The sequence below is a fragment of the Ranitomeya variabilis genome, chromosome 8 (assembly GCF_051348905.1).
Source record: "Ranitomeya variabilis isolate aRanVar5 chromosome 8, aRanVar5.hap1, whole genome shotgun sequence".
In the NCBI taxonomy this organism is placed as follows: domain Eukaryota; kingdom Metazoa; phylum Chordata; class Amphibia; order Anura; family Dendrobatidae; genus Ranitomeya; species Ranitomeya variabilis.
Window position 1 is genome coordinate 218407644 of NC_135239.1, and position 246507 is coordinate 218654150.

At 52.2% G+C, this 246507-nt stretch overlaps 5 protein-coding genes and 1 long non-coding RNA gene across 11 annotated transcripts; 3 read left to right on the plus strand and 3 right to left on the minus strand.

The window, feature by feature from the left end:
• Positions 1 to 16097: 16097 nt before the first annotated feature.
• Positions 16098 to 33776, minus strand: LOC143787946 (uncharacterized). 2 transcript variants are annotated; one of them, XR_013218512.1, is made up of 4 exons: positions 33669 to 33776; positions 17956 to 18012; positions 16683 to 16731; positions 16098 to 16394 (listed from the first exon to the last, which is right to left on the minus strand). It is a non-coding gene; the product is annotated as an uncharacterized LOC143787946 (long non-coding RNA). The 2 variants fall into 2 exon arrangements; XR_013218513.1 differs by lacking the exon at positions 16683 to 16731 and having other exon boundaries at positions 16100 to 16394.
• IP6K1 (inositol hexakisphosphate kinase 1) lies at positions 33678 to 41599 on the plus strand. 2 transcript variants are annotated; one of them, XM_077277184.1, is made up of 6 exons: positions 33678 to 33828; positions 38916 to 39250; positions 39746 to 39953; positions 40257 to 40438; positions 40516 to 40691; positions 40832 to 41599. In XM_077277184.1, exons 2-6 carry the CDS (start codon positions 39028 to 39030, stop codon positions 41246 to 41248), a joined length of 1206 nt encoding a protein of 401 aa, XP_077133299.1. In that variant the 5' UTR covers positions 33678 to 33828; positions 38916 to 39027; the 3' UTR covers positions 41249 to 41599. The 2 variants fall into 2 exon arrangements, with proteins under 2 accessions (XP_077133299.1, XP_077133300.1); XM_077277185.1 differs by having other exon boundaries at positions 33739 to 33828; positions 39746 to 40051.
• A 59499-nt stretch (positions 41600 to 101098) lies between these two features.
• Positions 101099 to 108201, plus strand: GMPPB (GDP-mannose pyrophosphorylase B). 2 transcript variants are annotated; one of them, XM_077277207.1, is made up of 10 exons: positions 101099 to 101473; positions 102684 to 102817; positions 102892 to 102972; positions 103041 to 103089; positions 103390 to 103532; positions 104607 to 104765; positions 105460 to 105538; positions 105609 to 105736; positions 107084 to 107266; positions 107718 to 108201. In XM_077277207.1, exons 2-10 carry the CDS (start codon positions 102689 to 102691, stop codon positions 107847 to 107849), a joined length of 1083 nt encoding a protein of 360 aa, XP_077133322.1. In that variant the 5' UTR covers positions 101099 to 101473; positions 102684 to 102688; the 3' UTR covers positions 107850 to 108201. The 2 variants fall into 2 exon arrangements, with proteins under 2 accessions (XP_077133322.1, XP_077133323.1); XM_077277208.1 differs by having other exon boundaries at positions 101366 to 101497.
• Positions 108202 to 110107: 1906 nt separating this feature from the next.
• Positions 110108 to 217395, minus strand: RNF123 (ring finger protein 123). 3 transcript variants are annotated; one of them, XM_077277212.1, is made up of 39 exons: positions 217294 to 217395; positions 213811 to 213895; positions 212535 to 212619; positions 184582 to 184661; positions 183073 to 183170; positions 182944 to 182998; positions 182716 to 182801; positions 181806 to 181853; positions 181622 to 181689; positions 181425 to 181550; positions 178701 to 178815; positions 177968 to 178072; positions 177773 to 177898; positions 177617 to 177709; positions 177309 to 177382; positions 171904 to 172021; positions 169637 to 169736; positions 168904 to 168965; positions 168737 to 168808; positions 163355 to 163475; positions 163171 to 163272; positions 161405 to 161511; positions 161139 to 161331; positions 159187 to 159332; positions 154916 to 154999; positions 154734 to 154841; positions 153316 to 153493; positions 142694 to 142768; positions 134247 to 134334; positions 134075 to 134162; positions 133918 to 134002; positions 132649 to 132788; positions 132379 to 132567; positions 121483 to 121558; positions 121323 to 121407; positions 113346 to 113476; positions 111288 to 111382; positions 110914 to 110999; positions 110108 to 110370 (listed from the first exon to the last, which is right to left on the minus strand). In XM_077277212.1, the coding sequence occupies exons 2-39, from the start codon at positions 213890 to 213892 to the stop codon at positions 110271 to 110273; spliced, it is 3870 nt and encodes a 1289-aa protein (XP_077133327.1). In that variant the 5' UTR covers positions 213893 to 213895; positions 217294 to 217395; the 3' UTR covers positions 110108 to 110270. The 3 variants fall into 3 exon arrangements, with proteins under 3 accessions (XP_077133327.1, XP_077133325.1, XP_077133328.1); XM_077277210.1 differs by having other exon boundaries at positions 181767 to 181853; XM_077277213.1 differs by lacking the exon at positions 184582 to 184661 and having other exon boundaries at positions 181767 to 181853; positions 217294 to 217357.
• On the plus strand, positions 114356 to 115976 carry AMIGO3 (adhesion molecule with Ig like domain 3). The gene has a single exon (XM_077277214.1). The coding sequence runs from the start codon at positions 114364 to 114366 to the stop codon at positions 115825 to 115827; it is 1464 nt and encodes a 487-aa protein (XP_077133329.1). The 5' UTR covers positions 114356 to 114363; the 3' UTR covers positions 115828 to 115976.
• A 9635-nt stretch (positions 217396 to 227030) lies between the features above and the next one.
• Positions 227031 to 243520, minus strand: LOC143787955 (telomeric repeat-binding factor 2-interacting protein 1-like). Its single transcript, XM_077277216.1, has 3 exons — positions 241699 to 243520; positions 231773 to 231876; positions 227031 to 227985 (listed from the first exon to the last, which is right to left on the minus strand). Exons 1-3 carry the CDS (start codon positions 243452 to 243454, stop codon positions 227587 to 227589), a joined length of 2259 nt encoding a protein of 752 aa, XP_077133331.1. The 5' UTR covers positions 243455 to 243520; the 3' UTR covers positions 227031 to 227586.
• Between the last annotated feature and the right edge of the window lie 2987 nt (positions 243521 to 246507).

Here is a 246507-nt window from a genome sequence, read left to right on the forward strand (position 1 = left end):
AGAAGGGGTATACATAATAAAAACAAGTACAATAATCTTAATACATATCACGACTGGGACATGAGGGGAGAGGACCCTGCCTGCGAGGGCTCACAGTCTACAAGGGATGGGTGAGGATACAGGAGGGGAGAGGACCTTGCCTGCGAGGGCTCACAATCTACAAGGGATGGGTGAGGATACAGGAGGAGGGAGGACCCTGCCCGCGAGGGCTCACAATCTACAAGGGATGGGTGAGGATACAGGAGGACCCTGCCCGCGAGGGCTCACAATCTACAAGGGATGGGTGAGGATACAGGAGGGGAGAGGACCCTGCCCGCGAGGGCTCACAATCTACAAGGGATGGGTGAGGATACAGGAGGAGGGAGGACTCTGCCCGCGAGGGCTCACAGTCTACAAGGGATGGGTGATGTCACGATCCCTTAGCCGCGGCCAGCAGTTTGTCACGAAATCCGCAGGGATTCCTGACCACTGCCACCAATATGTCACGGATTGGGGTGACTTTAGACCAACAGACGGCTATCACATGTGCAGGGGGCTTATCTTAGTTATCCCTCCACTGCCACAATGTGATAAAAAAAACACACACGGCTATTGACCTCTTAGTTTACAGCAGGGGCTTATTTTAGGTATCCCACTGCTCTTCAATATACCATGAACTGCCGGGATTTGTGTATATCCCGCTTACAGTTCCACTTAACACTTGCAGCTCTCTGGCGCCCCCTTACTGTCAGGTCAGATTAGGTACTGCACCTAGGGTAATTAGTCACCAGAAAGGCTGCCTGCTTTGTACTGGCTATTGGGCATGCTGCAGCGACGCGATAAACTACTCCCACTCAGGCAGGAACAATAAGTATCAATGCCGCAGTCGCTACAACACCCAAAGGCCTGCACAGTACACAGTATTACTGCCACCAGCTCCGATTAAACGGGTCCGAAGCTAACCCAAAACAGCGTAAATTCCCTTCAGAAGACTTAGGGTACGTTTTTAGAGCATGGAGAAAGAACTGGCATGAAATAATATACCCCACAAAATGTAGGCAGTGCTTTATCAAAATATTTTACAAAGATGTTACAAATGAGACAATTGCAAATATGTACAAGGTAATTATAACATAAAGGGGATTAAAGGAGAAAAGATAACACTCACATATTCTCAGTTCATTGCATTGCAGGCAACCATACGTCCCAGCTCATTGGACGTGCTCAGGGCTCTCCAGGAAAAGACAAGAAGACTGAGCTGGGGATCTGGGCAGACAGTTATAGCTGGAGCCTGTAACATCCCAGAAAGGGGTTGGATCACCTCGTCCCTCCTACCTCTTCAGTTAACTAACTTTTCCCTAACCTATATCTAATTTCTATAACTCCGCTACAAAACGTGTCATAGTCATAACAAACCCAGCATTCATCTTGGATTAACGTGAGCATTCTAATGAGATCAAATATGTCCTATCTGGGATACATATTTACAGAGAAATCCCTACTTCTTTATTAGATGGAGTTAGAAGCCCGTGTTTCGAGGGATGGGTAGATCCACCGAGGGAGATTAAGAATATATATTTTCGTGTTCTTAACGTAAACGGTTTGCATAATATCTTACAAAACAAAACAAAGAACTTCCATGTGTTCTAGAGACTTAGAATCCAGTTCTTGCTGGAGGAAGATTCTAACCTGGTCGTAAAAATTCCTTTAGGCAATAAAACGCTCTTCCCCCATGTACATTGGCAAGGCAGCTCTTAGCTGAGTGAAAGGGAAGGGGGGGGGAGTTTTTGCCCACAGCTTGCTAGCAAGAGAAACTACTTATATGATATTTCATACCATATCGTGACACCTCCCCTTTTTGGTGTGCGCTAGGGAGGTAGAACCCCACGGTATGCCTCCATGCGCACCTCAGTGGGTTCACCCTGGCGGGACAGTCCATCTGCATTCCCATGCTCTTTGCCCGCTTTGTGTTTAATGGTGAAGTCAAATTGCTGAAGGGCAAGGCTCCAGCGCAGCAACCTGCCGTTGGTTCCACACATGGCGTTTAGCCAGCGCAGAGGGTCGTGGTCGGTCACCACAGTGAAGGTGCGACCGTACAAGTAGGGCTGCAAGCGCTGCAGGGCCCAGACTATGGCCAGGCACTCCTTCTCGATGGTGGAGTAGGCCACTTCCCTCGGCAAAGGTTTCCGGCTCAGGTACAACACGGGGTGCTCTTGGTCCTCCGAGTCAACCTGGCTGAGCACAGCACCAAGGCCAAACTTGCTGGCGTCGGTCTGTACCAAGAACGGTCGACTGCTGTCGACTGCTTTCAACACAGGGGCGTTGCACAGTGCAGTTTTCAATGCCTGGAAGGCCCCCTCACAGCCATCTGTCCAGTTGACGATGTGGGGTAGCTTCTTCCTGGTGAGGTCCGTCAAAGGTTTTGCCAGGATACTATAGTGCTGCACAAAGCGCCTATAGTACCCTGCAGTGCCCAGGAAGGACATCACCTGTTTCTTGGTCCCAGGAGTGGGCCAGTTCACGATCGTGCCCACTTTCTCAGGCTCTGGCTTTAGGGTGCCTCCGCCTACCCGGTGCCCCAGGTAGTGGACCTCCCTCATGCCCATTTGGCACTTTCCCGGCTTGATAGTCAGTCCTGCTCGGTGGATTCGCCTGAGCACCTCCTCGAGATGCTGCAGGTGTTCCCCCCAGGAGGGGCTGAAGATGGCAATGTCATCCAAGTACGCCACTGCGTACTTCTGAAGCAGGAGGTTGACCATCCGCTGGAAAGTGGCAGGGGCATTCTTCATGCCAAAGGGCATGACCGTGGACTCGTACAGTCCAAAGGGTGTGATAAAGGCGGACTTCTGTGCCTCGGGGCTCAGGGGAATCTGCCAGTATCCGCGACTCAGATCCATTATTGTCAGGTATTTTGCGTCAGCTAACTTCTCAAGCAGCTCCTCGATGCACGGCATTGGGTGCGCGTCAGAGGCTGTAATGGCGTTGAGCCCCCTGTAGTCCACGCAGAACCGGGTGGTCCGGTCCTTTTTTGGCACGAGAACCACAGGTGAGGCCCACGCGCTCTTTGACCGTTGAATCACCCCCAGCTGTAACATCTCATCGATGTCCTGGCGCATAATCTGCTGCACCTGGTCAGAGATTCGATAGGGTGTTCGCCGTAGTGGGGCGTGATTCCCGGTGTCCACCTCGTGGACTGCTAACTCAGTCCTTCTAGGCCGGTTCGAGAACACGACCTGGAAGGGTTCCAGTGTGGTTTGCAACTGCAACCGCTGTGGTTCATCTAGCGAGGCGCTTACCTCCACGTCCTCAATGGACCCATTGGCCTTGGCTTGGGCCAGCATGTCCAGGAGGGTGTCTTCCTCCCCGTCTTCGGGCAAGCTGCAGACCGGTAGGACGAAAGGTTCACGTTCATGATGAGCCTTCATCATGTTGACGTGAAAGGCCTTTCGCCTACCCCGAGCGTGGTCAAGCGTGACCACGTAGGTTACCGGGTTGAGCTCTTGGTGGACGACGTACGGGCCCTCCCAGGCTGCCTGAAGCTTATCCGTTGGTACGGGGACCAGCACCCACACCTTTTGACCCACGTGGTAGGTCCGCTCCCGGGCGTTCTGGTCGTACCAGTGCTTCTGATCAGCCTGAGCCTGCGTCATGTTGTCATGCACCAACTGCGTCAAGGTCTGCATCTTGTCACGGAATGGCATGACATACTCCACTAGGGACACTTCAGAAGGGTTCGGCTCCTCTTCCCAGGATTCTCTTACCAACCCAAGGGGTCCCCGGACTCGCCTGCCGTACAGGAGCTCGAAAAGGGAGAACCCCGTCAAGGCCTGCGGAACTTCTCGGTAAGCGAACAGCAGGTGTGGGAGGTACCGCTCCCAGTCGCGCCCTTGTGTCTCAACCAGCATGCGTAGCATCTGTTTGAGGGTACCATTGAAGCGTTCACACAAGCCATTGGTCTGTGGGTGATATGCACTCGATACCAGGTGCTTCACCTGCATTTTCTTACAGAGAGCCTCCATTAGGCGAGACATGTATTGGGTCCCTTGATCAGTGAGCATCTCCCTGGGAAATCCTACACGTGCAAAGATAGCCAACGGGGCATCCGCCACCTTATCTGCCCTAGTTGACGGCAGAGCTACTGCCTCTGGGTACCGGGTAGCGTAGTCTACCACAGTAAGAATAAATCGCTTTCCACAGCTGCTGGGGACGGCCAGCGGGCCCACAATGTCCACCGCAATCCTCTGGAAAGGCTCCTCTATCACTGGCAAAGGGATCAGGGGAGCCTTAAGAGCAGGCCCCGCCTTCCCCACTCTTTGACAGGTGACACAGGAGCGGCAGTAGTTTGACACATCTGTCCCCATCTTAGGCCAATAGAAGTGTTGAGACAGCCGGGCCTTAGTTTTGCTGATCCCCAAGTGTCCAGCTAGCGGGATCTCATGGGCAATCCGCAACAACTCACCCCGGAATTGCTGCGGGACGACCAGCTGTCTTTCCCTCAACCACTCCTTTTGTGATTCTCCGGGTACTGTCTCCCGGTACAACCTTCCTCCTTCCCAGAACACCCTCTCCTTATCAGTGTCAGAGAAGCACGTCCCGGCGAGTTGTCTCAAACTCTCTAGGCTCGCATCTGTGTGCAGAGCGGCCTGAAACTCCTGGCTAGGGGAAGCCAGAAGCGACGTCAGGGTCCCTTCCCCACGGGAGCCCTCTGTGACCTGCTCTGGGTCCACCTCTGGTTCAGTCATACTGATGACTGAGGAGGGTCCGGAAGGCAAACAGGTATCTGCGTCCCGGGCACTCTGACTGCGGGTCACAGCAGCTACGTAGGCTGTCTCCCCGGGGGTTTCTACAGACCCATCAGCCGATGCTGCTATGGGCTTTACCTCCCCATCCACCCCCATTACCTCAGGAGCATTGCTACTTATGGGCCAGTTACCTTCCTCGGTGGCACTGGTCAATTGCATGGCATCACCTTCCTCACGGTTCCCATGTATCTCCCCATTTCTTGTAGCACCGACACTTGCCCCTGCTAGGGGTTCCTCAGCCGTCTCACTCCGCAGAGCGACGTGGCTGAGCACTCCTGTACCTATGGACACATCAACTTTCACAGAAACATCATTATCAGGTACAGTTGGCACAGGTACAACATTTTCACCATCAATCCTAGGGAAAAAATGGTTATCAGATGCATCATTACAAGATAAAGCATGGTCAGGTAACACATGCGATTTCCCATCATCATCATCATCAGGGTTAACGTTACCCTTATTAGCAGATTGGGGAGGGGTGTCAGGGACATAGTATGCAAACAACCTCCCCAAATCAGTCCCCAACAAAACATCAGTGGGCAAATTATCAGACAGCCCCACTTCCTTCACCCCGTTTCCGGCACCCCAATCAATATAAACCCGGGCCATCTGTAAGGGACAGCTGATGCCCCCAATCCCCGTGACAGTTAGGGTTTTCCCCGGAATGATTTCTTCAGGGGCCGCCAGTTCGGGTCGGATGAGGGTTCGTTCAGCCCCGGTGTCCTTGAGGCCTGTAGCAACACGACCTCCCACAATGACAGGCTGTACGTTATCACACCCCCTCCCAGCCACACCACCCACCAAAAGAACTGCTGCATTAGGCCCTGGGATAAGGGGTTCTTCTGCTTGGCTGGACATTGGTGACTGAGGTGTCCAGTCTGCCTGCAGTGGTAACACTGGCGAAGTTCGGTGGTAGGTCTGGTGCTGTTGGCCACGGGGACATGACCTCTGGTGTGTTGGCTGGCAGGAGTACTGGCGTTGGCTGCAGGCTTACCCCCTCTCCAGCTGGTGGTGACTGGCTTCCGCACTTCTGATCTACGGTTGGCCTCATAGGCATCGGCAATCTGCGCTGCTTTCGTCACGTCTTTGGGTTCTCTGTCCATCACGAACTGTCGCACCTCAGCTGGGCAAAGATGGAAGAACTGGTCTTTGATCATCAGGTCTCGCAGCTGTGCAAAGGTGGTCACTGACAGTCCTTGGGTCCACTGGTCAAAGTGGGTCCCCAGTCCATGCACCACATCACTGTAACTGTCGTGTGGGCCACGTTGGAGGGTCCGGAACTTCTTACGGTACACCTCGGGTGTAAGCTGGTACTTGGCTATGAGGGCCTGCTTGATAGCCTCAAAGTCACCATCTTGTTCTTGAGGGAGTGCAGCAAACATCTCCAGAGCTTTGCCTCTCAGCCCTGGTGTCAGGTATCGTGCCCATTCATCTGTAGGCAGTCGGTACTGTCTGCAGGCTTTCTCAAAGGCCCGCAGAAAAGTGTCCAAGTCCCCATCCTTTTCCATAACAGGAAAGTGGTCGGGCCGGGGCTTCGGTATCTGAGCGCTGCTGGACTCACGGCTGGACTGGGACGACCCCTGCATTTGCAGTCGGGCCATCTGCAGCTGGTACTCCCGCTCCACTTGCCGCTCGGCTGTCTCCTGGTATTGCTGGATCAGCTGCCGACATCCCTCACGGTCATCGGTGGGGAGTAGTTCCAAGGCCGCCAGCAGGTGGGGGTCCAATTCGCCCGGATTACTAACAGGGCTGGCATTCAGTGGTTGGACCTCTGCTGCAGCACCATGTTCGCTTGTGCTGGCTTCTGCGGCCTGGCTTGGTCGGCTTCTAATTGCACCAGTTCAGCACCATTTGAGTCTTGGTCTTGCCCTGGGGGTGCAGGCCATGGTACGTGCATATCCCAGCAAGAGCGTCCCTCTTCTGCTGGGTGTACCAGGCTTCTCCTTTCGCAGCCATGGTTGCCAAATAAAAGATAGGATAGAAAAACGAAGAGAAAGGGAGGGGATAATTACCAGTACACAATTGTCTCACAACTAATAAACACTGAGTTCCTTTTCCAAACTTATTTGCGCAGAGTCCCCGCAAGAACTTTCTGCAAGTTTTTAGTGAGGGGAATGATTGCTCAAACCAAATCACTAATGCTCTAATATCCCACCGCCTTGCCACCAATTGTCACGATCCCTTAGCCGTGGCCAGCAGTTTGTCACGAAATCCGCAGGGATTCCTGACCACTGCCACCAATATGTCACGGATTGGGGTGACTTTAGACCAACAGACGGCTATCACATGTGCAGGGGGGCTTATCTTAGTTATCCCTCCACTGCCACAATGTGATGAAAAAACACACACACACGGCTATTGACCTCTTAGTTTACAGCAGGGGCTTATTTTAGGTATCCCACTGCTCTTCAATATACCATGAAGTGCCGGGATTTGTGTATATCCCGCTTACAGTTCCACTTAACACTTGCAGCTCTCTGGCGCCCCCCTTACTGTCAGGTCAGATTAGGTACTGCACCTAGGGTAATTAGTCGCCAGAAAGGCTGCCTGCTTTATACTGGCTATTGGGCACGCTGCAGTGACGCGATAAACTACTCCCACTCAGGCAGGAACAATAATTATCAATGCCGCAGTTGCTACAACACCCAAAGGCCTGCACAGTACACAGTATTACTGCCACCAGCTTCGATTAAACGGGTCCGAAGCTAACCCAAAACAGTAGCGTAAATTCCCTTCAGAAGACTTAGGGTACGTTTTTAGAGCATGGAGAAAGAACTGGCATGAAATAATATACCCCACAAAATGTAGGCAGTGCTTTATCAAAATATTTTACAAAGATGTTACAAATGAGACAATTGCAAATATGTACAAGGTAATTATAACATAAAGAGGATTAAAGGAGAAAAGATAACACTCACATATTCTCAGTTCATTGCATTGCAGGCAACCATACGTCCCAGCTCATTGGACGTGCTCAGGGCTCTCCAGGAAAAGACAAGAAGACTGAGCTGGGGATCTGGGCAGACAGTTATAGCTGGAGCCTGTAACATCCCAGAAAGGGGTTGGATCACCTCGTCCCTCCTACCTCTTCAGTTAACTAACTTTTCCCTAACCTATATCTAATTTCTATAACTCCGCTACAAAACGTGTCATAGTCATAACAAACCCAGCATTCATCTCAGATTAACGTGAGCATTCTAATGAGATCAAATATGTCCTATCTGGGATACATATTTACAGAGAAATCCCTACTTCTTTACTAGATGGAGTTAGAAGCCCGTGTTTCGAGGGATGGGTAGATCCACCGAGGGAGATTAATATATATTTTCGTGTTCTTAACGTAAACGGTTTGCGTAATATCTTACAAAACAAAACAAAGAACTTCCATGTGTTCTAGAGACTTAGAATCCAGTTCTTGCTGGAGGAAGATTCTAACCTGGTCATAAAAATTCCTTTAGGCAATAAAACGCTCTTCCCCCATGTACATTGGCAAGGCAGCTCTTGGCTGAGTGAAAGGGAAGGGGGGGGCTTTTTTGCCCACAGCTTGCTAGCAAGAGAAACTACTTATATGATATTTCATACCATATCGTGACAGGTGAGGATACAAGAGAGGACCCTGCCCACGAGGGCTCACAGTCTACACGGGATGGGTGAGGATACAGGAGGAGAGAGGACCCTGCCCCCGAGGGCTCACAGTCTACAAGGGATGGGTGAGGATACAGTAGGAGAGAGGACCCTGCCCGCGAGGGCTCACAATCTACAAGGGATGGGTGAGGATACAGGAGGAGAGAGGACCCTGCCCGCGAGAGCTCACAATCTACAAGGGATAGGTGAGGATACAGGAGGAGAGAGGACCCTGCCCGTGAGGGCTCACAGTCTACATGGGATGGGTGAGGATACAGGAGGAGAGAGGACCCTGCCCGTGAGGGCTCACAGTCTACATGGGATGGGTGAGGATACAGGAGGAGAGAGGACCCTGCCCCCGAGGGCTCACAATCTACAAGGGATGGGTGAGGATACAGGAGGAGAGAGGACCCTGCCCGCGAGGGCTCAGTCTACACGGGATGGGTGAGGATACAAGAGAGAGGACCCTGCCCGCGAGGGCTCACAGTCTACAAGGGATGGGTGAAAATACAGTAGGAGAGAGGACCCTGCCCGAGAGGGCTCACAATCTACATGGGATGGGTGAGGGAACAGGAGGAGAGAGGACCCTGCCCACGAGGGCTCACAGTCTACATGGGATGGGTGAGGATACAGGAGGAGAGAGGACCCTGCCCTCGAGGGCCCACAATCTACAAGGGATCGGTGAGGATACAGTAAGTGAGGGTAGAGCTGGTCGTGCAGTGGTTTGGTGGATCGGTGGTTACTGCAAGTTGTAGGCTTGTCGGAAGAGGTGGGTCTTCAGGTTCTTTTTGAAGGTTTCGATGGTAGGTGAGAGTCTGATGTGTTGTGGTAGAGGGTTCCAGAGTAGGGGTGATGCGCAAGAGAAATCTTGTATGCGATTGTGGGAAGAGGAGATAAGAGGGGAGCAGAGAAGGAGATCTTGTGAGGATCAGAGGTTGAGTGCAGGAAAGTACCGGGAGACGAGGTCACAGATGTATGAAGGAGGCAGGTTGTGGTTGGCTTTGTACGTCATGGTTAGGCTTTTGTACTGGAGTCTCTGGGTAATGGGGAGCCAGTGCAGGGATTGACAGAGGGGAGAGGCCGGGGAATAGCGGGGGGACAGGTGGATTAGTCGGGCAGCAGAGTTTAGAATAGATTGGAGGGGTGCAAGAGTGTTCGAGGGGAGGCCACAGAGCAGGAGGTTGCAGTAGTCAAGGCGGGAGATGATGAGGGCATGGACTAGGGTTTTTGCAGATTCTTGGTTGAGGAATGTACGGATTTGTGAAATATTTTTGAGTTGAAGTCGGCAGGAAGTGGTAAGGGCTTGGATATGTGGTTTGAAGGAGAGATCAGTGTCAAGGATTACCCCGAGGCAGCGAGCTTGTGGGACTGGGGAGAGTGGGCAGCCATTTACTGTAATGGTTAGGTTCGTTGGGGGGGTCGCGTGAGATGGAGGGAAGATGATGAATTCTTTTTTGTCCATGTTAAGTTTCAGAAATCTAGCGGAGAAGAAGGATGAAATAGTGGACAGACATTGAGGAATTCTGGTTAGTAGGGAGGTGATATCTGGTCCAGAGATGTAGATCTGTGTGTCATCAGCATAGAGGTGATACTGAAAGCCATGAGATTCTATGAGCTGTCCCAGGCCAAAGGTGTAAATGGAGAAGAGCAGGGGCCCAAGGACTGAACCTTGCAGGACTCTGACAGATAGGGGGCGAGGTGAGGAGGTGGTGTGTGAATGGGAGACGCTGAATGTCCGGTCAGTTAGGTATGATGAGATCCAGGATAGGGCCAAGTCTGTGATGCCAAGGGATGAGAGGGTCTGTAGTAATAGGGAATGGTCCACAGTGTCAAAGGCAGAGGACAGGTCCAGGAGGAGGAGGACAGAGTAGTGTCGCTTGCTCTTGGCGGTTAAGAGGTCATTGGTGACCTTAGTTAGGGCAGTTTCAGTGGAATGGTGTGACCGGAAGCCAGATTGTAAGCGGTCAAAGAGGGAGCAAGAAGAGAGATGGGAGGACAGTTCAAGGTAGACGTGTTGTTCCAGTAGTTTGGAGGCATAGGGGAGAAGTGATATAGGGCGATAGCTAGATACAGAGGATGGGTCAAGAGAGGGCTTTTTGAGGATAGGTGTGATTGAGTTTAAAGCTTGAGGGGAAAACACCAGTTGTTAGTGATAGGTTAGGGTTGGGATGAAGACTGGTGAGGTTTGGGATGAAGTGGGATGGGATCGGGTCAAGTGCACAGGTGGTGAGATGTGATCTTGAGTAGAGTGGAGAGTCGATGATGATGATGATGATGATGGCTGTCAGTCACGCTCGACTCTGCTGTGCCCCATGTCATCCCTCTGCCCCTCCCCCACATTGCTGGGGATGAGTGCTGTCAGTCATGCTCGGCTCTGCTCCATGTCATCCCTCTGCCCCTCCCCCACATTGCTGGGGATGATGGCTGTCAGTCACGCTCGGCTCTGCTCCATGTCATCCCTCTGCCCCTCCCCCACATTGCTGGGGATGAGAGCTGTCAGTCATGCTCAGCTCTGCTCCATGTCATCTCTCTGCCCCTCCCCCACATTGCTGGGGATGATGGCTGTCAGTCACGCTCGGCTCTGCTCCATGTCATCCCTCTGCCCCTCCCCCACATTGCTGGGGATGAGAGCTGTCAGTCATGCTCAGCTCTGCTCCATGTCATCTCTCTGCCCCTCCCCCACATTGCTGGGGATGATGGCTGTCAGTCACGCTTGGCCCTATGCCTCTGTCACGTACCCACTTCTCAGTACGTGACTTGGGGTTGCACCTGCAAGGGTTAATCTATCTCCCCTCTCTCAGTCCAGTATTCAACCTCTGTCCCATAACTAATACAAAGCAAACGATGATATATGGTCCGACAAAGTATAATGCAAAAATATAAACTTTATTGGTGATAATAAAAACTAAGTGAAAGGAGGGACAAGTAGTGACACCACACAGGTAATGCTGAGCAAATAGCAGGGGGCGCGTGCCCAGGAAAAACTGTCCACTGAAGAGATAATAATATATTAATATATATGCTGGCTATATGAAAAAATTAGCAAAAGAGAAAAACAATAAATAAAAACCAAATATACATAACACAAATATAAATATGAGTGGAATAGCCATGTATGTTGGTATGACTACCCGTCAACTCAAAACACGTATCCGTGAACATGTTTTGGGCATCGGCGCAGCGGCGGAGGTAGATGACATCTCCACCCTTAAAACATTACCACGCCATTTCAAGATGTTTCATGGCTGCAATGCTAGCCTGCTCAAGGCTAAGGGGATTGACCTCCTAGATGTGGGGATTCGCGGTGGGGGCACATTCCAGCGGCGGGCCCGTGTTGAGTCTAAGTGGATTTGGACTCTGGGCACGGTCCAGCCTGCTGGACTCAATGATAATATCAGTTTTGCCCCCTTTCTTTGAAAGTCTTTAAAATCTTCAAAAATGTCTCTAAATTTTTTAAAATGATCAACTTCTCATCCTATCTGTAGTTTGCGGTCGCTGGTCTAGGCTGTGTAGTGGCACTACCATGGTGGTGCGGTGTTGTTTTTATTTTAGTTTTAACCTTGTTTTGTTTGTCCCTAGCACATTGTAACACCGGCTGCTGGGTTGTGGTTACATATGAAGACCTCGGTATTACTGGAACATACTTCAATGGTGAAGATGACCCTAGTGAAAGTATAGTGAAGATAATGAAGAGAAAGAGAGAAAAAATGGACTTTATTCATTTATCAAAAAATGTTTCTTTGTTTACTATTGTACTGTACGATACTTGTATTGCTATTGTGGTATAATATAGCCCTATATTATTTTATATCTTTAGGGGAAGGCATTGTATACTAGCTACTGTGTCCTGTCATTTTTTAAGTTTATATTCTGGGCTATGGGGAGTATATCTTGAGTTATCACAGTATATATTCTTTATTTATGCCTATTGGACTACAGTTCATTAGTGCCCCGTAGTATAATCGTCTTTGTGATAACTGGGGCAGCCTTCCTCTATTTTTCCAAAGGTTAGTGCGTCTCTACAACAACTTGATAAACTATTTGAGTTATCGCACACCTTTGTTTATTCTAGTATGGTATTTCTGTATATCCTATAATGGCATCAATCTATCGGTCCTATATTTGTAACCTACCTAACCAGCATTCTTCATTATATTACCGGTTATTGAGATGGCGCTGGTGCGTTGGATCCCTGTGCACCTGCGCGCCCCGGTGGTTGCTGAGTGGACGCTTCGGGTCACATGGGGCCCCTGTGATCTTCGGTGTCCCTCGGCTATCCTCGGGTGCGGCCGACGCCTGGGTTTCCATGGCACCGCGATACCACTTCCGGTTATCGCGTACCGGCACTTCCGGTACAGGTGCTTTTAAACACAGTGTGCACACACTTTCAATGCCCCCTGACGAAGGTGTGATCGCCAAAACGCGCGTTGGGGCGGAGGCGCGTCCCCAGGAGTCTCAGTCCTCTGTGCGGTGGGTACTCTGTGACAGCTATACTTTATATATTCCTTATACTCTTCGCACATGTTCTTAGCTTGTGATAGTGGATAGGTGCCTCTTTTGTGGCCGTATTATGGTACTTATACTTCCACTACCGTCGTATGTGTGTTTTTTGATGGCTGTCCGCAGTGCAGTGTCCCACATGGCTATTCCACTCATATTTATATTTGTGTTATGTATATTTGTTTTTTATTTATTGTTTTTCTCTTTTGCTAATTTTTTCATATAGCCAGCATATATATTAATATATTATTATCTCTTCAGTGGACAGTTTTTCCTGGGCACGCGCCCCCTGCTATTTACTCAGCATTACCTGTGTGGTGTCACTACTTGTCCCTCCTTTCACTTGGTTTTTATTATCACCAATAAAGTTTATATTTTTGCATTATACTTTGTCGGACCATATATCATCGTTTGCTTTGTATTAGTGTTATATATTAGATGATGGGCCCTATGGGTCTGTGTCACTAATGGTACAGATTACTGTTATATTATGTGTTACCATGGTGACTAGCTTTATAAGTTGGTATTTAACCTCTGTCCTATGCTGTAATGGGAGCATAAATCACACCCCCACCCAGGCCACACACCCGCTCATACACGCTGCCACCACTCACCGAACACACGGGCGATGAGTACCGGAAATATTACTAATACTGTCTGCCAATCATAAGGATCACACACTCTAAGGCTACGGATTCTTTAGAGCATACAAGGTTCAGACTTATTAAAGTTTTATGCTTTAATACAAAAGGTACAGCGCTTACAATAAAAAGAGGATAAAAATCTGGTAATAAAAAGTGACATATAAATATGCAAAACGGGAGAAAACTTACAGAAATAGCTAACTTTGTAGTTTGCTTTCTGCTCCCTGAGGGGGGATGAATATGGACTGGATCACATCAGCTCGGCTGCCCTCAATCTGTGAAGAACTCTATATGTGTACAAGCCTAATTTATAGAGTTAACTTGGAGGTCAGATTTCTAGACCAGCCTTTCAGGTTAATATTATAATTGCTTGTTTTTGATTGGACCACGGACACTCCCCCAATGAATATATTATTTTCCTCTGAACACTCTTTGCCTAAAGCTTCTCACAGATAGATGGTGTCAGGCTGTAAATGACATCTCTCTTCAAAAGAGTTAGGAGGTGTCAAATGTTCTTAGCAAGACCACCTGGTGAGATTGGAGACAGTGGACTACTTGCTCAGGATAACATATGCTGCGACCCCTGTGAGAGCTGCAGTCTCAGGACAGATGTTAAATTACTGCTCGTCACACATATATACCTATACATATTTTGCTACAGCCTGCTGCATGTCATCCCTCTGCCCCTCCCCCATATTGCTGGGGTTGGGAGCTGTCAGTCGTGCTCGGCTCTGCTCCATGTCATCCCTCTGCCCCTCCCCCACAGTGCTGCAGATGAGAGCTGTCAGTTACGCTCTGCTGTGCCCCATGTCATCCCCCTGCCCCTCCCCCACATTGCTGGGGATGAGAGCTGTCAGTCACGCTCGGCTCCATTTCATCCCTCTGCCCTTCCCCCACATTGCTGGGGATGATGGCTGTCAGTCACGCTCTGCTGTGCCCCATGTCATCCCTCTGCCCCTCCCCCACATTGCTGGAGATGAGAGCTGTCAGTCACATTCAGCTCTGCTGCATGTCATCCCCTGCTCCTCCCCCAGATTGCTGGGGATGATGGCTGTCAGTCACGCTCGGCTCTGCTCCATGTCATCCCTCTGCCCCTCCCCCACATTGCTGGAGATGAGAGCTGTCAGTCACATTCAGCTCTGCTGCATGTCATCCCCTGCTCCTCCCCCAGATTGCTGGGGATGATGGCTGTCAGTCACGCTCGGCTCTGCTCCATGTCATCCCTCTGCCCCTCCCCCACATTGCTGGAGATGAGAGCTGTCAGTCACATTCAGCTCTGCTGCATGTCATCCCCTGCTCCTCCCCCAGATTGCTGGGGATGATGGCTGTCAGTCACGCTCGGCTCTGCTCCATGTCATCCCTCTGCCCCTCCCCCACAGTGCTGGAGATGATGGCTGTCAGTGTGAGAGTAGGAGTAAGATATTTTTCTATCCTGAATCTATTGTGGATATTCTACACATATTCTTTCGTTCCTGGTTTCCAAGATGGAGTCTATGATCAGATAAGGGACTCAGCAGTGTCTCTGTATACCGGACTTAGCGAAAACAAGGGAACGTAGGATAAATGAAACCAAAGGAGAGGAAACATAGCTAAACTCTTCAGATGGGTGTAGACAGTATTACCTATGGCCAATGAGAAGTATGTATGCTAATGTCAGCACATAATTAGAGATGCGTCAGTTATATTGTTACAATACATGAATACTAATAACCTATCTCGACACTGTGGTCAGGTGTCCTAGGACCAGGGGCTCCTTCCCCGTCCCTAATGCTAGGGGGCGCCCTAGCTTGCCCTGTTCCCCAGATTACTTCTGATGGTGAAGACGCCGGGGCCACTTACCTTGCCTTAGCTCCTGAATCCGCCCTCAGTATGTATACTTCCCCACCCAGGGAAGAGGGGAGTAGCAAAGTACTGTAACACACCAACCAGACTAACAAGGTAACATGAACAGGAATAATGAAAAATACCAATCATAAAAATAAACTCACATATAACAGAGGGATGCACCAGGGAGTGGAGGATGGGGTTAAACCAAAGTAGGAGAAGAAAGGGAATTATCACACACTCAGAACCTAGCAACAGTCACACCAAACGCCTTCTCTAATAACCAACCAACAACCTCCAGCCATGCAGCATAAGCTAACTCTGACAATGAGTGCTAGCCAGGGACCGGATTATATAGGAGATGGGAGTGGCTAACAGTGCACAGCTGAGAGCCTTAATGCAGGAAAGCTTCCAGGAGCTCTCAACAGCAGATTACCCCCTGCACTGCTAAAAGAAACCTGCGCAGTTTAATATGAAGGAGACATGCATCTAATCAGTGCAGGAGTAGGAGAAATCAGACGCTGCGGTCTTCTGGCTCCTCTGTGTCGCAGTAAACCCGTGACATAACCTATATAAGATGATGTTATGAGGTAATAAACAGAGATCTGCTTTGATTCTTAATGTATTAGATTGGCTCTTCCGCGCACGTATCTGAATTTTATAATTTCATTTGGATGAGACACAACGTCTCCGAAAGTCCCACGTTATGTGGTGCGACAAAACCTGGTGCAACGAACAGGGACCCGCTAGTTCAAAGGACTGCTTGATCCAAACATATTGCTGGGCGTGCAGAAAAAAAGATGTGCACTCTGTTACTAAGTTGGTGCAGGCATGAACTAACAGTCCAAGTAGAAGGAAAATCAGCCGCACTCAAATGGTTGAACGTTTTGCAAACTGTGTAGTTTCTTTATTCATATATACAAAAACGTCACCAGGTGCTTAATTGGAAAAATATAGGTGGCGGGCCATTCAAGTCAGGTTAACGTTTCGACCAACATAGGTCTTCGTCAAAACCTCACTGTAAAACAAACGTAAACATGTAAATGTGCTGTACATATATACATATCATACATTACCAAAATTGAAGAAACAACAACAATAACTCCCGGTCCAAAATTTACAGTGGTACTACTTCACAGCTGTCACATTAATGATACGGTATAGATAAATACAGGTAAGCTGTGAGAACCATAATTGCAGGCAGGAGCAAGACTATTGAGGAATAACCATCATTGAGAGTGTATGCATACACATTGAACCAGGATAACCAGGTGCAGCGATCAAGTCATTGCTGTAACATACTGACCTTCTGTCAAAGAGGTAAAGGAGAGAAGAGAGAGCCAATTCCCATAGGGCTAAAGCAGAAGAGTAAGTATAAGGTATCAAAAAGAAAGACGTGCATAGCAATGGAAAGAGAACGTACACGGGCTATTGTATTTACCAGCTCTGGTGGAGATCTGTAGAAGCGTGTCCGCCTGGTGGGTGATGTGGGAGCTAGTGTGCAGGACATCCGGTTTATATGCAGGACGCCAGCACGGTATTGTCCGGGTCTGCGCAGTACAGTGCGCAGTACAGTGCGCAGCAGCAGGGGATGGGAGGGAGGCTTGGGGCGCACTGTGTCCTCAGTGAGTCTGCGCTGTGCCTGTGGGAACTGTAGGACTGATCTGAGTCTGCGCCAGCCGTGCAGAGATTCGGCGCATGCGTAGTGTGTTCAGGGAGTATGTGTGACAGCGCTTGCGTGGGGAGCTAATGAGGAGTGCGTGCGCCACCAAAGAAAGAAAGAAAAAAAAGGGAGCAAATATTGACAGAGAAAATAAGAGAAAGAAGGGGAGAAAACAGGGACCTAGGTGTATGTATATGGTATCTGGGCTCAACAGTAAAGGGTGGAGCTGCAAGGTGCTATACAGGCTGGAGAGCACTCAACATGGAGCAAATTGTGAATGTATGAGTCAAAGTAAAAATAAAATTAAAAATAAAATAAAAATAAATATAAATATAAAAAGGAAAAGAAAATGTCAACTGAAAAATAAATACCCATGACCGAGCACTAGAAAAAAAACATTGAATGATGGAAAAATATATTGAATGATGGAAAAAAATATAATAATAATGAAAAAAATAAAAGAAAAATAGAATGGATGTAAAAAATGAAAATATAAATATACAGTAAATAAATAAAAATAATAATACAAAACTGAAGAACCTGCTGGAAGAAATGGAAAACGCAATGAAGAAAATAATGAAAAAAATAATGAAAAAAAAAAATAATAAGAATCAAAATAAAACAAAAAATAAAAAATAAAAATAAAATAAAAATAAAAAATAATAAAAATAAAAATACAATAAAATAATAATACACAATAATAAATGAAAAATAAGATGCAAATAAAAGAACAAAAAAATGAAAAAAAATAGAAATAAAAGATAAAAAATAAAATAAAAATAAAAAATATACAAAAAATAAAAAAATAAAAAAAATAAAAAATAATAAAAATAAACATAAAAATAAAGATAAAATAAAATAAAATAAAAATAAAAATTGGATATTGCCAACAGGGATGCAGTTCAAAGAAACTTACCCAGATTGGAGAGGAGCAAGATCAAAAAATTATTCATAGGGTGCTTATTCATGAGGTCTGGTGGAAGGAGGAAGGATGGAGACAAAAGGGTGACATAGGTTAGAAGGGTGATCCTGATCGGAGAACCTGGAAAACCTGAAAATGATACAGTTAAAAATTGCATATATAACAATCTACTCAACTAAAAGGTCAAATCTAATTCTCTGTTGAGGCCCTTGGGAGCCAAAGTCTGTAGCGTATAAATCCAATAAGATTCCCTTTCCTTCAGAAGTTTAACATGGTCACCCCCACGTCTGGGTTTTTCTACCCTTTCTATGACCTGATAACGGAGTTGAGAAACGGAATGGTTGGCCAAGGTAAAGTGGTGGGGGAGTGGAAGCCAAGTTTTTTTCAACCTGATTGTGGATTTATGGCTTGAAATTCTGCCCTTCACATGTTGTGTGGTCTCGCCTACATAGAGGAGGCCACACGGGCATTTAATTAGGTACACCACGAAGTTGGTTTCACAAGTGTAAAAGCCATTGATTTTGAATCTCTTGCCCGTGTGTGGATGTAGAAACTCACTGGATTTGCTGGGCGTGGACAGACAACTCAGGAAAAGTTACAGCAAGGTGAGAAGTTTTATTCTTACAGTAACTGTCTTTCTCTCTTGGTTCCAGAGTGTTTGGGTAGGTGTGTTACATAGTAACATAGTTATTAAGGGTGAAGGAAGACTGTAAGTCCATCTAGTTCAGCCCATAGCCTAACCTAACATGCCCTAACATGTGGATCCAGTGTTGGTAGATCACTCGATCTGTTCATAGTAAGTGGGTCCATTACTGTTAGACAAAGGACCCTGGTGAGACCTTGTGCACGGTGTGGAGTTCCTGGGTTGTAAGTCGTATGGAGAGTGTGGATTTGGCGTTTCAATGGTCGTCTGTACGGGAGGTTGGATTGTAACGATTAGGTGATTGCACCCGATGTTGGGGATTGGAAGCAGCAGCCTCTTGTATTGCTAAAGAAGCTCCGAGACGTAGGGGCCGATGGGTTTATAGGTAAGTCGGGCATGGAGTGACTGAAGGAAGCCATAGCGGGTGGTAGGCGGCCCACTGGTTTGCCTTTCTAGTCCTGTATGTAAGGAAACAGAAGATGGGGGATCTGTAAGGGGAGATGGAGCACGGCACAGGTGCTGGTAAAAATTGCTCAAACAGAAAGAAAAGAAAGTTGTGCAAAAAGTGCCTAGGTTTTGTTCAGTGCCTGGTTGTCCACCGGGTAGAAGGCTTAATGAGGGTTTCTAGAAGTGCACTGATGGAACAGAGGATGTGTAAAGGATGCTGGCTTGTTAGATCAGGCTGACATACGGTGGGAAAACCTCGAAGGCTACGTGCACACGTCCGGAACTCCCTGCCACGGGAAAAACGCATGCGGAATTGGCATGCGTATTCCCGCTAAACACTAGCGATTTACAAGCGATCTGCAGCATCGCTTGGAAAACTGATTGACAGGTTGGTCTCACTTGTCAGAGTGTTTGACAAGTGTGACTAACTTTTTACTGTTGATGCTGCCTATGCAGCATCAATAATAAAAAGATAGAATGTTAAAAGTAATAATAAAAAAAATCATGATATTCTCACCTTCCGGCGTCCCCCGCAGCCTTCCCGCTGCTCACCATGCTCCGGTCCTAATAATGCCTCGCCAGACCGCATGTCATCACAGGTCATTGCTGCAAGGCATTATTGGGAACGGGAGCATCGCGAGGAGCGGGAAGGCTGCGGGGGACGCCGGAAGGTGAGAATATCACGATTTATTATTTTAATTTTTTTTTTTTTACAATTATATGGTGCCCAGGGCGTGGAGTAGAGTCTCCTCTCCTCCACCCTGGGTACCAACCGCACATGATCCTCTTACTTCCCGCATGGTGGCATAGCCGCATGCAGAAAGTAAGCAGATCAATGCACTCCTAGGTGTGCGGAATCCCCGAGATTCGACACAAGGAATGAACTTGCGTGTGCACAAAAATTGCGTATTGCATTCTAATAATAGGAAGCTTAATGTGAGCGTTTTTTGTGATTTTATCGCGTTTTTATAGTGAAAAAACACGACAAATCCTGAAATTGTGCACACAGCCTAAATGTGTAACTAGAGGTGAAGGAAGAAAAACGTGATGATAATTTTTTGTATGAAAGTATGAAACAAAGATGGCGCTGATCGCCCTGCTGCTCCCAGTTTGTCTCCACCTCCTTACATTGTCCCTGGAGGATGGACATGTGTATGTAGGAGCCAGAATTTAGTTTGGGTGCAGACCTGCCCTGCATGTGGTGCCCCCTGTTGGCACATAGGAACAGGGGTGGATTAAGGGTAGCCAGGGCCCCGGGCTGTTCAGACACTGTGGGACCCCCGGTCATGTGACGGGGTCATCGTGTACCTGAACCAGATTATTCCAGGAAAATAGTTGCTGTGTGAAACTATAACCTGTCAAGCATCCATTGAACTAGTCAATTTACCCTTCAGTTAGGAAGAAAAAAAACAACAACAACAACACAATACTATCACCATAAGTGCCAGTATTCACAGGAGATCTGTACTTAGTATGCAGTGTCTATGTAGAGGTAATACAGAGATCACTGGTGACATTGTACACAGGAGCTCTGTATATAGTGTACAGGTAATACAGTGATCACTGGTGACATTGTACACAGGAGCTCTGTATATAGTATACAGTGTATAGTGTCAGTGTATAGGTAACACTGACTCACCAGTGACGTCTCTAGGTGAAGTCCTTCATCTTTCATCCAGCACAGACCGCCATCACTTCATCCAGCCAGGACTCGTCTCTACAGGAAATAACACAGTTATCTCGAGCTCCGCTTGCAGAACACATTACTTAATTTTTCCCAACTTCTACATTACACCACATGAAGAAAAAAAGGCGACATAGTGTCACTCTGCACAGTAACAAGACCGCCCCCCCATTTAAAACAGTGTCCTCAAAAAATAAAATAAATACATGACTGCAGTAATAATTTCCCTTAAATAGCCCCTATGTTAATAATATCCCCCACCCTGGCCCCGTGTGTCTCATTCCTGGCTCCAGCCATATGTTCTCGCATCCTGCACTCATGAGTATCCATCCTGCCCCATATGATCTCCCCATCCTGCCCCATCTGTCTCCATCCTGCCCCATGATCCTGCACGATCTGTCTCTAGTATCTCTGTCCCCAGTGTGTCCAGCATCTCTGTCCCCATTGTGTCCAGCATCTCTGCCCCCGGTGTGTCCAGCATCTCTGTCCCCAGTGTGTCCAGCATCTCTGTCCCCAGTGTGTCCAGCATCTCTGTCCCCAGTGTGTCCAGCATCTCTGTCCCCAGTGTGTCCAGCATCTCTGCTCCCAGTGTGTCCAGCATCTCTGCCCCCAGTGTGTCCAGCATCTCTGCTCCCAGTGTGTCCAGCATCTCTGCCCCCAGTGTGTCCAGCATCTCTGCTCCCAGTGTGTCCAGCATCTCTGCCCCCAGTGTGTCCAGCATCTCTGCCCCCAGTGTGTCCAGCATCTCTGCCCCCAGTGTGTCCAGCATCTCTGCCCCCAGTGTGTCCAGCATCTCTGCCCCCAGTGTGTCCAGCATCTCTGCCCCCAGTGTGTCCAGCATCTCTGCCCCCAGTGTGTCCAGCATCTCTGCCCCCAGTGTGTCCAGCATCTCTGCCCCCAGTGTGTCCAGCATCTCTGCCCCCAGTGTGTCCAGCATCTCTGCTCCCAGTGTGTCTAGCATCTCTGCTCCCAGTGTGTCCAGCATCTCTGCTCCCAGTGTGTCCAGCATCTCTGCTCCCAGTGTGTCCAGCATCTCTGCCCCCAGTGTGTCCAGCATCTCTGCTCCCAGTGTGTCCAGCATCTCTGCTCCCAGTGTGTCCAGCATCTCTGCTCCCAGTGTGTCCAGCATCTCTGCTCCCAGTGTGTCCAGCATCTCTGCTCCCAGTGTGTCCAGCATCTCTGCTCCCAGTGTGTCCAGCATCTCTGCTCCCAGTGTGTCTAGCATCTCTGCTCCCAGTGTGTCCAGCATCTCTGCCCCCAGTGTGTCCAGCATCTCTGCTCCCAGTGTGTCCAGCATCTCTGCCCCCAGTGTGTCCAGCATCTCTTCCCCGGGTCCCCCAGATTGCCATTCACAATAAAATAAACCACCGCGTTCTCCTCACCTGACCTGCGCTCCAGCGGCGAAGCTCCCTCCAACAGCGCGCACTCGCCGGCGACGTGCGTGCTGCGGCTGACGTCAGCTGCCAGCCTCCAATTGGCTGGCAGCTGTTGACTATTGACATGCGGGCGCGCGCCTGCATGTCAATAACGTGAAACTGCCGCAGCGCCGGTAGGGGCCCGGTGAGCAGATGAGACGCCCCCTCTGCCCACCAGGCCCATACGCCAGTCAGGGCAGTAATGCCCTGATGGTGGCGGTCAGTCTGATCGGTAGCCGAGGGCCCCCCCACACCACTGGGCCCTGGGCTACCGCCCAGATTGACCTCATTATAATCCGCCACTGCATAGGAACCATTGAACCTCCTACTCCTAAGCCTGGCTTGTATCCTTTGTTATCACCCCACAATTTATTTGCATAGTGTGCCCCCATAAGTGTCAGCCATGCCCCCAATGAACATCATGGCTGCACTGGATGGCACCAGCGCCCCCTCAGGCCCTGCCCTCCAGCTCCTTCCCTGACACAACCCGCATGGATGCAGCAGTTATACGTCAGTCTTAGGCTACTTTCACACTAACGTTAACTGCATTCCGTCACAATGCGTCGTTTTGCCGAAAAAACGCATCCTGCAAAAGTGTTTGTAGGATGCGTTTTTTCACCATTGACTAACATTAAGGGACGCATTGTGACGGATTGCTACACGTCGCACCCGTCGTGCGACGGATGCGTCGTGCAGTGGCGGACCGTCGGGAGCAAAAAACGCTACATGTAACGTTTTTTGCTCACGACGGTCCGCTTTTTCCGACCGCGCATGCGCGGCCGGAACTCTGCCCCCACCTCCCCGCACTTCCCCGCACCTCACAATGGGGCAGCGGATGCGCTGGAAAAATGCATCCGCTGCCCCCGTTGTGCGGCGGAGACGCTAGCGTCGGGAACCTCGGCCCGACGCTAGTGTGAAAGTAGCCTTATGCTGCTGTCACGGGGCAGAAATAGGAAGACAGGAGATGAGGAATCTGGGCCCCTGAACTGCCCCTCAGGCTAGGGGGAGCCCTGTCTTTCCTTAACTTGGGGGTACCCTTGAAGGTAGGGAGGCCCCAGTCACCGACCTGTCCCCGTCTCCTGTTAAACCCTGAACTAAACCCCCAACCCCCACCCCAGGGGGTGAACAGTGTAAACAGCACCACAAAGCCAATAAACAATATGAGAGTGAGGGGAACACAATACCAAAAGGTGAATGCACAAACTACAAAGTAACAAAACTCAGAACTTAGCTTGTGCACGCCGCTGCTGACTCCACAACACGGAAAGTACAGCAACAGAGCTCCAAACACCAGACTTGTCTGACACCAGGGAGCTGCTACTGCGAGGTCGGTCTCCAGAAGGACCTGTATAACCTACAGTCAGCTGATGCACCAGGTGACCCAGCAGCAATGCAATAACACCAGTTATAACACTGCATTAACCCCCGATGACCAGAAAGGAAAAAAGGTTTAAATTAGAGGGAAACCAGATCTGCCCCAGCTCCAAACATGGATCGTGACAGCTGCCATCCGAGACTCACTAGGACACTTAAGGTGGGCACCTCAACCCCTGCTGCTCACCCAGCTTGCTACCACCAGATCTCACACCCCAGTGTAGGGGGCCCGATACTGTAGAGCCCCAGGAAAGTGTGTGGTGTCCCTGGGATCCTAGAGTAAGGGGTAACCATTCTCCCTGTGGAGAGCGACATTCCGGCTCTGGCATGCCAAGGTGAGGAGGCAATGTGCAGATTACATTTCCCAGAGGAGCATGCATGGCTATAAGCCTCCTCACCTTGGCATGCCAGAGCTGGCATGTAACTCTCCACAGGAAGACTCGTCCCCCTCAGTCGCTCACACAGACAAATCAGCTCTCATCCTTTACACCTTTACACTGATGAGGGGCAACAGCCCAAAACACGTCTGCAACCTGAGCCTGTGAGCTGCTTCTCTCCAAGGTCACATGCAGGGCCGTATTTGCAACTAGGTACGTGAGGGCATGTGCCTAGGACACCAAGATTCGAGGGGCGGCACCTGAGCAAGGTTTGTTTTTTTTAAGTCTGTGGTGACATCACTTAGGGGCTGAAACCTCCCCTTTACTTACAATCTGAAAACTATTTTTTACGCATATCTCACTGTAGGAACCTCATATACGGATTACACCAGGTTCCCGAGGTGCACCACGTCAGGGCGATTCTTTTAAGGGTAAGCACGGCGTACTTACATGATCCGCTTAAGGAGAAATCCACACTTTGCACTCGTTGCGTTTAGCTGCTAGCGCTTACAGTGATTGACAGATCTACAGATGGACATTCGTAATATGTACTCCTTATATTTCTAGCCCAAATCGGTGGCCCAATATATCACTATAATAGAACAAAGAAATCCCTGCCGTGTGGAAGGGCCTTATACCAGTTTTAGCTAATACTAGATGGGTGTGTTGTCTGCTGCAGTAGAAGGACCATAAAAATTCTTGTGCGAGGGGGGAAAGGAGGGGTTTAGGATTCACACACACACAAGCCGCAGGCAGAGAAAGAAGAGAGGGGTCGGAATAGCCCGCAGCGTGTGTCTTGTAAAGTTAGGTAGATACTTAAACATGGCATATTCACATTATTGTGACACCCGGCTTATACTCGAGTATATACGATATGTAACATATACACATGTATGTGTGTGTGGCTATATGTATGTATATATATATATATATATATATATATATATATATATATATATATATATATATATATATATATATATATATACTAGATTGTGGCCCGATTCTAACACATCGGGTATTCTAGAATATGCATGTCCCCGTAGTATACCTTTATGACATCATCGTCGCCTTGGCAACCATTATGACATCTACGTCGATACTGTGCCCGTCGCTGATTGGTCAAGGCCTGGCGGCCTCGACCAATCAGAGACACGGGATTTCCAGGACAGACAGACAGACGGAAAAACCCTTAGACAATTATATATATAGATAGCTTTGTCGCCATAAAAGGAGGGGGCCCAGACACATTTCTTGCACAGGGGCCCCAAACTGTCAGTGTCCGCCCCTGCCCAGGGATCGATTGTACTCGCACTATACAGAAGTGAGTACAATTGAGGCTCTGACTGCCGGGTCAGAGTGACGTGAGCAGCGTGATCAGATCATGTCATCATGCTGCTGATGTCAATCACTCGCGCTGCGATTCTGAACGCGGCGATACCAAATATGTGTAGGTTTGATTTTTTTTTTTTATTGCTTTATTTTGATTGGGGTGAAAGGGGGGTGATTTAAACTTTTATATATTTTTTATTTTTTTCACATTTTTTTTAACTTTTGCCATGCTTCAATAGCCTCCATAGGAGAAGCAGGCACAGCACGATCGGCTCTGCTACATAGCAGCGATCTGATGTTCGCTGCTATGCAGCAGAAATTCAGGTGTGCTGTGAGCGCCGACCACAGGGTGGCGCTCACAGCTGCCGGGGATCAGTAACCATAGAGGTCTCAAGGACCTCTATGGTTACAATGGAGAAGCATCGCCGACCTCCGATCATGTGACGGGGGTCGGCGATGCGATCATTTCCGGCCGCCAGGCCGGAAGCGGTAGTTAAATGCCGCTGTCTGCGTTTGACAGCGGCATTTAACTAGTTAATAGGCGCAGGCAGATCGCGATTCTGCCCGCGCCTATTGCGGGCACATGTCAGCTGTTCAAAACAGCTGACATGTCCCGACTTTGATGCGGGCTCACCGCGGAGCCTGCATCAAAGCGGGGCTTCTGACCTCGGATGTACTATCCTGGTCGAGGTCAGTAAGGGGTTAAGTGCACAGCGGGGGGGGGGAGGGGGGAGGGGTTCGACAATTGGAGTGGGGATTGGGGGCTTAATGTGTGGGGGAGATTTGAGGACACAAAATGAAGAGCAAAGGGGGAGATGGGGAAACAGTATGGGGGGATAGGGGCATGTATGAGGAAACAGTATTTGGGGGATTGGTGCAGACAGTATGGGGAGCGACGGGGGAATGTATGCGGGCACAGTATGAGTAGCGATGTGAAAAATGTATGTGGATAGAGTATGGGGAGTGAGGGTGATGGGATGTGTGCAGACACAGTATGGGGAGTCAGGTGAGCAGGCAGTGTAGAAAGTGAGGGGGTAAATATATGAGGAGACAGTATGGTGAACAGGAGGGATGTGAGAGGAGACAGTATGAGGAGGGAGGGGAATAGTGTGAGGAGACAGTATGGGGGAGAAAGTGAGTGGGCACAGAATAGAAACTGAGTAGTGGGGGCGTAGCATGGGGGGGACAGTGTAAGGGCACAGCCAGGAGGGGACAGTATACCAAGGAGGGGAGTGTGATGAGAGTACAGTATAAACACTGGGCCCTATAGGGTGGACACAGTGTGAGAGGACAGTGTGAAGAGGGGTCCGGTATGGAAAGGAGAGGTCAGTGTGAAGAGGGGTCCGGTATGGAAAGGAGAGGTCAGTGTGAAGAGGGGTCCGGTATGGAAAGGAGAGGTCAGTGTGAAGAGGGGTCCGGTATGGAAAGGAGAGGTCAGTGTGAAGAGGGGGCCGGTATGGAAAGGAGAGGTCAGTGTGAAGAGGAGGCCGGTATGAAAAGGGGAGGTCAGTGTGAAGAGGGGGCCGGTATGGAAAGGAGAGGTCAGTGTGAAGAGGGGGCCGGTATGGAAAGGAGAGGTCAGTGTGAAGAGGGGGCCGGTATGGAAAGGAGAGGTCAGTGTGAAGAGGGGTCCGGTATGGAAAGGGGAGGTCAGTGTGAAGAGGGGGCCGGTATGGAAAGGAGAGGTCAGTGTGAAGAGGGGGCCGGTATGGAAAGGAGAGGTCAGTGTGAAGAGGGGGCCGGTATGAAAAGGAGAGGTCAGTGTGAAGAGGGGGCCGGTATGGAAAGGAGAGGTCAGTGTGAAGAGGGGGCCGGTATGGAAAGGAGAGGTCAGTGTGAAGAGGGGGCCGGTATGGAAAGGGGAGGTCAGTGTGAAGAGGGGGCCGGTATGGAAAGGGGAGGTCAGTGTGAAGAGGGGGCCGGTATGGAAAGGGGAGGTCAGTGGGAAGAGGGGGCCGGTATGGAAAGGGGAGGTCAGTGTGAAGAGGGGGCCGGTATGGAAAGGGGAGGTCAGTGTGAAGAGGGGGCCGGTATGGAAAGGAGAGGTCAGTGTGAAGAGGGGGCCGGTATGGAAAGGAGAGGTCAGTGTGAAGAGCATGTACCATAAGAGGGACAGTGTGGGGGTCATAGTTTGTGCAGACAATATAGTGAGGGGCAATGTCTTATTCAGGAGCCTTATAATGACACTTGTATCTCTAAGGCCGGCGTCACACTAGCGAGTTTTACGGATGTATGAGCGCATAAACTACGTCCGTAAAACTCGCAAAATAAACGGCACAATTATTCTCAATGGGGCTGCTCCTATCAGCCGTATATTACGGTTCAGTATTATACGGCTTTCTACGGCCGTACAAAATCGCAGCATGCTGCGTTTGTCACCGTATTGCGCAAAAAAAATCGCCAATGAAAGTCTATGGGGGCGAGAAAAATACGGATTCCACACTGACCAGCAGTGTGACTTGCGAGAAATACGCAGCGGTGTTAGTGAAAAGTCGGTAATTCAATTGCCGGCTTTTCATTTCTCCTGCACAAACCCGACATGATATGAGACATGGTTTTTACATACAGTAAACCATCTCATATCCCCTTTTTTTTGCATATTCCACACTACTAATGTTAGTAGTGTGTATGTGCAAAATTTCAGCACTGTAGCTGCTGAAATAAAGGGTTAAATGGCGGAAAAAATTGGCGTGGGCTCCCGCGCAATTTTCTCCGCCAGAATGGTAAAGCCAGTGACTGAGGGCAGATATTAATAGCCAGGAGAGGGTCCATGGTTATTGGCCCCCCCCGGCTACAAACATCTGCCCCCAGCCACCCCAGAAAAGGCACATCTGGAAGATGCGCCTATTCTGGCACTTGGCCACTCTCTTCCCACTCCCTGTAGCGGTGGGATATGGGGTAATGAAGGGTTAATGCCACCTTGCTATTGGAAGGTGACATTAAGCCAGATTAATAATGGAGAGGCGTCAATTATGACACCTATCCATTATTAATCCAATTGTTTGAAAGGGTTAAAAAACACACACACATGATTTAAAAGTATTTTAATGAAATAAACACAGCGGTTGTTGTAATAATTTATTGTTCTCTCAATCCATCAGGAACACCCTCGCTTGGAAAAATAATAAACGCACAAGATACATACCTTCTGGTGAACCGTCTCGTCCCACGAAGTAATCCATCTGAAGGGGTTAACTAATATTACAGGCAGGAGCCCTGCTAAATGCAGCGGTGCTCCGTGCTTGTAATTCCCCAGCGAATGAATGAAATGTAGGTCATTGACCTACATTTCCTTCAGTCGCGGTGATGCGCCCCCTGGTGGATGTCCTCATATGACCTGGAGCGTGGGAAAAAGTTCCCAGGCTGCAGTTCATGAGAACATCCAGCAGAGGGCGCCTCACCGCGACTGAAGGAAATGTAGGTCAATGACCTACATTTCATTCATTCGCTGGGGAATTACAGGCACGGAGCACAGCTGCATTTAGCAGGGCTCGTGCCTGTAATATTAGTTAACCCCTTCAGATGGATTACTTCGTGGGACGGGACGGTTCACCAGAAGGTATGTATCTTGTGCGTTTATTATTTTTCCAAGCGAGGGTGTTCCTGATGGATTGAGAGAACAATAAATTATTACAACAACCGCTGTGTTTATTTCATTAAAATACTTTGTAATCATGTGTGTGTGTGTTTTTTAACCCTTTCCTACAATTGGATTAATAATGGATAGGTGTCATAATTGACGCCTCTCCATTATTAATCTGGCTTTATGTCACCTTCCAATAGCAAGGTGGCATTAACCCTTCATTACCCCATATCCCACCGCTACAGGGAGTGGGAAGAGAGTGGCCAAGTGCCAGAATAGGCGCATCTTCCAGATGTGCCTTTTCTGGGGTGGCTGGGGGCAGATGTTTGTAGCCACGGGGGGGGGGACAATAACCATGGACCCTCTCCTGGCTATTAATATCTGCCCTCAGTCACTGGCTTTACCATTCTGGCGGAGAAAATTGCGCGGGAGCCCACGCCAATTTTTTCCGCCATTTAACCCTTTATTTCAGCAGCTACAGCGCTGAAATTTTGCACATACACACTACTAACATTAGTAGTGTGGAATATGCAAAAAAAAGGGGGATATGAGATGGTTTACTGTATGTAATCATGTCTCATATCCTGTCGGGTTTGTGCAGGAGAAATGAAAAGCCGGCAATTGAATTACCGACTTTTAACACATATCGCGCTGAATGAAATCTAAATACAGAATATATATATATGTGTATCAATGACATATATATATATATATACTGTATATATGTTTTCCCGAACATTTGAGCACATAAATCCATTAGATGTCGGTTTTGCAAGCCTGCGCGAAAATCTCGCAGTACGGATGCCATACGGATTACATACGGAGGATGCCATGCGCAAAATACGCTGAAACACCCTGACTACGGATCACTATTTTGGGAACATTTCTCCGTATTACGGCCGTAGTACGGACGTATAATACGTGGCGTATTGTCTTACGCCCAGTGTGAGGCCGGCCTAAGGCGTCATGTGGAGATTTTCTGCAGAAGATGGAGGTCTGCAGAGACGGCTGTGGATGTGGTGAGCTCGCACAGTGCAGGGACGGCAGTGATGGCTACTTGCAGTCTTGCACTTGTGGGGAGACACTGCTAGCAGCGTTTTTTTTCCATTGCTGTAAGGCTACGTTCACATTTGCGTTGTTGGGCGCAGCATCGGCCACGCAACGCACAACGCATGCAAAACGCATTGTTTTGTGACGCCTGCGTCCATTTTTGGCGCAGAAAACCTGCATCATGCAGCGTCCTCTGCGCCCTGACGCTTGCGTCAAAAATGACGTCACAAAACAGAAGACAACGCATGTCCCTGCGCCCCCATGTTAAATATAGGGGCACATGACGCATGCGTCGCTGAACCTGCGTAGCCTAAGTACCGCATTTACTGGATGACTGTAAGGCTACGTTCACATTTCACAACGCAAACAAAAACGCAGCAAAACGCATGCACAACGCTGCGTTTTGCGCCGCATGCGTCCTTTTTTTGATTGATTTTGGACGCAGCAAAAATGCAACTTGCTGCGTCCTCTGCGCCCGGACGCGGGCGCTGCAGGGACGCATGCGGCGCAAAAAAATATAGGGGCGCATGACGCATGCGGCGACGCTGCGGCGCCCGACGCTGCGGCGCAGACCGCAAATGTGAACGTAGACTTACACCGCCAGAGCCGCACAGGGCCACCAGAGCCGCACACGGCCGCCCGCCAGAGCCGCACACGGCCGCCCGCCAGAGCCGCACACGTCCACCAGAGCCGCACACGGACGCCAGAGCCGCACACGGCCGCCCGCCAGAGCCGCACATGTCCACCAGAGCCGCACAGGGCCGCCAGAGCCGCACAGGGCCACCAGAGCCGCACACGGCCGCCCGCCAGAGCCGCACACGGCCGCCCGCCAGAGCCGCACACGGCCGCCCGCCAGAGCCGCACACGGCCGCCCGCCAGAGCCGCACACGGCCGCCCGCCAGAGCCGCACACGTCCACCAGAGCCGCACACGGACGCCAGAGCCGCACACGGCCGCCCGCCAGAGCCGCACATGTCCACCAGAGCCGCACAGGGCCGCCAGAGCCACACAGGGCCGCCAGAGCCGCACACGGCCGCCAGAGCCGCACAATGCCGCCAGAGCCACACACGGCCGCCCGCCAGAGCCGCACACGTCCACCAGAGCCGCACACGTCCACCAGAGCCGCACAGGGCCGCCAGAGCCACACAATGCCGCCAGAGCCGCACACGGCCGCCCGCCAGAGCCGCACATGTCCACCAGAGCCGCACACGTCCGCCAGAGCCGCACACCAGAGCCGCACAGGGCCGCCAGAGCTGCACACGACCGCCAGAGCCGCACACCAGAGCCGCACACTACCGCCAGAGCCGCACACCAGAGCCGCACATGGCCGCCAGAGCCGCACGCCAGAGCCACACACGTCCGCCAGAGCCGCACACGGCCGCCAGAGCCACACACGGCCGCCAGAGCCGCACACGGCTGCCAGAGCCGCACACGGCCGCCAGAGCCGCACACGGCCGCGAGAGCCACACAATGCCGCCAGAGCCGCACAATGCCGCCAGAGCCGCACAATGCCGCCCGCCAGAGCCGCACATGTCCACCAGAGCCGCCATAGCCGCACAGGGCTGCCAGAGCCACACGATGCCGCCAGAGCCGCCCGCCAGAGCCGCACAGGGCCGCCAGAGCCGCACAGGGCCGCACACGACCGCCAGAGGCGCACACCAGAGGCGCACACCAGAGCCGCACACGTCCGCCAGAGCCGCACACGTCCGCCAGAGCCGCACAGGGCCGCCAGAGCCGCACACGTCCGCCAGAGCCGCACAGGGCCGCCAGAGCCGCACACGACCGCCAGAGCCGCACACGACCGCCAGAGCCGCACACGGCCGCCAGAGCCACACACGGCCGCCAGAGCCACACACGGCCGCCAGAGCCGCACACGGCTGCCAGAGCCGCACACGGCCGCCAGAGCCGCACACGGCCGCGAGAGCCACACAATGCCGCCAGAGCCGCACAATGCCGCCAGAGCCGCACAATGCCGCCCGCCAGAGCCGCACATGTCCACCAGAGCCGCCATAGCCGCACAGGGCTGCCAGAGCCACACGATGCCGCCAGAGCCGCCCGCCAGAGCCGCACAGGGCCGCCAGAGCCGCACAGGGCCGCACACGACCGCCAGAGGCGCACACCAGAGGCGCACACCAGAGCCGCACACGTCCGCCAGAGCCGCACACGTCCGCCAGAGCCGCACAGGGCCGCCAGAGCCGCACACGTCCGCCAGAGCCGCACAGGGCCGCCAGAGCCGCACACTACCGCCAGAGCCGCACAGGGCCGCCAGAGCCGCACACGACCGCCAGAGCCGCACACGACCGCCAGAGCCGCACACCAGAGCCGCACACGACCGCCAGAGCCGCACACGACCGCCAGAGCCGCACACGACCGCCAGAGCCGCACACCAGAGCCGCACACGACCGCCAGAGCCGCACACCAGAGCCGCACACGACCACCAGAGCCGCACACGTCCGCCAGAGCCGCACACCAGAGCCGCACACGACCGCCAGAGCCGCACACCAGAGCCGCCAGAGCCGCACACGGCCGCCAGAGCCGCACACGGCTGCCAGAGCCGCACACGGCCGCCAGAGCCGCACACGGCCGCGAGAGCCACACAATGCCGCCAGAGCCGCACAATGCCGCCAGAGCCGCACAATGCCGCCCGCCAGAGCCGCACATGTCCACCAGAGCCGCCATAGCCGCACAGGGCTGCCAGAGCCACACGATGCCGCCAGAGCCGCCCGCCAGAGCCGCACAGGGCCGCCAGAGCCGCACAGGGCCGCACACGACCGCCAGAGGCGCACACCAGAGGCGCACACCAGAGCCGCACACGTCCGCCAGAGCCGCACACGTCCGCCAGAGCCGCACAGGGCCGCCAGAGCCGCACACGTCCGCCAGAGCCGCACAGGGCCGCCAGAGCCGCACACTACCGCCAGAGCCGCACAGGGCCGCCAGAGCCGCACACGACCGCCAGAGCCGCACACGACCGCCAGAGCCGCACACCAGAGCCGCCAGAGCCGCACACGACCGCCAGAGCCGCACACCAGAGCCGCACACGACCACCAGAGCCGCACACGTCCGCCAGAGCCGCACACGACCGCCAGAGCCGCACACGACCGCCAGAGCCGCACACCAGAGCCGCCAGAGCCGCACACGACCGCCAGAGCCGCACACCAGAGCCGCACACGACCACCAGAGCCGCACGCCAGAGCCGCCAGTCCCATAGAGAATGAATGAGGCCGAAGTCACTGCCGATAGCGCCACCAATGGGGGCAGCAGGAACTACACGGCCCAGGTCACATGACTCGGGAGATCTCTGGGAACGCCCACTTGGCTGCAAATACATGGACCGCTAACGTCTCAGCAATGGAAAGGCGAAAATAAAGAGACCCGAGCGTGCAACCGCCACAAAGACTAGGAGGAGCTGATGAAAGGCAGCAACAAACCCCGGACATGACACAGAAAGGAAGAAAAGCCCCGGCGGCCGCAGGCGGCGAGCACAATGGCGCCAAAGGGTGAGGAAGACGTCCCGGCTGCGGCCACAAGGGGGAGCTCAAGTCGTTCACCCAGAGGCGGCGAGCACTCGGGCCGGACTGTGCCTCACATTCACCAGCAGGGGGAGAACGCGCAACGTCCCACAGGCTTCCACTGCAGCCAATCGGAGGCCACAACTTTCATCACGTGACCGTGAGCCTAGATCTGTCAGCGAGTGACAGCGAGCCTGTGAATGACACATTCTCCGGCCAATAGTAGCCGGGCTGACCGCTGTCGCAGGTTTCATACATTCCTCTGATTGGTGGCCATACTAACAAGGGCGTAACCTGCGAATCGTGTCGCCATGACAACGAGTGGCTGAGCCGCCTCTTTCCCGGCTGGTCGCCATCTTGTTGTTGATTTGAACAGGTCCGGAGCGGGTGAGAGGAGCCGGGTCTGCGAGAAGACACCCGCGGGCAGCCGCCCCCCGACCGGAGGCGGTGACAGGTGAGGGGAGTGCCGGGAGGCGCGGAGCGGCGGGATCCGGGGGACATGAGGAGATGACGGGGACGATACTACCACAGGGGGCGTCAGCACCAGGCAGGAAGGCAGGGCGGGGTCATGGGAGGCGCCAGTGAGGAGGCGGCGTGGAGTGGGCGGAGCTACATGTGTGTGGGCGGGGCTGCACGGTGTCTGCTGTGATTGGTGCTCTTGTTCTCGGGATCCAGTGATGTGTGGAGCGATCTGAGTGAATGGAGCCACGTGTGTGATGACATCACCAGGGTGGGAGGAGTCATGCGACCCTCAGAGAGCAGCTGATACACCCGCCACCACCACCGATACACCCGCCACCACCGATACACCCGCCACCACCGATACACCCGCCACCACCGATACACCCGCCACCACCGGAGGGGCCACCACCGATACACCCGCCACCACCGGAGGGGCCACCACCAATTCACCCGCCACCACCGGAGGGGCCACCACCAATACACCCGCCACCACCGGAGGGGCCACCACCGATACACCCGCCACCACCGATACACCCGCCACCACCGGAGGGGCCACCACCACCGATACACCCGCCACCACCGATACACCCGCCACCACCAATACACCCGCCACCACCGATACACCCGCCACCACCGGAGGGGCCACCACCACCGATACACCCGCCACCACCGATACACCCGCCACCACCGATACACCCGCCACCACCAATACACCCGCCACCACCGATACACCCGCCACCACCAATACACCCGCCACCACCGGAGGGGCCACCACCGATACACCCGCCACCACCGATACACCCGCCACCACCGGAGGGGCCACCACCACCGATACACCCGCCACCACCGATACACCCGCCACCACCAATACACCCGCCACCACAGGAGGGGCCACCACCGATACACCCGCCACCATCGGAGGGGCCACCACCAATACACCCGCCACCACCGATACACCCGCCACCCGCGGAGGGGCCACCACCACCGATACACCCGCCACCACCGGAGGGGCCACCACCACCGATACACCCGCCACCACCGGAGGGGCCACCACCACCGATACACCCGCCACCACCGGAGGGGCCACCACCACCGATACACCCGCCACCACCGATACACCCGCCACCACCGATACACCCGCCACCACCGGAGGGGCCACCACCACCGGAGGGGCCACCACCACCGATACACCCGCCACCACCGGAGGGGCCACCACCGATACACCCGCCACCACCAGAGGGGCCACCACCACCGATACACCCGCCACCACCGATACACCCGCCACCACCGGAGGGGCCACCACCGATACACCCGCCACCACCGGAGGGGCCACCACCAATTCACCCGCCACCACCGGAGGGGCCACCACCAATACACCCGCCACCACCGGAGGGGCCACCACTGATACACCCGCCACCACCGATACACCCGCCACCACCGGAGGGGCCACCACCGATACACCCGCCACCACCAGAGGGGCCACCACCACCGATACACCCGCCACCACCGATACACCCGCCACCACCACCAATACACCCGCCACCACCGATACACCCGCCACCACCACCAATACACCCGCCACCACCGGAGGGGCCACCACCACCGATACACCCGCCACCACCGATACACCCGCCACCACCACCGATACACCCGCCACCACCACCAATACACCCGCCACCACCGGAGGGGCCACCACCACCGATACACCCGCCACCACCGATACACCCGCCACCACCACCAATACACCCGCCACCACCGGAGGGGCCACCACCACCGATACACCCGCCACCACCACCAATACACCCGCCACCACCGGAGGGGCCACCACCACCGATACACCCGCCACCACCGATACACCCGCCACCACCGATACACCCGCCACCACCGATACACCCGCCACCACCGGAGGGGCCACCACCGATACACCCGCCACCACCGGAGGGGCCGCCACCACCGATACACCCGCCGCCACCACCGATACACCCGCCACCACCACCGATACACCCGCCACCACCACCAATACACCCGCCACCACCGGAGGGGCCACCACCACCGATACACCCGCCACCACCGATACACCCGCCACCACCAATACACCCGCCACCACCGGAGGGGCCACCACCACCGATACACCCGCCACCACCGATACACCCGCCACCACCGATATACCCGCCACCACCGGAGGGGCCACCACCGATACACCCGCCACCACTGGAGGGGCCACCACCACCGATACACCCGCCACCACCGATACACTCGCCACCACCACCAATACACCCGCCACCACCGGAGGGGCCACCACCACCGATACACCCGCCACCACCGATACACCCGCCACCACCACCAATACACCCGCCACCACCGGAGGGGCCACCACCACCGATACACCCGCCACCACCGATACACCCGCCACCACCACCAATACACCCGCCACCACCGGAGGGGCCACCACCACCGATACACCCGCCACCACCACCGATACACCCGCCACCACCGATACACCCGCCACCACCGGAGGGGCCACCACCGATACACCCGCCACCACCGGAGGGGCCACCACCACCGATACACCCGCCACCACCGGAGGGGCCACCACCACCGATACACCCGCCACCACCGGAGGGGCCACCACCGATACACCCGCCACCACTGGAGGGGCCACCACCAGAGGGGCCACCACCACCGATACACCCGCCACCACCGATACACCCGCCACCACCGGAGGTGCCGCCACCAACCGATACACCAGCCACCACCGGAGGGGCCACGACCACCGATACACCCGCCACCACCGGAGGGGCCACCACCACCGATACACCCGCCACCACAGGAGGGGCCACCACCACCGATACACCCGCCACCACCGATACACCCGCCACCACCGGAGGGGCCACTACCGATACACCCGCCACCACCGGAGGGGCCACCACCGATACACCCGCCACCACCAGAGGGGCCACCACCACCGATACACCCGCCACCACCGATACACCCGCCACCACCGGAGGGGCCGCCACCAACCGATACACCAGCCACCACCGGAGGGGCCACGACCACCGATACACCCGCCACCACCGGAGGGGCCACCACCAATACACCGCCACCACCGATACACCCGCCACGACCGATACACCCGCCACCACCGGAGGGTCCACCACCACCGATACACCCGCCACCACCGGAGGGGCCACCACCAATACACCGCCACCACCGATACACCCGCCACCACCGGAGGGTCCACCACCGATACACCACCGCCAGCGGAGGGGCCACCACCGAAGTTTTTATGTAACTGAAAAGTGTAAAAACATTTGAAATGTGACAAAATGTTTGTGGAACGTGAGGGGCAACAATGGGGCGACTTCTGGGGTTCACCTTTTTCACCCGGGTCCAACAACCTGGGCAGATCTGGGTGTGAGGGGCCACAGTGACCCCACTCCTGAAATCCAGGCCTAACTCCGGCAACGGGGTCTCGTACTGCAGCAGGCGCCTCGCACCCCCCTCATCAGCGCAAAACACCTGCAGGAGGTGGAGATCTGTGCACCGTGTCCTCTGCTCTTGGGGGCTCGGCCGCTTCTCTTGGGGGCTCGCTGCGTCCTGTAACTTTTCTCCAGACTCTTAATTATTCAGAGACTTTCCTCCTCGAGTTCCTTTTTCCATCGTCACCCAGCGCTGTTAACCCTTTGGGATCATTACTTCCCATGATGCTGAGTGCAGCGCGGCGTCTGTTCCTGGAGAGAATCATCTGTTCCTGGGAAAGCTGAGTGGTAGTGGGTCTGTCACTGTGGAGGGGGGGTGTGGTCAGAGGGTCCGGTTCTGCCATTGTGGAGGGGTCTGGCTCTGTCACTATGGGGGACGTGCAGTTGGGGGAGTCTGGCTCTGTCACTGGGGGGGACGTGCAGTTGGGGGGGTCTGGCTCTGTCACTGGGGGGGGACGTGCAGTTGGGGGGGGTCTGGCTCTGTCACTGAGGGGGGGGACGTGCAGTTGGGGGGGTCCCACTGTCACTGTGCCCATCCTTGTGCCCGCTGTCTGTGGCCAGTTTTTGGGTCACCGCTGATTTCCACAGACCCTGAATACCTCGACGCTGCGCTTGGTGAGCAGAATATCAGGGTCCCTACGTCACAGCCTCCCCCTTCCTGCACACGGGGCTCTGGTCACATGATCCGCTTGTCGCTGAGGTCACCTGATCCCCTGGAGGTCTCGGTTCCGTTTGATCCGTCCCGCGGTCCATATGTTCGCCCTCCACCGCTGGTCACAGCTCTCGCCCTCCGCCGCCCCAGCATAGATGGCCACCGCTCGCCCTTCGCCGCCCCAGCATGGATGGCCGCCGCTCGCCCTCCGCTGCCCCAGCATAGATGGCCGCCGCTCGCCCTCCGCCGCCCCCCCAGCATGGATAGCCGCCGCTCGCCCTCCGCCGCCCCAGCATGGATGGCCGCCGCTCGCCCTCCGCCGCCCCAGCATGGATGGCCGCCGCTCGCCCTCCGCCGCCCCAGCATGGATGGCTGCCGCTCGCCCTCCGCTGCCCCAGCATAGATGGCCGCCGCTCGCCGTCCGCCGCCCCCCCAGCATGGATGGCCGCCGCTCGCCCTCCGCCGCCCCAGCATGGATGGCCGCCGCTCGCCCTCCGCCGCCCCAGCATGGATGGCCGCCGCTCGCCCTCCGCCGCCCCAGCATGGATGGCCGCCGCTCGCCCTCCGCCGCCCCAGCATAGATGGCCACCGCTCGCCCTTCGCCGCCCCAGCATGGATGGCTGCCGCTCGCCCTCCGCTGCCCCAGCATAGATGGCCACCGCTCGCCCTTCGCCGCCCCAGCATGGATGGCTGCCGCTCGCCCTCCGCTGCCCCAGCATAGATGGCCGCCGCTCGCCCTCCGCCGCCCCCCCAGCATGGATGGCCGCCGCTCGCCCTCCGCCGCCCCAGCATGGATGGCCGCCGCTCGCCCTCCGCCGCCCCAGCATGGATGGCCGCCGCTCGCCCTCCGCCGCCCCAGCATGGATGGCCGCCGCTCGCCCTCCGCCGCCCCAGCATGGATGGCCGCCGCTCGCAGTCTCCTTTATGTGTTTTTCTTTTCTTCCTCAGATCTGAGGAGCGATTTCCCAGTGAAGGAGCTGCTGCCCTCCGGCCCCCCGTATCGCTGCCCGGCCCCTGCGCCACTCCCCATGCCCCGGCTGAGCATCGGGCGTCCAACGCAATGTGTGTTTGTCAAACCATGGAAGTGGGGAAGTTCGTCCAGAGCGCAGTGTGCGACAGGGGCCGGGGGGTCCTGCTGGAGCCGTTCATCCATCAGGTGGGGGGCCACAGCAGTATGATGCGCTACGACGACCACACCGTCTGCAAGCCCCTCATCTCCCGCGAGCAGCGATTCTATGAGTCCCTTCCCCCCGAGATGAAAGAGTTTACCCCGGAATATAAAGGTGAGACCTGATGCCTGAAGCCCCCCATTACACAGCAGAACAGAAAAGATAATCGACAACTTCTCCTCCAATGTGCAGTCGTGTGTGACGGGGAGGCTTGTGCTAATGAGTGATATGCTGTGGGTAGGGTGGTCCAGGGGCTGGGTGGTCCAGGGGGAGGAGCAGGGCGGTCCAGGGCCTGGGTGGTTCAGGGGGAGGGGCAGGGTGGTCCAGGGGTAGGGGCTGGGTGGTCCAGGGGAGGAGCTGGGTGTTCCAGGGGGAGGGGGATGGGTGGTCCAGGGGGAGGAGCAGGGTGGTCCAGGGGAAGGAGCAGGGTGGTCCAGGGGGAGGGGCTGGGTGGTCCAGGGGAGGGGCTGGGTGGTCCAGGGGGAGGAGCAGGGTGGTCCGGGGAGGGCTGTACAATCCCACATGTGGGAAGGGGACCTTTTGTGGCTGGTGGGCTTCGGGGGCCCCCAATGTTGTGGTGCTCCTGACTCTGACGCTCTCTCCCGCCAGGTTTGGTGTCCGTCTGCTTTGAGGGTGACAGTGACGGGTACATCAACCTGGTGGCTTACCCATATGTGGAGAGTGAGGCGGCCGATCAAGAAGAGTTTCCTGACCGGGACCATCCAAGACGCAAGCACTCCCGCCGCAGTCTGCACCGGACCAGCAGCACCGACCACAAGGATGAACGGCCGCCGCTTACCGGGGAGAACTCGGAGAGGTGACATCCGGCCCCAACCTGGGGCCCTCTACACGTTCGTGCACTGGGGGCCTGTCCGATTGTAAGCTGAGAAGACTGGGCGGGACGCCCACCAGACCGTACGTCAGCCTCACCGCAGGCAGTGCCCTCCCTCATGCTTTACACTGCAGCTCTGCTCTGTTAGGACACAGGTGTTGTCAGTGACTCTGGCTATCAGGATAATTTAGGGCCATTAGTCCATATTGACGTCCTGGGGGTCCCACGAGGGTTACGTCGGGGGCTTGTTGGCTGTGTGCAGATTTTCACCTCCTCCCTCTCCTGCAGCGTCCCGGAGATGAAGAGCCCCAAGCTGGAGGTCCTAGCGCAGTTGGATGCCCCCTTCCAGATGCTGGACGGGAACAGCGGGGCGAGCGCGGAGCAGATCAGCTACAACCCCTGGAGCCTGCGGTGCCACAAGCAGCAGCTGAGCCGCATGCGCTCCGAGTCCAAGGAGCGCAAGATGTACAGTATCCTTGTGCAGCCAGTAGGGAGGGCGTCCGCTCAGAGTCTTCCTCCTCTGTTGTCAGGCTTAACTCTGTCCCAGAATTCCTGCTGCTGGAGAACGTCGTCCACCATTTCAAGTTCCCGTGTGTCCTGGACCTGAAGATGGGAACGCGGCAGCACGGCGACGACGCGTCCGAGGAGAAGGCGGCGCGGCAGATGAAGAAGTGCGAGCAGAGCACGTCCGCCACGCTGGGTGTGAGGGTGTGCGGCATGCAGGTGCGGCTCCCAGGAAGAGTTCATATCTGGCCTGACTGTGGCGGTGCATGGTCTTGTATTTCTGCGTGGAGCGCCCTCCGCTGGTCGCGCTGCGGCCCCCTGTCTGGCGCCTTGTTACCCACAATCCCTCTCTCTTGCAGGTCTTCCAGATGAACACGGGGCATTACCTCTGCCTGAACAAGTACTACGGCCGCGGCCTGAGCACCGAGGGCTTCCGCCAGGCCCTGTACCAGTACCTGCACAACGGCGTCCATCTCCGCACCGACCTGGTGGAGCCGATCCTGAGCAAACTGAAGCGTCTGATCTCCGTGCTGGAAATCCAGGCCTCGTACCGCTTCTACTCCAGCTCGCTGCTCATCATCTACGACGGGACCGGCCGTCCCCCGGCCCAGGAGACCTGCCCCAAAGTGGACGTCCGCATGATAGACTTCGCCCACAGCACATACAAAGGCTTCCGCGACGACCTGACGGTGCACGACGGGCCGGACAAGGGCTACGTGCTGGGTCTGCGCAGCCTGACCAGTGTCCTGGAGCTCATCCGAGACGACGGCCAGTAGCGGCGGCCGGAGATCCTCCTGGTACCCCCTGTCATGTCCGCCCGACGGGGAACGGCTGAGAAACGCACAATAGCCGCTCTGAGGGTCCTCGGCCGCACGTCGTCCTCGCATCATCATCCTGGGGTGAGCGTATGATGGACGCCGTGCCACAGACAGGGCTTTACAATGGCGAGAACCACCGGAGACGGACGCCTCACCCCGTCCTCCCAGAGATGCTGCCGCAGACCGGAAGTGACCTCACGGCATAATGGCGACACTTCCTGTCGGCCAGACGGCGGCCCCACTCCCCATAAATGTATATATTTCTATATCCGTATATATCAGATCTATATATTAGAGCTCTATCACCCACGTGTGTCTGTGTGCAGTGACGTCGGCCACTCCGGAGCCTTGTCTGTGGGCGATGGAAGTGGCGGAGCATGCGGGCAGCGGCGCCTTCTTACCGGATCCTCGGCGCTTTAGTTTGGTTTTAGTTATTTGTGTCTCAGCTTTATTTTAAGTTTTCTGTAAATGAAAGTCAAAGGCGGGGCGTCGTCTGTGGAAGTCTGCCGGCGGGGCGCCGTCTGTGGAAGTCTGCCGGCGGGGCGCCGTCTGTGGAAGTCTGCCGGCGGGGCGCCGTCTGTGGAAGTCTGCCGGCGGGGCGCCGTCTGTGGAAGTCTGCCGGCGGGGCGCCGTTTTGTGGATGGAGGAAGATACTGCAGCACATCCAGTGTCGCTTTGTTGTGCTCCCTGTACTCCAGTCACACTCAGAGCTGCACCTGCACTTCTGCTTTTCTCTAGTGCTGGGACATTGGTTGTGGGATAGTCATAATTCAATAAGTGCATTCTCCCAGAATGCACTGCACTAAAGATACGTCAGGCAGCATTGCCTGCAGCTCCGGAGGTGACTGGAGAACGGGGCAGCAATGTAATGTATGTACAGTGACTGCAGCTCTGGGGTATAATACAGGATGAGTCTTGTACCCGCTTCTCACACGTGACTTGGGGTTGTGCCTGCAAGGGTTAATCTATCTCCCCACTCTCAGTCCAGCATTCACCCTCTGTCCTATGCTGTAATGGGAGCATAAATCACACATCGACCCAGGCCACACACCCGCTCATACACGCTGCCACCACTCACCGACAGGCCACACACCCGCTCATACACGCTGCTACACTCATCGAACACACGGGCGATGAGTCCCGGAAATATTACTACCACTGTCTGCCAATCATACGGCTCACACACTCTAAGGCTATGGATTCTTTAGAGCACACAAGGTTCAGACTTTAATTAAAGTTTTATGCTTTAATAGAAAAGGTACAGTGCTTACAATAAAAGGATATAAAAATGGAAATAAAAAGTGACATACAAATATGCATAAACAGTGATCGAAGGATAAAACTTACAGAAATATCTAAACTTTTGAGTCCAGCATTCTGCTCCCTGAGGGGGGATGAATATGGAATGGATCACATCGGCGTGGCTGCCCCTCAATCTGTGAGCAGCTTTCTATGTGTAAAGGCCTAATTTATAGAGTCAACCCGGGGTCAGATTTCTAGACCAGCCTCTCAGGTTAATATTCTAATCCTTGGTTTGTGACTGGATCCTGGCTATTTTACCAATGAATACATTATTTTTCTTTGAACACTATCTGTGTGACCTTTCTCATAGTAAATAGTGTCCTGCTGCAGTTGGCGTGTCTCTTCAAAAGAGTCAGAAGGTGTGAAATGTTTCCACTTTTGTGTGTTCAGGACATCCCCCTGGGGTGACTGGAGACCAGGAGACTGCCTGCTCAGGATAACATATGCTGTGAACCCCTGTGAGCTGCAGTCAGATGCTAAATTACTGCTAGTCCTACCTCCATACCTATACATATTTCACCACACCCCTCCTTATGAACATGCATGGTGGCTGACTTACAGGTCAGCTCCCGAGCACATATCTGGTGCCGCCCCACCTTGGTGAGATAGGCCATCAGCATTGCCATGATCAATTCCTTCCTTGCGCTGAATGGTGAAATCATATTGCTGTAATATCAGACTCCATCTAAGCAATTTCCCGTTGTCCCCAACTACTCTATTGAGCCAACTGAATGGGGTATGATCTGTGATCACGGTGAAGTTGCGCCCATAGAGGTATGGTTGCAGCTTCTGCAGAGCCCACACAATTGCCAAACATTCTTTTTCAATGGTGGCATAAGCCACTTCTCTGGGCAGGAGTTTCCTGCTTAGGTACAGAATCGGGTGTTCCTCACCTTGTTGGTTCACCTGGCTGAGAACCGCACCGAGCCCATAGGTGCTGGCATCTGTCTGCACCACAAACCTGCGAGTGAAATCTGGGGCCTTGTTTTGTTAGGGATTCAAGGATTGTGATGAATAATAAATGCTCACACGAAAACTGAATAAACAAAAATGAATTTAATAAAAGATAGTCACTGACATAGCACATAATAAAGTCATACGTCCCATTATTATGGTAGGAATCACCGAGCTGTCTATTTCCCATCTCTCTTCTATGTGTTACAAACCTTTGATGCTCCACGGTCTGTGTTCTGTAGATAATTAGCAGGATATCATCTCTGGCCTTTGTTTAGGTAATAACTGACCGGTCACTAAAGGTCCCGTCACACTCAGCGACGCTGCGGCGATATAGACAACGAGCCGACCTAAACTAGATCGTTGGAGCGTCGCTGTTTAGGTCGCTGTAGAGACGTCAAACACAGCAGCTCCAGAACGATGCAGGAGCGATCCAGTGACGTAACGGCGACTCACTTCTCGTTCTCACAGGTTAGCTCCATTACATCCATTCTTAGCGTCGTTGCTTTTGATGTGAAACATGACGATACACGCCGACCTGGCGACGAAATAAAGTTCTGGACTTCTAGCTCCGACCAGCGATATCACAGCGGGATCCAGATCGCTGCTGCGTGTCACACAACGAGATCGCTATCCAGGACGCTGCAACGTCACGGATTGTTGTCGTTCTCGTTGGAAAGTTGCTGAGTGTGACGGAACCTTTACATTCCTTTGTTAGATAAGTGTCGGGGTAATAAAAGCCGCTTATTTGCCCTCCTTGGACTGATTTGACCATCTGGATGAACACGTTTCAATCACCTGCTAGAATCCTTGAAAGTAATATATATATTATTGAAACTATATCCATATCTCTCAATAATTACTATTAATTGGAGTGTTTGAAACCATTAAACAATAACTTGCTACACATTCCACCCCTGGTTTCAACCACGTTAATTAATCCTACCACTAAACTATTCAAATTCTTCATAAACCAATTGAACCTTGTTCCCTATATATTTATTGTTTGCTACCAATAGAAAACTACTTTGGTACAAAAACATTAGCCATAAAAAACAAAAACATTGGACCAACTGGAAAATCAAATGTCTTTGCAGAAATCTTCTTTTCTTTGGATCTTCTTAGACCACAAATCTAAATTGGTATCTGGTGCTGGGAAAGCGAGGGTGGTATTATGCCCTCATCATCTTGCCTAAATGCCAAGAAGACTTCACTACTTTCCCTGGATAGCAGAAAAAACCACTCATAACAGTATCCTGTCCCTGCCCTTTATGACATTAACCCCTCGTTTCTTCAAAGCAATGGGTGAGGGGAGTGCAGGTGTCCATGGCTGAACATAAGATTCCCTTCCTCTGCTGCAGCTGGTCAGGGCCTAACTTTATTCACCATTTGGATTCATTAACTCATAGAATGTTAGAGTTGGAATGGACCTCCTGGGTCATGTGGTCCAACCCCCTGCTCAAAGCAGGACTAACTAAATCATCCCAGACAGATGTCTGTCCAGCCTCTGTGTGAAGACTTCCATTGAAGGAGAACTCACCACCTCTCGTGGCCGCCTGTTCCACTCATTGATCACCCTGTCAAAAAGTTTTTTCTATTATCTAATCTGTGTCTCCTCCCATTCAGCTTCATCCCATTGCTTCTAGTCTTTCCTTGTGCAAATGACAATAATGATGATCCTTCTACAATGTGACGGCCCTTCAGATATTTGTAGACAGCTATTAAGTCTCCTCTCAGTCTTCTTTTTTGCAGCTAAACATTCCCAGATCCTGTAACCGTTCCTCATAGGACATGGTTTGCAGACCGGTCACCATTCTGGTCGCTCTTCTCTGAACTTGCTCCAGCTTGTTGATTTCTTTTTTTTTTTTAAATGTGGAGCCCAAAACTGGACACAGTATTCCAGATGGGGTCTGACCAAAGAAGAGTAGAGGGCAATAAAGACTTTGCGTGATCTAGACTGTATGCTTCTGTTAATACAACCCAGAATTGCATTTGCCTTTATAGCTGCTGCATCACACTGTTGACTCATGTTCAGTCTGTGATCTGTCATGGTTCTCAATGGCAAGAGACCGTAGAAAAGCATACAAAAGGACTAGCTCTTGGAAGATGGGAACTCGAGCTGACTGTGAGCTAAACCTACCGCACAACTAACAGTGGCCGGGTAGCGTGCCTACGTTTTATCCCTAGACGCCCAGCGCCAGCCGGAGGACTGACTGACCCTAGCAGAGGAAAATACAGACCTGGCTTACCTCTAGAGAAATTTTCCCCAAAAGGCAGACAGTAGCCCCCACATATATTGTCGGTGATTTTAGAGGAAAATGACATACGAAGTATGAAGATAGGTTTAGCAAATTGAGGTCCGCTTACTAGATAGTAGGAAGACAGAAAAGGGAACTTCACAGTCAGCTGAAAACCCTTTCAAAACCCCATCCTGAAATTACTTTAAGACTCTAATATCAACTCATGACACCACAGTGGCAATTTCAGCTCACAAGAGCTTCCAGCCTCAGAAATATTCAAAAACAGAGAACTGGAACAAAAATGCAAAACAATCTTAGGACTACAAGTCCAACTTAGCTGATAGTAGTCTAGGAGCAGGAACATGCAACAGAAAGGCTTCTGGTAACATTGTTGGCCGGCATAGAAATGACTGAGGAGCAAGGCTAAATAGAAACTCCCACATCCTGATGGAAACAGGTGAACAGAGGAGATGAAGCACACAAGTTCAGTACCACCAGTAACCACCGGGGGAGCCCAGAAACCAAATTCACAACAGTACCCCCCCCTCAAGGAGGGGGCACCGAACCCTCACCAGAACCACCAGGGCGATCAGGATGAGCCCTATGAAAGGCACGGACCAAATCGGAGGCATGAACATCAGAGGCTGTCACCCAAGAATTATCCTCCTGACCGTAGCCCTTCCACTTGACCAAATACTGAAGTCGCCGTCTGGAAACACGGGAGTCCAAGATCTTCTCGACAACGTACTCCAACTCACCCTCAACCAACACCGGAGCAGGAGGCTCAACGGAAGGCACAACCGGTACCTCATACCTGCGCAACAATGACCGATGGAAGACATTATGAATAGAAAAAGATGCAGGGAGGTCCAAACGAAAGGACACAGGGTTAAGAATCTCCAATATCTTGTACGGGCCGATGAACCGAGGCTTAAACTTAGGAGAAGAAACCTTCATAGGGACAAAACGAGAAGACAACCACACCAAGTCCCCAACACAAAGATGAGGACCAGCACGACGACGGCGGTTGGCAAACTGCTGAGTCTTCTCCTGGGACAACTTCAAATTGTCCACCACATGCCCCCAAATCTGATGCAACCTCTCCACCACAGCATCCACTCCAGGACAATCCGAAGACTCCACCTGACCGGAAGAGAAACGAGGATGAAACCCCGAATTACAGAAGAAAGGAGAAACCAAGGTGGCAGAACTAGCCCGGTTATTGAGGGCAAACTCCGCCAAGGGCAAAAAGGCAACCCAATCATCCTGATCCGCAGACACAAAACACCTCAAATAAGTCTCCAAGGTCTGATTAGTTCGCTCGGTCTGGCCATTAGTCTGAGGATGGAAAGCAGACGAAAAAGACAAATCAATGCCCATCCTAGCACAGAACGCTCGCCAAAATCTAGACACGAATTGGGTTCCCCTGTCAGAAACGATATTCTCCGGAATACCATGCAAGCGAACCACATTTTGAAAAAACAGAGGAACCAGCTCGGATGAGGAAGGCAATTTAGGCAAGGGGACCAAATGGACCATCTTAGAGAAACGGTCACACACCACCCAGATGACAGACATCTTCTGAGAAACAGGGAGATCAGAAATAAAATCCATGGAGATGTGAGTCCAAGGCCTCTTCGGAATAGGCAAAGATAACAACAATCCACTAGCCCGAGAACAACAAGGCTTGGCCCGAGCACAAACATCACAAGACTGCACAAAACCTCGCACATCTCGCGACAGGGAAGGCCACCAGAAGGACCTAGCCACCAAATCCCTGGTACCAAAGATTCCAGGATGACCAGCTAACGCAGAAGAATGGACCTCCGAGATGACTCTACTGGTCCAATCATCCGGAACAAACAGTCTACCAGGCGGGCAACGATCAGGTCTATCCGCCTGAAACTCCTGCAAGACCCGTCGCAAGTCTGGGGAAACAGCAGATAATATCACTCCATCCTTAAGGATACCTGTAGGTTCAGAATTACCAGGGGAATCAGGCTCAAAACTCCTAGAAAGGGCATCCGCCTTCACATTTTTAGAACCCGGTAGGTAAGAAACCACAAAATTAAACCGAGAGAAAAATAACGACCAGCGCGCCTGTCTAGGATTCAGGCGCCTGGCAGACTCAAGATAAATCAAATTCTTGTGGTCGGTCAATACCACCACCTGATGTCTAGCCCCCTCAAGCCAATGACGCCACTCCTCAAAAGCCCACTTCATAGCCAAGAGCTCCCGATTACCAATATCATAATTTCGCTCAGCGGGCGAAAATTTACGAGAAAAGAACGCGCAAGGTCTCATCACGGAGCAGTCGGAACTTTTCTGCGACAAAACCGCCCCAGCTCCGATTTCTGAAGCGTCGACCTCAACCTGAAAAGGAAGAGTAACATCAGGCTGACGCAACACAGGGGCGGAAGAAAAGCGGCGCTTAAGCTCCCGAAAGGCCTCCACAGCAGCAGGGGACCAATCAGCAACATCAGCACCCTTCTTAGTCAAATCAGTCAACGGCTTAGCAACATCAGAAAAACCAGTTATAAATCGACGATAAAAATTAGCAAAGCCCAAAAACTTCTGAAGGCTCTTAAGAGAAGAGGGTTGCGTCCAATCACAAATAGCCTGAACCTTGACAGGGTCCATCTCAATGGAAGAGGGGGAAAAAATGTACCCCAAAAACAAAATCTTTTGAACCCCAAAAACACACTTAGAACCCTTTACACACAAGGAATTAGAGCGCAAAACCTGAAAAACCCTCCTGACCTGTTGGACATGAGAGTCCCAGTCATCCGAAAAAATCAAAATATCATCCAGATACACGATCATAAATTTATCCAAATATTCACGGAAAATGTCATGCATAAAGGACTGAAAGACTGAAGGGGCATTTGAAAGACCAAAAGGCATTACTAAATACTCAAAATGGCCCTCAGGCGTATTAAATGCGGTTTTCCACTCATCCCCCTGCTTAATTCGCACTAAATTATACGCCCCACGAAGATCAATCTTAGAGAACCACTTGGCCCCCCTTATTCGAGCAAACAAATCAGTAAGCAGTGGCAAAGGATACTGATATTTAACCGTGATTTTATTCAAAAGCCGATAATCAATACACGGCCTCAAAGAGCCATCTTTTTTAGATACAAAGAAAAAACCGGCTCCTAAGGGAGATGACGAAGGACGAATATGTCCCTTTTCCAAGGACTCCTTAATATATTCTCGCATAGCAGCATGTTCAGGTACAGATAGATTAAATAAACGACCCTTTGGAAACTTACTGCCCGGAATCAGATCTATTGTACAATCGCAATCTCTGTGCGGAGGTAGTGAACCAAGTTTAGGCTCCTCAAAAACGTCACGATAATCAGATAAAAATTCCGGAATCTCAGAGGGAATAGATGACGAAATGGAAACCAAAGGTACGTCCCCATGAGTCCCCTGACATCCCCAGCTTAACACAGACATTGCCTTCCAGTCGAGGACTGGGTTATGAGATTGCAGCCATGGCAATCCAAGCACCAACACATCATGTAGATTATACAACACAAGGAAGCGAATAATCTCCTGGTGATCCGGATTAATACGCATAGTTACTTGTGTCCAGTATTGTGGTTTATTACTAGCCAATGGCGTGGAGTCAATACCCTTCAGAGGTATAGGAACTTCCAGAGGCTCTAAATCAAACCCACAGCGTTTGGCAAAGGACCAATCCATAAGACTCAAAGCGGCGCCAGAGTCGACATAGGCGTCCGCGGTAATAGACGATAAAGAGCAAATCAGGGTCACAGATAGAATAAACTTAGACTGCAAAGTGCCAATTGAAACAGACTTATCAACCTTCTTAATACGTTTAGAGCATGCTGATATAACATGAGTTGAATCACCACAATAGAAGCACAACCCATTTTTTCGCCTAAAATTCTGTCGTTCGCTTCTGGACAGAATTCTATCACATTGCATAATCTCTGGCGCCTTCTCAGTAGACACCGCCAAATGGTGCACAGGTTTGCGCTCCCGCAAACGCCGATCAATCTGAATAGCCATTGTCATGGACTCATTCAGACCTGCAGGCACAGGGAACCCCACCATAACATCTTTAATGGCATCAGAGAGACCCTCTCTGAAATTCGCCGCCAGGGCGCACTCATTCCACTGAGTAAGCACAGACCACTTACGAAATTTTTGGCAGTATATTTCAGCCTCATCTTGCCCTTGAGACAGGGCCATCAAGGCTTTTTCAGCCTGAATCTCTAAATGAGGTTCCTCATAAAGCAACCCCAAAGCCAGGAAAAACGCATCCACATTGAGCAACGCAGGATCCCCTGGTGCCAAAGCAAATGCCCAATCCTGAGGGTCGCCCCGGAGCAAGGAAATTACTATCCTAACCTGCTGTGCAGGATCTCCAGCGGAGCGAGATCTCAGAGACAAAAATAATTTACAATTATGTTTGAAATTCTGGAAGCGAGATCTATCCCCGGAGAAAAATTCAGGTAAAGGAATTCTAGGTTCAGATATAGGAGCATGAATTACAAAATCCTGTAAACTTTGAACCTTCATAGCGAGATTATCCAAACCTGTAGCTAAACTCTGAGGATCCATTTTAATCAGGTGAAATCAGAACCATTCAAGGATTAGAAGGAGAGAGAGACGAAGGCTGCAGTAAGCAGAGATGCAAGAAATCAACTAATGAGCAAACTCAGAAAAAAAAAAATAAATCTCTGCAGACTTCTTTTCTCTCCTTTCTTCTGCCAATTATTTTAACTCTTGGCCGGCCAAACTGTCATGGTTCTCAATGGCAAGAGACCGTAGAAAAGCATACAAAAGGACTAGCTCTTGGAAGATGGGAACTCGAGCTGACTGTGAGCTAAACCTACCGCACAACTAACAGTGGCCGGGTAGCGTGCCTACGTTTTATCCCTAGACGCCCAGCGCCAGCCGGAGAACTGACTGACCCTAGCAGAGGAAAATACAGACCTGGCTTACCTCTAGAGAAATTTTCCCCAAAAGGCAGACAGTAGCCCCCACATATATTGTCGGTGATTTTAGAGGAAAATGACATACGAAGTATGAAGATAGGTTTAGCAAATTGAGGTCCGCTTACTAGATAGTAGGAAGACAGAAAAGGGAACTTCACAGTCAGCTGAAAACCCTTTCAAAACACCATCCTGAAATTACTTTAAGACTCTAATATCAACTCATGACACCAGAGTGGCAATTTCAGATCACAAGAGCTTCCAGCCTCAGAAATATTCAAACACAGAGAACTGGAACAAAAATGCAAAACAAACTTAGGACTACAAGTCCAACTTAGCTGATAGTAGTCTAGGAGCAGGAACATGCAACAGAAAGGCTTCTGGTAACATTGTTGGCCGGCATAGAAATGACTGAGGAGCAAGGTTAAATAGAAAACTCCCACATCCTGATGGAAACAGGTGAACAGAGGAGATGAAGCACACAAGTGCAGTACCACCAGAAACCACCGGGGGAGCCCAGAAACCAAATTCACAACAGTGATCTATTAGTATACCCAAGTCTTTTTCACATGTGCTGTTGCTTATCCCTATTCCTCCCATTCTGTATATGCTTTTTTCATTTTTATTGCCCAGATGTAGTACTTTGCATTTTTCCTTGTTAAAAACCATTCTGTTAGTTGCTGCCTACTGCACCAGTGTATTTATATCTTTTTGAATCCGCTCTCTTGTATTAGCTATCCCTCCTAGCTTTGTGTCATCAGCAAATTTAATCAGTTTACTTTCAATTACTTCTTCTAAATCATTGACAAAGATTTTGAACAGTACAGGGCCCAGGACAGAGCCCTGTGGTACCCCACTTGAGCCGTTCTTCCAACTGGATGTGCAGACATTTATGACCACTCTTTGGGTTCGATCACCAAGCCAGTTATGAATCCACCTAAGTTACCTTGTCCATTCCATACTTAGTCATTTTTTCGATAAGGATTGTGTGAGATACTTTGTCAAATGCTTTGCTGAAGTCAAGTATATTATATCTACAGCATTTCCCTGATCCACCCAGTCAGTGATTCTTAGAAGGAAATTAAGCTACTCTGACATGACTTATTAGTTACAAACCCATGCTAACTCTGTTTAATCACTTCATTCTTATCCAGGTACTTACATACATGTTGTTTAACAATTTGTTCAAAGATCTTTCCTGGTATAGACGTCAGACTCACCGGCCTATAGTTCCCTGGGTCCACCTTCCCCTTTTTGAAGATAGGAACAACATTTGCTCTTCTCCAGTCTTCTGGGACTTCTGTTCTCCAAGAATTTTCAAAGATTATGGAGAGTGGTTCCAAAATTTATTCTGCTATCTCCTTCAGTACTCTGGGGTGTAATTCATCTGGACCCGGAGATTTGAATTCATTTATGTTAGTTAAGTGTTTCCTCACTATCTTTCTGTTTATAGATATACTGGATTCTTCTATTCCTTTAATAGGACAGTGAAGATTTTATTATTATTATTATTATTATTATTATTATTCATTTTATAGCGCCATTTATTCCATGGTGCTTTACATGTGAAATACGGGGCAAATATAGACAAATACATTAAACATGAGCAAAAAACAAGGCACACGGGTACATAAGGAGGGAGGACCCTGCCCGCGAGGGCTCACAATCTGCAGGGGATGGGTGATGATACACTAGGAGAGGGCAGAGCTGGTTGTGCGGCGGTTCAGTAGGTTCAGGATCACTGCAGGCTGTAGGCTTGTCGGAAGAGGTGAGTCTTCAGGTTCTTTTTGAAAGTTTGGGAATAGCTATGGAGGATATTCCTTAAATTAAAACATAACTTTTAATATAAATATATATAAAATGCTTGGACCCTAACAAAAACACATATATAGACAGTGTAACAAGGTGCTAAAGTGAACCAGTGCAAACAAAAAGGTTTAAAAAATTGGAACAGTCTTACCAATTCAGACGGACACTGGAGAAGGTCTCACCAGTTCTGTGAGGTGGGTGGCTCCAAAGATGTATACAAGATGTCAGGGAAGAATGACCAAGGGTAGGGATATATAATGTAACCACTGTCTTCCCTGTAAACCCTTAAAGAGCTCCTGTCCTAACAAGGACAGGCCCCAAGTAGGCCCTGCTATGGCCTCCCACCAACCACAGTGTACCCTAAAATGTCTCTTATCTCCCTACGCGTTTCAACTCCGATAGCGGAGAATCCTCAGGGGAGTTATATGTAAAAAAATGCCAGTGGATCTCCTAGAGATTCAGAACAACCAGTCCATCAAAGTCCATACCCAAGAGGGTTAATTGGAAAAGGTGCTGATGGGTCTTCCGTGATTCAAAAAAGACAGTCCATCAGAATCCCTACTGGTCCAAATATATCTCCAAATAGGCCGGATCTCGCAGTGGCTGAGATTCCGCCATATATCAGCAAAAACCACGGATGTGTCCGCCGTTTGTAATCCTCACATACTGGCCAAAATCCCTCCCTTATAAAGCATCTCCGTTTAACAGATGTAAAAGTTAATATCCCAATTAGAGGAAGGCGGGCGCAGCGTTACATATACAATATGACATACCCAATCCTGCGTCCATTACTTCTCCGCTTAGTGAAGCATTTCCGGTAGTTAGTGCACGCATATCGGAAGAGACAGCATGTTACAGGGGGCAACTTCCGCCCACCATCTTTATGGAGCCTGCGCTGATCACAGGGGACGGCAACAGACCGCTGTGCGGTACATAATAGCACCCGCACAGACACAGCGCTAGTGCTCTAGTCCCGCAGAACCACCAAGGGCACGCCTCTCAAAAGCACCAATCCCATTCCCAACTGGCCCAATGCGAGGCGAAACCCCTCGTACGCGCCATATTCAATTTGTTAATTCAAATAAACGTTCCATACTAAATGCACACAAATGACGCAATAGCGCCATCTTGTTTGCGTAATAGCAGTTCGCATACTGCAGTGTGACCGTAAGGAAAATATCCAATACAATGGGCGCATCGTTGCCAGAGCCCAGTACCCTAAGAGGGAATAATATGTATGTTTTCTTACTGCCATAGAATAAACCGGAGTCTGCACAATATCGTGCATGGATCCGTAACATAGTATGAACATGTTTCTAATTATTATTGTATATACATAAATTCGCACCTTATTCTGTGCCAGCAAAGTATAGTTCAGACAGAGTCCACAGTATATCTAAATGCATTCATAGTATCCAATTGTCCAACCGGATTATATATCCTTACATCTACTGGGATTGATACCTGATGTATGGGGACGAAAAATACCTGTCCAAAGGTCTGTCATTTGTTCCCAGCACGGATTTTAAGGCCTTTGAAATGATTAAGGATCTCAATCTTTTTGTGAGAAAACTCAGATGGCACAAATTTTTCAAACTAAGGGATAAAAAGATATGTGGTGATTTAAACATTCCACAAGATATGCTATCTGATGTACGCCTATTGGCGGGCCTGGATGCTATGCCTGATAACTATAATGGGTATGGCCCTTTTACTGAGTTAAAAAATCCAAGTAATAAAATGGCACCAATAGGGGGAGATCCATCGGCCATAGATGTGTTTCTTAATCTTAGTATGGCTGATATTAAAAAATATGCAATCAATCAATCAATCAAGGCATAATTTGACTAGGGAGCAAATGACAGCACTTCGCAATCTTGAAATGGACACATCTCGGGTTTTAAAACCTTCTGATAAAGGAGGAAATGTGGTCGTGATGGACGTTGACACATATAAAAAGATGTGTCTATCACTCCTAAATGACCGTATAACATATACACGAATGATCTCAAATCCTACCAGTGACTGTGTAAAAACCCTGGGGACTATTCTTACAAAAGCAAAGGCTGATAGACTTATCAGTGAGGATGAATTTTCATTTCTTCTGCCACGCCATCCTGTTATGGCCACTTTTTATGCCCTGCCTAAGGTCCACAAGGGCCTGGACCCTTTGAAGGGTAGGCCCATCGTGTCTGGTATAGGGAGTATTGGACAAAATATCGGAATTTATTTGGATGATGTCCTGAGACCATTTGTACTGTCCCTCCCGTCATACATCAGGGACACAATGGACCTACTCCGGAAATTAGAGGGCATCTCTTTGGAACCAGGCACATTGCTTGCTAGTATTGATGTGGAGGCCCTGTACTCCTCGATCCCGCATGATTGCGGGATCGAGGGGGTGCGCCGCTTTCTCAGTACTAGGGGCTGTCACTTCAATGCCCACAATGAATTCATTTTGACCCTTCTTGAGTTTGTACTTACCAACAATTATTTTTCCTTTGATGGCAGGACCTTCCACCAGCTCAGGGGCACAGCTATGGGGAATCCCTGTGCACCAACCTACGCTAACCTGTTCCTGGGCTGGTGGGAGGATTCTATTGCCTTTTCTGAGCTGCATAGCGATTACCTGGCCCATATTGATCTATGGGTCAGGTATATCGACGATATTTTTGTTTTATGGAAAGGGACAAGAGAGGAGTTCAGTGATTTCGTGGGGTCCCTCAATGAGAATGATGTGGGGCTTAAATTCACATTCGACATACAGGACGTACAATTACCTTTCCTAGATGTGTTGATTTTCAAATCAGAGGATGGTGACCATCTGGAGAGCACTATATATAGGAAACCCACTGCAACAAATTCTCTCCTCAGATGGGAGAGTAACCATCCCTATTCTCTCAAGAAGGGCATACCTAAAGGCCAGTATCTGAGATTGCGGCGTAATTGTTCTAACCAAAGAGATTTCAAAATCATGGCCGATGACCTTAGGCAGAGGTTTTTGGCTAGAGGTTACCCGGACCGGATCCTTCGGGAGGCCTTCCGGTATGCTAACCAACAGGATAGAGAGATGTTACTAACACCTCATAGAGAGGAAACTGAACCTGCTAAAACGACGAGGCTTATCTGCACCTATGATAACGGAGCATCATCTGTCAAAAAGATCATACAGAAACACTGGGGCATTCTAAAGATGGATGGGGACCTAAAAGATACCCTGGGAGACAACCCAGTTATCACATACCGTAGAGCAAAGACACTGGGTGACCGTCTTGTACACAGCCATTTCAGCACACCTAGAGAGATGACCTGGCTCCCACAAAGACCGGTGGGTTTCTTTCGGTGTGGGGGATGTGTGATGTGCAACTCTATGTGCACTGGAAAGGAATTCTTTAATGAAAACACACAACAAGTTTTTAAACTGAACAAATTCATTAATTGTAAAAGCACGGGCGTCATATATAGAGCCATCTGCCAGTGTGGTATCACCTATGTCGGGAAGACAATTAGGGAACTGAGGAGAAGGGTGGGCGAACATCTGGGTGATATACGCAACAAGAGGGACACCCCAATCGCCAAACACGTTAATGGCATGCACGGGGGAGATGTAAGAGCAATACGATTTATGGGGATTGACAAAATTGATATGCCAGCCAGAGGTGGTGATCTTGATAGATTATTACTTCAGAGAGAGGCTAGTTGGATATTCAGGCTGGACACTTGCCATCCCTTAGGCCTGAACGATCAAATCAATTATGCATGTTTTTTATGAAACAACCCCCCTGGCCCCTATCCTCCCCTCTCCCAATATTCCCCTTTCTTTTCACTATATCTTACCACTTTAACGGAAATCGTGCGTCCGTGAAATGGTAGTGATTTGTTCATATCCTATGTGATTAACTGTGTGGTACTGTTAGTCTGTGTTAAGGAAACAGCCAAAGAAAACAAAATAAGTCATACGTTATGACATCATGTAATATTGGAGCCAATGCCCTTATTTACAGTTGCCTTCGTCGGTACCATTTTATGGAGGTCATATTTTGGACATTATATCCATTCGAAACCTCGAGTAGCAACCACTATTTCCTTTTTTTGGGACCTAACATTTATGTTTCTTACAGCATTCTCTATATCTGGCCTCCTCCGTTATAATTATGTAACTCCTATAAGGTTCCACATGCAGAATTTGAACAGGTAGAATCGGCGCCACCATTAGCATTGACTATGTGATATTGATCTATGCTCAACATATATCCCCCTCTGTTAGCTAAAGGTATTTTTCGTCCCCATACATCAGGTATCAATCCCAGTAGATGTAAGGATATATAATCCGGTTGGACAATTGGATACTATGAATGCATTTAGATATACTGTGGACTCTGTCTGAACTATACTTTGCTGGCACAGAATAAGGTGCGAATTTATGTATATACAATAATAATTAGAAACATGTTCATACTATGTTACGGATCCATGCACGATATTGTGCAGACTCCGGTTTATTCTATGGCAGTAAGAAAACATACATATTATTCCCTCTTAGGGTACTGGGCTCTGGCAACGATGCGCCCATTGTATTGGATATTTTCCTTACGGTCACACTGCAGTATGCGAACTGCTATTACGCAAACAAGATGGCGCTATTGCGTCATTTGTGTGCATTTAGTATGGAACGTTTATTTGAATTAACAAATTGAATATGGCGCGTACGAGGGGTTTCGCCTCGCATTGGGCCAGTTGGGAATGGGATTGGTGCTTTTGAGAGGCGTGCCCTTGGTGGTTCTGCGGGACTAGAGCACTAGCGCTGTGTCTGTGCGGGTGCTATTATGTACCGCACAGCGGTCTGTTGCCGTCCCCTGTGATCAGCGCAGGCTCCATAAAGATGGTGGGCGGAAGTTGCCCCCTGTAACATGCTGTCTCTTCCGATATGCGTGCACTAACTACCGGAAATGCTTCACTAAGCGGAGAAGTAATGGACGCAGGATTGGGTATGTCATATTGTATATGTAACGCTGCGCCCGCCTTCCTCTAATTGGGATATTAACTTTTACATCTGTTAAACGGAGATGCTTTATAAGGGAGGGATTTTGGCCAGTATGTGAGGATTACAAACGGCGGACACATCCGTGGTTTTTGCTGATATATGGCGGAATCTCAGCCACTGCGAGATCCGGCCTATTTGGAGATATATTTGGACCAGTAGGGATTCTGATGGACTGTCTTTTTTGAATCACGGAAGACCCATCAGCACCTTTTCCAATTAACCCTCTTGGGTATGGACTTTGATGGACTGGTTGTTCTGAATCTCTAGGAGATCCACTGGCATTTTTTTACATATAACTCCCCTGAGGATTCTCCGCTATCGGAGTTGAAACGCGTAGGGAGATAAGAGACATTTTAGGGTACACTGTGGTTGGTGGGAGGCCATAGCAGGGCCTACTTGGGGCCTGTCCTTGTTAGGACAGGAGCTCTTTAAGGGTTTACAGGGAAGACAGTGGTTACATTATATATCCCTACCCTTGGTCATTCTTCCCTGACATCTTGTATACATCTTTGGAGCCACCCACCTCACAGAACTGGTGAGACCTTCTCCAGTGTCCGTCTGAATTGGTAAGACTGTTCCAATTTTTTAAACCTTTTTGTTTGCACTGGTTCACTTTAGCACCTTGTTACACTGTCTATATATGTGTTTTTGTTAGGGTCCAAGCATTTTATATATATTTATATTAAAAGTTATGTTTTAATTTAAGGAATATCCTCCATAGCTATTCCCATACTTTATCTGAGGATTTGGACACGGCAGATTATACTATAAGCCTTAGCTACTTTCTCTTTTTGAAAGTTTCTAAGATCAGTTGATGTTACATTTCCTTTCTGAGAGAAAACAGATGCAAAATAGGAATTTAAAAGTTCGGCCTTCTCAGCATCCTTTCTTACCATTTCATCCTGTAAAAATCCTATAGCATCTTTGACTTTTACTTTTGACATATCCCAAAATCCTTTTTTATTGCTTTTGATGTCTCTTGCATGTCTTAATTCATTGTCGGCTTTCGATAATCTGATTCGTGCCCTGCAGGTTCTGTAGACAGCATTATATTCTTTAGATATGCCTCCCTCTTTCCATTTGATAAACATTTCTTTCTTCCTTTTTTGCACGTGTTTAAGTTCTGTGTTGCTCCATCCTGGTTTCCTTAAATGCTTTGTATTCTTCCCTCTTTTTGGAATTTGTTTGACCTGTTTTGCCTGAGAGAGATTCCCAAGATTCCCAACAATTGTCTGGATAGTTGAAATCTCCCATGACAACTATGCCATTTTCTGGAGAACTTAGACATTTGATGCATAAAGAGTTTATCCATATCTTCAGCTTGCACAGGCGGCCTGTAGTAAATGCCTACAACGGTGTCCTTTCCATTGTTCTCTCCTTGTATTCTTACCCAGTTTCCACAGAACTCCCAGTCTCTGAAGCTTGGATCTCGGTGCAGATATACGCTTTTCTAACATACAATGCGACACCTCCTCGTTTATCAAGTCTGTTTCTTGCAAATAAGTGGTATCCTTCTAGCCTTGTATTCCAATCATGTGTATAGTCCCATCAAGGTTCAGTGATTCCAATGACATATTTATTTTCCTGCGTTAGTAGTTCCAGTTCTTGTTTGTTGCTCATGCTTTGTGCATTTGTATAGAAACGTTTTAGTTTGTGATTGGTTTCTCTTTCTCCAATATTTTTAGATTTTGTCTTTGTTCTTCCCTTCCACGTCTAATAGAAGAGTTCTCAATCGTATTTTTCATGTGTATGGCTTTTTCTGGCCTTTTGCTTCCATTCCCACATTGTTCTAGTTTAAAGCTCTCCTGATGAGTGTAGCAAGGCGACTTCCAAATCCATGTTTTCCAGTCTTCGTAAGGTGCACCCCATCTCTAGCAAGTAGTCCATCATATAGGTAATTCACTCCGTGATCCAGAAATCCAAATCCTTGCTGACGGCACCATCGACGTAGCCAGTTGTTCACCTGCAGGATCTTATTCCACCTCCTTTTTCCATCTCCATCCACTGGAAGGATGGAAGAGAAGACCACCTGTGCTCCCAGTCCTTTCACTGGTCCTCGCATCAGAGCCGGCTACAAAGAGGACAGACGGTGGGGAACAGACGGCTTTGTGGATGTAGTTGGGCGTTTCTCCCTATCAGGGCAGACAGCGCTAACATGTCCCACTTTGTTGCAGGAGAAGCACCGGCGTGCATCGCCTAGAGAATGTCTATTCCCCGGGGCCCCATAGATGGGCTTGGACAGCACTGGTGATCGGCCGGCAGAGGGAGAAGGGTCCCCGTTTGGCTTACCTCCCCTCCAGCTGAATCCCGATGGCTTCCGCACCTCAGGCATCCTGTTAGCCACATAGCAGTCCGCAATCCTTGCAGCCTGATCCGCAGTTTGTGGCTCCCGACCACACACAAATTGTCGTACATCCGTGGGGCACATGTGAAGAAATTGATCCTTGACCATAAGATCCGTTAAGTCCTCAAAACTGTTAACAGAAAGTCCCCTAATCCATTGGTGGAACGTGGTCCTCAAGGTGCTCACAACATCCGCATAGCTGTCAGTTGATCGACGTTGTAGGTTCCGGAACTTTTTCTGATACACTTCTGGTGTCAGGTTGTATTTCCTGATCAGGGCCTCTTTTATGGCCTCATAGTTCGCATCTAGCTCTGGTGGGAGGCCAGCAAAAACTTCCAGGGCTTTGCCTCTCAACCCTGGGGTTACTGTGCCCACTGCTCACGGGGTAGATGGTATTGCCTGCAGGTTTGTTCAAACCCCCGAAGGAAAGTATCTAAGTCCGTATCCTTCTCCATCACAGGGAAGTTTTCCAGACGTGGTCTCCTCGGATTTATGTCCTGGGAGGGGGTTAGCTGAGGACTGATACCCCGCTCTATTCGAGCCATCTGAAGCTGGAAAGCTCTGTCCTCCCGGCGTTCTGCAGCCTGTCTCTCAGCCCAGTCCCAGCATTCCGCAGCCTCTCTCTCAGCCTGTCGGTCCCGACGTTCTGCAGCCTCTCTCTCAGCCTGTTGTTCTGCAGCCTGTCGGTGCTGCAGAATCAGCTGCATGCGCAGATTGGGATCACTTGTTCCCAGCCGTTGTAAGTCCATTTGTAAAGTACAGTCCATAGTCTCCTCAGCACTGGCATTTCCATCAGGTATCTCCGGTGCAAGAGCTGGCATTGCTCAGTCTCTCTGAGGTGGGCTCTCTCCTTGGCCACATGTTCCAGCACTTTGGTCTATGTCCTGCTCGACCAAGGCGCGTATCAGCAGCTCCCTGGATCTGTCGGCCGTCTCTATCCCTCTCTGCTCACAGAGGTCGGTCAGAGCCTCTTTGCTCTGATTCTTGTACTGGGCTGCCATATCGATGAACAGCCTTCGCCAAATAAAAGATAGAAAAGAAAAACGGGGAAGGGAGACTGTTTGCAAGTATGTCTAAGTAAGCACTGAGGTGAACCTTGAAGAACTGGTGCTCTCCTCGCATGGATACCAATTCTTTAGTACAGGGAATAATTGCTTAAACCATCCACTAATAGAAATAATTCTATCCCACCGCTCTGCCACCAATTGTCACGGATCCCTTACTCCGTGCTGCCACCAATTTGACACGTGCCCGCTTCTCAGCACGTGACTTGGGGTTGTGCCTGCAAGGGTTAATCTATTTCCCCACTCTCAGTCCAGCATTCAACCTCTGTCCTATGCTGTAATGGGAGCATAAATCACACCCCCACCCAGGCCACACACCCGCTCATACACGCTGCCACCACTCACCGAACACACAGGCGATGAGTCCAGGAAATATTACTACTACTGTCTGCCAATCACCAGGAGCACACACTCTAAGGGTATGGATTCTTTAGAACATACAAGGTTCAGAATTATAAAAGTTTTAAGATTCATTAGAAAAGGTACAGTGCTTACAATAAAATAAAAAGAATATGGAAATAAAAAGTGACATACAAATATGCAAAACAGTTATATAATAATGGGGAGAAAACTTACAGAAATATCTAAACTTTGCAGTCCGGCATTCTGCTCCCTAAGGGGGGATGAATATGGAACGGCTCACACCAGCTCGGCTGCCCCTCAAACTGTGAACATCTTTCTATGTGTAAAGGCCTAATTTATAGAGTTAACATGGAGGTCAGATTTCTAGACCAGCCTCTCAGGTTAATATTCTAATCTTTGGTTTGTGACTGGATCCTGACAATTTTACCAATAAATACATTTTTTTCTTTGAACACTTTCTGTGACCTTTCTCATAGTGAATAGTGTCAGGCTACAATTGGCGTCTCTCTTTAAAAGAATGAGAAGGTGTGAAATGTTTCCACTTTGTGTGTTCTCAGGAAAACCCCCTGGGGTGACTGGAGACCAGGAAACTCCCTGCTCAGGATAACATAGGTCATGACCTTTGTGAGAGCTGCAGTCTAAGGACAGATGTTAATCTACTGCCGGTAATACATATACATATTTCACTACAGTGGCGCAGGCTCCTCCTGTGTACGCTCTATAGAAGGCGCAGGCTCGTCCTGTGTACGCTCTATGGGGGGCGCAGGCTCCTCCAGTGTATGCTCTATGGGGGGCGCAGGCTCCTCCTGTGTATGCTCTATGGGGGGCGCAGGCTCCTCCTGTGTACGCTCTATGGGGGGCGCAGGCTCCTGTGTACGCTCTATGGAGGCGCAGGCTCCTGTGTACGCTCTATGGGGGCGCAGGCTCCTCCTGTGTACGCTTTATGGGGGGGCAGGCTCCTCCTGTGTACGCTCTATGGGGGGTGCAGGCTCCTCCTGTGTACGCTCTATGGGGGGTGCAGGCTCCTCCTGTGTACGCTCTATGGGGGGTGCAGGCTCCTCCTGTGTACGCTCTATGGGGGGCGCAGGCTCCTCCTGTGTACGCTCTATGGGGGGCGCAGGCTCCTCCTGTGTATGCTCTATGGGGGGCGCAGGCTCTTCCTGTGTACGCTCTATGGGGGGCGCAGGCTCCTCCTGTGTATGCTCTATGGGGGGCGCAGGCTCTTCCTGTGTACGCTCTATGGGGGGTGCAGGCTCCTCCTGTGTACGCTCTATGGGGGGTGCAGGCTCCTCCTGTGTACGCTCTATGGGGGGCGCAGGCTCCTCCTGTGTACGCTCTATGGGGGGCGCAGGCTCCTCCTGTGTATGCTCTATGGGGGGCGCAGGCTCTTCCTGTGTACTGTCTTTGGGGCAGGATGGAATCTGATGGATGCGGCTCCGCCATGATGGAGCTTTGGTTCCTGGTGGTCGGGCCCTTCTCGCTGTGCGGTTGCCCACCACTGCGCCGCCATCTTTCCCTCATTTCTGCTTCTCATTAATCTTGTAAATTAGGCCTCTTTCACACTTCCGTCTTTCAGCTCCCGTCACAATCCATCGATTTTTGAGAATGCAGGATCCTGCATTTCCCCATAGACTTGTATTAGTGATGGACTGTGATGGATGGCCTCACGTTTCATCCGTCGTGTACTGGATCCTGCATAAAAGAACGGTCCGTCGGGCAGAGAAGACCTTCAGAGAAACGTTTTTTTCTGCACGTCGGAAAATAGTCACAAGATAGAATGTGAAAAATAATAATAATAAAAAAAAATCGCAGTATTCCCACCTAGCGGGGTCCCGCGCACCGATGCTCCCGGCAGCTAGCGCTACTTCCTAGTAATAAATTGCGAAATCTCACGAGAAGTCACAATGTAGCACTAGGAATGCCGGCTGCCGGGAGCATCGCTGCGCGGGACGCCGCCAGGTGGGAATACTGCGATCTGTTATTGTTTTTAACCTGGTTTGTGTTGTGCGTATACGAAGACACATACACACCAGGTGCACATAGGCTCCACGGGGCCGTCAGAAAGACGTTTTCCACAATCTGCACAGGATCCGTCATTTCAACGTCTTCACGGATCCTGTGCAGATTTGGAAGACGGAAGTGTGAAAGAGGCCTGGAATGTGAATCTATGCATATAACTGTCTAAGGGTACTTCCGTCTTTCTGTCGGCAACTTCCGTCACGGATATTCATTCGCTGATTGGTCTCGCCAGCTGCCTGTCATGGCTGCCGCGACCAATCAGCGACGGGCACAGTCTGATTAGTCCCTCCCTACTCCCCTGCAGTCAGCGCTCACACAGGGTTAATGCCAGCGGTAACGGACCGCGTTATGCCGCGGGTAACTCACTCCGTTACCGCCGCAATTAACCCTGTGTGACCAAGTTTTTACTATTGAAGCTGCCTATGCGGCCTCAATAGCAAAAACATCTAATGTTAAAAGTAATACAAAAAATAAAAAATCATTATAAACTCACCTTCCGCTGCCTTTCCGACGCTCCGGTGACCGATCCATGCAAGCGGCAGGTTCTGGTTCTATGGTTGGTGTGCGACAAGGACCTGCCATGACGTCACGGTTATGTGACCACGACATCATCACACCCTCGGACCGGAAGCTGCCGCCTGAACCGAACACAGGCGAAAGAACTACAAGGGACCCTCGGAAGGTGAGTATATGTTTATTTTTTATTTTAACCTGTCACATACGTGGCTGGGCAATATACTATGTGGCTGGGCAATATACTACATCACTGGGCAATATACTACGTGGCTGGGCAATATACTACGTGGCTGGGCAATATACTACATCACTGGGCAATATACTACATCACTGGGCAATATACTACGTGACTGGGCAATATACTACGTGGCTGAGCAATATACTACGTGGCTGGGCAATATACTACGTCACTAGGCAATATACTACGTGGCTGGGCAATATACTACGTGGCTGGGCAATATACTACGTGACTGGGCAATATACTACGTGGCTGAGCAATATACTACGTGGCTGGGCAATATACTACGTCACTAGGCAATATACTACGTGGCTGGGCAATATACTACGTGACTGGGCAATATACTACGTGACTGGGCAATATACTACGTTACTGGGCAATATACTACGTGACTGGGCAATATACTACGTGACTGGGCAATATACTACGTGGCTGAGCAATATACTACGTTACTGGGCAATATACTACATGGCTGGGCAATATACTACGTGGCTGGGCAATATACTATGTGGCTGGGCAATATACCACGTTACTGGGCAATATACTACGTCACTGGGCAATATACTACATGGGCTGTGCAATATACTACGTGGCTGGGCAATATACTACATGGGCTGTGCAATATACTACGTTACTGGGCAATATACTACGTGGCTCTGTGCTGTATACTACGTGGCTGTGCAATATACTACGTGGCTGGGCAATATACTACGTGGCTCTGTGCTGTATACTACGTCGCTGGGCAATATACTACGTTACTGGGCAATATACTACGTGGCTGGGCAATATACTACGTGGCTGGGCAATATACTACGTGGCTGGGCAATATACTACGTGGCTGGGCAATATACTACGTGACTGGGCAATATACTACGTGACTGGGCAATATACTACGTTACTGGGCAATATACTACGTGACTGGGCAATATACTACGTGGCTGTGCAATATACTACGTGGCTGGGCAATATACTACGTGGCTGGGCAATATACTACGTGACTGGGCAATATACTACGTGGCTGGGCAATATACTACGTGGCTGGGCAATATACTACATCATTGGGCAATATACTACGTGGCTGGGCAATATACTACGTGGCTGGGCAATATACTACGTCACTGGGCAATATACTACGTCACTGGGCAATATACTACGTCACTGGGCAATATACTACATCATTGGGCAATATACTACGTGGCTGGGCAATATACTACGTAACTGGGCAATATACTACGTGGCTGGGTAATATACTACGTGGCTGGGCAATATACTACGTGGCTGGGCAATATACTACGTGGCTGGGCAATATACTACGTGGCTGGGCAATATACTACGTGGCTGTGCTATATACTACGTGGCTGGGCAATATACTACGTGGCTGGGCAATATACTACGTGGCTGGGCAATATACTACGTGGCTGGGCAATATACTACGTGGCTGTGCTATATACTACGTGACTGGGCAATATACTACGTGGCTGGGCAATATACTACGTGGCTGGGCAATATACTACGTCGCTGGGCAATGTACTACGTGGCTGGGCAATATACTACGTGGCTGGGCAATATACTACGTGACTGGGCAATATACTACGTTACTGGGCAATATACTACGTGACTGGGCAATATACTACGTGGCTGTGCAATATACTACGTGACTGGGCAATATACTACGTGGCTGGGCAATATACTACGTGGCTGTGCAATATACTACGTGGCTGGGCAATATACTACGTGGCTGGGCAATATACTACGTGATTGGGCAATATACTACGTGGCTGGGCAATATACTACGTGGCTGGGCAATATACTACATCATTGGGCAATATACTACGTGGCTGGGCAATATACTACGTGGCTGGGCAATATACTACGTGGCTGGGCAATATACTACGTGGCTGGGCAATATACTACGTGGCTGGGCAATATACTACGTCGCTGGGCAATATACTACGTGGCTGGGCAATATACTACGTGGCTGGGCAATATACTACATCGCTGGGCAATATACTACGCCGCTGGGCAATATACTACGTGGCTGGGCAATATACTACGTGGCTGGGCAATATACTACGTGGCTGGGCAATATACTACGTGGCTGGGCAATATACTACGTGACTGGGCAATATACTACGTTACTGGGCAATATACTACGTGACTGGGCAATATACTACGTGGCTGTGCAATATACTACGTGGCTGGGCAATATACTACGTGGCTGGGCAATATACTACGTGGCTGTGCTATATACTACGTGGCTGGGCAATATACTACGTGGCTGGGCAATATACTACGTGATTGGGCAATATACTACGTGGCTGGGCAATATACTACGTGGCTGGGCAATATACTACATCATTGGGCAATATACTACGTGGCTGGGCAATATACTACGTGGCTGGGCAATATACTACGTGGCTGGGCAATATACTACGTGGCTGGGCAATATACTACGTGGCTGGGCAATATACTACGTGGCTGGGCAATATACTACGTCGCTGGGCAATATACTACGTGGCTGGGCAATATACTACGTGGCTGGGCAATATACTACGTCGCTGGGCAATATACTACGTCGCTGGGCAATATACTACGTGGCTGGGCAATATACTACGTGGCTGGGCAATATACTACGTGGCTGGGCAATATACTACGTGGCTGGGCAATATACTACGTGGCTGGGCAATATACTACGTGACTGGGCAATATACTACGTTACTGGGCAATATACTACGTGACTGGGCAATATACTACGTGGCTGTGCAATATACTACGTGGCTGGGCAATATACTACGTGGCTGGGCAATATACTACGTGGCTGTGCTATATACTACGTGGCTGGGCAATATACTACGTGGCTGGGCAATATACTACGTGGCTGGGCAATATACTACGTGGGCTGGGCAATATACTACATCATTGGGCAATATACTACGTGGCTGGGCAATATACTACGTGGCTGGGCAATATACTACGTGGCTGGGCAATATACTACGTGGCTGGGCAATATACTACGTGGCTGGGCAATATACTACGTGGGCTGGGCAATATACTACGTGGCTGGGCAATATACTACGTGGCTGGGCAATATACTACGTGGCTGGGCAATATACTACGTCGCTGGGCAATATACTACGTGGCTGGGCAATATACTACGTGGCTGGGCAATATACTACGTCGCTGGGCAATATACTACGTGGCTGGGCAATATACTACGTGGCTGGGCAATATACTACATCGCTGGGCAATATACTACGTCGCTGGGCAATATACTACGTGGCTGGGCAATATACTACGTGACTGGGCAATATACTACGTGACTGGGCAATATACTACGTGGCTGTGCAATATACTACGTGGCTGGGCAATATACTACGTGGCTGGGCAATATACTACGTGACTGGGCAATATACTACGTGGCTGGGCAATATACTACGTAGCTGGGCAATATACTACGTGACTGGGCAATATACTACGTGGCTGGGCAATATACTACGTAGCTGGGCAATATACTACGTGACTGGGCAATATACTACGTGGCTGGGCAATATACTACGTGATTGGGCAATATACTACGTGGCTGGGCAATATACTACGTGGCTGGGCAATATACTACGTGACTGGGCAATATACTACGTGACTGGGCAATATACTACGTGACTGGGCAATATACTACGTGACTGGGCAATATACTACGTGATTGGGCAATATACTACGTGGCTGGGCAATATACTACGTGACTGGGCAATATACTACGTGACTGGGCAATATACTACGTCACTGGGCAATATACTACGTCACTGGGCAATATACTACGTGGCTGGGCAATATACTACGTGATTGGGCAATATACTACGTGGCTGGGCAATATACTACGTGATTGGGCAATATACTACGTGGCTGGGCAATATACTACGTGGCTGGGCAATATACTACGTGACTGGGCAATATACTACGTGACTGGGCAATATACTACGTAGCTGGGCAATATACTACGTGATTGGGCAATATACTACGTGGCTGGGCAATATACTACGTGATTGGGCAATATACTACGTGGCTGGGCAATATACTACGTGGCTGGGCAATATACTACGTGACTGGGCAATATACTACGTCACTGGGCAATATACTACGTGACTGGTCAATATACTACGTGACTGGGCAATATACTACGTGACTGGGCAATATACTACGTGGCTGGGCAATATACTACGTCACTGGGCAATATACTACGTCACTGGGCAATATACTACGTGGCTGGGCAATATACTACGTAGCTGGGCAATATACTACGTGACTGGGCAATATACTACGTGGCTGGGCAATATACTACGTAGCTGGGCAATATACTACGTGACTGGGCAATATACTACGTGGCTGGGCAATATACTACGTGATTGGGCAATATACTACGTGGCTGGGCAATATACTACGTGGCTGGGCAATATACTACGTGACTGGGCAATATACTACATCACTGGGCAATATACTACGTGACTGGGCAATATACGTGACTGGGCAATATACTACGTGGCTGGGCAATATACTACGTAGCTGGGCAATATACTACGTAGCTGGGCAATATACTACATCATTGGGCAATATACTACGTGGCTGGGCAATATACTACGTGGCTGGGCAATATACTACGTGACTGGGCAATATACTACGTAGCTGGGCAATATACTACGTGACTGGGCAATATACTACGTAGCTGGGCAATATACTACGTGACTGGGCAATATACTACGTAGCTGGGCAATATACTACGTGACTGGGCAATATACTACGTGACTGGGCAATATACTACGTGGCTGGGCAATATACTACGTGACTGGGCAATATACTACGTGACTGGGCAATATACTACGTGACTGGGCAATATACTACGTGGCTGGGCAATATACTACGTCGCTGGGCAATATACTACGTCACTGGGCAATATACTACGTGGCTGGGCAATATACTACGTGACTGGGCAATATACTACGTGGCTGGGCAATATACTACGTAGCTGGGCAATATACTACGTGACTGGGCAATATACTACGTGGCTGGGCAATATACTACGTAGCTGGGCAATATACTACGTGACTGGGCAATATACTACGTGGCTGGGCAATATACTACGTGATTGGGCAATATACTACGTGGCTGGGCAATATACTACGTGGCTGGGCAATATACTACGTGACTGGGCAATATACTACGTGACTGGGCAATATACTACGTGACTGGGCAATATACTACGTGACTGGGCAATATACTACGTGATTGGGCAATATACTACGTGGCTGGGCAATATACTACGTGACTGGGCAATATACTACGTGACTGGGCAATATACTACGTCACTGGGCAATATACTACGTCACTGGGCAATATACTACGTGGCTGGGCAATATACTACGTGATTGGGCAATATACTACGTGGCTGGGCAATATACTACGTGATTGGGCAATATACTACGTGGCTGGGCAATATACTACGTGGCTGGGCAATATACTACGTGACTGGGCAATATACTACGTGACTGGGCAATATACTACGTAGCTGGGCAATATACTACGTGATTGGGCAATATACTACGTGGCTGGGCAATATACTACGTGATTGGGCAATATACTACGTGGCTGGGCAATATACTACGTGGCTGGGCAATATACTACGTGACTGGGCAATATACTACATCACTGGGCAATATACTACGTGACTGGGCAATATACTACGTGACTGGGCAATATACTACGTGACTGGGCAATATACTACGTGGCTGGGCAATATACTACGTCACTGGGCAATATACTACGTCACTGGGCAATATACTACGTGGCTGGGCAATATACTACGTAGCTGGGCAATATACTACGTGACTGGGCAATATACTACGTGGCTGGGCAATATACTACGTAGCTGGGCAATATACTACGTGACTGGGCAATATACTACGTGGCTGGGCAATATACGTGATTGGGCAATATACTACGTGGCTGGGCAATATACTACGTGGCTGGGCAATATACTACGTGACTGGGCAATATACTACATCACTGGGCAATATACTACGTGACTGGGCAATATACTACGTGACTGGGCAATATACTACGTGGCTGGGCAATATACTACGTGACTGGGCAATATACTACGTAGCTGGGCAATATACTACGTGACTGGGCAATATACTACGTAGCTGGGCAATATACTACGTGACTGGGCAATATACTACGTTACTGGGCAATATACTACGTGACTGGGCAATATACTACGTGGCTGTGCAATATACTACGTGGCTGGGCAATATACTACGTGGCTGGGCAATATACTACGTGGCTGTGCTATATACTACGTGGCTGGGCAATATACTACGTGGCTGGGCAATATACTACGTGGCTGGGCAATATACTACGTGGGCTGGGCAATATACTACATCATTGGGCAATATACTACGTGGCTGGGCAATATACTACGTGGCTGGGCAATATACTACGTGGCTGGGCAATATACTACGTGGCTGGGCAATATACTACGTGGGCTGGGCAATATACTACGTGGCTGGGCAATATACTACGTGGCTGGGCAATATACTACGTGGCTGGGCAATATACTACGTCGCTGGGCAATATACTACGTGGCTGGGCAATATACTACGTGGCTGGGCAATATACTACGTCGCTGGGCAATATACTACGTGGCTGGGCAATATACTACGTGGCTGGGCAATATACTACGTGACTGGGCAATATACTACGTAGCTGGGCAATATACTACGTGACTGGGCAATATACTACGTAGCTGGGCAATATACTACGTGACTGGGCAATATACTACGTAGCTGGGCAATATACTACGTGACTGGGCAATATACTACGTGACTGGGCAATATACTACGTGGCTGGGCAATATACTACGTGATTGGGCAATATACTACGTGGCTGGGCAATATACTACGTGGCTGGGCAATATACTACGTGACTGGGCAATATACTACGTGACTGGGCAATATACTACGTGGCTGGGCAATATACTACGTGACTGGGCAATATACTACGTAGCTGGGCAATATACTACGTGACTGGGCAATATACTACGTAGCTGGGCAATATACTACGTGACTGGGCAATATACTACGTTACTGGGCAATATACTACGTGACTGGGCAATATACTACGTGGCTGTGCAATATACTACGTGGCTGGGCAATATACTACGTGGCTGGGCAATATACTACGTGGCTGTGCTATATACTACGTGGCTGGGCAATATACTACGTGGCTGGGCAATATACTACGTGGCTGGGCAATATACTACGTGGGCTGGGCAATATACTACATCATTGGGCAATATACTACGTGGCTGGGCAATATACTACGTGGCTGGGCAATATACTACGTGGCTGGGCAATATACTACGTGGCTGGGCAATATACTACGTGGGCTGGGCAATATACTACGTGGCTGGGCAATATACTACGTGGCTGGGCAATATACTACGTGGCTGGGCAATATACTACGTCGCTGGGCAATATACTACGTGGCTGGGCAATATACTACGTGGCTGGGCAATATACTACGTCGCTGGGCAATATACTACGTGGCTGGGCAATATACTACGTGGCTGGGCAATATACTACATCGCTGGGCAATATACTACGTCGCTGGGCAATATACTACGTGGCTGGGCAATATACTACGTGACTGGGCAATATACTACGTGACTGGGCAATATACTACGTGGCTGTGCAATATACTACGTGGCTGGGCAATATACTACGTGGCTGGGCAATATACTACGTGACTGGGCAATATACTACGTGGCTGGGCAATATACTACGTAGCTGGGCAATATACTACGTGACTGGGCAATATACTACGTGGCTGGGCAATATACTACGTAGCTGGGCAATATACTACGTGACTGGGCAATATACTACGTGGCTGGGCAATATACTACGTGACTGGGCAATATACTACGTGACTGGGCAATATACTACGTGACTGGGCAATATACTACGTGATTGGGCAATATACTACGTGGCTGGGCAATATACTACGTGACTGGGCAATATACTACGTGACTGGGCAATATACTACGTCACTGGGCAATATACTACGTCACTGGGCAATATACTACGTGGCTGGGCAATATACTACGTGATTGGGCAATATACTACGTGGCTGGGCAATATACTACGTGATTGGGCAATATACTACGTGGCTGGGCAATATACTACGTGGCTGGGCAATATACTACGTGACTGGGCAATATACTACGTGACTGGGCAATATACTACGTAGCTGGGCAATATACTACGTGATTGGGCAATATACTACGTGGCTGGGCAATATACTACGTGATTGGGCAATATACTACGTGGCTGGGCAATATACTACGTGGCTGGGCAATATACTACGTGACTGGGCAATATACTACGTCACTGGGCAATATACTACGTGACTGGTCAATATACTACGTGACTGGGCAATATACTACGTGACTGGGCAATATACTACGTGGCTGGGCAATATACTACGTCACTGGGCAATATACTACGTCACTGGGCAATATACTACGTGGCTGGGCAATATACTACGTAGCTGGGCAATATACTACGTGACTGGGCAATATACTACGTGGCTGGGCAATATACTACGTAGCTGGGCAATATACTACGTGACTGGGCAATATACTACGTGGCTGGGCAATATACTACGTGATTGGGCAATATACTACGTGGCTGGGCAATATACTACGTGGCTGGGCAATATACTACGTGACTGGGCAATATACTACATCACTGGGCAATATACTACGTGACTGGGCAATATACTACGTGACTGGGCAATATACTACGTGGCTGGGCAATATACTACGTAGCTGGGCAATATACTACGTAGCTGGGCAATATACTACATCATTGGGCAATATACTACGTGGCTGGGCAATATACTACGTGGCTGGGCAATATACTACGTGACTGGGCAATATACTACGTAGCTGGGCAATATACTACGTGACTGGGCAATATACTACGTAGCTGGGCAATATACTACGTGACTGGGCAATATACTACGTAGCTGGGCAATATACTACGTGACTGGGCAATATACTACGTGATTGGGCAATATACTACGTGGCTGGGCAATATACTACGTGACTGGGCAATATACTACGTGACTGGGCAATATACTACGTGACTGGGCAATATACTACGTGGCTGGGCAATATACTACGTCGCTGGGCAATATACTACGTCACTGGGCAATATACTACGTGGCTGGGCAATATACTACGTGACTGGGCAATATACTACGTGGCTGGGCAATATACTACGTAGCTGGGCAATATACTACGTGACTGGGCAATATACTACGTGGCTGGGCAATATACTACGTAGCTGGGCAATATACTACGTGACTGGGCAATATACTACGTGGCTGGGCAATATACTACGTGATTGGGCAATATACTACGTGGCTGGGCAATATACTACGTGGCTGGGCAATATACTACGTGACTGGGCAATATACTACGTGACTGGGCAATATACTACGTGACTGGGCAATATACTACGTGTCTGGGCAATATACTACGTGATTGGGCAATATACTACGTGGCTGGGCAATATACTACGTGACTGGGCAATATACTACGTGACTGGGCAATATACTACGTCACTGGGCAATATACTACGTCACTGGGCAATATACTACGTGGCTGGGCAATATACTACGTGATTGGGCAATATACTACGTGGCTGGGCAATATACTACGTGATTGGGCAATATACTACGTGGCTGGGCAATATACTACGTGGCTGGGCAATATACTACGTGACTGGGCAATATACTACGTGACTGGGCAATATACTACGTAGCTGGGCAATATACTACGTGATTGGGCAATATACTACGTGGCTGGGCAATATACTACGTGATTGGGCAATATACTACGTGGCTGGGCAATATACTACGTGGCTGGGCAATATACTACGTGACTGGGCAATATACTACATCACTGGGCAATATACTACGTGACTGGGCAATATACTACGTGACTGGGCAATATACTACGTGACTGGGCAATATACTACGTGGCTGGGCAATATACTACGTCACTGGGCAATATACTACGTCACTGGGCAATATACTACGTGGCTGGGCAATATACTACGTAGCTGGGCAATATACTACGTGACTGGGCAATATACTACGTGGCTGGGCAATATACTACGTAGCTGGGCAATATACTACGTGACTGGGCAATATACTACGTGGCTGGGCAATATACGTGATTGGGCAATATACTACGTGGCTGGGCAATATACTACGTGGCTGGGCAATATACTACGTGACTGGGCAATATACTACATCACTGGGCAATATACTACGTGACTGGGCAATATACTACGTGACTGGGCAATATACTACGTGGCTGGGCAATATACTACGTAGCTGGGCAATATACTACGTAGCTGGGCAATATACTACATCATTGGGCAATATACTACGTGGCTGGGCAATATACTACGTGGCTGGGCAATATACTACGTGACTGGGCAATATACTACGTAGCTGGGCAATATACTACGTGACTGGGCAATATACTACATAGCTGGGCAATATACTACGTGACTGGGCAATATACTACGTAGCTGGGCAATATACTACGTGACTGGGCAATATACTACGTGACTGGGCAATATACTACGTGGCTGGGCAATATACTACGTGATTGGGCAATATACTACGTGGCTGGGCAATATACTACGTGGCTGGGCAATATACTACGTGACTGGGCAATATACTACGTGACTGGGCAATATACTACGTGGCTGGGCAATATACTACGTGACTGGGCAATATACTACGTAGCTGGGCAATATACTACGTGACTGGGCAATATACTACGTAGCTGGGCAATATACTACGTGACTGGGCAATATACTACGTGGCTGGGCAATATACTACGTGACTGGGCAATATACTACGTAGCTGGGCAATATACTACGTGACTGGGCAATATACTACGTAGCTGGGCAATATACTACGTGACTGGGCAATATACTACGTAGCTGGGCAATATACTACGTGACTGGGCAATATACTACGTTACTGGGCAATATACTACGTGACTGGGCAATATACTACGTGGCTGTGCAATATACTACGTGGCTGGGCAATATACTACGTGGCTGGGCAATATACTACGTGGCTGTGCTATATACTACGTGGCTGGGCAATATACTACGTGGCTGGGCAATATACTACGTGATTGGGCAATATACTACGTGGCTGGGCAATATACTACGTGGCTGGGCAATATACTACATCATTGGGCAATATACTACGTGGCTGGGCAATATACTACGTGGCTGGGCAATATACTACGTGGCTGGGCAATATACTACGTGGCTGGGCAATATACTACGTGGCTGGGCAATATACTACGTGGCTGGGCAATATACTACGTGGCTGGGCAATATACTACATCGCTGGGCAATATACTACGTCGCTGGGCAATATACTACGTGGCTGGGCAATATACTACGTGGCTGGGCAATATACTACGTGGCTGGGCAATATACTACGTTACTGGGCAATATACTACGTGACTGGGCAATATACTACGTGGCTGTGCAATATACTACGTGGCTGGGCAATATACTACGTGGCTGGGCAATATACTACGTGGCTGTGCTATATACTACGTGGCTGGGCAATATACTACGTGGCTGGGCAATATACTACGTGATTGGGCAATATACTACGTGGCTGGGCAATATACTACGTGGCTGGGCAATATACTACTTCATTGGGCAATATACTACGTGGCTGGGCAATATACTACGTGGCTGGGCAATATACTACGTGGCTGGGCAATATACTACGTGGCTGGGCAATATACTACGTGGCTGGGCAATATACTACGTCGCTGGGCAATATACTACGTGGCTGGGCAATATACTACATCGCTGGGCAATATACTACGTCGCTGGGCAATATACTACGTGGCTGGGCAATATACTACGTGGCTGGGCAATATACTACGTGGCTGGGCAATATACTACGTGGCTGGGCAATATACTACGTGACTGGGCAATATACTACGTTACTGGGCAATATACTACGTGACTGGGCAATATACTACGTGGCTGTGCAATATACTACGTGGCTGGGCAATATACTACGTGGCTGGGCAATATACTACGTGGCTGTGCTATATACTACGTGGCTGGGCAATATACTACGTGGCTGGGCAATATACTACGTGGCTGGGCAATATACTACGTGGGCTGGGCAATATACTACATCATTGGGCAATATACTACGTGGCTGGGCAATATACTACGTGGCTGGGCAATATACTACGTGGCTGGGCAATATACTACGTGGCTGGGCAATATACTACGTGGCTGGGCAATATACTACGTGACTGGGCAATATACTACGTGGCTGGGCAATATACTACGTGGCTGGGCAATATACTACGTTACTGGGCAATATACTACGTGGCTGTGCAATATACTACGTGGCTGGGCAATATACTACGTGGCTGGGCAATATACTACGTGACTGGGCAATATACTACGTGACTGGGCAATATACTACGTGGCTGGGCAATATACTACGTGGCTGGGCAATATACTACATCATTGGGCAATATACTACGTGGCTGGGCAATATACTACGTGGCTGGGCAATATACTACGTCACTGGGCAATATACTACGTCACTGGGCAATATACTACGTCACTGGGCAATATACTACGTGATTGGGCAATATACTACGTGGCTGGGCAATATACTACGTGGCTGGGCAATATACTACGTGACTGGGCAATATACTACGTGACTGGGCAATATACTACGTGGCTGGGCAATATACTACGTGACTGGGCAATATACTACGTAGCTGGGCAATATACTACGTGACTGGGCAATATACTACGTAGCTGGGCAATATACTACGTGACTGGGCAATATACTACGTGGCTGGGCAATATACTACGTGACTGGGCAATATACTACGTAGCTGGGCAATATACTACGTGACTGGGCAATATACTACGTAGCTGGGCAATATACTACGTGACTGGGCAATATACTACGTAGCTGGGCAATATACTACGTGACTGGGCAATATACTACGTTACTGGGCAATATACTACGTGACTGGGCAATATACTACGTGGCTGTGCAATATACTACGTGGCTGGGCAATATACTACGTGGCTGGGCAATATACTACGTGGCTGTGCTATATACTACGTGGCTGGGCAATATACTACGTGGCTGGGCAATATACTACGTGATTGGGCAATATACTACGTGGCTGGGCAATATACTACGTGGCTGGGCAATATACTACATCATTGGGCAATATACTACGTGGCTGGGCAATATACTACGTGGCTGGGCAATATACTACGTGGCTGGGCAATATACTACGTGGCTGGGCAATATACTACGTGGCTGGGCAATATACTACGTGGCTGGGCAATATACTACGTGGCTGGGCAATATACTACATCGCTGGGCAATATACTACGTCGCTGGGCAATATACTACGTGGCTGGGCAATATACTACGTGGCTGGGCAATATACTACGTGGCTGGGCAATATACTACGTGGCTGGGCAATATACTACGTGACTGGGCAATATACTACGTTACTGGGCAATATACTACGTGACTGGGCAATATACTACGTGGCTGTGCAATATACTACGTGGCTGGGCAATATACTACGTGGCTGGGCAATATACTACGTGGCTGTGCTATATACTACGTGGCTGGGCAATATACTACGTGGCTGGGCAATATACTACGTGATTGGGCAATATACTACGTGGCTGGGCAATATACTACGTGGCTGGGCAATATACTACTTCATTGGGCAATATACTACGTGGCTGGGCAATATACTACGTGGCTGGGCAATATACTACGTGGCTGGGCAATATACTACGTGGCTGGGCAATATACTACGTGGCTGGGCAATATACTACGTGGCTGGGCAATATACTACGTCGCTGGGCAATATACTACGTGGCTGGGCAATATACTACATCGCTGGGCAATATACTACGTCGCTGGGCAATATACTACGTGGCTGGGCAATATACTACGTGGCTGGGCAATATACTACGTGGCTGGGCAATATACTACGTGGCTGGGCAATATACTACGTGACTGGGCAATATACTACGTTACTGGGCAATATACTACGTGACTGGGCAATATACTACGTGGCTGTGCAATATACTACGTGGCTGGGCAATATACTACGTGGCTGGGCAATATACTACGTGGCTGTGCTATATACTACGTGGCTGGGCAATATACTACGTGGCTGGGCAATATACTACGTGGCTGGGCAATATACTACGTGGGCTGGGCAATATACTACATCATTGGGCAATATACTACGTGGCTGGGCAATATACTACGTGGCTGGGCAATATACTACGTGGCTGGGCAATATACTACGTGGCTGGGCAATATACTACGTGGCTGGGCAATATACTACGTGACTGGGCAATATACTACGTGGCTGGGCAATATACTACGTGGCTGGGCAATATACTACGTAACTGGGCAATATACTACGTGGCTGTGCAATATACTACGTGGCTGGGCAATATACTACGTGGCTGGGCAATATACTACGTGACTGGGCAATATACTACGTGACTGGGCAATATACTACGTGGCTGGGCAATATACTACGTGGCTGGGCAATATACTACATCATTGGGCAATATACTACGTGGCTGGGCAATATACTACGTGGCTGGGCAATATACTACGTCACTGGGCAATATACTACGTCACTGGGCAATATACTACGTCACTGGGCAATATACTACATCATTGGGCAATATACTACGTGGCTGGGCAATATACTACGTAACTGGGCAATATACTACGTGGCTGGGTAATATACTACGTGGCTGGGCAATATACTACGTGGCTGGGCAATATACTACGTGGCTGGGCAATATACTACGTGGCTGGGCAATATACTACGTGGCTGTGCTATATACTACGTGGCTGGGCAATATACTACGTGGCTGGGCAATATACTACGTGGCTGGGCAATATACTACGTGGCTGGGCAATATACTACGTGGCTGTGCTATATACTACGTGACTGGGCAATATACTACGTGGCTGGGCAATATACTACGTGGCTGGGCAATATACTACGTCGCTGGGCAATGTACTACGTGGCTGGGCAATATACTACGTGGCTGGGCAATATACTACGTGACTGGGCAATATACTACGTTACTGGGCAATATACTACGTGACTGGGCAATATACTACGTGGCTGTGCAATATACTACGTGGCTGGGCAATATACTACGTGGCTGGGCAATATACTACGTGGCTGTGCTATATACTACGTGGCTGGGCAATATACTACGTGGCTGGGCAATATACTACGTGATTGGGCAATATACTACGTGGCTGGGCAATATACTACGTGGCTGGGCAATATACTACATCATTGGGCAATATACTACGTGGCTGGGCAATATACTACGTGGCTGGGCAATATACTACGTGGCTGGGCAATATACTACGTGGCTGGGCAATATACTACGTGGCTGGGCAATATACTACGTCGCTGGGCAATATACTACGTGGCTGGGCAATATACTACGTGGCTGGGCAATATACTACATCGCTGGGCAATATACTACGCCGCTGGGCAATATACTACGTGGCTGGGCAATATACTACGTGGCTGGGCAATATACTACGTGGCTGGGCAATATACTACGTGACTGGGCAATATACTACGTTACTGGGCAATATACTACGTGACTGGGCAATATACTACGTGGCTGTGCAATATACTACGTGGCTGGGCAATATACTACGTGGCTGGGCAATATACTACGTGGCTGTGCTATATACTACGTGGCTGGGCAATATACTACGTGGCTGGGCAATATACTACGTGATTGGGCAATATACTACGTGGCTGGGCAATATACTACGTGGCTGGGCAATATACTACATCATTGGGCAATATACTATGTGGCTGGGCAATATACTACGTGGCTGGGCAATATACTACGTGGCTGGGCAATATACTACGTGGCTGGGCAATATACTACGTGGCTGGGCAATATACTACGTGGCTGGGCAATATACTACGTGGCTGGGCAATATACTACGTGGCTGGGCAATATACTACGTCGCTGGGCAATATACTACGTCGCTGGGCAATATACTACGTGGCTGGGCAATATACTACGTGGCTGGGCAATATACTACGTGGCTGGGCAATATACTACGTGGCTGGGCAATATACTACGTGGCTGGGCAATATACTACGTGGCTGTGCTATATACTACGTGGCTGGGCAATATACTACGTGGCTGGGCAATATACTACGTGGCTGGGCAATATACTACGTGGGCTGGGCAATATACTACATCATTGGGCAATATACTACGTGGCTGGGCAATATACTACGTGGCTGGGCAATATACTACGTGGCTGGGCAATATACTACGTGGCTGGGCAATATACTACGTGGGCTGGGCAATATACTACGTGGGCTGGGCAATATACTACGTGGCTGGGCAATATACTACGTGGCTGGGCAATATACTACGTGGCTGGGCAATATACTACGTGGCTGGGCAATATACTACGTGGCTGGGCAATATACTACGTCGCTGGGCAATATACTACGTGGCTGGGCAATATACTACGTGGCTGGGCAATATACTACATCGCTGGGCAATATACTACGTGGCTGGGCAATATACTACGTGGCTGGGCAATATACTACGTGACTGGGCAATATACTACGTTACTGGGCAATATACTACGTGGCTGTGCAATATACTACGTGGCTGGGCAATATACTACGTGGCTGGGCAATATACTACGTGACTGGGCAATATACTACGTGGCTGGGCAATATACTACGTGGCTGGGCAATATACTACGTGACTGGGCAATATACTACGTGACTGGGCAATATACTACGTGGCTGTGCAATATACTACGTGGCTGGGCAATATACTACGTGGCTGGGCAATATACTACGTGACTGGGCAATATACTACGTGGCTGGGCAATATACTACGTGGTTGGGCAATATACTACGTGGCTGGGCAATATACTACGTGGCTGTGCTATATACTACGTGACTGGGCAATATACTACGTGGCTGGGCAATGTACTACGTGACTGGGCAATATACTACGTGGCTGGGCAATATACTACGTGGCTGGGCAATATACTACGTGGCTGGGCAATATACTACGTGGCTGTGCTATATACTACGTGACTGGGCAATATACTACATGGCTGGGCAATATACTACGTGGCTGGGCAATATACTACGTGACTGGGCAATATACTACGTGGCTGGGCAATATACTACGTGGCTGGGCAATATACTACGTGGCTGGGCAATATACTACGTGGCTGTGCTATATACTACGTGACTGGGCAATATACTACGTGGCTGTGCTATATACTACGTGATTGGGCAATATACTACGTGGCTGGGCAATATACTACGTGGCTGTGCTATATACTACGTGACTGGGCAATATACTACGTGGCTGTGCTATATACTACGTGACTGGGCAATATACTACGTGACTGGGCAATATACTACGTGGCTGGGCAATATACTACGTGGCTGGGCAATATACTACGTGGCTGGGCAATATACTACGTGACTGGGCAATATACTACGTAGCTGGGCAATATACTACGTGATTGGGCAATATACTACGTGGCTGGGCAATATACTACGTGATTGGGCAATATACTACGTGGCTGGGCAATATACTACGTGGCTGGGCAATATACTACGTGACTGGGCAATATACTACGTGACTGGGCAATATACTACGTGACTGGGCAATATACTACGTGGCTGGGCAATATACTACGTCGCTGGGCAATATACTACGTCGCTGGGCAATATACTACGTGGCTGGGCAATATACTACGTGACTGGGCAATATACTACGTGGCTGGGCAATATACTACGTGGCTGGGCAATATACTACGTGCCTGGGCAATATACTACGTGGCTGGGCAATATACTACGTGGCTGGGCAATATACTACGTGGCTGGGCAATATACTACGTGGCTGGGCAATATACTACGTGATTGGGCAATATACTACGTGGCTGGGCAATATACTACGTGGCTGGGCAATATACTACGTGACTGGGCAATATACTACGTGACTGGGCAATATACTACGTGACTGGGCAATATACTACGTGACTGGGCAATATACTACGTGATTGGGCAATATACTACGTGGCTGGGCAATATACTACGTGACTGGGCAATATACTACGTGACTGGGCAATATACTACGTCACTGGGCAATATACTACGTCACTGGGCAATATACTACGTGGCTGGGCAATATACTACGTGATTGGGCAATATACTACGTGGCTGGGCAATATACTACGTGATTGGGCAATATACTACGTGGCTGGGCAATATACTACGTGGCTGGGCAATATACTACGTGACTGGGCAATATACTACGTGACTGGGCAATATACTACGTAGCTGGGCAATATACTACGTGATTGGGCAATATACTACGTGGCTGGGCAATATACTACGTGATTGGGCAATATACTACGTGGCTGGGCAATATACTACGTGGCTGGGCAATATACTACGTGACTGGGCAATATACTACATCACTGGGCAATATACTACGTGACTGGGCAATATACTACGTGACTGGGCAATATACTACGTGACTGGGCAATATACTACGTGGCTGGGCAATATACTACGTCACTGGGCAATATACTACGTCACTGGGCAATATACTACGTGGCTGGGCAATATACTACGTAGCTGGGCAATATACTACGTGACTGGGCAATATACTACGTGGCTGGGCAATATACTACGTAGCTGGGCAATATACTACGTAGCTGGGCAATATACTACGTGACTGGGCAATATACTACGTAGCTGGGCAATATACTACGTGACTGGGCAATATACTACGTGACTGGGCAATATACTACGTGGCTGGGCAATATACTACGTGACTGGGCAATATACTACATCACTGGGCAATATACTACGTGACTGGGCAATATACTACGTGACTGGGCAATATACTACGTGACTGGGCAATATACTACGTGGCTGGGCAATATACTACGTCACTGGGCAATATACTACATCATTGGGCAATATACTACGTGGCTGGGCAATATACTACGTGGCTGGGCAATATACTACGTGACTGGGCAATATACTACGTAGCTGGGCAATATACTACGTGACTGGGCAATATACTACGTAGCTGGGCAATATACTACGTGACTGGGCAATATACTACGTCACTGGGCAATATACTACGTCACTGGGCAATATACTACGTGGCTGGGCAATATACTACGTGATTGGGCAATATACTACGTGGCTGGGCAATATACTACGTGATTGGGCAATATACTACGTGGCTGGGCAATATACTACGTGGCTGGGCAATATACTACGTGACTGGGCAATATACTACGTGACTGGGCAATATACTACGTAGCTGGGCAATATACTACGTGATTGGGCAATATACTACGTGGCTGGGCAATATACTACGTGATTGGGCAATATACTACGTGGCTGGGCAATATACTACGTGGCTGGGCAATATACTACGTGACTGGGCAATATACTACGTCACTGGGCAATATACTACGTGACTGGTCAATATACTACGTGACTGGGCAATATACTACGTGACTGGGCAATATACTACGTGGCTGGGCAATATACTACGTCACTGGGCAATATACTACGTCACTGGGCAATATACTACGTGGCTGGGCAATATACTACGTAGCTGGGCAATATACTACGTGACTGGGCAATATACTACGTGGCTGGGCAATATACTACGTAGCTGGGCAATATACTACGTGACTGGGCAATATACTACGTGGCTGGGCAATATACTACGTGATTGGGCAATATACTACGTGGCTGGGCAATATACTACGTGGCTGGGCAATATACTACGTGACTGGGCAATATACTACATCACTGGGCAATATACTACGTGACTGGGCAATATACTACGTGACTGGGCAATATACTACGTGGCTGGGCAATATACTACGTAGCTGGGCAATATACTACGTAGCTGGGCAATATACTACATCATTGGGCAATATACTACGTGGCTGGGCAATATACTACGTGGCTGGGCAATATACTACGTGACTGGGCAATATACTACGTAGCTGGGCAATATACTACGTGACTGGGCAATATACTACGTAGCTGGGCAATATACTACGTGACTGGGCAATATACTACGTAGCTGGGCAATATACTACGTGACTGGGCAATATACTACGTGATTGGGCAATATACTACGTGGCTGGGCAATATACTACGTGACTGGGCAATATACTACGTGACTGGGCAATATACTACGTGACTGGGCAATATACTACGTGGCTGGGCAATATACTACGTCGCTGGGCAATATACTACGTCACTGGGCAATATACTACGTGGCTGGGCAATATACTACGTGACTGGGCAATATACTACGTGGCTGGGCAATATACTACGTAGCTGGGCAATATACTACGTGACTGGGCAATATACTACGTGGCTGGGCAATATACTACGTAGCTGGGCAATATACTACGTGACTGGGCAATATACTACGTGGCTGGGCAATATACTACGTGATTGGGCAATATACTACGTGGCTGGGCAATATACTACGTGGCTGGGCAATATACTACGTGACTGGGCAATATACTACGTGACTGGGCAATATACTACGTGACTGGGCAATATACTACGTGTCTGGGCAATATACTACGTGATTGGGCAATATACTACGTGGCTGGGCAATATACTACGTGACTGGGCAATATACTACGTGACTGGGCAATATACTACGTCACTGGGCAATATACTACGTCACTGGGCAATATACTACGTGGCTGGGCAATATACTACGTGATTGGGCAATATACTACGTGGCTGGGCAATATACTACGTGATTGGGCAATATACTACGTGGCTGGGCAATATACTACGTGGCTGGGCAATATACTACGTGACTGGGCAATATACTACGTGACTGGGCAATATACTACGTAGCTGGGCAATATACTACGTGATTGGGCAATATACTACGTGGCTGGGCAATATACTACGTGATTGGGCAATATACTACGTGGCTGGGCAATATACTACGTGGCTGGGCAATATACTACGTGACTGGGCAATATACTACATCACTGGGCAATATACTACGTGACTGGGCAATATACTACGTGACTGGGCAATATACTACGTGACTGGGCAATATACTACGTGGCTGGGCAATATACTACGTCACTGGGCAATATACTACGTCACTGGGCAATATACTACGTGGCTGGGCAATATACTACGTAGCTGGGCAATATACTACGTGACTGGGCAATATACTACGTGGCTGGGCAATATACTACGTAGCTGGGCAATATACTACGTGACTGGGCAATATACTACGTGGCTGGGCAATATACGTGATTGGGCAATATACTACGTGGCTGGGCAATATACTACGTGGCTGGGCAATATACTACGTGACTGGGCAATATACTACATCACTGGGCAATATACTACGTGACTGGGCAATATACTACGTGACTGGGCAATATACTACGTGGCTGGGCAATATACTACGTAGCTGGGCAATATACTACGTAGCTGGGCAATATACTACATCATTGGGCAATATACTACGTGGCTGGGCAATATACTACGTGGCTGGGCAATATACTACGTGACTGGGCAATATACTACGTAGCTGGGCAATATACTACGTGACTGGGCAATATACTACATAGCTGGGCAATATACTACGTGACTGGGCAATATACTACGTAGCTGGGCAATATACTACGTGACTGGGCAATATACTACGTGACTGGGCAATATACTACGTGGCTGGGCAATATACTACGTGATTGGGCAATATACTACGTGGCTGGGCAATATACTACGTGGCTGGGCAATATACTACGTGACTGGGCAATATACTACGTGACTGGGCAATATACTACGTGGCTGGGCAATATACTACGTGACTGGGCAATATACTACGTAGCTGGGCAATATACTACGTGACTGGGCAATATACTACGTAGCTGGGCAATATACTACGTGACTGGGCAATATACTACGTGGCTGGGCAATATACTACGTGACTGGGCAATATACTACGTAGCTGGGCAATATACTACGTGACTGGGCAATATACTACGTAGCTGGGCAATATACTACGTGACTGGGCAATATACTACGTAGCTGGGCAATATACTACGTGACTGGGCAATATACTACGTTACTGGGCAATATACTACGTGACTGGGCAATATACTACGTGGCTGTGCAATATACTACGTGGCTGGGCAATATACTACGTGGCTGGGCAATATACTACGTGGCTGTGCTATATACTACGTGGCTGGGCAATATACTACGTGGCTGGGCAATATACTACGTGATTGGGCAATATACTACGTGGCTGGGCAATATACTACGTGGCTGGGCAATATACTACATCATTGGGCAATATACTACGTGGCTGGGCAATATACTACGTGGCTGGGCAATATACTACGTGGCTGGGCAATATACTACGTGGCTGGGCAATATACTACGTGGCTGGGCAATATACTACGTGGCTGGGCAATATACTACGTGGCTGGGCAATATACTACATCGCTGGGCAATATACTACGTCGCTGGGCAATATACTACGTGGCTGGGCAATATACTACGTGGCTGGGCAATATACTACGTGGCTGGGCAATATACTACGTTACTGGGCAATATACTACGTGACTGGGCAATATACTACGTGGCTGTGCAATATACTACGTGGCTGGGCAATATACTACGTGGCTGGGCAATATACTACGTGGCTGTGCTATATACTACGTGGCTGGGCAATATACTACGTGGCTGGGCAATATACTACGTGATTGGGCAATATACTACGTGGCTGGGCAATATACTACGTGGCTGGGCAATATACTACTTCATTGGGCAATATACTACGTGGCTGGGCAATATACTACGTGGCTGGGCAATATACTACGTGGCTGGGCAATATACTACGTGGCTGGGCAATATACTACGTGGCTGGGCAATATACTACGTCGCTGGGCAATATACTACGTGGCTGGGCAATATACTACATCGCTGGGCAATATACTACGTCGCTGGGCAATATACTACGTGGCTGGGCAATATACTACGTGGCTGGGCAATATACTACGTGGCTGGGCAATATACTACGTGGCTGGGCAATATACTACGTGACTGGGCAATATACTACGTTACTGGGCAATATACTACGTGACTGGGCAATATACTACGTGGCTGTGCAATATACTACGTGGCTGGGCAATATACTACGTGGCTGGGCAATATACTACGTGGCTGTGCTATATACTACGTGGCTGGGCAATATACTACGTGGCTGGGCAATATACTACGTGGCTGGGCAATATACTACGTGGGCTGGGCAATATACTACATCATTGGGCAATATACTACGTGGCTGGGCAATATACTACGTGGCTGGGCAATATACTACGTGGCTGGGCAATATACTACGTGGCTGGGCAATATACTACGTGGCTGGGCAATATACTACGTGACTGGGCAATATACTACGTGGCTGGGCAATATACTACGTGGCTGGGCAATATACTACGTTACTGGGCAATATACTACGTGGCTGTGCAATATACTACGTGGCTGGGCAATATACTACGTGGCTGGGCAATATACTACGTGACTGGGCAATATACTACGTGACTGGGCAATATACTACGTGGCTGGGCAATATACTACGTGGCTGGGCAATATACTACATCATTGGGCAATATACTACGTGGCTGGGCAATATACTACGTGGCTGGGCAATATACTACGTCACTGGGCAATATACTACGTCACTGGGCAATATACTACGTCACTGGGCAATATACTACGTGATTGGGCAATATACTACGTGGCTGGGCAATATACTACGTGGCTGGGCAATATACTACGTGACTGGGCAATATACTACGTGACTGGGCAATATACTACGTGGCTGGGCAATATACTACGTGACTGGGCAATATACTACGTAGCTGGGCAATATACTACGTGACTGGGCAATATACTACGTAGCTGGGCAATATACTACGTGACTGGGCAATATACTACGTGGCTGGGCAATATACTACGTGACTGGGCAATATACTACGTAGCTGGGCAATATACTACGTGACTGGGCAATATACTACGTAGCTGGGCAATATACTACGTGACTGGGCAATATACTACGTAGCTGGGCAATATACTACGTGACTGGGCAATATACTACGTTACTGGGCAATATACTACGTGACTGGGCAATATACTACGTGGCTGTGCAATATACTACGTGGCTGGGCAATATACTACGTGGCTGGGCAATATACTACGTGGCTGTGCTATATACTACGTGGCTGGGCAATATACTACGTGGCTGGGCAATATACTACGTGATTGGGCAATATACTACGTGGCTGGGCAATATACTACGTGGCTGGGCAATATACTACATCATTGGGCAATATACTACGTGGCTGGGCAATATACTACGTGGCTGGGCAATATACTACGTGGCTGGGCAATATACTACGTGGCTGGGCAATATACTACGTGGCTGGGCAATATACTACGTGGCTGGGCAATATACTACGTGGCTGGGCAATATACTACATCGCTGGGCAATATACTACGTCGCTGGGCAATATACTACGTGGCTGGGCAATATACTACGTGGCTGGGCAATATACTACGTGGCTGGGCAATATACTACGTGGCTGGGCAATATACTACGTGACTGGGCAATATACTACGTTACTGGGCAATATACTACGTGACTGGGCAATATACTACGTGGCTGTGCAATATACTACGTGGCTGGGCAATATACTACGTGGCTGGGCAATATACTACGTGGCTGTGCTATATACTACGTGGCTGGGCAATATACTACGTGGCTGGGCAATATACTACGTGATTGGGCAATATACTACGTGGCTGGGCAATATACTACGTGGCTGGGCAATATACTACTTCATTGGGCAATATACTACGTGGCTGGGCAATATACTACGTGGCTGGGCAATATACTACGTGGCTGGGCAATATACTACGTGGCTGGGCAATATACTACGTGGCTGGGCAATATACTACGTGGCTGGGCAATATACTACGTGGCTGGGCAATATACTACGTCGCTGGGCAATATACTACGTGGCTGGGCAATATACTACATCGCTGGGCAATATACTACGTCGCTGGGCAATATACTACGTGGCTGGGCAATATACTACGTGGCTGGGCAATATACTACGTGGCTGGGCAATATACTACGTGGCTGGGCAATATACTACGTGACTGGGCAATATACTACGTTACTGGGCAATATACTACGTGACTGGGCAATATACTACGTGGCTGTGCAATATACTACGTGGCTGGGCAATATACTACGTGGCTGGGCAATATACTACGTGGCTGTGCTATATACTACGTGGCTGGGCAATATACTACGTGGCTGGGCAATATACTACGTGGCTGGGCAATATACTACGTGGGCTGGGCAATATACTACATCATTGGGCAATATACTACGTGGCTGGGCAATATACTACGTGGCTGGGCAATATACTACGTGGCTGGGCAATATACTACGTGGCTGGGCAATATACTACGTGGCTGGGCAATATACTACGTGACTGGGCAATATACTACGTGGCTGGGCAATATACTACGTGGCTGGGCAATATACTACGTAACTGGGCAATATACTACGTGGCTGTGCAATATACTACGTGGCTGGGCAATATACTACGTGGCTGGGCAATATACTACGTGACTGGGCAATATACTACGTGACTGGGCAATATACTACGTGGCTGGGCAATATACTACGTGGCTGGGCAATATACTACATCATTGGGCAATATACTACGTGGCTGGGCAATATACTACGTGGCTGGGCAATATACTACGTCACTGGGCAATATACTACGTCACTGGGCAATATACTACGTCACTGGGCAATATACTACATCATTGGGCAATATACTACGTGGCTGGGCAATATACTACGTAACTGGGCAATATACTACGTGGCTGGGTAATATACTACGTGGCTGGGCAATATACTACGTGGCTGGGCAATATACTACGTGGCTGGGCAATATACTACGTGGCTGGGCAATATACTACGTGGCTGTGCTATATACTACGTGGCTGGGCAATATACTACGTGGCTGGGCAATATACTACGTGGCTGGGCAATATACTACGTGGCTGGGCAATATACTACGTGGCTGTGCTATATACTACGTGACTGGGCAATATACTACGTGGCTGGGCAATATACTACGTGGCTGGGCAATATACTACGTCGCTGGGCAATGTACTACGTGGCTGGGCAATATACTACGTGGCTGGGCAATATACTACGTGACTGGGCAATATACTACGTTACTGGGCAATATACTACGTGACTGGGCAATATACTACGTGGCTGTGCAATATACTACGTGGCTGGGCAATATACTACGTGGCTGGGCAATATACTACGTGGCTGTGCTATATACTACGTGGCTGGGCAATATACTACGTGGCTGGGCAATATACTACGTGATTGGGCAATATACTACGTGGCTGGGCAATATACTACGTGGCTGGGCAATATACTACATCATTGGGCAATATACTACGTGGCTGGGCAATATACTACGTGGCTGGGCAATATACTACGTGGCTGGGCAATATACTACGTGGCTGGGCAATATACTACGTGGCTGGGCAATATACTACGTCGCTGGGCAATATACTACGTGGCTGGGCAATATACTACGTGGCTGGGCAATATACTACATCGCTGGGCAATATACTACGCCGCTGGGCAATATACTACGTGGCTGGGCAATATACTACGTGGCTGGGCAATATACTACGTGGCTGGGCAATATACTACGTGACTGGGCAATATACTACGTTACTGGGCAATATACTACGTGACTGGGCAATATACTACGTGGCTGTGCAATATACTACGTGGCTGGGCAATATACTACGTGGCTGGGCAATATACTACGTGGCTGTGCTATATACTACGTGGCTGGGCAATATACTACGTGGCTGGGCAATATACTACGTGATTGGGCAATATACTACGTGGCTGGGCAATATACTACGTGGCTGGGCAATATACTACATCATTGGGCAATATACTATGTGGCTGGGCAATATACTACGTGGCTGGGCAATATACTACGTGGCTGGGCAATATACTACGTGGCTGGGCAATATACTACGTGGCTGGGCAATATACTACGTGGCTGGGCAATATACTACGTGGCTGGGCAATATACTACGTGGCTGGGCAATATACTACGTCGCTGGGCAATATACTACGTCGCTGGGCAATATACTACGTGGCTGGGCAATATACTACGTGGCTGGGCAATATACTACGTGGCTGGGCAATATACTACGTGGCTGGGCAATATACTACGTGGCTGGGCAATATACTACGTGGCTGTGCTATATACTACGTGGCTGGGCAATATACTACGTGGCTGGGCAATATACTACGTGGCTGGGCAATATACTACGTGGGCTGGGCAATATACTACATCATTGGGCAATATACTACGTGGCTGGGCAATATACTACGTGGCTGGGCAATATACTACGTGGCTGGGCAATATACTACGTGGCTGGGCAATATACTACGTGGGCTGGGCAATATACTACGTGGGCTGGGCAATATACTACGTGGCTGGGCAATATACTACGTGGCTGGGCAATATACTACGTGGCTGGGCAATATACTACGTGGCTGGGCAATATACTACGTGGCTGGGCAATATACTACGTCGCTGGGCAATATACTACGTGGCTGGGCAATATACTACGTGGCTGGGCAATATACTACATCGCTGGGCAATATACTACGTGGCTGGGCAATATACTACGTGGCTGGGCAATATACTACGTGACTGGGCAATATACTACGTTACTGGGCAATATACTACGTGGCTGTGCAATATACTACGTGGCTGGGCAATATACTACGTGGCTGGGCAATATACTACGTGACTGGGCAATATACTACGTGGCTGGGCAATATACTACGTGGCTGGGCAATATACTACGTGACTGGGCAATATACTACGTGACTGGGCAATATACTACGTGGCTGTGCAATATACTACGTGGCTGGGCAATATACTACGTGGCTGGGCAATATACTACGTGACTGGGCAATATACTACGTGGCTGGGCAATATACTACGTGGTTGGGCAATATACTACGTGGCTGGGCAATATACTACGTGGCTGTGCTATATACTACGTGACTGGGCAATATACTACGTGGCTGGGCAATGTACTACGTGACTGGGCAATATACTACGTGGCTGGGCAATATACTACGTGGCTGGGCAATATACTACGTGGCTGGGCAATATACTACGTGGCTGTGCTATATACTACGTGACTGGGCAATATACTACATGGCTGGGCAATATACTACGTGGCTGGGCAATATACTACGTGACTGGGCAATATACTACGTGGCTGGGCAATATACTACGTGGCTGGGCAATATACTACGTGGCTGGGCAATATACTACGTGGCTGTGCTATATACTACGTGACTGGGCAATATACTACGTGGCTGTGCTATATACTACGTGATTGGGCAATATACTACGTGGCTGGGCAATATACTACGTGGCTGTGCTATATACTACGTGACTGGGCAATATACTACGTGGCTGTGCTATATACTACGTGACTGGGCAATATACTACGTGACTGGGCAATATACTACGTGGCTGGGCAATATACTACGTGGCTGGGCAATATACTACGTGGCTGGGCAATATACTACGTGACTGGGCAATATACTACGTAGCTGGGCAATATACTACGTGATTGGGCAATATACTACGTGGCTGGGCAATATACTACGTGATTGGGCAATATACTACGTGGCTGGGCAATATACTACGTGGCTGGGCAATATACTACGTGACTGGGCAATATACTACGTGACTGGGCAATATACTACGTGACTGGGCAATATACTACGTGGCTGGGCAATATACTACGTCGCTGGGCAATATACTACGTCGCTGGGCAATATACTACGTGGCTGGGCAATATACTACGTGACTGGGCAATATACTACGTGGCTGGGCAATATACTACGTGGCTGGGCAATATACTACGTGCCTGGGCAATATACTACGTGGCTGGGCAATATACTACGTGGCTGGGCAATATACTACGTGGCTGGGCAATATACTACGTGGCTGGGCAATATACTACGTGATTGGGCAATATACTACGTGGCTGGGCAATATACTACGTGGCTGGGCAATATACTACGTGACTGGGCAATATACTACGTGACTGGGCAATATACTACGTGACTGGGCAATATACTACGTGACTGGGCAATATACTACGTGATTGGGCAATATACTACGTGGCTGGGCAATATACTACGTGACTGGGCAATATACTACGTGACTGGGCAATATACTACGTCACTGGGCAATATACTACGTCACTGGGCAATATACTACGTGGCTGGGCAATATACTACGTGATTGGGCAATATACTACGTGGCTGGGCAATATACTACGTGATTGGGCAATATACTACGTGGCTGGGCAATATACTACGTGGCTGGGCAATATACTACGTGACTGGGCAATATACTACGTGACTGGGCAATATACTACGTAGCTGGGCAATATACTACGTGATTGGGCAATATACTACGTGGCTGGGCAATATACTACGTGATTGGGCAATATACTACGTGGCTGGGCAATATACTACGTGGCTGGGCAATATACTACGTGACTGGGCAATATACTACATCACTGGGCAATATACTACGTGACTGGGCAATATACTACGTGACTGGGCAATATACTACGTGACTGGGCAATATACTACGTGGCTGGGCAATATACTACGTCACTGGGCAATATACTACGTCACTGGGCAATATACTACGTGGCTGGGCAATATACTACGTAGCTGGGCAATATACTACGTGACTGGGCAATATACTACGTGGCTGGGCAATATACTACGTAGCTGGGCAATATACTACGTAGCTGGGCAATATACTACGTGACTGGGCAATATACTACGTAGCTGGGCAATATACTACGTGACTGGGCAATATACTACGTGACTGGGCAATATACTACGTGGCTGGGCAATATACTACGTGACTGGGCAATATACTACATCACTGGGCAATATACTACGTGACTGGGCAATATACTACGTGACTGGGCAATATACTACGTGACTGGGCAATATACTACGTGGCTGGGCAATATACTACGTCACTGGGCAATATACTACATCATTGGGCAATATACTACGTGGCTGGGCAATATACTACGTGGCTGGGCAATATACTACGTGACTGGGCAATATACTACGTAGCTGGGCAATATACTACGTGACTGGGCAATATACTACGTAGCTGGGCAATATACTACGTGACTGGGCAATATACTACGTAGCTGGGCAATATACTACGTGACTGGGCAATATACTACGTGACTGGGCAATATACTACGTGGCTGGGCAATATACTACGTGATTGGGCAATATACTACGTGGCTGGGCAATATACTACGTGGCTGGGCAATATACTACGTGACTGGGCAATATACTACGTGACTGGGCAATATACTACGTGGCTGGGCAATATACTACGTGACTGGGCAATATACTACGTAGCTGGGCAATATACTACGTGACTGGGCAATATACTACGTAGCTGGGCAATATACTACGTGACTGGGCAATATACTACGTGGCTGGGCAATATACTACGTGACTGGGCAATATACTACGTAGCTGGGCAATATACTACGTGACTGGGCAATATACTACGTAGCTGGGCAATATACTACGTGACTGGGCAATATACTACGTAGCTGGGCAATATACTACGTGACTGGGCAATATACTACGTTACTGGGCAATATACTACGTGACTGGGCAATATACTACGTGGCTGTGCAATATACTACATGGCTGGGCAATATACTACGTGGCTGGGCAATATACTACGTGGCTGTGCTATATACTACGTGGCTGGGCAATATACTACGTGGCTGGGCAATATACTACGTGATTGGGCAATATACTACGTGGCTGGGCAATATACTACGTGGCTGGGCAATATACTACATCATTGGGCAATATACTACGTGGCTGGGCAATATACTACGTGGCTGGGCAATATACTACGTGGCTGGGCAATATACTACGTGGCTGGGCAATATACTACGTGGCTGGGCAATATACTACGTGGCTGGGCAATATACTACGTGGCTGGGCAATATACTACATCGCTGGGCAATATACTACGTCGCTGGGCAATATACTACGTGGCTGGGCAATATACTACGTGGCTGGGCAATATACTACGTGACTGGGCAATATACTACGTTACTGGGCAATATACTACGTGACTGGGCAATATACTACGTGGCTGTGCAATATACTACGTGGCTGGGCAATATACTACGTGGCTGGGCAATATACTACGTGGCTGTGCTATATACTACGTGGCTGGGCAATATACTACGTGGCTGGGCAATATACTACGTGATTGGGCAATATACTACGTGGCTGGGCAATATACTACGTGGCTGGGCAATATACTACTTCATTGGGCAATATACTACGTGGCTGGGCAATATACTACGTGGCTGGGCAATATACTACGTGGCTGGGCAATATACTACGTGGCTGGGCAATATACTACGTGGCTGGGCAATATACTACGTGGCTGGGCAATATACTACATCGCTGGGCAATATACTACGTGGCTGGGCAATATACTGCGTGGCTGGGCAATATACTACGTGGCTGGGCAATATACTACGTGGCTGGGCAATATACTACGTGGCTGGGCAATATACTACGTGACTGGGCAATATACTACGTTACTGGGCAATATACTACGTGACTGGGCAATATACTACGTGGCTGTGCAATATACTACGTGGCTGGGCAATATACTACGTGGCTGGGCAATATACTACGTGGCTGTGCTATATACTACGTGGCTGGGCAATATACTACGTGGCTGGGCAATATACTACGTGGCTGGGCAATATACTACGTGGGCTGGGCAATATACTACATCATTGGGCAATATACTACGTGGCTGGGCAATATACTACGTGGCTGGGCAATATACTACGTGGCTGGGCAATATACTACGTGGCTGGGCAATATACTACGTGACTGGGCAATATACTACGTTACTGGGCAATATACTACGTGGCTGTGCAATATACTACGTGGCTGGGCAATATACTACGTGGCTGGGCAATATACTACGTGACTGGGCAATATACTACGTGGCTGGGCAATATACTACGTGGTTGGGCAATATACTACGTGGCTGGGCAATATACTACGTGGCTGTGCTATATACTACGTGACTGGGCAATATACTACGTGGCTGTGCAATATACTACGTGGCTGGGCAATATACTACGTGGCTGGGCAATATACTACGTGGCTGTGCTATATACTACGTGGCTGGGCAATATACTACGTGGCTGGGCAATATACTACGTGGCTGGGCAATATACTACGTGGGCTGGGCAATATACTACATCATTGGGCAATATACTACGTGGCTGGGCAATATACTACGTGGCTGGGCAATATACTACGTGGCTGGGCAATATACTACGTGGCTGGGCAATATACTACGTGGCTGGGCAATATACTACGTGGGCTGGGCAATATACTACGTGGCTGGGCAATATACTACGTGGCTGGGCAATATACTACGTGGCTGGGCAATATACTACGTCGCTGGGCAATATACTACGTGGCTGGGCAATATACTACGTGGCTGGGCAATATACTACGTCGCTGGGCAATATACTACGTGGCTGGGCAATATACTACGTGGCTGGGCAATATACTACATCGCTGGGCAATATACTACGTCGCTGGGCAATATACTACGTGGCTGGGCAATATACTACGTGACTGGGCAATATACTACGTTACTGGGCAATATACTACGTGGCTGTGCAATATACTACGTGGCTGGGCAATATACTACGTGGCTGGGCAATATACTACGTGACTGGGCAATATACTACGTGGCTGGGCAATATACTACGTGGCTGGGCAATATACTACGTGACTGGGCAATATACTACGTTACTGGGCAATATACTACGTGGCTGTGCAATATACTACGTGGCTGGGCAATATACTACGTGGCTGGGCAATATACTACGTGACTGGGCAATATACTACGTGGCTGGGCAATATACTACGTGGTTGGGCAATATACTACGTGGCTGGGCAATATACTACGTGGCTGTGCTATATACTACGTGACTGGGCAATATACTACGTGGCTGGGCAATATACTACGTGACTGGGCAATATACTACGTGGCTGGGCAATATACTACGTGGCTGGGCAATATACTACGTGGCTGGGCAATATACTACGTGGCTGTGCTATATACTACGTGACTGGGCAATATACTACATGGCTGGGCAATATACTACGTGGCTGGGCAATATACTACGTGGCTGGGCAATATACTACGTGGCTGGGCAATATACTACGTGGCTGGGCAATATACTACGTGGCTGTGCTATATACTACGTGACTGGGCAATATACTACGTGGCTGTGCTATATACTACGTGATTGGGCAATATACTACGTGGCTGGGCAATATACTACGTGGCTGGGCAATATACTACGTGGCTGGGCAATATACTACGTGGGCTGGGCAATATACTACATCATTGGGCAATATACTACGTGGCTGGGCAATATACTACGTGGCTGGGCAATATACTACGTGGCTGGGCAATATACTACGTGGCTGGGCAATATACTACGTGGCTGGGCAATATACTACGTGGCTGGGCAATATACTACGTGGCTGGGCAATATACTACGTGGCTGGGCAATATACTACGTGGCTGGGCAATATACTACGTGGCTGTGCTATATACTACGTGACTGGGCAATATACTACATGGCTGGGCAATATACTACGTGGCTGGGCAATATACTACGTGGCTGGGCAATATACTACGTGGCTGGGCAATATACTACGTAGCTGGGCAATATACTACGTGACTGGGCAATATACTACGTAGCTGGGCAATATACTACGTGACTGGGCAATATACTACGTGGCTGGGCAATATACTACGTGATTGGGCAATATACTACGTGGCTGGGCAATATACTACGTGGCTGGGCAATATACTACGTGACTGGGCAATATACTACGTGACTGGGCAATATACTACGTGGCTGGGCAATATACTACGTGATTGTGCAATATACTACGTGACTGGGCAATATACTACGTGACTGGGCAATATACTACGTGACTGGGCAATATACTACGTGACTGGGCAATATACTACGTGACTGGGCAATATACTACGTGACTGGGCAATATACTACGTGATTGTGCAATATACTACGTGGCTGGGCAATATACTACGTGGCTGGGCAATATACTACGTGGCTGGGCAATATACTACGTGGCTGGGCAATATACTACGTTACTGGGCAATATACTACGTGGCTGGGCAATATACTACGTGGCTGGGCAATATACTACGTGGCTGGGCAATATACTACGTTACTGGGCAATATACTACGTGACTGGGCAATATACTACGTGGCTGGGCAATATACTACGTGGCTGGGCAATATACTACGTGATTGTGCAATATACTACGTGGCTGGGCAATATACTACGTGGCTGGGCAATATACTACGTGGCTGGGCAATATACTACGTGATTGTGCAATATACTACGTGGCTGGGCAATATACTACGTGGCTGGGCAATATAGTACGTGACTGGGCAATATACTACGTGATTGGGCAATATACTACGTGACTGGGCAATATACTACGTGACTGGGCAATATACTACGTCACTGGGCAATATACTACGTGGCTGGGCAATATACTACGTGGCTGGGCAATATACTACGTGACTGGGCAATATACTACGTGACTGGGCAATATACTACGTGATTGTGCAATATACTATGTGGCTGGGCAATATACTACGTGGCTGGGCAATATACTACGTGGCTGGGCAATATACTACGTGATTGTGCAATATACTACGTGGCTGGGCAATATACTACGTGACTGGGCAATATACTACGTGACTGGGCAATATACTACGTGGCTGGGCAATATACTACGTGACTGGGCAATATACTACGTGGCTGGGCAATATACTACGTGGCTGGGCAATATACTACGTCACTGGGCAATATACTACGTGGCTGGGCAATATACTACGTGACTGGGCAATATACTACGTGGCTGGGCTATATACTACGTGGCTGGGCAATATACTACGTAGCTGGGCAATATACTACGTGGCTGTGCTATATACTACGTGGCTGGGCAATATACTACGTGGCTGGGCAATATACTACGTAGCTGGGCAATATACTACGTGACTGGGCAATATACTACGTGGCTGGGCAATATACTACGTGGCTGGGCAATATACTACGTGACTGGGCAATATACTACGTGGCTGGGCAATATACTACGTGGCTGGGCAATATACTACGTGACTGGGCAATATACTACGTGGCTGTGCTATATACTACGTGGCTGGGCAATATACTACGTGGCTGGGCAATATACTACGTGGCTGGGCAATATACTACGTAGCTGGGCAATATACTACGTGACTGGGCAATATACTACGTGGCTGGGCAATATACTACGTGGCTGGGCAATATACTACGTGACTGGGCAATATACTACGTGGCTGGGCAATATACTACGTGGCTGGGCAATATACTACGTGACTGGGCAATATACTACGTGGCTGTGCTATATACTACGTGGCTGGGCAATATACTACGTGGCTGGGCAATATACTACGTGGCTGGGCAATATACTACGTCACTGGGCAATATACTATGTGGCTGGGCAATATACTACGTGACTGGGCAATATACTACGTGGCTGTGCTATATACTACGTGGCTGGGCAATATACTACGTCGCTGGGCAATATACTATGTGGCTGGGCAATATACTACGTGACTGGGCAATATACTACGTGGCTGGGCAATATACTACGTGGCTGGGCAATATACTACGTGGCTGGGCAATATACTACGTGGCTGGGCAATATACTACGTGGCTGGGCAATATACTATGTGACTGGGCAATATACTACGTGGCTGGGCAATATACTACGTGGCTGGGCAATATACTACGTGGCTGGGCAATATACTACGTGGCTGGGCAATATACTACGTGACTGGGCAATATACTACGTGGCTGGGCAATATACTACGTGGCTGGGCAATATACTACGTGACTGGGCAATATACTACGTGGCTGGGCAATATACTACGTGGCTGGGCAATATACTACGTGGCTGGGCAATATACTACGTGACTGGGCAATATACTACGTGGCTGGGCAATATACTACGTGGCTGGGCAATATACTACGTGGCTGTGTTACGTGGCCTCTGTATATGCTATGTGGCTGCTATATATATACATACATATTCTAGAATACTCGATGCTTAGAATCGGGCCACCATCTACCGTAGCAATAAAATAAGAGCAGCGACCCGTGCGGCCCCTGACAGTACTGCGTCTGCGCACACCGTCACCGCCTCCTGGTAATTAATTACACGTCCCAGGAAGCACTGCTGCTCGTTCGACCGCTGATTGGACGGCTTATATCATGTGATTCGACGTCAGCCACTGGTCACGCTTTTCATTGTTTAATTTCCGCGTTGCTGGAAGTGTCTCCATGGCAGCGATTCGCGGCGGTCCAATCAAGTTGCAGCAGTGCGGCATTTGCTGATTGGCTCACACGAGCTCAGCAGCTATTGGGTAAGTCTGTTTCCTTGGAAACTGAGATGCGGCCTGTGGCCCAGAGTTAGGGCTGCGCTCAGCGGAACCTCAGCGGCAAGTTCGTGTCCCGGAGAGTAACGGGGACACCGGCGAGGACGGCAGCTGCCGGGAGAGACACCCGGGATCCACCGAGGAGCGGGACCGAGGCCGCTGCCCCGCCCCTAGGGTGCTGCTCTGACGTCAGAGGTTTGAATGGTCTGCAGGAAGTGAAGAGCCCGAACCTGGTGAGTCCGAGCGTGAGCCCCGAGGTGAGAGCCGCCCCCCAGTCCCGGGGCCTCATCTGTCCCCCCCCCCAGTCCCGGGGTCTCATCTGTCCCCTCTCTCCCCCCCCCCCCCCCCCCAGTCCCGGGGTCTCATCCGTCTCCTCTTCCCCCAGTCCCGGGGTCTCATCTGTCCCCTCTCCCCCCCCCCCCCCTAGTCCCGGGGTCTCATCCGTCTCCTCTTCCCCCAGTCCCGGGGCCTCATCTGTCCCCTCTCCCCCCCCCCCCCCCAGTCCCGGGGCCTCATCTGTCCCCTCTCCCCCCCCCCTCAGTCCCGGGGTCTCATCTGTCCCCTCTCCCCCCCCCCCCAGTCCCGGGGCCTCATCTGTCCCCTCTCCCCCCCCCCCCCCCCCCCCCCCCCAGTCCCGGGGTCTCATCTGTCCCCTCTCCCCCCCCCCCCCCCAGTCCCGGGGTCTCATCTGTCCCCTCTCCCCCCCTCAGTCCCGGGGTCTCATCTGTCCCCTCTCCCCCCCTCAGTCCCGGGGTCTCATCTGTCCCCTCTCCCCCCCTCTGTCCCGGGGTCTCATCTGTCCCCCCCCCCCCCCAGTCCCGGGGCCTCATCTGTCCCCTCCCCCCCCCTAGTCCCGGGGTCTCATCTGTCCCCTCCCCCCCAGTCCCGGGGCCTCATCTGTCCCCCCCCCCCCAGTCCCGGGGTCTCATCTGTCCCCTCTCCCCCCCCCCAGTCCCGGGGTCTCATCTGTCCCCTCTCCCCCCCCCTCAGTCCCGGGGTCTCATCTGTCCCCTCTCCCCCCCCCCTCGGTCCCGGGGTCTCATCTGTCCCCCCCCCCCCCAGTCCCGGGGCCTCATCTGTCCCCCCCCCCCAGTCCCGGGGCCTCATCTGTCCCCTCTCCCCCCCCCCTCAGTCCCGGGGTCTCATCTGTCCCCTCTCCCCCCCTCAGTCCCGGGGTCTCATCTGTCCCCTCTCCCCCCCTCTGTCCCGGGGTCTCATCTGTCCCCTCTCCCCCCCCCTCAGTCCCGGGGTCTCATCTGTCCCCTCTCCCCCCCTCAGTCCCGGGGTCTCATCTGTCCCCTCTCCCCCCCTCTGTCCCGGGGTCTCATCTGTCCCCTCCCCCACCCCCCTCAGTCCCGGGGTCTCGTCCGTCCCCTCCTCCCCCGGTCCAGGCTCTCTGTAGTCCTCTGTGTGATCCGCCGCACTCGCTCTTCTCTCTCGTAGGGAACATGAAGGCCTTGATCCTGGTTGGTGGTTACGGTACGAGGTTACGACCTCTGACCCTCAGTGTCCCCAAACCTCTGGTGGATTTCTGCAATCGGCCGATCTTGCTGCACCAGGTGGAGGCGCTGGTGAAGGTGAGGAGCGCGGCCGTGCCGCCACGTACCCCCGCTCTACAGGGTGACGTCAGTGTCTTCTCTCCTGTGGACAGGCGGGAGTTAATCACGTCATCCTGGCCGTCAGCTACATGTCAGACATGTTGGAGAAGGAGATGAAGGAGCAGGAGAAGCGGGTAAGAAACAGCGCCCCCCGCCTGCGCTCACCGCCGGCCGCCATCTTACTCTGGTTTTATGCCGACAGTTGGGAATCCGCATCTCCATGTCACACGAGAAGGAGCCGCTGGGAACGGGTGAGCTGTGGGTGGGGGAGGGGTGCGAGCGGTGGGGGGGGGGGGGGCGGTGTCGGGGGCTGCGGGGAGGTTGTCCGTGTCCTGTGGGGGGCTGCGGGGAGGTTGTCCGTATCCTGTGGGTGGCTGCGGGGAGGTTGTCCGTGTCCTGTGGGGGGCTGCGGGGAGGTTGTCCGTGTCCTGTGGGGGGCTGCGGGCGGGTGGTCCGTGTCCTGTGGGGGGCTGCGGGCGGGCCGTATCCTGTGGGGGGCTGCGGGCGGGCGGGCCGTGTTGGGGTGACGATACCTCTCTTCTGATTGGCAGCCGGCCCCTTGGCTCTCGCCCGGACGCTGCTGACTGAGAACCCAGATCCGTTCTTCGTACTGAACAGTGACGTCATCTGTGACTTTCCCTTCGAAGACATGGTCCGATTCCATCAGCACCACGGGAAGGAGGGAACCATCGTGGTGAGTCCCGTAGCCAGGACAGTGGGCAGGGGGGTCCTCGCTAGAGGATAGATGGGGGGGCCGATACTGTGATATCTCACCGGGGGTCTCTGCTGAACCTTGAAAAAGTTCTAGGCAGGTGTGGAAAAATGGTTAAAAGCGAGAAGCTTCCAGTAATAGAAGGGTTAATGGCTTATCTAAGAATGAAGAAAAATGTAAGTCATCAGTGTCTGCCTGCCCGTCACCTCCGTCATCAGTGTCTGCCTGCCCGTCGCCTCCGTCATCAGTGTCTGCCTGCCCGTCGCCTCCGTCATCAGTGTCTGCCTGCCCGTCGCCTCCGTCATCAGTGTCTGCCTGCCCGTCGCCTCCGTCATCAGTGTCTGCCTGCCCGTCGCCTCCGTCATCAGTGTCTGCCTGCCCGTCGCCTCCGTCATCAGTGTCTGCCTGCCCGTCGCCTCCGTCATCAGTGTCTGCCTGCCCGTCGCCTCCGTCATCAGTGTCTGCCTGCCCGTCGCCTCCGTCATCAGTGTCTGCCTGCCCGTCGCCTCCGTCATCAGTGTCTGCCTGCCCGTCGCCTCCGTCATCAGTGTCTGCCTGCCCGTCGCCTCCGTCATCAGTGTCTGCCTGCCCGTCGCCTCCGTCATCAGTGTCTGCCTGCCCGTCGCCTCCGTCATCAGTGTCTGCCTGCCCGTCGCCTCCGTCATCAGTGTCTGCCTGCCCGTCGCCTCCGTCATCAGTGTCTGCCTGCCCGTCGCCTCCGTCATCAGTGTCTGCCTGCCCGTCGCCTCCGTCATCAGTGTCTGCCTGCCCGTCGCCTCCGTCATCAGTGTCTGCCTGCCCGTCGCCTCCGTCATCAGTGTCTGCCTGCCCGTCGCCTCCGTCATCAGTGTCTGCCTGCCCGTCGCCTCCGTCATCAGTGTCTGCCTGCCCGTCGCCTCCGTCATCAGTTTACGTTTCTCTTTGTATTTTGCTCGTAGATAATGAGCTTTTAACCCTTCCGTGTCTGCGGCTTCTGACGCTGCTCCTGAGCCGTCAGATCCCACATAGCGACGTGCTGTGGATTATACTCTGTAGTAACTGCTGCTTCCTGTGCAGGTCACAAAGGTGGAGGAGCCCTCGAAGTACGGGGTGGTGCTGTACGACGCCGAGTCCGGCCAGATCCAGAGATTTGTGGAGAAACCTCAAGTGTTTGTATCAAACAAGATAAACTCCGGATTGTACATCTTCTGCCCGTCCGTGCTGCACCGCATCCAGGTGCCTACACTGATGAGCTCGGGGGCCCGGGTGGGGGGTGCGGTGCCGCCGGTCTGGGGTGGGGGTGCCGCCGGTCTGGGGTGCGGGGTGCGGTGCCGCCGGTGCAGGGTGCTGTGCCGCTGGTCTGGGGTGGGGGGTGCGATGCTGCCGGTCTGGGGTGAGGGGTGCGGTGCTGCCGGTCTGGGGTGGGGGTGCTGCCGGTCTGGGGTGAGGGGTGCGGTGCTGCCGGTCTGGGGTGGGGGTGCTGAGCCGCCGGTCTGGGGTGGGGGGTGCGGTGCTGCCGGTCTGGGGTGGGGGGTGCTGAGCCGCCGGTCTGGGGTGGGGGGTGCGGTGCCGCCTGTCTGGGGTGGGGGGTGCGGTGCCGGGGGTGGGGGGTGCGGTGCCGCCGGTCTGGGGTGGGGAGTGCGGTGCCGCCGGTCTGGGGTGCGGGGTGCGGTGCCGCCGGTCTGGGGTGGGGAGTGCGGTGCCGCCGGTCTGGGGTGGGGGGTGCGGTGCCGCCGGTCTGGGGTGGGGAGTGCGGTGCCGCCGGTCTGGGGTGGGGGGTGCGGTGCCGGGGGTGGGGGGTGCGGTGCTGCCGGTCTGGGGTGGGGAGTGCGGTGCCGCCGGTCTGGGGTAGGGGTGCTGAGCCGCCGGTCTGGGGTGGGGGGTGCTGTGCCGCCGGTCTGTGCTGAGCCTCTCCTCCTTTTCTCTGCAGCTGCGCCCGACCTCTATAGAGAAGGAGATCTTCCCGGCGATGGCGCAGGACGGGCAGCTTTTCGCCATGGAGCTGCAGGGTGAGGGCTCTTCTCGGTGCAGACTCCGGGTTTCCGCTTCCGTCCGTCCTTCATGTCTTCTGCCTTTCAGGGTTCTGGATGGACATCGGGCAGCCCAAGGACTTCCTGACCGGGATGTGCCTGTACCTGCAGTCGGTGAAGATGAAGCACCCGGAGCGGCTGCACACAGGACCCGGCATCGCGGGGAACGTGCTGGTGGTGAGTACGGGATGGATGACCACACACCCAGTGTCCGTCCCAGATGTGTGTATGGTCCCTGGTGAACATGGCGGACGCCGCTCACAAAGAGGTCACCCCAATATAGTACAGAGCCCCAGATCTGTCCCCAGGGAGGATTCAGGGAGGCCGCGGTGTCCATCTCTTCTGTTCCTCATGACTTCTCTTATCTGGGGTCCTGCCCTTCGCACAGACTCTTCATGCCTCTCACTAGACTCACTAGTCTACTCTTCCTGGAGTAGACGTGTAGTCGCCGCTATGGACGCCTTGGGGCGCAGTCCACGTGTGGTTGATGCTCCGGACGCCATGGGGCGCAGTCCACGTGTGGTTGATGCTCTGGACGCCTTGGGGCGCAGTCCACGTGTAGTCGCCGCTCTGGTTGTCTTGGGGCGCAGTCCACATGTGGTTGATGCTCCGGACGCCATGGGGCGCAGTCCACGTGTGGTTGATGCTCTGGACGCCTTGGGGCGCAGTCCACGTGTGGTTGATGCTCCGGACGCCATGGGGTGCACTCCACGTGTGGTTGATGCTCTGGACGCCTTGGGGCGCAGTCCACGTGTGGTTGATGCTCTGGACGCCTTGGGGCGCAGTCCACGTGTGGTTGATGCTCTGGACGCCTTGGGGCGCAGTCCACGTGTGGTTGATGCTCTGGACGCCTTGGGGCGCAGTCCACGTGTGGTTGATGCTCTTGACGCCTTGGGGCACAGTCCACGTGTGGTTGATGCTCTGGACGCCTTGGGGCACAGTCCACGTGTGGTTGATGCTCTGGACGCCTTGGGGCGCAGTCCACGTGTGGTTGATGCTCTGGACGCCTTGGGGCGCAGTCCACGTGTGGTTGATGCTCTGGACGCCTTGGGGCGCAGTCCACGTGTAGTCGCCGCTCTGGTTGTCTTGGGGCGCAGTCCACATGTGGTTAATGCTCCGGACGCCATGGGGCGCAGTCCACATGTGGTTGATGCTCTGGACGCCTTGGGGCGCAGTCCACGTGTGGTTGATGCTCTGGATGCCTTGGGGAGCAGTCCACGTGTAGTCGCCGCTCTGGTTGTCTTGGGGCGCAGTCCACGTGTGGTTGATGCTCCGGACGCCATGGGGTGCACTCCACGTGTGGTTCATGCTCTGGACACAATGGGGCGCAGTCCATGTGTAGTCGCCGCTCTGGTTGTCTTGGGGCGCAGTCCACGTGTGGTTGATGCTCCGCACGCCTAGGGGCACAGTCCACGTGTAGTCGCCACTCTGGTTGTCTGGGGTACGCTCTGTATTTGGTCTGGGTATGGCCGTCCACAGAGTTCCTCTGCTTTACCGTTACTCTGTTCTTCTTTTGCTTTCCAGGATCCATCAGCCAAGATCGGGGACAACTGCTGCATTGGCCCCAATGTGATTATCGGCCCTGGGGTGACGGTGGAGGACGGGGTGCGGATAAAGCGCTGCACAGTCATGAAAGGCTCCAGAGTGCGCTCCCACTCGTGGCTGGAGTCCTCCATAGTCGGCTGGAGCTCATCTGTCGGCCAGTGGGTGAGGAGACGATGTGACCGGGGAGGAGGAGGAGGCCGGGAATAATCAACCTGTAATAGACGGGCCGAAAACCGGCCACCTCGGCTTCCTGAAAGTAAAATTGTTGGTGTGCGGTTAGTCCAGGGAGGGGTGTTGGGATTCTTTCCTGTGGAAGCACAATTAGTCCGGCGTAGGCATTCTTTCCTACTGGTGCATGGTTATTTAGTTAGAGGGGGTGGGGATCGTTTCCAGTCTGTGTGCGGTTAGCTCCCTTCTTCTGGCCTATGTGACCTCGGATGTGCTCGATGGCGTGGCCGGGGCGAGGGGCCCTGTAAGCGGCAGGAGGGGGTCAGTGTTTCTGCAGGACTCCATGAGAAGATGAGTTGTGAGGCTTCCAGGTCTCGGAGCCTCTCGGTGAGGTCCTTGTCACAGTGGGTCAGTGTGTGATATGTGCGGCTCGTTGTCGTCACAGGTGCGGATGGAGAATGTGACGGTTCTGGGAGAAGACGTCATTGTGAACGATGAGCTTTACCTCAATGGAGCCAATGTGTTACCCCACAAATGTATCGCCGAGTCGGTGCCGGAGCCGCGGATCATCATGTAGAAGGTGCGGCGGCCGCTGCCCGGGGAGCATGGACTGAGATCGTGCCGTCTGCCTGTCCTGAGGAAGGAGCGACATCTCTGCTGCCAAATGGCGTGGTCTCCAGTGGGCCGTGATCGTACCGACCCCCCAGGTGAAGCCGTGAAGGTCGGACGTGTCGCCTGTGCTGCTATGATGACAAATGGGACGTTTTCTCCGTAGAACGGGGGAGGACATAGCGGGGCAGTAAATTATCGGGAACCTCCTGCCCCAGCATCCAGAGGGTTAATTGCACTACTGCCACCTGGCCAGCCCCCCGTTACTGAGGCCCGGGGGGCTGCCGTTTGGAGTTGTCTTATAAACACTTTATTCTGGGTATCGCTTTCTGGTGGTTATCTGTGAGCCCTTCCCTCGTGACGTATGTGATGGCAGCGGCAGACGTGCTGCGCGATGTGGGTGCCGGCGGCGGTAGTGCGTGCTGCGCCGTGAGGGTGACGTATGTGATGGCAGCGGCAGACGTGCTGCGCGATGTGGGTGCCGGCGGCGGTAGTGCGTGCTGCGCCGTGAGGGTGACGTATGTGATGGCAGCGGCAGACGTGATGTGGGTGCCGGTAGTGCGTGCTGCGGCGTGTGACGTATGTGATGGCAGCGGCAGACGTGCTGCGCGATGTGGGTGCCGGCGGCAGTAGTGCGTGCTGCGCCGTGAGGGTGACGTATGTGATGGCAGCGGCAGACGTGCTGCGCGATGTGGGTGCCGGTGGCGGTAGTGCGTGCTGCGGCGTGTGACGTATGTGATGGCAGCGGCAGACGTGCTGCGCGATGTGGGTGCCGGCGGCAGTAGTGCGTGCTGCGCCGTGAGGGTGACGTATGTGATGGCAGCGGCAGACGTGCTGCGCGATGTGGGTGCCGGCGGCGGTAGTGCGTGCTGCGGCGTGTGATGTATGTGATGGCAGCGGCAGACGTGCTGCGCTATGTGGGTGCCGGCGGCGGTAGTGCGTGCTGCGCCGTGAGGGTGACGTATGTGATGGCAGCGGCAGACGTGCTGCGCGATGTGGGTGCCGGCGGCGGTAGTGCGTGCTGCGCCGTGTGGGTGACGTATGTGATGGCAGCGGCAGACGTGATGTGGGTGCCGGGGGCGGTAGTGCGTGCTGCGCCGTGAGGGTGACGTATGTGATGGCAGCGGCAGACGTGCCGCGCGATGTGGGTGCCAGCGGCGGTAGTGCGTGCTGTGCTGTGAGGGTGACGTATGTGATGGCAGCGGCAGACGTGATGTGGGTGCCGGGGGCGGTAGTGCATGCTGCATCGTGAGGGTGACGTATGTGATGGCAGACGTGATGTGGGTGCCGGCGGCGGTAGTGCGTGCTGCGGCGTGAGGGTGACGTATGTGATGGCAGCGGCAGATGTGCTGCGTGATGTGGGTGCCGGCGGCGGTAGTGCGTGCTGCGTCGTGAGGGTGACGTATGTGATGGCAGCGGCAGACGTGATGTGGGTGCCGGCGGCGGTAGTGCGTGCTGCGCCGTGAGGGTGACGTATGTGATGGCAGCGGCAGACGTGCTGCGCGATGTGGGTGCCGGCGGCGGTAGTGCGTGCTGCGCCGTGAGGGTGACGTATGTGATGGCAGCGGCAGACGTGCTGCGCGATGTGGGTGCCGGCGGCGGTAGTGCGTGCTGCGCCGTGAGGGTGACGTATGTGATGGCAGCGGCAGACGTGATGTGGGTGCCGGTAGTGCGTGCTGCGGCGTGTGACGTATGTGATGGCAGCGGCAGATGTGCTGCGTGATGTGGGTGCCGGCGGCGGTAGTGCGTGCTGCGTCGTGAGGGTGACGTATGTGATGGCAGCGGCAGACGTGATGTGGGTGCCGGCGGCGGTAGTGCGTGCTGCGCCGTGAGGGTGACGTATGTGATGGCAGCGGCAGACGTGCTGCGCGATGTGGGTGCCGGCGGCGGTAGTGCGTGCTGCGCCGTGAGGGTGACGTATGTGATGGCAGCGGCAGACGTGCTGCGCGATATGGGTGAGGGTGACGTAGCGTGCATTGAGCAGGTTGGGTGGCGGCGGCGCCGGTGGTGCGTGGTTGCTGGCGACCGTGATGCACGCTGCACGGTGACAGTGACGCAGTGTGTACTTCGTGGTGACAGCAGCGATGATGCGTACTTCATGGTGTGGGTGCCGACGGCGATAGTGCATGCTGCGCGGGGTGGGTGACAGTGGGGGTGACTTGTGCTGCGCAGTGAGGGTGCCAGCGGCGATGCGTGGGTGACGGCGGTGGAGATGACGCAGACACGGCGGTGGGTAAATAATTTAATCTTCAGGTTTGTGGCCGCTCACTTTACACAGAAATCATAAAACCACATTAGCGCAAATCTCCCAGCATCGTCCAGAGACAGCGGGGCGCGGCACACGGCGTCAGCTGTACACTCGTCCTCCCAGCTGAGGGGCTGTGCAGTGCTAGGGGCCGGGGGGCTTCTCATAGTCCTCCACACCCGTGATGGTGGCTTTACAGAAGAAACAGTCCTTGTTGTTCATCAGATGCTGATTTATGCACGCTCTACAAAGGGTTAAACCAGCAACACATTACAAGGAATCTGTGGCAGAGACCCTGATTCCAGCCCTGTGCCACGTACTGGGCCGCCGGCTGCGGCTCCCATCACATCCCTGTTACACTGGCTGCAGATCTAGCAGTGCTCTGAATGCTGCTCTGAATGCTGAAAACAGTGACCCCGCCTACTCCACTGATTGGCAGTTTTCCGTGTGACCCCACCCCTACACCTGATTGGCAGCTCTATAATCCCACCCACACCCTTGACTGGCAGCTTTCTGCCTATGCACAGTGTACACAGAGCTGCCAATCAGTGATGTGGGTGGGGTTATATAGAGGAGACCTGGCAGCAGATTACTCTACCGCCAGGGATAATCTGCTGAGAGACTGCAGCGAGCAGCCCAGTAAATGATGCATCGCAGCATGAAGTAGGGGCAGAGCTCCTGATTCCAGCACAACAGATGACGTGGCAAAAACCTGGTTACAAACTCTCTCCAAAAGTAGGAATTACTGGAGGGCGCGGCAGTGGCGCAGAGGAGCAGCCATACTCACTTGCAGGACTTGTGGGAGCAGGGCCTGAAGATGGCGGAGATGGGGTGAGCGTAGCAGATGGGGCACAGGTCCTCCTCGCTGGTCGGCTGCAACAGAAGAAGGCAGAGGTAGGCCTGCGTGTCGTGGCTCCTGCGCTGGGGGTGCACGTGGTGCCGAGCAGCCGGCACGGTGCAGGCGGCCATTAATAATGCAGTACTCGCTCCCATGTGAGGATCACATTCTGGACACTAAACTATTTTTATGCCGATCTGCAGTAAACTGATCACTTCATCAGCAAGAAAGGTCAGCGCACCTCTGCGAGCACCGACACCGCGCGCACCCGATGCCGCGAGCACCAACACCGCCGCCGGGCACTGACCTGACAGGGCACTGACCTGACAGCTCGCTGCCGCCTGCTTGGACTCCTCGTTCAGGAGGCTCCGCATCTTCTCCACCTTCCCCAGCTCTTCTGCATTAATGTAATCAGTGTCTGCAAGACAGAGGCTGCCTGGTAATGAAGCCGCATCGGGGGCCACACACTACGGGGGTCTCGGGCACCGCACTCAGCTGTCAATCAGTGCAGGGATTGCTCTGCACCCTCGGCTCATTTACTCTCCTGAAAGACGCTTCTAGCAATAAACCCAATAAATTCTCCCCAGCCAAGTCACAATATGTGCACCCAGACACTAGGGCGAGAAAGTGCCCCCCAAACCAGATGACTAATTCATAAACCCCCCAACATAGTACTCCACACCCCTTCATCTTAGTCCCCCCATGTAGATAATACTCTGCGCCCCTAAATCCCCCCGTGTAGATTCTACTCTGCGCCCCTACATCCCCCCATGTAGATAATACTCTGCGCCCCTAAATCCCCCCGTGTAGATTCTACTCTGCGCCCCTACATCCCCCCATGTAGATTATACTTCTCGCCCCTACATCCCCCCCCCGTGTAGATTATACTCCGCGCCTCTACATCCCCCCCGTGTAGATTATACTTCTCGCCCCTACATCCCCCCCGTGTAGATTATACTCCACGCCCCTACATCCCCCCGTGTAGATTATACTTCTCGCCCCTACATCCCCCCGTGTATATACTTCTCGCCCCTACATCCCCCCCCGTGTAGATTATACTTCTCGCCCCTACATCCCCCCCATGTAGATTATACTTCTCGCCCCTACATCCCCCCCCGTGTAGATTGTACTTCTCGCCCCTACATCCCCCCCATGTAGATTGTACTTCTCGCCCCTACATCCCCCGTGTAGATTATACTCCGCGCCCCTACATCCCCCGTGTAGATTATACTTCTTGCCCCTACATCCCCTGTGTAGATTATACTCCGCGCCCCTACATCCCCCGTGTAGATTATACTTCTTGCCCCTACATCCCCCCGTGTAGATTATACTCCACGCCCCTATATCCCCCCGTGTAGATTATACTTCTCGCCCCTACATCCCCTCATGTAGATACTCTGCGCCCCTACATTCCCCCCGTATAGATTATACTTCTCACCCCTACATCCCCCTGTGTAGATTATACTTCTCGCCCCTACATCCCCCCCATGTAGATTATACTTCTCGCCCCTACATCCCCCATGTAGATTATACTCCGCGCCCCTACATCCCCCGTGTAGATTATACTCCGCGTCCCTACATCCCCCGTGTAATTATACTCCGCGCCCCTACATCCCCCGTGTAGATTATACTCCGCGCCCCTACATCCCCCCGTGTAGACTATACTTCTCGCCCCTACATCCCCCCGTGTAGATTATACTCCGCGCCCCTACATCCCACGTGTAGATTATACTCCGCGCCCCTACATTCCCCGTGTAGATTATACTTCTCACCCCTACATCCCCCGTGTAGATTATACTCCACGTCCCTACATCCCCCGTGTAGATTATACTCCGCGCCCCTACATCCCCCGTGTAGATTATACTTCTCACCCCTACATCCCCCGTGTAGATTATACTCCGCGTCCCTACATCCCCCGTGTAGATTATACTCCGCGCCCCTACATCCCCCGTGTAGATTATACTCCGCGCCCCTACATCCCCCCGTGTAGACTATACTTCTCGCCCCTACATCCCCCCATGTAGATTATACTCCGCGCCCCTACATCCCACGTGTAGATTATACTCCGCGCCCCTACATCCCACGTGTAGATTATACTCCGCGCCCCTACATCCCCCGTGTAGATTATACTCCGCGCCCCTACATCCCCCCCCATGTACATAATTATCTGCTTCACCCCAGTCTCTCACAGACACCCCACCACGGCTCCTCACCCCACCACCCGTCCATAGCTGTAGCAGAGCTGCCCCTCCATGTTCTGTACTACGATCATGTCCCGCCGATCACTGGTCGGTCTCCGTGTTGCTTGGATATCTGACCTGCACCCCGACCTTCCTGTCTGGGGGGCACAGCTCCGGGAAATATGGCAACCAGCTACGTACAAGCCTGCAGGGAGAAGTGCTTCTTGTCAGCCGGCGGCGGCGCGCTGCCTTCGCTCTGTCCCAGCAGGTAGTGGATGGAGCGCAGCTGGAAGCAGGGATCGGCCAGTAAGACGCTCGTCGCTCGCTGGATCCTAGAGGGAGAGAGATGATGGTGAGATCATACTGAGGAGCATGGGAGTAGCAGTACTTCCAGGATGAGCTGTACAGGAGGGGATGCTGCAATTATAGTGAGGGAGCGAGGAGTCGGCGCCGATAGATCGGATCACATTTCCTGCTCTGGGTCTGTCTCCTGCAGCAGAAGTGAAGAAAATGGTGCCCTGGGGACCAGTGCTCCGATCCGTCCATTATCTGCTGCGAGACCGCCACTTGCATTACAGCGCCTTAACCCCTCGCATGCTGCAGCCCCTGGCAGCTTTAACCCATCATACGCCACAGCCTCATCATTAACCCCTCTCATGCTGTAGCTCCCGATGGATTTTCACCCCATAGATCAGTTTTTCCCTGAATTACGAGCTTCTGCCGGACCCCCGAGAAGCAGATCAGTGCGGCGATGGCAGCTCGGACTAATGATCTTCATTACAACCCAGCCAATGTCCCAGGACAAGAGGCTACTGTCCGCAGCCGGCCCCCTGGCCGCGGCTCCATTCCCACGCTGGGCCCTAGAAGAGATAAAGTAGCCATTAAGAGCCGTGATCGGGGAGCGACTCCCCCCGGACATCAGAGACACAGCCAATAAGCGGCAGGGAGGGCGGCAGAGACACGAGAGCTGGCGGCAGAGACACAGGAGCTGCCGGCAGCATCACAACTCCACAAAGTCCTCAGCTGCAGCAGCTGGCAACTTCATCTTCGCCGTGGGAATCGGGAGAATCTGAGGACGCCGCTGGTCTCTTCTATCGAGCAGTGGAGCTTGTGACCCCGGAGCCGTCTCCTTTCCCAAGTCATGACCACCAGTGCGGCCGCGGCTCCTTCAGCACAGCACTGACTGTCCTTGCTGACCACAACCAGGTAACCAGACACCATGGTAATGGACGGCTGCCCGTGGGGATGGACTCTGATCCTGGTGACTCTGCTGCTCCGAGGCTCCTCTGCTTTCAGCTGCCCCTCCGCTTGTATCTGCGCCTCGGACCTCCTGAGCTGCAGCAGCTCGGCTCTGACCCAGGTTCCTGACAACCTGCCACCCTTGTCTGTTACTGTGGACTTGAGTCACAACAGCCTCAGCTTCCTGCCCAGTAACTGGCTCTCGGGGGTCCCCTATCTCCTCGTTTTACGTCTTAATCACAATGAGCTCAAATGGCTGCCGGTGGGATCTCTGCACAACGCCTCCACCCTGAGGCACCTGGACCTGTCCTCCAACAAGCTGCAGAGCATCCACGGGGCGGCCTTCCATCTGCTGCCCAGCCTGGAGGAGCTGCTGCTCTACAACAACCACATCGCGCAGGTAGAGGAGGCAGCATTCACCAGACTCCGCAACATCCAGAAGATCTACTTGAGCTGGAACCACCTGAGCAGCTTCTCCTTCAGCTCCATCCACAACCTGACACTGCCAAACCTCCGCACCCTAGACCTGTCCTCCAACAGGTTCCCAGAGCTGCCCCTGGAGGAGATATCCGCTTTACCCGCCTTCATCAAGAACGGCCTGTACCTGCACAACAACCCGCTGACCTGCAGCTGCGCCCTCTATGCCCTCTTCACTCGCTGGAGGCAGCGCGGCTTCCTGTCCATCCTCCATTTCTCCCGGGAGCACACCTGCCTGTACATGGGGAATCCTCGGGCCGTGGTCCGGACCCTGGAGGCTCAGAACGGACTTGTCAATTGCTCCACAGGACTTGGGCAAGAAGTTGCAGAGCCTGGACTGAAGGTTCTGGTGGGGCGCAGGCTCCTGGTGACCTGCAATACCAGCCTGCCCCAGGAGAACACCACCTACCTCTGGATCTCGCCCGCCTACGACTTCATCCTCCCTCCCGGAACCAGTAACCAAAGTTTTAGGATCCACCTCAATGGCAGCCTAGAGATCCAGAGGGCGCAGCCCTGGCACTCCGGGGTGTATCTGTGCATCGCAGTCAACAGGCGGCTCAGCTACAACGCCACACACGAGGTGAATGTGACCATCCATTACCCCAAGCATGAGGTGGAGTCCTTCAACACGGGCCTCACCACCCTCCTGGGCTGCGTGGTCAGCCTGGTCCTGGTCTTCATTTACCTCTACATGACTCCATGTCAATGTTTCCGATTCTGCAACTCGAAGCCCCCGCAGACCCCCAGCCCCCCACAGGAAAGCAGCGCTCAGTCCTCCATACTCTGTGGGACTCCTCCAGTCTGTGAGGGGCCTAACAGCCGCAAAGTGGGAACCAGCCGCCATGTTGTCTTCTTGGAGCCAATCAAAGAAGGGAGACCTGAAAAGAACCCGAAGATGCTGCAGCTGCGGTCAGATTCGGACTCGGCCAGCTCCGTCTTCTCAGACTGTCTGATCGTACAGACATAGAGACTGCCGGAGTCCACTGCATGGGGGGCGCAGGGATCCCCCTCTCTGTAACGTAACGTCCCGCATGTCTCACGGGAGAAGTGACTGACGGCCGGGGCCCCGGGAGCCGCCATGTTCATCTTTTCACACTAATAAAAGGTTTTGCAGTCTTTCAGCAGAGACGTCTTTAGATTCATGTGTGCGCCAGTAATGTCACTGCCCAGGCGATATGAGGTCATCGGCTGATGTGATGTCACCGGTGAGGTATTCAACCTCATGGTGGTGGGTTACAGGCTCCTCCCAGTGATATTTGGCCCCGCGGTGGTGGGTTACATGCTCTTCTTGGTAATATTCGGCCCCGCGGTGGTGGGTTACATGCTCCTCCCAGTGATATTCGGCTCCGCGGTGGTGGGTTACATGCTCCTCCCAGTGATATTCGGCCCCGCGGTGGTGGGTTACATGCTCCTCCCAGTGATATTCGGCCCCGTGGTGGTGGGTTACATGCTCTTCTTGGTAATATTCGGCCCCGCGGTGGTGGGTTACATGCTCCTCCCAGTGATATTCGGCTCCGCGGTGGTGGGTTACATGCTCCTCCCAGTGATATTCGGCCCCGCGGTGGTGGGTTACATGCTCCTCCCAGTGATATTCGGCCCCGCGGTGGTGGGTTACATGCTCCTCCCAGTGATATTCGGCCCCGTGGTGGTGGGTTACATGCTCTTCTTGGTAATATTCGGCCCCGCGGTGGTGGGTTACATGCTCCTCCCAGTGATATTCGGCTCCGCGGTGGTGGGTTACATGCTCCTCCCAGTGATATTCGGCCCCGCGGTGGTGGGTTACATGCTCCTCCCAGTGATATTTGGCCCTGTGGGGGTGGGTTATGTGCTCTTCTTAGTAATATTCAGCCCCGCGGTGGTGGGTTACATGCTCCTCCCAGTGATATTCGGCCCCGCGGTGGTGGGTTACATGCTCTTCTTGGTAATATTTGGCCCCGCGGTGGTGGGTTACATGCTCCTCCCAGTGATATTCGGCCCCGCGGTGGTGGGTTACATGCTCTTCTTGGTAATATTTGGCCCCGCGGTGGTGGGTTACATGCTCCTCCCAGTGATATTTGGCCCCGCGGTGGTGGGTTACATGCTCCTCCCAGTGATATTCGGCCCCGCGGTGGTGGGTTACATGCTCTTCTTGGTAATATTTGGCCCCGCGGTGGTGGGTTACATGCTCCTCCCAGTGATATTCGGCCCCGCGGTGGTGGGTTACATGCTCTTCTTGGTAATATTTGGCCCCGCGGTGGTGTGTTACATGCTCCTCCCAGTGATATTCGGCCCCGCGGTGGTGGGTTACATGTTCTTGGTAATATTCGGCCCCGCGGTGGTGGGTTACATGCTCTTCTTGGTAATATTTGGCCCCGCGGTGGTGGGTTACATGCTCCTCCCAGTGATATTCGGCCCCGCGGTGGTGGGTTACATGCTCTTCTTGGTAATATTTGGCCCCGCGGTGGTGGGTTACATGCTCTTCTTGGTAATATTTGGCCCCGCGGTGGTGGGTTACATGCTCCTCCCAGTGATATTCGGCCCCGCGGTGGTGGGTTACATGCTCTTCTTGGTAATATTTGGCCCCGCGGTGGTGGGTTACATGCTCCTCCCAGTGATATTTGGCCCTGTGGGGGTGGGTTATGTGCTCTTCTTAGTAATGTTCGGCCCCGCGGTGGATTATGTGCTCCTCCCAGTAATATTTGGCCCCGCGGTGGTGGGTTACAGGATCCTCCCCGTAATATTCAGCCCTATGGTGGAGGATTATGTGCTCCTTCGAGTAATATTTGTTCACGCAATGGTGGGTTACAAGCTCCTGCTAATATTCGGCATCATGGTGGTGGATCATACACTCCTTCCAGTAATATTCGGCCCCGTGGTGGTGGGTTATAGTGTTCTCCCAGTGATATTGGGCCCTGCGGTGGTGGGTTACTGGCTCCTCCAGTGATATTTGGCCCCGCAGTGGTGGGTTACGTGCACTTCCCGGTAATATTCAGCCCTGTGGTGTTGGGTTACAAGTTCCTCCCGATGATAGTCGGCCCCTTGGTGGTGGGTTACATGCTCCTCCCGATGATAGTCGGCCCCGTGGTGGTGGGTTACATGCTCTTCCTGGTAATATTCGGCCCCTTGGTGGTGGGTTACAGGCTCCTCCCAGTGATATTGGGCCCCGAAGTGGTGGGTTACATGCTCCTCCGAGCAATATTCAGCCCCACAGTGGTGAGCTACGTGCTCCTCCCAGTAATATTTGGCGGCATGGTGGTGGGTTACATGCTCCTCCCAGTAATATTTGGCAGCATGGTGGTGGGTTACAGGCTCCTCCCAGTTATATTGGGCCCCGCGGTGGTGGGTTACGTGCTCTTCCCGGTAATATTCAGCACGTGGTGGTGGGTTACAGGTTCCTCCCGGTGATAGTTGGACCCGCGGTGGTGGGTTACAGGCTCTTCCTGGTAATATTCGGCCCCGTGGTGGTTGGTTACATGCTCCTCCTGGTAATATTCAGCTCCACGGCGGTGGATTATGTGCTCCTCCCAGTAATATTTGGCCACATGGTGATGGGTTACGTGCTTCTGGTAATATTCGGTATTGTGGTGGTGGGTTACGTGTTCCTCCCAGTAATATTCAGCCCCGCAGTGGTGGGTTATGTGTTCCTCCCGGTAATATTCAGCCCCATGGTGGTGGGTTACGGGCTCCTCTTGGTAACATTCGGCCCCATGGTGGTGGGTTACGGGCTCCTCCCCTGTGATATTCAACCCGTGGGTTACGTGTGCCCATTATTATATGCACACCCCACGGCCCTTGTATTGGGGGTGGTCCTGGTTGTTGAAGTTCACCGGCCTCCTTGCGCACATCCTCACTGATCCAGATCTAAGTGCTAAAATGTTTTGTACATAAAGGCAGTGTGAGTGACGAGGGAGAATCCATTTATTAATTTCAGGCCCAATAGATTATCCGCAGATCTCCTTTCACCCCTGAATTGTGCCTCCCAACTATGGGATAAGTACACAAATTCCCAAAAGAACAGGAACCTGCCATCTGGCCAGAGGATTAGAGGCCACATGTTAATGAAGGCGAGGAGGAGCAGAGCTGGGAGCCCTGCATCAATCAGCTGTCAAGGGAAAGCGTAGACCGAGGGGCACCGACACCTAGAGATGAATTATGTACCGTGCACCTCAGGGTTATGTCCGATATACCACCAGAACCGTGGGAGCCCCCTGCACGCACCCCTGTGTCTCGTCTTTTTAGCTGTCCCAGATACCGAGATATCGAGACTGGCTCTCCAGAACCACTTAGCCGACCCGAGTTTGGATGCAGCGCCCCAGAGTCCCGGTTGTTGCAGTAATGTCGCTCTTCCACCAGGGGGAGTGATATTGCGCCTGATGGTACTAAAGGAGTTCACCTTGCCAGGTATCACAGTCACACACTACACGTCACACTCCAGTCCACCAGGGGGAGCCTTGCTTCTATCTATTAGGGCGCTCCTCACACACGGGTAAAACTGGTGGGATGGATAGGAAGAGGGAGAGAAGCTGCCTGGGTGAGACCCAGAGAGGACCTGTCCGGCAGACAGGGGGAGAAGGAGGAACATCTGAGCTGCAGACAGAGGTCCCTGTCAGGGGTGGGATCCTGACAGAGACAGAGCGAGAGATAGAACGTTACGGAGCCGCGCCTGCACCTCATTGCGGTGGCATCCTAAGAAAGGACACGAAGCGAAGTATGTTGTGGAGAGTGAGAAACGAGATCACAGCACAAGGAGATAATACCGGGAGGAGTCGTGCCCCGAGATCGGCAGCCTCCTTCTGAGGCGCGTAGCCGGTGGCCGGAACACCGAGGGAGTAATAGGCTCTACGCATTACTTCAGAGACCGGCAGGACAGTCAATTCCAAGTTGTCTGCCTGACCTTAATACCTAAGAAGACAACGGAGGCAAATTGTGGGAGAGGGGTGTCTCTAGGGTCCCTATAAAATAACTCCAGGCCTACCCCGTCATACGGGTGCGTCCTATCCATACCATCTGGGGGACGGAGAGAGAGAACAGAAACATACACGACAGTTGTGAGGACTATCCCGTGGTGCTCAGCAGGGAGGTACTACAACACCCAGGCGCTAGTAGGAAGGCTACTGATTTCCACCTGGATAAGGGGACTCTGGATTTGCCTTCGGACCGGCCGGACTCTGCCTGCCCTGTGGTCTGTACCCTGGACTGTGGACGCTGAAGCTTCCAGTAAAAGGTAAAGAGACTGCAACCTTGTGTCCTCGTTATTCCCTGCGCCTCACATCATTCATCATCATTATCTACACACTGGGAAGCCCTGGGGATACACTTCACCTGTGGGAAGGTATACCATCTAGCTGCCATCACATCACCCCAGCGGACCCCTAGCAGCGTCGGTCACCCTGACCGAACACCACAGGTGGCGTCACGAACACTGTACAAACTGCACCTTTAATTGGACGCCCCTCAGAAGGGCCACGGACCGGGTCGGGCCACCGTGACATCCCCACAGAACCGAAGGACCCAGTGCCGGGTACCCCATTGCCCAAATTTTGTGCTAAAAATCTCATGTGTTTTTTCATAAATTTCACAAGCCATTATGCTGTTCACATTTCATGTATTGCACATTTCCTTGCTTTAGCACAATAAACTTGAGTGCAGCCATTATCTATTTGCTATGTAAGACTTTTTGGTTATGCACCAGTTCAGACTAGATGGCTGTTCAGTCAGTTTTTCTATACTTACACGTGGGGGCGCTCCATGGACTCTCCACATCGGTCCAGCCCCAACTAACCTGTTGAGACGTCAGTCGTTCCATTTGGACCTCCCACTAGGAAGTTGCAAGGGAACCACACACAAGAGGAGCCGGTGGATACAGATACCTCCCTGCCGTCACCAATCTGTGAGGGAGCTTCCACAGTCACAGCTCTCTGGCGCCCCCTTACCTTCAGGTCAGTCAGGGAACTGCACCTAGGATAAGTAGTCGCCGGAGAGGCTGCCCTGTCACATACTGGTTATCGGGGCACTGGGCAGTGAGGGCGGCATATACATCTCCAGTCCCAGATTGTGAATATATATATATACCTCTGATCCGTCACTGCCAGGATCGGAGGTTTATCGGAGGGTAAGGGGGCACCAGAGAGCTGTGACTGTGTAATCTCCATCACAGATTGGTGAAGGCAGGGAGATTTCTGGATCCCCCCAGCTCTCATTTTCTTACAGGCAGAATCCTGTGGGGTCCGCACCCACCATCCCAAAGACGCCAACAGCTCCCAGCCTGTACTGAAAACCATTGAGGATGATGGGGGCAGTAGTGCAAAACAAATCACTGAACCCCAGGAATATATTCTGCAACCTCTACCTTCTGTCGTCACATGTCAGGTAATAAGACTGCAGACGATCCGAGCAGCTGCAGGCGATCGTGGAGGCGGCCGCCCATCTGTCACTACACACATAAGACCACCGTTACCCACCAGGCCGTGGGTCAGGACTCACCCTCGGGGTTCACCATCGACCAACAGACGTACGAGAATACCGGTCACTGCCACCAGAATCGGGTAATGGTCCACGCTCTCCAGACCTGGTGGAGGAGAGGACACGGCCTTAGTGGGAAGTGCAGGGTTAATGGGGGCTTGGGGACGGGGTCTTCACTGACCTGGTAGTCGGAGAGTGACCACCCTGTCAAACAGGTTCCTCTCAGCCGTCACCCGGTTCAAGACCTGATTCAGAAGCTGGTAAAAAACAAAAAAGTGAGGCCGAGAACAAAATCAGAACCTTACACCAAGGTTTAATGGGACAAGCAGTCCTATGTAAATATATTCTTGCATCAGGGGTTACTGGGCCGAGCAGTCCTGTGTAAATAGATTCTTACACTGGGGGACAGAGAGCAGCAGCAGCAACCGGCCCGGGAGGGAGGAGATCGGGACGGGTGAGAAGAACCATACCCACCTGCACCAACCCTGAGACGGCTCATCGTCCGCCCAGAGAGGGAGACAGGGGCACCCCAGGCCCCAGGAAGGAGAGCCCAGGAACATCCTGGGGGGAGAGGAGCTCCGGCGAGTCCACGAGTACCTTCTCCTCCCGAGTGGTCGCCATGCTACGTGAGTATGAGGACGCCGGCAAAGCACTGACCGGGCTGAAGGAGAAGCTGCGGGTGGCTCGGATCCTGAACACCCGAGCCTCTAGCAAGGAGAAACCTGTGACCTCCCAGAGGTTAAGAGCCCTCAGAGGTGAGGTGGTCCGGTTAGTGCCGTTGTGAGAGGGGGACGGTGTGGGCAGACTCCATCCCTGCTCACTGCGGCTGAGCCGCCCAACGCTGGGGTGGGCAGGGCTGAGGAGCATGTTGCAGCGAAAGGTGGGCGCACCAGGTGGGAGCAGGGTGCCTCGGCACCCAAACAAGACACTGAACCCCCGAAGTCTGTGGCTACAGGGCAGGCGGCTGACGAACAGTCTGCCCAAGACAATAGGGGGCAAACTGCTGTAATAGGGGGGCCGGGCGCTCCAGGGACACAACAGAGAGCCAGCACCGATCAAGGGAAATGGGGTGTGGTGCTGCACCCCTCCCCCGGTCCAGCAGGTGTGAGTGCAGAGAAGGCAGACACAAGGGAGGAAGGAATGGATGTTACTGTGGAAGGTGCAGAGAACACTGGGACAAATGGTGGTGACAATACAGGTAATAAAGTGATGGGAAGTGGTGAGGGGAATGATGGGAGTAGTGGTGGAGTGAATGATGGGAGTAGTGGAGTGAATGATGGGAGTAGTGGCGTGAATGGTGGGAGTAGTGGTGGAGTGAATGGTGGGAGTAGTGGTGGAGTGAATGGTGGGAGTAGTGGTGGAGTGAATGGTGGGAGTAGTGGTGGAGTGAATGATGGGAGTAGTGGTGGAGTGAATGGTGGAAGTAGTGGTGGAGTGAATGATGGGAGTAGTGGTGGAGTGAATGGTGGGAGTAGTGGTGGAGTGAATGGTGGGAGTAGTGGTGGAGTGAATGGTGGGAGTAGTGGTGGAGTGAATGGTGGGAGTAGTGGTGGAGTGAATGATGGGAGTAGTGGTGGAGTGAATGATGGGAGTAGTGGCGTGAATGGTGGGAGTAGTGGTGGAGTGAATGATGGGAGTAGTGGTGGAGTGAATGGTGGGAGTAGTGGTGGAGTGAATGGTGGGAGTAGTGGTGGAGTGAATGGTGGGAGTAGTGGTGGAGTGAATGATGGGAGTAGTGGTGGAGTGAATGGTGGGAGTAGTGGTGGAGTGAATGATGGGAGTAGTGGTGGAGTGAATGATGGGAGTAGTGGTGGAGTGAATGGTGGGAGTAGTGGTGGAGTGAATGATGGGAGTAGTGGTGGAGTGAATGGTGGGAGTAGTGGTGGAGTGAATGGTGGGAGTAGTGGTGGAGTGAATGGTGGGAGTAGTGGTGGAGTGAATGGTGGGAGTAGTGGTGGAGTGAATGATGGGAGTAGTGGTGGAGTGAATGATGGGAGTAGTGGCGTGAATGGTGGGAGTAGTGGTGGAGTGAATGATGGGAGTAGTGGTGGAGTGAATGGTGGGAGTAGTGGTGGAGTGAATGGTGGGAGTAGTGGTGGAGTGAATGGTGGGAGTAGTGGTGGAGTGAATGATGGGAGTAGTGGTGGAGTGAATGGTGGGAGTAGTGGTGGAGTGAATGATGGGAGTAGTGGTGGAGTGAATGATGGGAGTAGTGGTGGAGTGAATGGTGGGAGTAGTGGTGGAGTGAATGGTGGGAGTAGTGGTGGAGTGAATGGTGGGAGTAGTGGTGGAGTGAATGATGGGAGTAGTGGTGGAGTGAATGATGGGAGTAGTGGCGTGAATGGTGGGAGTAGTGGTGGAGTGAATGATGGGAGTAGTGGTGGAGTGAATGGTGGGAGTAGTGGTGGAGTGAATGGTGGGAGTAGTGGTGGAGTGAATGGTGGGAGTAGTGGTGGAGTGAATGATGGGAGTAGTGGTGGAGTGAATGGTGGGAGTAGTGGTGGAGTGAATGATGGGAGTAGTGGTGGAGTGAATGATGGGAGTAGTGGTGGAGTGAATGGTGGGAGTAGTGGTGGAGTGAATGATGGGAGTAGTGGTGGAGTGAATGGTGGAAGTAGTGGTGGAGTGAATGATGGGAGTAGTGGTGGAGTGAATGGTGGGAGTAGTGGTGGAGTGAATGATGGGAGTAGTGGTGGAGTGAATGGTGGGAGTAGTGGTGGAGTGAATGGTGGGAGTAGTGGTGGAGTGAATGGTGGGAGTAGTGGTGGAGTGAATGGTGGGAGTAGTGGTGGAGTGAATGATGGGAGTAGTGGTGGAGTGAATGATGGGAGTAGTGGCGTGAATGGTGGGAGTAGTGGTGGAGTGAATGATGGGAGTAGTGGTGGAGTGAATGGTGGGAGTAGTGGTGGAGTGAATGGTGGGAGTAGTGGTGGAGTGAATGGTGGGAGTAGTGGTGGAGTGAATGATGGGAGTAGTGGTGGAGTGAATGGTGGGAGTAGTGGTGGAGTGAATGATGGGAGTAGTGGTGGAGTGAATGATGGGAGTAGTGGTGGAGTGAATGGTGGGAGTAGTGGTGGAGTGAATGATGGGAGTAGTGGTGGAGTGAATGGTGGAAGTAGTGGTGGAGTGAATGATGGGAGTAGTGGTGGAGTGAATGGTGGGAGTAGTGGTGGAGTGAATGGTGGGAGTAGTGGTGGAGTGAATGGTGGGAGTAGTGGTGGAGTGAATGGTGGGAGTAGTGGTGGAGTGAATGATGGGAGTAGTGGTGGAGTGAATGATGGGAGTAGTGGTGGAGTGAATGATGGGAGTAGTGGCGTGAATGGTGGGAGTAGTGGTGGAGTGAATGATGGGAGTAGTGGTGGAGTGAATGGTGGGAGTAGTGGTGGAGTGAATGGTGGGAGTAGTGGTGGAGTGAATGATGGGAGTAGTGGTGGAGTGAATGGTGGAAGTAGTGGTGGAGTGAATGATGGGAGTAGTGGTGGAGTGAATGGTGGGAGTAGTGGTGGAGTGAATGGTGGGAGTAGTGGTGGAGTGAATGGTGGGAGTAGTGGTGGAGTGAATGGTGGGAGTAGTGGTGGAGTGAATGATGGGAGTAGTGGTGGAGTGAATGATGGGAGTAGTGGCGTGAATGGTGGGAGTAGTGGTGGAGTGAATGATGGGAGTAGTGGTGGAGTGAATGGTGGGAGTAGTGGTGGAGTGAATGGTGGGAGTAGTGGTGGAGTGAATGGTGGGAGTAGTGGTGGAGTGAATGATGGGAGTAGTGGTGGAGTGAATGGTGGGAGTAGTGGTGGAGTGAATGATGGGAGTAGTGGTGGAGTGAATGATGGGAGTAGTGGTGGAGTGAATGGTGGGAGTAGTGGTGGAGTGAATGATGGGAGTAGTGGTGGAGTGAATGGTGGAAGTAGTGGTGGAGTGAATGATGGGAGTAGTGGTGGAGTGAATGGTGGGAGTAGTGGTGGAGTGAATGGTGGGAGTAGTGGTGGAGTGAATGGTGGGAGTAGTGGTGGAGTGAATGGTGGGAGTAGTGGTGGAGTGAATGATGGGAGTAGTGGTGGAGTGAATGATGGGAGTAGTGGTGGAGTGAATGATGGGAGTAGTGGCGTGAATGGTGGGAGTAGTGGTGGAGTGAATGATGGGAGTAGTGGTGGAGTGAATGGTGGGAGTAGTGGTGGAGTGAATGGTGGGAGTAGTGGTGGAGTGAATGGTGGGAGTAGTGGTGGAGTGAATGATGGGAGTAGTGGTGGAGTGAATGGTGGGAGTAGTGGTGGAGTGAATGATGGGAGTAGTGGTGGAGTGAATGGTGGGAGTAGTGGTGGAGTGAATGGTGGGAGTAGTGGTGGAGTGAATGATGGGAGTAGTGGTGGAGTGAATGGTGGAAGTAGTGGTGGAGTGAATGATGGGAGTAGTGGTGGAGTGAATGGTGGGAGTAGTGGTGGAGTGAATGGTGGGAGTAGTGGTGGAGTGAATGGTGGGAGTAGTGGTGGAGTGAATGATGGGAGTAGTGGTGGAGTGAATGGTGGGAGTAGTGGTGGAGTGAATGGTGGGAGTAGTGGTGGAGTGAATGATGGGAGTAGTGACGTTGCCAATGATGGGAGTAGTAGTGGAGTGAATGGTGGGAGTAGTGGTGGAGTGAATGGTGGGAGTAGTGACGTTGCCAATGATGGGAGTAGTAGTGGAGTGAATGATGGGAGTAGTGGTGGAGTGAATGATGGGAGTAGTGGTGGAGTGAATGATGGGAGTACTGGTGGAGTGAATGATGGGAGTAGTGGTGGAGTGAATGGTGGGAGTAGTGGTGGAGTGAATGATGGGAGTAGTGGTGGAGTGAATAATGGGAGTAGTGGTGGAGTGAATGGTGGGAGTAGTGGTGGAGTGAATGATGGGAGTAGTGGTGGAGTGAATGATGGGAGTACTGGTGGAGTGAATGATGGGAGTAGTGACGTTGCCAATGATGGGAGTAGTGGCAGAGTGAATGAGGAGAGCTTTACTGGTGTTGGTGGAGGGGAAGCAGGTAGTGGTCCCGCTGCCCCCCCAGCGGTGGCGGGGTCTTCAGCCCCAAGCTATTCGGCGGCTGTCACTGCTGGGGGTAGTAGTGCGTCCTTGTCTGGTGACCCTAAGGATGATGACTTGCAGCAGCGCTTCCTGGACGCCCTGAGGAGAGGGGAGAGTTCCATCAATGTAGAGGGGAGGGAGGTTGATCTGTCTTTCTGGATAGAGAGACACGGTCTTTCCGCCTTCCGAGACAGAGGGGCAGAGACTGTCTGGTCTCTGCCGACACCGGGGCAGAGGAGTAACCGTAGGAACGTGGCCCGTCTCCAGTGGGTAAGCAAGGATGCCTGTCCTGATCGGTCAAAGGTTGCTGAGCTCCTGCTGGGGATGGGTTTCGTGGCATATGACATCTTTGCCTTGATCCATCCCTATGGGACCTCCTACTTCGATGTCAGCTTCGTGAGACCGGAGGGCCTTGAGCTTTTCTGGTCTCGCCATGAGCTGGCTCGGGGTCGCCCCGAATGGCAGGGTTTCCTCGCTGTGGCAATATCCCGCCAGAACTCAGTCAGGAAGGTGACCGTTTTGACCAGTAACGAGTCACTTTCCTGTGTCGACATCTCCACCTGGGTTGGACGATACGGCGACATCGTCGGTATTCCCGAGAAGACCCTCGATGAGCATGGTATCTGGTCAGGAGCCTGGACCTTCATGGTGAAATTGAAGGTTTCAGGAAACACCGTTACCCATATCCCTTCCTCAACATTTTTGGGGAGGGACAGGATCTTGATTTTCTACCGGGGGCAGCCTAAGGTCTGTCACAGGTGCGGCAGCCCCACACACTTCAGTGCGCAGTGTACCACCCAGAAATGCGCACTGTGTGGGGACCTCGGCCATCTTGCTGCTACCTGTGGCAGGATTAGGTGTAACCTGTGTGGTGACCTCGGTCACCCGTTCAGTCGCTGTCCGCGTTCCTTTGCCAATGCGGTCCTGAAAGCGGCGAGTGCGGGACAGGCGAAAGCCGGGACTAATCTCGCCGGTGAAGGGACCAGCAGAGGCGGAGGAGGCAGGGAACCGGTGAGGAGCAGGCTGCCGCCATCCAATATCAGGCGGCAGGAGCAGCGCCATGGGAAAAGGGGGCAGGGAGTAATGACCCTGAACTCGGACCCTGGTGCTTCACTTGCAGCTGAGGATCCTAAAGACGGCGAATTGAGCGAGGAAGTCAAGAGACTTGAAAGAGAGGAGCAAAAGGACGCCATGTCTGCCCAGGAACCTTCATCCGGTGACAGTCTGGATGAGAGAGAGGGGGAGTGGTCACAGCAAAAGAAAAAGGGTAACAGGAAAACAACTAAGGATAAGAGGGGGTCCGGGCCTCGAGCCTCCTCCTTGGAGTGCGACCCCTCTGACTCCGTAGCCCTGATCCAGGTGCCATTGGAAGGTCCAGCCGCCCCTCTCTGGTGGATCTCTCTAACCGGTTCCGGGCCCTCCAGGACTCCCCTCCAGAGGGGGGCGATGGGGACCCGGGGCCGGAGGTAGCGGACAAGGTTGTTGGGGCTCAGGAGGTCGCTGGGTCTTCTTCTCAGGGGGCAAATACAAAGCCTTCTGGGGGGGGACTACCTCAGGACCACCAGACAAGGGCCAGAGTGTATGTAAGGAGAGAATGGATGAGTCTGTTTGTCTTAAGCGCACTAAAAACTCATCATTGTCAGAGGAAGAGGGTGAAACTGTTGGTGGTGGGAAGAAAAAGGCTATCTAATTCAATCAATCATGATGGCGGCACCCACCTCATTGACGCTGGCAACCATTAAGGTTGCCAGCATAAAGTCAGAAGCAGCAAGGTACACGGCCTTTAATTTTCTCGGCCAACTTGACGCCGACATTTTGTTTTTGCAGGAGACCAGGTTGACTGACCTATCAACCATGCATAAAGCAAGGCGGGAGTGGAGGCACGGGCCCTCCTACTGGTCTCTTGCGGCCGAGCCGTATAGTGGGGTGGCGGTCCTTTTTAAGACCGCAGCGGTTGAATGCAGACGATTGATCGAGTTAGAAATGGGGAGATGCTTGATCCTAGATGTCTCCATGGGGGGACAGGAGCTTCGGCTCATTAACATCTACGGTCCCCAGTCCAAGTGGGACCGCAAGTGTCTCTTCATGAAGATCAAACCTTTCTTATTTTCGAGTCGGCAGGTGGTCTTTGGAGTGGATTTCAACAACGTCACGAGACCCTGTGATAGAGGAGGTTCCGGAGACCGGCTGGCTTACGATTGCGTCGCGCTAAATAGGATAGTAAGTGAGGCACGCCTGGTGGATGTCCACATCCGGCACAACACAGGCCACGCGGGGTTCACTTTTTTTAGAGGTAGTCAGTGCAGGTCTAGGTTAGACAGGTTTTATTTGAAGGAGGATGCCGTCTCCTCGCCGTTGTCGGTTGTGGAGGTGGAATTCTCCGATCACTGTTTGATTATGTTTTCTCTGAGCGTTACAGAGACTCCTCGGATGGGAAGAGGTTATTGGAAGCTGAATTCGTCACTCCTTGAGGAAAAGCTGTAAGACGGTCCTTCGAGGAATCTCTTCAGAGCCAGGTACCGCTGCTGGGCCTAAGTAACACTAAGTCTGAGTGGTGGGAGATGTTCAAACATCGGGTGGCGAGATTCTTCCTGCAACTCTCGAACCTCAGAAGCCTGAACAGGGATCGCCTGTATCAGAGCCTGAGGAGGAAACTCGAGCATCTTGTCTCGACTGGGGGTAGCCGCAAGGCGATCTCCAGTGTGAAATCCTTGCTAAAGAGGTGTCAGTACGATAGGCACGCATCTTTGGTTTTTGAGAGGGACTACGGGAAGTACTACTCGCCCGACCCTTACAGAAGCTGCAAGATGTCAGTGAATAGTAAGATAGTGACCGGGCTGATGGACAGTACGGGATCCCTGAGAAGGTCCAGATCAGGGATCTTGGAGGTCGTCAGTTCATACTACTCGCACCTCTTGGGAAGGAAGGAACTGGATCGGGACAGGATGTCGGCTTTCCTGGATGAAGCTGTTCCTGAGCCAGGGGCTGACCTCTCGCTGGGTGGTTTGGCAGAAGCGATCAAAGAAGAGGAAGTGAGACTGGCGATCGATGGGCTCAGGCCCCCAAAAAAATCACCAGGTCCGGATGGCTTAACATCCGAGTTCTTTAAGACCTTTAGGGACTCCTTGGTCCCCCTCTTGACTCAGGTGTTTAATGAGTGTCTCTCCTCGGGCACTCTGCCGAGATCATTAAGGAGGTCGGCTCTGATCATTTTGTCAAAGGGTAAGGACCCGTCACGCATTGAGAATTGGCGTCCCATATCACTTCTCAATGTGGACAGGAAGGTTTTGGCTAAGATACTCTTCAACAGGCTGGTGAAGTTTGCACCGCGGCTCCTTTTGGAGGCCCAGCACTGTTGCGTTCCTGGCCGTAGCACTTTCAGTGCTGTTCTGGGTGTCCGAGAGGCCGTGGAGCGGGGCAGGGCGGGCCTTTGGAAGGGGTTCTTGCTGACCCTGGATCAGGCAAAAGCCTTGGATCGGGTCGACCACGAGTACCTCTGGTCCACTCTTTTGAGGTATGGTCTGCAGGGAGGGTTTGTGGACTGGCTTAAGACCTTGTACGTAGGGGCTGAGACTTTCCCTCTGGTAAACGGGTGGATTGGACAACCTTTCGGGGTGGGATCTGGTGTCCGCCAGGGCTGCCCTCTTAGTCCTTTGCTTTACGCGTTTGCGATCGATCCCTTCCTCAGAAGGGTTGATTGTGGACCGTTGGCGGAGGTGAGGATGGAGGAGGCTATCCTGAGGGTAGTGGCCTACGCGGATGACGTCAACGTCTTTGTTTCTTCGCAAGAGGAGGCGATGGTGGTGATGTCAGAAGTGGAGAGCTAATCGGAGGCATCCGGGTCCAAGGTCAACCAGGACAAGTGTGAGAGTCTCTGGCTGGGAGGCGGGGATCCCGCGTTTGATCTTCCGGACACCCTCCCCGAACCCCAAGAACATGCTAAAGTCCTAGGCATCGAATTTGGCCAGGGTGATTACCCCACGAAAAACTGGGAAGGCAGACTCAAAGGTGTCGCCCAAAGAGTGGACCAATCTGTGTCTTGCCGGAGCCTCTCTGGACACGGGTCTACAGTCTGTTCTTCCAGATGTTATGGGGGAATAGACTAAACCTAGTCAAACGGGAGGTCACTTATCGCACGAGGAGACTAGGGGGGTTGAATATGGTGAACCCCGTGGTGTTTCTAGTGAACACCTTTTTGAAAGTTAACGTGGCAAACCTCTGGAAAGAGAGGGCTCCTCCGTGGGTATTCTCCTGCAAAGGATGGTTTCAGCCTTTCTTCCAGGAATGGGGGACAGGGGGAAGATTGAAGGATCTTCGCACACCGCACGGGCATCTCCCGGCTTATGTTACCCCGGTTCTGAAAATGATGCGCCGGTGGGTTCTGGGAATGTGGGAAGTGAGGTCCCTCCCGAGGAAACTCCTCGACATGCGGGTCTTGCTTTCGCATTTTCAGAGACCATTGGTCCTCAAGGACTGCCGGAGTTGGGATCTAGAGGTTGGGTTAAGTTTGTTAAATTCTAGCAGGATCCCCAAGAAGTATTGGGACTTGACTTGGCGCTGCTTCCAAGGTAAGTTGTATGTGAGGGACAATTTGAAGCACAGGAGCTCCGTGGACAGGAATAGTCCCCGTGAGGCTTGCGCTACCATGCTGGAAAGCATGGAGCACTTCCTGCTTCATTGTCCCTTTAATACAGAGGTGTACAACAGGGTGGGCGCTTCCATTGGTTGGCCGCGGCTGGCCTCTCTGTCCTATGCCGAGTGGGCCTATGGAGCGTTCAGAGACCTCGGGAGAAGGGACCGAGCCACTTTATTCTTAGTCAGCGCAGTGGTCAGGTACTTCACGTGGAACGCACGAGTTTTAGTTACGACGCAGAGTAAAATCCTCCGTGTAGGTGAAGTTGGTAGCAGCATCCTAGGTGCCCTGGTGAAGGTGCGTTCTCTGGAGTGCGAAAGACTGGGTGCCCGGAGGGCGGCCCATCTCTGGAGGGGTTTCTCCTTCGGGGTGCCTTAGTCCGTTAGCGCTCCTATATCCTGGTGGTGGGCTGATGTCTTTACACCCTAGATTTTTGTTTTGTATCTCTGTTCCCTGAATAGAAGGTTTGCAGGCATCGAACTTGAGCCTTGGGTGGTGAGTATGTAGGTTGTGAAGTTGGTTTATGTATATGTTGTTTATAGTGTATTGTATATATTGTACATAGTGTGTATAATAGGGGGTCTTAGTTAGGTTGGGTGGGGGGATTGGGGGGTTTCAACGGCGGTGATAAGAGACTGATCTGGCCTGGCCCAGGCCCCGCCTGGGGAAAAACTTTGGGGCCTGATCCTAGCTCGGATAATTCCTGAACTTTGTGGCCAGAGCTGGATCAGGGGTGGCGGGATAGTTAGAGTAGGTGTGTGTATATATTAAAAAAACAAACAAACAAACAAACAAAAATTTTTGTACACTGTATTGTATTTAGGTTTGTTGTGGGGTGAATGTGGTGGTGTAAGGGGGGGGGGGCTGTAAGGTGAGGCAGTGGGACCAGTAGGGTTTTGTTGTGTTTGTGGTGTTGTATAGTGTTTGGTTTAGTATAATGTGTTTATAGTGTATATATTGTATATAATATTGTATATAGGACGGTGTGAATGTAGTTGGGGTTGTATATAGTAGTATGAATGAAGCTGGGTCGGGGGTCTTACATGATTTTATACTATTATTTATGATTTTTACAGGGGTATTCATGTAGTTATGAGTATTTTGTTTGTTGTCTTTTAGTTTTGCTTTCTTTATTTTTATTGGAATTTTTCTTTCTCGTCCCTGATTTGTAGGTCATGAACTTTCTCCATTTGTGTTCCATTTCTGGTTTATTTCTTTGTGATTTTTGTCGTTTGTTGTCGTCTGATTGGAGCTTTGTTCTTATGTTCTGTTGTGTTATTTGTAATGTATCTTAGTTATTGTCATGTAAAGTATTTTTAGTTGATAAAAGACCTAGTCTATTACTCCCTGTTATCAGCCTCTGTACACTGTGCCGTGGGTGACGCTCCCTCGTACCTGAGCCAAGCGTCGGAGGAGAAGTTCTGATGACGAGCGGCTCCAGTCGAGGAAGATGTCGGGGATCAGGGTGACCGTCATCTCCAGGACCCGCAGGAGACTGACTGACAGATCGAAGCACGTGGCGCAGACCTTCAGCTGCCGACTGTCCACAAAGTTCCTCTCCAAGCGCTCGGCCGCCTGCTGGATCTGCGCAGAGGACGGAGCTTAGTCAAGTCCCAGGACAACGGAGCAGATCTCCATGTGCGGCCCCCCGGCCCCCGTCCTCACCTCCTGAATCATCCCGATGAACTCGGAGAACGCCCAGTTCAGCTGGTTCAGGACGCTGTTCAGGAAGCTGGAGGCCAATTCTGGGTCCTTGCGGAGCAGCTCCGCCATGTGGCTCTGCAGCAGTGTGGACGGGCACGGCTCTGCAAAACAGTGCAACATGACACCCCGGACCCTCATTCAGATGGGGGGAGCACACCGGACGCTGACTCATATAAAGGGGGAGCACACCGGACCCTCACACACATGGGGGGAGCACACCGGACCCTCACTCACATAAAGGGGGAGCACACCGGACCCTCACTCACATGGGGGGAGCACACCGGACCCTCACTCACATGGGGGGAGCACACTGGACCCTCACTCATATAAAGGGGGAGCACACCGGACCCTCACTCACATGGGGGGAGCACACCGGACCCTGACTCATATAAAGGGGGAGCACACTGGACCCTCACTCATATGGGGGGAGCACACCGGACCCTCGCTCACATAAAGGGGGAGCACACCGGACCCTCGCTCACATGGGGGGAGCACACCGGACCCTGACTCATATAAAGGGGGAGCACACTGGACCTTTAGTCACATGGGGGGGAGCACACCGGACCCTCACTCACATGGGGGTGAGCACACCGGACCCTCACTCACATAAAGGGGGAGCACACCGGACCCTCACACACATGGGGACAAGCACACCGGACCCTCCCTCACATAAAGGGGGAGCACACCGGACCCTCACTCACATGGGGGGGGAGCACACCGGACCCTCACTCATATGGGGGGAGCACACCGGACCCTCACTCACATAAAGGGGGAGCACACCGGACCCTCACACACATAAAGGGGGAGCACACCGGACCCTCACTCACATAAAGGGGGAGCACACCGGACCCTCACTCACATGGGGGTGAGCACACCGGACCCTCACTCACATGGGGGTGAGCACACCGGACCCTCACACACATAAAGGGGGAGCACACCGGACCCTCAGTCACATGGGGAGAGCACACCGGACCCTCACTCACATAAAGGGGGAGCACACCGGACCCTCACTCATATGGGGAGAGCACACCGGACCCTCACTCACATGGGGGTGAGCACACCGGACCCTCACTCACATGGGGGAGCACACCGGACCCTCACTCACATAAAGGGGAGCACACCGGACCCTCACTCACATAAAGGGGGAGCACACCGGACCCTCACTCACATGGGGGGAGCACACCGGACCCTCACTCACATGGGGGGAGCACACCGGACCCCCACACTCACTCTGCAGGCTCGGCAGGTTGGCGTCCTCCGGTTTGGTCTTCAGCAGATGTGGGAGTCTTGTGTATCTATACCCAAAACCGCAGCCCTGAGGAGGAGACCGGGGGTCACACAGGGAAGACGGGAGACCACCCACCCAATAATATCACCCCTCACTCACCCTCCAGAGTCTGACCAGGATCCAGTTGGTCTGCGCCCATGGCCGCTGCTCGTACGGAGCCAGGAGATTCCTCATCATGCTGATCTGCCTGCAGAGACCACGCCGCCCATTAGTGAGCACACGGGCCGGAGAGGGGATCAGCCCAAACCCATGACCGGACCCCCAGACTCACTGCTCCTCGGAGATCCGCTCCACGGCCCGCAGGGAGTGCGGGTAACACACGTAGCTCGCCAGCGCCTGCATCAGGGAGTCCTTGATGTCTATGAAATAAGGAAAGTCCATTCAGCTCCCCCGTGTGATGAGTGCAGTGCGCTCGGGACGCTGAAACACCGGATTACGTCTCTGCCAGACGCTCATACTGCACGAATGAAAGTGAAGAAGGAATCCAGCGTCCAGGAATAAAATCACATTTCTTTATTTGTGTCCATTTAAAACGAGAGCACCAAGCTGCTGAGACCATGAGAGCCGGAGGCCGGGGGCTGGGATTGTACTCGACGCGGTTCACACCCGTTACGTCAGACCTCGAAAGGAGCGGATCAGGGGAAGTAAACGAGGGAACCAAGAAAACACATTGGTGAACAATTGAAAACAAAGCATGTAACAGAAAATCAATGATAATATTCATAGTGGAACATCATTTCTCTCTTAAGGCTCAATAACTGTCCTCCCATCTCTCTTCTTGCTCCCTCTTTGACCGCTTACAATCTGGCTTCCGGTCACACCATTCCACTGAAACTGCCCTACCTATAGTCACCAACGACCTCTTAACCGCCAAGAGCAAGCGACACTACTCTGTCCTCCTCCTCTTGGACCTGTCCTCTGCGTTCTACACTACTCTGTCCTCCTTCTCCTGGACCTGTCCTCTGCGTTCTACACTACTCTGTCCTCCTCCTCCTCCTGGACCTGCCGGCTGCCTTTGACACAGTGGACCATTCCCTATTATTACAGACCCTCTCATTCCTTGGCATCAGACTTGGCCCTATCCTGGATCTCGTCATACCTAACAGACCGGACATTCAGCGTCTCCCACTCACACACCACCTCCTCACCTCACCCCCTATCTGTCGGAGTCCCACAAGGTTCAGTCCTTGGGCCCCTGATCTTCTCCATTTACACCTTTGGCCTGGGACAGCTCATAGAATCTCATGGCTTTCAGTATCACCTCTATGCTGATGACACACAGATCTACATCTCTGGACCAGATATCACCTCCCTACTAACCAGAATCCCTCAATGTCTGTCCACTATCTCATCCTTCTTCTCCGCTAGATTTCTGAAACTTAACATGGACAAAACAGAATTCATCATCTTTCCCCCATCTCACGCGACCCCCCAACGAACCTAACCATTACAGTAAATGGCTGCCCACTCTCCCCAGTCCCACAAGCTTGCGGCCTCGGGGTAATCCTTGATGCTGATCTCTCCTTCAAACCACATATCCAAGCCCTTTCCACTTCCTGACGACTTCAACTCAAAAATATTTCACGAATCCGTTCATTCCTCAACCAAGAATCTGCAAAAACCCCAGTCCATGCCCTCATCAACTCCCGCCTCGAGTACTGCAACCTCCTGCTCTGTGGCCTCCCCTCTAACACGCTCGCACCCCTCCAATCTATTCTAAACTCTGCTGCCCGACTAATCCACCTGTCCCCCCGCTATTCTCCGGCCTCTCCCCTCTGTCAATCCCTGCACTGGCTCCCCATTACCCAGAGACTCCAGTACAAAAGCCTAACCATGACATAGAAAGCCATCCACAACCTGTCTCCTCCATACATCTGTGACCTCGTCTCCCGGTACTTACCTACACGCAACCTCCGATCCTCACAAGATCTTCTCTACTCCCCTCTTATCTCCTCTTTCCACAATCGTATACAAGATTTATCTCGCGTATCACCCCTACTCTGGAACCCTCTACCACAACACATCAGACTCTTGCTTACCATCGAAATCTTCAAAAAGAACCTGAAGACTTAGATCTCCTGACAAGGCTACAACCTGCAGTAACCACCGATGCCCTCACCTACTGTATCCTCACCCATCCCTTGTAGATCGTGATCCCTTGCAGGCAGGGTCCTCTCTCCTCCTGTATCCTCACCCATCCCTTGTAGATTGTGAGCCCTTGCGTGCAGGGTCCTCTCTCCTCCTGTATCCTCACCCATCCCTTGTAGACTGTGAGCCCTCGCGAGCAGGGTCCTCTCTCCTCCTGTATCCTCACCCATCCCTTGTAGACTGTGAGCCCTCGCGGGCAGGATCCTCTCTCCTCCTGTATTCTCACCCATCCCTTGTAGATTGTGAGCCCTCGCGGGCAGGGTCCTCTCTCCTCCTGCATCCTCACCCATCCCTTGAAGATTGTGAGCCCTCGCGGGCAGGGTCCTCTCTCCTACTGTATCCTCACCCATCCCTTGTAGACTGTGAGCCCTCGTGGGCAGGGTCCTCTCCTCCTGTATCCTCACCCATCCCTTGTAGACTGTGAGCCCTCGTGGGCAGGGTCCTCTCCTCCTGTATCCTCACCCATCCCTTGTAGATTGTGAGCCCTCGCGGGCAGGGTCCTCTCTCCTACTGTATCCTCACCCATCCCTTGTAGACTGTGAGCCCTCGCGGGCAGGGTCCTCTCTCCTACTGTATCCTCACCCATCCCTTGTAGATTGTGAGCCCTCGCGGGCAGGGTCCTCTCTCCTCCTGTATTCTCACCCATCCCCTGTAGATTGTGAGCCCTCGCGGGCAGGGTCCTCTCTCCTCCTGTATCCTCACCCATCCCTTGTAGACTGTGAGCCCTCGCGGGCAGGGTCCTCTCTCCTCCTGTATCCTCACCCATCCCTTGTAGATTGTGAGCCCTCGCGGGCAGGGTCCTCTCTCCTACTGTATCCTCGCCCATCCCTTGTAGATTGTGAGCCCTCGCGGGCAGGGTCCTCTCTCCTCCTGTATCCTCGCCCATACCTTGTAGATTGTGAGCCTTCGCGGGCAGGGTCCTCTCTCCTCCTGTATCAGTCGTGACTTGTATTGTTTAAGATTATTGTACTTGTTTTTATTATGTATACCCCTCCTCACATGTAAAGCGCCATGGAATAAATGGCGCTATAGTAATAATGGAACCCGGGGATACGATGGGGCAGGAAGCTCCCGTCACCGCTCCTCGGTCTCCTCCCCGCACATTGTGAGCGTTTATTCTATCACACGGACGTTACAATGTGATCTTTGTCTGTTCTGAGTAGTGACACAATGATCTGAGATGTGGGCGACGTTCCGGGCAGCGGCTGAGTGATATCAATGCTCTCCTGTCCGATTCTTTCATTTCCTGATAGTTGAGGCCACATATTGAGGTTACACGCTGAGCGCTCCGTTATAGAACCACAGGATCCGAACTGCAGGGTAAGAAAAACTTAATTTTGAAAGTTTTTTCATTATTAGAACAAGAAAAAGTCACAGTTGTTTTAGATTGCAAACAAGTTTTCCCTGGATATCGTCCACACTTGTAATAGCCTGCGGTGGACGCCAATGGTGCGGGTTATAAAAGCAGGGGCACCGGGAGCCGCCAGCAGTAGGGGAACACCCGGGCACTATTCTAATGGCGCAGGTTATAGAAGCGGGGGCACCTGGAGACACCTGCAGTAGGGGCACGCCCGGGCACTATTCTAATGGCGCAGGTTATAGAAGCGGGGGCACCTGGAGACACCTCCAGTAGGGGCACGCCCGGGCACTATTCTAATGGCGCAGGTTATAGAAGCGGGGGGGACAGGGAGCCGCCTGCAGTAGGGGCACGCCCGGGCACTATTCTAATGGTGCGGGTTATAAAAGCAGGGGCACCGGGAGCCGCCAGCAGTAGGGGAACACCCGGGCACTATTCTAATGGCGCAGGTTATAGAAGCGGGGGGGACAGGGAGCCGCCTGCAGTAGGGGCATGTCCGGGCACTATTCTAATGGTGGGGGTTATAGAAGGGGGGGGAACGGGAGCCGCCTGCAGTAGGGGCACATCCAGGCACTATTCTAATGGCGAGGGCTATAGAAGCGGGGCACCGGGAGCCGCCTGCAGTAGGGGCACGTCCGGGCACTATTCTATAGCAGGTTATAGCAGCTCCCGGTCCCCCCGCTTCTATAACCCGCGCCATTAGAATAGTGCCCGGACGTGCCCCTACTGCTGGCAGCTCCCGGAGCCCCTGCTTCTATAACCCGCACCATTAGAATAGTGCCCGGACGTGCCCCTACTGCTGGCGGCTCCCGGAGCCCCTGCTTCTATAACCCGCACCATTAGAATAGTGCCCGGACGTGCCCCTACTGCTGGCAGCTCCCGGAGCCCCTGCTTCTATAACCCGCACCATTAGAATAGTGCCCGGACGTGCCCCTACTGCTGGCAGCTCCCGGAGCCCCTGCTTCCATAACCCGCACCATTAGAATAGTGCCCGGACGTGCCCCTACTGCTGGCGGCTCTCGGTGCCCCTGCTTCTATAACCCGCACCATTAGAATAGTGCCCGGACGTGCCCCTACCGCTGGCAGCTCCCGGAGCCCCTGCTTCTATAACCTGCACCATTAGAATAGTGCCCGGACGTGCCCCTACTGCTGGCAGCTCCCGGAGCCCCTGCTTCCATAACCCGCACCATTAGAATAGTGCCCGGACGTGCCCCTACTGCTGGTGGCTCCCGGTGCCCCTGCTTCAATAACCCCCACCATTAGAATAGTGCCCGGACGTGCCCCTACTGCTGGTGGCTCCCGGTGCCCCTGCTTCTATAACCCCCACCATTAGAATAGTGCCCGGACGTGCCCCTACTGCTGGCGGCTCCCGGTGCCCCTGCTTCAATAACCCCCACCATTAGAATAGTGCCCGGACATGCCCCTACTGCTGGCGGCTCCCGGAGCCCCTGCTTCTATAACCCGCACCATTAGAATAGTGCCCGGACGTGCCCCTACTGCTGGCGGCTCTCGGTGCCCCTGCTTCAATAACCCGCACCATTAGAATAGTGCCCGGACGTGCCCCTACTGCTGGCAGCTCCCGGAGCCCCTGCTTCTATAACCCGCACCATTAGAATAGTGCCTGGACATGCCCCTACCGCTGGCAGCTCCCGATGCCCCTGCTTCTATAACCCGCACCATTAGAATAGTGCCCGGACGTGCCCCTACTGCTGGCAGCTCCCGGAGCCCCTGCTTCTATAACCCGCACCATTAGAATAGTGCCCGGACATGCCCCTACTGCTGGCGGCTCCCGGAGCCCCTGCTTCTATAACCCCCACCATTAGAATAGTGCCCGGACGTGCCCCTACTGCTGGCGGCTCTCGGTGCCCCCACTTCAATAACCCGCACCATTGGAATAGTGCCCGGACGTGCCGCTACTGCTGGTGGCTCCCGGAGCCCCTGCATCTATAACCCCCACCATTAGAATAGTGCCCGGACGTGCCCCTACTGCTGGCGGCTCTCGGTGCCCCTGCTTCAATAACCTGCACCATTAGAATAGTGCCCGGACGTGCCCCTACTGCTGGCGGTTCCCGGAGCCCCTGCTTCTATAACCCCACCATTAGAATAGTGCCCGGACGTGCCCCTACTGCTGGCGGCTCTCGGTGCCCCTGCTTCTATAACCCGCACCATTAGAATAGTGCCCGGACGTGCCCCTACTGCTGGCGGCTCCCGGTGCCCCTGCTTCTATAACCCGCACCATTAGAATAGTGCCCGGACGTGCCCCTACTGCTGGCGGCTCCCGGTGCCCCTGCTTCTATAACCCCCACCATTAGAATAGTGCCCGGACGTGCCCCTACTGCTGGCGGCTCTCGGTGCCCCTGCTTCTATAACCCCCACCATTAGAATAGTGCCCGGACGTGCCCCTACTGCTGGCGGCTCTCGGTGCCCCTGCTTCAATAACCCGCACCATTAGAATAGTGCCCGGACGTGCCCCTACTGCTGGCGGCTCTCGGTGCCCCTGCTTCAATAACCCGCACCATTAGAATAGTGCCCGGACGTGCCCCTACTGCTGGCGGCTCCCGGTGCCCCTGCTTCAATAACCCGCACCATTAGAATAGTGCCCGGACGTGCCCCTACTGCTGGCGGCTCCCGGTGCCCCTGCTTCTATAACCCGCACCATTAGAATAGTGCCCGGACATGCCCCTACTGCTGGCGGCTCCCGGTGCCCCTGCTTCAATAACCCGCACCATTAGAATAGTGCCCGGACGTGCACCTACTGCTGGCGGCTCCCGGTGCCCCTGCTTCAATAACCCGCACCATTAGAATAGTGCCCGGACGTGCCCCTACTGCTGGCGGCTCCCGGTGCCCCTGCTTCAATAACCCGCACCATTAGAATAGTGCCCGGACGTGCCCCTACTGCTGGCGGCTCCCGGTGCCCCTGCTTCTATAACCCGCACCATTAGAATAGTGCCCGGACATGCCCCTACTGCTGGCGGCTCCCGGTGCCCCTGCTTCAATAACCCGCACCATTAGAATAGTGCCCGGACGTGCCCCTACTGCTGGCGGCTCCCGGTGCCCCTGCTTCAATAACCTGCACCATTAGAATAGTGCCCGGACGTGCCCCTACTGCTGGCGGCTCCCGGTGCCCCTGCTTCAATAACCCGCACCATTAGAATAGTGCCCGGACATGCCCCTACTGCTGGCGGTTCCCGGAGCCCCTGCTTCTATAACCCGCACCATTAGAATAGTGCCCGGACGTGCCCCTACTGCTGGCGGCTCCCGGTGCCCCTGCTTCTATAACCCGCACCATTAGAATAGTGCCCGGACATGCCCCTACTGCTGGCGGCTCCCGGTGCCCCTGCTTCAATAACCTGCACCATTAGAATAGTGCCCGGACATGCCCCTACTGCTGGCGGCACACGGTGCCCCTGCTTCTATAACCCGCACCATTAGAATAGTGCCCGGACGTGCCCCTACTGCTGGCAGCTCCCGGAGCCCCTGCTTCTATAACCCGCACCATTAGAATAGTGCCCGGACGTGCCCCTACTGCTGGCGGCTCTCGGTGCCCCTGCTTCAATAACCCGCACCATTAGAATAGTGCCCGGACGTGCCCCTACTGCTGGCGGCTCCCGGTGCCCCTGCTTCAATAACCCGCACCATTAGAATAGTGCCCGGACGTGCCCCTACTGCTGGCGGCTCCCGGTGCCCCTGCTTCTATAACCCGCACCATTAGAATAGTGCCCGGACATGCCCCTACTGCTGGCGGCTCCCGGTGCCCCTGCTTCAATAACCCGCACCATTAGAATAGTGCCCGGACGTGCCCCTACTGCTGGCGGCACACGGTGCCCCTGCTTCTATAACCCGCGCCATTGGCGTCCACCGCAGGCTATTACAAGTGTGGACGATATCCAGGGAAAACTTGTTTGCAATCTAAAACGACTTTCAAAATTAAGTTTTTCTTACCCTGCAGTTCGGATCCTGTGGTTCTATAACGGAGCGCTCAGCGTGTAACCTCAATATGTGGCCTCAACTATCAGGAAAGAATCGGACAGGAGAGCATTGATATCACTCAGCCGCTGCCCGGAACGTCGCCCACATCTCAGATCATTGTGTCACTACTCAGATCAGACAAAGATCACATTGTAACGTCCGTGTGATAGAATAAACGCTCACAATGTGCGGGGAGGAGACCGCGGAGCGGTGACGGGAGCTTCCTGCCCCATCGGATCCCCGGGTTCCACTATGAATATTATCATTGATTTTCTGTTACATGCTTTGTTTTCAATTGTTCACCAATGTGTTTTCTTGGTTCCCTCATTTACTTCCCCTGATCCGCTCCTTTCGAGGTCGGACGTAACGGGTGTGAACCGCGTCGGGTACAGTCCCGGCCCCCGGCCACAGTCCCGGCCCCCGGCCTCCGGCTCTGGAGGTCTCAGCAGCTTGGTGCTCTCGTTATAAATGGACACAAAGAAATGTGATTTTATTCCTGGACGCTGGATTCCGTCTTCACTTTCATTAGCCCTTAATGTCTGATGTGAGAAGCACAAAGAAGCATTGGCCGGGCGGGGAACAGGTGGAAGCCAAGCGGGAGATGGGGAGACGGGTGGAGGATGGGAAGGGGTGGGTGGAAGCCAGGGGGAATGGGAGGGTGATGGGCAGAGGCCATGGGATGGGTGAGGAACAAGTGGAGGCTGGAAGGGGTACAGGAGGGTGATGGCCGGGGGATGGGTGGAGGCCGGGAGGGTGATGGGCAGAGGCCAGGGAACAGGACGGGGGATGGGCAGAGGCCAGAGGACAGGACGGGGGATGGGTGAGGAACGAGTGGAGGCTGGGAGGGGGAAAGGAGGGTGATGGGCAGAGGCCATGGGATGGGTGAGGAACAAGTGGAGGCTGGAAGGGGTACAGGAGGGTGATGGCCGGGGGATGGGTGGAGGCCGGGAGGGTGATGGGCAGAGGCCAGGGAACAGGACGGGGGATGGGCAGAGGCCAGGGGACAGGACGGGGGATGGGTGGGGAACGGGTGGAGGCTGGGAGGGGGACAGGAGGGTGATGGCCGGGGGATGGGTGGAGGCCGGGAGGGTGATGGGCAGAGGCCAGGGAACAGGACGTGGGATGGGCAGAGGCCAGGGGACAGGACGGGGGATGGGTGGGGAACGGGTGGAGGCCGGGAGGGGGACAGGAGGGTGATGGGCGGAGGCCGGAGATGGGTGGGGGATCTGACACGGCAATCTCACCTGTTCCCACAATACGTGCATCTGCAAAGTGTTTGGCTAAAATGGCTGCCAGGCAGGTCAGGGTGTCCTCATAACCTGGAGACGGGGAGAAATGGAAGAAGGATTTAAACAATCCAGGAGAAAAACTGCAGGAACGAATGAGACAGAGAGGAAACCGCTGCTCGAAACTGGAGGTACCCCGACAGCCAGGAGTACCCCCTGACCAGCGTATCACAGCATAAAGGGGGCAAATAAACCTGACAGCGATCCATGATTAATGGGATCGACCAAGAATCATAGAATGGTAGAGCTGGAAGGGACCTCAAAGCAGGACTCACTAAGTCATCCCACACAGGTGTCTGTCCAGCCTCTGTGTGAAGACTTCCATTGAAGGAGAACTCACCACCTCTCGTGGCAGCCTGTCCCACTCATTGATCACCCTCACTGTCAAAAAGTATTATCTGATCTGTGTCTCCTCCCATTCAGTTTCATCCCATTACTTCTAGTCTTTCCTTGTGCAAATGAGAATAAAGATGATCCTTCTACAATGTGACAGCCCTGGAGATATTTGTAGACAGCTATTAAGTCTCCTCTCAGTCTTAATTTTTGCAGCTAAACATTCCCAAATCCTGTAACCGTTCCTCGCAGGTCTTGGTTTGCAGACTGGTCACCATTCTGGTCGCTCTTCTCTGAACTTGCTGCAGTTTGTTGATTTCTTTTTCAAAATGTGGAGTCCAAAACTGGACACAGTATTCCAGATGAGGCCATAGCACTGGTATTATACCCCAGAGCTGCACTCACTATTCTGCTGGTGCAGTCACTGTGTACACACATTACATTACTGATCCTGAGTTACATCCTGTATTATACTCCAGAGCTGCACTCACTATTCTGCTGGTGCAGTCACTGTGTACACACATTACATTACTGATCCTGAGTTACATCCTGTATTATACTCCAGAGCTGCACTCACTATTCTGCTGGTGCAGTCACTGTGTACATACATTACTGATCCTGAGTTACCTCCTGTATTATACTCCAGAGCTGCACTCACTATTCTGCTGGTGCAGTCACTGTGTACATACATTACATTACTGATCCTGAGTTACATCCTGTATTATACCCCAGAGCTGCACTCACTATTCTGCTGGTGCAGTCACTGTGTACATACATTACATTACTGATCCTGAGTTACATCCTGTATTATACCCCAGAGCTGCACTCACTATTCTGCTGGTGCAGTCACTGTGTACATACATTACATTACTGATCCTGAGTTACATCCTGTATTATACCCCAGAGCTGCACTCACTATTCTGCTGGTGCAGTCACTGTGTACATACATTACATTACTGATCCTGAGTTACATCCTGTATTATACTCCAGAGCTGCACTCACTATTCTGCTGGTGCAGTCACTGTGTACATACATTACATTACTGATCCTGAGTTACATCCTGTATTATACCCCAGAGCTGCACTCACTATTCTGCTGGTGCAGTCACTGTGTGCATACATTACATTACTGATCCTGAGTTACATCCTGTATTATACTCCAGAGCTGCACTCACTATTCTGCTGGTGCAGTCACTGTACATACATTACATTACTGATCCTGAGTTACCTCCTGTATTATACCCCAGAGCTGCACTCACTATTCTGCTGGTGCAGTCACTGTGTACATACATTACATTACTGATCCTGAGTTACATCCTGTATTATACCCCAGAGCTGCACTCACTATTCTGCTGGTGCAGTCACTGTGTACATACATTACATTACTGATCCTGAGTTACATCCTGTATTATACTCCAGAGCTGCACTCACTATTCTGCTGGTGCAGTCACTGTGTACATACATTACATTACTGATCCTGAGTTACATCCTGTATTATACCCCAGAGCTGCACTCACTATTCTGCTGGTGCAGTCACTGTGTACATACATTACATTACTGATCCTGAGTTACCTCCTGTATTATACCCCAGAGCTGCACTCACTATTCTGCTGGTGCAGTCACTGTGTACATACATTACATTACTGATCCTGAGTTACATCCTGTATTATACTCCAGAGCTGCACTCACTATTCTGCTGGTGCAGTCACTGTGTACATACATTACATTACTGATCCTGAGTTACATCCTGTATTATACTCCAGAGCTGCACTCACTATTCTGCTGGTGCAGTCACTGTACATACATTACATTACTGATCCTGAGTTACCTCCTGTATTATACCCCAGAGCTGCACTCACTATTCTGCTGGTGCAGTCACTGTGTACATACATTACATTACTGATCCTGAGTTACCTCCTGTATTATACCCCAGAGCTGCACTCACTATTCTGCTGGTGCAGTCACTGTGTACATACATTACATTACTGATCCTGAGTTACCTCCTGTATTATACCCCAGAGCTGCACTCACTATTCTGCTGGTGCAGTCACTGTGTACATACATTACATTACTGATCCTGAGTTACATCCTGTATTATACTCCAGAGCTGCACTCACTATTCTGCTGGTGCAGTCACTGTACATACATTACATTACTGATCCTGAGTTACCTCCTGTATTATACCCCAGAGCTGCACTCACTATTCTGCTGGTGCAGTCACTGTGTACATACATTACATTACTGATCCTGAGTTACCTCCTGTATTATACCCCAGAGCTGCACTCACTATTCTGCTGGTGCAGTCACTGTGTACATACATTACATTACTGATCCTGAGTTACCTCCTGTATTATACCCCAGAGCTGCACTCACTATTCTGCTGGTGGAGTCACTGTGTACATACATTACATTACTGATCCTGAGTTACATCCTGTATTATACTCCAGAGCTGCACTCACTATTCTGCTGGTGCAGTCACTGTGTACATACATTACATTACTGATCCTGAGTTACATCCTGTATTATACCCCAGAGCTGCACTCACTATTCTGCTGGTGCAGTCACTGTGTACATACATTACATTACTGATCCTGAGTTACATCCTGTATTATACCCCAGAGCTGCACTCACTATTCTGCTGGTGCAGTCACTGTGTACATACATTACATTACTGATCCTGAGTTACATCCTGTATTATACTCCAGAGCTGCACTCACTATTCTGCTGGTGCAGTCACTGTGTACATACATTACATTACTTATCCTGAGTTACATCCTGTATTATACCTCAGAGCTGCACTCACTATTCTGCTGGTGCAGTCACTGTGTACATACATTACATTACTGATCCTGAGTTACATCCTGTATTATACTCCAGAGCTGCACTCACTATTCTGCTGGTGCAGTCACTGTGTACATACATTACATTACTGATCCTGAGTTACCTCCTGTATTATACTGCAGAGCTGCACTCACTATTCTGCTGGTGCAGTCACTGTGTACATACATTACATTACTGATCCTGAGTTACATCCTGTATTATACCCCAGAGCTGCACTCACTATTCTGCTGGTGCAGTCACTGTGTACATACATTACATTACTGATCCTGAGTTACATCCTGTATTATACCCCAGAGCTGCACTCACTATTCTGCTGGTTCAGTCACTGTGTACATACATTACATTACTGATCCTGAGTTACATCCTGTATTATACTCCAGAGCTGCACTCACTATTCTGCTGGTGCAGTCACTGTACATACATTACATTACTGATCCTGAGTTACCTCCTGTATTATACCCCAGAGCTGCACTCACTATTCTGCTGGTGCAGTCACTGTGTACATACATTACATTACTGATCCTGAGTTACCTCCTGTATTATACCCCAGAGCTGCACTCACTATTCTGCTGGTGCAGTCACTGTGTACATACATTACATTACTGATCCTGAGTTACATCCTGTATTATACCCCAGAGCTGCACTCACTATTCTGCTGGTGCAGTCACTGTGTACATACATTACATTACTGATCCTGACTTACATCCTGTATTATATCCCAGAGCTGCACTCACTATTCTGCTGGTGCAGTCACTGTGCACATACATTACATTACTGATCCTGAGTTACATCCTGTATTATACCCCAGAGCTGCACTCACTATTCTGCTGGTGCAGTCACTGTGTACATATATTACATTACTGATCCTGAGTTACATCCTGTATTATACTCCAGAGCTGCACTCACTATTCTGCTGGTGCAGTCACTGTGTACATACATTACATTACTGGTCCTGAGTTACATCCTGTATTATACCCCAGAGCTGCACTCACTATTCTGCTGGTGCAGTCACTGTGTACATACATTACATTACTGATCCTGAGTTACATCCTGTATTATACTCCAGAGCTGCACTCACTATTCTGCTGGTGCAGTCACTGTGCACATACATTACATTACTGATCCTGAGTTACATCCTGTATTATACTCCAGAGCTGCACTCACTATTCTGCTGGTGCAGTCACTGTGTACATACATTACATTACTGGTCCTGAGTTACATCCTGTATTACACCCCAGAGCCGCACTCACTATTCTGCTGGTGCAGTCACTGTGTACACACATTACATTACTGATCCGGAGTTACATCCTGTATTATACCCCAGAGCTGCACTCACTATTCTGCTGGTGCAGTCACTGTGTACATACATTACATTACTGATCCTGAGTTACCTCCTGTATTATACTCCAGAGCTGCACTCACTATTCTGCTGGTGCAGTCACTGTGTACATACATTACATTACTGATCCTGAGTTACATCCTGTATTATACTCCAGAGCTGCACTCACTATTCTGCTGGTGCAGTCACTGTGTACATACATTACATTACTGATCCTGAGTTACATCCTGTATTATACCCCAGAGCTGCACTCACTATTCTGCTGGTGCAGTCACTGTGTACATACATTACATTACTGATCCTCAGTTACATCCTGTATTATACTCCAGAGCTGCACACACTATTCTGCTGGTGCAGTCACTGTGTACATACATTACATTACTGATCCTGAGTTACATCCTGTATTATACCACAGAGCTGCACTCACTATTCTGCTGGTGCAGTCACTGTGTACATACATTACATTACTGATCCTGAGTTACCTCCTGTATTATACCCCAGAGCTGCACTCACTATTCTGCTGGTGCAGTCACTGTGTACATACATTACATTACTGATCCTGAGTTACATCCTGTATTATACCCCAGAGCTGCACTCACTATTCTGCTGGTGCAGTCACTGTGTACATACATTACATTACTGATCCTGGGTTACATCCTGTATTATATCCCAGAGCTGCACTCACTATTCTGCTGGTGCAGTCACTGTGCACATACATTACATTACTGATCCTGAGTTACATCCTGTATTATACTCCAGAGCTGCACTCACTATTCAGCTGGTGCAGTCACTGTGTACATACATTACATTACTGGTCCTGAGTTACATCCTGTATTACACCCCAGAGCCGCACTCACTATTCTGCTGGTGCAGTCACTGTGTACACACATTACATTACTGATCCTGAGTTACATCCTGTATTATACTCCAGAGCTGCACTCACTATTCTGCTGGTGCAGTCACTGTGTACATACATTACATTACTGATCCTGAGTTACCTCCTGTATTATACTCCAGAGCTGCACTCACTATTCTGCTGGTGCAGTCACTGTGTACATACATTACATTACTGATCCTGAGTTACATCCTGTATTATACCCCAGAGCTGCACTCACTATTCTGCTGGTGCAGTCACTGTGTACATACATTACATTACTGATCCTGAGTTACCTCCTGTATTATACCCCAGAGCTGCACTCACTATTCTGCTGGTGCAGTCACTGTGTACATACATTACATTACTGATCCTGAGTTACATCCTGTATTATACTCCAGAGCTGCACTCACTATTCTGCTGGTGCAGTCACTGTGTACATACATTACATTACTGGTCCTGAGTTACATCCTGTATTATACCCCAGAGCTGCACTCACTATTCTGCTGGTGCAGTCACTGTGTACATACATTACATTACTGATCCTGAGATACATCCTGTATTATCCTCCAGAGCTGCACTCACTATTCTGCTGGTGCAGTCACTGTGTACATACATTACATTACTGATCCTGAGTTACATCCTGTATTATACTCCAGAGCTGCACTCACTATTCTGCTGGTGCAGTCACTGTGTACATACATTACATTACTGGTCCTGAGTTACATCCTGTATTATACCCCAGAGCTGCACTCACTATTCTGCTGGTGCAGTCACTGTGTACATACATTACATTACTGATCCTGAGATACATCCTGTATTATCCTCCAGAGCTGCACTCACTATTCTGCTGGTGCAGTCACTGTGTACATACATTACATTACTGATCCTGAGTTACATCCTGTATTATACCCCAGAGCTGCACTCACTATTCTGCTGGTGCAGTCACTGTGTACATACATTACTGATCCTGAGTTACATCCTGTATTATACTCCAGAGCTGCACTCGCTATTCTGCTGGTGCAGTCACTGTGTACATACATTACATTACTGATCCTGAGTTACATCTTGTATTACACCCCAGAGCCGCACTCACTATTCTGCTGGTGCAGTCACTGTGTACATACATTACATTACTGGTCCTGAGTTACATCCTGTATTACACCCCAGAGCCGCACTCACTATTCTGCTGGTGCAGTCACTGTGTACACACATTACATTACTGATCCTGAGTTACATCCTGTATTATACTCCAGAGCTGCACTAACTATTCTGCTGGTGCAGTCACTGTGTACATACATTACATTACTGATCCTGAGTTACATCCTGTATTATACTCCAGAGCTGCTCTCACTATTCTGCTGGTGCAGTCACTGTGTACATACATTACATTACTGATCCTGAGTTACATCCTGTATTATACCCCAGAGCTGCACTCATTATTCTGCTGGTGCAGTCACTGTGTACATACATTACATTACTGATCCTGAGTTACATCCTGTATTATACTCCAGAGCTGCACTCGCTATTCTGCTGGTGCAGTCACTGTGTACATACATTACATTACTGCTCCTGAGTTACATCCTGTATTATACCCCAGAGCTGCACTCGCTATTCTGCTGGTGCAGTCACTGTGTACATACATTACATTACTGATCCTGAGTTACATCCTGTATTATACTCCAGAGCTGCACTCACTATTCTGCTGGTGCAGTCACTGTGTACATACATTACATTACTGATCCTGAGTTACATCCTGTATTACACCCCAGAGCCGCACTCACTATTCTGCTGGTGCAGTCACTGTGTACATACATTACATTACTGATCCTGAGTTACCTCCTGTATTATACTCCAGAGCTGCACTCACTATTCTGCTGGTGCAGTCACTGTGTACATACATTACATTACTGATCCTGAGTTACATCCTGTATTACACCCCAGAGCCGCACTCACTATTCTGCTGGTGCAGTCACTGTGTACATACATTACATTACTGATCCTGAGTTACCTCCTGTATTATACTCCAGAGCTGCACTCACTATTCTGCTGGTGCAGTCACTGTGTACACACATTACATTACTGATCCTGAGTTACATCCTGTATTATACTCCAGAGCTGCACTCACTATTCTGCTGGTGCAGTCACTGTGTACATACATTACTGATCCTGAGTTATATCCTGTATTATACTCCAGAGCTGCACTCACTATTCTGCTGGTGCAGTCACTGTGTACATACATTACATTACTGGTCCTGAGTTACATCCTGTATTATACCCCAGAGCTGCACTCACTATTCTGCTGGTGCAGTCACTGTGTACATACATTACATTACTGATCCTGAGTTACATCCTGTATTATACTCCAGAGCTGCTCTCACTATTCTGCTGGTGCAGTCACTGTGTACATACATTACATTACTGATCCTGAGTTACATCCTGTATTATACCCCAGAGCTGCACTCACTATTCTGCTGGTGCATTCACTGTGTACATACATTACATTACTGATCCTGAGTTACATCCTGTATTATACTCCAGAGCTGCACTCACTATTCTGCTGGTGCAGTCACTGTGTACATACATTACATTACTGGTCCTGAGTTACATCCTGTATTATACCCCAGAGCTGCACTCACTATTCTGCTGGTGCAGTCACTGTGTACATACATTACATTACTGATCCTGAGATACATCCTGTATTATCCTCCAGAGCTGCACTCACTATTCTGCTGGTGCAGTCACTGTGTACATACATTACATTACTGATCCTGAGTTACATCCTGTATTATACCCCAGAGCTGCACTCACTATTCTGCTGGTGCAGTCACTGTGTACATACATTACATTACTGATCCTGAGTTACATCTTGTATTACACCCCAGAGCCGCACTCACTATTCTGCTGGTGCAGTCACTGTGTACATACATTACATTACTGGTCCTGAGTTACATCCTGTATTACACCCCAGAGCCGCACTCACTATTCTGCTGGTGCAGTCACTGTGTACACACATTACATTACTGATCCTGAGTTACATCCTGTATTATACTCCAGAGCTGCACTCACTATTCTGCTGGTGCAGTCACTGTGTACATACATTACTGATCCTGAGTTACATCCTGTATTATACTCCAGAGCTGCACTCGCTATTCTGCTGGTGCAGTCACTGTGTACATACATTACATTACTGATCCTGAGTTACATCTTGTATTACACCCCAGAGCCGCACTCACTATTCTGCTGGTGCAGTCACTGTGTACATACATTACATTACTGGTCCTGAGTTACATCCTGTATTACACCCCAGAGCCGCACTCACTATTCTGCTGGTGCAGTCACTGTGTACACACATTACATTACTGATCCTGAGTTACATCCTGTATTATACTCCAGAGCTGCACTCACTATTCTGCTGGTGCAGTCACTGTGTACATACATTACATTACTGATCCTGAGTTACATCCTGTATTATACTCCAGAGCTGCTCTCACTATTCTGCTGGTGCAGTCACTGTGTACATACATTACATTACTGATCCTGAGTTACATCCTGTATTATACCCCAGAGCTGCACTCATTATTCTGCTGGTGCAGTCACTGTGTACATACATTACATTACTGATCCTGAGTTACATCCTGTATTATACTCCAGAGCTGCACTCGCTATTCTGCTGGTGCAGTCACTGTGTACATACATTACATTACTGCTCCTGAGTTACATCCTGTATTATACCCCAGAGCTGCACTCGCTATTCTGCTGGTGCAGTCACTGTGTACATACATTACATTACTGATCCTGAGTTACATCCTGTATTATACTCCAGAGCTGCACTCACTATTCTGCTGGTGCAGTCACTGTGTACATACATTACATTACTGATCCTGAGTTACATCCTGTATTACACCCCAGAGCCGCACTCACTATTCTGCTGGTGCAGTCACTGTGTACATACATTACATTACTGATCCTGAGTTACCTCCTGTATTATACTCCAGAGCTGCACTCACTATTCTGCTGGTGCAGTCACTGTGTACATACATTACATTACTGATCCTGAGTTACATCCTGTATTACACCCCAGAGCCGCACTCACTATTCTGCTGGTGCAGTCACTGTGTACATACATTACATTACTGATCCTGAGTTACCTCCTGTATTATACTCCAGAGCTGCACTCACTATTCTGCTGGTGCAGTCACTGTGTACACACATTACATTACTGATCCTGAGTTACCTCCTGTATTATACTCCAGAGCTGCACTCACTATTCTGCTGGTGCAGTCACTGTGTACATACATTACTGATCCTGAGTTATATCCTGTATTATACTCCAGAGCTGCACTCACTATTCTGCTGGTGCAGTCACTGTGTACATACATTACATTACTGGTCCTGAGTTACATCCTGTATTATACCCCAGAGCTGCACTCACTATTCTGCTGGTGCAGTCACTGTGTACATACATTACATTACTGATCCTGAGTTACATCCTGTATTATACTCCAGAGCTGCTCTCACTATTCTGCTGGTGCAGTCACTGTGTACATACATTACTGATCCTGAGTTACATCCTGTATTATACCCCAGAGCTGCACTCACTATTCTGCTGGTGCAGTCACTGTGTACATACATTACATTACTGATCCTGAGTTACATCCTGTATTATACCCCAGAGCTGCACTCACTATTCTGCTGGTGCAGTCACTGTGTACATACATTACTGATCCTGAGTTACATCCTGTATTATACTCCAGAGCTGCACTCGCTATTCTGCTGGTGCAGTCACTGTGTACATACATTACATTACTGATCCTGAGTTACATCCTGTATTATACCCCAGAGCTGCACTCACTATTCTGCTGGTGCATTCACTGTGTACATACATTACATTACTGATCCTGAGTTACATCCTGTATTATACCCCAGAGCTGCACTCACTATTCTGCTGGTGCAGTCACTGTGTACATACATTACATTACTGATCCCGAGTTACATCCTGTATTATACCCCAGAGCTGCACTCACTATTCTGCTGGTGCAGTCACTGTGTACATACATTACATTACTGATCCTATAGTATATCCCAGAGCTGCACTCACTATTCTGCTGGTGCAGTCACTGTGTACATACATTACATTACTGATCCTATAGTATATCCCAGAGCTGCATTCACTGTTCTGCTGTGTACATACCAGGAAGCTCCTCCATGCTGCTGACGGGGCTGAAGTAATTCTTTAGGGAGTTGTAACTGTTCATGGCGACATTCAGGTAGAACTCTGGCATGAAGGAGAAGAGTGCTCCGGTGCGGTCGGAGTGCTGGATGCTCCGCAGACAGACCTGCAGTAACCAGTAGATGTCCTGCATCTTCTCCTGGGGGTGGAGGATGGGAATCAGTGACTCTTCCTAATACTGGTAATTTTCTCCTGTCAGTGACTGGTGGCAGAGGCCGGGGAGGTGACCGGTGGCAGAGGCCGGGGAGGTGACCGGTGGCAGAGGCCGGGGAGGTGACCGGTGGCAGAGGTCGGAGAGGTGACCAGTGGCAGAGGCTGGGGAGGTGACTGGTGGCAGAGGTCGGGGAGGTGACTGGTGGCAGAGGCCGGGGAGGTGACCGGTGGCAGAGGCTGGGGAGGTGACCGGTGGCAGAGGCTGGGGAGGTGACTGGTGGCAGAGGTCGGGGAGGTGACTGGTGGCAGAGGCCGGGGAGGTGACCGGTGGCAGAGGCTGGGGAGGTGACTGGTGGCAGAGGTCGGGGAGGTGACGGGTGGCAGAGGTCGGGGAGGTGACCGGTGGCAGAGGCCGGGGAGGTGACCGGTGGCAGAGGTCGGGGAGGTGACCGGTGGCAGAGGCCGGGGAGGTGACCGGTGGCAGAGGCCGGGGAGGTGACTGGTGGCAGAGGCCGGGGAGGTGACTGGTGGCAGAGGTCGGGGAGGTGACTGGTGGCAGAGGTCGGGGAGGTGACTGGTGGCAGAGGCCGGGGAGGTGACTGGTGGCAGAGGTCGGGGAGGTGACTGGTGGCAGAGGTCGGGGAGGTGACTGGTGGCAGAGGCCGGGGAGGTGACTGGTGGCAGAGGTCGGGGAGGTGACTGGTGGCAGAGGCCGGGGAGGTGACCGGTGGCAGAGGCCGGGGAGGTGACCGGTGGCAGAGGCCGGGGAGGTGACTGGTGGCAGAGGCCAGGGATGTAACTGGTGGCAGAGGCCGGTGAGGTGACCGGTGGCAGAGGCCCGGGGAGGTGACCGGTGGCAGAGACCGGGGAGGTGACCGGTGGCAGAGGCCGGGGAGGTGACCGGTGGCAGAGGCCGGGGAGGTGACCAGTGGCAGAGGTCGGGGAGGTGACTGGTGGCAGAGGCCGGTGAGGTGACCAGTGGCAGAGGCCTGTGAGGTGACCAGTGGCAGAGGTCGGGGAGGTGACCGAACACACTGGCTCTCGCCATTCTGCTGCAGCCTCTTCTTGTGAGTGATTGGGGGGTGTCAGTTATGGCCCCCCAGCTGATCGGTGTATTCTGCCCCTTTGCCCTATTGTCAGTGTGTGATAGGCCCGGGGAACAGTCAGATGCAGCTGGTGGGGCAGTGCGGACCCCCGGGGTGGGTGGCACATGGGGCAGCCGGTACCTTGGAGTAGATGGTGACGTTGATCCAGGCCAGCCGCCGGCTCAGGTGGTTCAGCTTCTCCAGGAAGACTTGTTGACTCTTCTTCAGCTCCTCCAGGATGTCCGGTCTCTGTTCAGACCACATATCATTACAAATGTCAGCGGTGTTACCCTGCGGGCACAGCCGGGGCGGCCCCTACTTACCCTCTGGGGGCAGCGCTTTATCTTCTCCTCTGTGTCTTTAAGGGCCAAAGCATATTCATTCACATCGTCTGACACCCCGACCATCTGCAAGAAAACGACACGACACAGGAGGAAGTGGTCAGGATCTGCTCGTGGTAGGCCGGGCAGTGGTTGGCATCTGCTTGTGGTGGGCTGGGCAGTGGTCGGGATCTGCTTCTGGTGGGCTGGGCAGTGGTTGGGATCTGCTTGGGGTGAGCCGGGCAGTGGTCAGTGTCAGGAATATGATGTATTTGATTCTCTATTATCACGCACACTGAGCTCTGCTACATCCATTAGGTCTGGAAATCATATATGAAAAAAGCACCAAAGCAACCAAGGTCATAAAAGTATAAAAATGTTATTCATAAACATATAAAACCAATTAACAGTTAATCAAATAGGGATGTGAGAGAGGTAAGCCAAATTAAGGTGGCACTGTCGGGGTCGTAAAACGACAATTACCCTTCCTTCACCAGTCATTCCAAATTAATATGTGTGCAGGGCATCTGGTACCGGATAAGAATAAATCAGACAGGTAGCTGGTTCAAACTTAGTTAATGCCCCGTGCATCCACACATGTCTGCAGCGGTCACACCAACTGGCTTTATTCTAAAATACACAATACTATATTGAGTGTTAGGGGAAGGCGTGCATTAGGCGGGGTTTAAGCTAGCATCCAGTCTTTCTGATTTGTTCTGACGTCTTCTGGTGAATCCTCCCTTTCTCCACATTCCTGAGTTTCGATTCTGAAGAAATGAATCATCCCTCCAGACACAAACCAGAAACGAAACTGAACCCTGGCGGCCATCTTTAAATACAATTACATATGCATTAGCTAGCAGATAGGAAAAACTTATTGTTTCACAGTATAAGATATATAAAAGTACAGAAAGATATATAAGAAATATATTTTCACCTTGACAGCACCACACTAAGAGACAGATACCATCAGGTACATATAGAATAAGTATGGTTGCTCAAAAACGTGCATGTGCACAACATGCAAAGCAGCATGTCAATTTATAAAGTCTGGTGCATGCTATAGCCAGATCAGAATATCCCCAGGAGGGCTGTGTGCCACAACTAGAAGAGGAGCAAAGAGTAACAAGAAACTAAGATAACATGTAAACATTACCTGAGAGGTACCTGGAGCTCTGTGGTGCCACCATCCCCAACGCGCGTTTCGGCGCTATGCCTTCTTCCGGGGGATCAGCTGGTCAGGAGCATACCCAATCAGTAGCGTAATTTACTTCAGAGGACTTAGGGTACATTTTAGACCAAGGAGGATGAGACTAGTAAATATTATAGCTTTTACTCCCAAAAAATTAGGGAGTGTTACAAAAATATTTAAAAAGATATTACCAAAATGAGACAATTATAATATGTACAGATCGATCACAAAATAAAAGGGATTAAAGATGAAAGTAAACTTACATTTGTCTTATTATCATGGCTGACCATGCGGCGTGGGGGAGGGGTGACATCAAAATGCATCACAGTCTCTCTTTAGCTGGCTCCCTGGGCAAAAACCTAGTGAAAAATGAGCTCCCACTATCTTATACCCCCCTGGCTGTGACAACACTAAGTGGGCTGAGTTATGAAAGCACTCCTCTTTTCTAAGCAACCAAGACTTCCCTAATTTCATAATTCGGTGGGGCAAGCTCATGGCATGACATGACCACCATAGATCTTGGTACAAGAGTAGAGTTCTTCTAAGTCTAAACATGACTTGGCTATGCATCTCGGCTAAGCAGTAATGCGTTTCTCGGTTTCTGCTGGTACGGGACATTAGAAAAACATTGTGTGTGTCGCTCTACCCTAGCACATCCCAAATATGTAACTTTCACACCTATCTCCCTACCTGGGGTCGAATTATTCCCTCTTGAATAACTGTCATACACAACAGAATGCACATGGCTGAAAACAAAGAACTGGCTTTCTGCTAACCCCCGCATTCTTGAGGGAGGGGGAACAGAGTCACACACTGGAGTTTCACGTTACAGCTGTATTGTCAGCAGGGAGGAGCTGGGAGGAAGGAGGGTCAAAAGCCCACAGCGTGTGTCTGTACCCACACCTAATGGATGTAGCAGAGCTCAGTGTGCATGATAATAGAGAATCAAATACATCATATTCCTGACAGTTGGGATCTCCTCAGGGTGGTCCGGGCAGTGGTCGGGATCTGCTCGGGGTGGGCCAGGCAGTGGTCGGGATCTGCTCAGGGTGGGTGGGGCACTGGTCGGGATCTGCTCAGGGTGAGCCGGGCAGTGGTCAGGATCTGCTCGGGGTGAGCCGGGCAGTGGTCGGCATCTGCTCGGGGTGAGCCGGGCAGTGGTCAGGATGTGCTCAGGGTGAGCAGGGCAGTGGTTGGGATCTGCTTGTTGTGGGCCGGGCAGTGATCACGCTCAGCTCAGGGTGGGCTGGGCAGTGGTTAGAATCTGCTCGGGGTGGGCCGGGCAGTGGCCGGCATCTGCTCGGGGTGAGCCAGGCAGTGGTCGGGATCTGCTCGGGGTGGGCCGGGCACTGGTCGGGATCTGCTCTGGGTTGGCCGGGCACTGCTCGGGATGAGCTGGGCAGTGGTCAGCATCTGCTCGGGGTGAGCCGGGCAGTGGTCGGGATGTGCTCAGGGTGGGCTGGGCAGTGGTCGGAATCTGCTCAGGGTGGGCCGGGCCTCACCTTCCCCAGCTGCTGGTGCACGCTCAGATTATAGAAACTAAGATAACATGTAAACAGTACCTGAGAGGTACCTGGAGCTCTGTGGTGCCACCATCCCCAAGGCGCGTTTCGGAGCTATGTCTTCTTCCGGTTGATTAGCGGGTCAGGAGCCAACCCAATCAGTAGTGTAATTTACTTCAGAGGACTTAGGGTACATTTTAGACCAAGGAGGATGAGACTAGTAAATATTATATCTTTTACTCCAAAAAGATTAGGGAGTGTTACAAAAATATTTAAAAAGATATTACCAAAATGAGACAATTATAATATGTACAGATCGATCACAAAATAAAAGGGATTAAAGATGAAAGTAAACTTACATTTGTCTTATTATCATGGCTGACCATGCGGCGTGGGGGATGGGTGACATCAAAATGCATCACAGAGTCTCTCTTTAGCTGGCTCCCTGGGCAAAAACCTAATGAAAAATGAGCTCCCACTATCTTATACCCCCCTGGCTGTGACATCACTGAGTGGGCTGAGTTATGAAAGCACTCCTCTTTTCTAAGCAACCAAGACTTCCCTAATTTCATAACTCGGTGGGGCAAGCTCATGGCATGACATGACCACCATTGATCTTGGTTCGGGAGTAGAGTTCTACTAAGTCTAAACATGACTTGGCTATGCATCTCGGGTAAGCAGTAATGCTTTTCTCGGTTTCTGCTGGTACGGGACATTAGAAAAACATTGTGCGTGTCGCTCTACCCTGGCACATCCCAAATATGTAACTTTCACACCTATGTCCCTACCTGGGGTCGAATTATTCCCTCTTGAATAACTCTCATAGACAACAGAACGCACATGGCTGAAAACAAAGAACTGGTTTTCTGCTAACCCCCGCATTCTTGAGGGAGGGGAAACAGTCACACACTGAAGTTTCACGTTACAGCTGTATTGTCAGCAGGGAGAAGGAGCTGGGAGGAAGGAGGGTCAAAAGCCCACAGTGTGTATCTGGACCCACACCTAATGGATGTAGCAGAGCTCAGTGTGCGTGATAATAGAGAATCAAACACATCAAATTCCTGACAGTCGGGATCTGCTCAGGGTGGGCCGGGCAGTGGTCAGGATCTGCTCGAGGTGGGCCAGGCAGTGGTCGGGATCTGCTCGCTGTGGGCCAGGCAGTGGTCGGGATCTGCTCGGGTTGTGCCAGGCAGTGGTTGGAATCTGTTCGGGGTGGGCCAGGCAGTGGCCGGGATCTGCTCGGGGTGGGCCAGGCAGTGGTCAGGATCTGCTCGGGGTGGGCCGGGCAGTGGTCGGGATCTGCTCGGGGTGAGCTGGACAGTGGTCGGGATCTGCTCGGGGTGGGCCGGGCACTGGTCAGGATCTGCTCAAGGTGGGCCGGGCACTGGTCAGGATCTGCTCAAGGTGGGCCGGGCACTGGTCAGGATCTGCTTGGGGTGAGCCGGGCACTGGTCGGGATCTGCTCGGGGTGAGCCGGGCAGTGGTTGGGATGTTCTCGTGGTGAGCCGGGCAGTAGTCTGGATCTGCTCGGGGTGGGCTGGGCAGTGGTCGGGATCTGCTCAGGGTGGGTCGGGTCTCACCTTCCCCAGCTGCTGGTGCACGCTCAGATTATACATCATCACTGCCCCATCCAGGATCTCCAGCAGCGAGTTCTCCGTGATTGGCAGCTCCATTTCCTCCGGGGGTCTTCCTAGAAGCAGCCCATCATTCCCATGATGCCCTTCAACTGTAATGGAAGAAAACATGGCTGTGCTTAGCGTCAGCGGTGATGTAATCCGCAGCTCCGAGGGTCGTGCCATATTATGGCCGGTAGAGTTTTCCTCTGAAATAAGCCCCTAATATTGGCCTGAGACCCTGTAGTGAAATATGTATAGGTATGAATGTATGTCTAACAGTAATTTAAAATTTTAATCCTGAGAAGGCATTCTCCTGTGTCCAATCTCGCCAGAGGGGCGTTGCTAAGAACCAGGAAGAAGGGGAAACATTTCACACATTCTGGCCCTTTTGAAGAGAGATGTCAATTACAGCCTGACACTATCTATCTATGAGAAACACAAAGAGTTTCAGAGGAAATAATATATTCATTGGTGGAATGTTCACGGTCCAGTCACATACCAGCAATAATAATATTAACCTGAGAGGCTGTTCTAGAAATTTGACCTCCAGGTTGACTCTCTAAATTAGGCCAACACATAAAGATGTTCGCATGTGGGGGCCGCCTGGAAGCTGATGTGATCCATTCCATATTTCTCCCTCCCCCAGGGACAGAGAATCAGAATGCAAAGTTTGATATTTCTGTAAGTTTTCTCCATTTTATTTTGTAACTGTTTTTGCATATTTGTATGTCACTTTTTTATTTCCATATTTTTATACTCTTTTATTGTAAGCACTGTACCTTTTCTATTAAAGCTTAAAATTTTAATAAGTCTGAACCTTGCATGTTCTAAAGAATCCATAGCCTTAAAGTGTGTGATCCTTATGAGTGGCAGACAGTAGTAGTAATATATCCGGGACTCATCGCCCGTGTGTTCGGTGAGTGGTGGCAGCGTGTATGAGCGGGTGTGTGCACTGTGTCGTGTGTGATTTATGCTCCCATTACAGCATAGGACATAGGTTGAATGCTGGACTGAGTGAGAGGAGACAGATTAACCCTTGCAGGCACAACCCCAAGTCACGTGCTGAGATGCGTGTGTGCCACCACTCACCGAACACACGGGCGATGAGTCCCGGAAATATTACTAATACTGTCTGACAATCATACGGCTCACACACTTTAAGGTTATGGATTCTTTAGAGCATGCAAGGTTCAACTTATTAAAGTTTTATGCTTTAATAGCAAAGGTACAGTGCATACAATAAAAATGGTATAAAAATATGGTAATAAAACGTGACATACAGATATGCAAAACAGTTATAAAAATAAAACAGGAGAAACTTACAGAAATATCTAACTTTGTAGTCTGCTTTCTGCTCCTGAGGGAGGGACGAATATGGACTGGAACACATCAGCTTGGTTGCCCCTCAATCTATGAACCATGATTCTATGTGTACATGCCTAACTTATAGAGTCACCCTGGAGGACAAATTTCTAGACCAGCCTCTCAGGTTGTCATTATAATTGTTTGCTTTTGACTGGCCCATGGCCGCTCCACCAATGAATATATTATTTTCTCTGAAATTCTTGGTGCAAGTACTCACAGATAGCAAATAGAAATGGTCAGGCTGTACTAGGTTCCATTTGGCATTTGCCTTTGAGGCCTCAGAGGTGTTAAATGCTTCCAATTCTGTCTTTCCAGGAAGGTCCCCCTGTGTTCTGAGAACAGGAAAACTGCTTTTTCTCAGGATAACACATATTATCACCTTGGTGAGACCTGCAGCCTTCAGGACAGATGTTAAATTACTGCTAGTCACACAGTCATACCTATACATATTTCACTAAAGTGACAGACCCCAATATATCTCCAGAGGTTTTTTAGACACAAGTTTAGGGGGCAGATGTGAGCTCGGTCACCCTCCCCGGCCCATCACCTACTATCATCTTCTGTTCGCTGCTCCACGCTCAGGCTCCGCACTTTCACTTTCTCCAGGGCCCCCAGGGGCCGGCGTGGATTCATCAGACTGACGGCCGCAGTGCTCAGGAAGCGATTGGCTCTCCCCAGGGTTGGCGAGCTGAGCCAGCTTGGTCGGGCTAGTGCCCCCCCGATAGCCAGAGCCGCGGAGGCCCTCTTAATAGAGAGGGACAGAGTGAGTGTGGATGGCCATGACAGACACGCTGCCCCTCATCTATTCCTCACCCACCTGGGCTGTGGTGTTGGCGGACTCATCCTCCTCCTCCAGGTCATCCATAGTGACGGCTTGCAGCTCAGACGGGTCGATGACAATATTGGCCTTGGTCGCGAGGTCATCTGAGATGGAAACATAAGCTGTCAGGACCCCTGTGCCCCATCCCCCCACGCAGCCCTCGTTCCAGCGTGCTGACCCATTCCCCCACGCAGCCCCGTTCCACCGTGCTGCCCACGTCCCCCCACGCAGCCTGTCCCACTGCACTGCCCCATCCCCCACGCAGCCCCATTCCCCTGCGCTGCCCGTCCCCCCACACTGCTCCTGTCCCACTGCGCTGTCCTGTCCCCCAACTGTCCGTCCCACTGCGCTGCCCCGTCCCCCTATGCAGCCCGTCCCATTGTGCTGCCCCGTTCAACTGTCCTGCCCCATCCCCCCATGCAGCCCCCATCCCACCACGCTGCCCTGTCCCCCAACGCAGCCCCATTCCACCATGCAGCCCCGTCAAACAGTGCTGCCCCGTCCCCCCGCATCCCGTCCCCCCACGCAGCCCGTCACACGGCGCTGCCATGTCCCCCCATGCAGCTCCTGTCCGACTGCGCTGCCCCGTCCCCCCACATCCCACTGTACTGTCCACGGTCCACTGTGCTGCCCCGTCCCCCCATGCATCCCCCGTTCCACTGTGTTGTCCGTTACCCCACGTAGCCTCTGTCCCACAGCGTTGCCCCATCCCCCATGCAGCCCGTCCCCCACGCAACCCGTTCCACTGCGGTGCCCCGTCCCCCTCAAACCCCCGTCCCACTGCGCTGCCCCGTCCCTCCATGCAGCCCTTGTTCCACTGTGCTGCCCCGTTCCACTGCGCTGCCCCATCCACCCACACAGCCCATGCCACCATGCAGCCCCTGTTCCACTGTGCTGCCCCGTCCCCACATGCAGCTCGTTCCACTGCACTGCCCAGTCCCCCCACGCAGCCCCTGTTCCACTGCGCTGCCCCATCCACCCACGGAGCCCGTCCCCCCATGCAGCCCGTGTTCCACTGCGCTGCCCCGTCCCCCCATGCACCCCGTCCGACGGTGCTGCCACATCCCCCCATGCAGCCCGTCCCACTGCACTGCCGTCCCCCCACGCAGCCACTGTCCCACTGCGCTGCCCCGTCCCCCCACGCAGCCCCTGTCCCACTGTGCTGCCCCATCCCCCCATGCAGCCCGTTTCACTGTGCTGCCCCATCCCCCACACAGCCCGTCCCACTACGCTGCTCCTTCCCCCCAGGTAGCCCCTGTCCCACTAAGCTGCCCCGTCCCACTAAGCTGCCCCGTCCCTTCATGCAGCCCCCATCCCACCGCCCTGCCCCATCCCCCCACTCAACCCTGTCCCTTCATGCAGCCCCCATCCCACCGCCCTGTCCCGTCCCCCCACTCAACCCCCATCACACTGCGCTGCCCTGTCCCCCCACGCAGCCTCTGTCCCACAGTGCTGCCCCCTCTCCTGGCGCAGCCCCCATCACACCGCACTGCCCCATCCCCAGACACAGCCCCCGTCAAACTGCAATGCCCCCCCCACGCAGCCCCCGTTCCACCGTGTTGAACGGTCCTCCCACGCAGCCCCTGTCCACTATGCTGCCCCCGTTCCACTGCACTGCCTCCCCATGCAGCCCGTCACACTGAGCTGCCCGTCCCCCCATGCAGCCCCCAACTCTGCCCCCCCGTTCCCGTGCTCTGGTCTCCACCCCCGCACTGACTCCATCCCCCAACCCCCTGCTCTGCCCCATCCAGAAGAGATCCCACCTTTCAGCATCTTCCGTAGGTGTGAGAGAAGCCCCCCGAGTCGCTGTAAATCGAAGTAATCCACCTTCCCGTTGTAGAAGAGCTGGGGCGGCACGTAGGCATCTGGGGGCGCAGAGCGGATCAGGACACAAGGAAAGAACCAACAGCCCCCAAAACCCCCGGAGTCACCCGAATCTTAGCGCACCCTCACTGCAGAGCGCCGATGCACTCCGGGCCTGGGCCTCGTCCCAGCAGCAGCGCAGCGCAGTCACCAGGCGGTGCAGGAAGCACACCATGTACTCCGGGGGGCACAGCACTGTCGGGTTCTGGTGGCGACACAGCAGTGAAGACGGACAGACAGAAGAGACCACCGCCCCCACCCCGTGATGACGGACAGACAGAAGAGACCACCACCCCCACCCCGTGATGATGCACAGACAGAAGAGACCGCCGCCACCCCGTGATGACGGACAGACAGAAGAGACCACCGCCCCCACCCCGTGATGACGGACAGACAGAAGAGACCACAGCCCCACCCCGTGATGACGGACAGACAGAAGAGACCGCCGCCACCACCTCGTGATGACTGACAGATAGAAGAGACTGTTTATACTTAAAAGAACCCCCCTGTCGTGGTGAACATCCTGATCATTGGGTCATTCTTATACGAGGTTCATACAGCGAGTTATGTATAGAAATGGTTTGACATAACTCTAAAAAAGGGGAGGATTCCGCCTCTGAGTGAGGTCACCACAGGGGGAGTGCCTTGGTTTTGGGCTGGGAGATAACTGAGGGAGACATCAGTCTTCAATAGTCTTTTGTTCTGGGTCCAGCTGCGAGACAGGTGGGTGATGCGTCTACATGTGTGCCCCTCCCCCACAGCACACGGTCAGCCATGAGATGAAATTATATGAACGAACTGTGTTTTCAACTTTAATCCCATTTTATTTGTAATTGTACTGTACATACGATATTTGTCTACTTTTATAATATCTTTTTATACTTCTGTAAACACTGCCTACCTTTTTGGAGTAAAATATATAAAACTACTAGCTTTGTCTCTCCGTGCTCTATAACATACTGTCACGTCCTCTGAAGTGAATTACGCTACTAATCTGGGTTGGCTCCGGACCCGTTATTAAGAAATCGGAGCTGGTGGCAGCGGATTTGTCCTGTGCGTTTTGGAGGCTTTGTAGCGAAGGACGGTGTTGATAATTATTGTTCCCGCCTGAGTGGGAGTAGTTATATCGCCTTCGCTGCAGTGTGCCCATTAGCTAGTACAAAGTAAGGCAGCCTTTCTGGTGACTATCCTAGGGGCAGTACCTGACTGACCTGAGGGTAAGGGGGCGCCAGAGAGCTGCAAGTTCCAAACTGGAACTGGGAAGTGGGATATAGATAAATCCCTTTCAGAAAGAACCAGGGGCAACCAAACAACCCCGGTTCATGACTGTCACGATAATGTAAAAAATGCCATATTGTGAGTGTGGTGAAATATGTGTTAGTGTGTGTGTGTGTATATATATATATATATATATATATATATATATATATATATATATATATATATATATGTGTGTGTGTGCAGTGGACTATGTATAGATTTATTGTGTCATTGGCAATAATGTAACATCTGTCTTGAAAAGCTGCAGGTCGCACCCAGGGGTCCTGCTGGAAGCCAAGAAGAAAGGTAACATTTGACAATTCCTGGCTCTTAAAAGAGAGATGTTAATTACGGCCTGATAGTATCTGTGTGAGAACTTTTACACAAAGGATCTCAAGAGAAAATAATATATTCATTGGGGGGCGTGGCCGTGGTCCAATAAAAAAAACAAGCAATTATGATATTAACCTGAGGGGCTGGTCTAGAAACCTGACCTCCAGACCAAAGCTATAAATTAGACCTGTATACCTAGAATTGTGTTCACATGTGAGGGCCTGGGAGGACGCACTTAGCAGCTCACCATGTGGACACTGGTACTAATCCCCCAGTACGGCAGTCTGCATACCGTGTGTCAACAGATGTGAAGACACACATGAGGGAACAGGTAGAGGAGATGCTGAACCTCAAGGTGATACAAAAATCCCAGTGCCTGGGCCTCGCCTGTGGTTCTTGTCCCAAAAAAGGACCATACTACCCGGTTCTGTGTAGACTACAGGAAATTAAATGTACTGACTACATGTGAGGTCTACCCCCTGCCGAGGATAGACGAGCTGTTAGAGCAGCTAGCTAAAGCATCGTACCTCACCATCATGGACCTAAGTAGGGGATACTGGCAGATACCCCTGACCAGAGAAGCTCCGGAGAGGTCTGCCTTTATAACGCCATTCGGGCTGTTTGAGTTTCTGGTGATGCCCTTTGGTATGAAGAATGCCCCTGCCACCTTCCAGAGGTTGGTCAATCACTTATTGGAAGAGTGTGATGGTTTTGCCGTCGCTTATCTTGATGATATACCCATCTTTAGTGATTCTTGGGAGGAACACCTCGTACATCTTTCTCAGGTGTTGTAAACACTTAAAACTGCAGGTCTTACTGTTAAGCCGGAGAAGTGTCAGGTAGCCATGAGGGAAGTACAATACCTGGGACACCAGGTGGGGGGAGGACTGCAAAAACCTGAGCCAGGGAAGGTAGAAGCCAATACAGCCTGGGCCACCCCACGAACCAAGAAGCAGGTACTGTCCTTCCTGGGTACGGCTGGCTACTATAGGAGGTTTGTACCAAACTACAGTGCTCTGGCCAAACCGTTAAATGATCTGACCAGGAAGAAACTTCCCAAAATTATCTCCTGGAGACCTGATGTATGTATATACTGTATATATATATACACACATATATACACGCACATATATATATATATATATATATATATACTGTATATATATATATATATATATGTGTGTGTGTGTGTGCAGTGGAGTATGTATAGATTTATTGTGTCATTGGCAATAATGTAACATCTGTCTTGAAAAGCTGCAGGTCGCACCCAGGAGTTAATATGTATTTTCCTGAGACAAGTAGACTTCTGTCTCCAGTCTCACCAGGGGGTCCTGCTGGAAGCCAAGAAGAAAGGGAACATTTGACAGCTCCTAGCTCTTGGAAGAGAGATGTTAATTACAGCCTGATAGTATCTCTGGGAGAACTTTTACACAAAGGATCTCAAGAGAAAATAATATATTCATTGGGGGGCGCGGCCGTGGACCAATCAAAAAACAAGCAATTATGATATTAACCTGAGGGGCTGGTCCAGAAACCTGACCTCTAGACCAAAGCTATAAATTAGACCTGTATACCTAGAATCGTGTTCACATGTGAGGACAGCCGAAGCTGATGTGTTCCACCAACTCCATTCACCCCCCCAGGAAGCAGAAAGCAAACTACCAGTTAGTTGCTTTCTGTAAGTTTTCTCCTGTTTATTTTTATACTGTTTTGCACAAGTTGTATGTCTTTTTATACCTTTTTCTTACTGTAAGCACTGAACCTTTTTTGTATTAAAGTATAAAACTTTAACAAGTTGAACCTTGAATGTTCTAAAAGAATCCATAGCCTAAGGTGTGTGAGCCTTATGAGTGGTAGACATTATTAGTATTAATATTTCCGGGACTCATCGCTCCTGTATTCGGTGAGTGGTAGCAGTGTGTATGAGCGGGTGTGTGGCCTGTCGGTGAGTGGTGGCAGCGTGTATGAGAGGGTGTGTGGCCTGGGTCGATGTATGATTTATGCTCCCATTACAGCATAAGACAGAGGCTGAATGCTGGACTGAGAGTGGGGAGATAGATTAACCCTTGCAGGCACAACCCAAGTCACGTGCTGAGAGCGGGCATGTGACAAATTAGTTACACCACGGAGAAGGGATACGTGACAGTGAGTTTAGTTCTAGAAGGTTCCATGGCAGACACACACTGTGGGCCATTCAGACCTCCCTCTTCTCACTCTGCCTGCTGCCTGTGTGTGTAATTCAAAACCCCTCAGTTGCCCTCCTCCCACAAGACTTTATATAGTTCTACGCTGCAAATACCAGACTCTGTGAACACTACTCATTCCCCCTCCCACCTGGTACTGGCCAAAACAAGTACAGAAAGCCTGAGATTATTTATTCTATTAAAGTGATATATAGGGGCACCGATCCAGGCTAGAGATATAAGAATTATATATTCCGGATGTCCATCGATAGATCTATAACTCACTGAAGCCCCTAGCAGCTAAATGCAATGAGTGCAAAGAGTGGATTTCTCCGTAAGCGAGTCATGTAATTACTCCATGTTTACACTTAAAAGAATCCCCATGATGTGGGGCACATCCTGATAATTGTGTATTTAGCAAACGAGATTCATAGAGCGAGCTAGACATAAAAATAGTTGCCATAGCTCCAAGTAAAGGGGAGGTTTCAGCCTCTAAGTGAGGTCACCACAGGGGGAGTGCCTGGGTTTGGGGATGTGAGATAACTTAGTGAGACAGCAGTCTTGCAGTGTCTTTTGTCCGGGGTCTAGCTGCTGTACAGATGTGTGATGTATCTAGATGTAGCCCCTTCTCCTCAGCACACGGCCAGCCATGATGATGCAATGACATAACGACCTGTAAGTGTTCTTTTCAATTTTAATCCTTTTTTATTTGTAATTGTATTGTACATATGATTTGTCTCCTTTATAATATCTTTTTATACCTCTGTCACGGTTGCGCCGTGTTGTGGCGGACCGTCGGCTGCAAAAAAAGTTACATGTAACGTTTTTTGCTGCCGACGGACCGCCATTTCCGACCGCGCATGCGCGGCCGGAACTCCGCCCCCACCTCCCCGCACCTCACAATGGGGCAACGGATGCGTGGAAAAACAGCATCCGCTGCACCCATTGTGCGGCGCAAACAACTCTGCGATGGGCCGAGTACGACGCTAGTGTGAAAGAAGCCTTAGCCAGTACATAGCAGGCAGCCTTTCTGGCGACTAATTATCCTAGGTGCAGTACCCTCTCTGACCTGAGGGTAAGGGAGGCGCCAGAGGGCTGCAAGTTCCAAACCAGAACTGGGAAGTGGGACATAGATAAATCCCCTTCAGAAAGAACCAGGGGCAACCAAACAACCCCGGCTCATGACAAATTGGTGTGAGTGGTGGGGATGGTAAAGGTATCCTCCCAGTGAACTGTGACATAGCCGCCCCCTCCCCGTGATGACGGACAGACAAAAGAGACCGCCGCACCCACCCCATGATGAAGGACAGACAGATGAGACCACCGCACCCTCCCCGTGATGACGGACAGACAGAAGAGACTGCCGCCCCACCCCGTGATGATGGACAGACAGATGAGACCACCGCACCCTCCCCGTGATGACGGACAGACAGAAGAGACTGCCGCCCCACCCCGTGATGATGGACAGACAGATGAGACCACCGCCCTCTCCCCGTGATGACGGACAGACAGAAGAGACCGCCGCCCCCACCCTGTGATGATGGACAGACAGATGAGACCACCGCACCCTCCCCGTGATGATGGACAGACAGAAGAGACCGCCGCCCCCACCCCGTGATGAAGGACAGACAGAAGAGACCGCCGCCCCCACCCCATGATGACGGACAGAAGAGACCTCTGTGGCGCTCACCCCACGGTTACTTGCGTTCTCCTGGAGAAACTTCCTGAACTTGTTGAGGAAAATATAACGAGAAGCTTCACCCTGCGGAGAGACCCCTAGTGTCAGAGGTGTGGAGATGGGGTGCAGATAACGGGTGCCGAGCAGCTCTGCCCTCCTGACGCCCGGGCTGCACTTACTCCGCCTTTGTCCTTGTTGTTCAGCAGAAGTTTCAGGATCTGAACCTGCAGCTCCTCCACCACTGAAAGAGAGGGCAGATGTCAGAGTCTGCGGGGGCACAGAGGGGTGGCCCCCGGGACAGGAGGGCCCCCGGGACAGAGAGAGGGCCCCCATAACAGAAGGAGGGCCCCCGGGACAGAGGCGGCCCCAGAGACAGACAGCCAGCCCCCGGGACAGAGGGAGGGCCCCCGGGACAGACAGGCAGCCCCCGGGACAGACAGGCAGCCCCCGGGACAGAGGGAGGGCCCCCCGGGACAGACGGGAGGCCCCCAGGATAGAGGGAGGGCCCCTGGGACAGAAGGAGGGCCCCCGAGGCAAAGGGAGAGCCCCCTGGCACAGACAGGTGGCCCCCGGGACAGAGGGAGGACCCCAAGACAGAAGGAAAGACCCCAGAATAGAGGGAGGGCCCCCTAGGACAGACAGGGGGCCCCTGGGACAGAGGGAGGGCCCCCCGGGACAGAGGGAGGCCCCCAGGACAGAGGGATGGCCCCCGGGACAGAGGGAGGACCCCAAGACAGAAGGAAAGACCCCAGGATAGAGGGAGGGCCCCCTAGGACAGACAGCGGGCCCCTGGGACAGAGGGAGGGCCCCCCGGGACAGAGGGAGGCCCCCAGAACAGAGGGATGGCCCCCAGAACAGAGGGAGGGCCCCTGGAACAGACGGGTGGCCCGGACATCCTTCCACCTCGGGCACCTTCAATGCGCTTCTTCAGCCGGGTGCAGCCCCTCTCGTATGCCCTCCTCCGCAGCCGCTCCTCGCCGCTTTCCTCCGTCGGCTCCTTAATTTCTTTTCCCTTAAAAAAATAAACAGAATTTCTATAAATGAAGACGGTGCTGTGAATAGAGGCCGCGGTGCTGTGAATAGAGGCCACGGTGTTGTGATTACTGTAGGGGCCCTGTTGCTGTGATTAGAGACCGCGGTGCTGTGAATAGAGGCCGCGGTGCTGTGAATACTGGCCGCGGTGCTGTGAATAGAGGCCGCGGTGCTGTGAATACTGGCCGCGGTGCTGGGAATACTGGCCGCGGTGCTGGGAATACTGGCCGCGGCGCTGTGATTAGAGGCTGCGGCGCTGTGATTAGAGGCTGCGGTGCTGTGATTAGAGGCTGCGGCGCTGTGATTAGAGGCCACGGTGCTGTGATTAGAGGCCGCGGTGCTGTGATTAGAGGCCGCGGCGCTGTGATTAGAGGCCGCGGCACTGTGATTAGAGGCTGCGGCGCTGTGATTAGAGGCTGCGGTGCTGTGATTAGAGGCTGCGGCGCTGTGATTAGAGGCCACGGTGCTGTGATTAGAGGCCGCGGCGCTGTGATTAGAGGCCGCGGCACTGTGATTAGAGGCTGCGGCGCTGTGATTAGAGGCCACGGTGCTGTGATTAGAGGCCGCGGCACAGTTATTAGTGGCGAGTCGGGGGCCAGTCCACATAAATATTAAGTGAGTTGCGCTCGAAGTGAACACAAGTTTATTACTGGTAATCACGATAATGTAAAAATGTCATAATGTGAGATAAGTTCTAGAAGGTACATGGCACAGAGACACACGCTGCGGGCCATTCCGACCCTCCTCTTCTCTCTCTGCCTGCTTGTATGTGTGTAACTCAAAACCCCCACTAGAATCACTGAAGTTTTAGGATTCTACCCTGCAAATACCAGACTGTGAAAACTACTCATCCCTCCTCCCATCTAGTACTAGTTGGAACTGGTGTGAAAGCCCTGAGCTTCTTTGTTCGATTAAGCTTTGGGCTAGACAGATAAGAATTATATATTCCGGATGTCCATCAGTAGACTTATCACACACTGAAAGCGCGAGCAGCTAAATGCAACAGTGCAAAGTGCAGATTTCTCAGTAAGCGGTTCAGGTAATTACTCCGTATTTACACTTAAAAGAACGCCCCTGACGTGGGGAATATCATTAGCATCGTGTCTTACTTACACGAGGTTCATACAGCGAGATATGCGTAAAAAATGTTTTTTACATTCTGAGAAAAGAGGAGTGCATGTCATTACTCAGCCCACCTAGTGATGTCACGACAAGAGGGCATATCTTATGCCTGCTGAGTTGTGAGTTAGTCTTCTGCCCGGGGTCTTGCTGCTGTGCAGATGTATAGTGCATGTGGATATATGGAAGTCCTTTCTCCGCCATAGCACACGGCCAGTCACAAGCTGAAATGATCTGAATGCTATGTGTCTTTTCAATGTTAATCCTATTTTATTTGTAAGTTGTAATGTACACTTGATTTTGTCTTCTTTATAATATCTTTTATACTTTGTAAACACTGCCTAACATTTTTTGGAGTAAAATATATAATTTACTAGCTTATCTCTTCATGCTCTATAAACGAACTGTCGCTTCCTCTGAAGTGAATTACGCTACTGATTTGGGTTGGCTCCGGACCCGTTAACCCTTGTGGAATCGGAGCTGGTGGCAGCATACTTTGCTCTGTGCGATTGGGAATCTATGTAGCGACGGCGGCGTTGATAATTATTGTTCCGCCTGTGTGGGAGTAGTTATATCACCCTTGCTGCAGTGACCCCAAAAGCCAGTACATAGCAGGCAGCCTTTCTGGCAAACAATTTCCCTAGGTGCAGTACCCTGACTGACCTGAGGGTAAAGGGGGCGCCAGAGAGCTGCAAGTTCCCAACCGGACCTGGGAAGTGGCATATAGATAAATTCCCTTCAGAAGGAACCAGGGGCAACCAAACAACCCCGGTTCATGACAAACTGGTGTGGTGAGTGGGGATGATAAAGATATCCTCCTAGGGATCCCTGACATATTGGTGTGAACCGTGACACCAGACCTCCGTCAGAACTGATTGGCGCAGCACAGGAGCCGCGCGTCCTCGTCTCTGTGGGGCCCTTGTGTTCACTTCCTGTAAGAAACGAGCGCAGCTTCTCTAGCTATAAATGAACGCAGCCGTGAACATTCGGGAAAACGGCACAATGGACCCCGCAGCGCCTCCTCTCACCTCCTTGTTGAAGCGCTGGGGCCACCAGGTGGTGGGGATGAGCTCCTGCAGTCCGGCCTCCTCCACCCGCAGGGGGCTCTTTATGAAGAAGAAGACGACCGATCGCAGGACGTCAAATCTGTGACTCCCGCTAAGGAGGAACCAAGATGGTGGACAGTGGAGAACACAGAGACCACCCTGCCCCAGGCCACCAGCTCACAGAGAGCCCACCCTGCCCCGGCTCTCACACACAGAGACCACCATGTCCCGGGCCCTCAGCTCACACACAGAGACCACCCTGCCCCAGGCCACCGGCTCACAGAGAGCCCACCCTGCCCCGGCTCTCACACACAGAGACCACCATGTCCCGGGCCCTCGGCTCACACAGAGCTCACCATGTCCCGGGCCCTCGGCACACACAGCCCACCCTGCCCCGGGCCCTCGGCTCACACACAGAGACCACCATGTCCCGGGCCCTCGGCTCACACACAGAGACCACCATATCCCGGGCCCTCGGCTCACACACAGAGACCACCATATCCCGGGCCCTCGGCTCACACACAGAGCCCACCATGTCCTAGGCCCTCGGCACACACAGCCCCCACCCTGTCCCGGGCCCTCGGCTCACACACAGAGACCACCATGTCCCGGGCCCTCGGCTCACACACACAGCCCACCCTGCCCCGGGCCCTCGGCTCACACACACAGCCCACCCTGCCCCGGGCCCTCGGCTCACACACACAGCCCACCCTGCCCCGGGCCCTCGGCACACACAGCCCCCACCCTGTCCCGGGCCCTCGGCTCACACACAGAGACCACCATGTCCCGGGCCCTCGGCTCACACACACAGCCCACCATGTCCCGGGCCCTCGGCTCACACACAGAGACCACCATGTCCCGGGCCCTCGGCACACACACAGCCCCCACCCTGTCCCGGGCCCTCGGCTCACACACAGCCCCCACCCTGTCCCGGGCCCTCGGCTCACACACACAGCCCACCATGTCCCGGGCCCTCGGCTCACACACAGCCCCCACCCTGTCCCGGGCCCTCGGCTCACACACAGAGACCACCATGTCCCGGGCCCTCGGCTCACACACACAGCCCACCATGTCCCGGGCCCTCGGCTCACACACAGAGACCACCATGTCCCGGGCCCTCGGCACACACACAGCCCCCACCCTGTCCCGGGCCCTCGGCTCACACACAGCCCCCACCCTGTCCCGGGCCCTCGGCACACACACAGCCCACCCTGTCCCGGGCCCTCGGCTCACACACACAGCCCACCATGTCCCGGGCCCTCGGCTCACACACAGAGACCACCATGTCCCGGGCCCTCGGCTCACACACAGCCCCCACCCTGTCCCGGGCCCTCGGCTCACACACACAGCCCACCCTGCCCCGGGCCCTCGGCTCACACACAGCCCCCACCCTGTCCCGGGCCCTCAGCTCACACACACAGCCCACCCTGCCCCGGGCCCTCGGCTCACACACACAGCCCACCCTGCCCCGGGCCCTCGGCTCACACACAGCCCCCACCCTGTCCCGGGCCCTCGGCTCACACACACAGCCCACCCTGCCCCGGGCCCTCGGCTCACACACAGCCCCCACCCTGTCCCGGGCCCTCGGCACACACAGACCACCCTGCCCCGGGCCCTCGGCTCACACACAGAGACCACCCTGCCCCGGGCCCTCGGCTCACACACAGCCCACCATGTCCCGGGCCCTCGGCTCACACACAGCCCCCACCCTGCCCCGGGCCCTCGGCTCACACACACAGCCCACCCTGCCCCGGGCCCTCGGCTCACACACACAGCCCACCATGTCCCGGGCCCTCGGCACACACAGAGACCACCATGTCCCGGGCCCTCGGTTCACACACACAGCCCACCCTGCCCCGGGCCCTCGGCTCACACACAGCCCACCATGTCCCGGGCCCTCGGCTCACACACAGCCCCCACCCTGCCCCGGGCCCTCGGCTCACACACACAGCCCACCCTGCCCCGGGCCCTCGGCTCACACACACAGCCCACCATGTCCCGGGCCCTCGGCACACACAGAGACCACCATGTCCCGGGCCCTCGGCTCACACACAGAGACCACCATGTCCCGGGCCCTCGGCTCACACACAGCCCCCACCCTGTCCCGGGCCCTCGGTTCACACACACAGCCCACCCTGCCCCGGGCCCTCGGCTCACACACAGCCCCCACCCTGTCCCGGGCCCTCGGCTCACACACACAGCCCACCCTGCCCCGGGCCCTCGGCTCACACACACAGCCCACCCTGCCCCGGGCCCTCGGCTCACACACACAGCCCACCCTGCCCCGGGCCCTCGGCTCACACACAGAGACCACCATGTCCCGGGCCCTCGGCTCACACACACAGCCCACCCTGCCCCGGGTCACACACAGAGCACACCCTGTCCCGAGCCCCGGCTCTCACACACCCAGCCCACCCTGTCCCGGGCCCTCGGCACACACAGCCCACCCTGCCCCGGGCCCTCGGCTCACACACACAGCCCACCATGTCCCGGGCCCTCGGCACACACAGCCCACCCTGCCCCGGGCCCTCGGCTCACACACACAGCCCACCATGTCCCGGGCCCTCGGCACACACAGCCCACCCTGCCCCGGGCCCTCGGCTCACACACACAGCCCACCCTGCCCCGGGCCCTCGGCTCACACACAGCCCCCACCATGTCCCGGGCCCTCGGCACACACAGAGACCACCATGTCCCGGGCCCTCGGCTCACACACACAGCCCACCCTGCCCCAGGCCCTCGGCTCACACACAGCCCCCACCCTGTCCCGGGCCCTCGGCTCACACACAGAGACCACCATGTCCCGGGCCCTCGGCTCACACACACAGCCCACCCTGCCCCGGGCCCTCGGCTCACACACACAGCCCACCCTGCCCCGGGCCCTCGGCTCACACACACAGCCCACCCTGCCCCGGGCCCTCAGCTCACACACAGCCCCCACCCTGTCCCGGGCCCTCGGCTCACACACAGCCCCCACCCTGCCCCGGGCCCTCGGCTCACACACACAGCCCACCATGTCCCGGGCCCTCGGCACACACAGCCCACCCTGCCCCGGGCCCTCGGCTCACACACAGCCCCCACCCTGTCCCGGGCCCTCGGCTCACACACACAGCCCACCCTGCCCCGGGCCCTCGGCTCACACACAGCCCCCACCATGTCCCGGGCCCTCGGCACACACAGCCCCCACCCTGTCCCGGGCCCTCGGCTCACACACAGAGACCACCATGTCCCGGGCCCTCGGCTCACACAGCCCCCACCCTGTCCCGGGCCCTCGGCTCACACACAGAGACCACCATGTCCCGGGCCCTCGGCTCACACACACAGCCCACCCTGCCCCGGGTCACACACAGAGCACACCCTGTCCCGGGCCCCGGCTCTCACACACCCAGCCCACCCTGTCCCGGGCCCTCGGCACACACAGCCCACCCTGCCCCGGGCCCTCGGCTCACACACACAGCCCACCATGTCCCGGGCCCTCGGCACACACAGCCCACCCTGCCCCGGGCCCTCGGCTCACACACACAGCCCACCATGTCCCGGGCCCTCGGCACACACAGCCCACCCTGCCCCGGGCCCTCGGCTCACACACACAGCCCACCCTGCCCCGGGCCCTCGGCTCACACACAGCCCCCACCCTGTCCCGGGCCCTCGGCTCACACACACAGCCCACCCTGCCCCAGGCCCTCGGCTCACACACAGCCCCCACCATGTCCCAGGCCCTCGGCACACACAGCCCCCACCCTGTCCCGGGCCCTCGGCTCACACACAGAGACCACCATGTCCCGGGCCCTCGGCTCACACACACAGCCCACCCTGCCCCGGGTCACACACAGAGCACACCCTGTCCCGGGCCCCGGCTCTCACACACCCAGCCCACCCTGTCCCGGGCCCTCGGCACACACAGCCCACCCTGCCCCGGGCCCTCGGCTCACACACAGAGACCACCATGTCCCGGGCCCTCGGCTCACACACACAGCCCACCCTGCCCCGGGCCCTCGGCTCACACACACAGCCCACCCTGCCCCGGGTCACACACAGAGCACACCCTGTCCCGGGCCCCCGGCTCACACACACAGCCCACCATGTCCCGGGCCCTCGGCACACACAGCCCACCCTGCCCCGGGCCCTCGGCTCACACACACAGCCCACCATGTCCCGGGCCCTCGGCACACACAGCCCACCCTGCCCCGGGCCCTCGGCTCACACACAGCCCCCACCATGTCCCGGGCCCTCGGCACACACAGAGACCACCATGTCCCGGGCCCTCGGCTCACACACACAGCCCACCCTGCCCCAGGCCCTCGGCTCACACACAGCCCCCACCCTGTCCCGGGCCCTCGGCTCACACACAGAGACCACCATGTCCCGGGCCCTCGGCTCACACACACAGCCCACCCTGCCCCGGGCCCTCGGCTCACACACACAGCCCACCCTGCCCCGGGCCCTCGGCTCACACACAGCCCCCACCCTGCCCCGGGCCCTCGGCTCACACACACAGCCCACCCTGTCCCGGGCCCTCGGCTCACACACAGAGACCACCATGTCCCGGGCCCTCGGCTCACACAGACCCCACCCTGTCCCGGGCCCTCGGCTCACACACAGAGACCACCATGTCCCGGGCCCTCGGCTCACACACACAGCCCACCCTGCCCCGGGTCACACACAGAGCACACCCTGTCCCGGGCCCCGGCTCTCACACACCCAGCCCACCCTGTCCCGGGCCCTCGGCACACACAGCCCACCCTGCCCCGGGCCCTCGGCTCACACACACAGCCCACCATGTCCCGGGCCCTCGGCACACACAGCCCACCCTGCCCCGGGCCCTCGGCTCACACACACAGCCCACCATGTCCCGGGCCCTCGGCACACACAGCCCACCCTGCCCCGGGCCCTCGGCTCACACACACAGCCCACCCTGCCCCGGGCCCTCGGCTCACACACAGCCCCCACCCTGTCCCGGGCCCTCGGCTCACACACACAGCCCACCCTGCCCCAGGCCCTCGGCTCACACACAGCCCCCACCATGTCCCGGGCCCTCGGCACACACAGCCCCCACCCTGTCCCGGGCCCTCGGCTCACACACAGAGACCACCATGTCCCGGGCCCTCGGCTCACACACACAGCCCACCCTGCCCCGGGTCACACACAGAGCACACCCTGTCCCGGGCCCCGGCTCTCACACACACAGCCCACCCTGCCCCGGGCCCTCGGCTCACACACAGAGACCACCATGTCCCGGGCCCTCGGCTCACACACACAGCCCACCCTGCCCCGGGCCCTCGGCTCACACACACAGCCCACCCTGCCCCGGGTCACACACAGAGCACACCCTGTCCCGGGCCCCCGGCTCACACACACAGCCCACCCTGCCCTGGGCCCCTGGATACAGCACGTTGCTGAGCAGGTACTTGCGGGACTTCTCGTGGCGCAGGATGGCGATGGTCAGACGCAGGTAGTGGATCTGTGGGTGCAATGCGCTGGTTACCACCATGACAGCACACGAGCAGAGTGGACCCCAAAATCCCTAATTCACCACACCGAAGGCAGCCCCCTCCCCGGCTGTCCGAGGCCCGGAGCACCAGCCACTGGCTCAGTGATCGGCTGCAGCGGTGATGTCACCGCTGCAGCCAAACAGCGAGACTTTCCAGTGATTGGGGTCCATATTCACCTGTGGCCCCTCATGTCAGGAACGTACCTGCAGCCCCAAGTCGGGCACTATAGGGGAGAAGCGATAGGCGCGGAGCAGAGACATCATCAGCTGCTTCAGAAACTCCTGGATTTCATAATCCTGCAGAACACAAGGGGTTAATGAGCGCTCCCTGCCCTCCCGCCACTAGAGGGCACCACCCACCTCCATCAGCAGCCACATGAGGTCCAGGAGGTGCTGGATGAGGGGGTGCTCGCCCACCGCGCCGCCGCCCTCCAGGATCCCCAGGAGGAAGCTCATCAGGACGTCCTCCACCAGGTACACCTTACACTGCGGAGAGAGGGGGTCAGCGGGGGCCACGGAAAAAGGCCCACAGAAAAAGGCCCCCGCTACACTTACCATCAACGGAGCAAAGTGGTTAAATACGTGTGCCAGTGTGATGAGGGCGGTGGGCTCCCCCTGCAGCTGCCACATAGCGGGGTCCGCGTCCACCAGCCGCCCCTCCTGTCAAGAAAATGGTATTAGATGAGACCCTAGGGAGCACTCCAAGGGCAGCAGAGTACCGGGGGTCAGGGCGGAGAGGGACGGGGGGTCGGTCAGGGCGGAGAGGAACGGGGGGTCGGTCAGGGCAGAGAAGTCAGGGTGGAGAGGGATGGGGGTCAGAGCGGAGAGGGACGGAGGAGTCAGGGAGGAGAGGGACGGGAGGTCAGGACGGAGAAGGATGGGGGTCAGGGCAGAGAGGGACGGAGGTCAGAGCGGAGAGGGACGGGGGGTCGGTCAGGGCAGAGAGGGACGGGGGGTCAGGGCGGAGAGGGACGGGAGGTCAGGACGGAGAAGGATGGGGGTCAGGGCGGAGAGGGACGGGAGTCAGGGCGGAGAGGGACGGGAGGTCAGGGCGGAGAAGGATGGGGGTCAGAGAGGTGAGGGACGGGAGTCAAGACAGAGAGGGACAGGGGGTCAGGGCGGAAAGGGACGGAGGAGTCAGGTCGGAGAGGGACGGGGGTCAGGGCGGAGATGGATGGGGGAGTCAGGGCGAAGAGGGACGGGGGGTCAGGAGGGACGGGGGGTCAGGGCAGAGAGGGCCGGGGGGTCAGGACGGGGGTCATGGCGGAGAGGGACGAGAGTCACTTACTTGCATGTCGATACCAGTGCTCAGAACATTATTGAGATATCCCAGCAACCTCTGAGCCTTCAGGAGATCGATGGCAGGGGGATCCTGCAGGGGGCGGTAGCCATCCACAGGATACGTGAGGGGGAATGAAGGAAGAATGGCAGAAATTACAGGGCCGGCGTCCTGCCCCAAGAATAAAGCCCGATAATCACTGCAATGCTCTACTGCGTCCAGTGCACCCAGGGCATCAAATTCCTTCACAATTTAGACAATCTGCTGTCAGTAAGAAGCTCCCTCATTCTCTCCTTCATTCTCTCCCTCATTCTCTCCTTCATTCTCTCTCCCCCTCATTCTCTCCTTCATTCTCTCCCTCATTCTCTCTCCTTCATTCTCTCCCTCATTCTCTCCTTCATTCTCTCTCCCCCTCATTCTCTCCTTCATTCTCTCCCTCATTATCTCCCTCATTCTCTCCCTCATTCTCTCCCTCATTCTCTCCCCTTCATTCTCTCCCTCATTCTCTCCCTCATTCTCTATCTCATTCTCTCTCCCTCAATCTCTCCCTCATTCTCTCCCTCATTCTCTCCCTCATTCTCTCCCTCATTCTCTCTCCTTCATTCTCTCCCATTCTCTCCTTCATTCTCTCCCTCTCATTCTCTCGCTTCCTCATTCTCTCCCTCTCATTCTCTCCCTCATTCTCTCTTTCATTCTCTCTCCCCCTCATTCTCTCTCCCCCTGATTCTCTCTCCCCCTCATTCTCTCCCCCTCATTCTCTCTCCCCCTCATTCTCTCTCCTTTATTCTCTCCCTCTCATTCTCTCTCTGATTCTCTCCTTCATTCTCTCCCTCACTCTCTCCCTCTCATTCTCTCTCCCCCTCATTCTCTCCCTCATTCTCTCTCCCCCTCATTCTCTCCCTCATTCTCTCTCCCCCTCATTCTCTCCCTCTCATTCTCTCCCTCTCATTCTCTCGCCCTCATTCTCTCCCATTCTCTCCCCCTCATTCTCTCCCTCTCATTCTCTCTCCCCCTCATTCTCTCGCCCTCATTCTCTCGCCCTCATTCTCTCTCATTCTCTTCCTCTCATTCTCTCTCCCCCCTCATTCTCTCCCCCCCTCATTCTCTCTCCCTCATTCTCTCCCTCTTATTCTCTCCCCCTCATTCTCTCCTTCATTCTCTCTCCCCCTCATTCTCTCTCCCTTTCTCTCCTTCATTCTCTCCTTCATTCTCTCCTTCATTCTCTCGCCCTCATTCTCTCGCCCTCATTCTCTCGCCCTCATTCTCTCTCATTCTCTTCCTCTCATTCTCTCTCCCCCTCATTCTCTCCCTCATTCTCTCCCTCTTATTCTCTCCCCATTCTCTCCCCCTCATTCTCTCCTTCATACTCTCTCCCTCATTCTCTCTCCCTCATTCTCTCCCTCATTCTCTCCCTCTCATTCTCTCGCTCCCTCATTCTCTCCTTCATTCTCTCCCCCTCATTCTCTCTCATTCTCTTCCTCTCATTCTCTCTCCCCCTCATTCTCTCTCTCTCCTTCTCTGACCTAATGCTTCTCACAGCTGAGGGCTTGTTACAGTGCATTAGTGCAGATGATCCTCTGTCAGGCAGACACTGCAGCAGCTCTCACCCCTACCGCACTGAGGCTGGTTTCACACTTGCGTTTTGATCTGCAGCGTTTTTTAAAAAAAACGCAGGTGGTGAAAAAACGCATGTAAACGCATGCAAACGCTGCGTTTTTTCGACGCATGCGTTTTTGCATGCAGAAAAAAACGCGGCGTTTTGACGCGTTTACATGCGTTTTTTCCTGCTTTTGCGTTTTTGAAACGCATGCTGAGAAGTGTGTGACAGCTGCCAATCATCAAAATCAACTAGAAAACCCACTATTAATAGAATTAGATAGGGTTAGGGTTAGGATCCCTAGGGTTAGGGGTAGCTTTTTATTAGAAGAATGTCCTGGTCACCAGGTCACTGATAAGCCACCCCCCACCATCAAGGTGATAAAGGGATCCAAACCCTAACCCTAGGGATCCAAACCCTAACCCTACCCCTAACCCTACCCCTAACCCTACCCCTAACCATAACCCTTGGGATCCTAACCCTAACCCTAGGGATCCAAACCCTAACCCTAACCCTACCCCTAACCCTAGGGATCCTAACCCTAACCCTAAGGGTTAGGATCCCTACGGTTAGGGTTAGGATTCCTAGGGTTACTAGGGATCCTAACCCTAACCCTAACTGTTACCCTAGGGATCCTAACCCTAACCCCTAAGGGTTAGGGTTAGGATCCCTAGGGTTAGGGTTAGGATCCCTAGGGTTACTAGGGATCCTAACCTTAGGGTTAGGGTTAGGATCCCTAGTAACCCAAGGGTTAGGGTTTTCTTGTTTTTTTTTGTGTTTTCTTGTGTTTTTCTATAGAAACACATGCGTTTAAAAACGCATGCAAACACATGTGCTTAAAAACGCATGCGTTTACATAGACAGCAATACATTTTTTTGCCGCGAATAAACGCATGCGTTTTTTTGCGGCAAAAAAACGCCGCTAGAAATTACTACAGGTTGCATTTCTGCAACTAAACGCACGCATCAAAAAACGCATGCGTTGCCGAAAATGTGTCAAAACGCATGCGTTTTTAATGTTAAGTATAGAAAAAAACGCATGCGTTTTTTAGCGCTAAAACGCAGCGGCAAAAAACGCAAGTGTGAAACCAGCCTGACACACTGTAACGCTGCTGCAGCTGTGCAGGGAAGGATATCGAAGGGGCCGGGAGCCAAAGTTAAACGCCACTGACTCCTTGAAGGAAAGGCTGATGGCAGGAAAATACGCCATGCCGGCCCCCCGGGAGATGTCGCTGAAGGCAGTGCCTAGACTCACACCGTTCCTGCAGAAAGAAGAGGGCGGTGAGAGGGGTGCGACAGGTAGTGGGGGTCTCACCAGACGGAGGGGTCTTACAGGCAGAATGAGATGCATCCCTCATCCAGGTCTATGAGGCAGCTGACGATGTCCCCGGCCGCCCAGGACTAGGAGGAAGCAGACAGAGGTCACACAAGGGTCTGCTGCGTCCGTGGAGCCCCCTACAACTCCGCCAAGCACTCACCTTCCCGTAGTTAGTGGTGGTCACGTTCCATTTACGTACCCTGTTCCCGTCATAGGCGTAAGAATCCGGAGTGTCCCCGACCCCCTCCTGTGTGAGGAGAGATTGGGCATGGTCAGCGGCCACGCCCAGCAGCCATAAACCTGCAGCCATCCCCCCGGCCGCCATTAACCCCACGCCATCCTCCCCCAGCCGCCATCAACCCGGCTGCCATCAACCCCCCACCATTCTCCCGGCAGTCATAAACCTGCAGCCATTCCCCCGGCCGCCATCAACCCCATGCCATCCTCCCCCAGCCGCTGTCAACCCGACGGCCATTCCCCTGGCCGCCATCAACAACCCCTCACCATCCCACCAGCAGCCATAAACCTGCAGCCATCCCGCCCGGCAGCCATCAACCCCACGCCATCCTCCCCCAGCCGCCATCAACCCGGCTGCCATCAACCCCCCACCATTCCCCCGGCAGCCATAAACCTGCAGCCATTCTCCCGGCCGCTATCAACCCCATGCCATCCTCCCCCAGCCGCTATCAACCCGACGCCATTCCCCTGGCCGCCATCAACCCGCCAACATCATCAACCCCTCACCATCCCCCCAGCAGCCATAAACCTGCAGCCATCCCGCCCGGCCGCCATCAACCCCACGCCATCCTCCCCCAGCCGCCATCAACCCGGCAGCCATCAACCCCCCACCATCCCCCTGGCAGCCACAAACCTGCAGCCATTCCCCCGGCCACCATCAACCTGATGGCATCCCCCTGCCGCTATCCCCCCAGCCGCAATTCCCACGGCAGCCATCAACCCCTCACCATCCCCCCCGGCCGCCATCCCCCCAGTTGTCATCAACCTGGCACTAACCCTCCGGCCGCCATCAACCTGCCGCCATTCCCTCAGCCGCCATTTCCCCGGTAGTCATCAACCCGGCAGCCATCCCCCGCGGCTCAGGGACTCACCTCCTGGTTGAAGCGGCAGCTGAGCGTGCACCATCCAATCTGCATCAGTCCCTGGGAGGAGATCAGCACCTCGTACAGCCACTGACCTGCAGGCCGAGGAGAAGACAGTGTCAAGTGCCTCTCACCAACTACTCAAACACGACATGCTGGGGACAGTAGTACCACACGTGACAGACGCTGCCAGATCACATATCCTTCTCCCCACCCGGCCAGGACCACCGGACTCACCTGTAAACACACAGGTGGTGGCTCTGATGGAGCTGAAATTACTGTGACCAATCACCTGTGGGCAGAGATCAGCGTCAGCGCCGAAGGTCAGCAGAAGAGCGGAGCCAAGGGCCGACCATGACTACTCACCCCCAGGAGATCGTCGTCCACCAGAAGTAAGCCTTCAAAGCCACTGGTGTGATCCAAGACCACCGGAGACGGACCCAGACGCCCGTCCACTACCGGATCTGAGACCAAGGGACAAGAGGAGACAACCAATCAGGGAACGAGGAATCGTAAGGCTCCTCCCACTGACAAAAATGGGAAGAGCCCCTGTGGTGAAATATGTGTATATATATCTCTATATGTGTGTAGTGACATGTCTAGGGTTATATGTGTGACTAGTGATAATGTAACATCTGTCCTGAAGGCAAGTCGCACCTAGGTGTTAACAGGTACTTCCATGGGACTAGTAGAATTGTGTCTCCATATCTCACCAGGAGGTCTAGCTAGGGCCGAGAAGAAAGGGAACATTTGGCACCTCCTAGGTCTTGGAGGGGAGATGTTAATTGCAGCCGGAGGGCATCTATTCCTGAGAACCTTTTCACACGTATCTCAAGAGAAAATAATATATTCATTGGGGGCGCGGCCGTGGCCCAATCAAACAGGCAGCAGTTATGATATCGACCTGAGGGGTCGGTCTAGAAACCTGACCTCCAGACCAAAGTTATAAATTTAGGCTGCAGACAGAGAATTGTGTTCACATGTTGGGGGCAGCCTGAGAAGCTGGTGTGGTCCAATCTACATTCGTCCTACCCTCAGGGAGCAGAAGACAACTATCAGTTAGATAATTTCTGTAACTTTTCTCCTGTTTATTTTGATACTGTTTTGCATAAGTTGTATGTCTTTTTATTATCATATTTTTATACCTTTTCTTATTGTAAGCACTGACCCTTTTGTTATTAAAGTATAAAACTTTAACAAGTTGAACCTTGAATGTCCTAAACGAATCCATAGCCTAAGGTGTGTGAGCCTTATGAGTGATAGAAATATTTTTATTAGTATTATTATTAGTCCGGGACTCATCGCCCGTGTATTCGGTGAGTGGTGGCAGCGTGTATGAGCGGGTCCGTGGCCTGGGTCGGTGTGTGATTTATGCTCCCATTACAGCATAGGACAGAGGTTGAATGCTGGACTGAGAGAGGGGAGATAGATTAACCCTTGCAGGCACAACCCCAAATCACGTGCTGAGAGCAGGCACGTGACGAATTAGTGACACCACGGAGTAGGGATCCGTGACAATGCCCCCTCTAGTGGTGACTGTATATATATATATATATACACATCTGTATGTGAGGAGCCCCCTCTAGTGGTGACTGTATATATACACATCTGTATGTGAGGAGCCCCCTCTAGTGGTGACTGTATATATATACACATCTGTATGTGAGGAGCCCCCTCTAGTGGCGACTGAATATATATATATACACATCTGTATGTGAGGAGCCCCCTCTAGTGGTGACTATATATATATATATATACACATCTGTATGTGAGGAGCCCCCTGTAGTGGTGAGATGTGTACACAGTTGGATGGAAGACCCCCCTGTATATTATGGACAGTTGGACACAGACCCCCTCGCCCCGTGCGGTCCTGACCTGCACCCTCGTCCGTGGTCTGCGCCGCAGTCAGTAGTCGGTCGAGCCGCTCGTCTAGGTTCTGGAAGGTGAGAGGTTTCCTGTGGAGAGCAGCAGACGGTCAGTGTGTGATCAGCGGCGCCTCTCCTCCTCCTCACACAGAGTACAGTGGATCCGGACGTGTGACAAGACGGCTGACAACCACAATGGCCACCATGACCATCTCCAGAGTTGTCACCTGGCGTCCTACAGCTGTGGAGGATGCTGGGAATTACATCCAGCTACAGAAGAATGGAAAGAGGAAGGGGGTACAAGGAGGAAGGGGGCAATAACCAGGAGGAGCAGGGCAATAACCAGGAGGAGCAGGGCAATAACTAGGAGGAGTGGGCAATAACCAGGAGAAGCGGGGCTGTGATGGATGAGGGAGACTCCATTTTGATTTTTGAATTTCAGGCCCAATAGATTATCCACAGATCTCCCTTCACCCCTCGTCACGTACCCGCTCTCACACGTGACTTGGGGTTGTGCCTGCAAGGGTTAATCTATCTCCCCTCTCTCAGTCCAGCATTCAGCCTCTGTCCTATGCTGTAATGGGAGCATAAATCACACACCGACCCAGGCCACACCCCCACTCATACACGCTGCCACCACTCACCGACAGGCCACACACCCGCTCATACACACTGCCACCACTCACCGGGCGATAAGTCCCGGAAATTACTAATACTATCTACCACTCATAAAGATCATACAGTTTAAGGATATGGATTCTTTAGAACATACGAGGTTCAAGTAATTAAAGTTTTATGCTTTAATACAAAAGATACAGTACTTACAGTAAAGAAAAAGGTATAAAAATATGGTAATAAAAAGACGTACAAATTATGCAAAACAGTATAAAATAAAAGTATAAAATAAATAGGAGAAAACGTACAGAAATACCTAACTTTGTAGTCTGCTTTCTGCTCCCTGAGGGGGGGATGAATATGGACTGGATCACATCAGCTCGGCTGCCCTCAATCTGTGAACAACTTTGTATGTATACAAGCCAAATTTATAGAGTCACCCTGGAGGTCAGATTTCTAGACCAGCCCCTCAAATTAATATCATAATTGCTTGTTTTTGATTGGACCACGGCCACGCCCCCAATGAATATATTATTTTCCTCTGAACATTCTTTGCCTAAAGCTTCTCACAGACAGATAGTGTCAGGCTGTAATTGACATCTTTCTTCAAAGAGATAGGAAGTGTGAAATGTTCCCTTTCTTCTTGGTTCCCAGCACGACCCCCTGGTGAGATTGGAGACAGTAGACTGCTTGCTCAGGATAACATATGCTGTGACCCCTGTGAGACCTGCAGTCTCAGGACAGATGTTAAATTATTGCAGGGTTACACATATAAACCTATACATAGTTAACTGCACCCCTGAATTGTGCTTCCCACCCATGGGATAAGTACACAAATTTCCAAAAGAACAGGAACCTGCCATCTGGCCAGAGGATTAGAGGCCACGTGTTAATGAAGGCGAGGAGGAGCAGAGCTGGGAGCCCTGCATCAATCAGCTGTCAAGGGAAAGCGTAGACCGAGGGGCACCGACACCTAGAGATGAATTATGTACCGTGCACCTCAGGGTTAGGTCAGATATACCACCAGAACCGTGGGAGCCCCCTGCACGCACCCCTGTGTCTCGTCGTTCTATAGCTGTCTCAGATACCGATTGTGATGAGGGAACAGCCGCCATCTTGGACGGGCATACCAACAGAGATTGGCGTGACTCCATTTTGTCTCCTGGTCACAGGTCTGCAGAGAGGAGTGCTCCTGGCCCCCACCTTTTCTAATGAATAAAGTTATAATAATAATAATCTTTATTTATATAGCGCCAACATATTCCGCAGCACTTTACAATTAAGCGGGGACATGTACAAACAATAAATTTGGAACGAGTTAAGACAATTTAAACAGTGACATTAGAGGTGAGGTCCCTGCTCGCAAGCTTACAATCTACAAGGAAATGGGGGGGGGGGGGCACAATAGGTGAAAAGTGATTGTTATTTCAGGTCTGGCAATTATAATAAATCAGGATTTTCATACAAAGCTGCATGATCCGGTCATCAGCCGTGTGTTTAAGTGCAATAGTCAAGTATCAAGTGCAGTTATCGTGTGCATGGAGGGTGTGGAGACAGATGAATAGTAGGGGGCAGATTCAGAGTAATATTTGGAAGGAGGTAACAGGGCAAAGTTAGTTTACTGAGTAGTTGATGTGGTAGGCTTGTTTGAAGAGATGATGAATAGGTCGGGGCTAGGTATCAGTCTGATCGTCTGGGGAAGTGCATTCCAGAGAGCTGGCGCAGCACGAGAGAAGTCTTGTAGACGGAGGTGCGAGGTTCGGATTACGGGAGATGTTAGCCTTAGGTCGTTTGTAGAACGGAGGGCACGTGTAGGGCGATAGACAGAGATGAGAGAGGAGATATAAGGCGGTGCAGAACTGTGGAGGGCTTTGTGGGTGAGAGAGATGAGTTTATACTGGACCCTGTAGCGAATGGGTAGCCAGTGTAATGACTGGCACAAGATGGAGGCATCGGTGAAGCGGCTGGACAGAAATATGTCCCTGGCTGCCGCATTCAAGATGGATTGGAGAGGAGAAAGTTTGGTAAGAGGGAGACCGATCAGAAGAGAGTTGCAGTAGTCCAGACGAGAATGAATAAGAGCGACAGAGTCTTAGCAGTTTCAACGTTGAGAAAAGGTCGGATTCTGGAGATGTTTTTAAGATGCAGGTGACAGGAGCGAGTGAGTGATCGGATATATGGAGTAAAGGAAAGTTCGGAGTCAAATATGACCCCAAGACAGCGGGCATGCTGCTTGGGAGTTATGGTTGAACCCTCCAGAGTAATTTCGATGTTGGGAAGAGTGAGGTTAGTAGAAGGGAGAAACACAAGAAGTTCTGTTTTGGAGAGGTTAAGTTTCAGGTAGAGGGAGGACATGATGTTAGAGACAGCAGACAGACAATCCTTGGTATTTTGAATTAGGGTAGGGGTGATGTCGGGGGAAGAAGTGTATAATTGGGTGTCATCAGCATAGAGATGATACTGGAACCCAAATCTGCTGATTGTTTGTCCAATAGGGGCCGTGTATAGAGAGAAGAGGAGGGGGCCGAGGACTGAGCCTTGCGGAACCCCGATAGTAAGGGGATGAGGAGAGGAAGAGGAGCCGGCAAAAGATACAGTGAAGGAGCGGTCAGAGAGGTAGGAGGAGAACCAGGAGAGGGCTGTGTCCTTGAGGCCTATGGAGCGGAGCATAGTGAGGAGGAGCTGGTGATCCACAGTGTCAAATGCGGCAGAGAGATCCAGGAGAATCAGCAGAGAGCAATGACCTTTGGATTTAGCTGTTATTAGATCATTAGAGACTTTAATGAGGGCAGTTTCAGTGGAGTGTAAGGAGCGGAAACCAGATTATAAGGGGTCGAGAAGAGAGTTATCTGAGAGATAGCGGATTAGACGGAGTGGACCAAGCGTTCCAGGAGTTTAGAGATGCAGGAAAGGTTAGAGACAGGTCTGTAGTTAGCAGTGCAGTTCTGGTCCAGGGATGGCTTTTTAAGTAAAGGGGTAATTGTATGTTTAAATGAGGAGGGAAAGATACCTGAAGAAAGAGAGAGGTTAAATATTTTAGTCAGGTGAGTGGTGACCACTGGTGAGAGAGACTGCAGGAGAGGTGAAGGAATGGGGTCACTGTTGCAGGTTGTAGGCCGAGCAGAAGCGAGGAGCTTGGAAACTTCTTCTTCTGAAACCGGCTCAAAGATGTCTAGTGAGCTTGAGGTGCGGCAGGGAAGGGGATCCAGGCACTGAGGAGATTGGGCTGAGATATCCTGATGGATGTGGCTGATTTTTTCTAGGAAATAAGTGGCCAGATCCTCCCCACTGAGGTTGGTGATGGGGACCTGTACTTTAGGTTTCAGGAGGGAGTTTAAGGTTTCAAAAAGTCGTTTTGGGTTGTTGGATAGTGAGGTGATGAGGGTGGTGAAGTAGGTTTGGCCAGATAAAGGTCAGAGTAATAGGTTTTGAGCATGAACTTATAGTGGATGAAGTCTTCTGCTAAGAGAGACTTTCTCCACTGCCGCTCTGCACACCTTGAACAACGCTGAAGAAAGCGTGTTTGCACAGTGTGCCAGGGCTGCCGTTGTCTGTGTCGGGTCTTTCTGCGTGTAGAAGGTGCTGCTTCATCTAGGGCATTCTTCAGTGTATTATTGAAGTGTGACAATGCTAAGTCTGGACAGGAGAGGGAGGAGATGGGGGCTAGAGATGTGTGGAGATTGTCCATAAGCTGCTGGGTATTAATGGTACGTGTATTCCAATACGTGTGGTAAGTGGGTGTGTCCCGGGTGAGGAGACAATTATTGACAGAGAAGGAGAGAAGGTTGTGGTCCGAGAGCGGGAGAGGGGAGTTCGTAAAGTCGTGCAGCGATCCGGGACGGGAGAAAACCAGGTCCAGAATATTCCCGTCCTCATGCGTAGGAGAATTAGTAAACTGTGAGAGATTGAATGAAGAAGTTAGAGAGAGAAGATGAGAGGCAGATTGGGAGAGGGGATCATTGATGGGGATGTTAAAATCTCCCATGAAGAGGGTGGGGATGTCACCGGATAAAAGTGAGTAAGCCAGGTGGCAAAGTGGTCTAGAAACAGGCGGGAGGAGCCGGGAGGGCGATAAACAACTGCCACCCGCAAGGAGAAGGGCTTAAAGAGTCTGATGGTGTGGACTTCAAAGGAAGGAAATGTAAGTGAGGGAACCGGGGGGGATGACCTGGAAAGTTCCTTTCAGTATGGTAATGGACTAAGCACAGTGTAGCAGGCAGTTGGCATTTCAAAGCCTGAGTGAGGAAGCCACACCAGCAGGGGACATAGAGGTGCCTGAGGGGCTTAATTAAAGCACGCATGTCAAGTGGCCACAGGATACACATCTATTATGGCCGTCCAGTCGAACCGTCTCCAACATGGAATCGTGAATTATGGACGCATCATCCGAGGTACCGGCTCACAAAAAATATCCCCCTCGCCCTAAAGAAATTGCGCATCTGACAGTGCGACTCCTGGGTCCATGGGAGTTCTGAAACCCGAGATATAGGGATCAGCCTCCCACAGTGACCGAATGGGTCGTGGTTTGATCCCTGTATGACTGGCAGAACAAACCACATGCGCTGGTACTGCCCGTGTACTGATCCGATCATCCTGAGAGAAGTTATCCCATTTATTAGATATTGGAATAAATCTTGCAGGGTTGCAGAGGGGTGGAGATTGCTAAGCCCACCCAGCTACAGGCGGAGGGGCACAGCAAGGTTTAAGAGCTGGGACACTTGGAGAGTGGGTCAGAACAGAGGAAGATGGCTAACTAAGGAACTAAGGAACAGGACATATGCTAGCCAGAGGGGAGCAAGCACACGCTTTCTGGGGGTTGCCCGGCAACTAAGTCTTGGACCTGCGGAATGCTGAGCCCCCCGGCTTCCACAAGCGACCTTCAACCTGGTAAACTGACCTCCAGCTTTATACCTCTAAGCCTTGTATTATTATTGTTATATTTTACTGACTGTAATTCTTGATATATTTTTACTGTATATTTCTTGTAATTACCTAGTGCGCCCTTAAGGCAATTAAATCATAAATTAATTTTGGGCTGATCCTTTTACTCTGATTGCGAATCTTAGAATACCCAGCGTGGGTAACAGGGCAGTCTCCCCGGCGGCCATTTGCTCTAGGTGCAGTTCCCTTACTGACCTGAGAGACAAAGGGGGCGCCGGAGAGCTGTGCCTGTGTAGTGACATCACGGATTGGTGACGTGGGAGGAACTGGGCTTCCTTCCACAATGGTGGCAGCCGGTGTGATCAGAGTAATAGTGTGCGTGGGACCCCTACTCCCAGACACTAAAGACTACCACTGGTAACTTTCACTGCTGGGGTCTTAAGGTCAGCCCAGCACTAGACGGTCAGAGTGTAGATATAATAAGTTGTGTGCAAGGTCAGGGTTACAGCTGTGTCAGTAACCAGAGGTTCCAAAGATGGCAGAGGGCACCAGGAGTGCAGTGAGGGCGCAGGCCAGTGCCATGGTCAATGAGGAGGTGGTGGTGGGCAGGACTGTTCAAGGCGAGGGGGAGCTCAGCCCAGACTCCCCAAGGAGCCAGCCACCCGTGCTTAGTCCGGCAAGGGACTACCCACCACCTACCCGCCCCAGCCTGTCCACATCAGAGGCCCTTGTTGTAGCGGCAGTGGCACGTCTCGAGGCGGGTAATGAAGACGCCTATATGAGACTCATGGCAGCTGCAGAGAAAGCAGCGGAAGCCGAGTGTGCAGAACGCCGATGGGTAGCGGAGCAACAGCGTGCAGAGAGAGCAGCGGAGCGCCGGCACCGAATGGAGATGGCTCAACACGGGCTCCCGCTGGACGCCCCCGCACCACCAGAGTCCAGGGCTTCCAAAGTCTGGGCCGAGGATTTCCCTCTGCTTGAGAAGGATGGAGATCTGGATTCCTTCTTGCTGGCCTTTGAAAGGACCTGCCTTCAACACCATCTGGCCCCGGATCAGTGGGCAAGATACCTGACCCCCCGTTTGAGGGGTAAGTCCCTGGAAGTTTTGGGGGACTTACCTGCCGGGGCGGAGCAGGACTACAGCAGCATCAAGCGGGCCCTGATCCAGCACTACAACCTCACCCTGGAGTCCTACCGCAAGAAGTTCTGGAGCCTGCAGCGGGGCCCAAAGGACACCTGGACCGACCACATGCGGGCATTGCTGAGAGCTGCAGAGCACTGGACCTCGGGTCTAGCGCTCACCACCCGCCAGGAGGTCCAGGAACTGTTCGTCACGGAGCAGTTCTTGTGGAACTGCCCAGAGGACCTCCAGCAGTTCCTCCGTGACCGGAAACCGAAGGGGGCTTCTGCTACAGCCGCCCTGGCAGATGAGTATGCCAATAACAGGACGCCCGAGCCGAAGAAGCCTGCCAGCAGCACCTGGAGAGGGGGTAAGCCCAATCCTGCCCCTGTTTCCCCAGCCCCCAGAGTGCAAGGGGTGTACCCCCCTGCTGCCCTCTCCAGGCCAGGCGCAGAACCCAGATGTCATCACTGCAACCAGCTGGGACACTTCAAGGCTGTATGTCCCCAGCGTCTTAAGGCCCCATCCGTCCCCGAAACCGTCCACTGTTTTATGTGTGGGAGGGGGTGGTGGGAGGTCCCTGGACAATTACCAACCCGTCACTATCGGCCGCTCAGCGGTCATGGGACTGCGGGACACAGGCGCTGAACGAACTCTGGTACGTCCTGAGGTGGTGTCCCCTCAAGACTTGGTACCGGGGAAAACCCTTTCCGTCTCCGGAATTGGAGGCGTGGAACCAGCGCTGCCTGACGCCAAGGTGTTTTTGGACTGGGGCGCCGGGAGGGGAGTGCGGGAGTAACGTCAAATATTCCTGCTAATGTATTACTTGGGACCGATTTGGGGCGGCTATTGTCTCAGTATGTGGCCACTGAACCCCCAAGTTCGGCTCCCCAAGAATGTCATGACTCTACTGTGAATGTTGATGTGTTGAATGTGCCTCCAACAGTGGGGGAGGGAGTGAAACCTGATGGTATTCCATGCACTGACACCACACACACAGGGCTCACAGGGAGGACAGGTGAGGAGACTGTAGGGGAGAGCTCAGAGGTGGAGGGAGGGGCTGCTATGGGCAGTATAGGGCCCCTAAGTGAATCCACCCTGCTTAGTCTAGGGCCCCTGCAGGAAGAGGAACAGGCCATGGGGGGAGGAGGCGTCCCGGGAGAGGAGCCACCAGGTAAGACCCCAGGGCAGGAGTTCCCCACACCCGGGATGTCAGGAGGCCAGGGAAGTCTGCCTGACCCGGCGACTTGGTCAGGGGCCGGGGGGAAGCAGGCGCTACCCATGGGTACAGCAGTCGTGGCCGCTGTCACCCGAAGTGGGAGCACCGGAGCCCAAGGAGCCTCGCAGAGATCCGACGGCTTCCCCCTCTCTGACCAAGTGGCTGCCGAGTCAGACAGCGGCCAGGAGACAGATCCCGGGGAGCTGACAGCGGATGTGGCAGTGTCGTCCATTCTCACCACATCGAGTCAGGGATTTCAGGCAGCGTTGGAAGCTGACGCTAGCCTGAAAGCTCTCAAGGAGCAGGCGGCACAGCCTCCTGGGGAGTCAGACTGCGAGCGGGTGGTCTGGGACCAGGGACGGCTGTACCGGGTAACGGTCCAGCAGGGTTCACCGGAGGCGTTGCCCAGGGACCGACAGTTAGTGGTAGCCTATCCGTTCAGAGCGCATTTGTTGCGGATAGCACACAAGATTCCCATGGCCGGACACCTAGGGATCGCTAAAACCAGGGCCAGGCTAGCGCAGCATTTCTACTGGCCTGGAATGAGGACCGAGGTAATTGCCTACTGCCGTTCGTGTGACACCTGTCAGAGGGTGGGGAAGCCAGGGCGGCGCCCCAAAGCCCCACTGGTAACTCTGCCCATCATTGAAGAGCCTTTCTCGAGGGTGGCTGTGGATCTCATTGGACCTGTCCACCCCCAGCCGCTCCGGAAAATGCTTCATATTAACGGTAGTGGACTATGCCACTTGGTACCCGGAGGCGGTAGCTTTGTCATCCATTCTGGCTGACAAAGTGGCCATTGCCTTACTGGAGATCTTCTCCAGAGTGGGGTTTCCCCAGGAAATGCTCACCGACTGAGGGACCCAGTTCATGTCCCAGCTGATGGAGTCTCTCTGTAAGCAAATACAGGTACAACATCTGGTAGCCAGCCCGTATCACCCACAGACCAATGGCCTGTGTGAGCGGTTCAACGACACCTTAAAGCAGATGCTTAAGATGTTGGTCGACTCCCATGGGAGAGATTGGGAGCGGTATCTCCCACACCTTCTATTTGCCTACCGGGAGGTTCCACAGGCCTCAACGGGGTTCTCTCCCTTTGAGCTCCTGTATGGGCGACGTGTACGGGGGCCCCTTGCTCTGGTGAAGGAAGCGTGGGAAGGAGATTTGGCTACCCCTAGAGTGTCGGCTATTGAGTATGTTGTGCGCTTCCGGGACAGAATGACGGCCTTGACATGGCTGGTGCATGATAATATGGCCCATGCCCAAGCTGACCAGAAGCAGTGGTACAACCAGAATGCTTGTGAGAGGACCTACCAGGTGGGTCAAAAGGTGTGGGTACTGGTCCCCTTCCCCCAAAACAAGCTTCAGGCGGCCTGGGAGGGTCCATACCTCGTGCACCAGCAGCTCAACGCCGTCACCTATCTGGTCACCCTGGACCATGCCCGTGGAAGGAGGAAGCCCTTCTACGTGAACATGATGAAGGCACATCATGAGCGGGAGGCTTGTGCCCACCCAGTGTGCAACCTCCCGGAGGAGGGTGAGGTAGAAACCCTCCTGGATCTGCTCACCCAAGCCAAGGCGGGTGGATCCATTGAGGATGTGGGGGTTGGCCACCAGCTCTCGGAGGACCAACGATCCCAGCTGGGGGTCACCCTACACCCCTTTCGGGAGCTGTTCAGCAGCCTGCCCGGAAGGACTGAGGCAGCCGTCCATGATGTGGACACCGGCAATCACCCCCCGATCCGGCATTCAGCATATCGGGTCTCTCTCGAGGTGCAGCAGCACATGCGCCAAGAGATAGATGAGATGCTGAAGCTGGGGGTGATCCAAGCGTCCAATAGCGCGTGGGCTTCACCTGTAGTCCTCATCCCTAAAAAGGACCGAACTACGCGGTTCTGCGTGGACTAACGGGGGCTCAACGCTGTGACGGTCACCGATGCGTACCCAATGCTGCGCATCGATGACCTGCTCGATCAGCTGGCCGGGGCCAAGTACCTGACCATCATGGATCTGAGCAGGGGATATTGGCAGATTCCCCTGACCCCTAAGGCACGGGAACACTCTGCCTTTATCACCCCATTTGGACTGTACGAGTCCACGGTGATGCCCTTCGGCATGAAGAATGCCCCTGCCACGTTTCAGCGGATGGTCAACACGCTGCTCAAGGGACTGGAAGGGTATGCGACCGCGTACCTGGATGACATTGCCATCTTCAGTCTCACCTGGGAGGATCACCTACAGCACCTGGCGCAGGTGTTAGGGAGGATCTAGAGGGCAGGGTTGACCATTAAGCCGGAAAAGTGCCAGCTGGGTATGAGTGAGGTCCACTACCTGGTCCACAACCCCCTCAGCTGGTTACACTCGGTCTCTGGGACGAATGGGAGGTTGCTACGCTGGAGCCTGGCTCTCCAGAAGTATCACTTCAGCATTTGCCACAGAAGCGGCAGAGACCATGGTAACGCTGATGGGTTGTCCTGGCAAGGAGAAGGTGCGGAAAGGCGCATGGGGGAACACAAGAATGTGATGCCCCCTAGCGCCCTCTAAAGCAGGGAGGTGTGATGAAGGAACAGCCGCCATCCTGGACGGGCATACTAACAGAGATTGGCGTGACTCTGTGAAGGGACAAATTAAGAAAGAGTCTCCATTTTGTGTTTTTGACTCCATTTTCTTGTTGCTTAAAGATAAATTCTGTTATTTAATTAGGTAAAATGTTACCGCTGCCATGAAGTAACTTTATCTTGTTGTTCACAAGCCTGTTTTTCAACTAGGCTATGGTTCATAATTGGTATAAAGACCTTGAGTCTTCTGACTCGAGCCAGATAATAGATTCGGGGGTGTATCGCTATACAAGACTGAGGCACCTGTTAGAAAAACACATACTATGCCAAGAAGATATGACCATATACGTAGTTTCCGGTTTTTCTGTATACTCATGGGTTAAGTTTTTCCTGCATTCTTATAGGTTAAGAACTGTGAGCGTGCTCTTATGCTGATTGGTTGAAGTATAATTTCTATGATTATGAAAAGCGATACACAATAAAACGGGGGCCAGAGATCTGCTCGATCCCCCATACAGAGGCACACGTCTCCGTCTGGTCATTTTCATTTGCCGGCAACGCCCTGTAGATTAATTTGGAAATCACTGAGTTAACCGTGAAGGATCACTTTAGATCCTCCCTCAACAGTTGGCACCCGAAAACGTGGGGCCCCAAACAGGAAAGCCTCTGCCCCCGGACAACAAGACAAAGGATCCTCAGACCGGACACAGGCACTGGAAAATTGGGACTGATCATCCCCCACAACAACCACGGTAAGTTGGCAGTTATACTGTCCAGACTGACCGTTTGGTGTGGTTTTCCTGTGTTTGTTGCTGCAAAGAGGATCTGAGGTTTGTCCCCGATGGTGGGGTGATTCTTGGGTGGAATCATATAGAGGTGTAGTTCCGTTGGGTGCCCAGTGCTCGAACCGTACCTCATAAGGGACGGACACCCCGGATTGACCAGTGATGTAATTCTCTTTATAGTCAAAATATCCTGAATTCCTGATCACTGTTAGAATCAGGAACGGTGAGGTGATCGAAGATTGGGTAGGATGCGTAACTCAGGAATTATATATATTTATATATGTCCAGAGGTGTCCGGAGGGAAAGTCTAAGACGCCCTCCTCCTTTCACTGAGTACTGCGTTTTTGGGTTGTCCCAGCGGGGGACAGAGAGACCCAGTGGAACAAAACCGTAAAGGCCGCTCGGTATTGTGCACGACAAAGTAAGGATATTTAGCTCTAAAAGAGAATCCGTTTCCGTGGAAGGAAAAGAAGACTTTGAATTTGTGTGATGACTCTGATATTGTTAGCCCAAAGACGGGGAAAATATTCTCAATAATTGGTTTTTCTAGGGTGTTCTGGTATGTGAATTGTATGATGAAGGTTTTGTAGAAATTAATTAAGTCTGAGAACTGCTGTATTCCGTTTCTGTGCGTTATCTCTAAGATACCTGATGGGAGGGGTCAAACAGCTGCGTTATTGCTTTCTCTGTGTTGAGGAATGCTGTGATTTTCTTATCTCTGCTGTGTCTCTCGTATGGAGGGGGCACGTAGATGCGTTCTAAGTTTCTCTATATTTTCTGTCGCGCTGGGAGATTTGTGTTTAAACAATAGTACAATATTGCATTGAAGTAGAAAGAAATATTGTAAGTTGGAAGTGAAATATGGTACCTAGTTTTATAAGGAAACTTGTAAGAGATTGTTTGATTATCAGTGTAATTGAAAGATTGGTAAAAGATTCACCTGCTTCAAGTTGAGTGGTTGATATATAGAAAATTGAGGATCAACAGATGAAGTGAATTACGTTGAAAAAGGAAAGTTGTCTATTACTATGACAAAAAACTGGATGTTTTGTGGTGCAAGAAGGAACTGAGAAAGTGACTGAGATTAATGAGTCAGGAAAGCAAACAATCAAAAATTTGGGACAGGGGGTCTCCCTGCTAGATAATATGGTCCCTCCCCAGAAAATTAAGCCTCTACTCCCGACTGTAAGCCCTATGCCCCTTAACCCCAAGGCACCTGGACTACCGAGAAGTTCTATGGGCGTCTTATGGTAGTATTTAAAGATCTGGGATTCTCATTGTAAAATAAAGCCCATTCACACCTTTTTGTGGCAGCTTTAATGTCCGGCCTTAAAACTGAATTGAAAGAGGCAATAATGTCAGTTAGACCTGATATCGAGACTTTCACTCCAGATGATGCATTAAAAGTAGTAAAAAAGGTTTTAAGAACTTACCCCGCTCTGCATCAGCAGGGAAATTAAAGGTTAAATCAGTGGCTGCAGTGATTCCTGCTCCAATCTTAGCCCCCCCCCCCACAGCTGCAAGGACGCAGCTCCGTTCCTTATCAGTGGCCCATGTAACAGACTTCAGCTCCTGCCCTCCCCACCTTACACAAATCCAATATCCCTTTTAACCCTATGTCTGGGAATCTCCCTCCCAAGCCCCGTCATGTCAATTCTCAGACCAAGAGCTTGTTTTAATCGGTGTAGATGGCAGACCCAATAAATATACTCTCACAAAACCCTGTGGGACCCTTTCCCTGAGATTACTGCTCAGTTTCTAATCTCTCCCGCATGTCCGGTGAATTTGCTGGGGGCAGATTTATTATCACAGTTCCGCTCCAGAATACAATTCCAAGATGATGGTCAGATGGTCCTTACGTTATATAACCTGTTGTGAATTAGACTTTTTGGCTCCCTCTTGTGGTTACTAGTGATATGACTCTGGGATTTTCTTCCCTCAGTTTGCACCCAGCTGGGTCGTTAGTTCAGGGGTGTTGCTATATAAACCTCCTGGATCCTTAGTCCAGTGCCTGGCATCGTTGTAATCAGACACATTCTGTTTGCTCCTATCTGCTGGTCCTGGTTCGTGCAAAATTAAGCTAAGTCCTGCTTCTTTGTTTTTTGGGTTATTTGCTTGCTCTCATTTTTGTCCAGCTTGTACTAAATGTGATTCCTGACCTTGCTGGAAGCTCTAGGGGGCTGGTGTTCTCCCCCCGGGCCGTTAGACGGTTCGGGGGTTCTTGAATTTCCAGTGTGGATATTTTTGATAGGGTTTTTGCTGACCATATAAGTTATCTTTCTATATTCTGCTATTAGCTAGTGGGCCTCTCTTTGCTAAATACCTAGCTCATTCTTATGTTTGTCTTTTCCTCTTACCTCACCGTTATTATTTGTTGGGGGCTTGTATCCAAGTTTTGGGGTCTATTCTCTGGAGGCAAGAAAGGTCTTTCTTTTCCCTTCTAGGGTTAGTTAGTTCTCCGGCTGGCGCGAGACATCTAGAATCAACGTAGGCACGTTCCCCGGCTGCTGGTATTTGTGGTGCTAGGATTAGATATATGGTCAGCCCAGTTACCACTGCCCTATGAGCTGGTTTTCTGTGTTTGCAGACTTAGCAATTATTCCTGAGACCCTCTGCCATTGGGGTCATAACAATAACCCTTATGAAGATGAACATAATGAGGAGATCTGTATCCTACATGCCCTTCCCACAGTGATGGTGGCCCTGATAGGCCCAGATCCACCCCCAATAATGCCTGTAGAACCAGTAAAAGTGTTTTTCAAACCTGGTACCCCTTTTCCCAAAGTCCATCAATACCCTTTGAAACATGATCAGGAGCGGTGCCTGTTATGATGGCCTGGTGGTTAGAAGCACCCAGAATGACCTGATGGTTAAACTGGAAATCGGGACGAGCTCTGGGGAGTGGGAGCTCTGCTGACCGCAACCCTAATCCTATCACACAAACACTAGAAATAGCCGTGGAGCGTACCTAACTCTCCCTAGACGCCTCTTCACAGCCTAAGAGCTAACTACCCCTAAAGATAGAAAATAAAGGCTTTCCTTGCCTCAGAGAAATTCCCCAAAGGAAAAGGCAGCCCCCACAAATATTGACGGTGAGTTAAGAGGAAAGTCACAAACACAGGAATGAAACAGGTATTAGCAAAGGAGGCCAGTCTTCACTAGATAGGCAGAGGATAGTAAAGGAATCTATGCGGTCAGCACAAAAAACTACAAAAACCACGGAGAGTGTGCAAAAAGCCCTCCACACCGACTCACGGTGTGGAGGTGCAACCCTGCGCCCCCAGAGCTTCCAGCTAGCAAGGAAATATCATGAAAGCAAGTTGGACAGAACTTAGCATGTACTAAGAAATATATTCAGAACACAATGAACAATAAATGAGCTAGCAGTGACTTAGCTTCTGCTGGAACAGTCAGGTCATCAGAGAAATCCAAGAGAGATCTGAACCAATACTGAGACATTGACAGCAGGCATGAGGTAACGATCTGAGTGGAGTTAAATAGAGAAGCCAGCCTAGCGATAAACGAGGGCAGCTGGGAAAGCCAACCTCAAGGATCAGCAGTACCACTCAAAGCCACCAGAGGGAGTCCAAGGACCGAACTCACTGAAGTACCATTCATGACCACAGGAGGGAGTCCAAGAACGGAATTCACAACAGGTGCCTCAAGGGGCAAATACAAACGTTACTCGATAATGGTGCCCTGATGCCCTGTGTTTCCCCATGTAACACACCCTTGTTTCCCGTTAAGAAAAAGACCCCACCCGGCCAACCCCCTGTGTACCGGCTGGTACAAGATCTACGGGCAGTTAATGCAGCTACTGATCTGGAATCTCCGGTGCCTAATCCACATACTCTTTTGTCCCAGATACCTCAGGATGCTGCTTGGTTCACAGTCATCGACCTTGCCAATGCCTTCTTCAGCATTCCATTACACCCAGATTGCCAGTTTCTGTTTGCATTTATTTATCAGGGACGACAACAGAGCAGGAAGCCATTGCTGCCACTGTTAGCCTCCTCAAGTATCTGACAGATCTGAACTGTCGGGTTTCGGCCTCGAAACTTCGGTTCTGCCTTGGTCAACTGATATTTTTGGGTCACTGTCTCCTTCAGGGTGCCAGACACCTCTCAAAAGAAAGAAAAATAGCCGTCAGCTCCCTTCCTTTTCCAAAAGATGAGACTGAACTCCAGCGTTTTCTTGGACTATGTACTTATTGTCGTCAGTGGATATCGGACGCATCCCGCATAATGCAACCTCTCTACAATGCCCTGAAAGACGGTTTAAGATATGCTGAGGAGTTTGGCAGATTCCACACCGGATACGCTGTTACTACGGAAGACACTGTAGTGCACGGAGCTGCACTCCCTCCCTCACTGTCAGCACAAGAAGCAGAACTTCAGGCTCTGTCTACTGCATGTGTTCTGGCCAAAGACAGGCGGGCTAATATATACACGGACTCACAGTATGAATTTGGTATTGCTCATGATTTCGGAGCACTATGGGCCAATCGAGGGTTTATTACCACCGCCGGGACTCCAGTGAAGAATGCTGAAGCTGTTAAAACCCTCATGGACTCAATCAAATTACCTACCCAGGTGGCCATTATCAAAATTAAGGAGCACGGTCCTAGGAAAAGTCCACAGACTGTTGGTAACGCCTTTGCGGATATGGAAGCAAAAGCTGCTGCTCTCCTACCTATTGACCTGACCATACCAGCAATGGTGACCACACACTCTCAGCGTAAACAGTTACAAGAAACACTGACTCTACAGGAACCTGATGATCCACGCCAGACTGAGGTTTTCTGTCGGACCCCGCGAGACCGCTTAATGACGATGCAGAGAATGTCTCCAAAGGAAGAAGTGAAGCGGTAGAAGGCTGATGGAGCACGTATGGACAATGGTCTCTGGAAAAAGGACCAACTTGTGTGTCTCCCTAAGCGGATGTACCCTGCTAATGCCAGGTGGGCACATGGGCCCACACATCGAGGAAAAAAATGTACAAAAATTCTACTGGGCTCCAGGTATTTCTCCAGTCCTGACAGCACTCAACCGTGCATGTAATATCTGTCAGACCTGCAATCCCGGTCAACTTCAACGTGCACCCCCGAAGCACCTTGCTAAGCCCGACTATCCTTTCCAAAGGCCCCAGGTGGACCACATCACGTTGCCTAAGTCTGGAAGGTATGAATATTGTCTGGTGGTTGTCGACATGTTCTCCAGTTGGCCAGAAGCATTCCCCATTACCAACATGACTGCAAGAACCACAACAAAGAAACTGGTGATGGAAGTTATATGCAGATATGGTGTTCCAGAAGTTGTTGAAAGTGACCAAGGCCCGGCCTTTTCTTCTCATGTGTATCAGGAGGTTCTGACAATGCTTGGATCCACTGTAGCCCTCCATACTCTGTACTATCCACAATCTAGTGGGAAAGTTGAGAGGTTGAATGGCACACTGAAGGGACAATTGACCAAAATGATGCAGGAGACTACGACTCCATGGCCAGAGCTCCCACCCATTGTACTGTACCACATTTGCACTACCCCTAACGCAAAACATGGCCTGTCCCCAAATGAGATACTGTTTGGTGCTAGGCCCCCAGTTGCAAATTTCCAGTCTCAGTAGTTGTCAGAAGAAACTGACCGTGCTGTTCAATATGTTATTCAGCTTAGTAAAAATCTTGCTAACACCCATGTTTTAGTTTCTTCTTCCCTTCCAGATTCAGCAGAAACCGACACTTGTCACAGCTTAAAGTCTGGTGGTTTTGTGGTCGTGAAAAGCCATGTCAGAAAACACGGACTAGAACCCTTGTATGACGGTCCCTACCAAGTCCTCAGTATCACTCCTATGTCAGTAAAGCTGGAAGGAAGGCCGACGTGGATCCACGCATCGCACTGCAAGCTGGTCAAACAGACTAGTGGCAAATAAGGGGACATAATGTTTTAGTTTTTCGCATTGCCATATAATAATATTGGTAACCGCATGGGACAGCCTAAATTCCCTAATATCCTTGAATAATAAGTTTGTACAATATCATGAAAGATTAGTAGTACAGATGGGTATAGCCAATAAAATTGTCAGTTCTATTTTCATTTACCCTATGATTACACAAATGTGGGATACATTGGTTAGGGCAACAGATTATCTAGATGATCAAATTTGGGATATATTGGATATACTTAATACTACTGTTGCTGTCCAAAACCAACTTATCATAGTCACTAATCAATATACTGTAGTACTGGATTACTTAACAGCAGTACAGAGTGGTATGTGTCAGGTTATTGGACCCGCATGCTGTTATTATATAGATCCCAATAGCACTATGAAGTTAAAGTTAGAGGATATTCAAAGACTCAGAGATCAATATGATAAAGACAATGACCGTAATAAGGACAGTTGTGGGCAGACACCTTCTCCATTCTTAATCCAGCAAATTGGTTTGAGGGACTTGTGGGCTGGATAGCTGGAATCTTGCAAAGTTTGTTACACATCATTGCCTTTATCCTTGTCGTGTATGTAATACTAAAACTTGTTCTTTCGTGTATTTCTGTGTGTATTAGGAAATTCTGCACTAGGACAACTAATGATAAAACCAAAAGCGTTGCCACTTCTGCTCTTCTCTACACCGATTTCACAAAGTTACCTGATGAAGATGTTGAAGCCAAGCGCATGGCTATCTTCAAAAGATCCCCACCACTGTTATCAATAATTGTTATTCGTAAATTCTAGTATACAGGGGGGATGGGTACGCCGCAACAGCCATGGCTGGTAACAAGGCACCAGCCATGTGAAGACCAGTACCCCTCGAGCTTAGAGCTTGGGATAGTACCTCTGATGCTGGACATTAATTAACAAAATTTATCTAGGGGGAAATGTGAAGGGACAAATTAAGAAAGGTTCTCCATTTTGTGTTTTTGACTCCATTTTCTTGTTGCTTAAAAATAAATTCTGTTATTTAATTAGGTAAAAGGTTACAGCTGCAATGAAGTAACTTTATCTTGTTGTTCACAAGCCTGTTATTCAACTAGGCTACAGTTCATAATTGGTATAAAGACCTTGAGTCTTCTGACTCAAGCCAGATAATAGATTCGGGGGTGTATCGCTATACAAGACTGAGGCACCTGTTAGAAAAACACATACTATGCCAAGAAGATATAACCATATATGTAGTTTCCGGTTTTTCTGTATTCTCATGGGTTATGTTTTTCCTGCATTCTTATAGGTTAAGAACTGTGAGCGTGTTCTTATGCTGATTGGTTGAAGTATAATTTCTATGATTATGAAAAGCGATACACAATAAAACGGGGGCCAGAGATCTGCTCGATCCCCCATACATAGACATATGTCTCCGTCTGGTCATTTTCAGTTGCCGGCAATGCCCTGTAGATTAATTTGGAAATCACTGAGTTAACCGTGAAGGATCACTTTAGATCCTCCCTCAACAACTCCATTTTGTCCCCTGGTCACAGGTCTGCAGACAGGAGTGCTCCTGGCCCCCACCTTTTCTCATGAATAAAGTTCCTTTTAGTATGGTAATGGGCTAAGCACAGTGTAGCAGGCAGTTGGCATTTCAAAGCCTGAGTGAGGAAGCCACACCAGCAGGGGACATAGAGGTGCCTGAGGGGCTTAATTAACCCCTTCACCACCAAGGGTGGTTTGCACGTTAATGACCGGGCCAATTTTTACAATTCTGACCACTGTCCCTTTATGAGGTTATAACTCTGGAACGCTTCAACGGATCTTGGCGATTCTGACATTGTTTTCTCGTGACATATTGTACTTCATGTTAGTGGTAAAATTTCTTCGATATAACTTGCGTTTATTTGTGAAAAAAACGAATATTTGGCGAAAATTTTGAAAATTTCGCAATTTTCCAACTTTGAATTTTTATGCCCTTAAATCACAGACATATGTCACACAAAATACTTAATAAATAACATTTCCCACATGTCTACTTTACATCAGCACAATTTTGGAACCAAAATTTTTTTTTGTGACGGAGTTATAAGGGTTAAAAGTTGACCAGCAATTTCTCATTTTTACAACACCATTTTTTTTTAGGGACCACATCTCATTTGAAGTCATTTTGAGGGGTCTATATGATAGAAAATACCCAAGTGTGACACCATTCTAAAAACTGCACCCCTCAAGGTACTCAAAACCACTTTCAAGAAGTTTATTAACCCTTCAGGTGTTTCACAGGAATTTTTGGAATGTTTAAATAAAAATGAACATTTAACTTTTTTTCACACAAAATTTATTTCAGCTCCAATTTGTTTTATTTTACCAAGGGTAACAGGAGAAAATAGACCCCAAAAGTTGTTGTACAATTTGTCCTGAGTACGCTGATACCCCATATGTGGGGGTAAACCACAGTTTGGGCGCATGGCAGAGCTTGGAAGCAAAGGAGCGCCATTTGACTTTTCAATGCAAAATTGACTGGAATTGAGATGGGACGCCATGTTGCATTTGGAGAGCCCCTGATGTGCCTAAACATTGAAACCCCTAACAAGTGACACCATTTTGGAAAGTAGACCCCCTAAGGAACTTATCTAGATGTGTGGTGAGCACTTTGACCCAACAAGTGCTTTACAGAAGTTTATAATGCAGAGCCGTAAAAATAAAAAATCATATTTTTTCACAAAAATGATCTTTTCACCCCCAATTTTTTATTTTCCCAAGGGTGAGAGAAGAAATTGGACCCCAAAAATTGTTGTGCAATTTGTCCTGAGTACGCTGATACCCCATATGTGGGTGTAAACCATTGTTTGGGCGGAGGGCAGAGCTCGGAAGGGAAGGAGCGCCATTTGACTTTTCAATGCAAAATTGACTGGAATTGAGATGGGACGCCATGTTGCATTTAGAGAGCCCTTGATGTGCCTAAACATTGAAACCCCTAACAAGTGACACCATTTTGGAAAGTAGACCCCCTAAGGAACTTATGTAGATGTGTGGTGAGCACTTTGACCCAACAAGTGCTTCACAGAAGTTTATAATGCAGAGCCGTAAAAATAAAAAATCATATTTTTTCACAAAAATGATCTTTTCACCCCCAATTTTTTATTTTCCCAAGGGTAAGAGAAGAAATTGGACCCCAAAAATTGTTGTGCAATTTGTCCTGAGTACACTGATACCCCATATGTGGGTGTAAACCATTGTTTGGGCGCAGGGCAGAGCTCAGAAGGGAAGGAGCGCCATTTGACTTTTCAATGCAAAATTGACTGGAATTGAGATGGGACGCCATGTTGCGTTTGGAGAGCCCCTAATGTGCCTAAACATTGAAACCCCCCACGAGTGACACCATTTTGGAAAGTAGACCCCTTAAGGAACTTATCTAGATGTGTGTTGAGCACTTTGACCCAACAAGTGCTTCACAGAAGTTTATAATGCAGAGCCGTAAAAATAAAAAATCATATTTTTTCACAAAAATGATCTTTTCACCCCCATTTTTTTATTTCCCCAAGGGTAAGTGAAGAAATTAGACCACAAAAGTTGTTGTGCAATTTGTCCTGAGTACGACGATACCCCATATATGGGGGTAAACCACTGTTTGGGCGCATAGCAGAGCTCAGAAGGGAAGAAGCGCCATTTTACTTTTCAATGCAAAATTGACTGGAATTAAGATGGGATGCCATGTTGCGTTTGGAGAGCCCCTGATGTGCCTAAACATTAAACCCCCCACAAGTGACACCATTTTGGAAAGTAGACCCCCTAAGGAACTTATCTAGATGTGTTTTGAGAGCTTTGAACCCCCAAGTGTTTCACTACAGTTTATAACGCAGAGCCGTGAAAATAAAAATTAATTTTTTTTTCACAAAAATGATTTTTTAGCCCCCAGTTTTGTATTTTCACAAGGGTATCAGGATAAATTGGACCTCAAAAGTTGTTGTCCAATTTGTCTGGAGTACGCTGATACCCCATTTGTGGGGGGGGACCACTGTTTGGGCGCATGACAGAGCTCGGAAGGGAAGGAGCGCCATTTGGAATGCAGACTTAAATGGATTGGTCTGCAGGCGTCACGTTGCATTTGCAGAGCCCCTGATGTACCCAAACAGTACAAACCCCCCACAAGTGACCCCATATTGGAAACTAGACCCCCCAAGGAACTTATCTAGATGTGTTGTGAGAACTTTGAACCCCCAAGTGTTTCACTACAGTTTATAACGCAGAGCCGTGAAAATAATTTTTTTTTTTTTTTCACAAAAATGAAATTTAGCCCCCAGTTTTGTATTTTCACAAGGGTATCAGGATAAATTGGACCCTAAAAGTTGTTGTCCAATTTGTCCTGAGTACGCTGATACCCCCTATGTGGGGGGGAACCACTGTTTGGGCGCATGACAGAGCTCGGAAGGGAAGGAGCGCCATTTGGAATGCAGACTTAAATGGATTGGTCTGCAGGCGTCACGTTGCATTTGCAGAGCCCCTGATGTACCCAAATAGTACAAACCCCCCACAAGTGACCCCATATTGGAAACTAGACCTCCCAAGGAACTTATCTAGATGTGTTGTGAGAACTTTGAACCCCCAAGTGTTTCACTACAGTTTACAACGCAGAGCCGTGAAAATAAAACATATTTTTTTTCCCACAAAAATGATTTTTAGCCCCCCAAATTTTTATTTTCCCAAGGATAACAAGAGAGCTTGGACCCCAGAAGTTGTTGTCCAATTTGTCCCGAGTACGCTGATACCCCATATGTTGGGGTAAACCCCTTTTTGGACGCACGGGAGAGCTCGGAAGGGAAGGAGCACTGTTTTACTTTTTCAACGCAGAATTGGCTGGAATTGAGATTGGACGCCATGTCGCGTTTGGAGAGCCCCTGATGTGCCTGGACAGTGGAAACCCCCCAATTCTACCTGAAACCCTACCCCTAACCTCACCCCTAACCGTTTACTGAACATTTTCTGACAGTCATAAGTGCCACGTATATAAGTGCCACGTATATAAGTGCCACGTATTTAAGAGCCACGTATTTAAGTGCCACGTATTTAAGTGCCACGTATTTAAGTGCCACGTATTTCAGTGCCACGATATTTCAGTGCCACGATATTTCAGTGCCACGTATTTCAGTGCCACGTATTTCAGGCACTGAAAAATACGTGGCACGTAAATACGTGGCACGTAAATACGTGGCACTGAAATACGTGGCACTGAAATACGTGGCACTGAAATACGTGGCACTGAAATACGTGGCACTGAAATACGTGGCACTGAAATACGTGGCACTGAAATACGTGGCACTGAAATACGTGGCACTTAAATACGTGGCACTTAAATATCGTGGCACTTATATACGTATATACGTATATAAACGTATATTTCAGTGCCACGTATTTCAGTGCCACGTATTTCAGGTTAGGGGTAGGGTTAGGGTTTTTTGTTTTTTTCTTGTTTTCTTGTGTTTTTCTATAAAAACGCATGCGTTTTACCGCGTTTACATGCATTTTTTCACACATGTGGTTTTTTTAAAAAACGCATGCAGATAAAAACGCAAGTGTGAAACCAGACTAAAAGACGCTTTTTATAGCAAAAAAGTTTTTGCGTCTCCACATTTTGAGACCTATAATTTTTCCACATTTTGGTCCACAGAGTCATGTGAGGTCTTGTTTTTTGCGGGACGAGTTGTCGTTTTTATTGGTAACATTTTCGGACACGTGACCATTTTTTATCACTTTTTATTCCGATTTTTGTGAGGCAGAATAACCAAAAACCAGCTATTCATGAATTTCTTTTGGGGGAGGCGTTTATACCGTTCTGCGCTTGGTAAAATTGATAAAGCAGTTTTATTCTTCGGGTCAGTACGATTACAGCGATATCTCATTTATATCATTTTTTTATGTTTTGACGCTTTTATACGATAAAAACTATTTTATAGAAAAAATAATTATTTTGGTATCGCTTTATTCTCAGGACTATAACTTTTTTATTTTTTTGCTGATGATGCTGTATGGCGGCTCGTTTTTTGCGGGACAAGATGACGTTTTCAGCGGTAACATGGTTATTTATATCCGTCTTTTTGATCGCGTGTTATTCCACTTTTTGTTCGGCGGTATGGTAATAAAGCGTTGTTTTTTGCCTCGTTTTTTTTTTTTTTTTCTTACGGTGTTTACTGAAGGGGTTAACTAGTGGGCCAGTTTTATAGGTTGGGTCGTTACGGACGCGGCGATACTAAATATGTGTACTTTTATTGTTTTTGTTTTTTTTTTTTAGATAAAGAAATGTATTTATGGGAATAATATTTTTTTTTTATTATTATTTATTTAGGAATTTTTTTTTTTTTTTTTACACATGTGGAAATTTTTTTTTTTACTTTTTTACTTTGTCCCAGGGGGGGACATCACAGATCGCAGATCTGATAGTGTGCACAGCACTCTATCAGATCCGTGATCATACTTTCATCGGAGCAGGCTGCAGCTTTCATCTGCAGCCTGCTCCGACCCGGAAGTGCTCCCTGCAGGACCCGGATACAGCCCCTCGGCCATTTTGGATCCGGGGCCTGCAGGGAGAAGACGTTCGGTACGAGGTGAGTACTTCACCTTGTACCGATCGTCTCAGGGAAGCACGCAGGGAGCCCCCTCCCTGCGCGATGCTTCCCTGTACCGCCGGTACACCGCGATCATGTTTGATCGCGGTGTGCCGGGGGTTAATGTGCCGGGGGCGGTCCGTGACCGCTCCTGGCACGTAGTGCCGGATGTCAGCTGCGATATGCAGCCGACACCCGGCCGCGATCGGCCGCCCCCCCCCGTGAGCGCGGCCGATCGCGTATGACGTACTATCCCGTCGGCGGTCATGGGGGCCCACCCCACCTCGACGGGATAGTACGTCAAATGTCGGGAAGGGGTTAAAGCACGCATGTCAAGTGGCCACAGGATACACATCTATTATGGCCGTCCAGTCGAACCGTCTCCAACATGGAATCGTGAATTATGGACGCATCATCCGAGGTACCGGCTCATAAAAAATATCCCCCTCAAGAAATTGCGCATCTGACAGTGCAACTCCCGGGCCCGTGGGAGTTCTGAAACCCGAGATATAGAGATCAGCCTCCCACAGCGACCGAATGGGTCCAGGTTTGATCCCTGTATGACCGGCAGAACAAACCACATGCGCTGGTACTGCCCGTGTACTGATCCGATCATCCTAAGAAAAGTTATCCCATTTATTAGATATTGGAATAAATCTTGCAGGGAGGCAGCGGGGTGGAGATTGCTAAGCCCACCCAGCTACAGGGGAGGGATTAAGAGCTGGGACACTTGGAGAGTGGGCCAGAACAGAGGAAGATGACTAACTAAGGAACTAAGGAACAGGGCATATGCCAGCCAGAGGGGAGGAAGCACATGCTTTCTGGGGGCTGCCCGGCAACTAAGTCTTGGACCTGCGGAACGCTGAGCCCCCCGGCTTCCACAAGCGACCTACAACCTGGTAAACTGACCTCCAGCTGTATACCTTTAAGCCTTGTATTATGATTGTTATATTTTACTCTGACTGTAATTCTTTGTATATTGTGATTGTATATTTCTTGTAATTACCTAGTGCTCCCTTAAGGCAATTAAATCATACATTTTGGGCTGATCCTTTTACTCTGATTGCGAATCTTAGAATACCCAGCGTGGGTAACAGGGCAGTCTCCCCGGCGGTCATTTGCTCTAGGTGCAGTTCCCTTACTGACCTGAGAGACAAAGGGGGCGCCGGAGAGCTGTGCCTGTGTAGTGACGTCACGGATTGGTGACGTGGGAGGAACTGGGCTTCCTTCACACCGATCTATCGAGACTGGCTCTCCAGAACCATCCACAAGTGATAAGAACAGTAACGTGGCACATACAGCTAACTGCTATGCCAACCTGTACCCTCCCTTTATGTGTACTTCTGGCTGCATTATCTGTATATTACCACGTATATATGTGCAGTATCTAGTGCGCCTTTCGGCCATTAAAATATCAATTAATTTTGGGCCGCTCTTTTATCTCGAATCCGATCCGAAGCTTGGTAATGGATCGGGCTTGTATCTAACGAGGAACTGGTGGCAGCACATTGTTCTGGTGTTATTATACACTAGATGGTGGACGGATTCTAACGCATCGGGTATTCTAGAATATGGATGTAGTTTATTTATGAAGGTTTCAGAATAATGCAATGAATACACAGGATTCGGCCGACCAGCCGCAACCAATCAGCGACGCAGGATTTCCGTGACAGAGAAACAGACGGAAGTGGACCTTAGACGATTATATATATAGATTCCCGGCCTGAGACTGGTGATATAGATATATATATTTATATATATATATATATATATATATATATATATATATATATATATATATATATATATATATATACCGCCCTCACTGCAGAGTGCCCCGATAACCAGCACGTGACAGGGCAGCCTCTCCGGCGACTACTTATCCTAGGTGCAGTTCCCTGAGTGACCTGAGGGTAAGGGGGCGCCAGAGAGCTGTGACTGTGTAAGCTCCGTCAGATTGGTGACGGCAGGGGGGTATCTGTATCTCTCGGCTCTTGTTCTTCACAGGGGAAATAACCAGGAGGAGTGGGCAATAACAAGGAGGAAAGGAGCAGCGAGGCAGTAACCAGGAGGAGTGGGCAATAACAAGGAGGAAAGGAGCAGCGGGGCAGTAACCAGGAGGAGTGGGCAATAACAAGGAGGAAAGGAGCAGCGGGGCAGTAACCAGGAGGAGTGGGCAATAACAAGGAGGAAAGGAGCAGCGGGGCAGTAACCAGGAGGAGTGGGCAATAACAAGGAGGAGGGAAGCTGCGGGGCAGTAACCAGGAGGAGGGGAGCCACGGGGCAGTAAGAGGAGGAGGGGAGCCGCGGGGCAGTAACCAGGAGGAGGGAGCGGCGGGGCAGTCACCAGGAGGAGGGGAGCTGCGGGGCAGTAAGAGGAGGAGGGGAGCCACGGAGCAGTAAGAGGAGGAGGGAACAGCGGGGCAGTAACCAGGAGGAGGGAGCTGCAGGGCAATAAGAGGAGGAGGGAAGCTGCGGGGCAGTAACCAGGAGGAGGGGAGCGGCGGGGCAGTCACCAGGAGGAGGGGAGCTCCGGGGCAGTAAGAGGAGAAGGGGAGCCGCGGGGCAGTAACCAGGAGGAGGGGAGCTGCGGGGCAGTAAGAGGAGGAGGGGAGCCACGGAGCAGTAAGAGGAGGAGGGAACAGCGGGGCAGTAACCAGGAGGAGGGAGCTGCAGGGCAGTAAGAGGAGGAGGGAAGCGGCGGGGCAGTAACCAGGAGGAGGGGAGCGGCGGGGCAGTCACCAGGAGGAGGGGAGCTCCGGGGCAGTAAGAGGAGGAGGGGAGCCGCGGGGCAGTAACCAGGAGGAGGGGAGCTGCAGGGCAGTAAGAGGAGGAGGGGAGCCACGGAGCAGTAAGAGGAGGAGGGAACAGCGGGGCAGTAACCAGGAGGAGGGAGCTGCAGGGCAGTAAGAGGAGGAGGGAAGCTGCGGGGCAGTAACCAGGAGGAGGGGAGCGGCGGGGCAGTCACCAGGAGGAGGGGAGCTCCGGGGCAGTAAGAGGAGGAGGGGAGCCGCGGGGCAGTAACCAGGAGGAGGGGAGCAGCGGGGCAGTGACCAGGAGGAGGGGAGCAGCGGGGCAGTGACCAGGAGGAGGGGAGCCGCATGGCAGTAAGAGGAGGAGGGAAGCTGCGGGGCAGTAACCAGGAGGAGGGAAGTTGCGGGGCAGTAAGCAGGAGGAGGGGAGCTGCGGGGCAGTAACCAGGAGGAGGGGAGCTGCGGGGCAGTAAGAGGAGGAGGGGAGCCGCGGGGCAGTAACTAGGAGGAGGGGAGCTGCAGGGCAGTAAGAGGAGGAGGGAAGCTGCGGGGCAGTGACCAGGAGGAGGGGAGCTGCGGGGCAGTAACCAGGAGGAGGGGAGCGGCAGGGCAGTAACCAGGAGGAGGGGAGCTGCGGGGCAGTAAGAGGAGGAGGGGAGCAGTGGGGCAGTGACCAGGAGGAGGGGAGCAGCGGGGCAGTGACCAGGAGGAGGGAAGTTGCGGGGCAGTAACCAGGAGGAGGGAAGTTGCGGGGCAGTAACCAGGAGGAGGGGAGCTGCGGGGCAGTGACCAGGAGGAGGGGAGCGGCGGGGCAGTAACCAGGAGGAGGGGAGCTGCGGGGCAATGACCAGGAGGAGGGGAGCTGCGGGGCAGTGACCAGGAGGAGGGGAGCTGCGGGGCAGTGACCAGGAGGAGGGGAGCTGCGGGGCAGTGACCAGGAGGAGGGGAGCTGCGGGGCAGTAACCAGGAGGAGGGGAGCTGCGGGGCAGTAACCAGGAGAAGGGGAGCTGCGGGGCAGTGACCAGGAGGAGGGGAGCTGCGGGGCAGTGACCAGGAGGAGGGGAGCTGCGGGGCAGTAACCAGGAGGAGGGGAGCTGCGGGGCAGTGACCAGGAGGAGGGGAGCTGCGGGGCAGTGACCAGGAGGAGGGGAGCTGCGGGGCAGTAACCAGGAGGAGGGGAGCTGCGGGGCAATGACCAGGAGGAGGGGAGCTGCGGGGCAGTGACCAGGAGGAGGGGAGCTGCGGGGCAGTGACCAGGAGGAGGGGAGCTGCGGGGCAGTGACCAGGAGGAGGGGAGCTGCGGGGCAGTGACCAGGAGGAGGGGAGCTGCGGGGCAGTGACCAGGAGGAGGGGAGCTGCGGGGCAGTGACCAGGAGGAGGGGGCCGAGGCCGCGGCTATTTATAGGAGGTGACGGAGCAGGACTATTATAGGGCACAGGCGCAGCAGCCGTCACTCATCACCAGCACCGCTGACAGCGGGGGCACACACTGCTAGTGCGGGGTCCGGTTACCTGTAGTTGGCGCCATGCTGCGCCTCCTCGCTGCCCGGGAACACGCGGTGCAGGTACTGGCTCAGGAGCCGCTCGCTCACGATGCCTACAACACAGGAGAGACAGCAGGAGCGCGGGGCCGAGGCTGCGATGGGGCCCCAGTGTCAGGAGCTCTGCCGGCTGTCAGGGAATCAGCCCCAGCCACGTCTGCTCCTGGCTTCACACAGCTGAAGGGTTGCTACAGTGTGTAAGAGCAGACAAGAGCGGTCTGTGCAAAGGAGACGTTACCGATACACAGCAGCGAACCCTCAACTGTGTGAGCAGCAAGTGAACACTGGCAGCATCCCATAATCCCGAGGGGTCGGCACCAGACTCCATCCCACAATCCTGAGGGGCCGGCACCAGACTCCATCCCATAATCCCGAGGGGCCGGCACCCGACTCCATCCCATAATCCCGAGGATGGCATCAGACTCCATCCCATAATCCCGAGGGGCCGGCACCAGACTCCATCCCATAATCCCGAGGGGCTGGCACCAGACTCCATCCCATAATCCCGAGGGGCCGGCACCAGACTCCATCCCATAATCCCGAGGGGCCGGCACCAGACTCCATCCCATAATCCCGAGGGGCCGGCACCAGACTCCATCCCATAATCCCGAGGGGCCGGCACCAGACTCCTTCCCATAATCCCGAGGGGCCGGCACCAGACTCCATCCCATAATCCCGAGGGGCCGGCACCAGACTCCATCCCATAATCCCGAGGGGCCGGCACCAGACTCCATCCCATAATCCCGAGGGGCCGGCACCAGACTCCATCCCATAATCCCGAGGGGCCGGCACCAGACTCCATCCCATAATCCCGAGGGGCTGGCACCAGACTCCATCCCATAATCCCGAGGGGCCGGCACCCGACTCCATCCCATAATCCCGAGGGGCCGGCACCAGACTCCATCCCATAATCCTGAGGGGCCGGCACCAGACTCCATCCCATAATCCCGAGGGGCCGGCACCCGACTCCATCCCATAATCCGGAGGGGCCGGCACCAGACTCCATCCCATAATCCGGAGGGGCCGGCACCAGACTCCATCCCATAATCCCGAGGGGCCGGCACCAGACTCGATCCCACAATCCTGAGGGGCCGGCACCAGACTCCATCCCATAATCCCGAGGGGCTGGCACCAGACTCCATCCCATAATCCCGAGGGGCTGGCACCAGACTCCATCCCATAATCCCGAGGGGCCGGCACCAGACTCCATCCCATAATCCCACAGGTGGATGTCGGCCATGTTTTACCTGTGAGCTTTATCTTCTCCGGTTCGCTGGACAGTCGGAAGCTTCTCTTGGTCAGTGACGCTCCGGAGCCTCTAGAAGCCATGACCTGAGGAGAGAGTCAGCACGACAACCTGCCAGTCACATGACCTGAGGAGTCAGCACGACAACCTGCCAGTCACATGACCTGAGGAGTCAGCACGACAACCTGCCAGTCACATGACCTGAGGAGTCAGCACGACAACCTGCCAGTCACATGACCTGAGGAGAGAGTCAGCATGACAACCTGCCAGTCACATGACCTGAGGAGAGAGTCAGCATGACAACCTGCCAGTCACATGACCTGAGGAGAGAGTCAGCACGACAACCTGCCAGTCACATGACCTGAGGAGAGAGTCAGCATGACAACCTGCCAGTCACATGACCTGAGGAGAGAGTCAGCACGACAACCTGCCAGTCACATGACCTGAGGAGTCAGCACGACAACCTGCCAGTCACATGACCTGAGGAGAGAGTCAGCATGACAACCTGCCAGTCACATGACCTGAGGAGAGAGTCAGCACGACAACCTGCCAGTCACATGACCTGAGGAGTCAGCACGACAACCTGCCAGTCACATGACCTAAGGAGAGAGTCAGCACGACAACCTGCCAGTCACATGACCTGAGGAGAGAGTCAGCACGACAACCTGCCAGTCACATGACCTGAGGAGAGAGTCAGCATGACAACCTGCCAGTCACATGACCTGAGGAGAGAGTCAGCACGACAACCTGCCAGTCACATGACCTGAGGAGTCAGCACGACAACCTGCCAGTCACATGACCTGAGGAGAGAGTCAGCATGACAACCTGCCAGTCACATGACCTGAGGAGAGAGTCAGCATGACAACCTGCCAGTCACATGACCTGAGGAGTCAGCACGACAACCTGCCAGTCACATGACCTAAGGAGAGAGTCAGCACGACAACCTGCCAGTCACATGACCTGAGGAGAGAGTCAGCATGACAACCTGCCAGTCACATGACCTGAGGAGAGAGTCAGCACGACAACCTGCCAGTCACATGACCTGAGGAGAGAGTCAGCACGACAACCTGCCAGTCACATGACCTGAGGAGAGAGTCAGCACGACAACCTGCCAGTCACATGACCTGAGGAGAGAGTCAGCACGACAACCTGCCAGTCACATGACCTGAGGAGTCAGCACGACAACCTGCCAGTCACATGACCTGAGGAGAGAGTCAGCACGACAACCTGCCAGTCACATGACCTGAGGAGAGAGTCAGCACGACAACCTGCCAGTCACATGACCTGAGGAGTCAGCACGACAACCTGCCAGTCACATGACCTGAGGAGTCAGCATGACAACCTGCCAGTCACATGACCTGAGGAGAGAGTCAGCACGACAACCTGCCAGTCACATGACCTGAGGAGTCAGCACGACAACCTGCCAGTCACATGACCTGAGGAGAGAGTCAGCACGACAACCTGCCAGTCACATGACCTGAGGAGTCAGCACGACAACCTGCCAGTAACATGACCTGAGGAGAGAGTCAGCACGACAACCTGCCAGTCACATGACCTGAGGAGAGAGTCAGCATGACAACCTGCCAGTCACATGACCCGAGGAGAGAGTCAGCACGACAACCTGCCAGTCACATGACCTGAGGAGTCAGCATGACAACCTGCCAGTCACATGACCCGAGGAGAGAGTCAGCACGACAACCTGCCAGTCACATGACCCGAGGAGAGAGTCAGCACGACAACCTGCCAGTCACATGACCTGAGGAGAGAGTCAGCACGACAACCTGCCAGTCACATGACCTGAGGAGTCAGCACGACAACCTGCCAGTCACATGACCTGAGGAGAGAGTCAGCACGACAACCTGCCAGTCACATGACCTGAGGAGAGAGTCAGCACGACAACCTGCCAGTCACATGACCTGAGGAGAGAGTCAGCACGACAACCTGCCAGTCACATGACCTGAGGAGAGAGTCAGCACGACAACCTGCCAGTCACATGACCTGAGGAGAGAGTCAGCATGACAACCTGCCAGTCACATGACCTGAGGAGAGAGTCAGCACGACAACCTGCCAGTCACATGACTTGAGGAGAGAGTCAGCACGACAACCTGCCAGTCACATGATCTGAGGAGAGAGTCAGCACGACAACCTGCCAGTCACATGACCTGAGGAGTCAGCATGACAACCTGCCAGTCACATGACCTGAGGAGAGAGTCAGCACGACAACCTGCCAGTCACATGACCTGAGGAGTCAGCATGACAACCTGCCAGTCACATGACCTGAGGAGTCAGCATGACAACCTGCCAGTCACATGACCTGAGGAGAGAGTCAGCATGACAACCTGCCAGTCACATGACCTGAGGAGTCAGCATGACAACCTGCCAGTCACATGACCTGAGGAGAGAGTCAGCACGACAACCTGCCAGTCACATGACCTGAGGAGAGAGTCAGCATGACACCCTGCCAGTCACATGACCTGAGGAGTCAGCATGACAACCTGCCAGTCACATGACCTGAGGAGTCAGCATGACAACCTGCCAGTCACATGACCTGAGGAGTCAGCATGACAACCTGCCAGTCACATGACCTGAGGAGAGAGTCAGCATGACACCCTGCCAGTCACATGACCTGAGGAGTCAGCATGACAACCTGCCAGTCACATGACCTGAGGAGAGAGTCAGCACGACAACCTGCCAGTCACATGACCTGAGGAGAGAGTCAGCATGACAACCTGCCAGTCACATGACCTGAGGAGTCAGCATGACAACCTGCCAGTCACATGACCTGAGGAGAGAGTCAGCATGACAACCTGCCAGTCACATGACCTGAGGAGAGAGTCAGCATGACACCCTGCCAGTCACATGACCTGAGGAGTCAGCACGACAACCTGCCAGTCACATGACCTGAGGAGAGTCAGCACGACAACCTGCCAGTCACATGACCTGAGGAGTCAGCACGACAACCTGCCAGTCACATGACCTGAGGAGTCAGCACGACAACCTGCCAGTCACATGACCTGAGGAGTCAGCACGACAACCTGCCAGTCACATGACCTGAGGAGTCAGCACGACAACCTGCCAGTCACATGACCTGAGGAGTCAGCACGACAACCTGCCAGTCACATGACCTGAGGAGTCAGCACGACAACCTGCCAGTCACATGACCTGAGGAGTCAGCACGACAACCTGCCAGTCACATGACCTGAGGAGTCAGCATGACAACATGCCAGTCACATGACCCGAGATGTGGGTGCTGCGCTGTGGAGGGAGGCGGAGCATCCTGCCTAGCTCCTCGTGGTACCGCCCCCTCCGCTGTGACGTCAGTGGTTGCGCAGTGGGAGGAGCCCACAGGTGGACTCGCAGCATTTGAGCAAGATCCGGAGCAGTGTCACAGCGACCAATGTCCGGGAACACCGGAGCCCCCGCCCGGACCAGCGGCTGCACACGGCCACCCTGTCTCCATAGTGACGGCGGCCCGCACACTCACCTCCCCGGGCTCTGCCTGCTATGTGCTGTGCGCTCCCAGCAGCGCTGACTCCTCCTCCTCCACCGCTGACTCCTCCTCCTCCACGCTCCCCGCCCCTCAGGCCACTTCCTGTTTCGTTTTAGTTTTTCAATAAGCTTTATTCAGAGTGACAAATGGCGCGAACCTGCGTACTACAGCCCCCAGCATGCCGCTCTCCCCGGGGCTGTGACGTGACTTGCTGGGAGTTGTAGTGCCGCGCCTGGGCGGGCAGTGAGGAGCCTGATACCCGGCCGCTCCTCACGTCCCCGGGGCTGAGCGGCTTTCTTGTGACATTTTCTTATTTCATTTCTACAACTTTAAAAAGAAATTACGCGAATAAGAAACTGCTGCGGAGCCGGAGGGAGAAGCCGCACAGTGAGAACTGGCAGAGACGCGGCATCACAGCGACTCGGGTCTCAGCCGGCCCACGGGGGTCCTGAGGAGAGGAGCCGGCCCACGGGGGTCCTGAGGAGGGGAGCCGGCCCACGGGGGTCCTGGGGAGAGGAGCCGGCCCACGGGGGTCCTGAGGATGGGAGCCGGCCCACGGGGGTCCTGAGGAGAGGAGCCGGCCCACGGGGGTCCTGAGGAGAGGAGCCGGCCCACGGGGGTCCTGAGGAGAGGAGCCGGCCCACGGGGGTCCTGAGGATGGGAGCCGGCCCACGGGGGTCCTGAGGATGGGAGCCGGCCCACGGGGGTCCTGAGGATGGGAGCCGGCCCACGGGGGTCCTGAGGAGAGGAGCCGGCCCACGGGGGTCCTGAGGAGAGGAGCCGGCCCACGGGGGTCCTGAGGAGAGGAGCCGGCCCACGGGGGTCCTGAGGAGAGGAGCCGGCCCACGGGGGTCCTGAGGAGAGGAGCCGGCCCACGGGGGTCCTGAGGATGGGAGCCGGCCCACGGGGGTCCTGAGGATGGGAGCCGGCCCACGGGGGTCCTGAGGAGAGGAGCCGGCCCACGGGGGTCCTGAGGATGGGAGCCGGCCCACGGGGGTCCTGAGGAGAGGAGCCGGCCCACGGGGGTCCTGAGGAGAGGAGCCGGCCCACGGGGGTCCTGAGGATGGGAGCCGGCCCACGGGGGTCCTGAGGAGAGGAGCCGGCCCACGGGGGTCCTGAGGAGAGGAGCCGGCCCACGGGGGTCCTGAGGAGAGGAGCCGGCCCACGGGGGTCCTGAGGAGAGGAGCCGGCCCACGGGGGTCCTGAGGAGAGGAGCCAGCCCACGGGGGTCCTGAGGATGGGAGCCGGCCCACGGGGGTCCTGAGGAGAGGAGCCGGCCCACGGGGTCCTGAGGAGAGGAGCCGGCCCACGGGGTCCTGAGGAGAGGAGCCAGCCCACGGGGGTCCTGAGGATGGGAGCCGGCCCTCGGGGGTCCTGAGGAGAGGAGCCGGCCCACGGGGTCCTGAGGATGGGAGCCGGCCCACGGGGGTCCTGAGGAGAGGAGCCGGCCCACGGGGTCCTGAGGAGAGGAGCCGGCCCACGGGGTCCTGAGGAGGGGAGCCGGCCCACGGGGGTTCTGAGGATGGGAGCCGGCCCACGGGGTCCTGAGGAGAGGAGCCGGCCCACGGGGGTCCTGAGGAGAGGAGCCGGCCCACGGGGGTCCTGAGGAGAGGAGCCGGCCCACGGGGGTCCTGAGGAGAGGAGCCAGCCCACGGGGGTCCTGAGGATGGGAGCCGGCCCACGGGGGTCCTGAGGAGAGGAGCCGGCCCACGGGGGTCCTGAGGAGAGGAGCCAGCCCACGGGGGTCCTGAGGATGGGAGCCGGCCCACGGGGGTCCTGAGGAGAGGAGCCGGCCCACGGGGTCCTGAGGAGGAGAGCCGGCCCACGGGGGTCCTGAGACGATGCTGAAGTTGGTTTCTTATTCGTTCAGTTTCTTATTCGGGCTGAAGTTGGTTTCTTATTCAGCAGTTTCTTATTCGGCTATTTTTTATTTTCTGTTTTTTTCAGGTTTTTGTATAAAAATAAACCATTCTGAGTATATAATAATATGCGGTCATGTGTCCTTTTGTGAATACACTTAAAAACAGATACAACATTTAGAAGGCTGGCACAAAAATGGGCATCAAAGTGGGCACTGAGGTATGGTATTGAAGGGGTTAAATGCCTTTGTGCCACTGATCTGACACCTGACTTGCATACCTTGTGATGCCACACATCAAGTTCCTGTCAATCCAGCCTGGCACAAATGGGTTCTGGGCATCAGAACTGGCATCAAAGTGGGCAGAGAACCAATTTTCACACATGCGAATAAGTAACAGCTATTTTTAAGGGGTTAAATGCCTTTGTGCCACTGATCTAACACCTGATTAACATACCTAATGATGCCCCACATGAAATCCATGTCACTCCAGCCTGGCACAAATGGGTTCTGGGCACCAGAACTGGCATCAAAGTGGGCAAACAGCCCATTTTCACAGATTTGAATAAGTAACTGATGTTTTTAAGGGCTAAAAGACTTTGGGCCACTGATGTCACTCCACCCTTACATCCCAATGGCTTTGTGGTCCATCGCCATTGGCATTATGCCACTTTTATTAGTGTTAAAATGTAGCAGCAATTTTTCATAAATAAGGAAATTTGCAAAACCTACTTTTTACAGACTTATACCCTTTTTAACGGTCTTTGAAGGGTTGAGATATTTGGAAACCGGTAGAATTATACCTTTTTAACTGCACCACCTGTCAGGAAATAGGAAGAAGTTCTGATTACTTCAATTACCTATACAGAGCTCTCAGCTGCAGTTTCCTCTGCCTGCCTGCACAAGGATGGAATTCAAAGCCTCTCTTCCTCCCTCCCCCCTGCTATATGGCTGTAATGTAAGACCAGCATGCAAGCTCCACTGAGAAATTTTCATGGCTTTGTGCTGTGAAAGCCAGTCCTCTCCCTAAACCCCTCATCCCGCCTCCCGCCTGATACTAGCTATAACTGGTACAGTTACTTTCAAACCACATGGGACTCTTTTGTTCTTGAAAATTTTTGTACAAGGACACAGATCAGGGATAGGGATATAAGGGTTACATATTTCGAATGTCCACCCAAGAAATTTATAACTCACTGAAATCGCTATTATCTACACCAAAAAAAATGCAAGGCACTGATTTGTCATTAAGCGGGTCAAATATCTATGCCGTGTTTATACTTAAAAGAACCCCTATGACATGTGTCGGGGCCGTAATAACGACAATTAATCCTCATTCACCAGTCATTCCAAATTGTAATGTGAGCGCAGAACTTCTGGTACCGGAAAAAGAAATGATTCAGACACGTAGCTGATTCAATCTTTGCTGATGCTCTTGCGATCACCTCAGTGAGGAGCTGAGCAGCAACTGTGCTTTATTCTTCAATACATAGTACTAAAAAGGGAATGCAATGGGTGGGGTTTAAGCAGCATACATCTAGTGCCCAGTCTCTCTGATTCGTCGAACGTCTCCTGGTGAATTCCTCCTCTTCTTATCATTCCTTTAGTTTCGTTTCCAAAGAAATGATTCATCCCTCCAGACACAAACCAGAAACGAAACTGCCTGGCAGCCATTTTAAATCATTAACTAACAGATAGGAAAAACTTATTGTTTCACAGTATAAAAGTATAGCAGTACAAAGAGAGTATAAAGATTTATATTAAAGTACAAAGGTATATGAGAAAATACATTTTCACCTTGACACATGGTGAGCATCATGATCATTGTCGTTCGTCTCCGAGGTTCAGACAGCGAGTTATGTATAGAAATGGCTTGTCATAACTCGAAGAAAGGGGAGTATTCAGCCTCTGAGTGAGGTCACCACAGAGGGAGTGCCTTGGTTTTGGGCGCGGAGATCAGTGAGTTAGACATCAGTCTTCACTAGTCCTTTGTCTACGGTCCAACTGTGAGACCCATCTGTAATGCATCTTGATGTATGCCCATCCCCCACAGCACATGGTCTGCCATGAGATGAAATGACATAATGAACTGTAAGTTTTTTTTCAACTTTAATCCCATTTTAGATGTAATTATACTGTACATACGATACTTGTCTACTTTTATAATATCTTTTTATAATTCTGTTAACACTGCCTACCTTTTTGGAGTTAAATATATAAAATTACTACCTTTGTTCCTCCTTGCTCTACAACGTACTGTCCTGTCCTCTGAAGTGAATTACTTTACTAATTTGGGTTGCCTCCTGACACATTATGAGTTAAAAAATCGGAGCTGGTGGCAGCGGATATGTCCTGTGTGTTTAGGAGACTTTGTGTCAGGACTCTGAACATTTTTTACCTTTGTGCACTACTGCCCTTTTCCAAGATGGCGTCTTTGGTCTCATGTGCACTGTGTCTTCCTGCCTTCCCAGCCTTCAGTCTGTGCTAGAGTTTTGCTTTGCATCCAGCTCCTGATTACTCCCTGGCCTTGCACCTGCACCTGCTCCTGTGAACCTGTGTGGTGATCCTGCCACTCTGCTCTGAGTTCCTGCTGCATACACCAGTGTTCAGTAATCCTCCTTCATCTGCTGCTCGTGTTACTTCCATCTGCATTTGCTGGACATTTAAGCTGTTTGCTGCTCTGCAAAACCTGAGACTATTAACCAGGCCTCCCTGGTTGAGCTAAGATATGATTTGAACTGCCTAATAGCATATCTATCTGTGTCTGGACTAAGTCAAGGATCTATTCGTGTAAAGTTTCCTCAAGAATAACTGTGCTTCATAGACTTTCTGTTTGTTTGCATCTACCTCTGAGGTTTCCTATTGACTGCTAAGCTGCGTTTATTATTTGCACCAAGTGTTGTGGACTTGAGTTTCTCTCTGCACCTGCTTGAATCACCGTGTGATAATATAGACTTTACCACTTATAAAACTGTGTCCTGTTGTCTTGTTCCACGCAAAGAGTCTCCTGAGTTATCCCCTATAATTATTACAGCCAGACCTCATGTAGCTGGAGTGTGTCAGCAGTTCCTGAAAGATGAAGGCATTGAAGCTATGAACTGGCCCACCCTTTTCCCGAGACCTGAATCCGATTGATCACATCTGGGACATCATGTCTCTCACCATCCACCAATGTCACGTTGCACCAGACTGTCCAGGAGTTGGCGAATGATTTAGCACAGGTCTGGGAGGAGATCCCTCAGGAGACCATCCACCACCTCATCAGGAGCATGCCCAGGTGTTGTAGGGAGTTCATACAGGCACATGGAGGCCACACACACTACTGAGCATCATTTCCTTGTCATGAGGCATTTCCACAGAAGTTGGATCAGCCTTTAATTTGATTTTCGAGTTTGATTTAGAGCATCATTCCAACTCCAGACCTCCGTGGGACATTAGTTGTGATTTACGTAGATCATTTTTAGGTTTTATTGTTCTGAACACATTCCACTATCAAATGAATAAAGATTTACAACTGGAATATTTCATTCAGTGATATCTTGGATGTGGGATTTTAGTGATCCCTTTATTCTCTATTCTATCTATTGTAATCTAATCTGTCACTCTGTGATTAAAATGTACGCGGCTGATCATTTGCCGGCTTTTACTCTATCTCTCTATCTAGAATACATATATGTTTTAAAGAATATTTTGTTTTAAAACTTTGTATAAATGATATAGAACATTTCTCTATGTAAAATCTCATGTTAAAATCGCATTGCAGTCTGATGCCAATCGCAATGCATTTGGATGTAAATCGGATGATAGGTGTGAAAACTGGGATTGTACTCACACAAAAAATGCGTGACACTCACAAGACAGTGGTATTACACTCGACCGACTCTCGCAAATCAAAATGAGACCGATTTTTAATTCACTAGTGTGTGTATAGCCTTACTGTTTATGAAAAAGTGGTGTGACATCAGTGGCCCAAGCTCATTTAACCCCTTAAAAACATCAGTTACTTATTCAAATCTGTGAAAATGTGCAATTTGCCCACTTTGATGCCAGTTCTGATGCCCAGAACCCATTTGTGCCAGGCTGTATTGACATGCATTTCATGTAGGGCATCATTAGGTATGTAAATCAGGTGTTAGATCAGTGGCACAAAGGCATTTAACCCCTTAAAAATAGCTGTTACTTATTCAAATCTGTGAAAATGGGCGATTTGCCCACTTTGATGCCAGTTTTGATGCCCAGAACCCATTTGTGCCAGGCTGGAGTGACATGGATTTCATGTGGGGCATCAGTAGTTATGTAAATCAGGTGTTAGATTAGTGGCACAAAGGCATTTAACCCCTTAAAAATAGCTGTTACTTATTCAAATCTGTGAAAATGGGCGATTTGCCCACTTTGATGCCAGTTTTGATGCCCAGAACCCATTTGTGCCAGGCTGGATTGACTTGGATTTCATGTGGGGCATCAGTAGGTATGTAAATCAGGTGTTAGATTAGTGGCACAAAGGCATTTAACCCCTTAAAAATAGCTGTTACTTATTCGCATGTGTGAAAATTGGTTCTCTGCCCACTTTGATGCCAGTTCTGATGCCCAGAACCCATTTGTGCCAGGCTGGATTGACAGGAACTTGATGTGTGGCATCACAAGGTATGCAAGTCAGGTGTCAGATCAGTGGCACAAAGGCATTTAACCCCTTCAATACCATACCTCAGTGCCCACTTTGATGCCCATTTTTGTGCCAGCCTTCTAAATGTTGTATCTGTTTTTAAGTGTATTCACAAAAGGACACATGACCGCATATTATTATATACTCAGAATGGTTTATTTTTATACAAAAACCTGAAAAAAACAGAAAATAAAAAATAGCCGAATAAGAAACTGCTGAATAAGAAACCAACTTCAGCCCGAATAAGAAACTGAACGAATAAGAAACCAACTTCAGCATCGTGGTTCTGAGGATGGGAGCCGGCCCACGGGGGTCCTGAGGATGGGAGCCGGCCCACGGGGGTCCTGAGGATGGGAGCCGGCCCACGGGGGTCCTGAGGAGAGGAGCCAGCCCACGGGGGTCCTGAGGAGAGGAGCCGGCCCACAGGGGTCCTGAGGATGGGAGCCGGCCCACGGGGGTCCTGAGGAGAGGAGCCAGCCCACGGGGGTCCTGAGGATGGGAGCCGGCCCACGGGGGTCCTGAGGATGGGAGCCGGCCCACGGGGGTCCTGAGGAGAGGAGCCAGCCCACGGGGGTCCTGAGGATGGGAGCCGGCCCACGGGGGTCCTGAGGATGGGAGCCGGCCCACGGGGGTCCTGAGGAGAGGAGCCGGCCCACGGGGGTTCTGAGGATGGGAGCCGGCCCACGGGGTCAGGAGGATGGGAGCCGGCCCACGGGGGTCCTGAGGATGGGAGCCGGCCCACGGGGGTCCTGAGGAGAGGAGCCGGCCCACGGGGGTCCTGAGGATGGGAGCCGGCTCACGGGGGTCCTGAGGAGAGGAGCCGGCCCACGGGGGTCCTGAGGAGGAGCCGGCCCACGGGGTCAGGAGGATGGGAGCCGGCCCACGGGGTCCTGAGGATGGGAGCCGGCCCACGGGGGTCCTGAGGATGGGAGCCGGCCCACGGGGGTCCTGAGGAGAGGAGCCGGCCCACGGGGTCAGGAGGAGAGGAGCCGGCCCACGGGGTCAGGAGGATGGGAGCCGGCCCACGGGGGTCCTGAGGATGGGAGCCGGCCCACGGGGTCAGGAGGATGGGAGCCGGCCCACGGGGTCAGGAGGATGGGAGCCGGCCCACGGGGTCCTGAGGATGGGAGCCGGCCCACGGGGGTCCTGAGGAGAGGAGCCGGCCCACGGGGGTCCTGAGGATGGGAGCCGGCCCACGGGGTCAGGAGGATGGGAGCCGGCCCACGGGGGTCCTGAGGATGGGAGCCGGCCCACGGGGGTCCTGAGGAGAGGAGCCGGCCCACGGGGTCCTGAGGATGGGAGCTGGCCCACGGGGGTCAGGAGGATGGGAGCCGGCCCACGGGGGTCCTGAGGATGGGAGACGGCTCACGGGGGTCCTGAGGAGAGGAGCCGGCCCATGGGGGTCCTGAGGATGGGAGCCGGCCCACGGGGTCAGGAGGATGGGAGCCGGCCCACGGGGGTCCTGAGGATGGGAGCCGGCCCACGGGGGTCCTGAGGAGAGGAGCCGGCCCACGGGGTCAGGAGGATGGGAGCCGGCCCACGGGGGTCCTGAGGAGGAGAGCCGGTCCACGGGGGTCCTGAGGAGGAGAGCCGCTCCACGGGGGTCCTGAGGATGGGAGCCGGCCCACGGGGGTCCTGAGGAGAGGAGCCGGCCCACGGGGTCCTGAGGATGGGAGCCGGCCCACGGGGGTCCTGAGGATGGGAGCCGGCCCACGGGGGTCCTGAGGAGAGGAGCCGGCCCACGGGGACCTGAGGATGGGAGCCGGCCCACGGGGTCAGGAGGATGGGAGCCGGCCCACGGGGGTCCTGAGGAGAGGAGCCGGCCCACGGGGTCAGGAGGAGAGGAGCCGGCCCACGGGGTCAGGAGGATGGGAGCCGGCCCACGGGGGTCCTGAGGATGGGAGCCGGCCCACGGGGTCAGGAGGATGGGAGCCGGCCCACGGGGTCCTGAGGATGGGAGCCGGCCCACGGGGGTCCTGAGGAGAGGAGCCGGCCCACGGGGGTCCTGAGGATGGGAGCCGGCCCACGGGGTCAGGAGGATGGGAGCCGGCCCACGGGGGTCCTGAGGATGGGAGCCGGCCCACGGGGGTCCTGAGGAGAGGAGCCGGCCCACGGGGTCCTGAGGATGGGAGCCGGCCCACGGGGGTCAGGAGGATGGGAGCCGGCCCACGGGGGTCCTGAGGATGGGAGCCGGCCCACGGGGGTCCTGAGGAGAGGAGCCGGCCCATGGGGGTCCTGAGGATGGGAGCCGGCCCACGGGCTCAGGAGGATGGGAGCCGGCCAACAGGGGTCCTGAGGAGGGGAGCCGGCACACGGGGTCCCGAGGATGGGAGCCGGCCCACGGGGGTCCCGAGGATGGGAGCCGGCCCACGGGGGTCCCGAGAATCAGAGTAGACCCACACAATCTTGGGCATCAGAACTGGACCACAGGCATCCTGGGCATCAGAGCGGACTCAAACAATCCTAGTCCCATGTGGGGTGTTTCGATGCCCATTACCCCTGTGGGCCGGCTGGAAGGAGCTGTGGGCTTTTAGGTCTACGTGAGACATTTATCATTGTGGTGCCCATGGTGATGCCACGCTTGGGCCACTTTTCTCATTTTTGCAGCCATCTTCACCTCTAACATCTAATACCCCATCATATCTGACATGTAATACTTAGGTATTTCCTAAGTCATATCCCCGACACCTAATACGTGGCTGCAGCAGAGTTCTGTGTAGTGGCCCAGACGCACAGCAGTCGGACATATTAGATGACTATTGTGATGTAGCAGAGCCGGGGATAGCGGATCACTATTGTGATGTACCAGACAAGGATATTGGATCACTATTGTAATGTAGCAGAGTCATGGATATCGGATCACTATTGTGATGTAGCAGAACCGGGGATAGCGGATCACTACTGTGATGTAGCAGAACCGGGGATAGCGGATCACTACTGTGATGTAGCAGAACCGGGGATAGCGGATCACTACTGTGATGTAGCAGAACCGGGGATAGCGGATCACTACTGTGATGTAGCAGAACCGGGGATAGCGGATCACTACTGTGATGTAGCAGAGTTGAAATGCCTGATCACTATTGTGGCGGCTCTAGTACCAGTGACATATTCTGGGCAGTACGGTAGTGACACCAGGGGGCCGTTCTGACACCGGGGGGGCGTCCTGACACCAAGGGGGGGGTCCAGACACCGGGGGTGGGGCCGTCCTGACATGTTCTGTGCTTTCTAGTTACATTGTGAAGAAGAAACTGCTGAGAAAGTGACTTTATTGAGACATTGCAGAGAAGCAGACAGCGCGGGGGACACACAGCGCGGGGGACACACAGCGCGGGGGACACACAGCGCGGGGGACACACAGCGCGGGGGACACACAGCGCGGGGGACACACAGCGCGGGGGACACACAGCGCGGGGGACACACAGCGCGGGGGACACACAGCGCGGGGGACACACAGCGCGGGGGACACACAGCGCGGGGGACACACAGCGCGGGGGACACACAGCGCGGGGGACACACAGCGCGGGGGACACACAGCGCGGGGGACACACAGCGCGGGGGACACACAGCGCGGGGGACACACAGCGCGGGGGACACACAGCGCGGGGGACACACAGCGCGGGGGACACACAGCGCGGGGGACACACAGCGCGGGGGACATCTCGGCTCCTCCTTCACATTTCTAGGAACGTTGGGGGCAGTCGTGTGTACAGACCCCCGGACTTCAGACGGTCCGGGCGCAGCATCGTAGACGAGGTCCGGCTCACATCTAGCTCGCCAGGAAGGCCACCCTTATGGCCACGTTGTCCGCCCCGTACTTCCTCACCAGGTGACCGTGCCGGCTCGGATCGTTCCTCTGTAGCCACACGTCATCTTCATGCTCCCAGATAGGGAAACCATCAGGCCGCCGGCCGCTGCGCAGGAAGTGCCTGGTGCTGCCCAGCTCCCCACTGTTCTTCAGTAGAGCCTGAGTGACCTGGGACAGGTCCATCCCAAACTCGCTCATCATGTCGGTCAGGGCGTCCTGCAGATCCTCGCTGTCAGACCCCTCGTGGCTGGAGGACATATCCACCTGGGACACCGCGCTCATGGAGTCTTCACCCATCACAAAGTCCTTCAGACTGAGAGCGGGAACCTTCACCTTACAGTCCGAATCCTCGTCACCCACCTGCCAGGAGAGAGACGATGAGAGTACAATCCGCAGACATGGCCGCAGGTCAGTCACAAAAACACAGAGAAGGAGATGAGGGCTAAGGGGCCAATACTAACCCCAACACAGGACCTCACTAGTGTCCCAGAGCCCCCTCTGCACACCCTGTATTATACTCCAGAGCTGCACTCACTATTCTGCTGGTGCAGTCACTGTGTACATACATTACATTACTGACCCTGAGTTACATCCTGTATTATACCCCAGAGCTGCACTCACTATTCTGCTGGTGCAGTCACTGTGTACATACATTACATTACTGATCCTGAGTTACATCCTGTATTATACCCCAGAGCTGCACTCACTATTCTGCTGGTGCAGTCACTGTGTACATACATTACATTACTGATCCTGAGTTACATCCTGTATTATACTCCAGAGCTGCACTCACTATTCTGCTGGTGCAGTCACTGTGTACATACATTACATTACTGATCCTGAGTTACATCCTGTATTATACTCCAGAGCTGCACTCACTATTCTGCTGGTGCAGTCACTGTGTACATACATTACATTTCTGATCCTGAGTTACCTCCTATATTATACCCCAGAGCTGCACTCACTATTCTGCTGGTGCAGTCACTGTGTACATACATTACTGATCCTGAGTTACATCCTGTATTATACTCCAGAGCTGCACTCACTATTCTGCTGGTGCAGTCACTATATACATAGGATCAGTAATGTATGTATATAGTGACTGCACCAGCAGAATAGTGAGTGCAGATCTGGAGTATAATACAGGATGTAACTCAGGATCAGTAATGTAATGTATGTACACAGTGACTGCACCAGCAGAATAGTGAGTGCAGCTCTGGGGTATAATACAGGATGTAACTCAGGATCAGTAATGTGAGTTACATCCTGTATTATACTCCAGAGCTGCACTCACTATTCTGCTGGTGCAGTCACTGTGTACATACATTACATTACTGATCCTGAGTTACATCCTGTATTATACCCCAGAGCTACACTCACTATTCTGCTGGTGCAGTCACTGTGTACATACATTACTGATCCTGAGTTACATCCTGTATTATACTCCAGAGCTGCACTCACTATTCTGCTGGGGCAGTCACCGTGTACATACATTACATTACTGATCCTGAGTTATATCCTGTATTATACTCCAGAGCTGCACTCACTATTCTGCTGGTGCAGTCACTGTGTACATACATTACATTACTGATCCTGAGTTACCTCCTGTATTATACTCCAGAGCTGCACTCACTATTCTGCTGGTGCAGTCACTGTGTACATACATTACTGATCCTGAGTTACATCCTGTATTATACCCCAGAGCTGCGCTCACTATTCTGCTGGTGCCGTCACTGTGTACATACATTACTGATCCTGAGTTACATCCTGTATTATACCCCAGAGCTGCGCTCACTATTCTGCTGGTGCAGTCACTGTGTACATACATTACATTACTGATCCTGAGTTACATCCTGTATTATACCCCAGAGCTGCACTCACTATTCTGCTGGTGCAGTCACTATGTACATACATTACTGATCCTGAGTTACATCCTGTATTATACCCCAGAGCTGCACTCACTATTCTGCTGGTGCAGTCACTGTGTACATACATTACTGATCCTCAGTTACCTCCTGTATTATACCCCAGAGCTGCACTCACTATTCTGCTGGTGCAGTCACTGTGTACATACATTACATTACTGATCCTGAGTTACATCCTGTATTATACTCCAGAGCTGCACTCACTATTCTGCTGGTGCAGTCACTGTGTACATACATTACTGATCCTGAGTTACATCCTGTATTATACCCCAGAGCTGCACTCACTATTCTGCTGGTGCAGTCACTGTGTACATACATTACATTACTGATCCTGAGTTACATCCTGTATTATACCCCAGAGCTGCACTCACTATTCTGCTGGTGCAGTCACTGTGTACATACATTACATTACTGATCCTTAGTTACCTCCTGTATTATACCCCAGAGCTGCACTCACTATTCTGCTGGTGCAGTCACTGTGTACACACATTACATTACTGATCCTGAGTTACATCCTGTATTATACCCCAGAGCTGCACTCACTATTCTGCTGGTGCAGTCACTGTGTACATACATTACATTACTGATCCTGAGTTACATCCTGTATTATACCCCAGAGCTGCACTCACTATTCTGCTGGTGCAGTCACTGTGTACACACATTACATTACTGATCCTGAGTTACCTCCTGTATTATACCCCAGAGCTGCACTCACTATTCTGCTGGTGCAGTCACTGTGTACATACATTACATTACTGATCCTGAGTTACATCCTGTATTATACCCCAGAGCTGCACTCACTATTCTGCTGGTGCAGTCACTGTGTACATACATTACATTACTGATCCTTAGTTACCTCCTGTATTATACCCCAGAGCTGCACTCACTATTCTGCTGGTGCAGTCACTGTGTACACACATTACATTACTGATCCTGAGTTACATCCTGTATTATACTCCAGAGCTGCACTCACTATTCTGCTGGTGCAGTCACTGTGTACACACATTACATTACTGATCCTGAGTTACATCCTGTATTATACTCCAGAGCTGCACTCACTGTTCTGCTGGTGCAGTCACTGTGTACATACATTACATTACTGATCCTGAGTTACCTCCTGTATTATACCCCAGAGCTGCACTCACTGTTCTGCTGGTGCAGTCACTGTGTACATACATTACATTACTGATCCTGAGTTACCTCCTGTATTATACCCCAGAGCTGCACTCACTATTCTGCTGGTGCAGTCACTGTGTACATACATTACATTACTAATCCTGAGTTACATCCTGTATTATACCCCAGAGCTGCACTCACTATTCTGCTGGTGCAGTCACTGTGTACATACATTACTGATCCTGAGTTACATCCTGTATTATACCCCAGAGCTGCACTCACTATTCTGCTGGTGCAGTCACTGTGTACATACATTACATTACTGATCCTGAGTTACCTCCTGTATTATACTCCAGAGCTGCACTCACTATTCTGCTGGTGCAGTCACTGTGTACATACATTACATTACTGATCCTGAGTTACCTCCTGTATTATACCCCAGAGCTGCACTCACTATTCTGCTGGTGCAGTCACTGTGTACATACATTACTGATCCTGAGTTACATCCTGTATTATACCCCAGAGCTGCACTCACTATTCTGCTGGTGCAGTCACTGTGTACACACATTACATTACTGATCCTGAGTTACATCCTGTATTATACCCCAGAGCTGCACTCACTATTCTGCTGGTGCAGTCACTGTGTACATACATTACTGATCCTGAGTTACATCCTGTATTATACCCCAGAGCTGCACTCACTATTCTGCTGGTGCAGTCACTGTGTACACACATTACATTACTGATCCTGAGTTACATCCTGTATTATACTCCAGAGCTGCACTCACTGTTCTGCTGGTGCAGTCACTGTGTACATACATTACATTACTGATCCTGAGTTACCTCCTGTATTATACCCCAGAGCTGCACTCATTATTCTGCTGGTGCAGTCACTGTGTACATACATTACATTACTGATCCTGAGTTACATCCTGTATTATACTCCAGAGCTGCGCTCACTATTCTTCAGTGTCACCGCAGACATCCCCCAGCTCGCCCTGCTGGTTCAGGGTCTGCCTGGTGATTTGCATTACAGACTCTCAGCTGTGAAGGGGTCACAAACTTTACATAAGAATATTCCTGGATTCTGTGTTCTCTGATTGTACCTCAAACTCCATGTTGGCGATCTCGAATATTTGCAGTTCTTCCGATTGGTCGGTGTCCTGCTCCTCGGGCGGCTGTGTCTTCATATAAGTGGATTCTTTCTTCCCTAAAGAAACAAAGACACAAGAAGGTCAGGGAGACAGTCAGTAATGGAGCCACACACAGCTGTCACCGGCTGTTATACCGCTGGGAATGGAGATGACACAAGGGCTGTATGTCCTCGGATGGAGCATCTGACAATGGAGCCACCTGTGGGCTTCAGTCCTTACTACACGGCTGTCACCGGCTGTTATACCGCTGGGAATGGAGATGACACAAGGGCTGTATGTCCTCGGATGGAGCATCTGACAATGGAGCCACCTGTGGGCTTCAGTCCTTACTACACGGCTGTCACCGGCTGTTATACCGCTGGGAATGGAGATGACACAAGGGCTGTATGTCCTCGGATGGAGCATCTGACAATGGAGCCACCTGTGGGCTTCAGTCCTTACTACACGGCTGTCACCGGCTGTTATACCGCAGGGAATGGAGATGACAAGGGCTGTATGTCCTCGGATGGAGCATCTGACAATGGAGCCACCTGTGGGCTTCAGTCCTTACTACACGGCTGTCACCGGCTGTTATACCGCAGGGAATGGAGATGACACAAGGGCTGTATGTCCTCGGATGGAGCATCTGACAATGGAGCCACCTGTGGGCTTCAGTCCTTACTACACGGCTGTCACCGGCTGTTATACCGCTGGGAATGGAGATGACAAGGGCTGTATGTCCTCGGATGGAGCATCTGACATTGGAGCTACCTGTGGGCTTCAGTCCTTACTACACGGCTGTCACCGGCTGTTATACCGCTGGGAATGGAGATGACAAGGGCTGTAAGTCCTCGGATGGAGCATCTGACAATGGAGCCACCTGTGGGCTTCAGTCCTTACTACACGGCTGTCACCGGCTGTTATACTGCAGGGAATGGAGATGACACAAGGGCTGTATGTCCTCGGATGGAGCATCTGACATTGGAGCTACCTGTGGGCTTCAGTCCTTACTACACGGCTGTCACCGGCTGTTATACCGCAGGGAATGGAGATGACACAAGGGCTGTATGTCCTCGGATGGAGCATCTGACAATGGAGCCACCTGTGGGCTTCAGTCCTTACTACACGGCTGTCACCAGCTGTTATACTGCAGGGAATGGAGATGACAAGGGCTGTATGTCCTCGGATGGAGCATCTGACAATGGAGCTACCTGTGGGCTTCAGTCCTTACTACACGGCTGTCACCGGCTGTTATACTGCAGGGAATGGAGATGACACAAGGGCTGTGTGTCCTCGGATGGAGCATCTGACAATGGAGCCACCTGTGGGCTTCAGTCCTTACTACACGGCTGTCACCGGCTGTTATACCGCTGGGAATGGAGATGACAAGGGCTGTATGTCCTCGGATGGAGCATCTGACAATGGAGCCACCTGTGGGCTTCAGTCCTTACTACACGGCTGTCACCGGCTGTTATACCGCAGGGAATGGAGATGACACAAGGGCTGTATGTCCTCGGATGGAGCATCTGACAATGGAGCCACCTGTGGGCTTCAGTCCTTACTACACGGCTGTCACCGGCTGTTATACCGCAGGGAATGGAGATGACACAAGGGCTGTATGTCCTCGGATGGAGCATCTGACAATGGAGCCACCTGTGGGCTTCAGTCCTTACTACACGGCTGTCACCGGCTGTTATACCGCAGGGAATGGAGATGACACAAGGGCTGTGTGTCCTCGGATGGAGCATCTGACAATGGAGCCACCTGTGGGCTTCAGTCCTTACTACACGGCTGTCACCGGCTGTTATACCGCAGGGAATGGAGATGACACAAGGGCTGTATGTCCTCGGATGGAGCATCTGACAATGGAGCCACCTGTGGGCTTCAGTCCTTACTACACGGCTGTCACCGGCTGTTATACCGCAGGGAATGGAGATGACACAAGGGCTGTATGTCCTCGGATGGAGCATCTGACATTGGAGCTACCTGTGGGCTTCAGTCCTTACTACACGGCTGTCACCGGCTGTTATACCGCTGGGAATGGAGATGACAAGGGCTGTATGTCCTCGGATGGAGCATCTGACAATGGAGCCACCTGTGGGCTTCAGTCCTTACTACACGGCTGTCACCGGCTGTTATACCGCAGGGAATGGAGATGACACAAGGGCTGTATGTCCTCGGATGGAGCATCTGACATTGGAGCTACCTGTGGGCTTCAGTCCTTACTACACGGCTGTCACCGGCTGTTATACCGCAGGGAATGGAGATGACACAAGGGCTGTATGTCCTCGGATGGAGCATCTGACATTGGAGCTACCTGTGGGCTTCAGTCCTTACTACACGGCTGTCACCGGCTGTTATACTGCAGGGAATGGAGATGACAAGGGCTGTATGTCCTCGGATGGAGCATCTGACAATGGAGCCACCTGTGGGCTTCAGTCCTTACTACACGGCTGTCACCGGCTGTTATACCGCAGGGAATGGAGATGACACAAGGGCTGTATGTCCTCGGATGGAGCATCTGACAATGGAGCCACCTGTGGGCTTCAGTCCTCACTACACGGCTGTCACCGGCTGTTATACCGCAGGGAATGGAGATGACACAAGGGCTGTATGTCCTCGGATGGAGCATCTGACAATGGAGCCACCTGTGGGCTTCAGTCCTTACTACACGGCTGTCACCAGCTGTTATACCGCAGGGAATGGAGATGACACAAGGGCTGTATGTCCTCGGATGGAGCATCTGACAATGGAGCCACCTGTGGGCTTCAGTCCTTACTACACGGCTGTCACCGGCTGTTATACCGCAGGGAATGGAGATGACACAAGGGCTGTATGTCCTCGGATGGAGCATCTGACATTGGAGCTACCTGTGGGCTTCAGTCCTTACTACACGGCTGTCACCGGCTGTTATACCGCAGGGAATGGAGATGACACAAGGGCTGTGTGTCCTCGGATGGAGCATCTGACATTGGAGCCACCTGTGGGCTTCAGTCCTTACTACACGGCTGTCACCGGCTGTTATACCGCAGGGAATGGAGATGACACAAGGGCTGTATGTCCTCGGATGGAGCATCTGACAATGGAGCCACCTGTGGGCTTCAGTCCTTACTACACGGCTGTCACCGGCTGTTATACCGCAGGGAATGGAGATGACACAAGGGCTGTATGTCCTCGGATGGAGCATCTGACAATGGAGCCACCTGTGGGCTTCAGTCCTTACTACACGGCTGTCACCGGCTGTTATACCGCAGGGAATGGAGATGATACAAGGGCTGTGTGTCCTCGGATGGAGCATCTGACAATGGAGCCACCTGTGGGCTTCAGTCCTTACTACACGGCTGTCACCGGCTGTTATACCGCAGGGAATGGAGATGACACAAGGGCTGTATGTCCTCGGATGGAGCATCTGACAATGGAGCCACCTGTGGGCTTCAGTCCTTACTACACGGCTGTCACCGGCTGTTATACCGCAGGGAATGGAGATGACACAAGGGCTGTATGTCCTCGGATAGAGCATCTGACAATGGAGCCACCTGTGGGCTTCAGTCCTTACTACACGGCTGTCACCGGCTGTTATACCGCAGGGAATGGAGATGACACAAGGGCTGTATGTCCTCGGATGGAGCATCTGACATTGGAGCTACCTGTGGGCTTCAGTCCTTACTACACGGCTGTCACCGGCTGTTATACTGCAGGGAATGGAGATGACACAAGGGCTGTATGTCCTCGGATGGAGCATCTGACAATGGAGCTACCTGTGGGCTTCAGTCCTTACTACACGGCTGTCACCGGCTGTTATACTGCAGGGAATGGAGATGACACAAGGGCTGTATGTCCTCGGATGGAGCATCTGACAATGGAGCCACCTGTGGGCTTCAGTCCTTACTACACGGCTGTCACCGGCTGTTATACCGCAGGGAATGGAGATGACACAAGGGCTGTATGTCCTCGGATGGAGCATCTGACAATGGAGCCACCTGTGGGCTTCAGTCCTTACTACACGGCTGTCACCGGCTGTTATACCGCAGGGAATGGAGATGACACAAGGGCTGTATGTCCTCGGATAGAGCATCTGACAATGGAGCCACCTGTGGGCTTCAGTCCTTACTACACGGCTGTCACCGGCTGTTATACCGCAGGGAATGGAGATGACACAAGGGCTGTATGTCCTCGGATGGAGCATCTGACATTGGAGCTACCTGTGGGCTTCAGTCCTTACTACACGGCTGTCACCGGCTGTTATACTGCAGGGAATGGAGATGACACAAGGGCTGTATGTCCTCGGATGGAGCATCTGACAATGGAGCCACCTGTGGGCTTCAGTCCTTACTACACGGCTGTCACCGGCTGTTATACTGCAGGGAATGGAGATGACACAAGGGCTGTGTGTCCTCGGATGGAGCATCTGACAATGGAGCTACCTGTGGGCTTCAGTCCTTACTACACGGCTGTCACCGGCTGTTATACTGCAGGGAATGGAGATGACACAAGGGCTGTATGTCCTCGGATGGAGCATCTGACAATGGAGCCACCTGTGGGCTTCAGTCCTTACTACACGGCTGTCACCGGCTGTTATACTGCAGGGAATGGAGATGACACAAGGGCTGTGTGTCCTCGGATGGAGCATCTGACAATGGAGCCACCTGTGGGCTTCAGTCCTTACTACACGGCTGTCACCGGCTGTTATACTGCAGGGAATGGAGATGACACAAGGGCTGTGTGTCCTCGGATGGAGCATCTGACAATGGAGCCACCTGTGGGCTTCAGTCCTTACTACACGGCTGTCACCGGCTGTTATACCGCAGGGAATGGAGATGACACAAGGGCTGTATGTCCTCGGATGGAGCATCTGACAATGGAGCCACCTGTGGGCTTCAGTCCTTACTACACGGCTGTCACCGGCTGTTATACTGCAGGGAATGGAGATGACACAAGGGCTGTATGTCCTCGGATGGAGCATCTGACAATGGAGCCACCTGTGGGCTTCAGTCCTTACTACACGGCTGTCACCGGCTGTTATACTGCAGGGAATGGAGATGACAAGGGCTGTATGTCCTCGGATGGAGCATCTGACAATGGAGCCACCTGTGGGCTTCAGTCCTTACTACACGGCTGTCACCGGCTGTTATACCGCAGGGAATGGAGATGACACAAGGGCTGTGTGTCCTCGGATGGAGCATCTGACAATGGAGCCACCTGTGGGCTTCAGTCCTCACTACACGGCTGTCACCGGCTGTTATACTGCAGGAAATGGAGATGACAAGGGCTGTATGTCCTCGGATGGAGCATCTGACAATGGAGCCACCTGTGGGCTTCAGTCCTTACTACACGGCTGTCACCGGCTGTTATACCGCAGGGAATGGAGATGACAAGGGCTGTATGTCCTCGGATGGAGCATCTGACAATGGAGCCACCTGTGGGCTTCAGTCCTTACTACACGGCTGTCACCGGCTGTTATACCGCAGGGAATGGAGATGACACAAGGGCTGTGTGTCCTCGGATGGAGCATCTGACAATGGAGCTACCTGTGGGCTTCAGTCCTTACTACACGGCTGTCACCGGCTGTTATACTGCAGGGAATGGAGATGACAAGGGCTGTGTGTCCTCGGATGGAGCATCTGACAATGGAGCCACCTGTGGGCTTCAGTCCTCACTACACGGCTGTCACCGGCTGTTATAACGCTCCTTCAGCTGCCGACTCTGATAAGTTGCAGAGGACATTGGCAGGGACGTCAGTCTTTGCCCCTCTCTTTGCCCCGGACATTGTACTCCGCCTGACATGTTGCCTAGGAGAGTCACAAGATTTTACTGGGTTGAAATGTGGAGAAATCGCAGAGCGGGCGAGTGTCTGTGCAGACGATGTGCTGCTCTTCATAGATAACGTAACGTCCATCACTAATGTCAGGAGGTCGGCAGCTTTATCAGTTAACTGGAATAAATCTATGCCACAAGATCCTCGGCCCGTTCTCCAATGGTGGAACAATCTCAGCTAATTGTAGACAAACTTTGTACTTGGGAACACGTGTCGGTACCACGCCTCAGTGTGGCACACAAAACGTGGATCCTGCTAGATATATGTACAACGGAGGTCCCCAATTGTTATATGTGCGACATACGCATCTTCTCGGCTTTCTCCCCGATATCTTGTACAAACCATGTTCAGGGAATTTATATGGCATAATCCCAATTTCGGTGAAGGATCAAAGTTAAAGGTTTTTTCTGATTGGGAGTAAAAAGGATCTGGCGCAACTATTGACAAACTCTGTCCTTAAGGGAACGTGCCCGCGATCTGGAAGAGCAGAGGTTTGGACGCAGCACGTTTGTGTTCCAGGCAGGGCTGCGGAGTCAGAGACAGTATAGAATGGAGCGACTCCTATCATATACAAGACATTGGGGGCAGTAGTACAGTGCAGGATGACCTATAAACGTCCGTTCTGTTCCTGATCTCAGGGGAGATGAATCTGCTGCTCGTCGTGTCCATGTCAGTGGTGACCGGGGCTGTGGGGTGGGGGGTTTGGTTACTGAGCCCACAGCCCGAGCTGTAGGTCACAATGGCAGTGCATGGATTTCTAGAACCCCTGCGCCCACTGTGCTTGTGTCGGTCGCTGTGTAAACTCCCCTGCGGTGCAGGTTTACAGCCGCAGCAGGTCAATTATCTGCAGCAGAGGTCTCACCCACAGCCATTCATTGCAAGCAGTAAGTCTGGAAGGTTGAGTGAACACAGACGGATCCACCTGCGGGACTAGAATGCGCTTAGGAAGCAGTGAAAACACGCTGCTATATCCTGACCGTGGGATCGTGGCCCAAACGTTTTCAACAGCTCCAAGAGGAATTCACTGTATGGCGTAACGCTTTTTACGCTTTTAGTCCCCTCTCTAGGGATTCAATCAGGTCTGTCCCGTTATCAGGGCACCTGCATCATTGACTTCTGGTTGTTTTGTATCCATTCTTTGCCCCCTGAGGAACCGTATGACGGGGAAACGCGTCGGGGCGTTCCACCGACAGCTAAGTGTCCTGTTTTGGGGACAACATCTTTGCCTTTCTTGGTTGTCTTGTGTATCAATTATATGTATGGGTCCACTGTACTGTGTCTAAACGTAGATGCTGACTACCTGCTAATACTGCCTGCTGCACCTATCTGATGTTCTTTAATGCAGGCGCTCCTGTAATATTATGTATTTATCTTTACATGCAATTACTTTGAGGAGTATTAAATAATATATGTCAGCTAGCGTGGGCATGTACAGTTTTCCATTTGGACCTAACCAGGTCATTTAAACTATATTTAATTATCCTTCAATTTACCCACTACCTTCGTACACACCAGCCTATATGTGCTTGTTGGATGGTGCGGAGGACTAGTACCTAATGTTTATTAGCCAGTTTGGCCTTACATCCTTAGTGTTCTTGTCCTGAGTGGGGCTGTTTGATATGAAGGATTGATAGCTTTTTTCTCCTAGTGTGCACCTAATTTGTTTCACTCCTGCTTTCTTCATCACTTTTATTTGCTTATTGTTTTCTTACCTGCAGCTGGCTAGATATATAATAGGGTCAGCAGGTTACAGCCGCCGCGGAGTGGGGGCGCCAAATACTCTATCAGGGTGCCAACCTCCACTGCCAGGCAGGGATAGCAGGAGAGTGAAGGGATATTATTAGGGTAGGTGCACCTAGTAGTAGAGTTTTTTTGAGTCTTTTTTTGCAACATTTTTCCTTTTTTCTGTTTTACACTGGGAAGTGGTATTTTTATTATATACTCTAATAAAATATTTAAGAATTTTAAGGGGAATTTATGTCACACGTAACGCTTTTTACCAATCCCTACAAGTCCGACATGCTCTCAGCTCACCCGGGTCTGATGGCTCTCCGCACACATTATCCCCTAACAGATACTACTGCTTCTACACGTGATACAAAGGGGTTAATTATTGTCACTGGATAATCACCACTGAAAGGTAAAGCTAAATGGAAGGCGGATGTTGGCCCTACATCGATGGAGCAATGGAGAGATTCTAGAAACTGCCCCCACATTATTTCCCTGTGAAATTCAGAGGATACAAATCTCCCAGCTTGTCACAGCCGAAGATACGGCTACGATGCCGAAGCCCGAGGTGTGGGACTGATGAGGCACTTTAGATGCAAGTCATGTGGGGATGTGGACAGAGGGGCCCATTTTGGGATGAGGTCTTCTCCTTGATTCAGGCTCTGTGCACACAATGCGGATTTGGCTGCGGATTTGCAGCAGTTTTCCCTGAGTTTACAGTACCATGTAAACCTATGGAAAACAAAATCCACAGTGCACATGCTGCGGAAAATTCTGTGCGGAAACGTTGCGGTTTATTCCGCAGCATGTCAATTCTTTGTTCAGATTCCGCAGCGGTTTACACCTGCTCCATAATTGGAATCCGCACAAAATCCGTGGTAAAGCGCAGGTAAAGCGCAGGATGTTTTATCTGTGGATTTTTCAGAACCCGCGCGGAAAAATCCGCAATTGAATCCGGAATGTGTGCACATACCCAAAAAGGGTGAGAGGAGCGACAATTGTTAACAGACCCCGTATATTGGGATTATCTGAAGATGGAGCGGATCCCGAGTCGCCTCTAGTCATAGGAATCAATCGGATCTCAGTTCATGCACGTCTGGCTTCTCATTGATTAGACACAACCTCCATCTGTGGGAGATCTACAACAGAGAAATAAGAGGAAACAGAACAGTCCTTGGAGGACTCCCCGGGGCTGCCCACACATCTCCATGCTATCCCCGTAATCCTCTTTTTCCTTCTCCCCTGCTACAAATTTTATACCGTTATCCTAGAACTGCTCTGAAAATGAAAAGTGTCATCATGTCCGGACCCTCGTTCTGCAGAAGAATTTGCGGCTTTCTCAGGTTTTTACTTTTGAAATCAATCCTGTTGTTATTGGGAGATTTGTCCAATAAATGTGATTGACCCTCGAATTGTCGATGATTAGATATTATACGACTCCTCTGCGTCCAGGAAATAACAGCATTTGTGGAATCATTTGGAACGCAGAGTATAGGCCAGTGGGCAGACGAAGAGTTAAAAGTGAGGCCACATTCGCACTATCAGGATTTGGCCACTGTTTCACGTCGTCCATATTTGTAGCCAAAACCAGGAGTGGGTGATAAGTGCAGAAGTGGGGACGAGTTTCTAGGATACGTTTCCTCTGATTCTTCCACTTCTGATTTTGGCTACAAATACTAATGTAAAAAAACTCACCAAATACTCAACGTGTGGCCCAACCACGGCCGTTATACGAGAAAATCAGAGGAAAATAACAGCATTTGTGGAATACCGCACATACTCCAGTATAAGCCGAGATTTTCAGAGCATGTTTTTTAGGCTGAAAGTGCCCCTCTCGGCTTATACTCGAGTCGTTGTCCCAGGGCATCGGGCCTGCTCAGGCCCCCAGTGATGAGAGGTAAGTATGGTTTGTTTTTTTTATCGCAGCAGCATCATATGGGGCATATTTTAATATAGAGCATCTTATGGGGCCATCATGAACTGCATGGAGCATTATATGGGGCTCCTGATTCAATATGGATATTCAAAAACACTTAACCTACTGATGTCTCAATTAATTTTACTTTTATTGGGATCTATTTTTACTTTTGACATTTACCGGTAGCTGCTGCATTTCCCACCCTAGGCTTATACTCGAGTCATTAAGTTTTCCCAGTTTTTTGTGGCAAAATTAGGGGGGTCGGCTTATACTCGGGTCGGCTTATACTCGGGTATATACAGTAATTTAGAACGTAGAATCAGGACTGCGGCCCCGTCGTGTGATCGGGGTCTGCTGCCCACCATGCGGCACGTCTCTTTTGGTGGTGCCCTATAGAGGGTCATACCCCAATCTCCCTCCTGAGTAACACGTACGCACCTTTTCCCTTTTCTGTTGAGGCGTTTGTGGCGACTCTCCGTCGTCGGGTCGCTGTGCTTCCTTCTGGGGGGCTGCCGTCATCATCAGTGGACACATCTTTACATAATTCCCCCTTTCTTGTGCCCCCTGAACCTGCAGCGAGAGAGGAGGCAGATCTCGGGGAGGTGTCAGCAGGCGGCAGATCATGCTGCGGGGCAGTGATGTCTCCGGTGGCCCCTGCACTGGTCCTGGGGGTCTTGCCGGGTGCGGGGGGCCGCGGGAGCAGCTTGTACAGGTGTTTCTTTGGCAGGATATGCATTTTGTAGCGACATTTCATGGCCTGCCATGTCCTCTGCACCAGCTGCTTCTTCTCCAGCTCCTTCCACAGGAGGTTCCCGGTCACTGGCTTATTGGGCCCCTCGTTCTCCTGGACGTACTGTAGTATGACAATGTCTTCCTGCCTGCTGAACCGGACCCGCCCCACCCGACCCAATGCAATCCGATTTGGCACCGTGTCCTGCAGAGACACCTTGGTCCGAGGGTCTTCTGTGGCGCAGCGCCCCCTGTGGGTCCGTAATCCTATCGGGTCACGTCCTGTACGCTGCATCTGCTCAACTGCCGATTCCTTCTTCATAGCAGAGACCCCTGATGGCCCGGGGTCACGTGATGCAGGGGCCCCAGTGTTGGGCTTGTGGTCACATGATGTGGGGGCCCCAGTGTTGGGCTCAGGGTCACATGATGCGGGGGCCCCAGTGTTTGGCCCGGGGTCACCTGATGCGGGGGGCTCAGGGTCACATGATGCAAGGGCCCCAGTGTTGGGTGCAGGGTGACATGATGCGGAGGCCCCAGTGTCACGTGATGCGGGGGCCCCAGTCTTTGGCCCGGGGTCACGTGATGCGGGGGCCCCAGTCTTTGGCCCGGGGTCACGTGATGCGGGGGGCTCAGGGTCACATGATGAGTGGTCTCCAGTCTTTGGCCCGGGGTCACGTGATGCGGGGGGCTCAGGGTCACATGATGCGGGGGCCCCAGTCTTTGGCCCAGGGTCACGTGATGCGGGGGGCTCAGGGTCACATGATGAGTGGTCTCCAGTCTTTGGCCCGGGGTCACGTGATGCGGGGGCCCCAGTCTTTGGCCCGGGGTCACGTGATGCGGGGGGCTCAGGGTCACATGATGAGTGGTCTCCAGTCTTTGGCCCGGGGTCACGTGATGCGGGGGCCCCAGTCTTTGGCCCGGGGTCACGTGATGCGGGGGGCTCGGGGTCACGTGATGAGTGGTCTCCAGTCTTTGGCCCGGGGTCACGTGATGTGGGGGCCCCCAAGGGGCAGACATTGCTGTTGGGATCCCTCTCCAGCCCGGTGTGGCCCACTCCTTCTCTCCGGCCCCTCGTGCCGTGGCTCTTCCCGGGGCTCAGCGTCCTCCTGGGTGCCCGGTCAGGGGCCCCTGCTCCGGTCTTCTCCGGCCCCGCGCCTCTCCGGTTCAGCAGGCGGTAGCTCCGGGGGGAGAGTCTCCGGTTGCTGCGGACACAGTCCGTGATGTAGGAGCTGGAGATGTACTGGATGCCGAGACCCTCTCCGGGGTCTGCGAGGAGGAAAGCCCCGGGCTCCTGCACACTGCACATGATCCCGCCGCCGGAAGTGATGAGCGGAGACAGCTGCCTCTTCAGGGGCCCGGGCCGCACGTAGAACCGCATGGGACCGAGGTCCGAGATAAACAGCGACCGGGAGTGACACAAGAGCTCCGGCACCGCCATCTCCCCGCAGCCGCGGCGCGTACACATGACGTCACCTCACTGCGAGCGTCTCCACAGCAACACGATCATGTGACTAAACAGCGCGGCAGAAGAAGGTCCTCCGTGTGGTGGGCGTGTCAGGGGCGTGGCTGTCTCTGGGAGCTTCAGCACCTCATTGGCTGTACAGCTCCGTGCTGTGATAGGCTGCACTTGGCCTGACGCTGATTGGTGCATTCAGGAGCGCGCGTTCTGTCACAAGTGCGAACCGGAGGTGCTGGACGTTCCCGCCAAGTCCCCGAGCCACAGTGCGGGGAGGAGCGACACTGAGAGGGGGTGCATGACACGAGGTAATCACCGCGAATCCAACCCGAGAGCGGCCCCAGTATAGGCGGACTCTGAGGGGCCACAGCTCCCGCGTCGTGCCCCCCTCATCAGGCCTCCCGTGCCCCCCGCGTCGTGCCCCCCTCATCAGGCCTCCCGTGCCCCCCGCGTCGTGCCCCCCTCATCAGGCCTCCCGTGCCCCCCGCGTCGTGCCCCCCTCATCAGGCCTCCCGTGCCCCCCGCGTCGTGCCTCCCGCGCCCCCCTCGTCGTGCCTCCCGTGCCCCCCTCATCAGGCCTCCCGTGCCCCCCTCATCAGGCCTCCCGCGCCCCCCGCGTAGTGCCTCCCGCGCCCCCCGCGTAGTGCCTCCCGCGCCCCCCGCGTAGTGCCTCCCGCGCCCCCCGCGTAGTGCCTCCCGCGCCCCCCGCGTAGTGCCTCCCGCGCCCCCCGCGTAGTGCCTCCCGCGCCCCCCGCGTAGTGCCTCCCGCGCCCCCCGCGTAGTGCCTCCCGCGCCCCCCGCGTAGTGCCTCCCGCGCCCCCCGCCTCGTCCCTCCCGCGCCCCCCGCCTCGTCCCTCCCGCGCCCCCCGCCTCGTCCCTCCCGCGCCCCCCGCCTCGTCCCTCCCGCGCCCCCCGCCTCGTCCCTCCCGCGCCCCCCGCCTCGTCCCTCCCGCGCCCCCCGCCTCGTCCCTCCCGCGCCCCCCGCCTCGTCCCTCCCGCGCCCCCCGCCTCGTCCCTCCCGCGCCCCCCGCCTCGTCCCTCCCGCGCCCCCCGCCTCGTCCCCCCCGCGCCCCCCGCCTCGTCCCCCCCGCGCCCCCCGCCTCGTCCCCCCCGCGCCCCCCGCCTCGTCCCCCCCGCGCCCCCCGCCTCGTCCCCCCCGCGCCCCCCGCCTCGTCCCCCCCGCGCCCCCCGCCTCGTCCCTCCCGCGCCCCCCGCCTCGTCCCTCCCGCGCCCCCCGCCTCGTCCCTCCCGCGCCCCCCGCCTCGTCCCTCCCGCGCCCCCCGCCTCGTCCCTCCCGCGCCCCCCGCCTCGTCCCTCCCGCGCCCCCCGCCTCGTCCCTCCCGCGCCCCCCGCCTCGTGCCCCCCGCCTCGTCCGCCCCCCGCCTCGTCCCCCCCGCGCCCCCCGCCTCGTCCCCCCCGCGCCCCCCGCCTCGTCCCCCCCGCGCCCCCCGCCTCGTCCCTCCCCCGCCTCGTCCCTCCCACGCCCCCCGCCTCGTCCCTCCCGCGCCCCCCGCCTCGTCCCTCCCGCGCCCCCCCCCCCCGCCTCGTCCCTCCCGCGCCCCCCCCCGCCTCGTCCCTCCCGCGCCCCCCCCCCGCCTCGTCCCTCCCGCGCCCCCCCCCCCCCCCCCGCCTCGTCCCTCCCGCGCGCCCCCCCCCCCCCCCCCCCCCCCGCCTCGTCCCTCCCGCGCGCCCCCCCCGCCTCGTCCCTCCCGCGCGCCCCCCCCGCCTCGTCCCCCCCGCCTCGTCCCTCCCGCGCGCCCCCCCGCCTCGTCCCTCCCGCGCGCCCCCCCGCCTCGTCCCTCCCGCGCGCCCCCCCGCCTCGTCCCTCCCGCGCGCCCCCCCCGTTCTGCACCAATTCTGCACTAAATCTGCATCGTGTGCACATACCCTTATAGTGAAATGTGCCCGGAGTCTATAGAGCGGCCCCCTCTGCGACCTCCCCTGCGACCTCCCCCCGCGAGCCCCTGCGACCTCCTCTGCGACTTCCCCCTGCGACCTCCTGCGGTCTCCCATGTGACCATATGGGGGTTTAACATTGGTCGCACCCGGGAGCGGCCCCGATGTGACACCCTGAAGTTCAGGACCGGGAGCTGCCACTAATTCCTGTCAGGTCTCACTAAGGCCATGTGCACACTGCAGATTTACCTGTAGAATTTTCTGCGCAGATTCTGTATATTTTTGATGATTTATTTTTTTCATTCGGATTTGTGCTATTTTGTAAATAAAGATGTATTATTTAACAAAAAAGAATTGTGATGTAATTTCATGTCCAACCTCTTAATTTACGTACTGCATGGAAGAATAATGTCTACACACAGACAGATATAGATACACACCATGCACTGTCCTCCCTCCCCCACTGCATCTCGCTCACTCTCTAAGTCTACGTTCACATTTGCGGTCTGCGCCGCAGTGTCGGGCGCCGCATGCGTCCCTGCGGCGCCCGCGTCCGGGCACAGAGGACGCAGCAAGTTGCATTTTTGCTGCGTCCAAAATCAACCAAAAAAAGGACGCATGCGGCGCAAAACGCAGCGTTGTGCATGCGTTTTGCTGCGTTTTTGTGTGCGTTGCGGCGCCGACGCTGCGGCGCACAACGCAAATGTAAGCGTAGCCTAAACCAGTCACAGAAGAAGTAAGCAGGCTCCTCGCATCTTCTCGCCCGACCACTTGCACCAGTGACCCCATTCCGTCACATCTCCTCCAGTCCCTTTCCCCGGCTGTCACCTCTCACCTAACAAAAATATTCAACCTTTCCCTCACTTCCGGTATTTTTCCCTCCTCCTTTAAGCATGCCATCATACATCCATTACCTAAAAAAAAAAAATGTCCCTCAATCAAAATTGTGCCGCTAATTATAGACCTGTCTCTAATCTTCCCTTCATCTCTAAACTCCTCGAACGCCTGGTCCACTCCCGTCTTACCCGCTATCTCTCAGATAACTCTCTTCTCGACCCTCTTCAATCTGGTTTCCGCTCTTTACACTCTACTGAAACTGCCCTCACTAAAGTCTCTAATGACCTGCTAACAGCTAAATCTAATGGTCACTATTCCATGCTAATTCT

What these genes read in the sequence shown, in the direction of transcription:
- GMPPB (XM_077277207.1), top strand. Translation starts at nt 102,689, where the DNA reads ATGAAGGCCTTGATCCTGGTTGGTGGTTACGGTACGAGGTTACGACCT. An exon ending in AGGTGGAGGCGCTGGTGAAG is followed by an intron (nt 102,818 to 102,891) that starts GTGAGGAGCGCG and finishes TCCTGTGGACAG; the next exon opens with GCGGGAGTTAATCACGTCAT. An exon ending in GAAGGAGCCGCTGGGAACGG is followed by an intron (nt 103,090 to 103,389) that starts GTGAGCTGTGGG and finishes TCTGATTGGCAG; the next exon opens with CCGGCCCCTTGGCTCTCGCC.
- IP6K1 (XM_077277184.1), top strand. Translation starts at nt 39,028, where the DNA reads ATGTGTGTTTGTCAAACCATGGAAGTGGGGAAGTTCGTCCAGAGCGCA. An exon ending in GTTTACCCCGGAATATAAAG is followed by an intron (nt 39,251 to 39,745) that starts GTGAGACCTGAT and finishes CTCTCCCGCCAG; the next exon opens with GTTTGGTGTCCGTCTGCTTT. An exon ending in CAAGGAGCGCAAGATGTACA is followed by an intron (nt 40,439 to 40,515) that starts GTATCCTTGTGC and finishes ACTCTGTCCCAG; the next exon opens with AATTCCTGCTGCTGGAGAAC.
- RNF123 (XM_077277210.1), bottom strand. Translation starts at nt 213,892, where the DNA reads ATGGCTTCTAGAGGCTCCGGAGCGTCACTGACCAAGAGAAGCTTCCGA. An exon ending in CCCAGCGCTTCAACAAGGAG is followed by an intron (nt 169,737 to 171,903) that starts GTGAGAGGAGGC and finishes TATTTTTTTAAG; the next exon opens with GGAAAAGAAATTAAGGAGCC. An exon ending in GAGCGGATCTCCGAGGAGCA is followed by an intron (nt 134,163 to 134,246) that starts GTGAGTCTGGGG and finishes TGGTCTCTGCAG; the next exon opens with GCAGATCAGCATGATGAGGA.
- AMIGO3 (XM_077277214.1), top strand. Translation starts at nt 114,364, where the DNA reads ATGGTAATGGACGGCTGCCCGTGGGGATGGACTCTGATCCTGGTGACT.
- LOC143787955 (XM_077277216.1), bottom strand. Translation starts at nt 243,454, where the DNA reads ATGTGTACGCGCCGCGGCTGCGGGGAGATGGCGGTGCCGGAGCTCTTG. An exon ending in CTCAACAGAAAAGGGAAAAG is followed by an intron (nt 231,877 to 241,698) that starts GTGCGTACGTGT and finishes TTGTTTCTTTAG; the next exon opens with GGAAGAAAGAATCCACTTAT. An exon ending in TCGCCAACATGGAGTTTGAG is followed by an intron (nt 227,986 to 231,772) that starts GTACAATCAGAG and finishes CTCTCCTGGCAG; the next exon opens with GTGGGTGACGAGGATTCGGA.